The 214,188-nt window shown below is 36.9% G+C and overlaps 1 long non-coding RNA gene and 1 pseudogene across 1 annotated transcript; one reads left to right on the forward strand and one right to left on the reverse strand.

Annotated features, from left to right (window-relative positions):
- The first annotated feature begins 47,752 nt into the window (after positions 1–47,752).
- Positions 47,753–48,281, forward strand: LOC100682793 (annotated as a pseudogene).
- A 29,128-nt stretch (positions 48,282–77,409) lies between these two features.
- LOC111096049 lies at positions 77,410–191,999 on the reverse strand. Its single transcript, XR_005360199.1, has 7 exons — positions 191,628–191,999; positions 189,962–190,727; positions 154,684–154,878; positions 153,510–153,541; positions 133,620–133,881; positions 94,512–94,669; positions 77,410–77,555 (listed from the first exon to the last, which is right to left on the reverse strand). It is a non-coding gene; the product is annotated as an uncharacterized LOC111096049 (long non-coding RNA).
- Positions 192,000–214,188: the final 22,189 nt, after the last annotated feature.

Genomic DNA, 214,188 nt, shown 5'->3' on the forward strand with positions numbered 1-214,188 from the left:
GCTATCAAAAGCCACGTTTTAAAAAGCTTTGCTCAGGGTCCTTCCATGCCAAGTCCTCTGACTTCAACTGCCCAGGGAAACCAGTTTATCACAAATAAAGCTACTGAAAAATGTGGGCCATGTGAAGGAAAGCTGTACGAAGACACAAAGGTCTTTCTAGGAATACTTGTTTTGAAAGATAGCTAGAAATATTTTAACTTGGGGCACCTGGGTGGCTCAGTGGTTGAGCATCTGCCTTCAGCTCAGGGCATGATCCCAGGTCTGGGGATCGAGTCCCACATCGGGCTCCCTGCATGGAGCCTGCTTCTCCCTTGCCTGTGTGTCTCTGCCTCTCTCTCTGTGTCTCTCTCATGAATAAACTAAATCTAAACTATTCTCTCATGAATAACTAAAATCTTAAAAAAAAAAAAAGGAATTCAAAATCTTGAATAAAAAATTCCCCAGGCTACTTCACATACCACGTGAACATTTTAAGATCTACAAGATCTAAAAGAATTCACCTCCTGTTCACTGTTGCTCACAAAGTTATTGGATATCTTGCTCTAACCAAAGAAAGTAAACCAAGAGAAAGGGACACACATGATCTAGAAAATAGGACGACTCAACAAATTACCACTTCATACTCACTACGACACCTAAAATTTAAAAAGTCAGCCAATAACAAGTGTTGACAAAGATATGGGAGAAATAGGAACCTTCCTACATTGTTGGTAGGAATGTAAAATGGTGCATCCACTTTGGAAGACAGTCTAGCAGTTCCTCAAAAGGTTACCAGATAAGCCAGCCATTCTATGCCTATACATATACCCAAGAGAATTGAAAATATATATCCACACAAAAACATGTACAAAAATGTTCATCACATCATTAATCCAATAACCAAAAGGTATGAACCCAAACATCCATCAGCTGATGAATGGATAAAAGAAATACAATATATTCCTACAGTGGAATATTACCCAGCCATAAAAAAAAATGAAATGTGGATACATACCACAACATAGATACACCTTGAAAACATGCCAAGTGAAAGAAGCTAGTCACAAAAGACCACATATTATGTGACTTCATTACATGCAATGTCCAGAATAGGCAAATCTAAAGAGAAAATAGAGTTGCTTTTCTCTGGGGATGGTAAGAAGGTGTGGGTGAAGAATTCAGGGGAGATGGGTGATAGTTAAAACAGGGTTTCTCTTTTGTGTTAAAAATGTTCTCAAATTGACTGTTATCATCTGTGATTCACATGTCTGAATATACTAAAATTAATGGAACTGTGCATTCTAAATGGGTGAATCGTATGGTATATGAACTCTATCTCATTAAAGCTATTGAAAAGAAAGAAAAGAAGAGAAAGAAATAAATAGGGTAACCAAAACAAACTTTGAAGATTTAATGACACATATCCAGAAAATTACGAAAATGAGGAAAAAAATTATTATCTCTAGGACAATAAAACTGTGGCCCCAGAAAGGAAATCTAGCTGTAGAACATTATATAGCTCAGTTAAGAACAATATTTATAGTCAAAGTAATATATACATTAAAAATTTAACCAAAGAGTATGGCATAACTATATTTGGAGAATAAAGAAAAGCCATATGTGCAGGTATGAACTTTTACCCTAACTAAAAACATAAAATCAAGATATCCAGTGATAATCACACACGAAATCATCAAAAAAAAAAAAATTACCTAATCCTTTTCTCCTATGTACCTACCAGGGATTTACTATTCCAAGCTTGTTGCCTTATAATGGCTACTTTGGGATGCTTAATCCAGAAGGCACAGGACTACAAAAATTAACCCATTTTTCAGAAGCTACCTGCGCACACCAACTACCTCTGAGGACAAGAATCATGAATATGTCTGAAATTCATGCTAAGATTTAGCCACCACTGACTTTTGTTGCTTATCAGAGCATGAATCTCATGAGGCCATCCAAATAAGAATAAATTAAAGAACTTGACAAGTGCCTAAATGTCAGATTAAATTTCACAATATTAATACCCAATATTCATTTCAAGTTTGAAAGAGAGCAAATATCCTTCATTGCAACTCACAGGAGAAATTTCTCATCACAAGCAATGATTTTCTATCGCTGAAAAAAGCCATAAATTTTCATAATACTATCATCCCTTTAAGGTGATACAGCGTTTAATTTAAGAAACTTATGTCCTACAAGGGTAGAAAAATTCTCAAACTCACCTTTCAAAGGTCTTTCTTTTCCCCTGGCAGACAAGAGGATAAAACAGTTTTTTCCCTCTTCCTGGCTTTGAAATACCACTATCAACTTAGGTTCTCCTAGAAGTAAAAGCTCACTCACAGTCCTCTAGCTTGCAACAATTATTCAAAGACATCTAAGCAAATCCACGTGTATTTCACAACTAAATGCAAGGTGCAAATGGTACAGATGAAAGCAATAACCATCAGCAGTTGGTTTTCTTTCTCCTTTTGTGGGTGGAGATAGACAAATGAAAAAGTAAATTTCTGCATTCAGATTAGTTCTGGTGAGTTTATCCATCAAGAATTGATCCAATTAGATGAGACTCTCCTGGTTAGCTTGAGTTAGTTACAGTTTGGAAATCATAAGACAAATTAGTTACTTTCATCTAAAGCAATGAAATGATCATTTGGGCATTAAATTGAAAAGATGGTTTGAGGAGGCTGCACTTATTCACTTTAAATAAGTTCAAATCCTAATTAGCTTCAACTAACAGTTCAAAATCAGACTTATGACAGAAGTTTCAGAGATGTGAATGAACACTGGGGAAAATTCTTGTGAAAAGTAGCCTTTCTTTGGTCATCCATTCGTAAGTGGAGAAGCATTCTTTCAAATCACAGGTGCTCCAACTTTAGCAAGGATCAGAATCACCCTGGGCTTGTTAAAATACACGTGACTGGACTCCACCCAAACCCTGAGTTTCTGATTCGGTAGGTCTGATGTGGGGCTGGAAAATTTGCCTAACAGGTAATCCAGGTGATAGTGAGTTAGCTACTCTGGAGAACACTGAGAAATATCATCATAGATATACACCTATCTTGGTAAATAATTTTATTCTAGTAAAATGAGCTTTCAACGTCAGTCACAGGAGTGATTTACTTAAATATCTTTTATCATTAGCTTAAGAAACACTGATAAAATAGTCAATATTTGTCTTAAATACAGTTTAAAATCCTTATTTTGAAATGCCATTTTTTGAGATTATTTTAAGAAAGTGAGTTATCATTCAGTTAACATCTATCTTTGGAAATGTAGACAAATAGAGATCAAAAATGGAAAACCATGTTATTTAGTAATTAACATCTAGTTATAAATTGCACATTTATAATGAAAACAATAAATTCAGATTATGTTTGAGACTAGGAGTATTGCTGCTGGTGCTTATGACTGGCTGAATGATCTGTTCTCTCCCATAATGAAAAAAAATATGATTATTCAAATATTGTACTTGCAGAATAATCACTGTAACTCTTGAAGCTCACAAACTGTGACATTTACATCCTGAATTAGTATTCAAATCAAGTCTTTCAAAAAATAAATGAACTCTCTCCAACCACTATGTCTGTATTTAAGAAATTGCCTCCAGGCAAATTTTAGTGACTGTTTACCACAAGGTAAGTTCAGTAGTTAGTTGTACTTCAGATATGAATAACTGAACCTAGCAGAAATACATAAAACACCCCATCAATTCACAAGGCATTTTTCAGTAAAAACAAATCATTTTACTAACTTAACAATGTGGTTTCAATCAAGTCTATTTTCACTTGTAACTTAATTTCCCATTAAAGTAAAAATGAAGAGCAAAATCTACATCTAAGTAGAAACTGTAAATTCTTACGACTTAAAAGTTCAGCTCTTCTAAACTAAAACTATGTTTGTATCCTCTTCTCTGTCTTATTTCTTTATTTCCAAAGCCTTAATCTGACTTTGCCAGTCCATTGCATGACCTCCATTTATATTCAAGGATTGCCTCACTAATAGTTTGGAATATGGTCTCTTCATACAAACTTGGGAAATTTTGCCATTTTAAGATTAATTATAAAGAATGATGGCACAACTAAAAAAAGAGAGAGAGAATTACTAAAGGCTTGTGGTTCTCATTCTACTCTGACTTTAGTTTTAGGAATCTGACACACCTGTATGCCCGAGTATCGCCTGGAGAAAGCATCACTAAATGAAAAAGCTAAAGCCTAGAGAGGAGGTGTGTTTCCACATGTTTTTTCCACAATGAATACACAATTTAGTATACTAGCATTTTATACTTAAGCCACACAATGAACTTTACACATGTTTATACATACATATACACACATACACACACACACTGTACTGTCCACAAATTTATAGCATTTTAACTGCTTTATATCTCTAAGTTTAAGGAAGCCTTATGAATAACTTTTAAATGAAAACACTATCTTTTAAAAATTATGAATTGTTTTAACTGCTTTGACCATATATAAAATCACTAAGAGTTTCTATTTCCAGCCAAGATGGAATAATTGTGACTGGATTTATCCTTCTACCTGAAACAAACATAAATGGGATACAATGGATGTAGCCACAGTGTTCAAGACATTGGACACCAAAAAAAGACTGTGATCCCTGAGAAATGGGAAACAAACAATTGTAGGCAAGCCCTACAATTGCCCCAACTAGATGCCTGCAGAGAGTTTCTGGGCCACAGCGCATTAATAGGAGAATACAGGCACAACCCAGTGATGCCCTGAGTTGAAGAGGAAGCGAAGAACCTGGGGAGGCCAAACAGCTAGAGTCCTTGTAGCAGAGTGCTATAGAGGAGAGAGCTGCCCAGAGAGAGGGTTTCAAAGATTTTCAGAGGCTCCCCTCAAGCTTTCAGTAGAGAACTGACCAACGCACAGTATGAGGAAACTACCCTCACACCATGGCTGGGGAAGAAAGATCGGAAGGATTAGAGAGAACAAAACTTGGAGTTCACATGGGGCAAGAACAATGCCTATTCCCATCAGTCAGACTGGGATATCTCCTAATTGAAGGGGCTTTGGGCAGAGTATTCAGAGGGTTTTGCTTTTGTTGTCATGGAGAATAGTGAGACTAGACTAAATGCAGTGCTGGTCCTGCCTCACAAATCTTGAAAACAAGACCCAAAGGATTAACCAACTTTCAAGTAATTAACTGCTTCTGAAAACAAACCTCAAGAATATGTAAAATTAAAAATAGAAACACTATATAATCTAGTAATTTCACTACTGGCTATTTACCTAAAGAAAATAAAAACACCAATTCAAAAAGATATAAGCACTCCTCTGTTTACTGTAGCATTAGTTACAATAGCCAAGATATGGGGAAAATCTAAATGTCCATCGATAGATGAATGGATCAAGATGTGTTTATATGCAATGGAATATTACTTAGCCATAAGAAATGAAATCTAGCCATTTGCAGCACGGATGGGCCTAGAGGGTATTATGCTAAGTGAAATAAGACAAAGACAAATATCATATGATTTCACTTATATGTAGAATCATAAAACATAACAAATGAACAGACAAAAACAAAAAAAGCAAAACAGACACATAAATACAGAGAACTAGCGGTTGCCAGAGGGGAGGAGCGAGGGGAGATGGATGGCAGGGGTAAAGTGGGGTGGGAGGCATAGGCTTTCAGATATGAAACGATTAAATCATGGGGGTGAAAGGTGGGGATATATAATCAATGGTATTGTAATAGTGTTGTATAGTGACAGGTAATAGTTATACTTGTGGTGAGCACAGCATAACGTATAGAGTTGTTGAAACACTACTTTGTGCACCTGAAACTAATATAACCTTCAGCGTCAACTATACTTCACTAAACTTAAAAACTGTCAGAAAAAGAATATGGAGAGAAATACAAAAATATCCAGCACCTAACAAAGTAAATTTACAGTGTGTACATCCATCAAAAAAAAAAAAAATTCCCAGACATACAAACAAAACAGGATCCCTAATGAAGAGAAAACCAGTCAACTGAAACAGTCCTTAGCTAAAATCAGTAGGAAATGCTTTCCATGTGGCAGCATTAACAACAGAGAGACTGAACTCACACTAAATTCTCTGGGAGTGCCTGCACCCAATTCATCTGCACAGGGTAAAATTTTCTTAAATTTTAAAAGTCACTAACAGTAAAAGTAACTAACAGATCAAACCTCCCAATCTTACATAATGCATGCCCCCCTTCACCTCAGAAAATAGAAGACCACCAAAAAAGTGACAGTTACAATCAAAATGGCAAAGCTTGAAGAGCTACTTCAAATTACAGCTGAGTAGCATATGCTGGGATGGCTCATAGTGGCAAGTGGTTCCTGAGACACCTCACCCAGTGAAGCACCTGTGATGTGTTATCAACTCAGGCAAACAAGTGCAAACTGTTCTTCCTTCCAGAGCAGGTATATAGGTATGTAGCAGGACCAACAATTAAGCATAGAGGGTCTGGGCTCAGGCCCTTATTTCCAAGCAGTCACCATGTTCCTCATGTTCGTATTTCCTTCACCATCAAACAGCCTCACTGGTGACAATGTGTTTTCCTTTTGTTTCCCATTTCCGCTAGATCACTGGTTCTCAAACTGTCTACTCTAGGTATCAGAATACCTAGGAGGATTTGTGAAAACACAGATGGCCAAGTCCAGTTCCAGAATTTCTGGTTCAGTAGGTCTCTGGCAATGAGGTCTCTAAGAACTTCCAATATCTAACAAGTTCCCAAGTGATGCTGATGCTGCCAGTCTGGGGACACACTTGGAGACTTGCACGAGATAATATGTAGGGTTTCTGATCTATTGAACCTGGACTTACAGGAGGGACTCAAGCACCAGAATTTTTAGTAAAGCTGGAATCTTCAGTGGTTATGTTCAGTAAGTCATGAAGGAGGAGGAGTTCACTGGGGAAATGTACAAATGTCCCCAATTTCAAACTTAAAGTTGCAGTGGCAAGCTGATTATTCTCATCTCTTCTGACAATATTCTCTCCCAATCCACACACCCCTATCATGTTACGGAGGATAATGGGATGTTATTTTGGAGGAGCTAAAAGGAGTATCACTCTGAGATGTTGAGCTTGGATAAGGAGTTTCTTTGTTACATGTATTATTCTTAGTCCGAAATACTATACACCTTTGACAAGTCTGAGATTCCACATAGGGGCTAGGTTCTCCCAAGGATTTCATGAACAAAATAAAATTTACTAACTTACTGTCTTTTAAATTAGCCCAGGCCCTACCGGACTAACAACTACCATATTTTATCAAATCTGACATTCATCAAATCACTACCTTATCTGACATCGGAAGGAAAAAATGCTACAATCAAACGATGGTACACACCTTCCAGTTAAAACTTCCTTTTGATTTTTAAAATGTTCAAATATTATCTTAGAATCAATAAAACCCAGTATAAAAAAATGCCCTGGCCTCGGTAACCTTTGGGACCATTTCTTCAGGTGCTACCACACTTCATTATAGCAGCTGATTGTTCAAGGCTATAGGGGTCTATATGAAATCAAAAGGAGGAATTCCAGTACATCTATAGATCTTTTTTTATGGAGAACATTTTAAAACTTTTTATTATGAAATAATTTTAAGTTTAAATTGGCAGGACCAGTATAGAAAAACTTCCATAACATTTTTTTTTTCTTAACCATTTGAGAGTAAATTATAGACATCATGCCCTTTTAGGGGCACTTCACAATGTGTTTCCTAAAAATCAGATATTATGTAACTGTAGTACAGTTATCAAAGTCAGGAATTTAATGTTAATTTAATATCATTATCTACGAAGCAGTCAATATTCTTATTTCTCCAACTGTCCCAATACTATCCTGTAGAGCATTTAATATGGGATGCAACCTGGTCCCACATATGACATGTGGTTGCCATGTCTCTTTAGTTTCTTTTAATCTGGAGACCCACCTTTATCTTTCATGATATAGAAATTTTTGAAGAAAATAGAATAATTAGTTTGCAAAGTGTTCCTCAGTTTGAGTTTGATGATGCTTCCTCAAGATTATCGTTTAATGTTATACTAAATACATTTTTGGCAGGAATACTCCTCAAGTGATATTATGTCCTTGGTTTATCCCATCATATCAGGAGGCTGACGCTCACTTTGTCCCCTTAGTGGTAATATTAACTTTGATGATTTGTTAAGGTGGTGTCTGTCCAGTTTCTTCACTCTAGAGCTATAATCAGTAGGGAGAGAGTTTAAGACCATGTGAATATCCTGTTCATCAAATTTTCCAACAGTTTTAGCATCCATTGATGATTTCTGACTAAATTATCACTGAGATGAATGTAAAACATCTTCAAGAAAGACCAGAACATCTTAATTCATACTAGTGATAGAATTTATTTTCCATATCAGATCCATTGAGTTTTATTTTATGGTGTATCTTATAGTTTTTGAGAAGTTGTTTTAAGAAATACAGAAATAGAGGGGGAGACAGGACTCTTTTCTTTCCAGCTATATTGAGGGAACATGATTCTTATTTAGGGAAATTCAGGGAATAGTTTAATGATAAAATCCTATCCCTCTATCTCATTTTATCTCCAAAAGAGTATATAGACTAATAGAGCATAAACAAAACTGGAGCAAATGAGGGCAAAAATAAATTCCATTTAGGATATATAGATCATTTTTAAAAGATGTAAATTTGAAATAATAAAAGTTCAAGTTGCTGTTCTATTTACTACTTACAATGGGTAAAAACAGAGGAAATGTAAAATAGCAGAATGGTGTACCAAAGCAGAGTTTAAATCTCTTCTCCTGAGCAATTTTTAGAATATTCCTCTGTAGCAATAGGACAGAAACTTAGATTTTGGCCTATGATAAAAAGGAACTTATTAAGATGAATTAGGATAATGCCATTTTATAGGTCAAAAGGAATTGTATATCAGCAATTCCACATACCTGCTAGTTTCCTGCGATTACAAGTGCTCAAGGGAGATGATCCTAGGTCAAGGAGGATGTTGCAGTATAAAGCAATCCACATAGCATCATGAGGAGGGTAGGCTAAATCGGCCCTAATGCCTCCTCTAATCCTAAAAGTCCATATTTTTATTAATAACTTAACACATAGTCCTCAGCTGTATCTGAAGGAAGACTTCTCTGCGTCCTTAACATGAGGGATTTACATTTTTCACAATGTTTTGCAACTGTTTACTCATTTATCTCTGTGACTGTAGAATACTTCAGGGAAGGTCATTTGGGTATAAAAAAAGAATGTGACTCCTGAATGCTGGAGAACTTGTATAGACAAAAATAGAAAACTTTGTAACTGGCTGTAGGAAGAAAATCATTGTTTTGTCTAAATATTGGCTGAGACCAAATGCCTAAATTTTACTCGTGTCTTCAGTGATAGAACTTGAGTAACTGAATCTATAATTTTTTTAAAGATTTTATTTATTTATTCACTAGAGACACACAGAGAGAGGCAGAGACATAGGCAGAGGGAGAAGAAGGCTCCCTGCAGGGAGCCCGATGTGGGACTCGATCTCGGGACTTGCAGATCACACCCTGAGCCAAAGGCAGATGCTCAACCACTGTGCCACCCACACGTCCCTGAATCTATAATTTTTGTATCTATAAAGTTATTATGATAACACTAAGTCTTGCCTTCCTGACAAATACATTATGGAATTAACTAGTAGATTATCGTAAAGAATTGGAGTTCCTTTAAGAAAATATTACATAAAAATAAGGCACTAATATATTGCATTGATGCATTATGTCCCTGGTGATTCTACTAACTTCTCCATTCCCAAAACCATATCTCTAAATACATATAACAAGCTGTAGTTAGCAAGTTCAAATACCATAAAATAAATGATTGATTTTTTTTATTTTAATCGTGCTGTTGGGACTAATTTTGCCAATTTGAAGGTTATTCCTAAATAACCAAATCCTCATTTATACTACTAACTAGCTCTTTAGTACATTTGCAAATAGAATATATTACATTCCTATCATCCAACAACTTTCCCATTAGCTACAGTAAATACACTGCACTTTCGTTACCCATCAGTTCCCCCATAGAGTTATGGGTTACAAGTTTAATCGTTTCATTTGCATATCCAGCTGAGATAAATTAGAAAAAGTCGTCACACTCATTACACTTTATTGCATTACAAACACAGATGTCTATTTTTTTCTAGACCCGCTTAACCTTGACCTAAAGAGAGATTAGAGTAATACAGTGAGAAAATATCCACTGTTCACATGGCTTCTCACATCTGAACTACACTGGATTTCCTAGAATATAAAAGATTTTTAGCTTTTTAATTAAGGTAACCACAAAAAACCCACAATAATCAGATAATGCTTTCCTTACTGATGAATTATCTGTTAAAAAAATCTTTAGCTATTACTTCTTATATAGACAAAAGAAAATGCTCTCTGTAAAGAATAACTTTGTCACCTTAAAACACTTTTTTTCACTAGGAAATAACCTCTAGCCACTATCTAACTTGGTGATTCATTTTACCAAACTCTAGGTCAAAAGACCAAGGAATAGGCAGCCATGGACCCTCTGGAGTTTGTAGCCTTTGCTCACTAAGGTGGTATCATAGGTCTTCATCAGTACTTTATAACCTGTCCTGATGTTCTCATCTCACCATTAGAAGGGCTACACACGGCTATGCAAGCATGTGCTGCAGGGAGAAAGGCCATTTGTTTATGATTATGTGGCAAATATGTGATAAGAGACCATCATCTCACTTGTCACACTCTCATCCACAATGGAGACAAGCCATTTGTATACCTAACTTGTTTCAGAGTTATAATAAAAAATCCGATGCATAATTAAACCTGAAGAATTATCTTTAAGCCAAACATGAAAATTATGGGACTCCTGGGTGGCTCAGCAGTTGAGCATCTGTCTTTGGCCCAGGGCATGATCCTGGAGTCCCAGGATGGAGTCCCACATCAGGCTCCCTGTGGAGATCCTGCTTCTCCCACTGCCTGTGTCTCTGCCTTCTCTCTGTCTCTCATGAATAAATAAATAAAATATTTAAAAAGAAAATAAAATCAACAAAGAAAACCAATACATGTATGATGCTTAAGGTAGATTTGAGGGAGCCTCTGATACTCAACCAAAGCCAATATACAAAGGAACCATTTTCACATGCAGCTATGAAGGACATGGAAAAAACCTGGCTTCACACTCAAGTTAAAACTGCACAACTGTATGAGAGTACATACGCCCAGAGAGAGGTTTCCTCCAAGATAAGCACGTGGATAGAGGGAGCTGAAAGAGGAAAAGCCAGAAAGAGGAGATAACAAGAAAAGTATTCTAGAAAATATTTAGATGCAAAAATTAACTTAGGTTACTGATGAAAAATGTGTGCCCCAGAAAGAGACCTATCGATGACCAAGAGAAGACCTGGGTGGAACATACAAATTGTACTTTATCTTTACAGCTGAGACGTCTTTACTATGCTGCTAATGGAGTTTCAGCTTTGGGGCCTCTCCCTTGGATAGCCCCTTCCAAAGCACTGGAAGGTCCCTCACAATATGATTTCATAAAACTTTCAAAGCCAAGATATGTTGAACCAAATTAGTTAAACTATCTCTTTCCCCTCTGACTTCTCTAATGCACTTCCCCTTGTATTGGGTGGCATTAAAGTTACTGCAGGCTTTTTTTTTTTTTTTTTTTTTTTTTTTTTTATGTTTTGGAAAGGGGAATGTGGGAAAGGGGAAGGTGATTTGGGATTTACGGGATCCAGCTATGTGTTTTTGCTGTTCCTTCAACATGTACTGAAAATATTGCTCATCTTCCCAGAGAAATGGCTTCCAAGGAATACCCCTGACTTCCCACTGTGTCCATTTGCCTACCGATAAGACATGAAGGAGCAGGGTCAGAGGTTGTATCATGATATGACAATGTTTGAAAGGTATCAAGCCAGAAGCTATTCTGTAAAAAAAAATTCTTCTAATTATCAGATATATAAAACCGCAAGCAAAGGATTCAGCTCTCACCAGTGCATAGTCAAAATAGACACTCTGTCTTGTCAGAAATGATCCAGTGTGTGTAAATAAAACACACCATACGTTCTTTTTTCTTTATTTCACAGGAAAGGTTTCTTTTTTTGTTTGTTTTTGTTTGTTTGGTTGGTTTTTTGCTACAATTTTAAAAGATGTCTTACCAGGGGTGCCTGGGTGGTTCAGTGAGTTAAGCATCCAACTCTGATTTCAGCTCAGGTCATGATCTCAGGGTCGTGAGATCGAACCCCATGTTGGGCTCTGCACTCAGCAGGGAGTCTACTGGAGATTCTTTCTTTCCCCCTCCCTCTACACCTGTGTGTGCTCTCTTGTTTCTCTCTCTCAAATGAATAAATAAATAATTTTTAAAAAAAGATGTCTTACAAGGTTTTAATCAAGCAAGGAAGAAATTAAAGACTCCTGATTCAGATGTATAGTTAGCATATCTTCTTTTGGCATCTTTAAATTTATTTATTAAAGATCTGCAAGTTCAGATAAAAAATAATGATATAAAACAAAAGAAATAAAGATGAGAGTTGAAATCAATAGAAATTACTTTGACATCAAGAAAAGAATTGTATCCAAAATGTTTAAATCATACCAAAGCAATGATTCATTAAAGGAAGAGAAAAGGGGCACCTGGGTGGCTCAGTGGTTGAGCACCTGCCTTTGGCTTAGGCCGTGATCTGATGAGTCCTGGGATCAAGTTCCACATCAGGCTCCCCGGAGGGAGCCTGCTTCTCCCTCTACCTGTGTTTCTTCCTCTCTCTCTCTATCTCTCATGAATAAATAAATAAAATCTTTTTAAAACAAATAAAGGAAGAGATAAATGTTGACTAGCCATAACTGAATACAGTCTTGGACTATTTGATCATTAAACTAAGAAGAGAAGGAACACAAATGACACACTGGGAAAAATTAAATTTATTTTTGATTTGTGAGGAAATTTGGATATTGATGAAAATGACATAAAACTTACAATGTACTGAAAACAAATGACTGTTGTCAGTTCAAAGGCCAAGACTGTTCACTGTCTAAGGAAACTTGAAATGCCTTGAAATCACATACCCCACACAGAAACGAGACTTTGGAGCAATTTTGTTCCATGTGAATCCTAAATGATTTTATAATTTCATATAGTGCTACCAATAAAGATTTAGGATACAAAAATACATTTTTCTTTAAAATAATTTTTTTCTAAGGACCAACAAAAAAACAAGTGCCAACCAGCCATGCTAAAAAAAAAAAAAAAAAAATTGAATTGTCTTTCTGTCCTCTCAATGAAAAGCAAAATTTAAGGGAACCCTGGGTGGCGCAGCGGTTTAGTGCCTGCCTTTGGCCCAGGGCGCGATCCTGGAGACCCGGGATCGAGTCCCACATCAGGCTCCCGGTGCATGGAGCCTGCTTCTTCTCCCTCTGCCTATGTCTCTGCCTCTCTCTCTCTCTCTGGTGACTATCATAAATAAATTAAAAAAAAAAAGAAAAGCAAAATTTAAAAATCATTGTTAAATACATGTATAAAACCATCACGCTGTATACTCTATACAGCATTATATGTCAGTTATATTTCATTAAAGGTAAGGGAAATTGAAATTAAATTTAAAAATCAAGGTCAAGACTATGTAGCCACAAACTATAAGGAAAAAGTATCATTGAGGTATATTGGGCAATTAATTAATTAAAATATTATATTATTTTCCTGGGCCATGTGAGTTTTATTGTGTTTACTTTTTAAGTTTTGTTATTTTGTTTTCTGTTCTCAATCTACATATTTACCTTCACACTTAATTTTGTATCAATCATTTTATGTTTTTTTAAAGAGGGCTCTAAAAGTGGCTAAGCTATAGGCCCCCCACCTCCTGGGTTTACCCTCTGCCTCAAAGCCCCTCTGTCTTGTTTCACAGCAACTAAATGTTCACTGAGAAGCAAGGTTTGCCCTGGCATGCTGTCCTTCAGAATCTTGATGAGGTTCAAAAGTAACGATCAAAGTGAAACTTCCTCATGAAAATGGGACTGACCTTCTATCTCGGTGGGTACGTCCCTCCCCAAAAAATACCAAAGTCATTCTCGCCTTTGCTTAGAAACAGTCATTGGTGCTTTCTCAACTGTTGCAATGTCAATCCTCAGCTAAATGTCACAGAATACCATGTCACAAGATAGCACACAAGCCCTCTTGTTCGGATTACAATGTTTCCCTCTCTGAAGCACATAATTTTTTATTGAAAAATTACTACTAAGGTTAAAAGAGAACAGGAGAACCAAACTATCAAGCTCCGTTTTCTAATTCTGGATTTTTGTTTGGATTGGTGAAAATATGGAATTTCCACCAGTCTAGCCTTCAGTGGTTCCAAAAACATTATTAGGTCCACAATTGTTTTTCAGGGCTGTAAGATTTCTTGGTTCTCACTCCTATTTGCTGTAACACCTCCTTCTTTTTATCTACCTCAACTTTTTCTCCCTTTCCCTATATGACAAGACTTAGAGGGTACCAGCACGTACCTAATGGAAAATTCATTTTGAATTCTTTTGTAAACATAAAATCTTCAGGGGTATAAAACAAAGGCTTAGAATATAAACTTTACTTTAGGCCAGCTGGTTATCATTTGGCCTGCCTTGAAACCCTTTAATCCCCAGCAATGAGCCTGTCTCTATCCTCAGAGCAGCAAAAGACTCTCAAATGAAAAACAATGAACACTTATGAGTCCCTAGTTGATCTATTTCTGCAAGGGATTCAGTTAGTTTTTCCAGCAAAGAATCTTAAAAATCACACTACTGAAAAGGGCTCAAAGAGGTCATCTTCTGGGCCAGACTGCCAAAAAGGGCTGCATTTAAAATAATCAAAACAGATAGTCATTGCTGCAGTTCTTAAAATTTTTATGGGACAGGAGTTTCTCTCAAAGACAACTCTGCACTGGTTTCAGAAGCCCTGTTGCTGATGAAAATCTATAATGCCGGCAAACTGATCAATAGTCCCTCAACTGAAAGAACACTGTTAAGAGTCCTACAGTAGAAAGAACCATTGTCTCAAAGAATTCAGGTAATGTGTGTAACTCTCAAGGGGAAGGTTTCAATCCTGTGAAACATTTAATCAAATTAAGGATCAAAAATCACAGTAGCCTATAGGAAAAGGAGCTCTTCACCCAACTTTTAAATTAATAACCATATTAATTATCTATCCAGTTGAATGTTGGTCTACACAAAACAAGTTTTGCTAGACTAAAAGGAAAACCTCTAAACAAAGAATTATTTTGATTAACCAGTTACATCGTAAAGCTTTTTTTTAATATTGTTTAAAGGAGTAGATACGAGATAGAATAAACTAGATGGAATGAGGCCCTAAATTTTCACCTTACTTGCACCCAAGCCCTTGTTATGGCCTCCTAATGCAGTTGGACCACATGCAGAAGTAACTGTGAAGTGGTCTCTCCTGAATGTTGTTTTACAATTCCTACATGGCTACTCTCTGTGTTTCTGTCCTGTTATGGTGCCATCTGACATCCCTTATTCTATAATCATGGGTGCCTGTAAAATGGACACAAGGTTTGTTTTAAGTTCTCTTTTAAAAAATAAAATAAAAAAATAAAAAATAAAAGAAATAAATTTTATTTTTTTCTAATTTTTTAAAAGATTTCATTTATTTATCCATGAGAGACCCAGAGAGAGAGGCAGAGACACAGGCAGAGGGAGAAGCAGGCTCCATGCAAGGAGCCCGATGGGGGACTTGATCCCGGGTCTCCAGGATCACGCCCTGGGTGGAAGGCGGCGCTAAACCGCTGAGCCACCCCGGGATCCCTATTTTTTCTAATTTATAATCCCACCTAGACCACTAAAACACAGGGTAACAAATGTCAAAAAAATTATTATTGCCACTATCATTTTCACAATAAGATAAGCAAAAGACATAGTGATTCCTTTGTAATAATTACTGAACAAGTCAGTTGGCATTGTCAACTTTTAGAGCTGCAACATATTTTAGAGATCGTTACTTATCAGAGAAGACTGAGAGGATTAATGATATGGCCAAGGTCACCAATGCTACTCCGTGGAAAACCCAGGAAAAGAATGTGGCTAATATTTAGAGAAATTCCTATACCCTTATCAAATCAAATTCTAGTAGGGATATAGAAACCAACAGCTTTAAAGAGACAAGTCAGTGTAAATCCAAAGGGTGTCTGGGGAGGAAAAGAAGAAAAGAAAAAGGATAAGAGAGGGCTTTGGTAAAGAAAAAAAGAAAAGAAAAGAAAAAATTTCACCCCAAGGCAAATTAGTTTCAAAAAAATTTCATTGGTAATAACTAAGTTGGTGTTGATCTTGACATAACCTTTTGGGAGGGTACGTTTTTTGCCTTCACATCTCTAATACAAATACAGAAGTCATAATATATTTATGCAGTGGTTATCATCCTGTATTACTAAGTGTCCTCCAAAGAAATAGAAGCAATAACCATTATGGTGTGTAGATAGACAGACAGGTACAGAGAGAGTGAGCAAGATCGACAACAGGAGTGATTTTAACAAAATGACTCATGTGACTGTAGAGGCTGGCAAATCCTAAAACTAGCAGTTTAGAGACCCATGGAAGTTAGTATTTCACTTCTCAAGCCTATAGGCAGAATTCCCTCCCCTAGGGGAAGTCAGTCTTGTTTTTATTAAAGCTTTCAACTGATTAAATGAAGCCCACCCACATTATAAAGAATAATCCATTTTACTCAAAGTCTACTGATTTGAATATTAATCACATCTAAAAAATACCTTCACAGAGACATCTACAATAATGTTTGACCAAATATCTAGGTACTGTAGCCTAGCTAAGTTTACACATAAAATTAACCATCACATATCCATCCATCTGTTCATTCAACAAGCTTTTATTCAGTGCTACAATGTGCAATACAGTGTGCTAAGTGCTGCTGACACAGAAAGGTTAGCTGTTACACTAATGTGTTTATTTACAATACATAATAATGGGAATGACACTGGTTTGGCATATTTTTTGACCAATAACTTTTCCATATTTCTTCAAATTCTGTATTGTCTTTACACAATTTTCCACAAGCTAATATGCTTAAGGAGCAGATTAACTAACACTGTTCTTTAGGAATAATAAAAGTATCTTAGTGTGTATTTCAAATCACAAAGCAACAATGTTCTAATTTGAATATAGATAAATAAAATAGAAATACTTTATTTTCTTGCCATTATGGTGCAAATCAAGGTCTAATTTTTTTAAGTAATTCATTTGTAATTCTTTTGGAAATAATGCCTTGAAGTCTTGTGTGTGTGTGGGCGGGGGGGGCAATGGAGCTTTGGAAAGCACAAAATGGCACGTGTGGAAAGGGCAAGAAATGGAATAGTTCTTGAAAGAGGAGAGACAGTAACTCAAATGATTACCTAAACCATGAAGTATTCTTTTTAATCCTTTTTCATCCTCAGGTTAAGAGTTTACTAACCTGTATTCTGGGCTAAGTGAGCACCCATGACATCAATAGGACAGATAAATAAAATGCAGATTAAAAATTAAACATATTCCAGAAATATTAGATTCCTAACAGTATTTCTACTAAAAAATGAAAGGTAAAAGTATTTTCTCCATTTTAATTTTTTATATAAAGAGATGGGGAAAACAAAAGGATGTATAAACCAATGCTAGCAAAAATAGAAGGCTTGGGTTTCTGTGTTTTCTCCTATTCCTCATTCTACATATAGCATTATAACAAATCCACTTTAATATCATTCAAGTGGACACTCTCCTTTAAGCAACTTTTTCTCAAAAGGCTTTCTTTGGGAAATTATTGTCTACTTTGTTTCATTAGAATGGCATACCTAGGGCAGCCCCAGTGGCCCAGCGGTTTGGCACTGCTTTCAGCCCAAGGCGTGGTCCTGGAGACCCGGGATCAAGTCCCACATCAGGCTCTCTGCGTGGAGCCTGCTTCTCCCTCTGCCTGTGTTTCTGCCTCTCTCTCTCTCTCTGTCTCTCATAGATAAATAAATAAAATCTTAAAAAAAAAAAAAAAGAATGGCATACCTAAGGGCCATGCCTGGGTTTTCACAAACACTTAACTACTAAAGGACAAAACCAATACTTTGCACCAATTTTCACCAATGATGTAATTGCCCTGGTTTTTCAGCACTTCACTACTAACAATATTTCCCCCTGTAAAATCAGTCCTATAGTCTATGCAAGTCCTACAAATTGCTGGATCTGCCATTTACAAGCTATGCAATGTTGGACACTGACTCCACTCTCTCTGCCTCATTTTCCTCATCTATAAAATGGAGAAACTATAATGTTGTTATAAAGCATAAATGAGTTAAACATACATTCATGATAAAAACTCTCAACAAAGTGGGTTTAGGGGAAACATACTTCAAAATAATAAAAGTCATAAGTGAAAACCCACAGTTAAAACCATACTTAATGGAGAAAAACTGAGAGCTTTTCCACTAGGATCAGAAATAAGACAAGGACATCCACTCTTGTTATTTTTAATCAACATAGTACTGTAGGTCCTCACCACAGCAGTTGGACACAAATAAATAAATAAATAAAAGGCATCCAAATTAGTGAGGAAGAAGTAAAACTCACTATTTGCAGATGACATAATACTATATACAGAAAATCTTAAGGACTCCACCAAAAAAACTATTGAAAATAATAAATGAGGGCAGCCCCGGTGGTGTAGCGGTTTGGCACCACCTGCAGCCTGGGGTGTGATCCTGGGGACCTGGGATCGAGTCTCGCGTCGGGCTCCCTGCATGGAGCCTACTTCTCCCTCTGCCTCTCTCTCTGTCTCTATGAATAAATAAATAAAATCTTTAAAAAAAAAAGAAAACAATAAATTAATTCAGTAAAATTATAGAATAAAAGAAGCAGAAAGAGAAATTTTTAAAAGTCTTCCCTTTACAACTATACTAAAAAGAATATCTGGGAATAAACTTAACCAAGGAGGTGAAAGACATGTACTTTGTAAACTGTAAAACATTGATGAAACAAATTAAAGATGACACAAATAAATGAAAAGATATACCATGTTCATGGATTGGAAGAATTAATACTGTTAATTTTACTACCCCTAGCAATCTACAGATTCAGTGCAATCCTTATCGAAATACCAATAGCATTTTTCACAAAACTAGAACAAATAATCCTAAAATTTATATGGAACTACAAAAGAATAGCCAAAGCAATCTTGAGAAAGCACAAAGCTGAAGGTATTACAATCCCAGATTTCAAGGTATGCTACAAAGCTGCAATAATCAAAACAGTATGGTACTAGCACAAAAACAGACATGTAGATCAAGAGAACAGAACAGAGAACTCAGAAATCAACCCACACTTATATGGTTAATTAGTTTATGGCAAAGGAGGCAAGACAATGAGGCAAAGACAGTCTCTTCAATAAATAGTGCTGGGAAAACTGAACAGCTGCATGCAAAAGAATGAAACTGGAACACTTCCTTACACCATACACAAAAACAAACTCGAAATAGATTAAAGACCCAAATATGAGAACTGAAACCAAAAAATTCCTAGAAGACAACATAGGCAGTAAACTCTTCGACATCAGCCTTAGCAACATTTTTCTAGATATGTCTCCTCAGGGAAGGAACACAAAAGCAAAAATAAATTATTGTAACTACACAAAAATAAAAAGCTTTTGCACAACAAGGGAGACCACCAAAAAACCCAAAAAGGTAACCCACCAAATGAGAGAAGATATTCACAAATGATATATCCAGTAAGGGGTTAATACCCAAAATACATAAAGAAATTATACAACTAAATACCAAAACAAAAACAAAACAAAACAAGTTGACTAAAAAATGGGCAGAGGACCTAAATAGACATTTTTTCCAAAGAAGATATACAGATGGCCAACAGATATATGAAATGATGTTCAGTATCACTAATTATCAGGGAAATGCAAATCAAAATCATAATGAAATATCACCTTACACGTGTCAGAATGACTAGAATAAAAAAGACAAGAAATAACAAGTATTGGTGAGGATGAGCGCAAAGTGGAAGCCTCATGCACTATTGGTAGGAATGTAAATTGGTGCAGCCACTGTGGAAAACTGTATGGAATCTCCTCAAAAAATTAAAAATGGAACTACCATATGATCCAGTCATTCTACTACTGGCCCTTTACTAGTAATGAAAATGAAAACACCAGAAAATGAAAACACTAATTCAAAAAAAATATGCACCCCCACGTTTATTGTAGCATCCTTTACAAGGGCCAAAATATGGAAGAAGCAACCCAAGTGTCCATTGATAGATTAATACATTTAAAAAGATGTAATATTAATTAATCATTTTAAAAACGAGATCTTATCATTTGCAACAACATGGATGGACCTAAAGGGTATCATGCTAAGTGTAATAAGTCAGAGAAAGAGAATACCACATGATTTCACTTTTATGTGGCACTTAAAACAAATGAACAACAACAATAAAAAAAGCAGAAACAGAACCATAAATACAGAAACCAAATTGATGGTTGCCAGAGGGGAAGGGGGTTGAAGGCAAATTGGATGAAGATGAGTGGGAGATATAGGCTTCCAGTTACAGAATGAATAACTGAGGGAATGAAAGTTACAGCACAGTGAATATAGTCAAGGGTATTGTAACAGCATTGTATGGTGAGAGATGGTAGCTACACGTGTGGTGAGCATAGCATAACACACACAGTTGTTGAATGATTATGTTGTACACCAGAAACTAATATAACATTGCATATCAACTATAATAAAAAATATTTTTAAAGAATAAATGCATCAAGATTTGTAAAAGATTTACAACAGTACCTAGAACATAATAAGCACTATATGTTAGCTGTTATAATTTTTATTACACAGATTAAGACCAAAACTAATTATCCACAATGGTAACTTGCATCATAAAAGACTGTTCATTGACTACATTCCCTTCCTTGCTCAGTTCCACAATGCCCTACTACTCTGCCACGGAGTCTCCTTCTGGGAAACCCAATTAAAACAAGCAAATTAATATGATGTGTCATAAAACCCTACAGTAAAGGAAAGGGTTTTAGATACTCTTAGGGATTCTAGTTAGTATACTTCGATCTCACTGGGAAAAGCACCACACAGTTGGATGATCTAAGTCCAGATCTTAACATTACTATCTGTTTGAGTCCCACCCTTAAAATCAGTAAGGAAAGGATGAACTAGTCAATAAATTGGAACAACTTGCTGACCATCTTGGAGGACAGAGTAATAAATTAGGTCTGTCATCTCATACCCCTACAAATTCCAAAGATGTCATTTTGATGTGGAAATGCCTTCTAAAGACAGAAACCTCTTTCCTACACCCAGGGTCGGCTCCCAGGCCTCCCACCTGCAATGGGAATGAAAGGATGAATAAATAAAAATTGTGAAAGCAGGAGCTATATGAATTAGAAAGTGACTGCAAATGGAGGACCCTAGACAAGGAATTTCAGAGAACTCTATGACCTTGATCTTGGATGACAGATTAAATAAATTATTGAGGCGTTTGGGTGGCTCAGTTGGTTGAGCACCTGACTCTTGGTTTCAGCTCAGGTCATGATCTCAGGGTCATGAGATCAAGTCCCTCGTTGGACTCCTTGCTCAGCAGGGAATCTGCTTAATATTCTTTCTCTCCCTCTCCCTATGTCCCTCCCTGCCCCACTTGCATGCTCTCTCTCTCCCTTTCTAAAATAAATAAAAATAAATCCTCAAAAAAACTGTACAACATCATCTCTGCTTGTCTTACTCTTTTGCTGTAAGACCTTCCATGGCTCTCACTTTTATCAAATGAACTTACAAAATCTTTTAGCTTAGTATTTTGAAATTCAAGACCCTAACCCTACCTTCCAGGCCCATTCCTAATCCTCCCTTATGTTTCTCCTACCCTTCAGTCCTGCTGACCTTTGCACTGTTACACACACACACACACACACACACACACACACACACACACACCATGGCCTCTCTTGCCTTCCTACCTAGATTTGAGCTAGGTGCTCTACCTAGAGAGTTTTCTCTTTTCCATCCCAGTTCATCTCAGAGCCAAAGTTCTCCAATATCCACTGGGGTAATGGTAATTGTTTAAAAATCAGCACAGGATGGACAAAGCCCTGACTCATAGGGATTACCAATTTACCAAATTCTGTTTCGATACTTTCACTGTGGCTGATTAGAAGCTATTAGGTTGACATCAACCAGCAGGCAAAATTCCTGAAAACACAATAGGCTACAGAGAGACAATATAAGGTGACTGTAGCATACAGTCCTACTCCCCCTACTTCCCACCTCCCCACCTCTGCTCCCAGTAGATATGATTTGAGTCCCTCATTCAGAACCTTCTCTCCCCTGAGAACACTTTGTATCTAACTTGCATTATTCTCATCATCTATGTAAGAGTTTGCTCTATTTATATATAGATTAATAAATCTGTAGGGGCACCTGGGTGGTTCAGTGGTTGAGCATCTGCCTTTGGCTCAGGTTGTGATCCCGGGGTCCTGGGACTGACTCCTGTATCGGGCTCCTGCCGGGAAGCTGCTTCTCCCTCTGCCTATGTCTCTGCCTCTTTGTGTGTGTCTCTCATGAATAAATAAGTAAATAAAATATTTTTTAAAAATTTGAGAACAATTAATTGTTTTGTTCCTTGTTAAAACTCCTGTAGAATTTCAGGAATCTTTTTTATTATAGTTGATATGCAATGTTAAATTAGTTTCTGGTGTACAACGTCAATTTCCCAGGGCCCAGAGAAAGATGGAACAGAAAAACAAAGCTTCATAGAAAATGTTCAGAAAGAGTTTTTACAAGCTCAGAAGTGGTATGAAATGTATATCTTTTAATAGGAAAAGAACAGATAGACTTGAATGTTTGATCCTGGTTATCTACCCAGTGTAGAAATAAGTCACAGAAGAGACAAAAGGTAACTCCAGCATTCTTGCCTCCTGCTTTCTATTTTGTCCCCAAAGCATGCTGTTTGGACTTCAACCTCAGGAAATGCTTATCCTACATAAAACTATTCCTTTCTCTACATCTCCCTATCCCCTAAGGAAGTGTTGCTCACCAAGAACATGAAATCGTTGAGGGTAAGGATGACGTCTTCTTTGCTTTTATAATCCCCAGGGCCAGCCTAATGCTTGGTACCCAGCAGGAATTCAATGAAGATGTAGTGAGTAAACTAAATAATGCTTTCATCTAAAAAAAGGGAACTGGATTTGAACTAATAGAATTGGTATTATTCACATAATATCCTTTTCAATGGAGCCAAACTTCAGACTGTAACTCATAGAATACATTACAGTAATGAGGGCACCTGTCAGCCCCAAACTTTAACACTTGAAGGATCTGTGAGCTCTTCCTATGCTTGACCTTGATGAAGTCCAAGGCTCAAATGCATTCCTATATTCCTTCCTTCATTCTGCCAATTCTCATCTAGCACCCTTTATATTCTAGACCCAGTGCTAGAAAGTGTATACATTTCTTCTAAGTTAACACTCATTTTATATCATATGCAGAAGAAAATAAGATTCATGAAATTCTTGAATGCCCTAGGGCCTGAGGCATGACACAATAGCACAACAACCTTAAAGAAAGTACTAGCTTCCAAATGTACACCCAATACATAAAAGCCAAATAGTCTTCAATTATCCTAAACTACACACACAAAGAGAATTTGAATTACACACAAAGAGAACTGTTATTGGAAGATTTGTGAACACTAATAGTATGGTATTAAACATGTTTTAAGATGTAGTCCTAAGGAGAGAATGAGCTCAAAGGGCTTGCTTGAAGAGCTCAGAAACAGCTTTCCGGATTCCTCAGAAAGTCTTCCTGTAATGCAACCCAAAACCTGTTGATATCTAATAGTGGCATTTATCTGCCAGTCATAGACGCCTGTCTGTGACAGCAAATATGATAGTCAAATCATCAGTAAGCACTATTACCTTTATTGACAAAACATATGGCTTATCTAACCATGTCTCCACTGATGTCATCCTGGTTAAGTCTCTACGACCTCTTTCCACACTACTCTAACACATAATAGATCAGTCAAAGCCATCCTCCTAAAGTAAAATCAAACATTGCTCCTCCCTCACTTAAATTCCAATGGCTTTTGCAGAGTTAAGGAGACTCCAAGATCACTGTCACTTCTGACACCAACTACAAAGTTCAGGGATCCCCATGGCTGCCCTCATTTGTGTCACCAATTACAAGTTTGGGAGTCCCTAAGACCACCCTCAGGTTGGATAACTTGCTAGAAACCTCACAGAACTCACTGAAAGCTATCATAGTCATGGTTTTGGTTTATTACAAAGAAAGGATATAGACTGAAATCAGCCAAGGGAAGAAGAGCATGGAGCAGAGTCCAGGACAGCTCCACACAAAGCTTCTAGTTGTCATTTCCAGCAGAGTCATGTATAGCACTAACTTTCCCTCTGATGATATGTGACAATACTCATGACCAGGGAGGCTCAACCAACCATTGGTATCCAGAATTTTTATTGGAATTCAGTCACCTACATATGGTTGGCTATCCACATGGCTGATCTTTAGTCTCCAGTCCCTCTGGAAGTTGATATGCTACCACATGGTCCAAAACAATCACCATGAATCACAATGTCAAACTATCCAGTGTGGCTCAGGACTTCCAGGTAGACAAAGAATCTTATCAGCCAAGGCTCCCAGGAGCCAAGGGCAAAAGCCAGATCTCTTCTTTCAGTTCCTAAGATAAAGATTGCTCCCAAGTCAGGACTGTTGCTCCTGATGTTCCCTCTACCTAGAATGCCCTTTCCCAGATCTTCACATGGTTGACTGTTCATCAAATTAATTGCCATTCCTTAGAGAGGCCTTCCCTAACACCCTAGCAAAAGCAGTTGCAACCTGCCTCTTGATACACACACACACACACACACCACTATAAATGTGTACATGCACTGATTCCATGCACTACACAAGCACACACTATATATCTATATATATGTACATACTACATATACCCATGTATGTCACACAACTACATACCCACTATATACACATAAATATTCCATTACACTACATGTTTTCTTTTCTTTTTTTAAAGATTTTTATTTATTAATTCATGAAAGACACACAGAGAGAGGCAGAGACATAGGCAGAGGGAGAATCAGGCTCCCTGTGAGGAGTCTCATGCAGGAATCAATCCGAGGACCCTGGGATCACAACCTGAGCCAAAGACAGACACTCAACCACTGAGCCACACCCAGTAGATGCCCCTACTCTGTTTACTTCACAGAACTCTTTAGGACCTAAATAGTTCATTATTTGTTCATTGCCTCTCTAGTCTTTACCATAAAAAAGTTGTAAGCTTATTCACTAATCTCATTGACCAATCTTTCCCCAGTATACAAACTGGTATTTAATACCCAGTATGTGTTGAAAAAAATTGTGGATTGCCTTTGCCTGATATGAGACAAGTATAGACACACAGAATTATAACTTCCCTGAACTGGTTTCAGATCAAATGTATATCTGCATCATTAAAAATAGGTCTATTTTTCTTAGTGAGCAAGAGACTAGACATTGTATGTCTTTTATAATTAACCAAGGGAAAATGCTAATATGAATATATGAAATGTAATTAAATTAATGAGTCTTATTTTCCCATGTGGATTGTTAAATCAGTCTCATTATCTGGTATCCATAAATTAGGCTGGTGACTTAAATCTACCAGGTTATCAGTGTTAGAAAAAAAATGCCAGGCTGGACCCAGGAGAGCAAAAGGTAAGTCTCTTTTTCCTTTTCTCCCATATCAGAAAACTTGAGTTCCCTACTCAATGCTAACCAATTAAAAGCATAAGCTGATTACTCACCAATTAAAAAGAAATGAACTATCAAGCTACAAAAAAGACATGGATGAATCATAAATGCATACTGCTAAGCCAATCTGAAAAGGCTACCTACTGTATGACTCCAACTGGATGACATTCTGGAAAAGGCAAAACTATGGAAAGAGTTGTTGGGAAGGAAAATTTTTTCTCTGCACTTCAATGGTTCTTGGAGCTGGTCTAAGAATTAAAAGGACATGAGAAAGGTTATCAAAAGAAAATGAAATTTCATTCAGTACATTTAGGAATCTCACATACAGGAGAAATTCAAAGATAGAAAAGTAAAATAAAGTATATATGCCATCCTGAGCTAAGGAATGGGATAGAGGCCTGGGGCTTCAAAGGGGAAGAGGGTAAATCACAGGGCAATAAGAAGAACAGATGTTTGGTAGTTAGATGTTTATCCTGCCATACATATGGGTCATTCGGATAAAATTTATCTCTGGTAATAACTCTCATTCTGGGAAAGACTCCCAATTTAGATTCTTCCAGGTAGTTAAAAGCGAGACAAAGATTTCTCTTTGAGCCCACAGGGTTTTGATTATCTTCAATTCAGAATACCCCACAAGCCAAAGTGGCACATTTTGGAGAGACTTGTCCTGAACCCCTTCATAATAAAAAGAACAAGGATTGCCAAGGGTTTGGGGGTAGGGATGAATAGACAAAACGCAGGGCAGTGAAATTGTTCGATATAATACCATAATAGCGGACACATGTCATTCATTATACATGTGTCAAAATCCATAGAATACACAACACCAAGAGTAAAAACCCTAATGTAAATGATGAATGTTAGTTAATAATGATGTCTCAACAACTGGCTCCTCAGTTGCAATAAATTTACACACTAAGGCAAGACTTAACAGGGGAAATTGGACAGGGGAGGAAGGAGAATATGAGAGCTCTCTGTACTTTCCCTTCAATTTTTTGTAAATCCAAAGCTGCTCCCAAAAAATCCTATTAATTTTTTTAAAAAGTGCAAGCTACATTTCTTTTCATGAAAATTTGAGAGGCTATTTCCTCAACTCTAAATGCATTAAGACACACAGAGTCTTACCCATTTTTTACTTAATTATAACCTGTTTTCCCATCACACTTCCAGATTCTATGTAACAGATGGTGAAAATGTCTATTCTGAAGGCCTATAAAGTATTCCTGTTCAAGAATAGTGGCTATTATCCAACATCCCCCACACAAGAGTTGGAATATCCAGAGTAGGGTGTAAGGAAAGGGTGGGGGCGCACATGGGCAACAGGGTGGAAAACAGAAAGCAAATCCTCAGGGTGCTAACAGGAATAGAGGGTAGTCCTAGAGGAATTAAAAGTAACCCCCACCAAGAACCTAGGGAAATCATCTATGCAGAGAAAGAAATGACTTGTTTGAAATTCATTCACACTGGCAGGGTCAATAGAAAAATTTCAATGTAAATAACAGGAGACCTTAAATGTGTGTTTGCTGAATGCTGAAGCACTGGGGGTAGAAACTAAGCAGAGGTTTCTGCGGTGGCCAAATGTTTCCTCTTATCACAGCAGAACGACCATTAAAAGAGAAGCCCTGAGAATGTCTTGAATGTAGATGAAGGCCAATCAGATACCCCTTTGAGAGATTTTTAAAGATTTTTTTTTTCTATCCTCCATTGTATTCCATCTGGATTGGATAAGATTTGGGGGAGTGACAATTTGCTATTATCTTAACCTCGGAATTGAAGCAAAATTTAAAGGAATTAATGTGGCTTTTTCCCTTCCCAGGAGCATCTTCACCTTTACACCCCCAACTCTTCATTCGTCATCAGTAAGCGGGGGACAGTTATTCAGAAAACAATGGCAGGGAGCTACACAGCACTGGGGGTTTAATGCTATTTCTGTCTCCATAAAATCTTCAATAATTTGTTTACGACTTCTAAAATTCAACAATAGTGTGCAAATGCAATTCCACTTATGTTAATGTGTGCCTCCTTCTCGCATATCAGATTCTGAATAAAAATTAGGCAAGTGCTCTGTTTTGAAAATATGTAAGATGTGAACTTGCAGGGAGGAAAAAAACCCTCCAAATGCACTATCCTATCAACCACATTTTTTTTAACTTAATAACTTAAGTGAACTGTTAGTGAAATTACAACCTGCTTGTGACACAATAAATTTACAACAAAATTCATTCCATAAATTATTCAATTCCGTGACTGCAGTCAAGGAGAGAAATATCACCAGGAGCAGGTGATTAGCATGTGAAAAGAAAACCCATCTCCCCACCAAAACAATCACTGTCAAAGCCTCCTATTGGAGTTTTGTAAAAATTACCATTAAGAACACACATTTAAGTCTTTGTAGTTATTTTAAAAGGGCTAAGTATTTGATTTACATTATATTCATTTGTTCTTTCTTCAACTGTCTCTTTCTCCCACAAACCATAACCGCCTCAATAAATGCTTGCTCAATCAAGTGTGCATTAAAACAAAAGAATTTAACCTCAATAAAAGTGATGAATCAGGGCCAGAAGTTAACTTTTCCTTTCTCTGTATATCTCTGGCTATCAGGTAGGCAAAGCAGAAATTTACATTTGATATTCCACAGGGCGATACTACAGGTTTCTATTGTGTCGTTGGTTATAGTAGTAGATTTTTACAGAAATCATTTGAGGCCAGGGTTGCGGGGCAAAGGAGCTTCCAATGGAAGTACATTTGTGAACATCTTCTGTGGGCAATAATAGATCTATGTAAATGGGACCGTCAACTTTCCACTAACTCAATACATAAAAGATGGTGCCAGTGGACTAAAGAGTTTCAGGATCAAGACAGTTTTCCAAAATCTACGGTGCAAATACCTAGCTGTTGGTATTTCTAGCAAGCTATCGGAACATTACTTACCCTACATGGTAGCTGTTCTTCAACAAACTAGAAAGAGTAGATGCAATCATCTTTTCTTTTAAATACATCAAGAATGCGGCCATCCTCCCGTATTAATGCATACATTGCTTTCATTTCAGCACACGCTTTGGAATTTGGAATTTCTTTAGGGGTTGCTCTTTTTCTCCTAAACAGTGTGTGGCAGCGGAATAATGGCCACCCAAAGATACCTGTGTCCTATTTACCAGGACCTGTGAATATGTTACATTGTCCAGCAAAAGGAAATAATGGTTACAGATGGGATTAATGCACTCATCAGCCAATCTTAAAATAGGGAGATTAGAGATCCCTGGGTGGCACAGCGGTTTGGCGCCTGCCTTCGGCCCAGGGCGCGATCCTGGAGACCCGGGATCGAATCCCACATCGGGCCCCCGGTGCATGGAGCCTGCTTCTCTCTCTGCCTGTGTCTCTGCCTCTCTCTCTCTCTCTGTGTGACTATCATTAAAAAAAAAAAAAAAAAAGTAAGACCTCTTCTATGGTCAATTAAAAAAAAAAAAATAGGGAGATTATATTGGGTAGTCCACAATGTAATCAATGGGGTGTTCAAATGTGGAAAAAGGCCAAAGAGTGAGTTCCAAAAGCGATATCAGAAGGACTTAACTAGATATAGCTGGCTTTGCAGAGGGAAGAAGGGATCATAAAACAAGTAATGTAGGCAGATGCTAAAAGATGAATGATCCAAGAAAACAAATTCTCCCCTTGAGCTTCCAGAAGGAATGCAGTCTCACTGACACCCTCAATCTCAGTCCAACAAGATCAATTAGAGAATTCTGACTTCCTGAATTATAAGATAATAAATCTGTGCTACTTTAAACTCTCAAGTTTGTGGTAATTAAAGCAGCAATAGGAAACTAATAGAGTATTTAAATAATACTCTTTATTCTGAAAGGCAAATGGTGTGAGAAAGGAAAATAATTCTGCAAATTGTTAGCATTTGTTCATAAAGGAAATCACAAAATGAAAGGTCTCTTTTTTAAAATTACATAAGAAAGAATAATTTGGATGCTTAAATATGTTTTAATTGCTTATTACATTTTTTCCATTTATCAGAAAGATCCTTTAGTATTTATGGATTTATATTCCACTAGCATTAGAATACTTATCCCTATATAAAGCTATTCTTTTTTTCCTTGGGTAATACTTCTTTCTTACTTAACATCTGAACATCAGCTACTACCTGGAATGTAGTTTGTATTTTAATACACAAAAGCCATTTAAAAGATCACCTGGACTTGTAAGAGTAAATTATTACTAGATTGTATAAGGAAAGAAAAACTTTTCCTCAATCATCTTAGGGTACACACCTAGCTGGGCCTGAAAATTAAACTGACAAAGACAAATAAATTAATAGGATAAAAGCAGAGATACTTATTTAATGTAAGTTTCACATTATACCAGAGCCTTTGTAAGGAAATGAAAGACCAGAAGAAGCAGTTGTGCCTGACTGTTTTTATACTACGTTTGATAAAAAGTGGGAAATCATGAGAATACATGATAGGGCAAAAGCTTATAAGATAGTAACTGGTGGAAACATAGCAAAACCTGTTGGTCTGGACTCCTCTCAGTACTGTTCCATCTTAGAAGATAAGGGTGCTGGTGAGAAGGGCACCTCTCACAAGAGGGTTTTAGCTCAGGGAAGAAAGGAGAGGTCAAAGTTCCTTCACTTGCTATTTCCCAAAGTACTTCAGCTTAAAATGTGGTGCCATATTTTGGGGCAGCATGTCCTGAACCCTGTCAGTTGTCCAGTATGGAAAAAAAATAGACACAGAATCACAGAATGGAAGAGCTGAAAGAAACCTTATGTGATCTAGTTTAACCCTCCTTATTTTTTTTTTTTTAAATTTTTTTAAATTTTTATTTATTTATGATAGTCACCGAGAGAGAGAGAGAGGCAGAGACACAGGCAGAGGAAGAAGCAGGCTCCATGCACCGGGAGCCCGATGTGGGATTCGATCCCAGGTCTCCAGGATCACGCCCTGGGCCAAAGGCAGGCGCCAAACAGCTGCGCCACCCAGGGATCCCCTAACCCTCCTTATTTTATGAGAAAAACAATCAAGATTCAAACGGAATTCTCTCCAAAGATCACATAGTCTGGAGTAAAAGCAGCTTAGAATATTGGCCCAGATCTCTTTTCATAATGCACAATGCTGCCTATATGGGTCGTTCGAAATCACTCCTCGGTAATCCAACAAATATTTAAGCATCTGCCTATGTGGGGGGCATTTGCCCTGATTATGAAGTAAGGAACAAGAGAGATAACTACATAGTTACTATGTAGTTATTCATATAACAGAGTTAACTATGGTAACTATGTGCTCACTGGGTTGTTAATAATCTAAAGGGAGGAAACATAACATCAATAATAAGCAAACAATGTTGTATTGATAACTTAACAGACTTATGTAATACAAAGGACTAGGGGCCATCTCAGAGAGCTGATCAGCAAAGAACTCTTAAAATATCTGAGTGACAACGAAGAGCCAACCAGAATGGAGAAAGAATGTTCCAGACAGAGGGCACATCTTGACACTTAAACATCGGTGTCAGGTTGTGGAATAGAAACTTAATTTCGGAGGAAGGTCCTAAAAGCTAGTGAGCCAAGAACCTGGTAACGAGGGTGACAGGGTAGATGGGAGTTAGAAAGGTAGGCAAGGACCAGGTCAAGCTCTGAAATCACTTTTCATTACATGTAGCTATATTTATCTGTATTATATTTGTGTTGATTTCCATGTTGGAATGTGAAATGTTCACAGAGACAGGTGTATTTAATACACAAACCACCTAATATTATCAAGTAAATATGAACTGAGATCTGTCCTCTTGCTTCATGTAAAAGGGCTGGGTTCAAAAAATCAAATCAACAAATATGAGTGGATTATTGGCACTCATCAGTGACAGTGTGGAAGGTTTTATAAAGTGAAGGCTTACAAGGGCACTTCCAGATAGCGATGGCATATTCAACCAAAGTAAGTCAGATATTTCCTAGCATGAGACAAGCCAATTGGTATTTCTTGAGCACACTCTGTGTGCCAGGCAATCTAATAGGTGCTTTACCTATAATACCACAATGGCCCACTAAACAACTGAATGTCAAAAGCACTTGAATGTTAAGGAACTGGCTCAAGACTGCACTCTTAGCAGAAGAATGGCAACTATACACTGGTCTGTCTGCCTCCAAAGGCCACACAATCCCCCATTTTGCCATGTATCACTCACAGTGATCAAAAACTAGCCTGTATGAATCATATCACTTGTAAACAACTCCTTCTCTTCCTGTATGAAATGACATGTGGGACAAGATGATCTCAAAAATCGTTCTTACCTCTAACATTCTGTGATTTTGTGAGTCTATTATATTGGCAGGGACTGATCACTTCCATTCTTGCAAACCTCTGCACTTAGAAATTTCCTCCTCCATAAACAGCAGTTGCCACCCATCAATGAGAAATGCTTCCTTCCACCAAGAAATAAGATTCTTGCCTATACTTTCTGAACACCAGAGAAAGCAAATCAATTTCCCCCTGCTGGTAAAGGGAGCACAATAATGGGGATTAGATCATGCTCCCTTGCTCAGCAAGGAGTCTACTTCTCCCTCTCCTTCTGCTCCTCCCTCCCCACCCCCCGCTCAGTGCTCTCTCTCTCTCTCTCTCTATCCCCCCCTTAAATAAATAAATAAATAAATAAATAAATAAATAAATAAATAAATAAATAAATCTTTTTAAAAAAATAAGTAATGGGGGTCAGTATTAGTTGATAATGTTTCACTCCCATTTATTTCCTATTCACTAAATGACTATGAACCATGCGAGAGTCATTCTCAACAGTATTTGTACATTGACACACTATGATGTGGAAATTTATAGATGAACTCTAAGTACTGCTCTCAGTGGCTCAATCTGCAAATGTCAGGATTTCCCACCCCTCTATGTCAGGCTCCTCTTCTTCAGTTCCAAGTCAAACAGCAGCAAACACAAAATTTGCTTCCAAGAGCAAAACTGTTTCTGGGGAGTAATGTTCTCTGCCTTATAGACTTCTCTACTGAAAAATAAAAGAATTAATGGCATATCTTAATTAAGTCAGTAAGTCAAGCTTCCAGATTTGGTGTGTAGCTAGCTAATCATGTCTCCTTGAATATTAAACAAGTTAGACTTATTTTAATATTCTGGAACAAAAATTAAATATTTGAGTATTAGGAATCATTATTTGTAATGTATTAAATTATCAAGAATAGCATACATCATAAAGAAAGAATCAGTTCTGGCTATTCCATAAGGCAATACTATGACTAAAAAATCCAGCATTCCTTTTGGGTACTGCTTTCCTTTATGTGTAGAGCAGATTTTCTATGCTCTGGGAAAATACTCTGAGTCTTCCAAGTCACCATTTGTGGTAAATAGTTGCTATTTTTGGCTGCTCAGCATCCTGCATGTAGGTTTTCCTTCATAAATCACTCTAGTTCAATCCTATAGGCCAGTGGTTCACATGGTTCGAGCAGATTCTACTCTCAGATTCAGAAGCAGGCATTGATACCTTGCCAATCAGCATATTCTATCCTTCTAATAACAGTGATGGGCACATAACCCAAGTCTAATCAAACTTAATACCCATTTTGTTCCTGGAGAGTTCAAGATAAAGATGCTCTCTTTCCCTGAAAATATAAGTCTGCCTGGAACTGTTGGGAACCAACCTGCCAACACAAGTTAGAGTTTACTGGAGTACAAACCAACATAGGAGAGCAGAGTAAAGGCAGAGAAAGTTTGCTAAGTGTTGGTGACCAAACCTGAACTTCTGGATCCACCTGTACCTAAGCCTACTTGAACTTTTCAGGTAGTTGAGCCATACATTTCTTTTTCACTTATGTAAGTTTGTGTTTTACAGTGTTTGCAACCAAAAAAAAATTTTTAATATCCCGAATTATACTACAATGTTAATTTAATATCCTTCCATTGTAAAAATTTCACAATAATCAACCAAGTTTGTCTATAAAACAGATAGACGAGTAAGATCATGGCAAATAGTAATCTTTTTCTATCCAAAGAAAATTTGTTTTATAGAATTACTCTAGAAGGAACTGCATAGGAGTATTTACATTCCTATCTCTAGCAGCAGAAGAAAATTATATGGTTATCTGTTCTTTAAAAAAGAAGTTCCTCTATCTCAACTGCATTTTCACTTTTAAGGTCACCAACACAGTTTCTAAGAAAGTTCCAAATTATGTATACATCATCCGATGTAAGAACAGAAAATCTTCTGACTAGACCACATATGCTTTGTCTCTAAGTAATTGTACAATGTGGCACAATCTGTTTTTCAGTCTTCTAGGAACCAGAATACTACAGACCATTGATCACCAGTAAGTTTAATGGTAAAAACAACCTGAATCTGGTGGCCTTAACAAGTGGTGAGATCACAGTTCATTTGGAGAAAGAAGGGCTGATAGAGAAATATAAAGTTAATACATAGTGCTATGAAGGCAAATCCCATGTAGCCCAACCAAAGAAATGTTTTAGGAAATAATGTAGAGAAAAGGTGGGAAAAGCAGTGGATATAAACTAATTAACATTAAAAAGGTCAAGAGATGACAATAATGACATCATGCATTTATTAAGAATGACTCATTCTCCAAAAGCCACAAAGCACGTTGCCAACTCTTAGATCAAATAATGATAGCCACCAGTAACAATGAAAGGCACAGTTGTTATTTCTCCCGTATTACACTCAGTTTTTCAAGGTTAGCCCAGTAGAGGCATGTGTTGTGGAATATCTCTGCTGAAACATTAAAAGACAACCACTGGGGATCCCTGGGTGGCGCAGCGGTTTAGCGCCTGCCTTTGGCCTGGGCGCGATCCTGGAGACCCGGGATCGAATCCCACATGAGGCTCCCGGTGCATGGAGCCTGCTTCTCCCTCTGCCTGTGTCTCTGCCTCTCTCTCTCTCTCTCTCACTGTGTGACTATCATAAATAAATAAAAATTAAAAAAAAAAAGACAACCACTGGAACAAAACATGACATAAAAGAAAATATCAATCCACACGAGAGGAATCTATTTTGTGCAACAATTATTATGGTGTATAAATGATGTAAAATGTTTTAATGTACTGCAATTGTATATTCTATAGTGAAGAGAAGGAACTGCCACCATTTAAGAAGTACTATTTTTATAAAGTAATATTAAAAGTTTTGGGACATTAACTTAATTAAGATCATAGTTTACTGACCTAAAAGGAAGTGCTTACTCTGGGGGAGAAAAGTAACATACAAATTAATGCAGAAAACCTCATAATGGGAAATGTAGTTAGCATAAAGGTACATATGATCAAGCTTCCATGAAACAAAGGTGAGCTACTGTGTCTACCCTGTAGTTCAGAGCAGAATAAGAATACACATAGGGCTCCTGAGAAGGAAATTGTTTACTTGAACACCAATTTTCCAGAACCATCTTGGTACCACCTTACATATAGTAAAATGGAAAAGCTGTGTGACAAGATTGAAATGATGAAATCCTGACATTCGTGCTATGAGATAAAATTGGAAGCAATGATCACTGAAGAAAGATGGTTTGAAATAGATATAAATGAGGTTATTAGGATGCCCAAGACGATAGCCAATGGAGAGCTGTTACCAAGAAGGATCATTAAAGGTGATTTGTGGGAACAGCCCAAGTTTGAAATAGCATGACTGTCAAATTCAGTGGGCCCAAATAGTTCAACAAAGCTTAGATTTTATTTGTTTGTCAACCAACTTATTTTTATGAAATATTTAAAAACACTACCTTAAGCATCACCTAGTAACATTTTTAAACTAATATTTTAAAATTAATTAAAAGCACTAGTCCCCATGTACTTTAGAAACCACATCACTATTTGACTACTATCTATTGTAACTTTTTAGTGACCATTTGATTAAATTTTGAAACACCAAGAAAATGTTTATCCCATTCTCACAGCCTAAACATATCCTCAAATTCTATCCTGGCTGGCTCAGTCAGTGGAGCATGTGACTCTTGATCTTAGGGTTGCAACCTTGAGCTCTACATTGGGATAGAGATTACCTAAAAATAAAATCTTTAAAAAAAATAAGGTACATAGAAAGCTACTATCTATAACTTAACTTAAAAACACATTTACAAGGGCAATGTAAACTCAGAGGAGGTACCATTGATCTCACAAAGTGAATTCTCAATTATTAGAGGATTTTAATATCATTGTTAAGGAACAGTCTAAATACTGTTGAAGAAAGAACAAGTTTACATTCTATTTTCTGGTGGCCTTGGTAGGGCATTGTTATCCCTGCAGGCCCTGAAGGGCATCATCTTCATCTTATGTACAAAGAACACAAATCCAATGTATCAGCTATGGCCCATTCAGGATTCACAGCTTAGATCCAGATCCATAGCCTCTCGTATTTGTAATTCATTTTGCTTCCCTAATTTTGAGGCCCCGGGACCAGGTATCATTCTCAGACCCAGGCACTACTCCAGTCTACAACCTTCACCCCTAAGTAATCCTGAGTTTGTCCAGGTAGTTGGACCAGCCTTCTGTCCACACTTTAAGCACTACCGTGTCTCTAGAATGCCTGTCTGAGATCCAGACATCATGACTGGTTCTCAACAGCACCTCTCCCTGATGTCTAAAACTTCCTTCCATAGTCCTAGTACTGATTCTGGTTCTTCATCAAATGAGGCAGCCTGGAATCAAAACATAAAAAGTGGCCAGGAGCATTTGAGGCAAAGAGATCAGCATGGAAGATGCTCCAACATGAAAGAGACTCAACATGCTTGAGGAACTGCAGGGAGATCACACAGTCCATTTAACAAGGTAACTTCTAAAATAATAATAGTAATAATATCCGACCTGAACCACCTATACTCATGGACCTGACATTAAGATGTTTGAAATCCCCAAGAATCCAGTGTTATTTTATGGTACAAAACACTTCCCAAAGCAAAAAATCATGAACTTATATATTTTTGTAAATGTTTTTTAAAGAACTTTCACCACAAGAATTTAAGCAAAGTGGGTTTGGCTTTTTGTTTGTTTGTTTTTTAATCAGGAAGATTCAACTCCATTTTCAAAGCATTCTAGTTAATTGTAGTTTAAAAGTATGTATGTATTGTAGTTATCTCTCACTGAATTATAATGTATCCAAAACTTAATTGCATACAACAACAATCAGAGAATTTCCAATATAAGGGAATCACTAAACATTTTAGGAAAATCAACACCACAAAATAAAAGTATCAAACAGAAGAAGAATTGATACATGAAGAAGTTGAAATCCTCTATATTGCTTGACATAGTAAAATTGTATGGCTACTCTGTAAACCTTTTTCACAAGTTGCTCAAAATGTTAAACCTAGAGTTAACATATGGTAATATGACCCAGAAACTTTTTAAAAAATATTTTATTTATTTATTCATAGAGACACAGAGAGAGATAAATGCAGAGACACAGGCAGAGGGAGAAGCAAGAAGCAGGCTCTATGCAGGGAGCCTGATGTGGGACTCGATCCCGGGTCTCCAGGATCACACTCCAGGTTGCAGGCAGCACTAAACCGCTGCACCATTGGGGCTGCCCTGACCCAGAAATTTTATTCCTAGATATATTCCCATGAAAACTGAAAACATGAGTCAACACAAAAACTTATAAATGTTCACAGCAATATTATTCATAATAGCCAAATGGATAAATAAAATGTAGTAAAGTCATACAATGGAACACTATTAAGCAATAAAAAGGAATGAAGTTTTACTTCATACTACAACATGGATGGAACTTGAAAATATTAACATAAAAAGTCAGTCTTTAAGATTAAATATTATACATATATACACACATATAAATATACATATATATATGACAGAACATTGCACTCACAAAATAAGAGCAGGAAACAAAGAATAAAAACAAATTGGAAAGAAAACAAATTGGAGATGAAATAAAGAAAAATTTGTGACTGAGACAAAAAGATCAATGGACTAGAATAGAGATCCTTGAAATAGACCTACATAAATATAGTCAATTGATCTTTGACAAAACAGAAAAGCCAATATCATGGAGAAAACATAGTTTCTTCAACAAAATGTGCTGAAACAAATGAATATCTACATGCAAATACATAAATCTATAACTTTCACAAAAATTAACTCAAAATAGATCACAGACCTAAATGTGCAATGCAAACTATAAAACTCCTAGAAGATAATCTAGGATAAAAATCAAGATAACCTAAGGAATGAAGGTACCTTTTTATTTTTTTTTTTTAATTTTTATTTATTTATGATAGTCACAGAGAGAGAGAGAGGCAGAGACACAGGCAGAGGGGGAAGCAGGCTCCATGCACCGGGAGCCCAACGTGGGATTTGATCCCGGGTCTCCAGGATCACGCCCTGGGCCAAAGGCAGGCGCCAAACCGCTGTGCCATCCAGGGATCCCAAGGTACATTTTTAGATACAACATGAAAGGCACAATCCATGAAAGAAATAATGGATAAGCTGAACTTTATTAAAATTTAGATCTCATGATCTGAGAAAGATGTATCAATAAAATGAGAAGACAGGCCACAGACTAGGAAAAAAATGTTTGTAAGAGAAACATTTGGGCTCCAAGCCCCTGCATTGCTCAGTCAGTTGAGCATCTGATTCTTGATTTTGACTTAAGTCATGATCTCAGGGTCGTGAGGGAGAGCCCTCCCTGCTCAGCAGGGATTCTGCTTCTCTCTCTGCTCTCTTTGTCTCTCTTTCTCTCTCTCTCTCTCCTTCTTCTTTACTTCCTCCTCCTCTCCCTCTGCCCTTTCCACTCATATTCTCTCTAAAAGACATAAATAAATCTTTAAGAAAAAAAGACACATCTTAAAAAGGACTATTATCCAAAATAAAGAACTTAAAAGCCAAAAACAGGAAGACAACCCAATTAAAAATGAGTGACCTTGACACCTCACCAAAAAAAGATATATAGATGGCATTAAGCATATGAAAAGATGCTTGTATAATATTCCATACCAATGTAAGTTATAATAAAATATCACTACACACCTGTGTAGTGGTGGCCAAAATTTAGAACACTGACAAAAGTAAATGCTGGCAAGGATGCAGACCAACAAGAGCTTTCATTCATTCCTGATGAGAACACAAAATGGTATAGTCACATTGGAAGACAATTTAGAAATTTCTTATAACACTAAACATACTCTTATCACACAACCAAGCAGCCTCACTCTTTGTTATTTACCCACATAAAAATTATCTGCACACATATGTTTTAGTATCTTTATTCTTAAGTGCCAAAACTTGGAAGCAATCATGATGTCCTTCCATGGGTGTATGGATAAATAAACTGAGATACATCCATACAATACAATATTATTTAGTACTAAAAAGAAATGAGCTTTCAAGCTATGACAAGACATTAAAAAATTTAAATGCATATTACTAAGTGAAAGAAGGCAATCTGAAAAGGCTACATACTCTGATTCTAATTATATGACATTCTAGAAAAGGCAAAACTATGGGGACTATGAAAAGATCAGTGGTTGCCAGGGGTTGGAAGGTAAGGGAAAGAAAAGTAGAGAGAGTGTTAGGGTAGTGAATGTACTTTGGGTAATATCATATTACTTTACTTTAATATATTCCATATTTTGTATATTAATATAATTATATATAATTATATATAATATATAATACATACAGAATTTATTATTAAAATTACATTTATACAGTATATACTACTATAATAACATAGTAATGGATATATGTCACTATACATTTGTCCAAATCCATAAAATGTACAATACCAAGAGTGAACCTCAAAGTAAACTATGGACTTTGAGTGAGGAGGATGTGTCACTGTAGTTTCATCATTTGTAAGATGTACCTCTCTGGTGGGGGATTTGATAATAGCAGAGGCTATGCACATGTTGAGGGCAGGAGTTATATGGGAAATCTCTATACCTTCCCCTCAATTTTATTGTGAACCAAAAACTGCTCTTACAAAAATAAAGTCTATTAAAAACCAGTGAAATTAAATCCTCATTATGTGATCTAATATCAAAGTAGACAAAGCTAAAAATTAAAATTGTCAACTGGAAAGTATAGCCAAACACAGCATACCACGCCATAAAAGCTTCAGAAATTAAGGAAGAAACAAGAAGATTTGAAAGATCCAGAAATTCTAAATTTGTCTGACAGGAGTGAAGGAAGAACAGAAAAGAGTCACATGGGTGGGGGACAAAACACACACACACACACACACACACACACACATAAATACATGCACACAAGTCTGGCAATTTTTCATAATGTCAAAGTTAAAATACAAATCCTAGGGGCACCTGGATGGCTCAGTCAGTCTGCCTTCGGGATCAGGTTATGATTTTGGGGTCCTGGGATCCAGGCTTCCTGCTCAGTGAGGAGTCTGCTTCTCCCTCTTCCTCTGCCCCTCCTCCCCACTCATGCTCTCTCTCTCAAACAAATATTTTATTAAGATACAAATTCTTTTTTTTTTAAGATTTTATTTATTTATTCATGAGAGACACAGAGAGAGAGAGAGAGAGAGAGAGGCAGGGACACAGGCAGAGGGAGAAGCAGGCTCCATGCAGGGAGCCTGACGTGGGACTCGATCCTGGGTCTCCAGGATCAGGCCTTGGGCTGAAGGCGGTGCTATACCGCTGGGCCCCCCAGCCTGCCCTAAGATACAAATTCTAAAAGATTCCAGAGAAAATTCTGCTACCATACGAACATTATCTATACATGTGCCACAAAAGATGCCTTGATTTAAGAGCAGCTCTAGCAGTTCCACTCCATTTGTCCTTAGACCAACTATTCCAGAGAAGACTCTCCAAGACTCAACACACCTGGGTACCCAGAGCCATTTGGGTAAGGTTAGCACCCTGTGTTCCTTTAGCCCTAATATGCCTCTCCACATAGAGAATATGAAGAGTGCCTATCATATGCCAGGTGCTAGGCAACAATGATAGCTCTCTTCTCTATCTTCTCCTTTTCCTAAACCTCCTGGAATACAGTATACAAAGACTACATGGATCACACCTCTGGGTTGTTTCCCAGAGAGACGAAGAACCTTGAGTATTTATCTATTGACTTCCAAACCTTATTGATTGAGGGGTTCATTTTGGAAGTAACAACTATATAGAATACCCAGTCTGGTCTGCACAAAGGCTAAGAATACCATCGCACAGCTAGAGAATGTGCTTAAGCACAGAGAGGCAGGAAGCTTGCCCTATGGATAGTAACTGTCCACAAGTGACCTCTGGGACAGCTGGAGGGATTTGGGTAGATGAATGCATCATATAAAATCAGCCCAGAGGTCACACTTCTGATATAATGTAGAAACACAGGGAGCATTCTTGCTAAAATTAAGCACAAAGAAGCTCAGAGGCATCACCATATTTAACACTATCTTGGACCAGCACAAACTAGAGAGAGAAATTAGAGGCATAAGACTGAAAAGAGGCAAACCTATCTCTATTTTGAGATGATATGATTTTGTATCTGTAAACTCAATAAATCAACTAAAATACCACAACAAAATATGATATAATTCAGTAAGGTGGCAGGATGTAGAATTAGTTAAAAAGAAATCAATACATTCTATATAATAAAACACAGTTAAAAGATACAATGGAGGAAAGAACCTATTCACAGTTAGGAACAAGCTTAATAAGAAATGTGCAAACCAAATGACAGGAGGAAAAGAGACATACTACCAAAGGATAAACAATAGTATGAAAAAGAAATGCTATATTCTTGGAAAGGAAGACTTAAAGTCAATTCTCCTTTAATTAATTTAATGCAATCTAATAAAATACCAGTGGGGTTTTGTTTTTTTACCCTATAGAACTAGACAAATTGATCCTAAATTCATATAGAAAAATAAATTTTACAAGAGCCAAGAAAACTCTGATAAAAGGAAATTATGTAAGAATTGACCTACTAGCTATCAAAACACACTAATTAAAAGTGTATAATTGGTGACTGAAGAGACAGGCCAGTGAACAAAATAGAATGTTTATAGACAGGCCAAAATGAACAGGAGATTATATTATAAAGATGACATTTCGAATTACTGAGATGAAGAAGGACATTTTAATAAATGTCAGGATGGCTGAGTAGCAGTCTGGGAAAAGATAAAGTTGGTTCCCTACTTCACACTGCATGCAAAAACTGCAAAGGATTAAAGCTAAAAAATGAAATACTAAAATAAAGTGAGGAAATCCAGAAGTTAGACTGTAAAATTCAAAGACAATATAAGAATTTGATTGAATAAGAATCCAAACCTTATACATGCCCCCAAAACCACCAAGTAACCACAATACCAAAAGCAGTATAAGCAAAATTAAAAGTCCAGTGACTAATCCTGGAGGGGAAGAATTAACATTTTTATTATAAAAACTGATCTCCCTTTATGATTTATAAAGATTGTTTTTCATAAAGATCATAATTTATAAAGATTACCTAGAATTCAAGAAGAAACGATCAACAACCCAAAATAAAAATGGACAAAGGACATGCACATACTCAGTAAAAAAAAAAAAAAAAAAAAAACATACAAATAGCCATTAAGCTTACGAAAAAGTCTCAATCTGCTCATGGTAAGATAATCAAAACTACAAGGAGATACCATTTATTACTTAACACATTGGCAAAAATTACAATTTTGACAACTCTTAATGCTGGAGTACAGAGGGTACATTGCTAATGGGCAAGTGAAATTGTATAACCCTCATGGAGAAGAATCCAGCTATCTCTACCAAAAATATAGATCCATTTATCCTTTGACCTAGAAATCCTACTTCCTGGAATCTATCCTGCAGACACATCTATACACATAAAAAATGGCATATGTATTTTGCTTAACATTATCCTCTCTAGTTCCATCCATGTTGTTGCAAATGGCAAGATTTTATTCTTTTTCATGGCTGAATAATGTTTATATATATATATATATTATCTTCTATATTGTACACCTGAAATAATTTAACACTATAAGTCAACTATAATGGAATTTAAAATTAAAATTTATAATTATAAATTTATAATTATAAAATTAAATGTATAAAATTCACATTCAGAAACCAAAAAAATGGCATAGGTAGATTATTCATTATAGTATTATTTGAAATAGCAAAAAAGTGGAAGTGAACCAACTGTCCATTAACAGAGTATTGGTTGAAGAAACCCTATGAATATATCCATACCACTGAATAAAAGTTTGATGACTATCTCAACCTACTGATGTAGAAAGCTCTTGAAAAAAAAGCAAGATACAAAGCAAGTTACATAATTTCGTACTTTTTCTATAACAAAGAAGGGGAAACAGAAATACATGTTTGCATTTGTTTTCCTTTGAATAAAGATAGAAGGGATAACCAGGAATCTAAGAGAAATTATTATCTATACAGAGAACAGACAAGAGGGAACAGGGATAAAAGCAAGAATTCTGAGTGCAACACTATATGATTCTTGTGTGTGTGAATTAAGTAAACATATTACCCATAGTAAGAAAATTTTTTGTTAAATAAAATATTTTTTTAAAAAAGAAATTTTTAGAAAATATTCCAGAGAGAAAAAACCACATATGAACATAAAGGCCTAAAAGGAAATAAGAATCAGGGAGCCTAGGTGGCTCATGGGTTAAGCGTCTGTCTTTAGCTCAGGACACGATCCCAGTCATGCATCAGGCTCCCTGTTCAGCAAGGAATCTTCTTCTCCCTCTCCCTCTACCCCTCCCTCTTGCTAGTACTCTCTCGCATGCACGCATGCTCTTTTTTCTCTCTCAAATAAATAAATAAAATCATTTTTTAAAAGATTTTATTTATTTTTTCATGAAAGACACAGAGAGAGAAAGGCAGAGACATAGGCAGAGGGAGAAGCAGGCTCCATGCAAGGAGCCCAATGTGGGACTCGATCTCAGGACTCTGGGATATTTGCCAAGAAGATATAACATATGAACTTTTGATTATGCCTAAAAATATAGCTATCCAGAATGAGTAGATACAATAGATGGACAAAAATTAAGAATATAGAATATTTGAATAATCTAATTAACAAGTTTGATGTAATAGATATAAAATAGAACATTGAACACATTAAAGAACATTCTTCTCAAAAAGTCAGGGACACTCACAAAAGAAAATTGATCACATATTAGGTAATGAAGAAAAAAATCTCATCAACTCCCATAAAGCAGAAATCATATAAGCCATATTGATTGGACCCATGAAATAAAATTAGGTTAATCATCAAAATGATAGCCAAAAAAAAAAAGCGTGGACTTAAAAACTGTAAAACTCCCTTGACAATAACTCTTATGTTTAAGAGAAAATCAATATAGAACCTATAAACTATTTAAAAATGAATGACAAGACCATTATAAAACCTGTAGGATTTAGGTAAAATGATACTTAGAAAAACTAAAATGCATCCATCAACCTTGCTCTATTTCTTGTTATTTTCCCCCAAGGAAACATTTCTACTGTGCACAGAGATATGCACAAGGTTTTTATTGCATCATAGTTAGTCATGGTTAACACTGATGGACACTTAGTTCTTTCCAGATCTTTTTAGCTCCATATTATGGAATATTATGCAACAGTTTAACAGAATAAATAGAGTTTAAGTATTGAAACAGAAAAATTTTCAAGACGTAATATTAAGTAATATTCTTTAAATCTAGACAAAAATTATAATAGTAATATACCTTTTATGTTAGAAAATCTCACAAAAATTAAAGCTAATGTATTTCTACTGGTATATATCTGTTCTACAGAGAAGAATGTCAGGAAGGATAGTGGCTGGCCAGAGGGCTACTATTAGGGAAGAGGGTAGATAAGAGGAATGATCAAGGGAACACTCAATTAACTGTACTGTTCAATTTTTTTTTTACAACATGAGAGTATTTATATAAAATTTGTATAGTAGAGAAAGAAAAGTTATCTAAGTGAATTATTCTAGAATGATCACATAGGATTCTTCTCTTACAGACAAATTTGGCAGGCACCATTTATTCAGCTTACATAATTTTTGCTCAGGCAAGTTTTGCCTACGCAAATTTTTATTGATAAAGATAGCCCTTTTTTTTTCTTTTACCATATAGAATCTGGCAAAGCATTACATGATTTTCATTGATGTGTTTAGTTAGTTATATCATATCAGACTTCTAAATTATCAGACTAAAAAACAGCTAAGCTGGGAAGGGGCAGAAGCCTTAAGTAAAGCCCAATTTTACACACCCTATTTATTAAGAATCATGAGGATATCGTCTGCAGAATAAATCGTCAAACCCTTACATTCATCAATGTTAATATATTTTAAAGTCTGCATCCCATGATCATGTTAAAATACAAGGGTTTCTTTTAAGAGAAAATTCATCATTATCATTAACAGCACAAGACAGGAACCAAAATGTAGACTACAAACATAAGAACAAAGGAAGATGTTACATAATAAAGTAAAAAGTATGTACCTTATTTCTCTAACTGTACAACAAAATATTAAAATAACTCTTAGATATACTGGTTGTTAAATAGGGTGGTGGAAGGGTGAATAAGAAAGATACTCTAATTTAAACAAAATTAATAAAGAAATGTTCTGCATGGGTTTTTTTTCCCTGTTTCTACTTCTAATCATTTATCATGCAAATGAAAGCAGTAATGGAAAATGTAAAGAAAACAAATTCTGCAATATACTGAAACCCATATCCAGCAAGAGATAAGATTGAATATCAGAAGGAAGGGGTCTGAAAATTAGCTGTCTGTACAATAACTGGGAGGGAAAACTGTTTTATTTAGCCTGGAGGGATTTTTTTGTAGCAAACTGACTAAATTAAAATCCAGTCTATTAAATCCAGTATCATACTAGAAAATGCCTTTTCCTTGCACTTTTAGATAAATTTTCATTGATCTCATTTTACGCATGATTACATTTTTAATGAGTTGTGCAATATTTCCAGGCTAATTTTAAATCCCTTCTCTCCTCTTCTCCCCCCACCCCCACTTACTGCTTGCTGGATTAACATTTCTGATAAATTGTTGGACCAGAAAGAAGGAGCATTACCAAGATGAAATAAATTACTTCCATTTTTTTGCAGCTCTAAAGCGATAATAGGAGAATACAAATGCCCACTGTCTAATTATGCCACATCTTCCAATTCATTTTACAAAAACAATTATTTTATTTTTATGTAATAGGCATGTTACCTTGTATTCATCATAAATGACCCTGAACAGTGTATGGTCTATTACAATAAAAAAATTTTCACCCTAACACTGATCAGGTAAATTCATGACCATCTTAAAAGGAGCAACTTCATGAACTAAATAATATGGAGACAATTAGAAAATCTAAACACTAAGAAATAAGTTTTTTTTTTTTTAAGAATGACATTATTTAAAATCAACTTTCAAGCAGAATACAAAATAATACCATACATAAATGCTTTAAGAGACCATGAGAGTACCTTGAGTATAGTCTCACACTTTAGGAAAGTAAGGTCATTTTTCTCTATCAATATCTTCAGGCCTATCTGCAGGAAGAAAGATGATTTCATAGAAGCTACTGTAATTCCAGCCTCTACTTGAGAAAGAAAGTCAGAAAAACCACTGAAATTGGGGCCCATGACCAAGACCTTAGTAAGAGAGTTCCTAAATATCTGTGCTTCCCCCCATATTAGTTATTTTATGACTCTTTGATGCCTTGTGATGATTAGGAGCAAACTCTGTAAATAGATTAAAACTTTTAATTCAAAGAATGCAGTAACAAACAAGATAAAATTTAGTTCTAAAGTGCTTACAGAAGGGATGTCTGAGTGGCTCAGTAGTTAAGCGTCTGCCTTCAGCTCAGGGCATGATTCTGGAGCCCCAAGATCGAGTCCCACACCGGGCTCCCTGCATGGAGCCTGCTTCTCCCTCTGCCTACATCTCTGCCTCTCTTTCTCTGTGCCTCTCATGAACAAATAAAAACATCTTTAAAAAATACATAAAAAATAAAGTGCTTACAGGAGATACACCTAAAAAAATATGAACCTTGAAATACTGAAAATAAAAATGTAGGAACAGATTTGTTATACAAATACTAACTAGAAGAAAGCTGGTAATGTAGTAATTTTAGTGATTTTTATTAATTTTGGTATCAATGTAGAAAATAAAGCAAAAAGACTTAAATGGAAAAATCATATATATGATTTACATATATATTAAAATAAGTACATTGAATATTTATAGAAAAAATATATATACTTTTGATATATATACACACAATACATGTATGCACACGTGAATACACACACACACACACACGCATAGTAAATAGCTTGTATTCTTCTAACACAATATGGCTTCAAAACATAAAAATCAAAACTGACAGAATTATAAAGGGAAAATAATAGAGAAAGATTGAACATGCTAAATGGAGACACGGAAGATATTTTAAAAAGACACAATTGGGAGCACCTGGGTGGCTCAGTTGCATCTTGATTTCAGCTCAGGTCATGATCTCAGAGTCATGAGATTGAGTCCCACATCAGGCTCCACACTCACTGGGGAGTCCGCATGAGATTCTCTCTTTCCCTTTTGTTCTGCCCTCCTCCCCACATGCACACACACTCTCTCTCTCAAAAATAAATATTTTTTTAAAAATAAATAAAAAGACACAAATGAATGTATAAAGATGAAAACTACAATATGTGATGAAATTAACTGTATGAAATTAACAAGTGAATAAACAAAACAGAAAAAAAGATTAGTAAACTACAAGACAGCAATAGAAGCCATCCAAAATGAAACACAGACAGAAATAAAGACAGGAAAAAGAATTGACAAAGCATCAGTGAACGATGGGGCAAACTCATATGGCCAAATATGATGTATTTGGCATCCCTGAAAGGATGGGAAGGCAATACATATTTGAAGAAATAGTGACTGAAAATTGTCCTAGTTGGTTGAAAACCATAAATTTGTTTTGTGGGTGGCAGCAAGCATAAGGAGAGCATCATGAAGCTCTTAAGCATATTGCAAGAATATAAGATGGTGGGGTACTTCCTACCACTCCCAAATGCTACTCACTGCACTTTACCACATGCCAATCTTTGTACCTAATCGTGTCATTGCCAAGTCCTGCTTCTGGTACTTTCTGTCTCAACTGAAGGAGTCTTCAGAAAAAATGCTCTACTGTCAGCAGGTATTTAAGCAATCTCCCCTGCAGGTAAAGAACTTTGGCATCTAACTGTGCTACAACAGTAGGATCCACACATACTGGGTATATAGAGACTTGGCCACTGTGGGCACTGTCACTCAGGGTTATCATGATGTGGGGGCCCAGTACAGCACCCAGGCCCATTCAATCCAGATCATAAACCTGGAAGAGATCATGGCCAGTCAGTGGTCAAGCAGTTCCACAACTCCAAGATCAAGTTCCTACCACCCACATGGGGTCTTGAGTTGACAGCACAGACCAAGCTTCGCCACCAAAAGCCCCAGCACCTTCTTTTGGATGCACGGCCCTCCCCATCCACACATCTGACCAAGTAAACTCATAGGGACAAAAAAATCCAAGAATTCCTATGAATCCCAAGGACAAAAAGCATGAAGAAAATTAAGGCACATCATAATCAAAAAGCTTAGAGTCAGTGATAAAGAAAAAATGTGAAAAACAACCATAGGGGCAAAATAGAGACATATTACATGCAGAGGAATAAACATAAAGAGAACAACAGATTTCTAATTAAAGACAACATAAGCTACAAAATATTGTACTGAGATCTTTAAAATACTAACTGGGATAAAAAAAGGGAAAATAGACTTTTAAAAAATGAAGGTGAATAAAGACTTTCTGTAGACCTACAAAAACTGAAAAAAAATCAACTGCTAATAGACCTGCAGTACAATAAATAAAGCAAGTTCCCCAAACAGAATGAAAATTACCAGACAAAAAGTTACCAGATGGAAATTTCAATGTACACAAAGGGAGAGCACTGGAAATAGAAACTACAAAGGTAAATATAAACACTTGCTTTTTAATTTAAATCTCTTTAAAAGATTATCAGCTGGGGGATCCCTGGGTGGCTCAGCAGTTTAGCACCTGCCTTCGACCCAGGGCATAATCCTGGAGTCCTGGGATTGAGTCCCACATCAGGCTCCCTGCATGGAGCCTGCTTCTCCCTCTGCCTGTGTCTGCTTCTCTCTCTGTGTGTGTCTCTCATGAATAAATAAATAAAATCTTTAAAAGAAACAAAGATTATCAGCTGTTTGAAACAAAAATAATAGCAATGTACTGTAGGGATTTGAGCATATCTAAATATGAAATATGTTGACAATAGTTTAAAGGCCAGGAGAAAAAGAAGAAATAAAAATATATACCATTATAAAGTTCTTATACTCTAAGTGTACAGTATCACTTGAAGGTTGACTATGATATGTTAAAGCTGAACAATATACTCCCCAAAGCAACAAATAAAATAACATAACAGTTTTAACTGATAAGACAACAAAGGAGACAAAACAGAATCATAAAAATAATAAACTAATCCAAAAGAAAGCAGAAAAAGAGGATAAAGGGAACACAAAACAGAAGGAACATATAGAACACAAATAACAAGATGGTAGATTCCAATACAATCATATCAACAACCACATTAAATGTAAATGGTCTAAAAATCCAATTAAAATCTAGAGATTATCAGATTAGGAGAAAAAAGCAACATCAAACACTATGCTGCTGCAACTTTTTCTTAAAAAAGTAAAAAGGGACACCTGGGTGGGTCAATGGTTGAGTATCTGCCTTTGGCTCGGGGTGTGTTGCCAGAGTCCTGGGATTGAGTCCTGTGTCAGGTTCCCCACAGGGAGCCTGCTTCTCCTTCTGCCTATGTCTCTGCCTCTCTCTGTGTGTCTCTCATGAATAAATAAATAAAATCTTTTAAAAAAGAAGTAAAAAAGGTTGAAAATTATATTCTGTGTAACAAATTGAGAAAAAAGTAGAAGTGGCTATGTTAATATGAGACAAAGTAAATTTCAGAACAAAGACTGTCAGGATAAAAGAAAAGTTCTATCAGGGGGCCTGAGTGGCTTAGACCACTATGCAGCCAACTCTTAATTGGTCATGAACTTAATTGGTCCCTCCTCCAAGCCACACTCAAATTTTCTCTCCCTCTCTCTCTCTTTTCCTAAAATAAATAAATAAATAAATTAATTAATTAATTAATTAAATCTTCTTTTAAAAAAAGAAAAGTCATATCATAATGATTAAGGGGTTGCTTCATCAAGAGGACATAAAAGCCATAAATATTTATGCACCTAATAATAGTGCTTCAAAAACACATGAAACAAAGTACTGCAAAGAGAATCAGACAAAGCTATGATTATACTCTATGATTTCCACCCATCTCAATAATTGATAGAACAAGTAGAAAATCAGTAAAGACATAGAAGATATGAAAAATATTATTAACCAACTTAATTTAATTAGCATTCATATAATACTCCACCCAGAGACAGCAAAATATACATTCATTTCACATGCCTATAGTCTACATAAGATAGACTATATTGGGGGTCATAAAAGAAGTCTCTAAAAAGTTAAAAAGTATTCAAGTCACAAAAAGTATATTCTCTAATCACACTGAAAATAAACTAGAAATCCACAGCAGAAAAATCTCCAGAAAAATCCCAAATATTTTGGAACTAAATAATATACCTCCATGGTATACACCATAGGCAAAGGAAAAATCAAACAGCACAAAGTATTTTGAGTTAAAAATGAAAACACAACATATCAAAATTTATTATTTTATTTCTGGACTGTACTTCTTAGAATAAAAAACTTCTAAGATAATGCAGGTAACTAGGATTCCATTTAGGAAGTCATTCAGTATTTTAGGTCTTAAATGAAGTACCAACTTCCACCTTGAATGAAAATCTTTACCTTGGCATTAAAATAAGAAGTTGGCATCATCATGACACACACCTCCCATCAACTCTTGTACTCATAGTTCAAAAAGGTGGAAGTCAGTTTTTATGGCCATTTCTAGTTCTATCTCTGTCCTCTCTGAAAAATAACAGAAAAAAAAATAAAATTATTGTATTTTTAAGCCAACACCCAAATCTGACTAATTTCTGGATATATTTGTCATTTTTTTACCCACAAAAACAGGTTTCAGGGAATTCAAGAGTTAGACTAAAAATCCATGCCTGAGACTGAACAATTTAACTATTTTTAAAGATGGTGAACAGTAAATACATGACCAGAAAGACAAAATATTAACATCAAAGTGAAATACAAAAAGGCTCAGAAAGTACTAACGGCCTAAAGGGATGTGCTAGAAAATTTAACAGACTGTAAAGTTCACAAGAGAACATGACAAGAATCTAACACTTAAAATAGTAAAAGCCAGTCTTATATTTGTTTAACCTACTGAAAAATTCTCTGCAGTCTGGACAGCCACAGTCTAAGACTTCAGCAATGAAAATGTAATTAAGATATGCTAATATTAGACAAGAAAATAGTAAGACTTAGGGATGTTAGAATTATCTTCCATGCTGGTCAGGTGGGTAGTATGTGAACATGAAAAAGAGATTTCGAGGGGTGATATGGAAAAACTGCCAAAGTCCCAAAAAATATTTCTGCTGTTAGAGAAGCCATAAATCAGAAAGGTTTGTGGGGGAGGCGGGGGAGATTTGTTAATGGATTCATCTCATAGACCTTTGTCTATCTGCATGCCGAGAACAGAAGCAACTATTTCAGGGAAATTCTGTGCACCAGATTCAGGGAAGTCAACAAGTCTAGTGCAGATGGATTTGACAGCAGTTTTAAATAGAATCATAATGGACCTAAAAAAGAACTATCATATTTCAGTACAAAAGCACAACTTTGAAATCAGAAACCTCTAAGTTTTCAAAGCTGGCTCTCCTACATTATAACCTCTGAGAACTTGGGCAAGTATCTTACTTGCTGAAAGTCTCAGTTTTTTAAACTCAAGAAAAGAGAGATAATACCTTCCTCACAGGATTGCTTTAAGGACTTGCTCATATACATAAGTAACTAAACTCAGGGCTGAGCACACAGTAAGGCCTGCCTCAACAGTACCAATTACTAAGAATAACTAGGACCACTTTTCCCAAAGGACCAGAAAATGCTGGTTGGAACTGGCAAGTAAACATAAGATGGCTCTTATTAAGAGAGCTGAAGATACATGAAAATAATCTGATTTACAAAATTAATAGTGCTAATTTATAGTGACTAATGAGGCCATGGCAGTATTCTCCCAAGACAGCTGCCATCAATTATTTCCCTCCCTGTGTGAACCAGCCACCGTCTCCATCAAGAAATGGAGTCTAGGGATCCCTGGGTGGCGCAGCGGTTTAGCGCCTGCCTTTGGCCCAGGGCGCGATCCTGGAGACCCAGGATCTAATCCCACATCAGTCTCCCGGTGCATGGAGCCTGCTTCTCCCTCTGCCTGTGTCTCTGCCTCTCTCTCTCTCTCTGTGTGTGACTATCATAAATAAATAAAAATTAAAAAAAAAAAAAAAAAGAAATGGAGTCTACTTCCCTTTCCTTGAATTTGGGTCGTAATTCAGGTGGAAGTGACACTATATTAGGCTGCAGCTGCCCCTCTTGAAGTGAGCTACAGTGTAAAAATTCTGACTAACCTAAGACCACTGTGCCATAAAGGAGGCCCAAGTCAGCCACATGAAAAGAACATGCAGAGAAGCAGCAAAGCATGAGACATCTGAGTGAAGCTTTCTTGGAACTTCTACCCCTAGACCAGATGCCAGCTAAATGCATCGAACTGAGCAATCCTAGTTGTTGACACCATATAAGGCAGAAGAACTACCCAACTAAGTAAGCCTAGTCGACCCATAGAAATATGAGGAAAAAAATATTTGTTGAAAGTTTCAGGCAATAGATACTGAAAGAGTCTAAAACTGCTATTAACTGCATTTATCTGTAGCCTCTGTCTGTTAGAGCTGCTCATCAAATTGTCTTTTCTCTCTTAACACATTTTCATCAGGGTGTCTCTATTAGGAGTTTCAGAGAATGTTAGAGATGAGCATTACCCCCCAAATTAGAAGGAGAGCTCCATTTTCAGAAAGTTTCTTTACAGGACAATGACAAATTCACTGGGCAGGGGCCACAAAAAAGGGACCCAGACAGTAAAAGCAGCAAGAGCACCTCTAGTAGAGGGATGATTCTTTCCTACCTACAGGGAAAAGAAAGTTTGAAAAAAAAAAAAAAAGAAAGAAAGAAAGAAAGAAAGAAAGAAGAGAAAGAAAGAAAGAAAGAAAGAAAGAAAGAAAGAAAGAAAGAAAGAAAGAGAAAGAAAGGAAGGAAGGAAGGAAGGAAGGAAGGAAGGAAGGAAGGAAGGCAGGCTCTCTAGCAAAGACCAAACATGAACAACTTGCAATTTGCATTCACTTTCAGGCAATTTTAATTTATTACCAAGAGCACGTGGCTAATATTTTTTTTCTTTCCCTACATAGAACTGATATTTAAGAACACAACCACAATCAGCCTTTTCAAATTCATAACCTCACTGGGATTTGATTTATGCCTTAAGAACCTGATAGAATCAGGTTATTTCTACCTTTTTATCCACAACAGATTACCCTAACTGGTGGTCAATGCTGCCATGCCAGAAAATAGTTCTAAAAACACACAAGAATTCAACAGACATAGAATCCTTGAAATACTTGGTCTCTCCTTTATAATTCTATTTCTGTCCTTAAAGGACAACTCTTTCTATGTCCTTCAATGACTTAACTGTCTTATCATCCTCAACTGATTAGAGAATTAAAAAAAAGTTCTCTACCTCTTCCCACAAGTTTTCTCCCTAACCTATTTCCCACACACTGTGGTAGATGGCATGACGAATAATTCTGGGCATAAAAGCTTTTCAGGCCTTTTATACTATGAACTCACCTCAATTAATTAGATGGAAATATTTCTCTGATTTGCTGACAGTGACCTTACTCTTAATGGCCTTCAATGAAGTCACCGAAGCTTTCATTCTCTGGAATTTTAAGACAGTTATTTACTCGTTTATTCCTTTTATTCTACCATTTATCTTCATAAAATAAGTTCTAAATTAAGCAAATTTTAAATAGTTTCTACCAGCAAGGGCAAGAAGATTTAACTTTTGATCTCACCATGGCCTGTTTTGACAGCCAAAGTAACATTCATTTTTACACAGATCTTCTAAAGAGAATGAAAAAAAAAAAAACTTTAAAAACAATTTTAAAAGACAGAAACAAAAAAGAGAAATTTTCATTAATTAAATGTTTAACATAAATCAGTTATGTGCCCATCACATCCCAAGGTACAGGAACATAAAAACAGGCCAACACCCAGGAAGTTCAGGGATGAACTGAGATGCAGACACTGGACAACAAACTATACATCATATCTTGGGAAGAGAAAATACAACAATGTGAGACAAATGAATGGCTGAGTGTGTATAGATGAAGTGGGAGGGCAAAGAGGAAAAGATTCTGAGGCAGTAAATTAGAGCAGAGCCTACACACAATTCACCAGACAGTGGGAGAGAAGCAGGACAGCATAAGGTACATTCCAGACAAAGGAAAAGGTACAGAACAGAAGTCTGGAAGCACCATGCATCTTCAAGAAATATTAAGAATGAACAGGACTGGGAAGGGAGGCTGCATTAGTTTCCTACAAGCTGCTACAACAAACTACCTGAAACTGAGCGCCTTCAAATAATAGAAATTAATCTTTTTAATTTCTGGAGGTCGGCAGTCAGTGTCAGTAGTAAGGTTTTTTGTTTTTTTTTTTCCTTCTGGAGGTTCTGAAGGAAAATCTCTTTTGTCCCTCTTCTAACTTTGGGTGGCCACTGACAATCCAGCATTCCTTGGCTTATAGTAGCATACTCCAGTATCTGCCTATATTATCACATGGCTTTCTGAGAAAAATGTCATTGGACTTACGGCCTACGCTAATTCAATATAACTTCATCCTAAGTAATTACACTTGCAAAGACCCTATTTCTCTCACATTCTGAGATCCCAGGCAGTGTGAGGCAAACCTTTCAACTCAGTGCAGAAGCCATGCTGAGGAGTTTAGATGCAACAAGGCCCATGTTCCCAAACTTCAGTTGTCATATACCACAATTCACAATTTTTGTCGTACCTGTAAGCCAACCACTCTTCTATTTTTCTTTTTAAGCTTTTCATTTTAAGCTTTATTATTTTAAACTTTCCTTTTTAATTTATATATATTTATTTCAAAAGGAATCATATCACTCTTATAATTGAAAATCTTGCTTGCCTTAACTGTAAGGTATCCATAAAATTTTTTAATGAAAAATCTTAACAATGAAATATCCAAAACAAATCTGATTGATTTATTAAAACCCGAAAATAGGTTCCTTGGTGATGAGAAAGGAACTCTCGATGGCAACTTATAATAAAGGATATTTGGCTCATCTTCAGTGGGTTTAGAAAGATGAAGTTCCATCAACAAGATAATTCTCTCTTCACAGCCACAAAAGATCTTTGGTATGCCCATAATTGTAGAGCCAAAGAAACTTAGCCCCCTTCACCAATATAGTTGTATACTGAGAATCAATTCCTCACCAAAATGTTAATAATCCCTTCTGCTCAACAATCTTTTGTCACCAGAAGCCATCTGTCCACAGCACCACCTCTTCCGCTTCAGCTGTTATTTCAAATATACACATTTATTTGGTAATACCAGAGAAATAATGGAAGAAAAATCCTCTTTTCATTCAGCCCTGTGTCACAACTTGAGAAAATTCCTATGAGGACTTTCTAGCAAGTCTTTCAAGTTTCACTTCAGAACATTCAAGATACTGGTGGTAAGTTCTTAAGATGGGTTCTTTAGGTGGGTTCAAAACCAGGTTTTTCAGACAAGGCTTTCAGTACCGCTAAAGGGATGAATGCAGCTGAACAAAACGATGTAAGCCCAACTGCTACCAATTGCTGAGCACTAGGGTTCTAAGCCATTGCAGGAAGCTATCAGCACTCAAGTGTTCTCCTTTTGTACTCCCAGCAACTCTGAAGGAGCTACTGCTATTATCTGCACTTGACAGCTGGGGAGAGTCGGGTTCCAAGAGGTGATGAGATTGGTTTAAGCTTACACCGAGCATGAAAAAACAGGTGAGATTATGGGGAAAGGAGTTGAAGGCATTAAATAGAAGGTGTAGGATGCTACTGGCAAAGTATACATTGCTGTCACTTTCAAAATGAGGAGACAAACTATGCCAGATATGACTAAATACCATTTCCTGCTTGAGAATGTAGGAATCAAGGCAGGGATAGTGAAGTTTCTGTAATTAAATTATATAATGGTGCTTGCCAAGGCCTGCTTGGAGAGGCAGGAATAACTGAAAAGTCTTTAAAATGGTTTAGATGTGGCCAGTCCTGCCCTAAGGGAGCCTCAGGCTAAATTCAAAAATGGGAGAGAAGTTCCCATATGCCAGTGGCTTTAACCCATTTACATGTCATTTCTCAATAACTCTTAGCACTCTCCTCTTTCCTATCACTTTGCTTTCAACCTAATGAAAACACAGCTTTAATCTAAGGGAGGAGAATTGATTGCATCTAAATTTATTCTGCTGGCTAGGAGATCCACAGGAAACTACTCATTTCCATTTTTATCACTGCTTTTTTATTGAAACATGCTCTGTCTATTGGTCCATTGTTTTAAGAAACTCCTACAGCTTGCTGGTTTTTAATCAATCTTTTCTTTTTTAATACCTGTCACTGCTCTTGAACTTCTGAAGCATTCAGCTTTGTGTCTATGAAAACTTTGGGGGTAAGATTTTAATTTCCCTTCTTAGGTTTTATTTTCCCTTCTTGGCAGCTAAAGGCATCAAGGAAATTTTCACTTTGTATTTCTATGGGGCTTCTTTCAAGGTGTGCTGACAGTGAAGCTGATGGTCTGTTTGCAAATTGAAGATTTATGATTCTTTCTAAACATGTATAACTTTGACATGAACCAATACCTGAAAGTAGAGTTCTAATGTAAACATGGGTGACAGTTCCCACCTAAGATTCAGGAAGCTTCTTTCTCTTGGCAGTTTCTTTCATGAATGCATAAAATCAACTAGTTATTATTCACAAGTAAAATTTAAACATACAAATGCAAGGTCTCTACCTTCAAGGAGTTTACAGACTCTCTCCCCCAGCCCCTGCCAAGATGCCTATGGAAGCTATAGTACACATGCACACACACACACACACACACAGCTCCTCTTACTACAAGTACCTGGGTCACTGCCTGTGGGCTTTCTCTAGTCACAGTACCATACCTACAGGGCTTAGAGAATTAATTCTCTGAGGAGCAGCCCTCAACAGATGATAAATTAAATACAGTGAAGAGATACCCCAGCCTCCATGACCCCCAGATGGAATAATTCTAGGATGTGCTCTGTACAATTTCTCAAATATCCTTAGCAGGACTGTGTTCCAATTGCTCTCAAGAGTCACCTACTCATCAATCCACCTTGTACTGGCTTCTTCTCTCCCCTGTCTCACTTCCCTCTTCCTCTCTTAGAGTGTGCTGGGATCTCTTTCCAAATAAACTACTTACATACAGAGATGGGGACTGTTGGGGAATCGAAACAGGCTCAAAAGAACTATCACCAGATTAGAGATGGCACAGATTGCTCAAGTTGCAGAACCTAAATAACCAGACACTCTGTTCCCTGACAATGCTAATAACTTTGTGGTTTATCTTTTATGCAAAAGAGAAGAAATATAGCTTTGACTTTCATGTATAATATAAAGAAAACCATTATAGTCAGGATTCAGTCAAGGAAATACTTCATGCCAGGTGTTTCAAAAAAGGATATTTTATACCAAGAACTAGTTCTAAAGGAGATGGAAAAGCCAAAAGCCCAAAGTGAAGACAATGAGATAAGACAAATTTACAACAGAAAGAAGCCACTGCCCATTTCTTCAAAAGGTTCAATGCAGAGTTATGATACAACCTAGGCCTTCTACTACTAGGAAAATCCTGTTTTGCTCAAGAGAATTGGGAATTGCAAACCGAGAACTGATAAAAATCAACCAGTGATATATGCTACAACATGGATGAACCTCGAAGACATTATGCTAAGTGAAAGAAGCCAGTGACAAAAGGCCATATGTTGTAGAATTCCATTTGTATGAAGCTTGAATAGGTAGATCCAGAGAGACAGAGAGATTAGTAGTTGCCAGAGGCTGTGATGAGAGGAAAATGGACAGTGACCACTAACGGGTACAGAGTTTCTTCCTGGGGTGATAAAAATGTTCTAGAATTAGACAGTGGTGATGGCTGGACAAGTTTGTGAATACAGTAAAAACCAATGAATTGTACACTTTAAAAGAGTAAATTGTATGATATTTGTGTTATATTTCAATTAGAAGTAAATAAAGGAAAAAAAGAAAAGGAAAAAGAAGAAAAGGAAAGAAGAAAAAAAGGAAAGAGAAAAAGGGCAAGAGGGACAAGAGGAGAAGTTACTTTGCCAAATATCAGGAGCCAAGACCCTCCCAAAAACTGGGGCCAGTGTGGAAGGGGCTACGATGTGGAAGCTGGAACAAAGGGGAGACACAACCACTGCTAGGCACTCATCCTGAAGAAGAAGGTAACAGGAAGATATGCCCTGGGGTTTCTCCCTTCCTCCTACCCACCATTCTTTTCACATTGGCCAAACCTATATGGAAACTAGTTAGCAAGGAAACCTGAGAAACAATCTGCAGGTGCTGGCCCTAGAATAAGACAAGTGAAAGGTAAGAGCACAGAAGGAGTCCGAAAACAAATAGGCAAATACCTAACATAGAACCCTATTGCTTCAAACATGAAACTCTTCCCAGCTGAGATTATTAAATACAACCTAGCCAACCTCATGGGTAGAATTATTTGTGAAAATTTAACACAAATCTTCAATGCTTTTTTTTTTTTTTTTTGAGATAATGGAAGAGGAAGGGGACAACTATTTCAGTAGTAGTTACATTAAAATGGAAAAACAAGTGTTAACCCTAAGCCAAACGGGCATTATCTCTTGACCTGACATTTGGCAAATAACATCGAGTACTCTAGGGACACATAATGAAACTGACTATCCTTACCCTGAAGGAGATCATTAAGGAACTCTCAGTTTACACAAGGGAAAAAATATTAACCAGGCCTAATTAATATGAATCAAACATTCAGGACCCATAACAGAATTGAAAGTGCTTATTTAATAAGTAAATTTTAATAGGACCTCCCTATCAAATACCTCTAGGAACTGAAAACCAGAAGGGCAACCTTTGGAAGGGTGCCAAAAAACCCTCCATTCTAACTGAATTTCAATCTATCCAAACATCATTACCTTGGGGCTGCAGTCTTCCTAAACTAATTCCCACACACCTATATCCAACATAATCGCTACTCACTTTCGTACACTCCAAGGAATACCTATCTAAACACACAACAGAACTTGTAGTTTAAATCTCCCAATGAGAACAATGGCAGGGGTGGGCTGGGGAGAGAGGAGAGTAAATTTAGACTGATCCAAGTTTCCATAAATACTTCAGAATATTTAAAAATCCCCAAAAAGACATGGCTCCAACCAACTCTTGACACTCAGATGGCCAGTTATTCTGACATTCGTGAGCTGTTGCAACTTGCTGTTAATTTCATCCCTAGGAATAGTATTGGCAGAGAATCGACTCTTAGAGGCATTAATATGAACTGAGGCTAGATTCCTGCTGACTATTTGAATGCCTTTAATCTAGGGTATATGTCATACCTTGAAGAAATCCTAAAAGAGAATTATTAAAGATGTCTTTCTTTTAAAAAAAAAAAAAAAAAAAAAGAAGCCAAGCGGTTCTTTTTTTCCCTATATATAAGCAAGTGAATCACAAAAACAAATTTCCTCTTTTTGCTTAAGGCCAAAACAATGTCAAATAAAATAAAGCAAAAGATAAACACATACCTCTGAGGCCATACTTTCCTCATTTTCACTTTATCTCCTGGATAATTCTCAGTATTAATACAGTTTGGGAGGATCAGGTCACCAGAATTGGAAAGGGACCATGGTTACAATTTAACAACAACAAAAAAAGCCTATGGGACTACTAACCTGTTTGGAAGCACATGCAAATGTTCCCAAGGATATAATATCTCAAAACTCCACATATAACAAAATACTGAATCACAATTATAGTAAAATCAGACTTTTCAATAGTTCACTGAAATACACCACTTATTTTGGGCGATAGCCATACATCAAAGCATAGAACAAAGACAAAATTTTTTGTTTTTCTGTATGTATTTATGTAAAGTAGAGCTGTATCAGGCAGTCAATACAGCCAATTTTGTTTTTAGATCTTGTCAGCTGTGGACACCTAAAATGAGAGTGCACTTGGCTAAAAAAGTTTAAAACTTTTTCCTTCCCAGAGCTCCAAAGGAAAATTATCAACACTAAAAGACAGATATATGTGCACGAATCAGCAAATATATTAACTTTATCGCTATATTTTAAAGAGAATATGTTGTGTTAATATATTTCATCAATATCTCCAAACCTAGCAAAGCACTACTAAACAGTTTCCCCAAAAGTGACTTTAAATACTTCCTTTAATTTGCTTAAGAAAACTGCCAATGACCAGTTTTTTTAAGTTCTTACTGAAATCATTAACAAGAAATTAAAAACTCCTTAAGTTATAGTATTCATTATCTCCTGATTATTTATACTGTGTACAGCCCAGCAGGGGGTGTTCCAAGCTAAAATAACCTCATTGACACCAAAGACTATATGAAATGCCAACGCAGAAAGAATGGTCCACTTTTCAAAGGCTTTTGTACCTATCTAATATGGAAAGAGAAACATGGGGATATTCTGGGCAGATAAGAATCATAAAGGGAAAGCTGAATGTGTTGGCTTAAGTGTTTGTGAAATTATTAAATATCAAAGATATCAGATATTCAGGGGATCCTGGGTGGCTCAGTCAATTGAGCATTCAACTCTTGATCTTGGCTCAGGTCTTCATCTCAGGATCATGAGTTCAAGACCCACTTCTAAAAAGAAGTGAACCATATCTGTGCACAACATCTGGAATTCACAGATATGTACTGTCAGTGCTTTTTATCTAGTGCCACATAACGTAGCATTTAATATGATGTCTTAGGTAATTGACTGGTATATTGATCTCATCTTGCTAACTAGATTAAATATTCCACTGGACTCCCAAACTTCTTTGCACATGTAACGAATATTCAAAAATATTTCCTGATTGATAAGCATGTTTATCTAAGTTAAAGATTTTGGACCTACAAACGCACTGGCAGACTTGCAATTCTCTGTCTTATTGTATTATTTTAATAGCCAAAAGTTGATTTTTACCTATCAGGAAAAACTTACACCCAAATATAATAATTTTCTTTCTTTAATTTCTCAGATATTTAAGCACAGCTGGAATTTTTGTCTTAACCTAGAAAACAAACTGTTGTGTACATCAATAGTGAAAGTGTAGTCTATTACTGAGAGAAAGGTTTTTTCCTTTTCTCTTTTCATTTTTATTATGGTGTATGAAATATGTGTCTAGAACATATGCTTAAAAGTAAAAGTAATAATCAAGCGACTGCCAGTAAAAATCTCTCAGGGAAAGAAACACATGGCCACTCAGAGCTCCTGTGTGCCCCACACACATCATATTACATGTTCTTCCCTGCAGGTAACCTCCACCCTAACTCTTGATTGGCTTTTTCCCTTGCTTTCTTTATAGTTTAACCACCTGTCTGTGTCTATCCAAACAGGATATTGCTTAGTTTAGCACTTTGTCCATTTATATAAATAAACACATACTGTATGCATTCTCTCAGTGGTGTGCTTCTTTTGCTCACTATGGTCCATTCTCCAAGTCCATTCAAATGTGGCAGCCAAAACAATCTTATTAAACTATGCCATTGCTCAAAACCCTAAAGTGGTTGCTCAATTCATTCAATAAAAGTAATAATGCCAGTAAGATTCTCCATGATCTGAATCAATAGCTTCCTTCCTAACCTAATCCCACACTCCTCTTGCCATACTACCTCCTTGCCCAGAATGTCCCTACCTATGCTTTTGCACTGGCTGTTTTTTCTGCCCCAGTGGTTGTCACCATGACTCATACCTTATCACCTTCAAGTCTTTCTCATGATGTCACATTCTTAATGAACCTTCCTATTCACTATTGTTATTTAACATAGTACTGGAAGTCATGGGCTCAGCAATCAGACAACAAAAGAAATAAAAGGCATGCAAATCAGCAAGGAAGAAGTCAAACTCTCACTATTCACAGTTGACATGACACTTTATGTGGAAAACCCGAAAGACTCCACCAAAAAATTGCTAGAACTGAAACACAAATTCAGCAGAGTTACAGGATACAAAATCAATGTACAGAAATCTATTGCATTTCAATACACCAATAATGATGCAGCAGAAAGAGAAACCAATGAATCAATTCCATTTACAATTGCACCAAAAACCATAAGATACCTAGGAATAAACCTAACCAAAGAGGTAAAACATCTGTACTCTGAAAACTAGAGAACACTGATGAAAGAAATTGAAAATGACACAAAGAAATGGAAAACCAGCCCATGCCCATGGACTGGAAGAACAGATATTGTTAAAATGTCTGCACCACCCAAAGCAATCTACACATTTAATGCAATCCCTGTCAAAAAAGCACCAGCATTTTTCACAGAGCTAGAACAAACAATCCTCAAATGTGTGTGGAACCACAAAAGACCCCGAATAGCCAAAGCAACCTTGAGAAAGAAAAGCAGAGCTGGAGGCGTCACAATTCTGAACTTCAAGCTATATTACAAAGCTGTAGTCATCAAGACAGTATGGTGCTGGCGCAAAAACAGACTTCTAGGTCAACGGAACAGAAGAGAAAACCCAGAAATGGACCCACAACTATATATGGTCAGCTCATCTTCAACAAAGCAGGAAAGAATACACTATGGGAAAAAGTCTCTTCAACAAATGGTATTGGGGAAACTGGACAGCTACATGAAAAAGAATGAAACTGGAATTTAAATTAAAACTTGAAAAAAGAAAAAAGTTTATATTTGGATAAGAACTAGAAAAAAAGAAAAAGAAAAAACATCAAGGGTCTATTGGCCAAAGCCAAGAGGCCAAATAGGTCACTGAATCAATGAAGAAGTCAGTCAGGTACCAAATTCTAAAGCATGGGACCAAGATATCGAAATGGGTAGCAAAACGGCCAAGTCTAGGCAGCTGGTTCTGGGTCACCTGGGTGTTTCTAGCGCAGACACAAGTTCATGTGGCCTAAATTGTCTTTCACTGGCTTGTCCAATGCCAGGTAGAACCTGGTAGGTTTAATGAGTGAGAGACAAAGTGAAGAATACTAACTTCTCTAATAGTAGGAACTACTGAAGCACTGAACCAGTAATGGAAAATTTGACATCTCGTCCCTTGAAAAAATGCTGAACAACTGACTTTAGATGAATCCTACCCATAGGTTGGAATTCAAATAACTTATTAAAATTTATTTTGGCTTTGAGAATTACATAATTTTGTCTTTTCATATTATTAGGATATAAAAGATCAACTTCTTAGGAAGCGTATATCACAAACACCCTTTTCAGTAGAAAGAGCTCTTAAACATCTGTAGAGATAACAAATGTTCCTGATCTAGAATGGATAATCTGGAGTATAGGCAGGCTCAAATTGCAATGTCTCAATTAGCACAGCAAAGAAAATATTCATTAAAGTGACAAATAGGACTTTCTTTCCCTTTTGCCTATAAGATGATGTTTGTCTAGCTACATTTAAACAGTGTGGTATACATGTGGATGTGAGAGATTCACTTCAGAGGTGACAAGTGGCAGTACCAAAGTCTGCTTTCAGTTCTGCCCAGCTTTTGATAACTCACATTTGGATGTGGTACATATGCCCACCTGCCACAGGATAGCCTTGATAAAATCACAATCCCCTTTTCTCTTGAGATACATGTCCTAGCAGACATGTAGGCATCTATACTGGTCAGTGGCCAGGACAGACTTTGTAATCATGGTAGCATCCTATGAACTAAACTTTCATAAGTGGCCAAATTCCACAGGATTTTGTAAGAAGGCAACAGAAAACCAGTAAAGGATTTCAAGCAAGGGGCTCTGTTTGTTCAACAAATATTTATCAAGGGAGTAATAGTGCCAAGTATTGTGCTAAGAACTGAGGATTCGAAAGTGAAAGAGCAGACATAGTTTCTCTTGTTAAGGAACTTACAGTCTATGAAAAATGCAGAAAGAAAAACAATACAAAACAAAGTGATAGGTGCTATGATGGGAAGAATTATAAGATGGGAATATCCACGCAAGGAAAATAACATGGAATTGTACAGAAATGGTGAAGGAAGGCAACTCAGATTGTGTTAAAAATACAAGAAATCTACAGATAATTCATTAGAATTAATGAGTTTAGAAAGATAGCTGAATATAAAATCAATATACAAAAATCAATTGCATTTCTACATGCCAGTAACAAACATTCAGAAAATGAATAAAAAAGATGCTTATTTTAGCACAAAGATATGAAGCACTGAGGAATAAATCTAACAAAGATGCAAGAGCTTTATGGAAAAAATTACAAAATTTTATTGAAGGATATTAAAGAGGACCTAACCAAATAGAGAGATAAGCCATGCTTATGGATCAGAAGATTTAATATTGTAAAGATGTCACATTTCCTCTAATTGATTTTGAGTCAATGTAATTCTATTTAGAATATATGAAGGGTTTATTTTTCTTAGAAAAATTTAATAAGCTACTTATATGGCCATGCAAGGGACCAAGAATAACCACAATATTCTTAAAGACAAAGAACAAAGTTCAGGAAATTGCTTATCAAGATCGTGACTTATGAAACTACAGTAACTGAAATAGTTTAGTGTTATTATAGGAACAGGACTATGGAAGAGTACACAGGAGCCCAGATAGAGATCCACGTTTGATACATGATAGACGTGACACACTCAGAGGAGGAGAGGATGGATTCTATGGTCAATTGTGCAAGGACATCTGGGTATGGATATGGGGGGAAAAAATGAAATTGTACCCCTACCTCACACTATACACAAAAGTCATCATGAGATTTAAGACTGAATGAGTTTTTAAGCTATAGTTTTTAAAATAATAAAGCTTTTAGAAACTAATACAGGAGATTGTTTTCATGACCTTGAAGCGGGGAAGTATTTTTAAAACATGACACAAAAACCCTAAGCATAAGGGAGAAGATTGATGAATTTGTCTGTTAAAACTGAGAACTTATCAAAAATTGACCACGTTAAACATGAGAATTCATCAGAAGCTGACACAAAGAGAGTAAAATAACAACAAAATGTGACAGAGGACTGATACCCAGAAAGAGAACATCTCCCTGGCTGGAGCTGAAACATCACAAACTATGTTTCCCAGACTTCTCATCAGCTGGTTCCTGGTTAGGTTTTGGAAGTGAGAGCTCAGGATAGGAAGCTTAGGAGGAAGAGATGCAATATTTGCTTTCCTTTTTCTTGTTCCTGTCACCCTGTCTCTAGCTGTAGCACCACTACGTTCCATCTTCTTTTATCACATACAGTCATTACTGCCCTTCAAAGACTAGGTGAGAGGGTCTCTACATGGAGCCTTATGCTTTAGACAGCCCCACTCTAACTACAGTTAGACTACACTTGGACTAACTGGACTACAGTTGGACTACACTTCTGCCTATGGGGCAAGGAGTCTCTGTGGCCAAAGGGGTATGATTAATTGGAGCTTCTTCCCTACTTTTCCCTAGCTGGGTAACAGAATGCTGATGCTCCATGTGCAGAGTGCTCTGAGTCCCTCCTTCCAAGGGCGAGCCAGACCTCCAGTGTGCACATCTTGGCTTAAAAGGTGGCCATTTAGGGGCACCTGTGTGGCTCAGTTGGTTAAGCCTCTGCCTTCAGCTTAGTTCATGATCCCAGGGTCCTGGGATTGAGGGCTCCCTGCTCAGTGGGGATGCTGCTTCTCTTCTCCTTCTTCCCCTCTCCCCCACTTGTGCTCACTCACTCTCTTTCAAATAATACATAAAATCTTTTTTAAAAAAATTTTAAGGTGACTATTCATATAAATTTTTATATATAATTGTGCACATGAGGGTGAATGGAACTTTGATGTCTCTGCTTGGGAGATCACATATATACACAAGGCCACTAATAAAGCAGGATGGAGCTGCATATAGAAAGGGCTGGCTTAGGGGTACCTAGGTGGTTCAGTTGGTTTAAGTGTCCAATTCTTGATTTCAGCTCAGGTCCTGATCTCTGGGTCATGAGATCCAGCCCTGCATTGGGCTCCACAATGAGGGTGAATCCTGCTTAATAATCTCTCTCTCCCTCTTCCTCTGCACCCCACCCCTCTACATAGTGTGCTTGCTCACACTCTCTCTTTAAAAAATAAAAAAATAAAAAAATAAAAAGAAGAAGGGCTGGCTCATGGGCCAGGGATCTGAGGCGAGAGTATGACTCTCCCCAGGGGCTGCTGCCAGCTACATTCTGGCCAGAAATTTTGAGAGATTAAGAAGTCTAAAGTATTGCTTCTCAAACTTTGGTGAAATCCTTTTTTTCTTTTTTAAATTTCAAATTCATTACAGACTAATACTTTTGTTAAATACAATAAAAAGAAATTGCAAGAGGGACACCTGGGTGGCTCAGCAGTTGAGCATCTGCCTTAAGCTCAGGGCATGATCGCAGGGTCCAAGGATCAAGTCCCGCATCAGGCTCCCCGCAGAGAGCTGGCTTCTCCCTCTGCCTATGTCTCTGCCTCTCCTTCTCTCTCTGTGTCTCTCATGAATAAATAAATAAAATCTTTTTTAAAAAATCAAATTGCAAGAAAAAATTTTTAAATTATATAGCCAATATAACATTACTGTCAAATTGCTATAAAAATTTTTAAATACTTAAATTTTTAAATACTTAATCTCGATTTATATTTTTACTATGCACGGAGCAAATGATTTGCAGACTTGTTTTGCAGGCCATATCTAGACTAACATTCACCTAAATTCACACCTGGTCTTCTAGAACATTATGAGTATATATTTGTTAAAATGTGGTAACGGTACATAATTTAACAGATTAAATGTAGACAGGATTTGGGCCTCCATCTGTACTTGCAACCCCAGTAGTATATTTGGGAGGACTTAAACTGCATTTAACATCAGTATTCCTACACTCACCTCTGAGTTGTCCAAGCAGCCACTGGGTCCAAGTATTGACCTATCTCCCCAGAACTCCAAACTTCTCTCTTCCTATGGCCATAAGCTGCTTCCTGATATTATTAATATCTAGGTTACATTGAGGAGCCCGGGTGGCCCAGTCAGTTAAACGTCCGACTCTTGGTTTTGACTCAGATTGTGATCTCAGGGTTCTAAGATTGAACCCTGCATTGCCGTTGCACTCCACACTCAGCACAGATTCTGCTGAAAATTCTCCCTCTCTCACTGCCCCTCCTTCCCATTCTCTTTCTCTCTCTCTCTCTCAAATAAATAAATCTTTTTTTAAAAAATAGGTTACCTCAAGATTCCCTCCCCCTCCTTTTTCTGCTCAGCCTTCCAATACCTGTGTAACCATTCCCTGTATTAAATCCCATCCACTTAAAATACCTTGTGTAGTTTTGGTTTTCTTGACTGGACTTTGACTTATAAAACTTAGAAATCAATAAGGAAAAGACAACCCAATAGAAATCTCTACAAAAGTCTTAAATAGGCCCTTCAGAAAGAAGTAAAAGCCAAGAAGTGTAGCGAAAATTGTTCATCTCATTGATATTCAGGGAAATACAAAGCAAGAGCGCAGTGGGATAGCATACACACTCACCAACTTGGCAAGAATGAGCAACCTGACAATGAGTGTTGTGAAGGATGTGGAGAAATGTGAGTTCTCCTACATTCTGGTGGGTCTAGATTGACACAACCACTTTGGCAGAGAAATAGGCACTGCTAGGGGAGTTGAAATTTGCATACTTAGTATTACTACAAGTCCCCACTGAGGTGTCCACCCTTGAGAAACTCTTGAATTATCTGCACCGGGACTCATATATAAAACCATGTGTAGTAGTATTGTTTATAAGAGTCAAAAACAAAAGAACAGAAAAGGAAATAACCCAAAAGTCTTTCAACAACAGACTGGGTAACTGAGTTGTGATATTCATGCAATGGAAATGTGAAGCAAAATATAGCTCTGTGCCATCACATGCATAATCTCAGAAGCATAACGTTCATTTATTCAACAACTACTTAATGACTTCATCCTGTGTGCCAGGCACAATTCTCAATACTGGGGATACCGAATGGAGCTTTTACTCTAGTGCAGAAAGAAGATAGAGAACAATAGACATATTAAAGAGAGTGTCAAAATGATGAGTATTGTGGCAAAAGGAAAGCAGGGAATGGGAATCAGGAATTTGTGGGAGTGGGGTAGAGTGTGTTTGTGATTTTATTAATTTTCATTTTATTTTTCTTTTTATTTAAATTCTAGTTAACAGATAATGCAATACTGGTTTCAGGTGTAGGCTTTAGTGATTCAACACATACATATAACAGTCAGGGCTCATCCCAAGGTCCCTCCTTTATACCCATCATCCATTTAGCCCATTCTGCACTCACCTCCCTCCAGCAACCCTCAGTTTGTTCTCTATAGTTAAGAGTCTCTAATGCTTTGCCTTCCTCTTTGCCCTTACCCCACCACGTTCATCTGGTTTTTTTTTTCTTAAATTCTACATATGAGTGAAATCATATGGTATTCGTCTTTCTCTAACTGATTAAATATGCTTAGCATAATTCTCTCTAGCTCCATCCATGCCATTGCAAATGGCAAGATGACATTCTTTTTTTAAAAAGGTTTATTTATTTGAGAGCGAGAAAACACATGAATCGGGGGAAGAATGGAGGAAGAGGGAGAGAGAATCTCAACCAGACTCCCCGCTAAGCACAGAGCCTGACTTGAGGCTTGATCTCATGACCCTGAGACCATGATCTGTGCCGAAATCAAGAGTCAGATGCCCAACCAACTGAGCCATGCAGGCACCCCAAGATTTCATTCTTTTTAATGGCCAAGTAATACTCCATTGTATGTCTGTACTGTATCTTCTTTATAATATCTTCTTCATATATATCATATATATATGTATATATACATACACACACACACACATATATCTTCTTTATCCATTCATCTGTCGATGGACATTTGGGCTGTTTCCATAATTTGGCTGTTGTTAATAATGCTGTTAAAAACCTCAGGATGGGGAGCCCCCGTGGCACAGCGGTTTAGCGCTGCCTGCAGCCTGGGGTGTGATCCTGGAGACCCGGGATGAAGTCCCACGTCGGGCTCCCTACATGGAGCCTGCTTCTCCCTCTCCCTGTGTCTCTGCCTCTCTCTCTCTCTCTCTCTCTCTCTCTTTCTGTCTCCATAAATAAATAAATAAATCTTAAGAAAAAAAACCTCAGGGTGCATGTGCCCCTTCAAATCAGTATTTCTGTATCCTTTAGGAAAATATCTAGTAGCAGAATTGCTGGGTGGTAGGGTAGCTCTATTTTTAACTTTTTGAGAAACCTCCATACTGTTTTCCAGAGGGGATGCACCAGTTTGCATTCCCACCAGTAGTGTAAGAGGGTTCCCCTTTCTCTGCATCTTTAACATCTGTTGTTTCCTGGGTTGTTAATTTTTAACCATAGAGACAGGTCTGAGGTGGTATCTCATTGTGGTTTTGATTTGTTTTTGCCTGATGATGAGTGATGTTAAGCATCTTTTCAAGTGTCTGTTAGCCATCTGGATGTCTTCTTTGGAAAAATGTCTATGCATGTGTTCATTTCTTAACTGCCTTATGTGTTTTTTGGGTGTTGAGTTTGATAAGTTCATTCTAGATTGTGGATACTAGCCTTTTATCAGATAGGTCATTTCCAACTATCTTCTCCCGTTCTCTAAGTTGCCTTTTAGTTTTGTTAATTGTTTCCTTCTATATGCAGAAGCTTTTAATGTTGATGTAATCCCAATAGTTCATTTTTGCTTTTGTTTCCCTTGTCTCCAGAGATGTGTCTAGTAAGAAGTTCCTGCAGCCAATGTCAAAGAGCTTGCTGTGTTCTTCTCTAGGATTCTGATGGTTTCCTATCACGTTTAGGTCTTCATCCACTTTGAATTTACCTTTGTGTATGGTTTAAGAAAGTGATCCAGTTTCATTCCTTTTATGCAGCTGTCCAGTTTCTCCAATACCATTTGTTGAAGAGACTGTCTTTTTCCCATTGTGTATTCTTTCCTGCTTTGTTGAAGATGAGCTGACCATATACAGTTGTGGGTCCATTTCTGGGTTTTCTCTTCTGTTCCGTTGACCTAGAAGTCTGTTTTTGCGCCAGCACCATACTGTCTTGATGACTACAGCTTTGTAATATAGCTTGAAGTTCAGAATTGTGACGCCTCCAGCTCTGCTTTTCTTTCTCAAGGTTGCTTTGGCTATTCGGGGTCTTTTGTGGTTCCACACACATTTGAGGATTGTTTGTTCTAGCTCTGTGAAAAATGCTGGTGCTTTTTTGACAGGGATTGCATTAAATGTGTAGATTGCTTTGGGTGGTGCAGACATTTTAACAATATCTGTTCTTCCAGTCCATGGGCATGGGCTGGTTTTCCATTTCTTTGTGTCATTTTCAATTTCTTTCATCAGTGTTCTCTAGTTTTCAGAGTACAGATGTTTTACCTCTTTGGTTAGGTTTATTCCTAGGTATCATATGGTTTTTGGTGCAATTGTAAATGGAATTGATTCATTGGTTTCTCTTTCTGCTGCATCATTATTGGTGTATAGAAATGCAATAGATTTTGGAACACCTGGGTGGCTCAGCAGTTGAGTATCTGCCTTCGACTTGGGTCGTGATCCCAGTGTCCTAAAATCGAGTCCCACATCAGACTCCCCACAGCAAGCCTGCTTCTCCCTTTGCCTATGTCTCTATCACTCTCTATGTGTCCCTTATGAATAAATTTTTAAAACCTTATTTTATTTATTTCAGGCACCCTCTTGTTGAGGGTTTTTATCACAAATGGATGTTGTACTTTGTCATATGCCCTTTCTGCATCTATTGAAAGGATCATACAGTTCTTATCCTTTCTTTTACTAATGTGGTATATCACACTGATTGATTTGTGAATACCAAACCACCCTTCCAGCCCAGGAGTAAATCCTACTGGTCATGGTGAATGATTCTTTAATGTACTGTTGGATTCAATTTGCTAGTATTTTGTTGAGGATTTTTGCATCCATATTCATTGGGGATATTGTCCTGTAGTTCTCTTTTCTAATGGAGTCTTCGTCTGGTTTTGGAATCAGGGTAATGCTGGCCTCATAGAATGAATTTGGAAGTTTTCCTTCCATTTCATTTTTAGGGGAATAGTTTGAGAAGAATAGGTATTAACTCTTCTTTAAATATTTGGTAGAATTCCCCCGTGAAGCCATCTGGCCCTGGACTTTTGTTGGGAGATTTCTGATTACTGATTAAATTTCTTTGTTGGTTATGGTCTGCTCAAGTTTTCTATTTCTTCCTCTTTCAGTTTTGGTAGTTTATATGTTTCTTAGAACTCATCCATTTCTTCCATGTTGCCCAATTTCTTGGTATATTTGTTTTTCTTAATATTCTCTTATAATCGCTTGCATTTCTGTGGTGTTGGTTGTTGTTCCTCCCCTCTCATTTGTGATTTTATTGATTTGGGTTCTTTCTCTTTTCTTTTTGATGTGTCTGGCAATGAGTTTATTGTTTTTTTAATTTAAACTTTGTTAGTTGGCATTTAGTGCAATATTGGTTTCAGGGCTTATCAATTTTATTATTATTTTTTTAAAGAACCAGCTCCTGGTTTCACTGATCTGTTCTATTGGGGTTTTTTAGTTATTGTTTCATTTACTTCCGTTCCAATCTTTATTATTTCCTTTCTTCTGCTTGCTTAAGCTTTGTTTGTTGTTCTTTTTCTAGCTCCTTTAGGTGTAAGGTTAGGTTGTTTATTTGGTATTTTTCTTGCACTTGAGGTGGGGCTGCATTGCTATATACTTACCTCTTAGGACTGCTTTTGCTAAAGGTTTTGGACCATCATGTTTTCATTTTCATATGTTTCTATGTATTTTTCTTTAATTTCCTGGTTGACCTATTTATTCTTTAGTAATATGTTGTTTAACCTCCGTATATTTGTGATCTGTCCACATTTTTCCTTGTGGTTGATTTCAAATGTCATAGCATTGTGGTCAGAAAATATGCATGGTACAATCTCCATCTTTTTGTACTGGTTAAGGCCCGATTTGTGACCTAGTATGTGTTCTATTCTGGAGAATGTCCCATGTGCACTTGAAAAGAATATATAAACTGCTGCTTTAGGATGAAATGTTCTGAATATATGCTAGGTCCATCTGGTCCAGTGTGTCATTCAAAGCCATCATTTCTTTATCAATTCTCTGTTTAGATGATCCATTTATTGCTGCAAGTGAGGTGTTAAAATCTCTTAATATTATTGTATAATTATGTGTATGTTCCTTTATGCTTGTTATTGTTTTATATATTTGGGTGCTCCCAAGTTGGGGGCATATTTACTATGGTTCAATCTTCTTATTCAGGAGTCCTCTTTATTACGATGTGATGCCTTTCTTCATCTCTTGTTACAGTCTTTGATTTAAAACCTACTTTGTCTCCTATAAGTATTGCTTATACTGGCTTTCTCTTGATATCCAGTTGTATAATAAATGTTTCTCCATCCCTCCCTTGCAATCTGTAGGTGTCTTTAGGTTTAAAACGAATCTCTTGTAATCAGCACATAGATGAGTCTTGTTTTTTCTTTATCCATTCTCACACCCTATGTCTTTTGATTGGAGCACTTAGTCCATCATTCAGAACAATTATTAATAGATATGAATTTAGTGCAGTTATTGCTTGTTTTGTCATTTCTGGATATTTTTCTCTGTTTCTTTCTAGTCTTTGTCACTTTTGGTCTTTCCTTCAAAAGCAGACTCCCCTTTAATAAATATTTCTTGCAGGGCTGCATTAGTGGTCACAAATTCATTTAGTTTTTTGATCTGGGAAACTCTTTAGCCCTCCTTCTATTCTGAATGATAGCCTTGTTCGATAGAATATTCTTGGCTGAAAATTTTTCCCATTCAGTACGTTGAATATATCATACCACTCTTCTGGCTTGCCAGTTTCTCTGTAAAGATTGCTATGAGTCTTATGAGTCTTTCCTTGCAAGTTAGGGACTTCTTTTGTCCTGATGTTTTTAGGATTTTTTTCTTTATTACTATATTTTGCCAATTTAATTACAATATGTTTTGGTGTTGACCTGTTTTTGTTGATTTTCATGGGAGTTCTCTGTGTCTCCTGGATTAGGGAGTCTTTTTCCTTTCCCAGATTAGGGAAGTTTTCAGCTATAATTTCCTCAAATAAACTTTCTGCCCCCTTCCTCTCTCTTCTTCTAGGACTCCTATGATAGAAATGTCATTGCGTTTGATGGAATCATTGAGTTCCTTAAGTCTACTCTAATGATCCAAAATTTTTCTTTTGTTCAGCCTCATTATTTTCCATAATTCCATTTTTTAAATTTTAAATTCAATTAACATATAGTGTATTATTAGTTTTAGAGGTATAGTTTAGTGATCCATCAGTTGCCTATAACAACACTCAGTGCTCATTATATCACATACCCTCCTTAATGCCCATCACCCAGGTACCCCATCCCCCTACCCATCTCCCCTCCAGTAATCCTGTTTGTTTCCTATAGGTAAGAGTCTTTAATAGTTTGTCTTCCTCTCTGATTTCATCTTATTTTCCCCTTTTTTCTCCTATGATCCTCTGTTTTGTTTCTTAAATTCCACATAAGTGAGATCATATGGTAATTGTGTTTCTCTGATTGACTTACATAACTCCATCTTCTATATCACTTACTCATTCCTCTGCTTCTTCCATCCTTGTGCTCATTACTGCCAATTGGTTTTGACCCTCAGTTACTGCATTTTTTGTTTTGGCCCGATTGTGTTTTAGCTCTTTTATCTTTTCACTAAGGGTCTCTCTCATATTTTCTATGCTTTTCTTAATCCCAGCTAGTACCTTTACAATTGTTGCTACAAATTCTGTACCAAGCATGTATCTATTTCAATTAGATCCCTAGCCATAACCTTTCCTTGTTATTTCTTTTGGGACAAATTCTTCCATCTTGGTATTCTGTCTAGGTCTGCTCTTCTCTGTGTTAGAAAAGCCTGTTATGTTTTCTGCTTCTTTTTTTTTTTTAAATTTTTATTTATTTATGATAGTCACACAGATATATATATATATATATATATATATATATATATATATATAGAGAGAGAGAGAGAGAGAGAGAGAGGCAGAGACATAGGCAGAGGGAGAAGCAGGCTCCATGCACCGGGAGCCCGATGTGGGATTCGATTCTGGGTCTCCAGGATCGCGCCCTGGGCCAAAGGCAGGCGCTAAACCGCTGCGCCACCCAGGGATCCCATGTTTTCTGCTTCTGAGAGTAATGGCTTTACGAAGAAGGGTCATCTAATGTCCAGGGCCTGGCACTTCAGGAAGTCTCTCTGGTGTGTGCTGCATTTATTCTGCTGTTATGCTTTGGCTACTCTATCCCTCCGTCAGTCATCTGCAGAGGCTCCGTTGCCTGCAGTAGGCAGTGTTTGGGACTTGACAGAGTGTGGCTCTGGTATGCTTGTTAAAATTGGTCTGATTTTGACAAACCATGAGAGACTCCTAACTCTGAGAAATGAACAAGGGGTAGTGGAAGGGGAGGTGGGTGGGAGGATGGGGTGACTGGGTGATGGGCACTGAGGGGGGCACTTGACAAGATGAGCATTGGGTATTCTACTATATGTTAGCAAATTGAACTCCAATAAAAAATATACAAAAAAAATAGATCTGATTTCCACTAGAACTGAAGTCTTGCAGAACTCTACGGTCAGTAGATGTGGTGCATGCAGGGTTTTGTGCTCTCCTTCTGGGGAAGGGGCCTGCTCCACCAGTAGTGGCACACTTGCCTAAGAAAAGCAGTACCAGCAGAGTGCAATAGGGTGGAGTTGGTGTAAGCAGTTTAGTCAGACAGTGTTGGCACTGTGTTGTTTATTGAAGTTGGTTTATGCTGAGTGGTGAGGGAGGGAAATGGCACCAGTCAGCTTCTTTTTTCCTGGAGTGGAGAGTCATGGCTTACTGCTCTGAAAAGTGGAGCAAATAATTTCCCCTTGTGCATCCCAGGTGTTTTTCAGATTCCTGTTTTCACACTGTCTCCAGATTGCTTGCCTGCCTGGAGAAGGGCAAGGCACTTTGGGCTCTATCCCAGCCCAGCCTGCTGACTTCTAAAATTCCAAACTTCAGGGACCTAGTGTGGCAGGGACCTGCACTGGTCCTCTGGGAAAGGGTCTTACCACACCAGGACTGATGCAGGTTTGACCCAGAAGGCAGTTTTCCCAGAGCACAGGAGCATGGGATTTGGAGCAAACCAGGATGAACAGCCAGTGTCTGGGTTAGCTACCCTCATCAGGTGTCTCTGCACCTATGCCAAGGGGTGGGGGAGGGAAATGGCACCCACTGGTTCTTTCATCCTCAGAGAGGCAATGTCACCTCTAACAGACATAATCAAAAAAGTATATGTTTCTCCCCTTGTGCTTTAGATGATCTTCAGATCACGTAGTCTGCCCCAGGGCTGCTTGCCTGTCTTCTCGCCAGGAGGAGGGTAGAATCCTCAGGTCTTTATCCCCAGTCAAGTCTGGGAACCTCTATACTCCAGTCTTTGAGTGCCACTGGTTGCAAAACTCATGAAAACCAGCCTTTCTCAGGTTCACTGCCAATGGCTTTGGGAAAATGTTCTCCTTGTGTATATCCTGTGCACTCCACTCTCCCTCACCTTTCTCTTTCAACAGGGTTCCCTCCCTTCCGCAGCACCTGTGATCTGTTTCTCCTCCGAACCACATCTCTGCACTTCCTACCTTCCTTGACATGGCCTCTTCTCAGCCTCTAGTTGTGAAGTTTAACCTTTCAATCCTCAGATTGGTTTCTTGGGCATTCAGAATTATTTGATAGTTATAGCTGTGTTTGAGGGATGAGGAAAGCCTACAGTCCTACTATGCCACCATCTTAACTCCTCCCTCCCTTGGATTTCTGATCTACTCTTACTTTGTACATCCCTAATTTCAGCAACCCCTACACATTAGGAGTAATAGAGAATCCATCCACCAGCCATGCTCCTATGCCATCCTGCTTAGCTTTCTTTAAAACCATTATTTTCATCTTTGCCTGCTCACCCACTGCCCACCCACACAAATGACTTTACCCCACCAACCAAAGAAAGGAACTTCAATTTGTCAGATAAATCTCATTATACCATATGACTTCCACATTCTCTGATTTTTATATTAGGATAGAGTATTTGGTCATCCTTCATATACTCACATTTCTTCAAAACTGTTTTCTATAAAATGAGATAGATTATGTTGGAAACACCATTGACATTAATATTTCTGTGGATTTTAACCATTCAAGTTGACTTAACTCAATGACAACATGTGGAGCAGCAGATCATGAACACAATAGAAACAGAAAAAATAAACTAACCTTTCTACTGATGTAAAGGGAAAGCTAGACAAATGCTTTTCTTTCAATTAAGGACAAGTCTACCTACCACAGAATAAAGTAAAAGGCTATGCAACTGCCTAGGTAAAACATATACAAACAGAGAAAAAGAAAATAAGCAACTACCAAGACCTCATTCCCTTGCCCTCACTCACAAAATTTGGAAAAATAGGAATCCAGAGAATTAACCTAAAAACAGAAACTAATTAACAAACAATTATATAGGATCCTGGAGGAAACTGTCATTTCAGACAATTTCTAGACAATTAGAGGACAGAAAAAATAACAAGTCACAAAAATCAACAGAAGGTATAAAGAAATACTTGAACTCATTAGGAAATGATTCTAAACAATAAGCAGGACTGAATGACAAGAACCAAAAAAATATATAAAGCATAATATAAATGTTCTGTGTCTTTTTCAATAAATGGATTTCTGTCCTTTTATTCTTTTAATGGCTTCTGTTTTCTAATCACTTGAAATTACTCATTCAAAATCCTCTTCATATGGGGTTAATAATGTCCATCTGTAAGCAAAAAAACTCCATATACAAATTTATTTTGGCTTTTCCTCCTGCTTTTAGTTGGATGGGTTATAGATAGATGTCATAATGCCATACTGCTGGGATCTAACACCAAGGGATATCTTTGTTCATGGGACATTTTTCTTTTACATCCTTTTTAAGAAAATTGTAAAACATGTCAGATAATATGTCATTTAAGTTTGTTTGAAAAGATATGCAAAAGACAGAAATGCAAAGTTTAAAACAGGAGTTAATAAACACATCAATTGGTTTTATTTTTTTTATGATAAATTTATTTTTATTGGTGTTCAATTTACCAACATACAGAATAACACCCAGTGCTCATCCCGTCAAGTGCCCCCCTCAGTGCCCGTCACCCATTCACCCCCACCCCCCGCCCTCCTCCCCTTCCACCACCCCTTGTTCGTTTCCCAGAGTTAGGAGTCTTTATGTTCTGTCTCCCTTTCTGATATTTCCCACACATTTCCTCTCCTTTCCCTTATATTCCCTTTCACTATTATTTATATTCCCCAAATGAATGAGAACATATAATGTTTGTCCTTCTCCGATTGACTTACTTCACTCAGCATAATACCCTCCAGTTCCATCCACGTTGAAGCAAATGGTGGGTATTTGTCGTCACATCAATTGGTTTTATAACCTACCAAGACACAAAGGTTATGCCATTTATCACTTTGTTGAAACTTGTGTTTTTAGTGTGTTGGCATTTTTAAAAATTATTGATCAAAGGCTAGTACTTGTCCTCCTTTGGTATTAATAACTCAACTTTCTCCACAGAAAACCATTGTTGGGGACACCTGGGTGGCTCAGTGGTTAAGCGTCTGCCTTTGGCTCAGGGCGTGATCCTGGAGTCCTGGGATCGAGCCCCACGTCGGGCTCCCTGCATGGGTCCTGCTTCTCCCTCTGCCTGTGTCTCTGTCTCTCTCTCATGAATAAATAAATAAAATCTTTAAAAAAAAAAAAAAAACTATTGTTGAACACATGGCTCCCTGTACCCTTGCAGCATTCTGGGACTGAGATTTAGTGATACATTTGTTAAGCTGAACATGCAAGTTGCCCATCAGAGATTCAGCACTTGTTTAAACTATGCATAGCCTTCTTCCTGCAACGGCTAGCCTAAGAATCTCTAGGTTTTTGAAGTTTTTTTTTTTTTTTTTTTTTTTATTCATGATAGTCACACACAGAGAGAGAGAGAGGCAGAGACACAGGCAGAGGGAGAAGCAGGCTCCATGCAGGGAGCCTGATGTGGGACTCGATCCCGGGTCTCCAGGATCGCGCCCTGGGCCTAAAGGCAGACGCCAAACCACTGCGCCACCCAGGGATCCCCGGTTTTTGAAGTTTTTTGTGGGTTAGGCTTTTCTTCACTTTTATTGGCTTTCTTTCTGTCAGGAAGAATTCTAGGTTCTCTTTTTTGCCTGGGTCCTACAGTAGATTCTCAAGAAGGTAAGGGAAAGGAAAGACATACCACTAATTAACTAGTAAAATGAAATCCTGCTCAAGTTCTCTCAGGAGACACTTCTTGCCCATGTCCCCAAAGGCTCCAGACACACCCTTTATCTATCCAATCTGATCATCCTTCTCCATTTATTGGGGATTTTAGTTCACTTATATATATATGATTAGCAACATAAATGGTCTTATTTATACCATCTTACTTGTACTTTAACCTTATTTTTCTCTTTTCTAAGTTTTTTAAAAGTATAATATAGAAAAATACACAAATCCTAAGTATACACACAAACTGAACAAACCCATGTAAATAGCACCCAGACCAAGAAACACTACATTACTACTATGCCCAATCCCCTCCCCTTTATTTCCCCTTCCAACCCTTATCTTGTCTTCACAAAGGTACCAAACATCCTGACTTCTAATACCATGAACTCATTTTCCTATTTTTCAACTTTTGTTAATGGAATTGAATTACCCAATATATCACAGAATATATATTGTGCCTGACTTCTTTTGCTCAATGTTATGTTAGTAAATTTTATCCATATCCTTGCAAACAGCTGTAGATTATCCTCACTGCCATGTTCAGGATGTGAATCTATCCATTCTATCATTGAATGTCCTTGGGTATTTTCCAGTTTAAGGCCTTAGAAATAATGCTACTAAGAGCATTCTTATACATATATTTTGATTAATGTAGGCATGCATTTCTGTTGAGAATATACTTCTACACGGACCACTAGGTTTAAGCCATGGATATATTTAATTTTAGTAAATATTGCCAATGTTCCAAAGTGGCTGGATCAATTCACATACCCACCAGCAATGTATCAGAGTTTCAAGTGCTCCATATCCTCACCAACACTTGGTGTTTTCCATCTTTTAAATTTTAGCTATTCTACCGGGTATAATGTCATATCTCAACATGGTTTTAATGTTCATTTCCCCAATGATTGTTAAGTTTATCATCTTTTCAACTAATTACTGACCATTTGTAAACTTGTTTTGCAAAATGTCTGTTCAAGCCTTTTGCCTATTTATTACTGAATTGTCTTTTACTCCTTATTTGCAGTTCTTTATATATTGTAAATATTGGCACTTTGTCATATATGTTTTGCAAATATTGTCTGCCACTCTGTTCTTGCTCTTAATGTTGTCTTTGATGAACAGAGTTCTTGATTTTAATGGAGTTCAATGTATCATTTTTTATGGTGAATGCTTTTTCATCCTGAATCAGGAATATTTCTCTACTACAGTCACAAGATATTCTCATATGTTTCCCTTTAAAGGCTTTATCATTTCACCTTTCACATTTAAAAATTCAATAAATTGGGATGTATAAATTCAATAAATTGGAATGTATACGTTGTAGAGTTCCAGATGTATTTCTCCCAATCCAGATATCCAAGTAGGCCAACAATATTAATTTAAAAGACCATATTTTCTTTGCTGCAGTATACTTCTCAAAAATCAATTTTATATGTATTGATCTATTTTTGGATTCTCTATTAGTCAGTTCTATGAATAATCAGTATAAACTCTGAATGCCTATAAGCCACAATATCTGAATTTAGCTGTAACATATTTTCATACCTAGACTATATGACCTTCAGATTTGTCATTCTTGAAGATGGCTTTGGCTATTTCTAACACTTTATATATCCATATGAATTTTAGAACCAGCTCTCATTTCCACACTCAAAAAAAACTTCTAGAAATTTTATTAGAATTATGTCAAATCTACATATATGAAGAATTAATGTTGTTTCTTTTGGGTTTTTCTATGAGGATGATTTTTTTCCAATTTCAGTTTTTTTTTAAGATTTTATTTATTCATAAGAGACAGAAAGAGAGAGAGGCGGAGACACAGGCAGAGGGAGAAGCAGACTCCACGCAGGAAGCCCAACATGGGACTCGATCCCAGGACTCCAGGATCACGCCCTGGGCCAAAGGCAGACACTCAACCGCTGAGCCACCCAGGCATCCCTCCAATTTCAGTTTTAAATTGAGATATAATTCACATACCATAAAACTCATCTTTTAAAACATAGTATAGTTTTCAGCATATTCATAAAGTCATACAATTATCACTAACTACATAACATTTTCATCACCTCCCAAAGAAAGACTTCATATCCATTAGCAGACATCCCCATTCCCCCCAAGCCCCTGCATACACCACTTACTTTTCTGTCTCTGTGAATTTGCCTATCCTGGACAATTCATATAAAAGGAATAATAAAATATGTGGCTTTTTGTGATTGGTTTCTTTCACCTAGCATGTTTTCAAGGTTCATTCATGTTCTACTATGTATCAGTACTTCACTCCTTTTTATGGCTGAAAATTCTATTTTATTGACATATCACATTTTGTTTTATCTATTCACTGATGTACATGCAGGTTGTTTCCACCTTTTCAGCTATTATGAATCATGCTCCTATGAGCATACATGTACAAGCTTTTGTACCTATGTGTAACATATGTGTAAACATAGGTTTTCAGTTTTTCTTGGATAGATGTTTAGGAGTGGAACTGCTGAGTCACATGGTAACCCTATGTTTAACTTTTTCAGGAACTGCCAAGCTATATTCCAAAGCAGTGGCATTATTCTATATTCTATATTCTATATTCCAGCAATGTATAAGAAATTCAATTTCTCCATATACTCATCAACACTTGTTATTGTCCTTTTTTTAATTATATCCATGATAATGAAGATTAACTAGCATATCACTCTCATTATAATTTCATTTCCCTAATAACTAAAGATGTTAAACATTTTTCATGTAATTAGTGGCCATCTGTATGTCTTCTTTAGAGAAACGTCTAATCAATTTTTTTTACCCATTTTAGGTGGGTTATTTGTCTCTTTATTGTTGAGTCATAGGAACTCTTTATCTCAATATTCTAGTATATAGAATATATAATTTACCATTATTTTCATTGTGTGAGTTTTCATTTTCTTGATAGTGTCCTTTGAAGTACAAAAGTATTAAATTTTGATAAAATTCATCTGTTTTTCTTTACATATGTTTCAAAAAACATCACCCAATTCAACACTATGAAGATTTACATCTATGTTTTTACTTAAGTGTTGCTCTCAAACTCTAACTGCTTTGGCTAGAACCTCCAAGTATAATGTTGAATGGAAGTGGTGAAAACAGCATCCTTATCTTATTCCTGAACTTTGGAAGAAAAGCTTTCAAGTCTTTCTCCATTAAGTATGATGTTGGCTGTGGGTTTGCCCTTTAACATATTTATTTAATGGACTGTTTTCTAACCAAGTCTAAAGTATGTTATAGATTTCTTTACTACTTAAGACTTCTAGGCTTACAATAGTTTGGGCAGTTGCTACAGACTAAGAAGGTGGAACTTGAATGTTGTTAAACTACTAAGAGATTTATTTATTAGTCCTTATGCATTAAGATGCAGAATTTCCCAAAATATATTATATGGAAAGATATTAGTTAGTGGCATATAACCACCACTGCCTTTTCTGTTGGGCAAGCCAGAAATCTAGGTTTTCTTCTAACATTTTCTTCTCCTTTTCCACTCATAGCCAATCCATGTACAGGTCTTGTTTACTTTAATCTTCTGGATCGGCTAACTTTTCTCAACCTACACCATCACTACTACAACCCAACTTGCTATTATGTCTTACTTAGACACTGCCAGTCATACCTCAAAATCTTTCCCATGTTCCTTCTTGATCCCCTTCAGTCAGTGCTCTAACACGTAGCTAGAGTGGTCTTTCTGACGCACAACCTTCAATACACGTGATCTTTTTGTTCAAATCTTTTCCATGCTGTCTTGTCTGCTATGAGGATAAAGATCAAAATCCTAGGCAAACCCACAAACTCTCTCAAGTTTAACCCTGCCTGTCTTATTAATCTCCTTTAATTCTCCATACTCTAGCCTTACTGACCCCTTTTACTTCCTCAAGCTAAACAGGCTCATTCCCATCACAGAGCTTTTATATATCATGTTCTATCTGCTAGGAAAGTTCAATATACCAAGTGAAGTATACAGAAGTTCTACCAGCAACAAAATATGTACACAGAGACCTGAAATTCAATTGTTAGCTTTACTTCTTTTACTTCAATCATTCATATGAGAATGAAAATGGTATAAAGGATGACTTTCATAGATGATGTGTGTTTAACTTGGTACAGAAAAAGCTGGGGTCCATGAATTCCTAAAGCCTAAAATACTGCCATTATAGTTCCATTCCTTCAGTATAGGAATCTGAGATAAACTTTTTAAAATTCAAAAAGTATTATCATAAGTAGTCTTCAAAAATTTTATTATACTTTTTAACAGCTGTTAAAAAGTTATCTAAAAAGACATAGAAAGATAAACATAGGACAGAAAACTTTGGATGATGGGTAGAGGAAATAAATAATCCTAGTGGGGGAGCTAAAGAAAAATATCAACTGTTTCACTATTCCATCTAAAGACTCAGTTTTGGGTTGCTGTTTTTTTTTAAGATTTTATTTATTAAAATAATAAGATAGAGCACACACAGGGAGGAGAGGAAGAGGGAGAAGCAGACTCTCCACTGAGCAGGGAGCCTGATGCAGGTTCACTCTCAAGACCCCAGAATCATGACCTAAGTCATAAGCATAAGCTTAACTACTTAACTGACTAAGCCACCCAGGCATCCCTAAACACTGTCAATTTTAAAATATCTCGCAATTAGTGATTTTAAAGTATTCTATAGGATTGTCTTTTATTATTAAAAAAAAAGTGTTTTAGGTAGAATACACATTCTTTTCAAGTGCACATGGAAAAGTCACTGAGATAAACATGCTGGCTCATAAAATCAGTTTCAACGAATACCCAAAAACTGAAATAATACAGAGTATATTCTCTGAACAATTTAACAAAACACTCTAAAGACATAAGTATCTAGAATATCCCCCAAATATCTGCAATCTGAACCACACACTTTTGAATAACCAGGAGCAAAAGAAGAAATCATGCAATTAAAAAATAATAGAAGCACAACATATAAAAAAATCTAGGGATGTAGCCTAACCAGGGACTAAAGGGAAATTTTTAGCTTTAAATTCTTATATTTAAAAGAAGATGTAGGGACATCTAGGTATCTCAGTTAAGCACCCCACTCTTGGCTTTGGCTCAGGTCATGATCTCACAGCTATGAGATGGAGACCCAGGTCATGCCTCCACTCTTAGCAAAGAGTCTGCTTGGCATTGTTTCTCTTCCTCTCCCTCTGCCCCTCCCCACTACATGTGCATGCACATTCTCTTTCTAAAAAATAAAATAAATAAAATAAAATAAAATAAAATAATAAAATAAAATAATGGGGCACTTGGGTGGCTCAGTCAGTTAAGCATCTGCCTTTGGCACAGGTCATGATTTCAGGGTCATAGGATCACTTCGCTCCCACCCCCCTTCCATCAGACTCTGCTCAGTATGGAGTATGCTTCTCCTTCTCCCTCTGCCTCTCCCATCTGCTCTCTTGCTCTCCCAAATAAATAAAAATCTTTCTTAAAAAATTAAAAATAAATAAAAAATCTCCCAACAACCCAAAACTCCAGAGCCAGATGGCTTCACTGGCAAATTTTGCCAAATGTATAAAGAAGATATAACAGCAACCCTATACAATCTGTTTCAGAAAATGAAAGGAACACTTCCCACTTGTCTTATAAAGCCAACACAGAAGCCTAACAAAGATATATAAGAAAATTACAGATGGGTATCCCTCATGAATATAACAACAAAAATCTTTAAGAATATATTAGCAAAAGTGAATCAAGCAATATATTAAAATATATTTCATAACAAAGTAGAGTTTAACCCTAGAATGTGAGGTTGATTTAACATTTGAAAATCAATATACTACATTTACAGAATAAGGGGAAAAAAACAAATGATCATCTTAACAGATGAAAAAAATCATTTGACAATACCCTCCTTATGATAAATTCTCAACAAATTAAAAATTTTTTAAAAACTTTCTCAAGGGCAGCCCTGGTGGCTCAGCAGTTTAGCACTGCCTTCAGCCCAGGGCCTGACCCTGGAGACCCAGGATCAAGTCCTACGTCAGGCTCCCTGCATGAAGCCTGCTTCTCCCTCTGCCTGTGCCTCTGCCTCGCTCTCTCTCTGTATCTCTCATTAATAAATTTAAAAATTTTTTAAAAATAAACTTTCTCAAACTGCTGAAAGACATCTATAAAATCCATACCTATGATCATAACTAATGGTTAAATACTAATGCTTTTTCTCTAAGAACAGGAATAATGCAAGGATGTTCACTCTTATCAATTCTTTTCAAAACCATCCTGGAGGTTCTAGCCAGTGTCCTAAGAAAAAGAAAGCATAAAGATCAGAAAGTAAGGAATTAAAATAATAAATAATTAGTTTAAGAAATTTATAAAAATACAAATATGCAAATAACTATTTCTACCACCCAACTCCTAATGATAACCACTGTTAATATTTTGGTATTCTTTTCCTATGAATATATATGCTTTTTTCTCCAAAAGAGATGTGTTGTTGATTGCCTTCTCCACTTAATGATAGTGATCTCTTTTCCATGTCATTTAATATGCTTAATAGCATCGTTTTTCATTTTAAGTAGTATTCCACTGTATGAATGTTGAATGTTCTACTCACACTTTAATCAAATCCATGTGGTTAGACATTTATTTTTTTAATGATTTTTCCAGCTTTATTGAAGTATAATTGATAAATTACATATACTTTAAGTGTACAATGTAGCAAATTTCGATTATGTAGTACAATATTAACTATAGTCATCATGCCGTACATTAGATATCCAGAGTTTATTCTTCTTATTATAACTGAAGGCTTGTATACTTTGTGTTTTTTTTAATGTAAATTCAATTGGCCAACATATAGTACATCCTTAGTTTCAAATGTTTAGTTAGTCAAAATGCTTTCACTCTTAGTACACAATAACTAGATATTTATATATATATCCATGACTCTTTGAGCTAAATCCCTAGGAATAGAGTTTCTGGGTAATATTATAAGCACATTTTAAAATTTTGATTCTCATTGCCAGTTTCATGACCAAAAGTATATACCACTTTTTATGTCCAGAGAAATGCATGGACAGTTGATGTTTTATATGCTTTCTCCAAACCTTTTATCTGCCCCTTGATATCATCTCCAACTTCTATGCAGCATTCTCATCTCTCTTTCATTCAACCTACATGGCTTTGGTTGAAGGTAGCCCCACTACAGATCTATGAATGAAACATATAGCTCCAGCCTAAACTAAGCAATATAACTACCTGAATCCAGCTACTGGCTTAGAGATAGGCTCGTATCTCAAGTTGGGCCAATGAGATCTATAGAAAACTGAAGATTTCTATGAAACCAATGTCCTCTCCCTTCTCTCATTCACCCTGCAAGTAGATAAGGAAACAATCTCAGGAACTATTTATAATCTTAAATTGGCCTTAGGATGAAGCTGAAACTGTAGAAAGCAGAGAGTAGAGATGTAAAGAAACCAGGTTCTAAAAAAAAAAAAAAAGAAAAAAAGAAAGAAAGAAAGAAACCAGGTTCTAGATAATACTGTTGATTGCCTGAAATAAGCCAATCTTCTGAATTTCAAGCAATGAGAGCCAATAAATATCATTTATTAAGTTATTTGAATTAGGTTTTCTGTTACTTGCCACCAAATATAACCTAATAGAGGACAGTATCTGTATTATTCTTCATAATCCATGAAAATAATCTTTTAAATATATTGCTGGGGCACCTGGGTGGCTCAGTGGGATAAGCATCCAACTCCTGATTTCAGCTGAGGTCATGGTCTCAGGGTCGTGGGATCAAGCCCTGTGGGGAGGCTTGCTTAAGGTTCTCTCTCTCCCTCTCCTTTTGCCTCTCCCTATCCCTCAACCTGCTCACACTTGTGTGCATGAGCTATCTAAAAGAAAAAATACACACACACACACACACACATATATAAATATATATACATATACACATATTGATAGATTATTTTTTATTTGCACTTCTTTGACTACTAGTGAGGTTAAAATGTTTTCACAACTGTACTGGATGTGTTTCTTTGGTAAATCTTTTGTTAATATCTCTTTTTTTCTATTATTGTGCTTAAATTCTTGATTGTAAGAATTTAATATATAAAATATTAGCACTTTGGCACATGTATTAAAGCTGTTTTATGAGTTCATTGCTTGGCTTTGTTTTTACATGGACAAAGCTATCAATAATTTCCTTTAGAGTTTTATCCATTAGTAACAAGTTTAGAAAGTCTAATAACATTTTAATACTACATAAATAGTAAGTACATTTATTGGAAAGACAAATAATCACTGCTGAGCCTTGAAATAATAATAATATGGAAGTTAAAATGGAAGAAACATTTCCAATCTAGAAAAAAATACAAAGAGATTAAAGTCAAGAAAGAAAAGATCAAGATTTGAGGGAATAGGTATAAATCCAAGAGTTGAGAAATATGAACTCCAGAAGGAGAAAAGTAAAGCTATGGGAAAAGACAGTAACTGAGTAATATGAGAAAATATCCCTGAGCTAAAAGCCTACAGAGGGAAAAGACTCAAATAGTTCCAGGTAAAACTGATAAGAAATATATATTCAGGCATATCCTAAAGAATTTCTGAACTCAAAGGAATAAAAGGCAATATCCATTTTCAAGGTAGAAAACGCAAACAACAGATGAAAAGAATTTAGGCTGATATCAAACATTCATCTCCAACACTAGAACATAGATGATAATGGAGTAGCATTTTTAAGATTACTGAGAAGGAAAGAAATGAGCCCTAAAAATTCTGGAATCCAGCTAAAATAATCGAGAAAGACATTTGTAAAAATGCAGTGAGTAAGGGAAGATATCACTCCGTATGCCGCAAGATAAATTCTGATAATAAACTAGAATTAAGCACTAAGTTACCTTAACAAAATTTAAGAGTTGGGGCAGTGAGAATGGAAGAAGAATGAGAAGGAAGAAAACATCCTTTGTTATTCTCTGAGAATTAGGAACAAGGAGAAAGTAGAAGTGAAAGTGTTCCTAAGAATAAAATTCAATGGGAGAATAGTCTCTCTTCCAGACATGTTGTTCTAATATGAAAAGAATGATGATACTTGACATTTATGTTTAACATATACCACACACTGTTCTATGTGTATTAAATATGTTAAGTCACTAATCCTCACAAAAACTTGATGAATAAAATTAGAAGTAAATAACAAATGAAAAACTTTATATAATCATGGTGATTATGTCTTTTATCTTAAGAGATGGAAACTGTCAGTTATACATTAGAAAACAAATCTAGTCACACCATATTTAATATAAAGTTTTAAGAAAACAAACAGATGTGGACATATATTAAAGATTTGTGTTTACCTCTTTTCCATACTGCAATCTACAAAAAGCAATTTTTAAAAATTTAAAAATACACAAAAACCCTAACAAAGAGAATAGAAAGTAGTGACTAACAATCGGAGGACAAACATTATATGGTCTCACTCATATGGGGAATATAAAAAATAGTGAATGGGAATAAAGGGAAAAGGAGAGAAAATGAGTGGGAAACATCAGAGAGGGTGACAGAACATGAGAGACTCCTAACTCTGGGAAACAAACAAGGGGTAGTAGAAGGGGAGATGGGCAGGGGGATGGGGTGACAGGGTGACAGGCACTGAGGGGGGCACTTGACGGGATGAGCACTGGGTGTCATACTATATGCCAACATATAGTTGGCAAATTGAACTCCAATTAAAAAAAAATACAGAAAAAAAAAAGAAAGAAAGTAGTGACTAAGAAACAGTACGAAGTATTTGAGCCTTGAAATCTGTCAGACTGCTAAACTCAGTTGATCAGAAAATATTAAACATAGGCCAGCAGCCAAATAAGGTAATTTTTAGCTCCAGAACTCCAGTAGAGCACAGCAGAGGCATCAAGTAATTCTATAGACTGCAGTTCAAGTAACTTGAAACTATGTAGAAAGAAGAATTAGGATCCATACCCTAACTCGGCAGTCATGATTTAAAGCCCAATTCTACTATTTATCACCTGTGTAATCCTGGACAAATTCCTTAACCTCTCTGAGCTGTTTCTTCACCTGGAAAATGAATATGCTAGCAAAATCTACTTCAAATTAGCCCTTCTAATGGGAAGCCATTAGAACACAGCCTGCCACATCATAAATTCTAAAAGAAGATCAAGTATTAATAAGGGCTCCAGAAAGAGAAAATGGAGAGACATAAATAGTCAAAGTAATCTTTTTAAAAGTATCTGTAACTAAAGAAGTTGAGTTTCCAGATTAAATAGGTCTACCTGTCCCCAATACAATGAATGCAAGGACAATTCCTCCAAGGTACCTCATCTGTTTTAAAAAAGAAAAGAACTCAAAACTTTTGAAATGAAAAAGGGGGAAAAAAAGAGCATTCTAAAGATTAGAAGAAAAAAAATAAATAAAGATTAGAAGTCAGAACTGCATTTGATTTCTCAACAGCAACTCTGAAAGCCAATGTTTTTCCCTCAAAAAAAAAACCCAAGGAAAAATGAAATTCCAACTTAGAATTTTAGATCCAGCCAAGTAGTAGTAAAATGAGAGAGTAAAGACATTTACATATATGCAGTATCTCAAAAAAAAAAAAAAAAAACCCTACCTCCTATGCATTATTTCTCAGGAAGCTAGTAGAGTACGTGATAAACAAAACAGAGGGTTTAACACAATAAAGAGGAAGACTTAGAATACAGAAAATAGAAGATCCAACACAAAGAACTGGTGACAGGATCTCACAGAATGAAGCTGAGTTAAGTCCCAGGGCAATGGCTGTGCAACAGGTTTGAAAGGCAAGCAATGCACACTGGAACACAATGTTGGGCAGTTCCAGAAGGAATACCTAATCAAGAGAATAACACTGAGAGATCACCAGTTTTTAATCACAGCAACTTGACAAATAATGTAGGGCTGAATTAGTGATAGATATAGATATAGAAAAATAAAATAAAAAGAAATACAAAGCAATTACAAATCCAGGAAAACAAAAGGTTAATAAACAAGCAATAATACAAACAGCATACACACAAACACAAAGATTCAGCTATTCGTGATGTTTATGTAGTCATGATGATGAAGATTCTGATTATTTAATCAAATATGACATATCTATAATGACAGGACAGAAGGAAGAAAACTGTGTTTGCCTCGGAGGAGAGATGGTATAAATAATACTAAATCTCATCAATATTATCAGGAAGTCCATTGATATCTGAAACTGGGAAAAAAATCAGTTATAGTATTTTTAATTTTAAAATATGCAAGGAGAGGTGCTTGGTGGCTCAGTTAAACATCTGACTTCATTTCAGCTCGGGTCATGATCTCAGTTCATGAGATCAAGTACCACAATGGGCTCCACACTGGGCATGGAGTCTGCTTAAGATTCTCTCTCTCCCTCCTCCGCTCCCTACTTGCACTCTCTCAATATATATATATATATATATATATATATATATATATATATATATATATATATATAACATACATATACACACACACACACATATATATATGAGGAAACAACAAAAAAATATACAATTTTTTAAGTAGTTGCCACTAAGGAAAAGGCCTCAAGACTGAAGATATCTATAATAATATGTATTATAGGCTTTGCAACATTATGTAATATTGTATAATAAATATTGTGTATTAAATACAATATTGTATGTAAATATTGTGTATTAAAATAAACTGCAAATTTAAAACAATAAACCAAATGAAAGGATAGTTAAAAATATTTCAGGCAGACAGAAAAGAGTAGCAACATTAATAGCAAAAATGATGAAAAAAATTAGATATAAAATTAAAAATCCAGAATTATATGATAAAAGGTAGAATTTTCAAGATGAATTTCCAAGATGAAATTCATAAACCTGTTTGCACCAAACATACCAGAGCTAAATATATGAAGAAAATGAAAATGTGATTTTAAAATGCAAAAGTGATTATAATCCAATTATAGGGATTTCCCAAGCAAGACAGATAGCAGGAACCAGACTGTGCTGCCAGCAACAAGTAGGTAACAGTCAAAAATATATGAAAAATAGTTTTTAAGACACTGGATATTAGGCAGTGGAAAACACTGATCCCTTAAAGATGCAAAACAAGTAAGATGAACCCAAAGATTGTCCCGGCTTACTCCTTTGAGACAGTTTCTAGGTCATTGTGCAAGTAGAGGGAAAAAACACTGAGGCAGAACTCAGCGAACTTTCAGATTTGAGGAAATATGAAATCCCAAATGCAGTGAAAATATATTTGAAAACAAAGGCAAATAAAGAGTTTTTCAGATATACAAAAGCTGGAAATATTCATCACCAGCAGACCTGCTGAAATGTTAAAAGAAGCCCTTCAAACAAAAGGAAAATGACACCAGATAGAAATATGGATTTGTATAAAGGAATTAAGATAACCAGAAATAGGGGCACCTGGGTGATTCAGTTGGTTAAGTGTCTGACTCTCAATTTCAGCTCAGGTCATGACCTCAAGGTTGTGAGATCAAGCCCTACATCAGGCTCCACACTGGGGGTAAAGCCTGCTTAGGATTCTCTCCCTCTGCCCTTCCCCCTACTGCATTCTCTCAAAAATAGGCAAATCTTTAAAAAAAAAAAAAAAAAAAAAAGATAACCAGAAATAAAAACAACACAAATAATACATAGCTTTTTTATTATTTAAATCTGTTTTAAAAATACTTGACTGTTTTGGGATGTGTGGGTGGCTCAATTAGTTAAGCATCTGCCTTCAGCTCAAGTCATGATCCAGAGTCCTGGGATGGTGCCCTACATTAAGCTCCCTGCTCAGCAGGGAGCCTGCTTCTCCCTCTCCCTCTGCCATTCCCCCTCTTCTCGCTCTGTCAAATAAATAAATAAAATATTTTAAAAGTTAATTAATTAATTAATTTAAAAAAATAAAAGATATTTGACTGTTTCACCAAAACGAATACAATGTAATGTGGTATTTGTAACTTATGTAAAATATGTGACAATAGTAATATAAATGTCAGGAAGGAAGGAATATAAGTGTGTTATTCTAAGGTTTTGTTTTTACTAATGATAAAATGGTATATCACTTAAAAGTAAGCTGTGATAAGTTAAATATGCATACTGTATACCTGAACAAAACTAAAAAAAAAAAATAAATGAAGAGTTACAACTAGTGAACTAAAAAATGAGATAAATTAAAATCATAGGGGTGCCTGGATGGCACTGTCAGTTGGGCAACTGACTCTTGGTTTCAGCTCAGGTTGTGGTCTTAGAGTCTTGAGACTGCCCAGCGCAGTCGGCTTGGAGTTTCTCTCTCCTTCTGCCCCTCTCCACAGTGCTCTCCCTCTCTCTCTTTCTCAAATAAATAAGTAAATGTTGTTTTCTTTTTAAAACAAAATCATAAAAAGATCCAGTTGGTCCAAAAGGAAAAAAGGGGAAAAAGGTGACAATCGGACAAATATATTAAATATAAATGGTCTAAATATCCTAACTAAAAGGCAAAGATTGTCAGATTGTATATAAAAGCAAGATTTAACTATATTTTGCCTACAGAAAATATAAATTTTAAATATAAATCACAGGGCAGCCCCAGTGGCTCAGTGATTTAGCGCCACCTTCAGCCCAGGGCCTGAATCTGGAGACCTGGGATTGAGTCCCATGTCAGGTTTCCTGCATGGAGCCTGCTTCTCCCTCTGCCTGTGTCTCTGCCTCTGTGTGTGTATGTCTCCTTGAATAAATAAATAAATAAATAAATAAATAAATAAATAAATAAATAAATAAATAAATAAATAAATAAAAATCACATATGGGCTAAAAATAAAAGGATGGGAAAAGATAACCATGCTAACACTAATCAAAAGAAACCTAGAGTGGTGATACTATTCACGTTTATTAGATTTCAGAGTAAACCTATCACAGCTACATGGGGATCAATTTATTAAGACATAAGTCATCTTAAGAATACATTCACCAAATCATACACCCTGAAAGTACATAAAGCAATATGATAGAACTCCAAGAAGTAATAGGGAAATCCACAACTATAGTTAGAAATCTCAATACCCACCTCTTAATAAATAATAAAACTTATAAACAGAAAATCAGTAAGGATACATAAGATTTAAACCACATAATCAAACAATATGTACTAGTTGATTCTTTCAACAACAGAATACACATTCTTTTCAGGTGCACATAAAACATTTACCAACATACATTATATTTTGCAGCATTAATCAAATACCAAATTTAAAAGGACTCAAGTCAAACAAAATACATTCTATGATGACAATGAAAAGATATTAAAAGGAACATAGGGAAAAAAGGATGGTAGGAGTTAGCTGTAACATCAAGTTCTATGGGGATCCCTGGGTGGCTGAGCAGTTTAGCGCCTGCCTTTGGCCCGGGGCACGATCCTCGAGTCCCGGGATCGAGTCCCACGTCAGACTCCCTGTGTGGAGCCTGCTTCTCCCTCTGCCTGTATCTCTGCCTCTCTCTCTCTCTATGTCTATCATAAATGGATAAATAAAATCTTAAAAAAAAAATCAAGTTCTATGTAACCTAACCTGACATATGCCTCAATGTAAGTTAGAAATGAGTGCTGTGTAGTGCTCTATCTGGTACATGCACTATATCTTTATGTTTCCCTCCCTCATTCATAAAGACCGTTCTTGTCCACAGTACCCTGACACTTCAAGGTTATCACTGGGTTCTCCTCAGGGTCTACTCCTCTTAGGAAAGGAAAACATTTCTTTTACATGCTGGTTGGTTCTCCTCATAATTCTACCTTGTCTGAATATTTTGCAAGTATCTCTCCTAGTTTCTGAATGTTGTTAACACTGTATCTTATTTTTTAACACTGGCATACCTTTTTCTCTCATTTTACATTCCTTTTGGTCATTTAAATGGGAATTTAGATGGTATAGTGACATGCATATGCTCAAATCACTTCCTTTAATCATAATCCACATGTCTCTTCTAATTTATCTTTTTTTATTTCAAAGCATCCCATAAAACTTCATGGGATGCCTGGCTGGCTCAGTCACTGGAGCATGTGAATCTTGATCTTGGAGTTGTGAGTTCGAGTCTCATGTTGGGTGTAGAGATTAAAAATAAAATCTTTTAGAAAAATTTAAAAAATATAAAACATCACAAAATTTCCTTAGTCAATGAAACTGTACAATTTTTCCTCTGGATACTTACTTTCAAACGTCTAAAGTAAAAGGTCTTCCCAATTATGTAAATCAGGAAAAAATATAGCCATAGAGTTAATAAACATATTCTTCCTGCATTGCCTTAATAAAAATGCAAGTGAAGCATTTTCAGAAGCTCAAGTTAAACAGTGAGACTTGAGGAAAAGGAGGGAGAAGGATGAAATTAGTGACAGACCAAATAGCTGAAGTCCTTGTTCAATCACAGCCTTAAATGTGTGCAAGCATACACACACACACACACACACACACATCCCACTTCTTTATTAAAATGCATAAAGCAGCCAGAAGCAGGAGCACCAATAAATTCTTCTGTATAAGCAGAATTTTTTAATGGCTCCCTGAACACTAATAACCACTGCTCTCTTATGTGTACTTGACTCTGTTTAACCTTTTTCTGGTGCTTTTTAACTTCTCCAAGTCAGGTACTAATATGGAACTAATGTGGGCTTTATTTTCCCTATAGGAATAGCAAAAAGAGCAGTGCACATTATCGTAATCACACAAGTCCTTCTAGTAACGGTAGGACTTTAGATCAAAGCTTATGCATTATAGCCCAGGAAAAGAATTTAATAACAACTGCAAGGCTAAGCAATCTTGTTTTTAAACATCAGATATTTCATTGACTCTCAGTCATGGAAAAAAACACTCCTGACTAGCCAGTGACCCAGTAGGAGGGATAATGGACATCTTTTCTGTCTTGGTTAAGTTGCTGTTGACCTCAGCAGCAAAGATATCCATGCAATGGCTGACCATCACAGCCTGACATTGATGAAGGATGGCTAGAAATATGAACCCTTTTTATCTTGGAAAGATGAATTTTTGAGATAGCTCTCACTGCTGGAAATAACAATTTAAGTGAGAGGGATAGGGACAATGTCGTGTTTCTGTTCATATCAATCACATACCTCAATATTCCAGGTTCCTTATGAGTTGCTAACTTGAAATGTATTAAAACATATCCCAGACTCAGCATTTCTGCCTGATTCATCTTCATTTAAGTTTTTTTTCTCCAGTTTTTTGGATTTTTTTAATGATTTTTGTCTCACAGGATACCTTGGAGATGCTTAAGAAAAAAGAAAAAAGAAACATGTTCATTGTAGAAATGAACAAGATGCATCAAGATTCTTTTGCCTCCTGACTTTTAGCTGCTGGATACTTTTCAATTCTTTTATTTTTCTAATACAGAGGTCACTCCAGTATCCTGACACTATAGTAGTTGTTTTCCAGCTGCATTAATCCATTTCCTGCTGAGCTTCTGCAAAAAGAGGAATTCATTTGATACCAGCAGGGAAAGACAAGGGAAAAATTAAGGGAGAATGAGTAAATAAATAATTTAAGCAAAAAAGAATAGCAAGAAGAAAGTAAGTGACTATCTGCTGGTGTGCATGTATATATAAACAAAACATGAGTAAAAGTGGGTAGGAAGAGGGGGCCTAGAAACCAAAACATACTCCTTTAAAACACAAAAACAAAAACAAAATGAGAATCTGTTGGTGTCTAATAAAATGTAGTCCCCTTAAGGTTTTTATCTGGGTCCAATTTAAATACCATCTTGAAATAAGAACCGAGTTCATCACTTGTCTCAGCTGAATAAAAACATGACTACCAAAGAGTTCATAGAAATAAAATTAGTTGCTTCCAGGGTTAGCCCAGTATTTTCATCAAAGCTGTAGTCAGATATGTAGCTAAGCCAACATAGTTGCAAATCATTGCTCTGACACCATATATATGTTTGCCATACTTGGCAATGCATTATGTTTGCATTCGTAATTATTTTCAGACACAGGATCACATATGCACATAAACCTGGATAATAGCTACCTCTTATCCAAAGTCAACTGGGAACACTGAAATACCCTCAAAAATACCTATCTATAGAAAGAAGAAATTGAGACACATTTCCTACTGTTTTATTAATTACAGGAGAATTAAAATGACTAGAATAATCAAATACACCTGGTAAATAAATTCTGAAATACTCCTACAGCACTTTTGAAAATATAGTCCTAAAGAGATCATTTACATGATACCCAAGAAAACGTGTAACCACAACACTGATAAGAAGCTAATTAAAAAGATGCAAATTTCTAGCTAATTGGCCAAATGATTTTAACTTATATATCATATTTCCTTTCATTATATTTATATAATAAAAGTTTGTATCAAACCAACATATTTTATAATTTCCCTCTCATCTCCAAATATAATAACTAGTAACTATCAAAATTGGTGAATCACTTTCTATGAGCTTTCCTTTTATCCCCTCTCTAAAAGTTAATTAAGAAATATCAGTTATGCAAAAAGTATATAAATTGGTTGCTTATAACTGAATTGAGAGTGACCATTATAGTTCCAGGTCAACTTTAATTAGGAAAATTATAACATTTAGCTAGGATGATGGCCACATTTCTGAGATCATATCTATGTGCAATGCACTGGTTTCACTATGATTTTATTACCCCCAATTTATAGACAAAGAAACTGAGGCTTAGAGAGATTAATTGCTTTAAGTTACATTGCCAATAGCCAAACTTAAATGGAAGCCAGTCTTATTTCAGAGATAATCCTTTCCTCCACTATACTTATTGCCTTCCTACTACTGACACGTCCTAAGCCAAAATACAGAAGTATAGGATTCCTATTCACATATGTTCTGATATTTATATAAAACTGCATATCTTGGGCAGCCTGGGTGTCTCAGCGGTTTAGCGCTGCCTTCATCCCAGGGCATGATCCTGAAGATCCAGGATCGAGTCCCACGTCAGGCTCCTGCATGGAGCCTGCTTCTCTCTCTGCCTGTGTCTCTGCCTCTCTTTCTCTCTGTGTCTCTCATGAATAAATAAATAAATAATTTTTTAAAAACCAGCATATCTTTCTGTGTATCTTGAAGTCAGCTTCTGCTCAATCTCAACAGTCAATGCTTTACAAGTTCTAAAGAACCCTGTTTCTGGTTTGACCACAAATACCACCAAGAATTGGAATTTTTACTAACATGTTGTACCTGCAACATAAGCATGGCTAATATCATCTTCAACAACAAAGAACAGTAGCAAGAAATCTAAGTCATTTTATTTAAAATTTTTAAAAAATGTTTCTACGATAGCTGTGTAAATTTTTCAAAATATAAAACTCTCTCAACTCCTGCTATGGCAATTCCGCATTCCTTCTTAAGTGGCCAGCTTTCACAAAGGGCAGACGGGGTTTCCAGCTCCACAATGTAATAACAGTGACAATAATACCTTGCATTTCTATAGTGCCTTTTCTCCAAGGAGCTCCAAGTTATTGGATTAGCTTCACCAGTTTCCCTTGCCAACACACTTCCAAGTATAATATTACCTTTTATTACTGTGCATTGTAAGGAGAGAAAAAAGTATTTCAAGTGCAAATAGTATGCTAAAGAAACAACAAATATAGATTATCCCTTAAAGCAAACACATTTTGAGAAAAATGTACATATGTTAACACATTATTCAAGCACATTATTAGGAAAGTTCTTGATTTCTTTTCACCTTTAGCTCAATTATATTTCCATAGCTAATGGTTACCAGTAAAGTTTTAACTATTTGAATGTTTGGTTAATGCATAAGGAGATAATCAAGTTGGCATTTTTGTACCTACTTTATTGTGGAACAGAGTATCGTAAAATATTTCTGAATGTGGACAAGCTTTTTTCTCTTAATTAGATGCATCTTAAAAAATATTCTGGGGGCACCTGGGTGGCTCAGTCTGTTGAGTAGCCAACTCTTGATCTCAGTTCTGGTCATGATCTCAGTGTCCTGAGATCAACATCCATGTCATGGTCTGTGCCCAGCAGGGAGTCTGCTTCAGAATTCTTTCTCTCCCTCACCCTCTGCCCCCTCCCCTGCCCACACTCTCACTCTCTAAAATAAATAAATCTTAAAGTAAAAATAGTTTGTGAAAAGAGAAAAAACAAGTATCTATAAATCCTGAGGCAGCTGTTTTCCTGCAGAAATCCAAGAATATAACCTGTGAACTTAATTTTAAGCAAACTTATAATTAAGTTACATATCATTAAGTTTGCTTCCACCACAAGCATTCCCTTGTCATACTGAAATACTTAAATGCCTTAAGTTGCCTGCACAGAGCTGATTGAAACACAATAACTAAAAAAAAGAAACACAATAACTAAATAACTTTCACTCTCATAAGCAAAGAATCAACCAAAACACATTTTTTTTTACTTCTTAGAAAATATTGCAATTATGTGAACAATATGATGCTGACTGATCCACATGAGTTCTTTCTTTCCTTCCAGAAATATTCATGCAAGTAAGGATCTAGACAGCCAGATGTGGAGTATTTACTTTTGTGATCTCATTGTTTATGACAGTCAAGTCAAACAGAAACTTTTCTGTGAATCAACCTCAGTTTCCCAGTCACTGTATGAATGCTCCTGTGGACATTTGTTGTAAATAGTTTGACCACATTTGTCACGTGTCTGGAACTCACTTCAGAGGCAAAATGGGGATATGCAGCATATGGGCTTAGAATTCACAAAAAGTTCTCTCGTGAGGGGAAAGATTAGAATTACATGATCACAGCAGAGGAAGTTGTTAACTCAGCAATTCCAGACAGAGTGTCCTGCCAAGCACCAGACGGTGAATTGGGAGAGATGGAACAGAGTAAGAAATTAAAACATGACACCAGAAAGTCACAAATAAAAATGACAGTGACAAAGTGAATGAAAGTTAAAACAATGACGAGATAAATTATATACACATAGTTTGGTATGTCTATAAAAAAAGGTAGTACCTGGTAAGAACCTATAGTTAGAGTTAATCACAGTATTTCATTTCTTTCCCATAAAAAGAAATTTCAAAGACAAACTGATTTTATAGATATTTTTAAAACCCAAATATTTGCAATTTTTTAGGGTCCTACTATGTGCCTACTAGTGTACTGGTATCTAAATAAATATTAAGGAGAAATAATTAATTTAAAATCACCTCAAATTTCATCCTACTAATAGAAGTAAATAACAATGACTGTTCTATATAGCTAAACTTCCTTGTGACAACCAGTAGAATGTCAGCTTCATTAAATCCTACTGCAAAGTACAAATACTAGCTACATATATAAAATATGGGAAACTTAGCACAATGCCACAATACAGCTTTTCTTCTTTCTTTTGAAAACGTTATTAATGCTTACCAAGAGGAACAATAGATCTCCTGGATGTAATGGCATAACCAGTGAGTAGAGTACTAGCCAGAGGGAAGTTTTTCTTCAGTACCCAGCACACCAAAGAAAACCCATTTCTCAAAAGGGTGATTATTATCATCATCTTAAAAAGCTCTCTATTCTCTACCTGACAATAACATTATGACCAGTTGGAGGGTGATTTTTGGAGGTAGGTTGTTTCCAAAGGTGCTTGCAACCCACCTTTCGCAGTAAGACCTTGCTACTTTCTCCTGAAGAGGTAGAGTTTATTTCCCTCATTCGAAATCTGGACTGGCCCTGTGACCTACTTTGATCATGGAATCAATCCAGATGTAGTTGAAGTGACAATGTACAACATTATAAGTGGGGCCTTGAGAGACCTATAGCTATTGTCTGACATTCGGATGCCATGTGGAACCAGCTGTCATGCTGTGAGTCAAGTGCACAAAGTTCAACCCATTCTTGGAATGTGCTCTCCCTACATTATTTTTTGCTAGAGATAGTGTTAAGTAACTAGGGCCACTTGAAATCCTGAAGCAATAAGCTTTAATGCCTAAAGTAATTCTTCTTAAATAAGAAATACACCAATACTCTTAAACTCCCCAAAGGATATCCATACCAAGAACCCTAACATCTTTCTATTGGGGATGGAGGCAGGAAAAAGTCCTCTGAGCTTATAAAATCTGGGTTTGAATCCCAACTCCCCCACATTATTTGGATTTCTATTTTCTTACCTCTAATTTTTCTAGTTTGTTCTAAATTCTCATTAGAACACTGATTATGAGAATTCAAGGAGGTAATATGTGGGAAAAGGCTTATCAATGGTTAAGAATTATGCAAAAGTTTTGAAAGCCATTCTTTACATAGTAACATTTTAATCCCATACACAATAGCTCTGGGTTGCTGCATGAATTTGGGTTCTGACTTTCCCAGTCCAAGTACAGGAGACTTAGCAGGCACTTGCCCTTGTGAGTTCATTCAACAAATTCGGCATTGATGATTTAGGTGGGCACTGCCTTGGCACAGAAATGCAGTATGAACAAAATGAAATCTAGGCTCTTTTAGAACTTCCATTTGCATGAACAGAGACATATTACACTAGTAAATGCTAAGAAAAGAATAAACAAATCTAGGTTAAAAGACAGACAGGAACCAAGAGGGGAAGGAACTCTTTTAGGGAAGGCCTGTCTGATAAGGTAAATTTGTGTGGAGACTTGAATGAAGAGAGTAAATCAAGCACATATGTGCAAAAAAGATATTCCAAATTGTGGGAACTGCCAGGGCAAAAGCCCTGAGGAGGTATCAAGCTCACTGTGTGTCTATGACCAGCGAGGGCCAGTGTAGCTGGGGTAGAGGCAGTGAGAAGAGTAGTAAGAGATTACAGCAAAGAGCCACAGAAGTCCAGATCAGGTGAGGTCTAGTACGTGGTGACAACAACTTTACATTTATTCCAAGGGAGAAGAGACAGCAAAAGAGGTTTTGAACAGAGGAAAAGCATGGCCTAACCCACCTTTTTAAGAGATAATTTTGCCTGAGTAGAGAATACATTGTGGAAGGCAAGCAGTAGCCTATATAGAAAGCTTTTGCACAGTCCTGCAGCTTGGACTTAGGCTATAGCTGTCATAGGGCTAGAAGGGGCTGGATCCTGCATCCATTTAAAAATCAGAACCAGTGGATTTAGAGTGGAGATAGTGGGTGGGGGGGGGGGGAAATAGGAGTCAAGAAAGACATGGATTATACTGTTTCAAAAAAAGGGGGGGAGTGAATAATTTTATGGTTAGTTTTGCTGAAAGATAACCAAAAAATTAGTCACTTTTAGTACCATGTTTTCCCTGTCCTGGCAAAAAAAAAAAAAAAAAAGAAAAAAGTAAATGTCAGTAATTTCTTTACAAATTATTTAATTGTCATATAAATGTATTGATTTGGGGAAATATTATGAGATGCATAAAAGCAACTCAAATTCTATTTTCTTTAGTTAAAACTTTATAACCAGGCACAGCTGCAGACTGCCCAGGCATAATTATAGCTCCACCTGGCAGGCAGGCCCCTTGGTTTGAAGCATAGCATTTCATTCATAAAATGAAAGAATGTGTGAAATTGTATTTTAAACAGTTGAAATGGAAGGAGACTCATACAATGCAGGCTCTCTAGGCTAGTCCACAACCTAGTATGTTGAAATGTCATGTGAACATCACCCATCGCACTTACCATCTTAACAGGAGTGAAGCTGGCCCTACCATGGGGTGTTCAGGTAATACACTAAGTCTTCTTAATACAGACACTCATAAGTTCCTAGCATTCCAGAAAAGGAAAAGGTACAACCCACAGGCATCCTTATTGCACCCACATTCTACACAAATGTCTTTGTTTTCTTGAGACTACCAGGCCACCAAGAAAGTATTAAAAGAAAATGTGTACACACTTTAGGACAGGGCCCTGGGGTATGAGCATTCCCTCCAAGGGCCAAGGCTTTATCCAGCCAGGCCATGGCTAGTGCAGCCCAGACACCCTGGTTCCCAATGTAGACAATGATGCTGCACCTTGCCATGTCCACAGAGGTCAAACTTCTCCCACTGGCTCGCCAGAGCAAACCATGCCTCTTTAAAGAGAAAAGCAGCAAAAAGAATTAAAAAAAAAAAATCCCTGACTACAGCAGAGATCTTAGCTTAGGTCTGAGAGTCTAACCTTCTGGCATAGGATTTTTGGCAAGCTGTTTTCAGTGCATGGGAGAAATGTCCTGGGGGTTCTGTGACAGCATGTAGGCTGATTAGGAGGCTGTAGCATGCTTTCCCAAATCACACCTACTCAGTGTTAAAGAGCATCCTGTAGTCAGGTAGCCAGAGTAAGTAGTATTGGGCGAGGCCCTTGACCAGGGCAGAGTGATCTGTGTGCAAAAGGTACTAGGTCTGTGTCACTCCCCTCCACCCACAGTTGCCTGTCCTCCCACTCAGGCCATCGCAGTCTTTCCCTAGAGCTGCTCTAGTCTCCCAAAAATCTGCTTGTTACTTTTACTGTGTAAATAAAGCTTCCCAATTCAGTATCTCCTTACCCCAAAACAAAACAATGTACAACTGAAGATAATTATACTGATCACTATCCAATTTCTTATTTGCTCAACTGTTTATATTTCACCATATTATTAATTTCTTGCATATACTAACTAGCACTACAATTCCCAAAGCATGACATTTTCAACTTCTCCCGGAGCTACAAACAAAATCCAAATACTTTTTTATGAAAGTAAAAATCTGTTTGCTCTTTGTACCATCTAATCTTTGATAAAAAGAAAATTAAATCTTATATTGTTTCAACTTAACTATCTTACAAATGAGAATCAGATTTTCTACCTAGACTCCATTATTACATACTAAATAACAATGCTTCAAAAAAACTAAAGTATGTTTTCAGAAATGAAATAATTGAGGTGCCTGGTGGCTCAGTCAATTAAGTGTCTGTCTCCCACTCAGGCCCTGATCCCAGGATCTTGGGATCAAGTCCCACATAGGGCTCCCTGCTCAGTAGGGAACCTGCTTCTCCCTCTCCCTCTACCTGCCACTCCCCTTGCTGTGCTCTCACTCTAGCTCTCTGTCAAATAAAAATTTTTTAAAATTTAAATAATTATCAAACCACCATAATAGTACTTGTTTTTTAACATAGCCCCCTTAAAAACGTACAGATAAGTAAATGAAAGTAAGGTTTTAAGTAACAATTTAAGAAGTTATTATCTCCATAGAATTCTTTTCAAATGCTCATATAACATTTTTAATTAATCCAATGGTAAAATATTCTAAAAAATTATACAGCTACATTTTGTGGTTGCAAAGAAATGAAAAAAATTAACAAAACAAAGCCAAAAACTAACCACTTAGTAATTCTTAAATACTTTCTAAATAACTCAACATCTAAGAATAAAATCATAGACCACTAAGAAATTAACAATGATTCCCACTAGAAAGAACCTGAACTTCCTAGATGACAGATTCCAGATCTAAGACAGGAATTGTACAAGGTAAGCCTGGAATCTTGAGGAACATCTTGTTCCTCAAAACAAGAAAGATATCAAAAACTACAAGTATCACATGAACAGGACCTAGGAACCAACACAAATTCCCAGTGGCCTAGGATGGTGAGATAGTATGAACACTGAAAACTAATGACTACAGTGGATTAAAACATATCAAATATAATAAGATCTATGCACTTGTAGTAATACTTTAGAAGTTGTCATTCCAGAGGTTGTACAGCATCAATCCATTCTGAAAAATGGTAAGTAAAAGACTCAATTTATCCTACCCTTCTCTATAAAATCTATGTCAGGATAAACATTCAGTTGACATTAACAAATATTAGAATTGAAACCACTCTGTAACCCTTAATGAAATAATGTATCAGGAGAATGATCATGGATGGCTGTTGGAACCATTAGGTACAACAGAAAAGGAACCTTATAATGGATGGATCAGACTTGAAAACACTTGTGCTCAGTCATCAACCTTAATATCACAAGACAAACGATCAGACATTATGGGTCTCTTGACATTGTGTAATAGGAAGTGCACAGCTCCACCTATGAGAAATTCTTGCCAAAATCATTAAACCCAAACCTAAATCTGGTCAAGCCTTTAGTTGTAACCATTAGTTTATAGGAAATAGATGAACATGTGAAATGACACCATGAGAATAAAAATTAGCCAATTTTGGGAACATGGGTAGCTCAGATGGTTGAACATCTGACTCTTGGTTTTGGCTCAGGTCATGATCTCAGGGTTGTGGGACTGAGAGCCCCATGTCAGGCTTCACACACAGTGGGGAGTCTGCCAGAAGATTCTCTCTCTCCGCTCCCCCCCCTACCAAATCTTTCTCTCTAAAATAAATAAATCCTTTTTAAAAACTCAGCCAATTCTAAAGAACAAATGCCCATTTCTTTATCAAAAAGTAAAAACAGAACAGGAGAAGGAGAAAGGACTCATACAGACTGAGACACATATCAACCAAATGCCATGTATGGGTCTTACTTGGCTGCAGATTCAAACAAATCAAGTGTTAAAAGATATTCACAAGATAAGTGCAGAAAATTTAAACACTATCAAATTATATAAAGAATGTGTTACTCTTTTATTTAGAGATAATGTCATTTATTTAAGAGTCTAAATGGGAAAAAAAAAAAAAAGTCCAAATGGGAAGCTTAGTCAGGTAAGCATCCAACTCTTGATGTTGGCTGAGGTCATGATCTTGGTGTTATGAGACTGAGCCCATATCAAGCTCCATGCTGGGCATGGAGCCCACCTGAGATTCTCTCTCCTTCTGCCTCTCCCCTCCTTTAAAAAAAAAAAGAGAGAGAGAGAGAGAGAGAGACAGAGAGTCCTAATCTGTTACAAACACAAAAGAAATGTGTATAGTATTATGTCTGGCTTTGCTTTAAAATAAATCAGAAGGTTGGGGATATATAGTATGGATAAATAAAATTAGCCATATTTGCTGAAACTGGTGGTATAAAACTAAGGACTTTATTATTTTAGTCTATTTTTGTGCATGATTAAAATTTTTCATAATAAGAAGTTCTTTAAAGGAAATGAATGACAGTAAGAAAGCATATACCAAATGTAAAATGAGGAGGGGTAACTGGGTGGTACAGTTGGTTGAGCATGGGAAGCTTGGTTTTGGCTCTGGTCATGATCTCAGCATCATGAGATCAAGCCCCATCTTGGACTCCATGCTCAGCACAGACTCTGCTTAGGACTCCCTCTCCCCTTCCCCCACTCAAATCATAAAAATAAATCTTTAAAAAAATGCGAAATGAAGAGTGACATCAGGATCATAACATAAAACTTCCCTTGTTTTGTATCCCCTCCCCAATAATGTGATTCAGCATCTATCCATGGATAAAAGTGCTTTGTGGGAGCTACAGGATCCAGCACCATATAGCCAGGTACTCAAGGGAAGTCTCATCCACCCATGCACCAGGTAATAGGCATATAGACCTCAGTCCTGGCTATGGGTCTGCATGGTCTGTGAACCAGCTACAGCCCCTCTTGGCCATGATCTGGAGCCCCTGGAAAACATTGTCTTAGACAATCACCCATGGACAAGAGAGCCTTTGTATAAGTTCAGGTTCCCAAAGAAGAAGTCTAGTACACCATTGGAAACAAAAAATATATATTAGTTTGGATGCATTAGAGAAGGTAAGAACAGTTGACTTTACCTGTACTACCCCTCTCACAAGGCAGCACAGCAATAAGAGATCTTCTTGGCCTCTGAATTCTCTCACTGTAGAAAGTGAAAGTATGCAAGTGAGCACCCAGCTTCCCCAGCTGTGTGGAACCCTGCCAAAAAGACTCATTTCTCTTTCTCCATCCAAAATACCAAATTATGAGCTGCATGACTAGGAGGCAAAATAAGGCTGGAAGAGCATGACAGGATGCTCATAAAGCAATAAAGGGACATGAATCCCATTAACTGCACTGTGAATTCCCTCAAGAAGCCTACCCATGATCCCCTGGGAAAGCATTACCTGTGGATCCCCTCTAAGTGGCCCATAGGCACTGCCAACACTCAGTGTACCTCACCTACACACACCCCAAATATGTGGCCAGCTCCCTGTGCATTCTCTCAGTTGCAGTAGTAAGAATGAGCTTTGGAAGATGGCTAGTGAACACACAGAAAGCTGACCCAAACATGTCAGGCAGGGAGAGACCACAAACTTAAGCTTTAGCACTATCTTTTAGAAAACAAAAGGGAGGCTTGTCAGCAAACAGACTACTGCCTTTCAGGATCAAGAGAAGCTTAAGTATTTTTCCAAAAGAAAGCCAGAAGTGTGGAGCACATATATCCACAGATGATCTGAGAAAGCCTCAAAATCACTAACAGAGTTGAGAGAAGGTATTTCTCTCGTAAAGGCAATTAGAAAAACTGGAAGAGGTGACTGCTACCTCAATGAGAAGAAAGTAATGCACCCTTCAAGGGACATAAGAAACAAAGGAAATATAACATCAGAAATCTTCTAGTAGCTGATCTCAAAGTTATGAAGACTTGTAATCTACCCAATAAAGAATTCAAAATGTCTATTTTAAGGAAACTCAATTAGCTGCAAGAAAACACAAAAATATAATCAGTGAAATCAGGAAAATAATATATGAGCAAATTGAGAACTTCATCAAAAATCAAAGAAGAGCCAAATAGAAATTCTAAAACTGAAAAATATAATGAATTAAGTGAAAAATACAATAGAGAGCATCAACAGTAGAATGCATCAAGCAAAACAAAGAATTTGTGAGAGAGAACATAGGAAGGGTGAAATTATGTATAATTATATCAGAAGAGAACAAAGAAAAAAATGACAGAGACCTACATGGTCTATGGGATACCATCTAAATCAGTATATGAATTTCTAAAACTCAAGAAGAGAGGGAAAAGAAAGAAGAAAGATTATTTAAAGAAATAATGAATGAGAACTTCCCAAATCTGGGGGGGGGGGGGGGGGGGTAATTTTGAGCTTCAATTTCATGAAGCTCATTGGTCTCCAAACATAATCAATTTAAAGAGACCCAAGGCCTCCTGGGTGGTTCAGTGTGTTAAGTGTCCAATTCTTGATTTCAGCTCAGGTCATGGACATGGGTCATTAGACAGAGTCCAGCATCATGCTCCATGCTCAGCAGAGAATCTTCTTGATTCTCTCTCCATCTCCTTCTGCCCTTCCCCCTTCTCCCACTAAAATCAATAAATAAAAACGTTTAAAACAAATACATAGGGGAGACTGGATGGCTCAGTCCATTAAGCATCTGACTTCAGCTCAGGTCACGATCTCAGGATTCTGGGACTGAGACCTGCATCAGACTCCCCACTGAGAGACATGAGTTTTTATGTGATCAAAATTTAATTGTTATCAGTATGAAATAATAAAAATATCTGAGGGATGGGGTGCCTGGTGGCTTAGTTGGTTAAGCATCCAACTGTTGGTTTTGGCCCAGGTTATGATCTCAGGGTGGTGAGATTGAGCCCCACATCTGGCTCAGCAGGAAGTCTGCTTCAGGATTCTCTCTCTCTCTCTCTGTCAAATAAAAAAATAAATCTTTAAAAAAACTTCTAGGGATATAACAATCTAATTCCCATGGTAACCACAAACCAAAAACCTACAGCAGATTCACAAAAGGTGAACAGAAAGGCATAAAAGCACACCACTTTAGGAAATCATCAATTCACAAAGGAAGGCAGCAAGAGAGGAAGAAAAGAAAAAGATAACTACAAAACAGTCAAAAAACAGTAATATGGCATCAGTAAGTCCTTAACAATCAATAATTATTTTAAGTGTAAATGGCCTAATTCTCCAATCAAAAGGCTAGATTGTGGCTGGCTAGATTAAAACAACAACAACAACAACAACAACAACAACAAAAACCACACCCAATCATAAACTGACTACAAGATACTCACTTCACAGTTTTAAGGACATACATAGGCTCAAGTAAAGTGATGGGAAAAGATATTTAATGAAAGGGAAAACCAAAAAAGAGAAAGAATAGCTATACTTATTTAAGACATAATAGATTTTAAGCCAAAAATGATAAAAAAGAGATAAAGAAAGTCATTACATGATGATACGGGGATCAACTCACCAACAATACATATTTATGAAACCAACATCAGGCTACTTGAAAATATTAAGCAAATACTCATTTCTCCATTAAAAAGGAGAAATAGTACAATAATAATAGGGACTTCAATGTCCTACTTTCAATAACAGATAGATCATCCAGAAAAAAAGTCAACATGGAAGGTTGGACATAAACAATACTTTAAACCAAATGGGATAACAAAATAAAAAGCATGCCATCCAATAGAAGCAGAAAACACATTCTTCTCACATGCACAGTAGAACATTCTCCAGGATAAATCATATGTTAAGTGACAAACAAGCCTTAGCAAATTTAAAATTGTTATCATACCAACTACCTTGTCCAACCAAAATGGTTTAACACCAGAAATAAGTAACAAAAGGAAAGCTGGCAAATTCACAAATATATGGAGATTAAGAAACATACTTCTGAACTACCAATAGGTAAAAGAAGAAATTGAAAGGGAAATTCTTTTAAAAAATGGAAATATACCAAGAGCTATGGAATACAGCAAAGCAGTTTTAAGATTAAATATTACAGCAGTAAACCCCTACTTTAAAGAAAAAAGAAAAAAATCACCAACTCGATCTAACTTTACACCTCAAGAAACTAGAAAAAGAACAAACTAAGCCTAGAGTTACCAGAAGGAAGGAAAAAAACAAAGATGTGAGCCGAAATAAATGAAACAGAGATCAGAACAACAGAAAAGATCAATTCAACTAAGAGTCGTATTTTTAAAAAGATAAACTAAATTGACAGGGTATGGCTTCAAAATGGCAACATAGGAAGTTCCTGAACTCACCTCCTTCCAGACACACCAAATCTGTAGCTGCATATGGAGCAATTCTCTCTGAGAAACTAGCTGAATGACTCCTAACCTGAATGAGAAAATCTACATCAAAACAGTTAAGAGATGCTGAGATGCAATCTTGCAATAAAACCCCACCCCCAGCATAGGGACATACAACTGGGGACGAATTCATAGGTCTCAGCTTCTCTGTGAGGAGCAAAGGATTTGGACCCTACATCTTATGCCCCAACCTTTAACACTTCCATTTGAGAGATGGGCCCTCACAATATATGGCTTTGAAAGCCAATAGAGTTTGTATTCACAAGATCCACAATTCTATATTACATTAAGAAACAGCTATTAAAGGACTAATTCATGCACTCACCAGGGCTGGTGGGTTACCACCCAGGGCCCAGAGTGGAGTTAGCAGACAGAAACACCCAATCTTTCCACAACAGAGACCTATTTGCTTATCTCAAAAGCAGCTTGAGGGGCAGGCTTCTAATTTAAAAGGCATCTAGGTGCCAACTGCAATAATCTCCAAGATCATAGAAACAATCTCTGGCAACTCTATCTATGAAAATAAGAAAGCAAACCCAAATAAATACTTTAGGAATGAGAAAGAGGCCATACTCACAATATGGGAGTAATTTTAAACATAAAGTAAGTTTAAAAAAACAAAAATCTAAATTAAATATATGATTTCTAATGAAAATGACCCAAACTAATGCAAAAAAATAGATAAAACATAAACATTCTAATAACCATAAAATAAAGGGAAATGATATCATAAGATCTAACCCTAAATAAATCATTACTTTTATTCATTTATTATTATTTTATCCATTCAAAAGTATCAGCTGAACACCTAATATAGAAGGCATTATTCTTAATGATAGGGAATCAGCAATAAACCAAATCCAAAAAAAAAAACACTCCATGCCCTCATGGAGTTTACATTCTAGTGGTGGGATTGGGTGGGGGGAAGGAGGACACAGGCAAAATAGAGTAATTAAAAAATATATCACCCACCAGACAGCATGTAAGGTGAATAATGAATGCCTTCTCCCTCACCTCAAAATGTCCCAGTCCTAATCCCCTGGAACTGTGAATATCTTCATATCACAAAAGGGACTTCACAGATGTAATCAAGAATCTTAAACAGGAAAGATTATCCTCAATTATCTAGGTCGACCCAATGTAGTCCCAGAAGTCTTCATAAGAGGGAGGCAGGAGGGTTAGTAAACTTAGAGAAAGTGTTAGATTTGAATATGCTATACTGCTGAATTTTAAGATGAAGGGACCAAGAGCCAAGGAATTCAGGCAGCTCCTTGAAGTTGGAAAAGGCATGGAAACATTCCTCCTGAGACCTCTTAGAAGAAACCAGCCCTACTAACTCCTTGATTTTAGAACTGATCTCTAGAATTGTATGAAAAAAAAAAATATATATATATATAGTTTAATCCACTACATTTTTGCTAATTTGTTACAGCAGCAAAAGGAAACTAACACAGCTGTGGGAAAATAAAGCTGAGTAAAGACATGGATTTGCCAGAGGATGCAAATGACACAAACTGGTTAGGATGAGTCTCAATTCTAAATAAGCCTTGTTAGGTAAACTATTTCAGGACATGGAGTGGGTGGTTGGGGGCAGGGGTGGTGGTGTAATAAACTACTTCATGAATAAAATTCAAAAGAAAATATCTGGAAACTAGGAAAAATAATACCAATGGCAAATAAGCATATGAAAAGTAAAAGAAATGGAAATTAAAACAGTGAAATGATACTTGTAACAGATTGGCAAAATTGTACATCCAGCACAGATGGATGCATGGATAAAAGGCAACTTCTTATATGCTTGAAAGAACTTTAAACTTGTACAATCTTTTTAGAGGGAAATCTGGTGATTTCTTCTTTTTTTTAAAGATTTTATTTATTTATTCATGACAGACAGAGAGAGAGAGAGGCAGAGAGACACAGGCAGAGGGAAAAGCAGGCTCCATGCAGGGAACCCGACGTGGGACTGGATCCTGGGTTCCCAGGATCACACCCCAAGCTGAAGGTGGCGCTAAACCGCTGAGCCACCAGGGCTGCCCAAATCTGATGATTTCCATCAAATTTTCAAATATGTATATCTTTTACCTAGTAATACATTTCTATGAATCATCCCACAAAATGTTTGCATTCAAAAGCAAAGAACTAAATATATGGAAAGATGTTCCATGTTAAGAGATAGGAAGAAAGACTCAAAACTGTCAAGATGTCAGTTTTTCCTAATTTGATCTATAGAGTCAAGGCAAACCCAATGCATATTACTAAGCAAAAGAACAAGTTATTTTATGGATATAAACAAATTGATTCTAAAGTTTATATGGAGAGGCAAAACAAACAAACAAACAAAAGCAGAATGGACAACTGAATACTGAAAGGAAAGAACAAATTTGAAGGACTGATGTTACCTGATTTAAGGACTTACTATAAAGTAAGACATTGGTATAAGCAAAAGAAAAGGAAAATAGATCATGCAACAAAGTAAAGAGTTCCAAAATAAACTCACATAAATACAGTCAATTGATCTTTGACTTTAAAGCAGCAAAGGCAATATAAAAGATAGTATCTTCATCAAGCAGTGCTGAAACAACTGGACATCCACATGTAAAAAAATGAATAAAGACAAAGACCTTAAAACCCTTTACAAAAATAAACTCAAGATGGATCATAAACTTAAATGTAAAATGCAAAACCATAAAACTCCTAGAAAATAACATTGGAGAAAACCTAGAAGACCATTGGTATGGTGATGCCTTTTTAGATACAACACCAAAAATACAATCCCTGAAAGAAATAATGAATATGCTTCATTAAAAACACCTCTATTCTGTGAAAGAGGATATCAAAAAATTAGAAGACAAGCCACAGACTGGGAAGAAATAATTGCAGACTACACATCTGATGAAGGACAATTATCCAAACATTTTCTATATACTCCTAAAAACTCAACTATAAGAAAACAAAAAACCTGATTAAAAAATGGACCTAAGACCTTGACCTTCACCAAAGAAGATATACAGATGTCAAATAAACATATGCAAAGATGTTATACATCACCAGTCATCAGGGAACACAAATGAAAAATGAGATAACCACTACATGCCTCTTAGAGTAGCCAAAATCCTGAACATTGACACCACCAAATGCTGGTGAGGGCATAGAAGGGGAACTTTCATCCACTGCTGGTGAAAATGTAAAATGGCCTGGCCACTTTGGAATACAACTTAACAATTTCTTATAAAGCTAAACATACTCTTCTTACTTTACAATCTAGAAATTGTGTTCCTTGGTGTTTACCCAAAGGAGTTGAAACCTTATATCCACACAAAGATCTACACACAAATATTTATAGCAGCTTTATTCATAATTGAAAACTTGGAAATAACCAACATGTCCTTCAGTAAGTGAATGGATAAACTGTGGTACATCTAGACAAAGCAATATTATTCAGAGCCTTAAAAACAAAAGCACTACTAAGCCATGAAAAGACACAGAAGAAACTTGTGTGCATATTACTAAGTAAAATAAGCGTATCTGGAAAGGCTATATACTGTATGATTCCAATTATATGACATTCTGGAAAAGAAAAAACTATGGAGACAAAAAAAGATTAGCAGTTGCCAGAGTTAGGGAATGGTTGATGAAGAGGTGATCAGCCAGAGAATTTTTAGGGCAGTTAATATATTTTACATGATATGATAATCATGGACTTAGGTCATTATACTTTTGTCTAAACCCACAGAATGTACCAAGAGTGATCCTAAGATAAACTATGGACTCTGGGTAATTATGATGTGTCAGCTGTAGGTCCACCCTTGGTTTAACAAAAAATCACCATTCTGGAGAGTGATGTTGATAATATAGGAAGGCACAGAGAAGGGGAAGGGTAGAGGATACACAGAAAGTCTCTATATCTTCATCTCAATTTTATTATAAACATAAAACCAAAAAAATAAGTTCTTTAAAAAGTGTTTACACTAATGACAATGTGTGGTGTTCACTGCAAAAATCACAAAACCATTTAAATTTTAATCAATGAGGAACTGTTAATTATGATCTGTCTATACAAAGGACTACCATACAAAAATTAAAAAGAACATAAGATAGATCTATGGATATTAACATGGAAAGATTCACAGCACATAAGTGAAAAACGTAAGTTATGTAACTATAGGTACATGATGGTAGGCACCCTCTTATCTAGCCCCAATGATTACCATATTCACACCGTTGTATGATCCCCTTCTCCTGAATGTGGGCTGAACCTAGTGATTTACTTCTAATGAAAAGAATAGGACCAAAGTGACAAGTATCACTTCTGAGGCTATATTACACACAGTGGCTTCTCCTTACTTACTGTAATGAAAGCCAAATGCCATGTTGTGAGTGCCCTGTGGAGAAGCCCATATGGCAAAAAATGAAGAGAGGTCAACTGAGTAACTTTGGTCCTCTGGCTCAGAAAATTGAATAACCATACCCAAGAAACCTAAGGCCATATGCTGTTCCTTTCTTTTCTTTACTAACCATATATACCAATGAGCAAGTTCAATCAACAATACATATCTTGAGTCTATTTTCCTCTACTTTATTGTTACTGCTTCAACTCCAGCCACTATCATTGCTTTCCTAGACCACTGCAATACTCATCTTACTGGTAGCCCTACTCCCACATTTGCTCACCTATAAATCATTCCTCACACAGGCCAGTATGATTTTTTTCCTTTTTATTTTGCAATCATTTCTGTCTTACAAAAAAGTTGCATGACTAGAATAAGAACAGAACAAAGAGTATCTGTGTGCCTTTCCCCCAAATTCCTAAGAAGTAACATTTATCACATTTGTTCATCATTCTCTTCCCTCTTTCCAACACATCTTTTTCTGGAGCATTTGAGACATCTCACCATTTTACCCCTAAATACTTCCAGGTGTATTTCCTAAAAACAAGAACTTTCTCTTACATGAACAGAACACAAGTAGCAAAGTCAGAAAATTAGCACTGATACAATTTTATTTTCTGATCTACAGACTTTACAGACTTCAAATTTTGCCAGTTGTTCCAATAACAAAGCAACCTTTTAAAGAATAAATCAAACCATGTCATTCTCTAGCTTAAAATGCACCAACAGTTGTCTCATGCATTCTAATATCCAAATTCCTTACTTTGACCTACAAGGCCTTTCATGTTCATACTCCTGCCAACTTCTCCCTCATTTCCTTAGATTCTCCCAATTCTTCACTTTGATCAAGCCCCACAGGTCCTCTTTCTGTTCTTGAGCACACAATCTCATTTCTACTCCAGAGCCTTTGCAACTACCATTGTTTCTGTGTGGAATGTTTTTCCACACAGATCCTCAGTGGTTGACTCCTTCACATCACCCGGTCCACTGTCCCCTTCTTCTCCACTATGTTATGCTTCTTTCTCCTTGTATGATTTTTAGGAAGGGAGGTAGGGATACTTAATTCTAAGTTGTTAGCATGTTCCTACAAGAACCCTGAAAGATTGAGCTTTCTACACATTTTTGTATACTTTATTTTATTCAAATTATTGATGAATTGTCAATCAGTGTATAGTACATAGAGGATATTCAAATTAAACAATAACCCTTTTCTTAAATCTCTCCGGATTAACAACAATTTGTACCACTACAGTGTTCTTGAATATTTACCATTAAGTTGGTATCATTAAGGTAGTAATGATTTCTATCTTCAACATATTAACAGTGTAAAAGAATATGCATTAAAAACCAAATGCAAGCTTACTTATAAGTAATTCAACAATAAAATTTCTTCTTTTTTTAAGATTTTACTTATTTATTCCTGAGAGACACACAGAGAGAGAGGCAGAGACATAGGCAGAGGGAGAAGCAGGCTCTCTGCGGGGAGCCCACTGCAGGGCTCTATCCCAGGACCCCAGAATCACGCCCTGAGCCAAAGGCAGACGCTCAACCATTGAGCCACCAGGCGAACCCAACAATGACATTTCTCTGATTACAAGATATAATTCTAAGGACATAAATCAAATACTTTGTTTCAATAACCATATATAATCAATGTTAATGCATTCTTAAGGCATTTATGTAATAAGATGTGCCCTAAACATTGCTCAGAATCACTGCAGCCACTTAAAATCATGAAGAAAGTACCACAGGATATCATCTAAATTCTAAAAATGACATGACAGGAAGTAAAAAATGATTATTGCTATTACTTTTGGCTTTATGTCATTTCTCTATAGTGCTATCGTGTGTTATCCCTATCCAGATAGCAATCTCTCCCTTTCTCACATTCAATGACAAGGATTACATGTTTGAATAAAATGTCAACACCCCATATTATGCAGGGTAATGGGAATCCATCATCTAAATATCATTACAACTAAGGACTGTCATGTTCAAATTTTCCCTTACTATTCATAACCAAGAGAAACAACATCTTTAAGACCTTGCCTGAGTTTTCAGTTAAAATCCACTTGATTTCAAGGTGACAGAGTATATTCTTAAGAACTATTACCACCTTGGATAATTATAAAGCTAGAGAAAGGCTGCTAGAGGGAACAAAAGAAGATTAACACCTCTGTGTGTTGATGCAACATAAGTGAAGCAGAATCGCCAGTGACCCAGAACTAAGAAAGCTGCTGCAACCACTGCCAATTGGGGGGGGGGGGGGGGGGGGGGGGGGGCTAGGGAATACTGAAATAAGGTGGAAGTGAGGAAACCTTCATCAACAATTAAAAACAAAGAGCTTACTTCATCTTTTTGAAAACTACAGAAATCTGTAGCTAAGAACAGAGAACTGTTAATACTGTCAAGGTCACAACTGCGAAAGTGAGTTGGCTGGCAATATTAAAAAGCACAAAGAACAAAGAGATAAAAGTAAACAAAAATATTGTTGAAATGTGAAACATAGGGCACTGGGAACAGGATTTCATATTTGGCCTTGGCACACACATAAGAACAGAGACGGCGATTACCAAAGCTCTGGGGGTATGCTATTGTTGTTTGTTGTTGTGGTCTGTAGACTCTGACTAGTTGAATTCAGTACTACTCTTTCAGGTTAGTTAAAATCAACCAATACATTCTAATTCTGTCTGAATCCTAAACTACTGATATATGGAAAAAGATGTTCAAACCGTTTATACTTATTTTTTATCTCACTCTTTTAGAAAATATAACTTGTGAGCGTCTTAACATGTATATACTATATGAGAACAACAGTACCTATAAATTACTAACTGCATAAACAAGCCTATAGTGAAGATGAGTGATAATAATTGTTTACTGATAGGTGTCCATAATTTTTTTAAAAAGATAGTGATTCTGAATCAATAGGTCTTAGCATGAGGTCCAAGTGACATTGGCATACAGTTTTTACATGTATTAGTTCATGCTAATCCATATAACAATTATACCATTAGGTTAAATAATGTACCAATGCAGGTATTATAATTATTCTCTTGTACAGATGAGAAAAACAGGCATAGAAAGGTTAAGTAATTCCCCAAGCTGACAAAGCTAGTGAGTGGAGGAAACAATTCAAATCAGGACAATCATGCCAAAGCCAGGATTCTTTAGTACTACAAAAACACAGTCTCAAGGAGTTAGGAAACTATGACTATCCTAAAGTACAGTTAAGCAGGAAAGACTGAAAAATTAAAAATCCCACATGGAAGAGATGAGTGGGCATCTAGTGGGGAGTTTCCACTAGATGTGGATTATCCACAGTATGGACAACCCCCAACACAGGGTTTCTCACTCATGAACACCAATGTGTACTCTCAAAACAAAATTTCTCACATATGTTAGTCACGTTCAATCGGTTTCATGAGATGGGACTATTCTAAAAAGACAAAGATAGGAAATAGACACAAAAATTGCTTCAATAAAATATCACCCAACCAGAGCAGCTCACTGTCATTTTTTTTTAATAGAAGCCTTTCACCGTATGGAACTAATTATCGCCATATGCCATTCCATACTTCTATTTCCTCTCTAACAGCTCATTCTTCAAAAACTCAGTAGCTTCCTCCCTTTACATTTGTAAATGCTGTTGACTATGGATAAAATCCATGTTTACTTTCTATTCAAAACCTCATAGGAAAGCTTGTTTTAATCATCCACAGATGTTTCATTCAGTTCTGCTTAGCTTGGCACGGAACTTCTGAAGGAAATAAAAGAAAAATCTTTATTTTATATTTCAATTGTAGATTGTTACAGACTAAATAAAATGCCAAATTGTTATTGGAAACAACACAGCCACTGTAATAACGATAGTCGACATCTCATTTTTACAATTATAATTTCTTCTGGCATTTGTTTAACTCAAGATGGTTTCCATATTTTACAAAGGGCTTTCTTTTCCTTCTGTGAATGAACCCACATTGAAGCCATAGAACTCTGTAATTTATTTTTAATGCAGTCTTAAACATTTAAGAAATACTAAAATTATTGCATAATATATAGTGATTAGGCTTTTAAATATCTTCCTACCCTTCTGGTGTCATGTTTTGATACATGTTATCCTTTTGAATTTCTTTAAAAACATACCTTAGCCTCCAGGACCACTTCATACACATCTAATATCTCTATAGGTCAATTCTTCCTGGCTTCCATTTTTTTTATTTCTTAACTACAAAACAATTGAATATATATAAACATTCACTATGAATTACAGTTATAATTCACAATTATGAAATGTCAGAGGGAAAGGCAGTTTTTCTGGTGGAAAGTTTATTTCTATGAATTTATGGTAGATTCTCTAACCTATCTCTAAAATCTGACACATGAGCTTAACATACATTTCTTTAAAATTCTACCTTCTTCCATCCAACCCAAAGCTTATCTGACTCACTGATATCCTTAAGTTTTCTAATGAGGTTTATTTATTTATTTATTTATTTATTTATTTATTCATTCATTCATTCATTCATTCATTCATTCATGAGAGACACAGAAAGAGAGAGAGAGAGAGGGAGAAGCAAGCTCCATGCAGGGAGCCTGACGTGGGACTGATCCCAGGTCCCCAGAATCAGGCCCTGGACTGGAGGTGGCACTAAACCGCTGAGCCACTCGGGCTGCCCAAGGTATTTTCTAATTTCTTTTCACTCCACTAATGCCAAGAATCAAACTACACTCCCCAAGACCCAAGTCCAAATTTTACCAAACGTTTATCTCTTCCTGAGTCCAGCCAATCACATTGCTCATTCAGAAGCATTTTATTTATATTTACATAGCAGAATTCATCTTGAACTTTCTTTGCACTCCAATGTTCTAAAATATCATGGTATTAAGTTTTTTTGGTTTTTATTCAGCAGATGGAGTTCTAAAGATACTTCCTTAAAGCACTAGAAGGAAACACTGTACACATTTAAAAATATATATATGTATACACACACAAATAAAGATGACCCCAGTACTAGCCCAAGTGATACTTAGGAGGGCTGGTTACGGCTCTTTATAATTGTTGCAGTACAGATGTCAGAACTCTGGTTTGATCACGCTTATTCTGCTTTCTAAGAATTATATCCTATTGCTCTCCTTCGTATATCTACTTCATGTCAAAGAACTTGTGCATTACGGAGAGAAAAGTGAATATATCCGGGGTATGATCGAGACTGTATCTAAGAGATGCCACCAAAACAAATGAAGTGTTTTAAGTCAAAGTAGGGAAAGAAACAGTTATCTACATTGCCATAACTTCTTATGTATAAGTGACAGACCTTCAGAGAATAGTTCTGAAATCTGTGTTGATGGTGAAAAAGAACACTTACTTTACAAATTATCTCATCTATATACATTTATGACCTAACACCAAAGAAAAACAACAAATCTATTAAAGACCTGAGTACTTTTTGATGCCAAGGTCATACATAATATTTAGTGTAAGATTTTCTGTCTTTAATTAATGGAAGCTATTAGTGGCTATGAATAACTTAAGGTCTTTTTAAATGATTATTTCACAAATTTTTCATTTCAGAAAAGGGAGTAAGGCCAGTCATCCTTTGATATCCCAACACTATAATCAGGACAGTGGTATTCCAATGAGGCAAAGACAACAAATTATAATCTACCCCATCATAGGAATAAACAAACTTAAATTCATAAGTAACTATAGAATTTTTCCTGGTATAGATTTATGCCACAATTTACCTGGTAATGACACTCAAATCTTGTCCTCTCAACTGTGTCCCCTTTAAAGAAAAGGGCGAACTGCAAGACCAATTGTTCATGTGAGCACAATTTCTCTATGTGTATATCATGTGGGAGAATCCTTTTATTAACATAAATGCAGCTAATTGCTATGAAAATAACAGGAAGAATGAAAACAAAGTGAATGAATGGCTTTCTAAAGAGATCACGATTGGGCAGCCTGGGTGGCTCAGCGGTTTAGCGCCACCTTCAGCCCAGGGCCTGATCCTGGAGACCCGGGATTGAGTCCCACGTTGGGCTTCCTGCAAGGAGCCTGCTTCTCCCTCTGCCTGTGTCTCTGCCTCTCCCCCCACGCCCCCCGCCCCGTGTCTCTACAAATAAATAAAATCTTAAAAAAATAAAATAAAAATAAAGATATAATGATTAAAATGAAAGCAGAAAGGAAAATAAAAATACTATAAATCTACAGGAAGAGAGACATTATATTTTATACCATAGTTGAAAGTATAATTTAGTTCATTTTTTAAATTCAAATATAAGGTATTTAAACATCTTAACACAGACAAGTATCACCCTGTGGGTGGAACAATCTAGATGAGGTCAAGAAATCTCCACATACTTCTATTTAAAAACTTAGATGGTTATTAGTTTCTTAACCTGTGAAATTGCCTGTGTAATATATCTCAAGTCTAAGACACCATCAATTGTTAGACACTACTATTTTATTTACTTAGAAAATAAATCATGCCAATTAAGTTATGATAGTCTATCAACTGTAAAACACATCACAATTTTAGACATATTAAGTTGTGAAACTACCTTACAGATGTAAAGAGAAAAAGGATGGTTATGTTTCTCAAGTGTTTTTAGTGCTTTCTAGTTGATCACAAGATTTTGTTTTAATTAGCATGGTAATACATGTGCACATAGATCAAGTAAAAAACTCAGAGTCCCATTTCCACTTAGATGTTAAATGCCGTAAAAGAATATTGCTCCCATTCTAACAACAACAAAAGTCAAAGAATCTACAAAATTCTCACTGTGCTTGAGCCCATCAGAAAGTTAAAATCATAATCCAACAAATAACCTGAATTCCAAAGAGGAACAAGCACTTCCAAAGAGACATTGGACACATAAACTGTTTAGCCTTTGGCTGAAGCAAGACAGAAATAAGTGGTCATCTTCCAAGCAAGTAAGAAAAACAAGTCAAATTTTTAATCCATTCATAAAGGGCAAGGATGGGCTAGTATACCCATTTGGAATAGTGTAGGAGGCCCAAATACAAGGAAGGTTTCCACTCAAAATTCCTGTTCTGTGCCTCTGTTGGGTACTCACACTCATGAAAAAGACTGGGTACAAGAACAGCCTCCTTCAGGGATACATTTGCTGCTGCTGCAGAAAGGTAATCCAATGGACTCTTCTCTTATAAAGCAATAGCCTTAAGACACCAAAGGAGGGACAACAAACCCTGCCACACCCAGAGTCCAGGCAAAGATCCATCACTTATAATGAAGCAACAAAAGCAAAAACCCTGTCTCTGAAGCAAGGCAGAGAATCTTTTTGTTGGGCCCAGGATTCTGGACTGTTACCAGGTAGATGTCAGCTCCTCCAAGGACAGAGACAAGAAATATTCTCCTATGTAAAACCAACCACAGACACAAGGTAGAGTTTAGCTGCCATAGGGAGCAGAGGAAGGAATGCTGAGGAAACCATCCCAAAGCCCAGGCACACAGGGCCTGCCTAAGTCTGAGGCTGGACCAACACAATAAAAAAAAAAACAAAAAAAAACTCCTGCCCCAACCAGGCGCCTAACATCATCTAATAAGCAACAGCAACCTTTCACTGGGAAAAGCAAAAACATAATGAGAGATCCCTACTGTGGCTCAAGCAGGCAGGGTAGAACAAGAACATTGAGAAAAGCCTTCCAGCACCCCAGATCTGACTCTAAGCATGAAATAACAGCAGCCACTGCTGAAGTAATTTGAAGTCTGTGGTAATAACCACAAAAACAACTAAATCCAAATCCAGGTCAACTCCTGAACAGATGGATTCAAAATCCACACTAACGGCATGAAAGAAGAAAAGGTATGCCCATTACAAGGCAAATTTACTATTTAACACAGTGTCTTTGGATCTTCTACACATAATACACAGCATTTGATAAAAAGTACAAGACATACACAAAAGCAAAATAAAGCAAGCCATTGTCAAATGATTAAACCAACCAACAGGAGCAATGATTAGATGTTAAACTATCAAACAGGGATTTAAACATAACTAGGACTGGGACACGTGGGTGGCTTAGTGATTGAGCGTCTGACTTCGGCTCAGGTGTGATCTCAGGGTCCGGGATCAAGTCCCACATCGGGCTCCTTGCAGGGAGCCTGCTTCTCCCTCTGCCTGTGTCTCTGCCTCTGTGTGTGTGTGTGTCTCTCATGAATGAATAAATAAAATCTTTTTAAAAAAATAAAAATAAACTTAACTAGGATTAATATATCAAAGGATCTACAGGAAAAGATGGACAACACGCATGAACAGACGGGAAGGTCAGTGAAGCAATGGAAACTATAAAAAAGAGTCAAATGAAAAAACATATTAGAAATGAAGAGTTTCCTTGTTGAGCTCATTAGCAGATGGGAGCCAATGAATGTAAAGATGGATTGACAGAAGTATCCAAACAGAAACACACAGCAAAACTGAATGAAAACTAGAAATTTTAAAATTAAAAAACCAAACAGCTGTAGGAGGATACCAAATGGCTAATATATGTGTAAATGGAGTCCAAGAATGGAGAGACAGAAATATTTGAAAGTATAAATGATTAAGAATTTTCTGAGACTAGTGAAAACAACAAACCATAGATCAAAAAACCCCAGAGAATCATATGCAAAATTATTTTGAAAAAGAAAAAACCCCAAAAAGAAAAAAAAAACCCACCTAGACACAGCACCCTGGAACTGTTGAAAAAAGTTCATCCTTTTTCTCAGCTACTTGCTCCTTGCTGCTTTCAGCTTCACCTCTCTAGTCTCCAATCTGCCCTAGTCAATAGTCAGATATGAGGTTCCCTGATCCATTTCTTTGGCTCTCTGGTTCCTCCACCATCACTTTATCCCCCAGTCTATAACCTATCCTCTTTCAAGCACTACTGTATTTGTTCAGACAGGCTTCCTAGAACCTTCCTCTTAAGCTATATACTACATTCTAATTCCAGCCCCAAGAGTCAGGCTCTAGATAAGGAGTAAACTTGAAAGGTCTGAGAACAAATGTTGACATAAAGCCAAAGTAAGAAGGTGTTATAATTCTTATACTAGAATTATAATTTAAGGAAAATGAAGCAAATTTTCACATAAAAAATGTCTATGACATCAAAGAACATAATTCCAAACTTATTAGCTTAGCAGAATGTTTAAGTAAATGGAATGTTCAGCCTGCCAATTTCCCATATGAGAAGAATAATTATTTCACAAAAACTAGTACCACACTAAAGGTTAGGATTTGCCAGCATGCTCTTGAAAATAAGTGCTTCTGAGAAAACTCCAAGGATTTGAGCTTAAAAAATGAGAAACATTAAAATATCCAATCTATTTCTTTGACTGACCCAAAATATTATAATTGATTCTCATTATTCATGGTAGTTATATTCTATAAAGTTGCTGCAAATACTGAATTAGCAAACCACTGACCATAAGGGAAATATAGAGTGGGGTCTTGAGAACTTCTGGTCACATTTTCATCAACACTGTAGAACCTTGTTTTATGTCTTTCTGTTTAAGGACACCTTATTTAATATATATTCTTGAGTCATTAACATTGAACTCATGGCCAACAGCACTGTAACTCATGCCTGAATGGAGTTTATCTAACACACTTGTTTTCTCTGTAAAGCACATCATAGCCTTCTTGTGCATAAGATCACTAGACAGCACATCAGCATTATTTTGGGGGGCATTTTAAAGAGCACAGTCACCAACGAAAAGCAAAAATGTGGGAAATGTGGCCCTAAACAGACCACACACACACACACACACACACACTCACACAATGACTACACTATATGCACTAAAAGACAAAGGTAGAGTATCAGCCTAATCTACCTCAGCTGAGAATGTGCACGTAGGGTAACTCAAATTCTTCATTGATCTCTGTGTGTCCACAAAAAGCTGCACAAGAACTACAAGTACTGATTTGGGAGTTTGAAATAAATTTTAGCAAATAGGCAAATTATTCACAGATTACAAATTTGTGACTGAGGATCAACTGTGTCTCCATCTCAAAAATCCCCCTTAGTGGCCCAACTTGATATATACTTTGAACCTCATCTCACCTCTCAATTTTCTTACTGTTCATCAACCTCACCTGTTTGTTTCTATGCATATTTTCATCCTCCATAATCAACACTCCAGGGTCCTTATTCTAGCATTCACAAGGACGAACGAAACTGCCTCACATACAGATACTATCAAGGGCAATATTTCCACACAGTTCATGATTTCTGCTATTTCAACAGCATTCATACAAAACTTATATTCACAGTATGTTATCAGTTTCTTCTTTGATCTGCTAGTATTTTCAGAATCTAAACCTTCCATTGAAAAAGCTTAAAGTAGAAGTTTCTGAGATAAGAATGACTAACTGGATCATTTGCTTCTAAATTACTTAGCTCATCTATAATTTTTTAAGTTTAGGAAATTCTCGATAAGTATTCCAACTCTACTTCACTTTGCTAAGAGAAATCTGATCAAATATGCCCACCCCTTGTTCTCCATAGATAAACATGAGGTCTATAGGCCTCTGTTTTTTGTTTTTTTTTTTGGTCATGGAGAAGCTGTCCATAAAAACAGATATAGATAGGAGTGCCTGGGTGGCTGAGTCCATTAAGTGTCTGCCTTCAGCTCAGGTCATGATCCCAGGGTCCTGAGATGAGCCCTGCATCCGGCTCCCTGCTGAGGGAGGGAACAACAAAAAGCACACTTCTCCCTCTCCTCTCTGCTTGTGCTCTCTCGATCACTATCTCCGTCTCTGTCTCTCAAATAAATAAGATATTTTTAAAAACTAAAAATAAATTTATTTTTAAATTTTTTAATATTTTATTTATTTATTCATGAGAGACACCCAGAGGGAGGCAGAGACAGAGGGAGAAGCAGGCTCCTCACAGGGAGCCCAATGTGGGACTCGATCCCCAGACCGGGGGTCACACCCTGAGCCAAAGGCAGATGCTCAACCACTGAACTACTCAGGCATCCCTAAAAATAAGTTTAAAAATAGATGCAGATAGAACTATGATTATTCACTGGTAAGCCAGTTTATTTTTAACTATTTGATTTAGTTCCCTCTGTAATTGAGAAGGAATAGGAAATCGGGAAAACTAAAGCACTCAAGTCTAAATACCTTGAGCTGCTTGAACAGAAGCTTACCCAAAGGTTCACAGGATATCTGCCCAACGTGGGGCTTGATCCTAGGACCCTGGGATCATGACCTGAGCTGAAGGCAGATGCTTAATTGACTGAGCCACCCAGGTGCCCCAACTCTGTTGTATTTTTTAAATGTTCTTAACCAAACATTTTTTTTGGAAGGCAGAAATCATACATTCTAAAAACACTCTGAAAATATATTTAATGAAATGAAACTGAATTTTCCCCCAATCTTCTACCTGATGCCCAAATTGCTGCACGATGGCCTCATCAAGTGATCACTGAGATCAGTCATATCCAAATGTTCATGGACCAGCTGCATGAGAAGGACCTCAGGTACTACAAAAATACAGATCCCAAACCACAGCCAGACCTACTAAATCAGAACCACTGGAGTACTTTCAACAAGCCTCTCCCCCAGATTTTCTGGTGTGTGACCAGATTTGAAAGTGATAGATCTGGATTATATGCAACCACTCTAATGATTAGAAAGTTCTCTTTCAGGTTGTTTCTTTTTTTTTTTTTTTTTTTTAATTTTTTTTTAAACTTTTATTTATTTATGATAGGCACACAGTGAGAGAGAGAGAGAAGCAGAGACACAGGCAGAGGGAGAAGCAGGCTCCATGCACCGGGAGCCCGACGTGGGATTCGATCCCGGGTCTCCAGGATCGCGCCCTGGGCCAAAGGCAGGCGCCAAACCGCTGCGCCACCCAGGGATCCCCTCTTTCAGGTTGTTTCATTTCATTTTTGCAAAGCCCTATTCAAGTATTTTTTCCTTCAAGACTATAATCTGCCTGGTTGAGATCTTCCACTTATCTACTCTTCTTATTTGGAGAGCCATATACTGGTCCCTCTTACTCATTATTATAATCACAGCTTTCATTATCTGTGCTTATTACATTATATTGGGTAGCATGTTCTGTGCCACATTTGATGTACATAACCTTACTGTAGCCTTTAAGTTTCTATCTATGCCTACCCCTCATCTTCCTTCCTTTCCCTACACCAAGCAACCATGGTACCTTCAACTTCTGTGAAGTGTTTTAATATACCTTCTAGTTTCCTCACTGTCTTTTTTCAGCAAGTGGTCACAAAGTAAACCTCTGACATTTTATTCTGCTATGAATGAGTAAAGATCTTTCTCTGAAATTAGGTTTTGGCATAAGTGGACACTATACAACATAAAAAGTCTGGAACAAGATGGAAAACAATCTCTGGCTATTTCACAGTCATACCTGACACCAGTTCTACTTGAAGGGAAATAGTGTGTCCTCTATTCAGCCAAATAAATGATCTCAAATGATCTGGAAACCATAGTTTCTACTATTTTCAATTTAGACATGTTTGACTGAAATTTAAAATTAATCCTTTCAGCTGCCATATTTCATAAGCTAAAAAAATATTTGTATAATATCTCAATGTAAAATAACATCACCTCAGGTCTGTTTAATTTTGCTTTTTTGAATATGTTCAAACATGCCTGCTAAATGCACAACTTGAAACAAGCTGGATTTGGGGTATGAAATCACCAAGTTACCTACTTTTTTTCTACAGTTCACTTGAGATTTCTTAATATTATGATTTTTACATGAAATATCATCATACTCTGCCATGAATCAGATGGACAATTTAACTATTTAAGTTGCCTTAATATAACTGCCTTCAGTCCAATCTTGTAAAGGTTGATATTCTTGGGTGGGACACATTTTTTCCATAAATCTGATGTTCTTGTTAATATAGTCATAATGTGTTTTGTTAATGTGTTCATAAAATTTCTTCAATTGCCAATTTCAAAATTGGAGTGTTCTACATTTCCAGCATATTTAGCCATTGCTGCACTACACCATGAAATTGCCAATTACTGGCCAACACGGTTCAACCTAATACTAATTTATTTAATTTGGATTTTAAAATATAAAGTGGAAGTACTGTCAATTAACAAATACTTTCCTCTCAAACACTTTCCTCTCTACTATATTCTGAAGTATAATCTTGGACTATGGATAATCTTTCATGATTTTGAAAATATACACCGAAATCTTCCTTTAAGACTAACTTTTCAGGGATGCCTAGGTGGCTCAGCAGTTGAGCATCTGCCTTCTCCTCAGGGCATGACCCTGGGATCTGGGATCGAGTTCCACATCGGGCTCCTTGCAGGGAGTCTGCTTCTCTCTCTGCCTGTGTCTCTGCCTCTCTCTCTGTCTCTCATGAATAAATAAATAAAATCTTAAAAAAAAAAAAAAAAGACTAACTTTTCATCGGGGCACCTGGGTGGATCCATTGGTTGGGCACTGGACCCTTGATTTGGGTTCAGGTAATGACCTCAGGGTCATGAGGTCGAAACTTACATCAGCTCAGCACTAGGTATGGAGCCTGCTTAAGATTCTCTTTCCTGAAAAAAAAAAAAAAAAAAAAAATTCTCTTTCCCGGGGATCCCTGGATGGCTCAGCGGTTTGGCGCCTGCCTTTGGCCCAGGGCGTGGTCCTGGAGTCCCGGGATTAATTAATTAATTAATTAGAAAAGAACTAACTTTTAATCATTTGACCCAGCAGTTCTTGAATGACCACCCATCCCAACTTTGAGGGAACCACAGTTTACATGTAAAGTAAAGATGATATTCAAAGACAGGATGGAAATACACATTTTGTTTTCTTCTACATATTCTTTAAATTCTACTTCAAGTGGCTGTAAGGAATTTATACAGAAAGTGCTATAATTCGCTTGCCATGTGGCACAAAGCCCTAAGGAACCCAGAAGAATTCAGCTCTTGCAAATATCAGGAACTGATAGAATAGAAAAAAATTTAAATGGTAAATAAAATCTTTCCATAAATATATTTACTTTTTGAATAACATCTAGTTATCAAGAAGATGGACAGAGATTTCAGAAAAGAGTTTTGTCAATATAAAAAATACTACCTAGAATAATTTACTATGTAATATTATTTTAGCCAATGCTCAAAGCTTACATTTCTAAGTTAGAAAGATTCCAAATGATACATGTTTATCTTTTTACTGGTTAATTCCTTCTCACACTTAACCAATATGAAATACTTCTCATTTTCCATATTGCTTGCTATTATCATTCATTTGATTCCCGTGCTGTCTGGTCTTCCTTATTTTGATATATATATAATCTCATCTACTAATTCAATACTCCTTAAGGAAAGACTATGTCTTAAATATCTTTGTTTTTCTCTCAAAGTCTTGTACATCGGATATATCTTTGCACATAGAACTTCTGTCCCTTGTTTAAATCAACTGTTTTTTCCTCTTGACCACTGTAATTGTTCCCATCTGCATCTTTCATGCTCTATCCCTGCTATTTCTAGAGAGGCAATGGCTAAACAATATACAGTGGTCTGGGTACCGGTACACAATAGTTTTATTTCCAATCTCAGGTGATACCCAGATTCAGGCACTTGAAGCAGCTGTATTCAGCAGAATCATAGAAGTATATAGGTACTACATTTTTTAGAAATTAATCAGGCATTAGCTCAAAATACCTAATGGCCAATTAAGATATCCCAGGTCTTAATTTTAATAATATAAAAATATTTAATATTGTTAATCTTTCAGAACTATATCACAATTCATTTGTGAACTGAGTCATTTTGCTAAAGAAATTCATTCTCTATGGGAAGATACATATATCTAGGAAATTTAAGTTTTGGGTTTTGTTTTTTCTATGTTTGTTTTTAGAGGGGGGAGTATGGAGCAGAGGGACAGGAAAAGAGAGAGAAGCCTAAACAGGCTCTATGCCCAGTGTGGGGCCCACCGTAGGGCTCAATCTCATGATCCTGAGCTGAAATCAAGAATCCAACACTTAACCCACTGAGCCACCAAGACACCTGGAAATTCAAGTATTTTTTATAAGATCTAAAGGAATCTCCATGAGAGATAACTTTCAAATGAGCACCCTAATAATTTCTGCCTAATTTTGATTATTACTGTCAAGTAGAACATGGACAGATTTCCAAGGCTAAAATCTAAGGTAATTGTTAGGTAAAGTTAAAAAGTATAATAATCATCTAAATAGTTGAAATTAAATATTTATTATTATTATCTAGATGTGGAATCCTGGGCTTGAGGTTCACTTCCTGTTTCTAACACTATCCTAAGCTAGGTGGACTTGGAATAGTAATTTAGTCTCTTCCAGTGTGTTTTCTCATATCTAAACTCCTACTACACATCATCTACTTGAGAGAGAGATTTTGAAAAATTACAACAGGGTTTCTCAACCTGGGCACTGACATTGTGGGCCTGATAATTTTTTGTTGCAATTCTGTGCATTGTAGGACATTCAGCAACATGTCTGGTCTCTACCCACCAGATACCAGGAGCACACACACACAAACACATACACACACACCTCACAGTTGTAACAATCATAAATGTCTCTAGACATTGTCAAATGTCCTTTTTGGGGGAGTAGGTGGCCAAAGTCACCTCCGCCCTCAGTTGAGGATGAATGAATGGTTTACATAAAAACCTCCATTTATGTCAAATATACACAGATTACTCAGAAGGTGCCAGACACTATGGCCAAGTCAAATAAAACATGATTCATGGCCTCAAATAGTTTACAGCCTAGTAGGGCAGACAGATAAACAAATCAATATTTGCAGTGATGGCAGTTTGGGAGCCTGTTGGGGAGGAGGCGCAGGGAACATAACATTTAGATATTAAAAAGTAGAAGCCACAGGAATTGGTGATTAAACAGATGTGGGGGACCAGTAAAAGGAGGAGGGGAAAAAATGTCAACAATGGTTTGTTATTTGGTACCTCAGTCAAGGAGTTTTTCCACAAAAATAGGAATATTTCCCAGAAGAAAATTCACATCACCTAAGTGTTCATAAAATAAATATTGACTTCATTGTGGCTGCTTGAATTTTAACCAGTGGGAGAATACACTTAGACAAACTATTCCATTTTTTTCTGTGCTATTTGTGCTACTATCATCAGAATTAGCAAAATCAACAGGGGTTGATTAATTCCCACTCTGTAACTGCACTATCAAGGTCCACAAAAATGGCAGCAATGTGGTAAGGAACAACATGCATCATTTATGGTTTATTTCATTCACCGAAGAACAGATCATTTTAACATTATCTAAGAGTTTTATTTGATATCAACTTTGAAAGCCCAAGTCAAATGCTTCTGCTCCAATGCCAGAAGCAAATAAAACTTAGAATAGGATAAGAAACCACCTTTCTTCACAACAATGGAGATGTGTTACTTTTCAGAATACAATCCGCACATGAGCTCTACACAGAGGCAACTCTGTTGCTCCCCCTCATCATGATACAGCAGGGCAAACAACTATCCATTTATCTCATGGTACCTTAGAGCTTGTGTGAGGATAGCATCATTTCTAGACACATAACATAGCATTCATTAGAGGAGAGCTAGTTACAGGCTGCTAATGGGACCCTTTGGCTTCTGGTCCTGCTGAGATTTTTTGAGGAGGTCCAAGTATCTAACCACATCAATTTCAGATGAAATTTTCTTTGCAAATACATGTTACCCAACACCCCCAAAATATATGAAAGCCATCTTAGTTTTTAGAGTTTACAAGCCCCCTGACAATAGAATTCTGTGTGGAAATATCTAAATTCAAGTAACAAAGACAATTTGAGAGGATCAAAAATAGAAACCATTATTGGCATATTAAAACATTTTAGTTACTTAAGAATTCGCATTTCTAAGAAAACCAGCCTTATTAAGCGACATTTGCTCAATAGGCAATTTTCCCCCATTTAATTTTCATAAATAGATCCTGTTGAAATGTATTTCCCCTAACAAAGGCTGCACATTAACAATAAATGATACATCTTCAAATTTTAATTAATGTCAAGAGCTTTATTTTGCTTCCAAGCAACTTACAGAAACATGTTATTAATATAATTTAATTTAGGGGATAGGCATTTGTTTTCTATTTTTAAAAAGGTGGTTCTGAAATTCTGGCCCTGTCAACATCATTTAAACATTCTCATTCCATGCCTCAATATAATAAATTAAATCAGCATTTTAATTGTGCCCATGCTTTGTGGTTCCTGGAAGTACAAAAAGATACTCTATGAGCACATGACATCCCCTCAAAGAAAAACCCCACTGAGTGATTAATTACTAGTCTGGAAGATATAAATATGTCTCTCAATAACGATAGTATGGACTGCTGAAAGCTCTAGCCCTATATGTCTCTGTGGGGCACCTTAAATTAGCAGATATCCTTCTAATTCAAATAAGATTCTAGCTCTAGCATTCAGGACAACTTCACCATGATATACCATTCCTCTATTGAATAGCAGATTTATTTTAACTAGCATCATTTTGTTCAGGTGCAAGTATCAGAGAGATATTGGGCTTTTATGTGTAAATATACAGAAATCACAAGGTGTGTCTGCTTAAGAAAGGAAGAACTACAAACAATGGAGAATAACCTTGAGTCTTTTTAAAGTACCATCTTTATATACAGTATTTTAGGTTACACCGTCGTATCACTCATGTTTCATTCTGAGTTAAAGGTTTGGCCAAGAGACCATTATTTGATAAACAAGACATGAACCAGCAGTCGAATTTGGCTATGCCTGAACCAAGTAGCTACCATTATCACTAAAAGGGAGAGAAGCTTAGAGAAAGGAATTATTGGCCACTTCCCCTTACCTCCAAATAGTAAACACAAGAATTGATCTAACTGCCACACTGTTTCTACAAGACCAAATAAGAGCACTTAAACGAATTTTTTAAACCAGAAATTACAAGGTTAAGTAATTTGAAAACAGAGATGAATACGAGAAATCAAGACTAGAAACTGGCTCTTCCAAATTACAGAAATATCATGTGTAGTTTTTTAGTTAATGCTTTGTATTTGTGACCATGGCATTCATTGCCCAACTAAATACCGCTCCTTCACTCTACCAGTACTTTTTTAAAAGGGAAAATCAGGGGGCAAAATTATCATAGATCACTTCAGCCAGTCTAGAAATCTAGGATTACCATTCCTCATCATTTCATTTTAACAAGATGAAAGAAAGTTAAGAAAGTTTCCCTAAAAAGCCAATACAAGTTTGGCCAAGGAAAAAAAAAAAAGTCATTCATATTCAGACTTCTACTCTATTGCTAATTGTATTTCTAGCTGACCTTATCAGAGATTTTGAGCATGATCATCACACATAATAAGGATTAAATCACTCATCAAAGAGAAGTCTCAATTGGAGCTCTGCAGTAGACTGTGAAAATGGCCACAATATTTTAGTACCTTCCATCAAGAGGCACAGTATACTTTTTGACCCCTTGAATCTGGAATGGTCTTATAGCTTAGACCCATAAAATACACAAAAATGGCTATATACTAATCCTGAGCTAGGCCTTAAAAGGCCTTGCAGCTTCTATCCTCAAACTGTATTCACTATGGGAACAGACACAAACTAGCCTATTAAAGATTGAGAGCCCATGTGGTAAACAGATCCAGTCATCCTGGCTATTTCAAATGTGGCCATCAGGGAGAGCCCCAATGACCCAGCAGTTTGGTGCCACCTCCAGCCCAGGGCATGATCCTGGAGACCTGGGATTGAGTCCCATGTCAGGCTCCTGCATGGAGCTTGCTTCTCCCTCTGCCTGTGTCTCTGCCTCTCTCTCTCTCTCTCTCTCTCATGAATAAATAAATAAAATCTTAAAAAAAAAATGTGACCATCATAAACCAGTAAGCCCAGGCAATCTATCAGCTGACTATACACCATAAGCAAGCCCAGCCAGGATTAGCTAAGCTTACTCTATACCAGAAGGGTCCAGTTTAACCCAACCAACACTGTCAACCTGCAATATTGTGAACTTAAATAAATAGGTATTTTTTAAGCCATGAAGTTTTGGGGTTGTTATGCAGAAATAGATACTCATAAAGGTACTATAACCTCATAACTAAATCTTCCCAGACTCTACGCTCCATTTCAAGTTTCCCCACTATGTCTATAGCCTTTACCAGGTGCTAGGTGTTTACCTAGTTTCTTTTTTTTTTTTTGAAGATTTATTTATTTACTTGAGGGAGGGGCGCATGAGCCCAGGGAGGGGCTAAGGGAGAGAGAGAGAGAGAGAAGCAACTCCCCACTGAGTACAGAGCCCAGTGCAGAGCCTGATCTCACTACCCTGAGATCATGACTTGAGCTAAAATCAAGAGTTGGATACTTAAGCAACTACGCCACCCAGTTGCTTTGACCTAGTTCCTTTTAGTTTTTAAAGATTTTATTTATTTGAGAGAGAGAGAGAGAGAGAGAGAAACCCCAAGCAGGAGGAGGGGCAGAGGAAGAGGAGAGAAAACAATACTCCTCACTAAGCAGGAAGCCTGACCTGGGACTCAGGGACTCAAGGCTGGATCCCAGGACCTGAGCTGACAGCAGACACTTAATCAACTGAGCCAACCAAACACCCTCCGATCTCATTCCTTTTAATACCATTTTTTTCTTTAGCAAAGTTTAGTGCTTAGCTAAATAATGGCCAATATGATTTTCTAAGGTATAGCCAAGTATTTGTGATTCACATACAAGTGCCCTGAAGGCAGAAACCATGTTATACATTTATTTTTTTATTTTCCAATACACTAAACACATAGTAGGTATTAAATAAATACTTGTTGGGTTGATTTGAAAATAGCTGAGGTTTGTAAGATCTTAAATTCCATAAACTATACTTCCCTTATTTGTAACATGTCAGTATTATTAGCCTATTTCACCACAAAAAAAGATTGAGTAATTTTTAAATTTTCACATTATCTTACAAATACAAAAAATTTCATAGAAAGAAAACAAAAACTAGATAAAGTTTACTATTTCTACAGATAGCAAAATATACAAAAACAAGACTATGACTAGAGAAAACAGTTATGATGTATTTAATCAAGAGCTAAAATCCATAGTATACAAAGAGCTCCCACAAAGCAATAGAAAAAGATGAACAACCCAAAATAAAACTGAGAAAAAGATATAAATTGGTATATTCAGAAGTACAAAGGAAAATAAACCTGTGAAAAATGCTTAATCTCAAAGATAATCAGGAAATGTAAATTAAAGAGATGCTTAACCATCAAATCATCAAAAGTTAATAATATTAAATAAGATCTAGTATCAGTGACTGTATAGGGAAATAGGCCTTCTTACACATTCTTGATAGGAGTATAAAGTGTTACAGCTTTTAAGAGTACAGTTGGGCAATATCTATCAAAATGTTAATGGGGCACATGTCTTTTGAACCAAAAATTTCACTGAAACCTTCTTTTTAGTATTAAAAAAACTTGAAAGCTAAATAATCATCAATACTCTCTAGGAAGTTTTGATTCTCCCATCTATGGAAAGTACACAAAAATTTAGGAGAACCTGACATATATCTATGCACTAACATGAAAAGATGAAGAAATTTTAAGTTTAAAAGGCAGGTTGCCAAAGAATAACATGATACCATTTTTTAAAATAATAAGTACATAAATGTATAGAAAGGTGGCTAGAATGATATACATTAAAAAGCCACAATTAGGCGTGCCTGGGTGGCTCAGTCAGTTATGCAATCTGCCTTCGGCTCAGGTAATGATCTCAGGGTTGTGGGATTGAGCCCTGCATCTGGCTCATCAGAGAGTCAGCTTCTCCCTTTCCCCTCCCCTTTGCTCATGTTCTCTCTCTCTCAAAATAAATAAATAAAATCTTAAAAAAAGGAAAGCTACAATGAGTATGGTTGTGAGAGTGAAGAAAGACAATTTACTTACTTATGCATCATTTGAACCTCCCAGAAGCACTGATTTATGTGATTGGTGTATAATGCATTTATAGTACACATACCTGAGTAGCAGAAAGGGGCAGAGTATAGGTGAAGTCACATAGGAGCCAGAGAAAGAGCTGTGCCTTCATGGAGGAAGCTTCCACTTTCACCCTGGTTCAAAGCAGTGGAGTGGTTGGCACTGCACACAGATGGGAGCAGAAACTAGCACTGGGTGTCCTCGTAACATGACTGTCTCAATGGCAGAGGAGATAATGAGCAGTTAGCTGCACTAGGGACCCTGTGTTTCGCCTCTTGGAACCACACAGAGCAACCTCCTGGAATCTGGAATTAAAAGAAACAAGATGGAACCTCTGAAAGTTAAACATGCACATCAATACAAACTGGATCAGAGGGGAGAGAAGAGAGGCCACCTGAAATACTAACAAAGTTAGCAGTTACCAATCACCAAGCAATCTCCTCTGCCAAGCAGCAAGGACTTTCACACACTGTATCTCAGTTAATCTTCACAACTCTTAGTTGGCTTTTTTTCTGTTTGGTTTTTTTTTTTTTTAATATTTTATTTATTTACTTGAAAGAGAGCATATAAGTGGGGTGAGGGGCAGAGGGAGAAGCAGAGTCCCCACTGAGTAAGGAGCCCTATCTGGGGCTTAATTCCAGGACTCCAGGATCATGAGCTGAGCTGAAGGCAGACACTTAGCCAACTGAGCCGCCCAGGTGCTCCAACCCCTAGTTGTTTGTAATATATGGCAGGTAAAATGAGTTTGGAAAGGTTAACAAAATTAGCAAGGGTCACATAGTTTATATGAGGCAGTGCCAAGGATTTGAATTCAGCACTGTTTACTTAATTTAACACCTGTGTTCTTAACTTAGCTATGCTCTCTCCCATAAAGGGGCAGAAAGTCCTCTGGGTCAGCAATACTTGATTGTATCCTTGCTGTATGTATCAGTATAGCTAAGGATAAAATGTGTCAATTTAAAAAGGCATTGCTGAGCCACAGAAGCAAAGAATCAAGAGTTTCAGATCAGCATAGGTGATAATGGTGCATATTCGAATACTTCCTGAGCAACAATGACTCCCATCCAAGGGATCCATTTGGTTCAAGTATCAGGCCAACCAAGCCACAAAATTTACACAAGAAATCATTTTCAGCCTGTCAAGATAAAGGCCAGGGCCTGGACTGTAGATTCATCAAGGTAACATCACCACTGGAGACTTCTTAAAAAACAAACAGGTCCTCCATGGGTCCTCAGTGAGCTCTTTTTCCTCCGTATTTGGAAACCCAATGGTATATTTCTACCATCTTTTGCTGTTTTTAGGCCTGCTTTGAATTCACATAAGGCGTTGTTGAAGAATATATACCACAAATCTATTATAAACATAGGTCAACTGGATTCTCCCCACAGACCCACAGATAATACATATAAAAACTGGGGCAAGTGGAGTGAGAGAAAGAAGTTGCAGCAAAGAGTACTGTGTGCTTAAGGAATGGATTTATGAAACAACTCTGGGAGACCACACTGATAGAAAATTCATGGACACTTTTATCTGTTTTATATATTGGGGAGGTCTACATGAGATTTTTTTTTTTTTTTGAAGAATGGGTCCCACTGCTTTACACACAAAAAAATCTGAACACCAGTGACATAGAAGGAAGAGATGGTAGATGTGGTTTCATGAAGTAATGTCTATTGTTTCTTTGGAAATCAATTTGCAGGCATTCATGGCTATGGTTGATTGAGATATGTTGTTGGCAATGGATCCCAAGGAGTTTTCCAGGGTGGTTCTATCCAGTATTCGCCCAAGAATGTGACTTACACTGTAGAAAAGCCCTCATATCTAAACTCCAACTTCAATCCTAAATAGATGTGCATTTTTTAGACATTATGATGGAGACAAAGGGAATGGAGAGCTTTTTGGAAATACTAAGCAATTCTTTTTGAATGGAAGCCCTTATCAGGAGGCGGTGGGAATTATCAATATGGACTCTGGAGCTGAGCCACTGAGTTCAAACCCCAGAGCTACTCCTTACTAGCTGTGTGGTCTCAGGGATTACATAACCTCTCTAAGCATCTCAATTGATATAAGTGAAATGACAATCACATGAGAGTACTGTGAGGATTAAATTTCTGTCAAGTGCTTTGTATTGAGGCTAGCACAGAGTAGTCTCCACAATTGTCAGTTTATATATTATCACAGTGGGAACAAAGATTTGAAGATGAAATAGAAAGTGGTTTGGAGAAGAGAAAGCAGTCCAACAGAGGGAAGGCATGAAGCAAGCGCAAAATAAGGAGTGTAAACAGGGGAGATAGGGGAATTAAAGGAGATTTTGTGATTTTCTTAGGTTTGGGCCTCACTCCATAGGGCTGTTTAGTAATTCACTCATGCAGAAAAATATCTGCTAAGAGCTTATTCTGTGCCAAGCACCACAGTAGTAGAATAAGAAGGTAGACAATAAGGCAGGATTCCTACCCCTAAACTAGTCCATTTGTTCAGAAACACAGACCAATAATTACAATCCTAAGAACAGGGTTACAATAGAGGTATGTAAAAGTGCTATGGGAACACAGAGGTTACAGTGATTATATTTGACAAAGAAGGGAGAGATCTTCTTGAAACTAGAAGTTTCAAGTTGGTCAGAGAGGGGATTGCCCAAAAAATGACAAGAGATATTTAGTAAATTTAAGCATTATCTCTACTCAAGTTTAGAATAGCTGAGATTCTAACCTATTTTGTTCCTCCATACATCAGGCTGAAACTAAAGCAGTGGCCCCTAAAATTCTGCTTCGTCAGACTCCATCCACAGTCTTCTTAAAAATAAGGAAAAAACATTCCCAATTACCTAGGGAGCCATCCCTGAAAGAAGTTTGCTTTCCTAAAGCTGATCACTGTTTTGACACTTAAGAGGAACTGTAGAGAAGAGGATAACTAAACTTCTCTCTCTTGTGCAGTAAGTTCATAACTGTCGCACTTGAGGATGGAGCATTCACAAATGGAAAGAAGCCAGATGAGGATTATAGGAATTTTATGCAGTATAATGTTGGAGGAGGGTAGGGTGAATAACTCCCCTCCTCAAGACGTCCATGAACCTGTGAATATGTTACCTTTCATGGTAATGGAGTTTTGACAGATGTGATTAAGTAAAAAATCTCCAGAATGAAACAGGATGATGGAAGCAGATATTGGAGTGATGTGCTTTGAAGATGGAGGAAGGGGCCGTGAGCTAAAGAACACCGAGTCTCTACAAGCTGGAAAACACAAGGAAAGAGATTCCCTTCAGAAGCCTCCAGAAGGAACACAGCCCTGCCAACACCATTAGCCCCATAAGACTCATTTCATACTTCTGACCTCCAGAACTCTAAGAACATAAATTTGTGACTTTTTTAAGCCACTAGGTTAGTAGTAATTTGTTAAAACACCAACAGGAAACTGATATGGCAGAAAGGGGTTTCCTCCAAAGACCTCAAAGCCCAAGCAAATACTTAATCTTCTCAATATCCTAGAGAAGATAAAACAGAAAAAGAGAAAAAAAAAAAAAAAAAAAAAAAACAGAAAAAGAGGAGTTTGAGCAGGTCATCTGAGACTAAAACCAAATCAATAGCAGAAAAGAGAAAATACCAAGTTTAATACCTGGAGGGAGACATGATCCTCCCAACTCCAAAAACACAGCTCTCTGGAGCTTCATTTGAGTGAGGGGGTTGGATCCTGCCCTTGGGGAAGCCCAGGCATTTCACTATGATGATTTCTTAAGATCATAGTAAAGAAGATGGTGGCCCACTTTGGTTATCCTCACTGGCAGCAGAATGATGTACCATAAGAACTGGTACTGACACAATGAAACCACAGCCAGGAGTGCCCCATTCCACCCCAAATAAGAAGAAAGCATTATTGATCCTAGCCACAGAAAGGAAGACAAAAAATTCTCTTACATTCCCAGAGCAGTCAAAGTTTGTGCTAATGTTTGTGGGAGAAAAAGGAGAAAGCAAAGTAGGAAAGAAAATAATCTGCATTACTCACATCCCCAAGGAGATCAACAGACTAAGAACTCTAGGGAATGCCAAATTTAGTTCTTTGCATCACACCTAATACACAGATCCCTTGCAAAGACACTTAAATGCTATTATCAATAACATCACCTTCTAAAATAAACATCTTTTCATCTATGAAATTTTCCCCATTTTGACCATGTAAAACCTGCAAATTAAACATACACCAGGAGATGAAGGCAATAAGGCAGACAATCTCCAGCTAAGAAATTTGAAAAAAAAAAGGGGGGGGGGGATAAAAAAAATCAACCTTTGATGAAATAATTGCTTCTGCTGTTATTTTTTTGCTATTGCTTCAGAAATGTTCTGTCTCTCTTTCTCCCTTTCTTGTCCCTATAGTGCGGTGCCCCGCTGCTGTGAAGATGAAAGGTCCAGTCTCTTTAAAATTTCATGCAGAGCTCTTCACAACATTGAAGCTTTAAAGGCCCATGGCAAATTCAACATATTGTTACACTTGATGGAAGGAGATAAAAATTACATGCAAAACATACTGTATATTCATTGTCTGGAAATACTATAAAGTTACAGGTTCCTATATTTTCTTAACCAGTATGGACATAGACATTCTGATTTCAATATTTAGGAACACAAAAGATACACATGGAGTGAGTATTGTAGCAAAAATAAGAATGAAATTCAAACCACCTAAGGTTAGATTAGGGTCCTAGGATATGTGAATAGTTTTATTCATCGTTTCCCTAAATTGTTCTAGATATGTGAAGCATATTTAAAAGACACCAAAAGATACAAAGGGCAAAAAAAAAAAAAAAAAAAAAAAAAAAAGATTTTCTAAAACTTGAGTATATCATGGGGTTCTTTGCCCTAAGTTATTCTCTATAAGAAAAATGTAGGGATAGCAGATTTATTTTTATGTAAAAATTATCACACACACACACACACAAAAAAAACATTAAAGGCTAGAACTAAAGATAGTGGGATAGAAAGCATAGTAATCACAAAAGTAGGTTTAACAATCATCATTTAATTGTAATAGATGGACTTGATTTTAAAATGCATTTTAAAGTCTAAAGTTCAACATCTAAATTTTATGTCTATGTTTTGCTATAGTTGTTTTTATATGGCCCCACTGAGCCAGGCTCATATATTTGTATTCAATCACTCTCTTTCAAACATTTATTGAACATCTACTGCATGCCAGGCACTATGCTAGGTCCGAAAAACAAAAACAAAAACAGAAAGATGTAGTCTCTCCCTAGAGAGGGATTACAATAAAGTAAAAGGAGATAAACACAGTAAGAAATAAGTGTGATAAAGTCTTAAAGGTCCTATGGCTAAAGGAAGGACTAGTTCCTACTGTAGGAAAAGAAAAAGTTGTATTCAGAAGTCAGCCTTTGAGCAGAGATTTAGACACCATTTGGGAGCTGATGACATAACCCAAGGCAGGGGTGGTGGAGTGAGGAAAGGGGAGGGATTTCAGGAAAATTAACAGTACAAAATTTACAGCACTTGGATACTGATTAGAAAGCAAGAGCATGAGAGGAGTGTAGAATGAATCCCAGATTTCTAATGTTGCCATCATTCACCTATTCATTCATTATTTCAAGAGTTATTTACTACCAAATAAGTGCCAGGTACTATTCTACATACTGGAGACAACGAACAAATCACAAAAGAATACAACTCCATAAACTTAAAGAGGATGATAAGTGGAACACCAGTCAACAAATGAGCAAGTACTATTAGGATATGTAAGTCCCATGAAGAAAATAAAACCGGGAAGGTTTAAGGAGCAAAGATAAGGTAAAGACAGCTATGGTGGGGTGATCAAGATGCAGTCTCCTGGGGATAAAGGAGTATACTTGTGATGAGCACTGGGTGTTGTATAGAAGTGTTGGATCACCAAACTGTACACCTGAAACTAATATTACACTGTACATTAACTAACTAGAATTTAAATAAAAACCTGAGGAAAAAAATTAAAAAGATGCCATCTCAGAGATAGCCATGCAGGGCCAGATTACATAGGATTTATAGGCCAGTAAAGAGTTTCATTCCATTCAATTGTAATGGGAAATTTTGCATTTTTAAAGCAGAGGAATGACCCCCCCACCCCCCAAAAGAAAATCAACAGGAAAATAGATGAGGGAATAAAGAAATCAGAGAGGCCAGCTTGAAGGCTCTTGAAGTGATCTACACTGGAGATAATGGGGACTTGGACCACAAAGGCAGGGCAAGTGAGAAAAGATGGGCACTCAGGGTCCCTCTTACAGGTGGAGTTGATAGGTGGTGCTAAGGGGGGGCTCTGCAAGGTAATCAACTTTGACTCCTAGGCTTTGGCTTTAGAGACTGAGTGGTTCAAGCAACTGAAATGGGGAAGACTAAGAGGCAGAGGCAAAGTGGACAAGGGGAAATCAAAAACTGGGGCATGTTAGATTTGAGATGCCTCTTAAGACATTTAAGCAGACATATCAATTAAGCAGTTGCACATAGGAGACTGGAACTCACAGTAGAGGTCAGGGCTAGTTATGAATTTGGCAGTATCTCTCAGTATGTAGATGCAAAGTCAAGGAGCTGAATGAGATCACATGGCAATAGGAGGAAGTACTATCAATAGATAAAAGAGCCTTGAGACTCCCACACCCAGAGGTCAGTCAGAAAGGGAGACCAAGGTGAGCCAAAGAGAACAAGAAGCCCCAGCCACAGAGATAGAAGGGAAACCAGGAGAATATGTTGACACAAAAGCCAAAGGAAGAAACGACATTTGAGGAGGCAGTGATCAGGTATGGAAAAAGCATCTGAAAAGTCAAGGAATACGAGGGCATAGACATGAGCCCTGTATTGGAAGAAAAGATTGTTGGTGACCTTAAAACCAGAGTTTCTGTGGAGTTGAGAGGGCAAAAGACCTAGGAATGTTTTGAGAAGAGAGTAAGACATAATGAAGTAGAAAGAGCCAGTGTCAGCAACTTAAAGGATTTAAATTTTGTTGTAAAAGCCAAAAGATGGGGCTATAGGTGAGTTAGGAGTGGGGACATGTGAAGTTAAGGGAAGGGTGATGTCAGAGCATGAATTTATGTGATGATAGTAACAATCCTGGAAAGAGGCAAAAAATGATGATGCAAGGAAAAGAAGCCTTAAGGCAAGAGATATGATCCAGAATCTAAGAAGTGGGGTTTCTTTGATAGGAGTAGGCATTTAATATTAAAAAAAAACTGTAAAGCACATTGCCATATTTATGAAATATGAATATAGATTATATATTAAATGACATTGGTTTTTTTGTCTATTTTTTTTATTGGAGTTCAATTTGCCAACATATAACACCCAGTGCTCATCCCTTCCAGTGCCCCCCTCCATTGTTGAATCAGTATTAATTGTCTTGGACATGAGAATGGTAATGTCATATAAGAAATGTTCTTTTCCTAGGCAATAAATCCTCAAGTATTTAAAAATGAAATAACATGACATTTCTTAGTTTCAAATGATTTTAGAAAAAAGAAATGCATAGGATAGACAGATTGACTAATTGATGGCTGAAACAAATGTGGTAAAATTAAACAATCAGTAAATCTAAGAGAAGTTTGGTTCGATGTGTGCTGTGCTATTCTTTCAACTTCTCTATTGATTTGAAGTTTTTCCAAATGACCGTTGCACAGGGAGAAATTACAGATGCTTGGGATGACTCCCTCCCCAGCAGGCCTTCTAAGTATTTTTTTTTTAAGATTTATTTATTTATTCATTCAGAGAGAGCGAGAGAGAGGCAGAGACACAGGCAGAGGGAGAAGCAGGCTCCATGCAGAAAGCCCCACATGGAACTCGATCCTGGGTCTCCAGGATCACACCCCGGGCTTTAGGTGGCGCTAAACCGCTGCGCCACCGGGGCTGCCCCCCAGCAGACCTTCTAAACAATCTCTCTGGAGATGGGACCCAGGAATCTGGTTTTCTTTAAAGATTTTATTTATTCATGAGAGACACAGAGAGAGACAGAGAGAGGCAGAGACACAGGCAGAGGGAGAAGCAGGCTCCATGCAAGGGAGCCTGACATGGGACCCGATCCCGGGTCTCCAGGATCACCCCCTGAGTGGAAGGCGCGCTAAACCGCTGAGCCACCCAGGCTGCCCCAGGAATGTTTTTTATGAAAGCTCTTATGATGATTCTGATTAACAGCTAGATTGCAATTATCTATTGCTGCATATAAACCACTTCAAAGCTCACTGGCTTAAAACAGCCACCATTTTATTGTGGGAGAGTCTCAGGGATCTCTTATCTATTGACAGTACCCACCCACCACACGATCTCATTCAGCCCCTGACTTTGCATCCACATACTGAGAGACTTACAAATCTGTAGGCCAAGAATCTAGGTAGGACTCAGAAAAGCAGAGTCTTTGCTGGGACTGTAGGATTCAAGATTGCCTTACTCACTATCTGGACCCTGGGTGCTGACTGTTGCCTGAGGCTGCTCCATGTGGCCTTTCTCGAGCAGGATAGCCTATATTTCTTTACCTAATGGACTGGCTCCCTCTCTAGCCCTACAGAAGCTGTTAAGACTTAGGCTTGGCAGTGCAGATGACTTCCATCACATTCTATCAGTCAAAGCAGGTCACAGACTCAGCTCAGATTCAAGGAGGTAAAGGAGTCTCCATTTCTTGATGGAAGAACAACATCACATTATAACATCACATGTGGAGAATTCAAGTGTGAATCACTGCAGGCTGTTTTAATAACCTACCACAGACACCCCTAAATTAGACTACCAACCTAAATAATACAAGCCCAACTTAAATACAAGCTTGTGTTATAATGCAATTATCCTGTCCATATGTAAATGATTCTTCAAAAACTGAAAATAATTCATTTTCTTAATTTGGAATAAACTAACAATCAAATGATGTTATTAATTTGCTCCATAGATCGTAAACATTACAAAAGTAAAAATTCAGTCTCTCCCACTGATTCTCAGTCTCTGAGGCCCAGATTCAAATCACAGAGGTTCTTTTCTGGAGGTACAATCCAAGAAATTCTAGAATCAAGGACGTTCTCACCAATCCCACAAACAAATGGGAGAGTAGAACTGGAATAAGGATGTTCTTCTTGTGCAGAGAGTAGCTCTGTTGATGACAGGGCTATAACCTACAACCTCTTCCCCTTGAGTAATTTCTCAAAGGTTCATTATTTATCATCATTTTACAGAGGTGACCAGGCCTTCAACCATGATCTTGCATGGGAGGAGGATTGTAGGGCCAGAACTTTCCAAAGCAGACTGATAGAAGATGGGAGCCCCTGTTCTAGCTCTTGTAACCATTACCAGAGCTCCCAAATAATGGATGGTTTTGATTATGTTCATTTATGAGACCTTTTAAAGCACATGTATGTCCTTCTCTAGAATGGCTCTTCACATATGATCCTTTGTCTACAAGTCTATTTGTATCAGCCATCAAAATAAAAAGGTAGGGGATCCCTGGGTGGCTCAGTGGTTTGGCACCTGCCTTTGGCCCAGGGCGCAATCCTGGAGTCCCGGGATCGAGTCCCACGTCGGGCTCCCGGCATGGAGCTTGCTTCTCCCTCCTCCTGTGTCTCTGCCTCTCTCTCTCTCTGGGTCTATCATTCATAAATAAATAAATAAATAAATCTAAAAAACAAAACAAACAAAAAAACAGAATAAAAAGGCAGCATCTGACATTATGCCTCAAAAATTATTAAGGTATAAGACTATAACCCATCTTGTGCTTCTTGTTAATCTCAGCCCTATTCATGTAAACTACTTTGTAATGTACTCGCTGGAGTTGTGCAGTATGGTAGCTCTGAGTGTCAGTGCTAGATTTTAAACCCAAGTCCACCTGGCTTAAAGCTTGAGCTACTTGGACTACACAAAGCAGAGATACAATGAAAGGTATGAATCTGATTCTTCAGAAAGTCAAAAGCCTCCTTCTTGGAACCAATTAGCTAAATGAAGAGGCATTTAACTTTCTCAAGGGTTCCTGAAATTACCCACAGAGGAGGAGTGATGAGTGGAAATGCATTAGAGTTCCATGGGCTCTAGCTCTAACTGCCATGAATGAGCTGTGTGACCTTGGGCCTATCACTTCTCTTCTCTGCACTCTATATCTTCATCTGTCATGGGATGAGTTTCTATTATAGCTGCTTACTCTTAAGACCAAAACCATTTGTGTGTGCTCATACACATTCATATGAAGAGCACTTCTATCAAATGTATGCACTCTTTAAGGACAGGTAAGTATTTGTGATGAAAATGTTACCATCAATTACAACCCACTTTAAAAGTATATACTTCATAAGTTTTTACTTTGTCCTATTCTCTTCTAAATAGTAACTTCCACTTGACAGTGTATTTAGTTTGGTTTCAAATCTATTTTCTATTTTAAATTTGTATCTTTAAATCCTTAGCATCTCAAATTTAGTTTTTTTTCATTTTCCAATACTTTCCAAGCTCACTTACATTACATAAGAAACAAGTGTTGGTAAGGATGTGGAGAAAAAGGAACTCACATGCACTGTTGGTGGGAATGCAAACTGATATAGCCACTGTAGAAAACAGTATGGAGGTTCCTCAAAAAAAATGAAAAATAAAACTACCCTATGACCCAGTAACCACACTACTGGGTATTTACCCAAAAAATACAAAACCACTAATTTAGAAGGATATACATGCCCTATGTTTACTGCACCATTGTTTACAATAGCCACTATATGGAAGCAGCCCAGGTGCCTTTCGATAGATGAATGGATAAAGATGTGGTATATACACAAAATGGAATATTATTCAGCTATAAAAACTAATGAAATCTTGCCATTTACAACATGGAGGAAGCTGGAGAGTATAAAATGAAATAAGTCAACCACAGAAAGACAGGTACCATATGATTTCACTCACATGTGGATGGAATTTAAGAAACAAACAAACAAAAAACGCAAGCAAAGGTAAAAACAAGAAAAGAGAGAGAGGGAGAAAGAGAAACAAACCAAGAAATGTACTCTTAGCTATAGAGAACAAACTGATGGTTACCAAAGGGGATGTGGGTCAGAGGATAGGTGAAAAAGGTGATGGGGATTAAAGAGTACACTTACCATGATAAGCACAGAGTAATGTATAAAAATGAAAAAGTACAACATCCCTTAACCCTTAACAAAATAGCTAGAATGCACACATCTCAACATAATAAAGGCCAACATAATAAAGGCCTTACATGAAAAGCCCACAGCCAACATTTCAACATACTCAATGGAGAAAAACTGAGAGCTTTTCCCTTAGGGTCAGGAACAAGACAAGGATATATACTCTCATCACTTTTATTCAACATAGTATTCTAAGTCCTAGCCACAGCAATCAGATAATAACAAGAAATAAAAGGCATCCAAACAGGTAAAGAAGAAGCAAAACTTTCACTTTTTGCAATGACATGACACTATATATAGAAAACCTGAAAGACTCCACCAAAAAACTACTAGAACTAACAAATGAGCTCAGTAAAGTCACAGGATAAAAAAATAATGTACAGAAATATTCTGCATTCCTAGGCACTAATAATGAAGAAGCAGAAAGTGAAATTAAGAAAAAAAATCCCATTTATGACTCCACCAAAACCAGTAAAATATCTAGGCATAAACCTGACCAAAGAGGTGAAAGACTTGTATTCTGAAAACTATAAAACACTGGTGAAAGAAATTCAAGATGGGATGCAAAGAAATGGAAAGACATTCCATACAAATGAGTTGGAAGAACAAATATTGTTAAAGTGTCTATACTACCCAAAGCAATCCATAAATTTAATACAATCCCTATCAAATGCCAACAGCATTTTCCACAGAATTAGAACAAACAATCCTAAAATTTGTTTGGAACCACAAAAGACCTCAAATAACCACAGTCATCTTGAAAAAAAAAACACAACTGAGGTATCACAATTCCAGATTTCAAGTTATATTGCAAAGCAATAGTAATTAAAACAGTATGGTGCTGGCATAAAAATAGACACATCAATCAATGGAATAAAACAGAAAACCCAGAAATAAACCCATAGTCATATGGTCAATTAATCTTCAACAAAGGAGGAATGGCTATCCAATGGGGAAAAGACAGTCTTTTCAACAAATTACCTTGGGAAACTTGGACAGCCATGTGCAAAATAATGAAACAGGACTACTTTTTTTCACTACACACAAAATAAATTCAAAATAGATTAGAGACTTAAATGTGAGCTCTGAAACCATAAACTTGGAAAGAGCACAGGCAGTAATCTCTCTGATTTTGGCCATGGCAACATCTTTCTAGACATGTCTCCTGAGACTAGGGAAATAAAAGCAAAATAAACTATTGGGACTACATTAAAAAAAAAAGAAGTTTCTGCATAGAGAAGAAAACAATCAACAAAATAAAAACACAACTTACAGAATGGGAGAAGATATTTGCAAATAACATATCTGATAAAGGGTTAGTATCCGAAATATATAAGGAGCTGATGGAACTCAACATCCAAAAAACAAACAATACAATTAAAAAATGGACAGAAATCATGAACAGATACTCTCCAAAAAAGACATCCAAATGGCCAACAGACACACGAAAAGATTCTCAACATCATTCAGCATGAGGGACATACAAGTGAAAATAACAATGAGATATCACCTCACACGTGTCAGAATGGCTAAAATAAACAACACAGGAAACAACTGATGTTGGCAAGGATATGGAGAAAGGGGAACTCTCTTCTGCTGGTGGGAAAGGAGCCACTGTGGCAAACAGTATGGAGTTTCCTCAAAACGTTAAAAAAAAGACCCACTATGATCCAGCAATTGCACTACTAGGTATTTACCCAAAGAATACAAAAATACCAATTTGCAGGAATACAAGCACCGCAATGCTTATTGCAGCATTATTTACAAAAGCCAAACTATAGAAGCAATCCAACTGTCTGATGAGTGGGTAAAGATGTGGTATACATACACAGTGGAATATTATTCAACCATAAGAAACGATGAAATCTTACCATTTGCGACACCATTGATAGAGGTAGAGAGTACGATGCTCAGCAAAGTAAATCAGAGAAAGACAAATACTATATGATATAACTCACATATGGAATTTAAAAAACAAATAAGCAAAGGAAAAGAGAGACAAACCAAGAAACAGACTCTGAACAAACTAATGGTTACCAGAGGGGAAGTTGGTGGAATAATCCAAGAAATAGGAGATAGGGATTAACATACTTTACAACATACTCTATTACTTTATTATTACAACATTCTTTATTTAACATACTAAACAACATACTTAATTATGATGAAAAAAAAAATGATAACAAAGAAAAAAATTGCTAAATCACTATATTGTACACCTAAAACTAATAGAACACTGTATATTAACTATACTGGAATAAGAAAAAAGACTTTTTAAAAGTTCACTTACATTATCTATACTATAAGAGGTTTTGCCTTTTTTACTTTTTTTTATCTCTATGCAAATTACTGGAAAAAATTATAGGAACTATCCCCAACGCCAATCAGTGTTCTTTAATACAACAGTACAAATCATTACATATCAATATTTATAAGTATCAATATGTAAGCAGTATGTTTTACTGAAAAAAATCTATAGATGGGGTGTCTGTATGTTTACATTTGAATGTCATTTTAACATTTTCATGTTATAATAATATCAGTACTTACCACATACTAAAATGGTAACAATATGGGAAATGTTTTGTAAATTGTAAAGTACTGCTTTGAAAGTTAGATGGCTACCATATGGCTCTAGGTTTCACCTGATGGATAAATCTTTGTAATGTTAACATCCCCAGTTAAAGACAAGTGAATAAAAGACAAAATAACCTGCAGAAATAGATCAGATCTGAAAATCTGATGAATTTTCAACTGCACTAAGTAATAATAGATGCTGGCTTTAACTGGACAAGGATGAGAAGTTCCAGGCACATAACTAGAAGCTTTCCTTACATTCATCATATACACACTTTCAATTCTCACAAACAGTTTTGCCACCCTCCACTGAGCACGTACAAAAACCAACAAACCTTTGTCCCACTGCTAGAAGCCTGTAGTGACCAAGAGGATCAACTGTCTGAGAGGCACACATATTGGAAAAGTTCTGCCTAGGAAATTAGAGATTTCGCCATTTTACAGATGAGAACAACTGAGGATTAAGACATTAACCAACTTATTCAAGATCTCATAACTGATAAAGTGGCAAAGCTGACACTGATAACCAAGAAGTCACCAAACCTAGATTTTAATTGCTATGCTCCAGTGCCTGGCAGTGGAAAAATTTATCAAAAACCTTCCCATTGATTAATGAAAAATTAAAGAACAACTCCTACAATTCCCAGACTTCCCTAAAATCATGCCCTTTGAGAAAGCAAGGCAATTTATGATATTTTCTATTATTTAACTTATAAAACAGTACTACTGGCACTTCCCCAGCTCAGAAATCAGGCCAAGTTTTAAGACATGGGATTTGCCCTGAAATATCCTGTGGGGTCCTTCTCTGCTGAATTCTCCCAAATCCTTGTTTCTCTTAGTAAAATGTTAACAGCTTTGCCCCATATGAATCTAGCAACAGAAAAAATATATATAACTGATATATTCTGCAACAATAAAATTCATATGCAAAAGCTAATGCAAAATTTTAATTAAATTAGGGGCAACTGAATGGGTGTTATTTATTCAAAAGTCTCCTTTAAGTTAATCAGATACTAAAGAACAGACCCCGAAAGAATCATAGAAATAGAATGTACCCTCAAGTTATATCACAAGGAGAAAAAAAAAACCTCTCTCTGGATACAAAATTCAGGTTTATTTTATCTTAAATCAGACCAAGGGGATTTAGGTTGCTTTTTTAATCTACTTGTGCATAATGATCTCTCAGATTAATCATACTGTTTAATAGAATATTATTATTAATTAGACATGTCATTGCTTCAGGCAGAAAATTATTGGAAAGTATAAAGGCTTATATTCCAAAGGCTTATAAGAGAAAGATTTCCATTTCTCTCATCACACATCTCTTTCAGTTCCAATTCTCAGTGGAAATTCCTCAATGAATTCAGTCCTTGTAACACTAACATTTAGAAGTGTCTCCCATTTAAAAGATAGCTGAATGAGGGTTTGCCTTATAAGATATTTTGTTATTCATAAACCGATTACATTTTCTTAAAAGGGCATGTGGGTTCAGAAGAAAATCCATCAGTGTTGCCCAGATTTTTATCGCCATTCCATTACGGGTGTTAGAACTGGGGCATGGAGAAAAAACAATCACATCATTGATTTTATTCATCAGGATGCTATCCTAACAATGTTCTCATCTTCATCTGGTCATTGCTGCTTTTTCTTCATTCCCATAAGCCTAGAGTACGATATCTGTGCCACTTTAACCACACAGAAAAACTCTCAACCGTTCCCTGTTAGGCCAGGATTCCAGAAGGTTTTCTCAGATGCCCTTAGTAAACCTTTCTTTGGCTCCCACCCTAAGCCACTTGGAAGAAACTCCCAGAATCATGCCACTTTTCAGAGTTCCAGCATTAGATAAGGGTGCAGGCATCTTCAGTCCCCAAATTCTTCCTACCTATGATCTGGTCCGTTCATTCTCATCCTCTATCCTCCCCTTACTCTCTAGCCTCCTCACTCTGAGCATCTAAGCAAATGACTAAGCTTCCTATTACATAATGAAAAATAGAGACTTAGCAGAACCAAATTTCCTCAACTTCTGACATGTCTAACAATGAATTTTCCTAGCTGTACAATCTTCTCCTCACTGTATCCAGAATCTCATCAACATCATCTTTAGGAATCTCCCTCCATCAACTGCCTTACCTCCTCTGTGTCTTCATCCTGTCTCTTTTGACTCTTTCTTCTCCACTCAAATTATGTGGCTTATTGTTAAATATACCTGCAACATCAGCAACAAGAACTACAAACGAAACTCTCCCTTGACCCTTTTAACTCTCATCTTCCCTTCACAGCTAAGCTTCTTCAAAAAATTATGAAAAGAACATTATAGGCAAAGAGTATATGGTAGACTTTGAGATGGAAAACATCATAACCCATAAGAAAGGTAAACAAACATCTGAGTGGGTGAAGAATCATGAGCAAGTGGTAGGAAGACAGAAAATAGCTAAGTAACCTGGGGATCCCTGGTGGCTCAGCAGTTTAGTGCCTGCCTTCAGCCCAGGGCATGGTCCTGGAGTCCTGGGATGGAGTCCCATGTCGGGCTCCCTGCATGGAGCCTGCTTCTACCTCTGCCTGTGTCTCTGCCTCTCTCTCTCTCTCTCCCTCTCTGTGTGTGTGTGTGTGTGTGTCTCTCATGAATAAATAAATAAAATCTTAAAAAAAAAAAAGTTAAGTAACCCTGATCTTATGAGTCATGAAGGATTTTAGCCTACATCATGGATTTGAAGACTAAGACTGCATATATTACATACATGGTATATGTAAAAAATGTAGCTATTACTATTTTAAAATATATAACCCTGATTTTCTTCTAATTTCTTCTAATTCCCTAATTTCATTAGGGCACTTAATAGGCTATGACAGTGAGATATACAGAAGATATGTATAGCACAATCAACATGTACTACACATAAATACAAAAAAGAATGCAACTTGATCTGAAGCTCCTATTCTGACAAATAGAGGCTGTGTTTATACAGTGAGAAATTGGACTGCAAATTGTCAATTAAAGATAACTCCATCTCACAGGAAAACTTAATTCAAAAGCTGATCCTAGAGGCACCTGGGTGGCTCAGTCAGTTGAGCACCTGACTTTGGCCCAAGTCATGATCTCAGGTCCTGGGATCAAGCCCCATGTCAGGCTCTGTGCTCAGCAGGGAGTCTTTTTCTCTCTCCTCCCTCCCTCTGCTCCTGCTCTCTCACTGTAAGTAAATAAATAAAATCTTTTTTTAAAAAAAGTGATCCTGGACTGAATCCTAGAATGGAAAATAAAATGCTAAAAAGGACACCACTGGGAGAAATAAATGATGAAATTGAAATACGCACAGTAGAATACACAGAAGGAGTGCATCTATATTAAACTTCCCAATTTTGATAGAATTATGTCAGATATCCTTGTTCTTGAAAAATATACATAGAAAGACTGAGGTATAAAGAGGCATAGTTTGTAAAGCACACTCTCAAGTGATTCAGAAAACTGTTATCTAATATTGATAATTAGGTAACCTAATAAAACTTCTGTAAAGAAAGACAAAAAATGCTAAAGTATAAGCAGTAAATTGGTGTTTCTAAGTACACAGTATAGATGAATTCTTTGTACTATTTTTACAACATTTGGGGTTCAACAGCCAGACTTTGACTTGTCCTCTGGGCCCTCACTGCCCTGTAGCCTCCACAGGGATGCCTCCTTTTCCCTCCTGGCCCTACTCAAGTGGCTCTTGCTGAAGTCTTCAAGTCTTCCACAAGCTGGTGGAACTTGTGGTCTGTCCTGGCACTAGTGGCACCCATTGGGTTTCCCCATCTTTTCAGACTTGGCCTCATCTCAGACCTTGGTTCTTGTCTCTTGATAATACAAAAGAAGCTTTTGGGAGAAAAAATCCCTTTTCTCTCTTGACAAAGCCTGACAAGACTACAGCCTCACTCCAAATTCCCCAAAAACTTAATTTGAAGATCATAGCTGAGCCTTGAGTTGGTGGTTCTAATGTGAAACCTGTACTTCAAAGAAAAGGGGACAACCCATGCCATCCTGGTTTCCCTAACAAAATATTTTCTTAAGGATAATTCTTACCTATAGTATATCCATTTAAACAATTTAACTGCTCACAACTTTTATTTTCTACTTCCCTAGGTAGGAAAACCACAGTTAACACCGAGTATAAAACCCTGAAGATTTTGATAGTCACTGACTACAATTAAAAATGGTTATACTAAATATAAAATACAATGCTTAGGAAAAGAAACGGGTAAATTTTATATAGAGGGATTTTTGCAACTCTTTGATAAACTAAAAAATATGGCAATTCTTTATATACTTATAAAACCATAGCTAAAATTGCACCAAAGCAAAGCATAAAAAAACCATAGAGTCTTGGGATACCTAGCAGGTTCAATTGGTGGACCACGCGACTCCTGATCTTGAAGTCATGAGTTCAAGCCCGACTGTGGGTGCAGAGATTATGTTAAAAAAAATTGTACGGTTTTACAATGGGCCCTCCCTGCCTCATCTCGCAGACTCAATAATGGGATCAAGATGAAAATAATCAGGGTTGCCTGGGTAGATCAATCAGTTTAAGCGTCTGCCTTTGGCTCAGGTCATGATCCCAGAGTCCTGGGATCGAGACCACATTAGGCTCCCTGCCTAGCAAAGAATCTGCCTTTCCATCTGCCTCTCCCCCTGCTCATGCTCTCCCTCACTCTCACGCTCTCACTCTCAAATAAATAAAATCTTTTTTGAAAAAAGATGAAAATAATCATTTTCTGTATATATTAAGTAACCATGATGGTTGCAGATGTGTATGGAAATTTTCTAGAGGGTTCAACAATGATCCATAAATAGAAAGAATTTAAGGTGGTAAAATTACAAAGATACAAATAACAATGCTTGCCTATACTGGAACCATCTCCAACTTTCTCAGAGTGATGAGATATTTGTAAAGTTCTAATTTGTTTGGGTCCTGATTGGCTATGAAGCTACAAAAGGAACCTGGACAGTGGGAACCAGGGAAGCAGGAAGAGGACATCTCTTCAACACGCATAGGGTCTCTCACACCTCTGTACTCCCTCTTCTGATGATCATATACAGACCAGGATGTATTTTTTTAAGTGCCATTTTATGTTTACAAACCTCAGAGGCAAAGAGAAAACTAAGAAGGATTTAAAATCTTGCTAGTTTAGAATAACAAATTTTGGAATCATTGATTTCCCTGAAAAACAAAAACAAAAGGACCTTGCTTGATTTGTGTTAAGTATGCCATTAACATTGCTAGAAGGGGATTTATCCGTGTACAGGCTATAGAGGACTCTAGAAAAATGGAGTTAATGAAAGTATAAACTTTTACTTGTACTCCTTATTTACTTGAAACATTCCACAGCCTCTCTCTATATCCTACTTGTATGTGTAATTTTATTTAAATTTATTGAACATTTTTCTTATCAATAAAAGTAAGACCTGGATAATCTTACAGAGCAAATAAAAATTCTCTTCCTCTAAAACTAATGCCCAATATAAAGCAGTGCAACATTTTTTCATAAAGAACAAATTGTGAAAGTTTTTATTTTAAAAAACTTTTTATTATACTTTTGAGTGACTAGGAATAAAGGGCTAAAAGGAAAATTTTTTGGAGTTTTTAACATTATAATTCATCATGACTCAACAAATATATATTAAATCTATATTATACAAGAATAAGTATCTTAAATTACAAAGTAGACCCAAGCCTGTACCTTAATTAAACTTTACAGATCTACTCACATGTATTTTCTCATCTTTTTCTTTTACAAAAAAGCTCCCAGTTTTTGTACTCATACTATACCTGATCACAAGGTAACCGAAAGCACATTTGCTTTAATAACTTTTACACATTCATAAATATTTTTAAACCCCATAAATGTTTAACATTAGTATAGCATATCAAAGTACTGTTCTTTTTTCTGTAAATAAATCATTTCTAATCTAAAGAATTGAGGACTGGGGAGAGGTACACAAAGTTACAAAAATCCTTCTGGCCAGTGAATCAAAGGACATTCCCAGACATTCACTTCTCTTTCCAAATATGAAAAACATATTAAATGTATGTCTTATAATAAGATGTTTTCCTCATGCTTCCTTTGGGTAGTCTGCTTCGTACATTCTTCATCACATTGTACTATGGGATTGTTTCTCAATTTTGTCATTTTCCTCTCTACAAAAGATTGCCTGCTGGAAGGAAACCAGAACTGCTATGATATCCCTCTTCAATCAAGACTTACCTTGTTAAGTTCAGGCAAAAATTAGTTATAATCTAGAAGTGAGAAAAAATATATAAATTACACATATATATGCATGTATGCACCCATTATACTACTTCTAAAGAAAAACAGCTAACCCCCACTGTGTGTTTTGAAAAGAAGACAAGCTATGAAAATCAGACATAAGACATTCAACAGGATTGAAATGAACTGCTAAGACTGATAAATATTTTAGTTTTTCCCCCTAAACTCATGTCATCCACCTGTATTTACAATTAGGAGTGGAACGAGAGATTTTTCAAGCAAACCTTTCCTAACACTGCAAACGGCCATGGTACTTAAAGGAAGGGGTGCCAAATGACTTGTGTGTTTCTGAACAGCCATATCGCAAAAAAATAGTGCATGTGAGTGGCCATGTTGCTTATACTTGTGGCATGCAAATAGTGATACTAGTTACACTTGCATCTCACAAGTAAATCAAGCTCCCATTTACTCCTATGCCATCTTTCTCACGTCTTTTTGCCGTGTCTATCACCAAGCTATGCCAACCAATGAGGTCTGTAGCCGTCGATATTTTTTCTATATAAACATCCTCTTTTTGAATCAATCTTTTGCCACCTGCATGGCTCCACTTCACTTCCTTTTTGTCCTCTATTTCTAGAGAACAACTGCCACTGAAAACATGGTACTGAAGGAATCATTTGGTTCTATGTGCACATTTTAATTTCATGCCCTACAGGGGAGAGTCGTTATCAGCCTTAAACAAAAATTGACTCTTTAATGCTTTACTGTTTTACACAGTTTATCTTTAAAACAGTAGGGGAGGGAGTATAGGAGAGGGAGTATAGGGGCAACCCTCAAATCTGAATTTTTCAAGTATTTCCCCAACTGTATTTTTATGAAAATAAATTGAATTTGTCAGAGGTCTCCTTCACAATATAGCCTGTTGTTATCTCAATGCAGTGAGACCTACAGTGTTAAGCCAACCCTGTTACGATCTCAAGAGAAAAACATTCAGTTACTGATAACACAGATTTGGGTGACTTTTATAGCATGGTGTGTAATTTAAAGCTTGCATAACAAAAAGTACAAAAGCAGTATGGGGGGAGGGGAGAGCCAGTGGGAAGCAGTGAAGAATTAAACTTATTATCAGGAGAATATACGAATATGTATGGATGATTAGGACTGATCTTACCTATTACATGATTGTTTTCCTTTGACACAGGTTTTATTTTGTCATTAACACAAACAGTACTGAAACACTGGTCTTTTCCTTTCTCCTATACATGTATTAAAGGTCCACAATCATGAGTAAATAAAACGAGCTGGCTTGGTCACTGGTAACAGTAACTTCACAACACTTAATCCAGTAATTAAAACCTGTGATAACCTAGAGGAAAAAGGGATAAACACAGCTGAAGAGTAAGCTCCCAGAAGGTAAGAGAAACATAAAAAAATCATCCACTCATGGAAGTTTTTTAAACTGGAAAATTTTTTTATATTTTAAAAAGTGTACACAGAAGATCAAATATAACACTTCTTCCTATGAAGACTTTCATGAAAAATTAAATTTACAGCCCAGACTTTCCTGCCCCCTTGTGGAGAAATACAGAGTTCTCTATCAACATAAATATGATGGTTTTTTAAAAACCTGTAGCTAGGTTTTTCCATGGTATATGTTATTTACTGGCTTGGTTGGATTCTCTGATGTACAAAAAGCTTTACTAGTGGTTAAATATGATACCAAAATAAACAAAATCTAAGCAGCAACAAAAGAGAGCTCAATCAGGTGTTAGACTGTAATAAAACATCTAATTTGGGACAAAGTAAAAAACTGCAATGATTAGTTTTTAACATTTAGATATATAAATAAATGTTTTATTTAAGTTGAAAAAGAGAGCAGCTTTCAAAGCAGCCATCAAAAAGCTCTGACACTATTTCATCTCTTTACTCAGAGAATGGGTCATCATCAGCTCTCTGTGAGGAATGCCACTAAACACTGTCATCTGGGCAGGACCAGCCTTGCACACAGAACATATTAATCCCATTAGCAACTTCCGTAAAACCAGAATTCTCAAGTTGCTTAAGGTTGCTTTTAAAGAACTTTTTTCTAACTTGGTTTCAATAGACACAAGGAGACAGGGGCTAGAGGCTGTCAGCCCCACATTTAATGCCCACCCAGGTCCAACCAGTAGCCAAGTTAACATGGTGGTTTAAGCATAAATATCCTCTGGCCATGCGTAAGAAGATGCCAAAATTCATTGTATTTGTTGTATGTTCTATAGTTATCATGTGAGGGCACCTGAGTGGCTTAAGTCATTAGGCATCTGTCTTCAGCTCAGGTCGTGATCTCTGGGTCCTGGGATCAAGTCTCACATCCAGTTCTTTGCACATTGGAGGGTCTGCTTCTCTCTCTCCCTCTGCCCTTCTCTTTGCTTTGTACCCTCTCTCTCTCTAATAAATAAATAAATCTTTAAAAAAATAAAGTCATCATTTGGAAGGTGTTTCAGTAAAAATGAAAGGTTTTTAAAGTATTTTTATAAATTGGGGAAAGGAAAAATAATTCATTATAATAGATAAAATTATCATGGAAATGTGTCAAAATTTCTGAAAGGCAACATAATTTATCATAGATAGAACTTTTTCCCAAGTTACAGACCCTCAGATATTCACTGAGCATTCCCTAACCTGGTGCTAAGTATCAAGGCAACACAAAAGAAACATCAACCTTGATTCCCACCTTACAACACTAGATATTTCCTAAAGTACCAACCATGTAGAAGGGCTCAGTCTATTAGGGAAATGAGGTATATGCAGCAGTTGATCAACAAGGCCCCAAGAAGGCAAACCAGACAATAACAAATGGGCCAGAGAAGGGAGCTGAGCATCAGGGAATTCCTAAGGAATAAATAGGACCTAGAGAAATAGTGCCGATAGTGTAGAGGAAGAGAGAAACCTGCTCCATGCATCACAAACTAAGGATGGCTTACAGAAAGATGAAGTATGTTGGATTTAAAAACCTCCAAGTCATGGTACTCTAAGTAAAAGGTGTCTGTTGCAAAAAAGGGCTAGGCAGCTTGCACAGGTAGAATGGAACCAGAGAGCCAAATGCCTGAGTATGGATTTCATCAATGGGAAGCCATCATTGATGTTGAGGTAGGGTTTACTTATAACATTTCTGCAGATGACTGAAGTGAGTGCCTCCAGTTCCCTGAGAGTAGGGATGCTCAGGAAGAGACTCAGTCAGGCTGTTGCTAATGTGTTTCAGACTGAGCAAGAGGGTAGGCAATGAATCCACAAACTGGGTTGCTCAGCAGTTGAGTGTCTGCCTTCCGCTCAGGGCATGATCCTGGGATCCGGGATCGAGTCCCACATCGAGCTTCCTGTGGGGAGCCTGCTTCTCCTTCTGCCTGTGTCTCTGCCTCTCTCTCTTGCTCTGTGTGTGTGTGTGTCTCATGAATAAATAAATAATCTTTTTAAAATTTAATTAAGTAAGTACAGTGACTGGTTGACTCTAAGAAAAAACAAAACAAAAAAATGCCTGAGGTTTAAATTCCACGGGGATGATAGAACATGGTACTGATGATAGAATCAAGAAATTGGGCAAATAGAAAATTCAAGTATTTTATATTCACTGCCATCTTGCAGGTAAGCTTTCAATGTTATCTAAGAGTGGCAATTTTCCCCCCAACTTTTGTTTAATCAACTTAAAGTTTTATCATAATTTGTTTTTTTTTTTCAAGTTTTTCAATCAGCCTTAAAAAAAGATTCCTTAGAGTTACAATCTTTGTTTCTATACACAAAATTTGAAAGTTTTGGGTGTCCTCAAAGTTGATCATCTATCATAATTAAATACCCACAAAATCACATTAACAATAATGCCAGTCATTTCCCAATACATCTTCATTTAAGCATTTATTGATAACCTCATTAATGCCCAGCACCATACTAAGTACTACTAGGAATTGAAAAATAAGGAGATCAGTCCCTAATCCGAAGCAATTTTTCTTCTATAACAGGAATAAGTACATAAACCATAAAATAAGGCAGAACATGATCAATGTTATCTTAAAGGGAATATGAATCAAAGAAAATCAGAGCAAATATACCATTTCAACTGGAAATCAGGCAGGAATATGTTCCAGATCAGGAAAATCAGAGAGCATGAATTTGATGATCTCCCCCAAACCTATATGCAAGATTCTCTGTGCCAATGAAGGAAAGCATACTGTAGGTTGAGGGAAAACTTGTTTTTTGTTTGTTGTGTTCTGTTTTAAGACAAGAAAGTAGGAAACCAAGAATTCTATTCAGGGTTCAAAACACTGTAGATTAATCATGAGAGATGAAACTGGAAAGGCAGGCAATGACCTTTACTGCAGTGTACTTTGATTGGCAGGTAAATGATTCCTACCTAAGTCCACAGGCAAGGACAGCCACTCCAGATTTCAAATGGAATTTTGGTATGATGGGATAGGACCTGTCGATAGCTCAGGAAATTCATGTTCTTTAGTACATTTAATCTGGCAATAATGTACTTGGGACAGGGGAAACAAACAAACGAGAAAAATGATTGCAATAGGTAAGGGGTAACAGAAAAACCATCATTGAAAGTAATCACTGTTAGAGTCTTAGAACAATAATGAAAAAAAAAATGAACTGGATAATCTACTGCCATGTTTCTACCAAATGCCTCCTACAATCTAGCAAATATGAGTGATGACCAGCAGAATTCCAGGAGCATTTAAATAAGTAGACACAAGCAGGATGCCTCCAGGCTACAGTTTCTCATTGGAATTCCCAATACCCAGGCTAATCTTCCAACAAAGCTGCCAAAATAAATGGATCAAACTTTATAGCAGAGTTCAAAATTGAGCTGGTGAGGCCAATCCATGAACATTTTAGTGAACTTTCAGTAGTGACTATCTCAGCCCAAACATTTTCTTTATTATCGTATTTTTTCTAAAAGAATATAAATCCTGTATATTGGTTAGAATACTACCCTTTCATGCTATTTATCATTCTTCTCTCTTTGCAGCATTAAACCCAAACTGTGTGAGTGATCTACTTATTCCTGGTTACCCCCATGGCGGAGGCTACCCGTTTGATTCTTAATTATAACCTCGAACCAGACTCTTGCAATCATTATTAGACTCATGGGACAGTATCGATCTACAAACCCACAGTTAGTTTTTCTTTTTTTTTTTTTTTTTTCACAGTTAGTTTTTCAAATGTAAATTTGCTGAATTATATACAGATAAAATCTCATCACAATGAACTGAACTGCAATAAAAAGATTTGGGCAAAGATCTGTATCTCAAGAAAGGGATGTTTTACCAATGCCATGATTTCCACAACTATGAAATTATTGATAATCCTTAACATGAAACAATCCTTTCTTTTAAAAGTGGTCTATCTCCTCCCAGTAGAAAGGAAAAGAACATTTTCTTTTGGTCTTTTATTCTTCATTAGGAAATTACCCTTAAAAAATATATATTTCTAAATAAATAAAAATTTTTTTAAAAAAAAGGGATCTCTGGGTGGAGCAGCAGTTTGGCGCCTGCCTTTGGCCCAGGGCGCGATCCTGGAGACCCAGGATCAAATCCCACGTCGGGCTCCCGGTGCATGGAACCTGCTTCTCCCTCTGCCTATGTCTCTGCCTCTCTCTCTCTCTCTCTGTGTGACTATCATAAATAAATAAAAATTTAAATATATATATATATTTCTATGAAATTGAGGTAGAAATTTCAGATCAGTTAAAATTAAAGAATCAGTCATTCATTTTTCCCCTATGAAATTAGCAAATATGTGTAATTTTTAGTGATAATTACTGGCTTTAGGAAAGGTGTGGAAGTATGAACTGGTACATACTTTCTGGAGAGTCAGTTGATAATAAAGCCTAAATTGTTAAAATGTGTATCCTATTTAATTAAACAACTACAGATCTTGAAATTCATCCCAAGAATAAAGAAATAATACACGTAAAAATTTAGCTTCCAGGATGTTCACTATAATGCCATTTGTAATAACATAAAATTGAATACTACCTAAATATCAAAAATATCTAATCATTATATCCATATAATACCAGGCAATTATTGAAAATGATGCCATCATAACAATTACTGAAATCCAGGTTATAAAACAGTACAGGAGGACTCTACTTTTGTAAAATGTACATATTTTAAAACACTGAATAAAACTATAAAAAACTGAAATCATAGTGGTGGTTTTCCCTGGTGGTAGATTCATAGGTTTGTTTTGTTTTGTTTTTAATTTTATATATATGTCCATTACTTCTAAATGCTCTTTAATGAAAAATTATTTTAATGGTAAGAAGGAAAGTACAAAAAACTACCCCTCAGCTGCCTTTTTCTCATATATCCTACCCTTACAAATAAACCCACCTAAAGACTCATGCCACCAAAAAAACCCAAAATACAAAAACAAACACAGCACAACAGAAAAGTAATCCAGTGCTACTTTCTAATTTCTCCTGCTAAATTCAGAGTACTAATTTTCATTGCTTATTCACCAAAGTCTATCTTTATAGTTTCTATTGATTAGCGTCATAATCTCTATACATGTACTATTTATGACAAATCCTAATACAGACACATACACACAAAGTAACTTGGATTGCTCATGTTTACTAAATGGAAGTGACTTAATATCTGCTTGTCAAATCTGGATAGATATGTCACTAATGAGCAAAAACAATGGTCATAATTTCATAAATTTTACTTGTCACATGAGAAATACCAAAAAATTATTTGAGACTATGAGTTTTTCTTTTAGACTTTAACCTAAAGAGCTCATCCTAATGATGCCCCTGGTGGCAGGTAACATTTAATTTTTCTCTGTGTCATTGAAAAAGAATTAGATGTAAAACTCAGGTAAGAGATTAATATTTCACACCCTGAGGCTAAATACTTCAACATGAATATTCATAAAGGCCTATTCTGAGTGAAATCTCATGTGAGTGTAGCTTTCAAATGCTTGAATATTTTACATAGTTCAGAGTCTGGGCATTCCATAGAGAAAGACAAGAATTTCACTAACTATCAGGCTATTAATTACAGGTCTAAATTTGCAACTATGACAAAATGCTTTTCTTATCGACACACACACCATATTCCTGTAGCCTCTTTCCCAAAGTCTGAACATGGCTTTCTTTTTCCTTGGTCTCTTCTTATTGGTGATGAAGGTTAAGTGTTGATGATCACTAGGATTAGAAAATCAGTTACTCCCTGGGGCTACAGATGCCTATGCGTCCTCTGTCAGTTCTAAAGGGATTGGTGGAGAGGGAATAGAAAGGCAATATGGGCAGGACCATCTTGACACTAGTTGTATTCACTTTACTGTAGCCCCCATCCCTATGGTAAAAGGTTCTAGATGAGTGTCCCATCTCATCCTCTAATGACAACACTGTTCTTGGTCCCTGGTAGTACTTTCCAATTTACAGAAAAGGAAAACAAAAGGAATTGCTCAAAGAACTCTTAAGCCTTGTGGCACAAAGCCTCAACTTAGATAGACATAAACTGAGGTAGGGAGATGGGAGGTAGCCCCCATCCCTATGGTAAAAGGTTCTAGATGAGTGTCCCATCTCATCCTCTAATGACAACACTGTTCTTGGTCCCTGGTAGTACTTTCCAATTTACAGAAAAGGAAAACAAAAGGAATTGCTCAAAGAACTCTTAAGCCTTGTGGCACAAAGCCTCAACTTAGATAGACATAAACTGAGGTAGGGAGATGGGTAGGGAGATACCAAAGACAGAACTGAAGAGATAAAGATATAAAAGTAAAAATAATGAGCTGTCTGGCCAAACAACTACTGAGTTTACTAAGAAATCATACTATCTAATAAATGCCTTAGAGGAGTAAACCAAAGAGGAAGATCATTTAGTGTGGTATCTCAATCAATGAAGTAATAGAATAAAATTTAATCAACGTAAAATGTAGGCCTAGGCTAACACATCTAGGATTTTGTAGAATGTTTCCCAGAAGGAAAGGGTTTTTCCTTCTGAATGACAACAAAAAAATGGCAGTGCAAATCAGTTGATAATATTATTTATGGAATTATTCTGCCTTGAGTCTCATCGTCATACTATATGACCAAATACATCGACTATCTGAAGATGACTCCTACATTTAAAACCTGAGATGCTGTTTCCTCCCTTCTCACATCAGACAAGTAAGCACTCAATGCACAGCTGCCCTTCCATTTGTGTTCCCATCCCTCTGCCATCTCAACTACATAAAAATTCTGTGTCACCATACATGCAAGTGTTTAGGTAAATAAATTTCAGCAAGTGGCCGACAGTCAAGTGGCAAAGCTAACATGCCTCCTCTCAGGAAAGTTCCTTGAGCCCTGAGCTCCATCTGTTTCCTGCTAATTGTGATGTCCCCATGGTACATCCCACACAGAGCAGATAGCATTGTGATTCTGATATCATATAAGGACCTAGACACAGAATCATGAGGTAACTTAAAAACAGAGGAAAGCAGATCAAAGCACAGGACTAGGGTAAAGTAGAGGTTTACAATCATTCAGTGAACATTTACAATGTCTCTACTACAGGCCAAGTTCCAGAGGTGCAACACTGAGTATTCACCCATCATCAAATAAGAGATGATGTGAACATGTAAAGTGATTATGCTAGAATAAAAGTAAAAGCAAGGTCCAAGTGGAAGGTATAGCAGACAAAAAAAAAAAAAAAAAGCTAAGCAAAGCAAACAAACTAGAAACTAGTGTTTCAGTTTAACTGATTTTAAAGTACGTAACAATGAGAGACTCCTAACTCTGGGAAACGAACTAGGGTTGGTAGAAACGGAGGTAGGCGGGGGGTGGGGGTGACTGGGTGACAGGCACTGAGGGGGCACTTGATGGGATGAGCACTGGGTGTTATTCTATATGTTGGCAAATTGAACACCAATAAAAGATTAATTAAGTAAGTAAGTAAAATACGTAACAATTGAGAACTATAATCCAAGATAATCTGAACACAGAAAGTGAAAGGATGGGGAAAAGTGAGAAATACACTACTTCAAAAAAACAAAGAAAGAAAAGAAATATGCTACAATTCTTATTTTGTACATAAGTAATAAATATAGAATAATTTTAGGCACTGAAGGAAAATATAAATTAAAATGTTACTATTAAAAAACACTACAGAATTGAGCTGCCGGGCTGGTGCAGGTGGTGGAATGTGCAACTCTTGATCTCAGGATCATGAGTTTGAGTCTCCTGTTGGGTGTAGAGCCCACTTAAAAAAAAATAAAAATAAAAACACTATAGAATTTATATATAATCCCTAAAATATCATAAAAAGTGGAGCAGGAAAAAGTAAAAGAAAAAAGTTTAAAACTCTACAAAGGAAAAGGTAAAAATGAAACAAGGAAGCATGATAAATTGGGGGGAAAAGTTCAGGGGTGCCTGCGTAGCTCAGTTGGTTAAGTGTCTGCCTTCAGCTCAGGTCATGATCTCAGGATCCTGGGATCAAGCCCCACATTAGGCTCTCTGCTCAGTGAGAGCCTTCACCCTCTCCCTCTGCTCCTACTCCCCATTCATGCTTTCTCACTCTCAAGTAAACAAATAAAATCTTTTTTAAATAAAGTTAAGATGGCAATTAGAAGACTTGGGGCACCTGGGTGGCTCAGATCATAATCCCAGGGTCCTGGATAGAGCCAGCCCCAGGCTGGGCTCCCTGCCCAGTGGTGGAGTAGTGGGGGAGGTCTGCTTCTCCCTCTCTCTCTGCCCCTCCTCCGCCACTCATACACTCACTCTCTGGAATAAATAAATAAAATCTAAAAAAAAAAAGGCAGTTAGAAGACTAAATTTGTTTATAACTACACATATAAATAAGTTAAATGACTTCTGCTTTAAAAAATAGAAACTTTCAAGCCAGGTTAAAAATCCAGCTAGATCTAAATGAGATATACCTAAAATAAACTTTCATAAGCAGACTGGGAAAAAACAAAAATAAAAAGATACTCCAAGTGACTTAAGTAAGATAGAAGTATATTTCTTCTTCACATCATTCTCCCTGCCACAGAGCCTTCACATCTGTGGCAAAGTCTTTAGTTCTGCCTTGAGAGATTTTCCCCCAGATCTTGGCCCAACCTTCTTGTCATCCAAGACATGGATAAAATATGACACTATCCTCACCCAGGAAGGCCTTTCTGACCACTAATTCTAAAATATACAATCATCTGTATTTTATTTTCTTCGTAAACTTTGTTGTTAATTTCTTGATTTTTTTTTAATCTTATCATACTGGAACATAAGCTCCATAAGAGGAAGGACCTTTACTGTCTTCCATCTCCTTTTGGAAGAGGAAGGAAGTTCTTAATAAGCCAGTTTCGCTCATTTTTTTTCTTTAGAAAACAGAAAAACCAGTATTCAATGATTTCTACTCTTTATTTCCTTTCTTCCACTTAGTTTTAACTCTCTTTTCCTAGTTAATATGTTGAAAAGTAGAAGTTTCTTGGTAAGGACTTTGGATTGAGACTTTTCTTTTATAATATAGGCATTTAGTAACATAAATTTCCTCTAGCACTACTTTGTCACAGCAACCCATTATTTTATGCTTTCATTTCCATTTAGTGAAAAATACTTTCTAAGCTTCCTTTGATTTCTTTGACAGATGGTTTTCTCAGAAGTATATTGTTTAATTTCTGAATATTTGAGGGTTTTTCACACTTGTTAGATTTCGACATTAATTCCAATGAAGTCAGAGAACATATTTTGTATAATTTATATCCTTTTAAATTTTAGACTTGTTTTATAGACCATAAAAATGGTCTATCTTGGTAAATATTTTATATTTACCAGAGAAAATATGTATTTTTTTGTTGGGTAGAGTTTCCTATGAATGTCAACTAGGTAAAAGTCGGGTGAGGTTACCAAATCTTCTTTGTCCTTTCTTAGTTCTCCCCTTGTTCTATCAACGATTAAGAGAGGTGATGAAATCTCTATTTGTCTATTCTCCAGCATTTCTCTCAGTTTTTGCTTAATGTATGTTAAAGAGTTGTTACTAGGTATGTAAACACTTAGAATTGTTCTATCCTCTTGATTAATTGACCCCTTTATCATTTTATTTATGCAATAGTTCTTTACCCTTGGTAATCTTTTCTCAGAAAACTACTAATCATAATGATCAGGAGAAAAAGAGAGAAAATATAAATTATCAATATCAGGAATAAGAGTGATATCACTAGAGATCCTACAGAAAAGAAAAGAATAAAAAAATATAAACTTTAAGGCAATAAATTCAACAACCTTGATGGACAGATTTCTTGAAAGACACTAAAGCTCACTCAAAAAGAAACAAACCTTAATAACCTATTAAGTCTATTGAGAAATTGTATATGTAATTAAAATCTTTCCCATAAAGAACACTCCAGGCTGAGATAGTTTCAATGCTGAATTCTATCAAACACTTAAAGAAACACTATGAATTCTACACAAATTCTTCAGCAAACTGAAAAAAAAGGGATCTTTCCCAACACATTTTATGAGGCTAAAATTACCAATTCCAAAATCAGACAAAATCATGACAAGAAGACAGTATAAACCAACATTCTTCCTGAGCATAGATAGGAAAAAAATATTTAATATTATAACATATCAGATATAAAAATGCATAAAATGAGTAATATAGCATGACCAAATGGATTTTAAACAGGAATGCAAGGTTGGGTTAATATTCAGATATCAATTGATATAATTCACAATGTAACGAAATAAAAAAAGGCCTGTGATTATCTCAGTAGATGGGAGAAAAAGCATTTGACAAAACTTAAACTCCATTCTTGATAAAACCTCTCAGCAAACCAGTAATAGAAGAGAATTTTCCCAGCCTGATAAAGGACATGTAAACTTTTATTTGCCAGCACAGTTAATAGTAAAAGACAGAATACATTCTCCCTAAAACCAGGAACAAAATAAAGATGCCCAACCTCACTTCCTTTTTTTATTGAAGTTTGATTCACCAACATATAGAATAACACCCAGTGCTCATCCCATCAAGTGCCCCCCTCAGTGCCCATCACCCACTTACTCCATCCTCCTACCCACCTCCCCTTCCACTACCCTTTGTTTCCCAGAGTTAGAAGTCTCTCATGTTTTGTCACCCTCTCTAAATTTTCCCACTCATCTTCCCTCCTTTCCCTTATAATCCCTTTCACTATTTCTTATATTCCCCATATAAGTGAAACCGTATGATGACTGTCCTTCTCCGATTGACTTACTTCACTAGGCATGATACCCTCCAGTTCCATCCACATTGAAGCAAATGATGGATATTTGTCCTTTCTAATGGCTGAGTAATATTCCATTGTGTGTGTGTGTGTGTGTGTGTGTGTGTATACACACCACATCTTTATTCATTTATCCATTCATCTGTTGAAGGACTTCAAAGGCTCCTTCCACAGTTTGGCTATTGTGGAAATTGCTGCTATCAACACTAGAGTGCAGGTGTCCCAGCATTTTACTGCATCTGTATCTCTGGGGTAAATATCCAGTAGTGCAGATGCTGGGTCATAGGGTAGCTCTATTTTTAACCCTTTGAGAAACCTCCAAACTGTTTTCCAGAGTGGCTTATGCCAGTTTGCATTCCCACCAGCAAGAGTGCAAGAGGGTTCCCCTTCTCTACATCCTCTCCAACATTTTTGTTTCCTGTCTTGTTAATTTTCACCATTCTCACTGGTGTAAGGTGGTATCTCATTTACCAACCTCACCACTTCTATTCAACATTATACTAATGGGTTTTAACCAGTGAATAAAGCAAGAAAAAGAAATAAAAGGCATCCAAATAGCAAAGTGTAAGTAAAACTGTACTCAGAGACAACACTGTCACTTACGTAGGATCCTACAGATTCTACTTAATAAAAGAAAAAAAGCAACTAGAACTAATAAGTATGTTTAATATGATCATAGGATTCAAATTCAATATATAAAAGTGAGTTGTATATCTATATGCTAACAAGGGAAAATACTGGAAAATGAAATCAACAATACCAATTACAGTAACATCAAAAAGTAACACATAAATTTTAAAAACAGGGATACGATTATAGAAGAGTACATTATGAGAAAAATCAAAGGCCTAAATAAGTGAAGTGATATACCAGAAGACTCAATATTAATAGGTCAATTATCCCCAAGTTCATCTATAGATTCAACACAATCCCAATGAAAATTCCAGCAAACATTTTGAAGAAATAATACAATGAAATATAATAATGAATCTTGTTAGTGCCCAGATTATGGTAATGAAATACTATTTCCTACCAAAAGAAAACAGTGCTCCTTGGAGAAATAATTGACTCTGAGTCTTTGGCCAGAAATAAATAAAATGAGCTTGAATGTTTTGTTATTCCACACAGCAGGAAAGCTATCAAAGATTACTAGTGTCCTGCCCTGCCAAAATGACTGAGGAGCCAATTTAAAGGGCCTCCCTGTGGTCAAACCTGGAAGAACTCAAGCCTCAGTAAGGATTGAAACCTATCAAGTATATTCTAATCCATGAATTTGTGACAATTTTTTAACCACCTTCAGAAAATTAGGATTCATAATCTTAAAAAAAGATAAACAACAAATGAATTGAAAATTTATTCTATTTTTTTCAAGATTTTATTTTTAAGTAATCTCTACAGCCAATATGGGGCTTGAATTCACAACCCAGAGATAGAGAGTCTCACCCTCCATCAACTGAGCCAGTCAGGCAAGCCATGCTACCTTTCTAATTTGAAACCAACAGAATGAGGTGAGGGGTGTAGTGTCTCTTAATACATGAAAGTGTCTCCTTAAAAATGTATATCCAACTAATTAGGAGAGAAAACAAACTGGAAGAGAAATACTAAATGCTAAACCAAAGGCAAAATAAATTGAAATGAACTAAAACAATAAATGATTTCAAATAATCTATTAATATAACAAAGTATGGGCCCAGGATCCCAAAATATAGGGACAAGCTTTACAAAAAGAAACATCTTCTAAGACTGCTAGAAAAGTATGAAAGCAAAGTAATAAGGTCTGTGAAATATGTGCCACATATAGAATATGTAGTCTTACTGGGTAGTCTAATAATCCTTAAATTAGGAGAGCAACTCATACTCTAATAGAGACCATAAATCATTTACAATGAGTATAAATAAAACAGATATAAGAGGGCAGGGCTTAGTGTATACTATTGTTGACATGTTAAGCAGTTAGAACATAAAGTGTATATGGAAGGAGGATGTGGGAGTCACAAGTGAGGTACCAGAGAAATAAAAGCCTGGGGACACCTGGGTAGCTCAGTCAGCTGAGCTAAGCATTTGCCTTCAGCTCAGGTCCCAGGGTTCTGGGATCAAGCCCTATGTCTGGCTCTGTTCAGCAAGGAGTCTGTTTGTCCCTCTCCCTTGTCCCTCCCTCTACGTGTGCTCTCTCTCTCTCTAGTACTCTCTCACTCTCAAATAAATAAAATCTAAAACAGTAAAAGAGGGGATCCCTGGGTGGCTCAGCTGTTTAGCACCTGCTTTCGGCCCAGGGTGTGATCCTAGAGTCCCGGGATCAAGTCCCTGAGATCCGGGATCGAGTCCCACATTAGGCTCCCTGCATGGAGCCTGCTTTTCTCTCTGCCTGTGTCTCTGCCTCTCTCAATCTCTCTCTTTCTCTCTCTGTCTCTCTCTATGTCTCTCATGAATAAATAAAATTTTTTAAAATAATAAAAATAAATAAATGAAACAATAAAAGAAATGAAGGCCTGATAAACCACCCATGGTGAGATATCTGTACTAGACAAAAGCACTGAAGAAGGGAGCCTTGAGACAGATAATCACAACTTTACCAAACAGACTAGATGAAAGCAGGAAACTAGGACGATTGGAAATGCCAAGTAAGGAGCAGCAAAAAGCAAAATTGGTAGGCAGGATGGGCAGTGATAGAAATGGTAAGAAAAGAGAATGAGATGCCATTGTATTCATCCAACATTTGCCAAAAGCCTACCAACTATCTTCCTAGTCTCATGGATGAGTTCCTTAGAACAACAACAGCCAGTTGTTATCATCTGGGGCCACAACTCAGTGAAATGGAAGACACTGCAAACAAAGGGGAACTGGAAGAGTGACATGACATTAATGAGGGATTTTGATGTTAAAGGGATGTTCAAGGATATAAGATTGGTTTGGGTGTTTTTTGGTTTTTGGTTTTTTGTATTCTCAGTTTCTTTTAGCTCAAAAGGAGTAGCCATATTGTCAACTGTATGTTTGAATTCCATATCTATATTACTAATGATAAAGTAGCTTGCTATTTCTAACTGAAAGCTAGGGAGAATGAGGGTTATTAGTATATAGTTTTGCTACTGTTATATTTTAATATTATATTTTTAAGACCAAACAGAACAGGAAAAATAAAAACCCTTAGATGCTCCAACTTGTGATTCAGATCTTTGTGAAAGAGAAGTCCACTACCCCCACAAGCATGCCTACTAAAGTCCATCATGTCATGAGAAAAACACATTAGAAAAATACGTGAGCATTTTATTAATCATCCAAGATTTTTTGAAAATGCAGTGACAGAGGTTGTAGTCACTTTCCTTTGAACATGTGCTGACTTCTGCTGTCTGATGTTCTCATTTGTCAGGTTTCTTAACGTTCCTCTTAATACAGTGTCTTTATTTAGCTCTCCCAAAGGAATATCAGCAATTTCTGGGAGCCGAGGAAAACTTTGTCAATTCTGCATAATGACCAAAACAGAGTGATTGAATCACTTAATTGAAGCTCTGTAGTTTGTAATGTGATGCATATTAGGGCCTGCTCACTGTGAAAAGGAAACAGTGGGTGGGTGTTCAAGTAAACAGTAAGAACAGTGAACCAAGTCTTTTTGTCTTTGTTTGCTTTATTTCTCTGAAGCTTACACAATCCACAAGGGATTCCCTCCTCAACTCTGTAATAACGGAAGGGTGACGGGAGAAAAATAGGAAGGAAAAAAAGTGTAACTAAAACAGAAGCACATAAAAGCCTTGCACGTAGATAGAGTTTTATAATCCTATAATAATTTTTATTAGCTCACAAAACTGCCACCATTCCTGACTTCCTGTTACCTGTTGGTAACACAGCAAAGCTGCAGCTGAAGAAGGTACAGACTGCAGTTAGAGGATGTGCGGTGCCAATGCCTAAGTCAGATTTTCCCGTGTGGCTAGCGACTATCCCAGCAGTCTACTAGTATGTCCTTATTTGACTGGTGTAGGAAATGTCCCAATGCTGTCTAAGCAATGTGGGTCAAGATCACAGCTTCAAGTCACCTACCCACCTAGACAGCTACCCTTGCTCTTGGCCTATGAAGAAATTACTGCGTCCTTTGGAAGAAGTGGGGGAGGGATGTGGGGAGGTGGTTTCTGACTCTGGATGCCATTCAACAATCCCTCCAAACCAAAAAGATTACACTTTATCATCTACTACAGCTTCAATCCATATTACTCAATACAATTTAAGAATCTAGCTAGGAGCAGTAATTGAAACTTAGAGGAGATATTTAATATAGTAGAAATTCTATTTAATTCAGAGTTGGTTGTTGACAGGTTAACTTTTTAAAAAATTCAATGGTTAAAGTACAATTTTTAAAACCTATAATAAACATTTTATTTCACCTTAAAATGTAAATACTCATCTAATAAAATTCGTTTAAGGATGGAAAACTATTTTTCAATGTAGCTCCTCCATGTTTACGTACCATATTGTTGACTACTTCCAGTTCAGGCTGTGATCCAATATACTGTAAAGGGGCATTTTTTTGGCCACAACATGAACAATTTTTGCCTCTGGATTTGCTTTTATCTTTTCCTTCATGTTCAGCTCCATCTTTTGTTTTGGCATGTATGACTTTTTTTTTTTAATTACTTAATGAGAGACACAGAGAGAGGCAGAGACAAAGGCAGAGGGAGAAGCAGGCTCCCAGCGGGCAGCCCAATGTGGGACTGGATCCCAGGACCCCAGGATCATGACCTGAGCCAAAGGCAGACCCTCAATCACTGAGCAAACCCAGATGTACGTATAATTTCTACATCATTCACGATTTCACTTTCCAACAAATGGTCATGCTTAATCTTCTGTTGTATACAATCTTACTTTAAAAAAAAATCACTAGAACCCTTGGTTTGTTTGAAATGAACTAATAAACCAGATCCTCTGTTCTTGAACACTTGGATTTTCTGCGGGAGTTGTCAAGTTCAATCCAATTTCCTGAGATGCAGTGTAAGCTGAACTGGGAACTATTCTACTCCAATATTCTAAGTACTATCTAATATGTTGTTGACTCTTAATTTTATTGTCACTACATTTTTACCTTCAAGTGTTTTCAAAATAAAAGGTCAAAAATTTTCACTTGTCTTACTCTACATATATCTTAGAAATATTCAACCCACCACTGATTAGATCAATGATGTTACTGTATCTGCCAAGGAACAGTAAGATATTTCTATCCCCCACCTGGTCCTAAAAATTGGGATGTAAAGGACTGATAGCTAAACAAACATAGATTTTTTTTTTCAGGCACAGTTCATTGTTTTTTGTTGTTGTTGTTTTTGTTTTTTGTTTTTTAATATACAACTTCATAAAAAACAGACTCTTTGTCCAGAGTTCAGTCACATCTTATTTTGTGAGTTGTAGTAAGCCAGTAAAGACAAATAATTCATACTTCCAAATGCTCTAGGATTTGCTGGTCAATAACCTCAAGTGGTAATTTTTAAGCGCCAGGCAAAAGCCATTGCTATATTGTTTCCTTCCATCTTGATGACACAGACTCTACTTTCAGGTCATTGTTTTTATAAGCAACACCTTCCACTTTGGGACAGTTTATCAATATTGTAAAATATTCATCTGCAAATTATTTTGATAAGTGATTCACTCACCTGTAGATTACTAATCAACAAGTCATTCAATTGATATTTTCTTCCTTCTACTGCCCACTAAGTGGACATCCTGATTTTTTCTCCACCATCCAAGCCATCTATTATTTGCTATAAAATATCAACAAGGGGGCATCTTAGTGGCTCAGTTAGGTCTGACTGGTCATAATCTCAGCATCCTGGGATGGACCCCACAGCCCAGCAGGCTCTGTGCTCATTGGGGAGTCTGCTTTTCCTTTTTCCTCTCCCCCCACAACTCCCCCTGCTAGTGTTCTCCCTTTTTCTCTCTTAAAGTTTCTTAAACTAAAATTTTAATTTAAAAAATAAATACTAACAGGACTTTCTTTCAGTGTAAGTCCACCTACTGGAGTAGAAAACTCTTTTCTTGCATGAGCTGCACTTAAAATACATTGTCTATGATTTCCAGTTTGCTCAAAGCATAGCAAGAATATAGACACTTTCTCATCAGTCTAAGAACAGGATGCTTTCAGAGTTATTATATATTCTAATGTTAAACATTTAATTGGAGAGTTGTGGGTTTTTCCCCACCAGGATACCTTTGAGTTTTCCGAAAGTATTAGATGTAATTTCGAAGAAAACTTTTATATACCCATAGTTCATAAATTTACAAAATATTTAACTACATTATATATAATATCAAATATAACTCCCATAGACTCGAGAACAGACTTGACTTATGCTAAGTATATAACCCAAATAATGAGAGCAGAAGTGCCTAAGAATGAAACTTACTAGGTTTAACCACTCATCGAGTGGTGAGCATTACTCAACATGTTTATGGAAGGAATTATTTCACTAGGATCAATTTTTAATACCTTAATTACTGTTAGTAACTAAACTGTTTCCTCAAATAGGATACTACCCCGAAAGTGAGCCACATGGCACCCTGAAATGACATTCTGGGGCCTAAATTAGTTTTTGGGAGCCAATTTCAAGAATTTGGAGACTAAGATACAATATCCAGGAGAACCCTGAAGTAAAACACTTATCCTGGAACTGGGCCAAGAGTGAGTTTTCAAAAGGAATGGGGTAGATCAAACATATGCATTACTTGGAATACTAGCTCCACAGCCAAAGTATTTTTGGCAAGGATGCCAGAGTTGAAATTACAACTTGAGGGAAAAATCCATACTTCACTTCTCTTGAAACATCTAGTCCTAAACTATGTAATCTTAGTATGTTAGTACACTAAAAGAACAAGTCTGAAAAGCTCCCATGCAAAGTTAGAAACTCAAAACCATATTTCTTCAGAAATTAGAGTTGCTTATACATAAATAGAAATGGGAGATACCCATCCTGCTCAGATTACTGCCTCACACTAAGTTAGCAGAGCCCTGGTATAGGCCACTCTATTTAGTACTTCATATGCATTATCTTGTTTCATCTGCATAACTACTTTACAAAGAAGGTTTTCTGGATGAGAAAATAACATTTGTCCAGGAGTACAGAGTTAGGAACAGGCTGAGATGGGGACTTGAGTACGAAAGTTATGATCTTCCTCTTGGCTAACCTGACCCTCCATCCTGCTCAAAACTTCCAGCATCACCAAGGAAATCTTAAATCACCACTGATTACAAAAATCAAAATTATCTGCTTACGTACTCCGTTTCAATTATTTTCAAATCTCAAAACCGGAAAACTTAATGAAAAGTAACTGGGTGTGTAATGGTAGGCACATATACACACAAAGGCCACAAAACATGCATATGAAAAATGTTCTGTGTTTCAAAACATATATATGTGTGTGTGTGTATGTGTTTATATATATATATATATATATATATATATATATTTGATTAAACAAAAGAAAAACATTAGGTAATTATTAGGTAATCTATCAAATGAAATTTTTAATTATTGGAGTTGGATTTCAGTACTCTATCATTAGTTTGCTATCTTATACAAAAGGTGAAAAAAAAATTATCCCTCCATTTCTTCACCCAACAAATGAAGGCAAATGTCAATTAAATCACATTTCTTGGTGCAGAGAGTTCATTTAAGAATCAACCAAGAGATCAAAATCATCTAGAAAAAAAATACATCCTTGAATTACAAAATTCGAAAATTTCATATACTGAGATACAGGTTTAAAACAATTTGTTGGGCAGCCTGGGTGGCTCAGCAGTTTAGCGCCGCCTTCAGCTCAGGGCGTGATCCTGGAGACCTGGGATGGAGTCCCACATCGGGCCTCCTGCATGGAGCCTACTTCTCCCTCTGCCTGTGTCTCTGCCTCTCTCTCTCTCTCTCTCTCTCTCTCTCTCTCTCTAATTGTTTCCCCCCCACCTAGAATTCAACAGAGACAACTAGAACTGATGGAAGCATGAACAATATAATGCCAATCAGATGGTTTTGCCCAAGGTACTGTAATTCAGGATGAGCTCAAGGGACTTTGACTAGAGAAGCTCATTAACATTAATAGCAACTGCAAGTTCATATCTAAATGGGAAGGTGCCTCATGGAATAAAAATACACTAATCTACAATATGGGCTACTTTGTCATATTCTCAAGATTCTAGGGCTAAGACAAACTGAGAAAGCATTAAAGGTATAAACATTACTTCCTTGTTAGCTGGACTTCATTTTCCTACTATTAACCTCTTTTATGGGGGGAGGGGATTGTTAGTGTTAAATATCCATTAAGTCTCACCCTTTATGGGAAATTACACACTGCAAGAGGTATCTTAGGTATTTTTATAGTAAAATATTTCCTCTGGAAAATAAACCCTAAAAAGTAATTTTGTTTTACCCTAAGAAAAAAAAAGTCATTCTACATTTCTGTAAAATGTAATTCATCATTATTACATTACCAGATTACATGCACAATTAAACTTATTTATTAAACAAGACATATGCCAACAACTTTGTAATAATCCTCTAAACCCATAATAGCAGATTTTCAACTTTAATAACAACATCATGCAGCTAATACTCAAAGGACTAATTTTAAAAGTAAGGGCATTTGGTAATTGAAACTGAAATTAAACAATTAAGCACTTGAGTAATTTAAACATGAACATAAATGTCCTGGCTGTGCTGCTCTTGGCTTTTAGTCAAATTTACTAGTGCTGGTTAGACTTTATCACTCTAATTATTCCTGCTCATATCAGATCTTGCTAAATAGAAATTGAGAATTATTTGAAGTATTTTTTTTATTCCTATGTCTCTTCTGCCTCAAAAATACATCACTATACGCTTCCAGTTAATGTTTCACACCGATAATCATGAATAACCCTGTGACAGTTCATCAAAACTCCACAGAAATTCAAAAACAGATATTTGTATACCTATTCCCAGAAGAGGAGCAATGAAAAAGTTTTAATAGGCACAAAGAAGAAAGTTATAGTGGGTATATATGCTTTGTGTTTTTAAATAATCACCTGCCTTGGGGCACCTGGGTGGTTCAGTCAGTTGAGCATCTGCCTTGGGCTCAGGTCATGATTTCGGGGTTCTGGAATTGAGCCCTGCTTTGGGCTCTCTGCTCAGCTGGGAGTTTGTTTCTCCTTCTCCCTCTGTGCTCTCTCAAATAAGTAAAATCTTTCAAAATAAAAATAAATAAATAATCACCTCTTTCTTTCAACCATCCCCCCTTCTTTCCATTTTCTTCACCAAATATAAAAGTCCATATTAACATCACCTCTTTACCCTTAGGAACACTCTAAAACAAAAATAGGCTCAAAAAAAAAAAAATAGGCTCTCACTTGGGGCACAGAGTGGCTCAGTTGGTTAAGCGTCTGTTTCTTGATTTCAGTTTAGGTCATAATTTGGGGTCCTGAGATTAAGCCTCACATGTGGCATGGCGCTGAACGTGGAGCCTGCTTGAGAGTTCCTTTCCCTCTGTCCCTCCCCTTACTCACATGCTTGCTGGCTCGAGCGCGCGCACTCTCTCACGCTCTCTCTCTCTCAAAAAATAAACAAACAAACAAATTAATTAATTAAAGGGATGCCTGGACACCTCAGTGGTTGAGTGTTTGCCTTTGGCTCAGGTCATGATCCCAGAGTCCTGGGATTGTGTCCCACATTGGACTCCCTGCAGGGAGCCTGGTTCTCCCTCTGCCTCTCTCACTCTCTCTCTCTGTGTCTCTCATGAATAAATAAATAATTTTTTTAAAAAAAAGTTGTGCTTTGACAATGAACATGAGAGAACAGCCTCTAATTTGGTAGAAATCATCTTCATGGTTTTTGCTGTGTGATTAAGACTTTTGATATTATGAAATTACAGTTTATTTGGGAATATTACTTAAGTGAATTGTAAAAATCATCAAATGTTTTAAGGTAGAAGAACAGAAAACAAACATTATGAATCCCATAACAAGGCATTTGTTTTGAAACCGCTAAAGAAGCCAGGCAGACTTCCTCTGACCAATAGAGGGCATAGATATAAGGCAGGCACCAGGGAAAGATGGCTCCATCATCAAGACCATATTACCACAACCAAGTACAGAGGCACAGAACTGGGGCAAAGGACATTTCAAGTTCAAGGAACAGCACAGACAAAGGTAGAGGGATAAAAGAGCTGATAAGTTCTAGGGTATATGGCTGGGGTCTAAGGTACAATAGGAGCTATAAGTGAAGCTACACAAGTAGGCATAGTCGTATCAAATTGGTATGTTGCATACCTGAATCTAATGTAACACTGTGTGTCAACTATACTTCAGTTTAAAGAAAAAAGAGAATTATGCTGTCAATTATTAAAAATTCTAGAATTTAAAAAGAAAACAAGCAAGTATAGTCCAGATCAAAAAAAAAAAAAAAAACTTGAATTCCAGGCTAAGTCACTGGAATTTTTTCATGATGGCAATGGGAGTCACTATGGGAGAGGGGGAGAGGTTTAAACAGAGAATACAGGGAAGATCATTCTGGCAGCAGGGTAAACACTCAATGGAAGAAAAGAAGGACTTATTAGAGTAGTCCAGAAATAATTTTACCATATTACAGTAGTCCAGAATAGAGTTTTGCAGTATTACAGTAGTGCCATACAGCACTTTACCATGATACAATAGTCCAGGCTGCAAAGAGTGAAAGCCTGAACTAAGACACCAACAGGTGAAAAAGAGAAGGGAACAGATCTCAAGATATTCAGGAAGTAGATACTTCATTATGATGTCCAATTGAATGTGCCAGATGAAGGAAGGGAAGAGTCTATTTTCTGATTTAGAAGATTCCAGAAAAAGTGTCCCTCCTCTCACTTTGTGATACTGACTCTGTCACCAACTGCCTGCCCAGAGCCTTGCCCATCAATTACCCCTGTTCATTCCTATGACTCTCACTATAGTCTATAAGATATTCAAGCCTCTCTCATCCCAGGAAGCAAAGATGTTTTGAATGGTTAAGTGTCTGAGTCAGCTGAAGGAGGTAAGGGAATAGTGAAATCATTTATCCCAATACCCCCAATCCATCTTCAGGACTGATCAAATTACATTAGGCCCTTCCGAAAAGAAGCAATGCCAGACACCTGTATGAACATTCTATCTGGCAACAGATATGGCTTATAGCAGATGACATGTTAGTGATCCTCTGAGGCCACTACACGATGTTGAAGGTCATTGTTAAAGGTGCCTATTCAAGGAAAACCAAGGCGCTGAGTCATCTGAGCAGGATAGATGTATCATGCAATAGTCCCACTGTGTGCTCAGGGCTCATTTCTTCATTTCATTCAGTCAGCAAGTGCTTTTTATGGGCTTATCATGTAGCAGGTGTTGGCTAGACTTTGGGGAAACAATAGTGAGAGAAATACACCCAACTCCTCCCACAATGGTACTTAAAGTTTAGCTTGACATGAATATTTACAATTCTGCCATCATAAGCAAACAGCTGCTCCCCAAAGGGGCCTCCATCTGCCATTCCTTCTTCCATCAGAAGCAGGAATTTATATCTCAATAGCTCAATTCTTCCAAAGACTTACTCATTACTATCACAACTGATGACAGTAACAGGCATTATTATTTTTGTAGAAATGGGTTGATCTTGTACATGCTGTTTTGTCATCTATTTCTTATTAGCCATAAAAACAGATTTACAGTAAGCCTAAGACAACAAAGTTCAGGAAAAAAAGAAAGACAGACTGAGACGGATTCTCAGTGGCCCAAAGTTTAGGAACACTTCCAGTCAAGTCGACTATGCCTAGCACCAGGCAGACCAAAGGGGGAAGATAGACAAGTAGAGTTCAGACTCTGAAATGCCACATATTGGCATTAGGACATCTTGCATAGAGAACAGAGAGAAATAAATGGGATAGTATAAACTACAAGAGACCAAACTTACACGAAGGATATGAGAAACAAGCATGAAGACAGAACAGCCAAGAAGAGAATGTGATACCAATAAAAATATTCTTAGGGTGGAGGCAAGTCGGCCTTCAGGTAAGTAGCGGCCCCTTGTTGGCAGTAAGGAGAAAAGAGGGGCATCTGAGTTAAGCATCTGACTTCAGCTCAGGTCATGATCTCAGGGTTGTGGGATCAGCGTCATGTCACACCCCATGTTGGGCTCTGCCCAAAGTCTGCTTCCCCTTCTCCCCCTGCCCCCCCAAGATCATGCACTCTCTCTCTCTCTGAAATTAATAAATAAATTTTTAGAAAGAAAATATCCTTTACCAAATTATGCCCTTAGCCAGTCACAAGAAACCTTTTATAGGCTAGGATCATTTTTAAAACCTCAAAGGGTTTATGGGTTGCTTAAAAAAAAAAAAAAGTACAAAACAAAAATAACTGCATTTAGTCCTGTGGGGGAATATAGCATAAATCTTAAAATTTAGATTGCTTACATTATTGAAAAGAAGAAAAACGACTGCACTTTTTAGCCACCAAACTAAACTCTAACATGTGTATAGTAGAGAAGTGGAGACACAGAGGCAGTTTCCTAGTCTTGCATTTTGCAGTGGGATTGGGAACTGCCCAGCAGGACAGATACCTCCAGCAGCCCTAAGGTTATGGGTTGTCTCATCACTGCTCCAGCTGCTATGCTAGGCAATTTATACATGTTATCTCACTTAATCTTAGCATGATACTAAATATTGGTCCAATGAGCCACTGAGTAAGTGTGTGACAAAAGATAGAATACCTAACAGTTCTATTTGTAGTCTGTAAACACGTAATTATTCTTCCTCAGAGATTAATCGCTAGCTTATTTCAAATACCCCAATCCACCTCGCTCAGCAAATGAGCAATATCTGCTATAATTAGTGTATAAACACATAGAGTACCAGGATGTGACATTTAAAAAAAAATTCTTTGGCCATATAACTACCTTCCAAGTTTTCAGTTTAAATAAAAGAGAGTTATCCAACCAAGATGGACTACAAGCCACTCAAATTTATTACCAAGCAAAACTGCAGAATCACTTTCAGAGGTGCATTAAGAAGTTAAAGTCCTCTATGATTAAATATTCTTTCAAAAAATCTCTCCCAGGATTAACATACTGTAACATTTTCTATGTTGCAACACTAAGGAAATTAATATCTAAATGCTTGATCCTAGCTGTATGTAGAGGGGAGACCAGGGAGTTCATTTATTTTAAGAACCCAGATCTAGATCCACACAATTCGACATTCACTTCTTCATTCAAAGGTCACTAAAATGCATACGTCAGACATCTGCTGCTTTCTTTAAAGAATGCTGAATTTTAAACCCAGTAAGTCTAAATGTAGCTCTAATATAATCTACAAATGACCTTACTAAGTCTTTCTACATCCCATAAAAGTATATTAATTGTATAATTTTATTTAAGTTCCCAACTTGCTGTGATGTATTAGCATATTAAAATTAACTCTGCAGGCTCTAATCATTTCACCTTCTGAGCCAAGTTACCAGGACAAATTTGATAAAATTATAGTACCCCCTTGTGGTGTTACCTTCATACCCTACTAGGACGTTTTGTAATATTATATTTTTTTAAATCTTCTTCCACTAAGACCAGTGGATAACTAATTAACCTCTTCTAAATTCTAATAAAATCATGGGAAAATTAAAAGGGCCATCACCAGATTGTGAGAACAGCTGAGACAGTATGGCATTTCGTCATAAAGTAAGAATATCTGGAACCATATATATTATTTTTAGTAAAAGGAAAATGCTTTAAGAAATATTTTCTATGGACTGATCCATGTAGCCAAATTAAAGCACAAAATTCTGAAATTATTCACTGGATTTTACTTTACCTTGAAGCAGATTCAAATAACCAAAGGGGAAAGGAGTGTTTTTGAATGGTAAACCAATGTAACTTCTGCACAAATCAGAAAGGAAAAGGAAAATTGGTAAAATTTAAATGCAAAGATTTTCCCCTCAAAATTCATCCAACTATTAGATCCAATATAACTGTGTAGTATTATCAGTGCTTCCAAATACTCTTTTAATTTTACTGAAGTTTATAGTATCATTTAGCAATATGAGTAAAACCTTTTACTCAAAGCTTTTACAAAGCTTTTCCTAACTTCATTTTTCCTTATTTTTACTTGCTTTCCTACCCTTCCCCCAAAAAATCCCTTACCTCATCTCCTGATTTCCTAATTAACTTCCATCTTATTCTAGAATGGGCTTTTGGCAAAAAGGCAAGGAATCATGGAATGACTGAATGTTTGAATGAATGAATGAGTGAATGGATGAATGAATGAATGGGAGACACAGGAAAATAAGACTACCCACAATATTTTGGCAAGCCCTAGAATAACCTCACTTAGGTCAGAGGAATTAATAAGCAATCCTGTGATCTCACTAGAAGAAAAAGGAAAAGAACCTATGAGTTAATACATTTAGGTCCACTGTCAACAAAATGGCAATTTCAAATTCATAGAATGTCCAAGTACCTTACTAAGTAACTAAGAATAAACCAGTACGTTTTTCAGATTAGTTGCACTTTGAGTTCAGCAGTGAAGCAGTTTTACTCTGGTTCAAGCCAATAAGCAATTCTAACTGATTTACAACGAAAATATCAAGAAGCTTTGTTTCAATTTAGTTCAGGTTCAGGTTCAATAAAATAATAGTTCTAGTGCAGTTCTGGGAATGTGGAAACATATTTACTAGTTTCTGATTCACATTTCATTGGCTTCCTAATTATAATTTAAAATAAAGAACATTGAATTGTACTCATTTAGGTATTCAGGCAACATTTTTGAAGTCCTTACTATGTTTCCGGGATTGTTGTGGATGTTGGAATACAAAAACGAATACAGCAAAATTCCTGCCTTAAAGAATAACCATAGTCCAGCTAGGACAATCAAGTGAACTGGTGTGGTAACACAGAGGAAAATGCAGTACCCTAAAAGCAATAATAAGAACTTAAAGGGGGACACCTGGGTGGCTCAGCAGTTGAGCATCTGCCTTTGGCTCAGGGCATGATCCAGGGGTCCCAGGATCAAGTCCCCCATCAGGCTCTCCACAGGGAGCCTGCTTCTCCCTCTGCCTATGTCTCTGCCTATCTGTCTCTCATGAATAAATAAATAAAATCTTTTTTTTAAAGTAGGGGGGGAACGTCTGGGTGGCTCAGTGGTTGAACATCTGCCTTTGGCTCAGGGCATGATCCCAGAGTCCTGGATCGAGTCCCACATTGGGCTTCCTGCATGGAGCCTGCTTTTCCCTCTGCCTGTGCCTCTGCCTCTCTCTCTCTCTCTCATAAATAAAATCTTTTTTTAAAAAAAAGAATTTCTTAAAGGGTACCCCACTTGGTTTGGAACATGTCTTGATGAGCCCCTAAGATCATGGGTGCACCAAAAGGCAACCTAAAATAACTACAAATGGTCTCTAAATCTCCTTCTAAAGTCAGCAGGTCTTGTTTTCCCTCTTCTGGGTTGACCCCCAATATGTAGTTGAGGGACTTAAATAGCAAGCTGAATAATACACAGAAAGCTGAATTGTTCTACATAACAGAAAACAGCAACTGAGAGTTCAAGGGTGCAGACAGGTGTGTAAGAGAGAGGACTGAACTGGCCCAGGGCCCACAAATTATATTCTATGTGAATGGCACTGTACAAGCCAACAGCCTTGCAGAGGGACTGGGCAGTGCTGGGCAGTAAAAGAATCCCCAAAGGCCAAGAGGAAATTTGAGCCAAGGGCAGAAAAGTCTAGAAGGGATTTTGGTAGTTTTTTGCCTCGGAGTATGACATAAACCCTTTTTCCACCTCCTCCCCAAAATCAACTTTTTTTTCTCAAGATTTTTATAAAGTGAACTTGAATTTTTACTATTGGTTTTTGTTTCCAAATAGAAGGTGATGGTGGCAGTTATTTGGGGTTTTTTTGTGGTGATGGCTTTCAGTTTGTAAGCCCAACACAGGGCTCAACTTTGCATCCTCTTGGGTCCAGAGTATACACTGATCCTGATGATGCTGGACCCAAAGGACAGGAGAGAAGTTGATATCAGAGTTACACAAAGTTATAATTTAAAAAGTAATAAAAGCTAAAACAGAGGTGCAGTGAGAGAATAGAGAAGGAAGCATGTGCTTTGCCTCGGGGAAACAGAAACATCACGGAGAAAGTGACTTCTGAACTGAGTCTTGAAGGATGAATAGCAGTTATCCAGAAGAAAAATGTGGAAAGGCATTCAACAGAGTCAACAATGTGAAGAAATCGGGAGCATTTGGGATCACCAGAAGCCAAGTGTGGCTGGAGAAAGGCATTCCTGTTCCATTCCATTCCATTCCATCAGCAGGTTTGTCCTGAGAGACTATGAGTGAAACCTGTCAGTTACACACCATTTAATGTTTGCAGAACACATGTCCCCATTTACCTACTACCCCATCTTTTTACTTTCTTTAACAAAACTTCTTGAGAAAGACTCGCTATCACTCTAGTGGATTGTGTTGTTTGTCCTTAGTGTTCCCTTCCCTCCCGTGGCTCTCTTGTGGATGGAGTCTAGTTCTCTATCCCATGTACTTTGGTCTTGGTCATGTGATCTGTTTCAAATGATGGATTGTAAACAGAAGGGACAGTGTGCCAGTTCTATAGCTGAGGCCTTAAGAGGAATCCTGTCTTTCTGCGCTCATTTAACCACAGGTCCCAGAATGAGGAGACACATTGATATGGGCTGAACTGTGTCTTCCGAAAAATCTTCCAAAAATATAAATCCCCAGATCTCAGGATATGACTATATTGAGATATGAGGTTTTTAAAGAGGTGATTAAGTTAAAGTGAAGCTGTTAAAGTGAGACCTAATCCAATATTACTGGTGTCCTTATAAAAAAAGAAAATCTGGACACACAAAGAGATACCAGGACTATTCCCATACATAGGTAAGACCACAGTGAGGACACAGTGAGACATGGCCATCTGCAGGCCAAGGAGAGGAGCCTCAGAAAAAATCAAACCTGCTGATACCTTGATCTTGGACTTACAGCTTTCCAGAACTGTGAGAAAATTAATTTCTGTTGCTTAGGCCAGAGTCTACAGCATTTTGTTAAGGTATCCATAGCAAATTAATACACATGTGGAATAGACCTAACTCAAGACCAAATTAATATGCATGTGGAACACACCTAACTACAAGACCTAACTTGTAGACCGAACCAGAGCCAAACCACAGATCCATGAGCAAGAAATAACGTTTATGGCAGTAAACCACTGACATCTTGGGGTTGCTTGTTATGCATTATTATTGTAGCAAAAACTGACCAATACACTTTCATTTCCTAATTCACAGTCATTTAGCTTTTGAATATGTTGTGAAGTGTTGCTGCCAAGTAACCTCATATGCTATTGGTTTGAAAGAGTTAATAAAAGAAGTAAATCGGGATCCCTGGGTGGCGCAGCGGTTTGGCGCCTGCCTTTGGCCCAGGGCGCGATCCTGGAGACCTGGGATCGAATCCCACATCGGGCTCCCGGTGCATGGAGCCTGCTTCTCCCTCTGCCTGTGTCTCTGCGCCTCTCTCTCTCTCTCTCTTTGTGACTATCATAAAGAAATAAAAATTTAAAAAAATAAAAAAATAAAAGAAGTAAATCAAAATAAAGAACGTCAACAATCTAAATGTACTTCATAATCTAAATACTAAATACTAACAGAGATAAATGCTAAATCTGACAGAGATAATTCCTTTGTCCTTATTTATTCTGATTTTCCTTCTCCTTGTCCTTGGAGACCATTTCATAGAATCATTAAGATTATAAATTCTAGAATTGGATTATCTAGGTTCAAACTCTTCTGGATTTATCATTTGCTAGCTTTTCAGTCTTTGGCAAATTACTGAATCTCTCTGTACTCAATTTTCCCATCTATGAAGTAAAAATATAATAATATCTACATAAGAGTTGTTCAGAAGATTAAATGCATGAATGAAAGAGCTTAAAGCAGCATCTTATACTTAGTACACTTTCAATCATATTCACTATAAGTATCACTTGTCTGACTACACTGAGGTTTATCTGCTGGCTCATGTTCCTCTGTCACCCTCTATCCAACTCCAAAATCTCTGCCATCCCCAAAACCCCCTTCCAGGGATCTATCTGTTCCAAGACTTTTTTCTTTCATTCTGCACATTCTCCCAAGGTGATCTTGTCCATTCCCATGACTTCTGCTATACCCACTCAAATCTCTATCTTTATTCAAGATCTCTTTCTGAACTCCAAAACCACACTTTTCTACTGCCTCCCAGACATCTTCAGGCTTTACCTTCAAGACTCCTGGAGAACCCCTATATTGGCTAGAGATGACCATCAGAGAGATTATGATCCCTCTAAAGAAAAATGAGACAGAATTGAATCCAAGTAAATATATTTAGGTCTCCTATAGCTCTATAAGATAATGTGTCTTAATAAGAACCTAAAGGCATGCTAAAGTCACAAGAAGTAATAATTAATATTAACATATTATAAATTATTAAGATCCTTTCTAACCAAGTTCTTTTCTAAACATTTTACACATATCAATTCACTTAATCTACATAGAATCACTGAATGGTAGGTACCATTATTACTCCTTTAGAATAAATGAGGAAATCAAGGCACAAGAAGCTTATATAACTTGTCTTACAGTGGAAATGGTATAATCTGAAATCAGGCAGGCAATGAGACTCCAGACTCTGCCATCTTCACCACTATATTTCATTTTCTCTAAGAAATAGGGCCTGAATAACTTCTCAGACACTAAAACAAACACAACTATTATTTTTTTATAGTAATGGCTAACATTTGGGGGGCCAGATACTCTTTCAAGTGAAATGCTTTTCACATATTAATTTGTTTGATCCCATAGGATGGCTGGGTGTCTCAGTGGTTGAGCATCTGCCTTTGGCTCAGGTCACGATCCTGGGGTCTTGGGATCAAGTCCTGCATGGGGAACCTGCTTCTCCCTCTGCCTATGTCTCTGCCTCTCTGTCTCTCATGAATAAATAAATAAGATCTTCAAAATAATAATAATTTGTTTGTTCCCTCAATAACCCTATAATGCAGGCCTTGGTATTGTACCCATTCTACATGTGAAGAAACCAAGACCCAGAGGAAGAGTAAGTAATTAACAGGCAGTTACACAGTAGTAAGTGGCAGAGAGAGGACCCAACCCTGGCAGTTTCATACCACTATCCATGATCTTAATGACTCTTGCCTCAAGAGATAAGCACTAAACTGTCTCTTGAATAACTGCTATCATTCCCTCTTCTGTGCCACACACCAGATTGCAGATGCCATTGAAAGACTTCTCAGTTCCAGTTTCCATGAGGCCCCACCTTTGGGGACAGACACAGCCTCTCTCTTCATCTCTCTCTGAGACTGCATGAGTCTTGTCACTGATTCTCTCCATGCAGCTCTGCTCCATCCCCTCTACACCAGCTTCCTCTTACTTGTGGTTTCAGTTCTAACACAACTTTAGCTTTCATCTGACTTTGGCTTGCCCTGGTGCTGACTCAGGCCTCTATCCCACATCACCCTTTAGCTCAATGCACCACAGATAACTGGCTACAGTCTCTGTCTCTGAGTCAGAATCCAGAGACAGAAAATTAGATTGGTCACTGTCCAGCCAGTGGAACAGCTGACTTTGATGAGGTGTCCATCTCAATTAGCTACACTGGAGGAGAAGCTAGATTCACGTGGTGGGTGAAATCAGAAATATTCAGCTTAGAAAAAAAGGAAACTTAAAAATATCTTAAACTAGAGACAAGCTATCACAGGAACAGACTTTTTACCTCCTCCCCGATTAAAGCTTTCCTTTAATCGTCAGAGCAGCAATCTCTGTATCACTAATGTGCTGAAGCAGACATAAGGAGGAAGGCTAGGAAGAGATTTCTGCCTAGGGAAGGTAGTGGCTTTAGGTGATCTCTAAGATCCATATGAATTTGTTGTTGTTGTTGTTTTTTTAAAATTTTTTTTTAAGATTTTATTTATTTATTCATGAGTGACACAGAGAGAGAGAGAGAGGTGGAGACACAAGCAGAGGGAGAAGCAGGCTCCATGCAGGGAGCCCGACTTGGGACTCGATCCCAGGTCTCCAGGATCACGCCTTGGGCCGAAGACAGGCACCAAACCACTGAGCCACCCAGGGATCCCAATCCCTATGAATTTGTGAAAAATTCAGGATTAGTTGAAAAAAGGTACCAAATGCACCTTAGATAAGCAGTTTAAATGTTCTCCAAAATACCAACTTTCACATTGTCTGTTGAATTTTCTCCACCCCATCAGGAAGTTGCACTTAGATGTGCAAAGGCATAAGAGGCAAAGGGAAACACTACATAACAGACGGAACTTCACCAACTCCACCCCTTCAGTGGTACCTGTCACACTAATGGCCGTGAGTCCTCCCCTAATAAAATAAAATAAAACTCCACCCACTAGAATTACAATTAAATAAGTTAATAGTTTCTGGACTCCTTACATGTCTCCTGTTATATGGACACTGCAATCACCAGTGACTGAATTCCAATCATTGAAGATTTATCTATTATTACCTGCCCTGCACAACAGTGTGAAGTGCTATACCTGACCATATGCAGGATACAAAGGTAAGAATCACACTGCCCCAAGTTTAGGGCCCACCATCCATGGAAGGAGGGAAACACATTCACAAATAATTCAAGAAAGAATACACAGTGGCAGTAGGACAGGAGGAAGGGAAAAGTTTATTCCACAGAAGTGTATGTAAGAATTTGGGAAACATTCTCCAAAGGTGATCTAGACCTTATAGAGTGCACAGGAGTTGGTGTAAGAGTACCCTACATGGACAGCATGAGCAAAGGAACACAGGACACTAGACACTCAGGAGGCAAGATATTAGGTGGCATATCTAGAGAACAGTGAACAGTCTGGCATGGCTAAAGGACAAGGGAATAGGGAGGAGAGACATAGAGGAGGAAAGACTACCTGCTGGGAATAGTAGAATATGTCTGAATATGTAAGCTGGGAGACGCTGACTTAAAAGATAATTCCCAATGAAAAAAGGCATCTATCGTCATCTATCAAGGCAACTGTACTAACCATCCAAGTTAAAAGGTGCTAATGAGCAATGATGTGCCCAATATTTTAACAACAGATTCTTAAAGTCAACGAGGAAGACCCTTAAAAGATCATAACCCTGCCTTCAAGAAATACCACACCTAACTCTCAAGGGAATGAAAATGAGTTATCCAGGTAAAGGCAATAGGTTGAACAAACCTTTGCTTGGCCAGAAGCAATGCCCTTGCTTGCCAGAAATGCCGCTCAAATAACTTCACCAGTCACACATGTGACCTGACCCTGAATAACGGTCTCTTTCGACACTCCCTTGCACAAGTAACAATAAAAATGTTGTCCCCATCAACTAGCACGTTTAATTCAGCGGCAGCACTTAAATCTGCCTCTCATTTTCCTACCACTTTCCTGAAATTCCAGAGGACGGGGTTATTGTTAAACAGCAGCAAGCATTATTCTCACAGCAGTGCACATTAATAATAATTCAGTGCAGTGTCATGGAAGCCTGTAGGCTCTTAACTGAATTTATTTGAAAAATAAAGTTTGTTTTTTTTTTCCCTGAAGATCTTTACTTAAGTCAGCATGGAACTCTTATAAAGATAACTACCAATAAGTCACAACTACCCAAGGAGCAGTCTTGTTATTTTTTTAATTCACTGCTCACCATGACAACATAATAAACACACCTTTAGAGGCTCATACATGCCCAACTCTTGAAAATGTCATAGTTCCTCCTTCATGGTGCTCCTAGGCATAAACTTTAACTCATTTTTCTGACTCTCTGAAATCCCACTAAAACACCAATTTTCAACGGCAAGCTACTACAAATAATTTTGTAGTAAGTTAGCAACAGAAGCCTTATTTCATAATCCATTAATAATTACTGAGCTCCTATTTTATTTAAAAAAATAGCAAACCATCAGGACAATATGGTTTCAACATCTGTTTTTTCAATTTTGTTTGGAGTTCTCTTAGATGTTCCTGTATCCTTTCATAAATGACTAATAGGAAAGATACAAGACTAATAGGAAACACAACTTTATGCAACTTCGTTGACGGTTGGTTTCAGTTAACAGCTGGTCTTTAAACTACCCAACATAAAAGCATACATTTTAGGGAAAAAAAACTGACCCCAAAACTGCTTCATAAAATAAAGCATTTCATTTTTCAAAGCTTGAGGATTATTTGAGAGGCTATAGTACTAAAAAGTCCCCAGAGTTGGTTTTTTTTTTAAGAGAGAAAGTTAAAAGTTTCCACCTTTAAATATCAGAGACTAGAGATTTTACAATACAATAAGTGTCAGAAATAAAATGCAATTCCCTTCAAAGCCATATAAAAGAGTAAGCCTCAGTAAAAAGTTTTTCCTTCCAACAGTGGAGTGTGGACCTAAAATCATAGCAAATAATTATGATGGTCTTTCTGCAATGGTGCCCAGACATCCAAATTAGCCAAAGCTTCAGGCTTCCATATGCTCAGGTTTGTAACAATGTTTTCTGTGCTACCCAACAGCTGCTCCCTTTTGGTTAAGGAAATACTATACAAGAAGCACGCCATGAATTGAAGTGTTCAATTTCCCACCATCCTCCAGACAGATGTGGTCCTTTCCCAAGTGTACATGATACAACATAAGTACATAAAAGATGCAATTCTTTATTCAAATGACTGTTTTTTGTCCCCCCTGCTCTATCCCATATCATCTGGACCGATAAATTTGTTTTGGGGGTGGGGGGCAGATAACTTCACTCTGAGAAAATGTTAGGTGGATTCAAGAAGAATGACTAATGGTCAGTATCTCTCAGAAAATAAAACACCATCTCTCACTGGAAGCTTCTGTTGGGCTCATCTCTCTCTATGAAGCCTGCCAGGTCCTCACATACCAGAGGTGGTTTGCTTTCCTTCCAACTGGGATAATGGGCTTTTCAGCACTTTTGCCAAATTACTGACAGAAGGACTTATTTCCTCTTCCAATGAAAAGAAACTGATAGTGACAGAAGCAAGAGAATAACTTTAACCACTACATTACATGTCGCAAAAAACAGACAGATAAATAGAACCCCCACATAATTCCATTCTAAATTTCTCCCCAGCTAACAGTCTGTAAGTATGCCAAACCAGTCACAAAAGAACCTAACCTGATTTTTTTCCTGGATTTTTCATGTCTTCTACCTTACTACTATCTTTTGAAAATATTATTTTTCACTAATACATGAATAAGGATCATAGTTAGTGATTGCAAAATTGGAAAATGCCAGGAGATTTTATTTGAGTGTCCCTGTCTTTTCCAGAGACTAAATTAACTACATAACCTGCTCTGTTAGGAATAGCATTCATCGGGTGGCCCCGGTGGCTCAGAGATTTGGTGCCACCTTTGGCCCAGGGCGTGATCCTGGAGACCTGGGATTGAGTCCCACATGGGCTCCCTGCATGGGGCCTGCTTCTCCCTCTGCCTGTGTCTCTGCCTCTCTGTGTGTCTCTCATGAATAAACAAATAAAATCTTAAAAAAAAAAAGGAATAATATTCATGATATAACATTTGTGTTCATTTTCCCCTAAGTATAAATACTTTCACTGTCTCTGGTTCCAAATCATTGACCTTTTCCCTGATAATCTTTGTGCCTAATACATTGTCATGCACAGGTGAGTGCTTAATAAATACTATTGGATGATGGATGTACTCAATTATAAAATACTCAAAAATGCTCCTTTTTGTAAGTTTCCCAAACAGCAAAACTATTATAGCCTCTATGTCCAGCTTAGCTCAAAGTCTGATGAACTCATTTCAAAAACTCAAAAATGAAAAAAAAAACAAAACAAACAAAAAAAAAACTCAAAAATGTGTAATCAATGTTCAGAGACATTTTAAAAGTGTCTCTGAGTATCACACCTGCTTGCCTAGAACACCAAACACAAAATCGAAATCAAATACAAAGTAAATTGAAAATATGTGTACCGGAACTGTTCTGCTTTCCAGCATCAAAATTCAGATGAAGTCTTCTTTGATACAACTAGGCAACTGAGATTCAAAATCCAAATTTTTATGCTCTTTGCTAAACAAACCCCACACTATTAACATTCCCATCTACTCCCTTCTGAAATGAAAGAAAGCACACACACGTACAAAGTACTGTTCAAAGTAAACTGAGAGTTAATACTACAAATATGTTGGCAGCTAACTACTGTGTGTTGAAAGTAAATATGTAGCACCACTCACAGCCAGGTGTTCCAGGTGTATCATCAGTGTTTTCATGTTAACAATTTATCATTGAGTGTAGATGAGGTGGTACCAAGTTGCCACCAGAGAAGCCTGGCGTGCCCAAGTCTAGAGAATAGGGAACAGAGAATGTGTCTTGGTTATAGAACAAAAGAATTCGTTTTTATCACTTGCCTTTACCGCTGGAGAAAATGGCTCCTGGTGCGCTGAACTCCATGATAAATGCGCCCCCTCTAGTTCTTTATTGCCTCTGTAAATCACAGGACTGACAGCAGTTAATAAGAAAAGCTTTTGAGTGGTTTTGAAGTTTTGCTTTGTACAAATAAAGTCTCATATTAAAGATTTTGCTAGTCCTCAAGGTGTAGAAAAAGCAACACGGGTAGAACTTTTATACTTTTAACTGTTTGTCTCCTCTTTCTAATTTTCAAAACCAAAAGAAATAAAACCTTTCAGACATGAACCTTGGCAAAATAAAAGAAGATCATAGCTGAAATGGCTTCGTACACTTAGAGTTGCTGATGAGTTGCTACTGAAATTACAATCTCTTCTAGTTTTTAGAAGCTGAGTATTCAGATAAATACCAGAAAAGGTATGTGGTGGAAAGAAGGTTGTTACAGTAGATTTATTATTACGTTTCTAACCATAATTGTATGCTTTACCTCTTTTAGCCAAAGCAAATTTCAGTTCGGTGTCAAGAAAGAGAACTCTAAATTCCACTGAATCGATCAGCTGCCAGTTCAATCATAGGTCCTGGGATCCCGAAATTCTAAAATCATATTTCAGAATATAATTGACACTAAAAGGAATAACAAAGCTACCTCATTGAGTAGCCTTTTTCTCTAAGGAGCTTAAAATACTTTGCCACAACAGCCTTACAAAATCCTAAAGGGCAGGTTTTATTAGTTGTACTTTCTTGCAAAGGAAGCTAAGGCACAAAAAGCTAGAAATCCCCTTTCCTGATTATTGCTAAGTTCTCCATAGAGCTAAAACAGGACTGGCTAGAGCTGGTGTTCTTCTCATAAGACCTCACTTATTCTACAGTGCACAAAATAAGAATTTTGAATGCATTTTCCTCTGACAATATTTCCACAGTAAAGAAGGGTTAGTAATCCATATAAATTGGCTGAATGACTATCTGTAAACCAGAAACTGTCCAGTTTACAATCTGGAGTTCAACTTCACTTTGACCCAAGCAATAAGGGCAAATAAAAATTGGACTTTCACAATATTTAGTTGAGGCAGTTTGCAGCTTGGTAGGCATAAAGTTAAAAGGGGACTAGCTAATTTTAATGTATGCTTTTTAGAGCATTCTGATTAAGTACACATCTCATAGCAGTGTATATCCAGGACCCAGTTTTACCATTAGGATTTGATTTACTAACATTTTACTGAAACAAAATTGAACGAATGTTCCAGAGGTTTTATTTCCCTTCTGTGGTTTGCTTTATCCTAGTCTCTCTCTCTAGCCAATTCTTTCCAAAGTAAATTTTCTTAACCCTTTGTCCTAAGTGAATGGGAATAAAGAATCCATATTCTTCTGACTGGAGATTTCCAATCGGCAGGTCACCCTGGGTGTCATCGGGCAGTCAGCACAGAGATCTTTAATAGCTCAGATTTGGTCATCAGTCCTTGAACCACTGGAGGCAGAAAAAAGACATGTCATTACCTCTCCATTGTACATCTACTACACTGTCATCTCTCTCTTCTTCCAGAGATTATTCCAGGAGGCCCAGAACACACATGCTACAGACGTCTATGAAATACTGAGGCATTTCTCTGGAATCCAGATTCTGTCTGGATTATTATGATGAATTTCCTTGAATCTCCACTTGGGTTCACCAGTAGATATCTGGACAAAGCCCCTGAAGATAAAGGATTCATGTCAAGGAAGTCAGATTATCCAAATGTCATAGAGATGTAGTCAAATGAAAGTATCTGAGAGAGCATTCCTATCAATTTATACCACACATGACATTTAAGAAACTACTAGAATGGGCACTAACATTCATAATATTAACCAGATTTCCCAAAGTTTAGAACATTAAGACCATGCCAGGCAATTTCAGAAGGCAGTGGACCATAGTCCAAAGGGCCAAAGACTCCAGCACTGGACAGAGCTAGATACAAACCTAAGCTCAGCCACTTTCCAGCTATGTGACCTTGAAAATTAATGTATCTGAGAGTTCCTTTAAATACATTTCATAAGACTGATATGAAAAAGTTTATACTTATAAGGTGTTCCACAGAGAAGACACCCAGTGAATCACTCACTGATTTATTCAATACCTGTGTGCCAGGGAGAGAGCTTTGCATACGTTATTTCATTTAATCTCCACACAAGTGTATGCATGGCCCTTATGTAAAAGAGAGGCCATCAGAAGATCACTTTAAGATAGATTCATTTCCAAAAGGACCAGTGGATCTCAGCAGCAAGAAACTAGAGATGGACCCTGGAACGCAGCCAGAGGAAGGGCAGGTCAGCTGCAGTCTGCCATGCCCAGAGGGGGACCTCAAGAGAGTGCATCTTAAAAGTCAGTACTGAGCATCTGCCAAGCTCAGAAAACACCACCAGCAGATCAATGCAGGACTGCCAAGACTTTCTCTGTCCCTGCCCCTCCTCCTCACCCCTTCCAGCTCTCACCCTGGGAGTGAGATGGATTCAAGGGAGGAGCTCTGCTCTGAAGGAAATACAGAAGTCAACCCATCCCCACCTCCTACTGTGGGCTTCTCAACCTAAAGCAACACCACAATGGGCAAGAAGAGTGGCTTGAACTTTAATAAACATTAGAATGTTGCACTGAACTGATCATTTTTAATTACTGAAACTAGACTGTTCTTATGACCAGGAATAACCAGAGTATATTTTCTTAAATCTAAGAGTTGCTGGAAAAGCTAAAATATGTGTCCAAGATCTCATACAGATGCAGGCAAAGAACTGGCACGGAATGGGTCTGAGCAGTGGGGGAAAGAACACAGTTTATATCCTAGTGTTCTTTCCAATATACCATTGTTTTTAATATAAAATATGTTCACCTATAAGTCCTATGAAACTACAAAATGAATATAAAGGAGCATGGCCATCAGCCAAATTAAAAATTAATTCTGAAAGCACTTGTTGCTAGATTTAGAGATACACATTCCATGCTGACATGAAGTCTAAATGCATGAAGTTCTGAATAAGTCTCCGTAATCAAACGTGTCTCTATCATAGCACTGGGATTAGTTTAGTTATTCCATCTGAATATACAGAGCAAGGCCAGCCTGGGTGGCTCAGTGGTTTAGCACCACCTTCAGCCTAGGGCGTGATCCTGGAGACCCAGGATTGAGTCCCACATCAGGCTCCGTGCATGGAGCCTGCTTCTCCCTCTGCCTGTGTCTCTGCCTCTGTGTGTGTGTGTGTGTGTCTCTCATGAATAAATAAATAAAATCTTTAAAAAAAAAAAGACTTGAATATACAGAGCAAGAGAAGTCAAGTCTACAAAGCTCAAAGTGAAGCAGAACTATAATGTGAATTAATCAGACTATTTACTATTTAAAATGATATTGATAGTCATTTAGGTTATCTAGAAATCCCACTTCCTAGCTACCAAAAAAAAAAAAAAAAAGAGCTTTCCACACCATTGGAATTCACTAGACAAACATCAACTTATTCCTTCACTTCATTTTGCATAGACCAAACCAAAGAATAAGGGGGTGTTGGGACTTGAGAGACTGAGGTTTTTGTGTGCTTTTGCAACTAGGTATAAGAATATTTTTTTAAAAAATTGAAGCATTGGTAGGGTAGAAGGGAATACTTGGGGAAGAACCCATCAGGGCTTCAAAAATATTGGTAATATTTTAATATCTCAGCTAGAAGGTGGACAGATTTTATTTATTTCACTGTTCTTTATACATCACACACACATATATATAATGGCACAATAAACATTTCAAAATTTTCAAAAGCTTTTATATTTTGGAAACAGTAAAAAAAAAATCAGTGGTTAATGGGTTGACAAAGAGGGAGGGATGAAGAAATAGGTGGAACATAGAGGATTTTTAGGGCAGTGAAACTATTCTGTATGATACTGTAATGGTGGATACATGTCCTTATACATTTGTCAAACCCACAGAATGTACAACACCAAAAGTGAACACTAATGTAAATTATGGACTTTGGGTGATAACAACATGTGTCAATGTAGGTTCATCAATTTTAACAAATGTACCACTCAGATGCAGGATGTTGATAGTGGGGGAAGCTGTGCATGTGTGGGGTCAGAGGGCATATGGGAACTCTTTACTTCCTGCTCAATTCTGCTGTGAACCTAAAACTGCTCTAAAAAAAAATAAAGTTTATTTAAAAAAAAAAATTTGTATTTCTGGTCTCTCTACTTCTGAATGCTCATCTCCAACTGTTCAAAAGCTATATTAAGTGACACCTCCATAAGGCCCTCCCTGACACTTCCTCTTCCCACAGAGGAAGCCATTACTCTTCTCTATGCTGCCATAGTTCCTGACCTTTATTCCAGTCCTTCTATGGGATGTGCACTGCATGTCCACTGAGGGAAAGTAAGATCATCTTTGTGTTCTTTACATTTCAAACACCTACAAGAATGTCTTGTGTATAATAGATACTCAATATAGCTTATTTCATATTATATTTATATAATGCATAAAATACTTAATATTATATTAGAAATATTTATATTATCAGAAAAACCTGGTTTTCAGCCTCAAATATATTAAAATCTACAAAGATGTTTCCAATATCCCCAGTATACTGAAATGACACCTATCAGCATTTTAACTAGTTTTCTTTCCTTGCCAGTGAGTAACTGCCACTACTATAGATATGAGCTCATTTGAAGGAATGAAAAGAGCTATCCCAAAGATCATTTAATAGACCTATGCATAATTATCAATTTCCTCTTGAAGCTAACATTTGCTAAAAGAAAAGGAAAGATTCTATTAATGATCAAAACACTTGACTTTCTGGACCTCTTCCATTTAATGGGGAAAACTCAGTTCTCTGTTCTTGGGTTACTGCCAGGTGGTCTTTTACCGGGAATCATTCTAAACTTCTAATCACAGTTCAACAACCATCTGCCAAATCATATACAGGTATTGATATTTGCCACTCTACAGTTAAATTACATCAAATGTCAATGCAATCAACTCATTAGCAGGCTTGTATCGAGCTTCAGTGCTCACTACCCACTTCTATGCCTCTTTGATTAAGCAGTGTATAGACCACATTCCTTGTCTGTCTACTAGCTAATCAGCTCAGTAACACTGCTAATGTTAAATCAAATGAGCAAAAGAAAGAAGTGGTAAAAACTCCTGTGAACACTCTAGTTCCTTCATATGCAGAATATCAATATACTATAATCTAGCAAGAAAAGCAAATGAAATTTTAAAATTGCTTAGAGAATCATTTTAACAAAAAAATAACATGAAGTGATTAAAAGGCACTATAATGGTCCCTGGATCATATTTTGCTATCGTTCTTTCACCCTCCTTCCTACCTGAGATTTTAAATCTTGCTTGCTGACATAAAAACCATAAGCAAACCTGAAGTGTGACTGTCACAGGCAGAATGTGAATGTCAGAGGTCAGCATGGCTTACTGGTATGCTGGCCCACTGCTCCAAATTTTATATCTCTTCTGTCCCTCAGTTATTGCCTGACATGATTTAACAACTGTAATTCCTTATTTAACGATGTCAAAGGTTTTTAGGAAATTGACTGTATTTCACCAACGATATATTTCTTCTTGATTACGGAGTGGTTAAAATGATTTTAAACCAAGACAGCAAAATAAAGCAGTAATAAAATCAATAAAAGGTGCTTAAAACATTCCTTCTATTAGGTAATGGCATTTAAAATATCCGTAGCTTGTAATGGCACTTAGGATATGCCCAAAAATCAATGAGCTAAATTACTTATTGAACTAGTTAATTTGAACATTGAGTTTTTTATGTATATTGATAAAATGGGCTACAGAATACTCCTGGCAAGTAGCGATACCACGTTCATGGTCAGATGTCTCCCTCTGCTGGAAAAACAAATTAAACAATTTTCTTTAGTTACAGAACAAAAAGATCAACAAAATTAAAAGATACAACCTAAAAAAGCTCACCACAGGCATCTGAATCTTAAAAGCCTCCAAGAAATTCTTGACAATAATGTAAAATCATTAAGGGTTAAAAAAATGCATGCACCTTTTTAAAACTTTGTCATTAACTTGGACGATGGGAATTTATATTCAATATACAATAGTAGATGAGAACCAAAAAATTTAATTATTTCAAAACTCTCTTCCTAATTTTCTAACTATCGTCCTAGGGTTCTTTGGTATCTTAGAGTAAGATTCTAAAAGCCTTGAATCCTTTCGCTTTGATGTCAGAAGGAAAAGGGTTTGAATTTTAAAAGAGAAAGTATAAGTCTATGCTCAAGAAAAAGTCTACATTCTTGTAGTTTAATTTGATCAAAATCAAATTTGAACTATCTTTGCAAATGATGATTTTTGCAAACTCAAAGTATGAACCCACTAAACAACTTCACATTCCTCCCCCTATATGAGGCAATAGGAGAGTTTCCAATACTATTATTACCATTATTTTTCCCCAAACATCTACAACTTAAAATGCTAAGTACTTTATTGAAAAGACTCTTCACTGCTTTTCAATTTCTCCCCCTGCCAGTTCAGCCCTAAGCAGGTGTTAGAGTTCTGAAGAGCTTGCCTCAGGACTTTCAACTCAAACTACAAAGGGGAACTTCAGAAATTATGATAAAAGGTGTTAAGAGAGAAATGAAGGTGAAGGGGTTATCTGACACTAACCTAAAATTGTATATAGTACCTTTCAAAAACTACTGCTACCCGGAAATATAACATTTTGGTTTGGAATTGCTTCAATAATAGTCCATATATTTCTTACTCACATTTCAACACATTTCATTTATATTTGAAACAATGGTATACATAAAATTACATGCATTGATAGGAAATGTGTAATCAGAGTTGTACTTGTTCTGCATTTGGTTTGGCTTTATGTTGCTTTGTTGTGTGTGCAGGGAGACTAAATGGGAAACTACAGAAAATATCGTGATTTTTGCATGCTGAAAGATCACTGACCAACACGTTTCAGATGCGTCGTATAACATACCACCCAAGTTTTACAACATAGCTAATAAATGTCTGACTTGCTAAGGTGCGGATGCTAAAAAGATGACTAAGCTGGCCTTTACATATACCTTAGGGCAGAAGAGACACATGTCACATGAACCGTTACCATACAGCATGATGAGCACTGTATTATAAAGATGCACAAAGTGCTGTGGAGACCCAGAGGACAGAGGAACTAACGCTGCCTTATGGAAGCAAGGAAAACTCTGACAGAGATGACCTTCTGAGTGGGATCCTTGAGAAAGACCTAGAAACTCTCCTGGTTTATGTATGTGATCAAAGGCAATTCAAACAGTGGGATAAGCACAAAGAAAAGCAAAGGGCTGGAAAGAGCTGAAACAGCTAAAGACAAGAGGTCTGAGGGGTTGGTGGAGGCCAGGTTGGGTAGAGTCTTGGATATCTTCCTAAAGGTCAGATTTTTGCCCCACAGGCATTGGAAAGGTTTAGAAGAATTTTAAGGAAATAACATCACTTGGCAGGAGGCAGAGAATGAAGGGGTTTGGAGTGGAGGGATGCCAGCAATATAGAAGACAGCTTGAAGGTCCTAGATAGAGGAAAGTAAAAGTATCTGTAATAATCCTTATAAGAACCAAAATCAAGCACAGCAAATGACTACTGAGATAAGAAACAAACTGCAAAAGTCTAGACTTGAAAGGATGTCAGTGATAATGCACCATTACCACAACCCAGGTTAACACATACTTCTCTTCTGACTTCCATGTCAAAAAGAAGAAAATTTCATGCTACATGGGCAATGCACTGATTTTTTAAAAGATTTTATTTATTTATTCATGAGAGACACACACACAGAGAGAGAGAGAGAGAGAGAGAGAGGCAGAGACACAGGCAGAGGGAGAAGCAGGCTCCATGCAGGGAGCCCGATGTGGGACTCGATCCCAGGACTCCAGGATCACACCTTGAGCCAAAGGCAGATGCTAAACCACTGAGCCACCGAGGGATTCCTGCACTGATTTTTTTTTTTTTAAAAGACTTTTTCCTGAGGCACCTGAATGCTTTAGTCAGTTGAGTACTGGACTCTCCATTTCAGCTCAGGTCATGATCTCAGCGTTGTGAGATCAAGCTCGGAGTGGGACTCAGCATGGAGTCTGCTTGAGATTCTCCCTCTCCCTCTGGCCCTCCCACAACCTGTGTTCTACCTCTAAAACAAATAAATAAGATCTTTAAAAAAATAAGAAAAGGGGATCCCTGGGTGGCTCAGCGGTTTAGCCCCTGCCTTCAGCCCAGGGCCTGATCCTGGAGTCACGGGATCGAGTCCCACGTCGGGCTCCCGGTGCATGGGGCCTGCTTCTCCCTCTGCCTCTGTCTCTGCCTCTCTCTCTCTCACTCTCTCTCATGAATAAATAAATAAAAATCTTAAAAAAAAAAAAAAAAAGAAAAGACTTTCTCCCTTTTATTTTCTTACAAAAAGCAAAAATTACGGTTTACTATAGACAAGCCTTGTTCTATTCTTAAAATATAAAGTATACCAACTTCAAATTGATTTAGCTTGCTTCAAATTCCTTCTCTACAGTTTTGCAGGGGCATTAAAATTTTAACTTCAACTTGATAAAGTATGTGTGTGTGTATCCAAAACTGGAAGGTACATGCAAAACTAAAACTGATGGTATATTTGAGATTAGGATTATGGTTGATTTTTTTCTTCCACAGCAGTTACTTAATATTGTTGCCCCAGCTTTTCAAATTAAAAAAAGAAAAAATGCTCCTTTGATTTACTATCTTGAAGAAAATAAGAAAAAAAAATCTCCCTCCTTAAAAAGATGAAAAGCTTCATCTGTCTTTAAACCTTGTAACTGTTTTGATACTAAATTCATAAATCTGCATCTAAAATTTAGATAAAACTGAGAAGAAAAGAAATATTTAATATTACACAGCCATTAAGAGTGCTCTGAAAAGAAGCTGAATGGAAACAAAAGACAAAAGTGGCCTTCCAGACATTTTAAAACATTAATGAAACTAGTTGTTTGCTTATTTATGTTAATGTAATGAATTCTTTTTACTAAAGCTGACAGCATGTGTAATCGAAGGAAGAGGTAAATTCGAAATAAAGGTCTTTGAGGCTCAAACTAAAGGGCTGAATCTGGCCTCCTGGGTTTTCTTTTATAGTCAACTGTTATAAGTGTTCCTGTACCAATCTTAAAGTGTCTTGTTGTAATCACAGCAGACCCTAATACTGATCCTGAAAGAAAATTAACTCTTCAGATGGGAGATTTCCTACAGTCTATGCACTACAGTCTCTCTGGGCTTCATCCAAGATTGGTGAACTGTGCGCCATTGTGGCCTGCTTACAGGCTTTCAAAGCACAATGGAAAATCATTTTCTAACATATTTGTGCCACGTAAGGGGTCCTGCAGAGAGTTCCATTTCCTGGATATAAACTAGAAATTGCTGTAATTTTTTTAGTTCTTTTTAATTTGCAGTTAAATGAAATATGACAACAAGAGGAATAACAACCATCCAGGGCCAACACACAGTGCCATCACTCATATAAAACATAAAACAAGGAAAAAAACCTCTTTAAACTAATCAAGTCATTATGCAACAATTAGCCATTTGAAAAATCAAAATGATCAACAATACATTTAGAAATAGTAATCTTAAAAAACACATTTTCATAAACTAAAAATACCTGAGGCAACAAAAAAGGATAAAGAAATACTCAGTAACTAAGAAACATGAATTTTAACTCTTATTCTGCTGGAATATTTAAAACATAAACACCAGACAATAAAAATAAAAAGTTCTTATAATCTGTTACAAAATATAATGATGATGACTATACACTCCAATGATAATGATATCTAACATCTTTGAGTTCTTCCTATGTTCCCCAAACTGTGCTAAGCAATTTATGTCATAGGATGGACTTACTGTTTTCACCTGCCTAGCATTCATTCCCACTTCTGATTATAGCATTTCCTTTTCCTTCTCCAGTCCATGTGGTCTTGGTGAGCTGATTCATCACAAATGTCCCATGCCCAAAATGATCCCAAAGTGGACATTTAGAGAACTCTATTCTTCTGAATACAGTGGTTAGTTAGTACAGGGAAAGCTCCTAGTCTTGGAAAGGCTAATCAAATTTCATAAATAAAGGTTTTGGAGTTTGAGGTCTCCCTTCCTTTAAAGATTTAAACCTGTGACTGTCTGTAGCTATCAACATGTTTCCTTGTTACTAGTATGAAACTGTCTGAAAATGGAGACAAAACACTGAGAGATGCTAAAAGATAGAAAAATAAAAACAAAAATATCCTTTGAGCCTCTGGAAAAAAGAGCCCCTGGACTTGCCTAGTACATTTAATAATAAATTTCCCTTTGAGATTCAGCTGGTTAGAATAGGGTTACACTACTAGCAATCAAGAATGGTCTGATTAATAAAAAACAGAAAACAAAAGAATAACTTTGATCACAGGGTCATAAGCTTGATCTCCACGCTGGCCACAGAGTTTACTTTAAAAAAGAGAGAGACAAAGAAAGAATAGTCTGGTTAGTGGACATGCATATGGCTACCCCTCACAGTCACACAAGTAAACAGTGATAGCCAAGGCCCCCATAGCTACTTACACTCCCCTGTGATTGGTCCCAACCCCTGCTGCTGGCCCCAGCCCTCACCACTGAGTGTGTGTCTGCAGCAGGGCCCTGCCACACACAGGCACCTGTAGCTAGTACCCACAGCTAGGTGCATATCCCCAACTCTGGCCACCACTGCTGCTGCCCTGGTCCCAGCCACTGGAACTAGAGGCATCACTAGGACCTCAACAACCCTTACAGCCACTGCTGACCCCTCACAGCTCTCACAAGGAATCATGCAGTTGATGCAGAGGACCGCAGCTGCCCAAACCAATGAGACACCATATACCCCTGGATGCAGGGCCATCCCTCACCACCAAACTGAGTACCCTATACCACTAGAGGCAGGGCCCTCACCTACAGGTTAAGGTGTTTCCTTACTGAAGTCAGTCCATAAAGTCTAGAAGAGGTGGTTGCTTCTTTAAGTGTGCAGACACCTATCCTATGTAAGGCTTCAGAGTTCACAAAGAATTAGAGAAACATGACACCACAAATGAAACAGTAAATTACTACCATCTGACCACCCCAAAATTGAAGTGTCTGACAAAAATTCAAAATAATTGTTCTAAAGATGCTCAGAGAGCAAAAAGAGAATATATAAAAATAATTTAGCAAAATCAGGAAAACAATATAAGAACAAAATAAGAGATTCAAAAGTAGAAAACATTAAAAAAAAAAAAAACTTTGGAGTTTCATTCATTAATGAAGAATTTAATAGAGAGTTTTCAACAGCAGACACAACCAAACATAAGAAAGAATCAGTGACCCTGAAGACAGATCACTTGTTAATTATCCAGTCAAAGGAGCAAAAAGAAAAAAGAATGAAAAGAAATGAAGAAAGGCTAAGGGATTTACAGAAAACCATTAAAAGAAACAACCTATGTATTATGGGAGTCCCAGAAGGAAGAGAAAGAAAGGGGCAAAAAATATTTAAATAAATAATGGCTGAGAACTTCCCAAATCTAGGAGAGATTTGGGCATCCAAGTTCATGAAGATCATAGGTCCCCAAACTAATTCAACCTAAACACATCTTCTCCAAAACACGTTATAATAAACTGTCTAAAAGACAAAAAGTTAATTTTAAAGCAGAAAAAAAAAATACTTCATATATAAGGGAACACCCCATAAAGCTATCAGTGGATTTCTCAGCAGAAACTTTGCAAGCCAAGGAAGAGCAGGATGCTACATGAAAAGCTACTGACCAAGAATACTTTACCCAGTAAAGATGTCCCTCAGATATGAAAGACAAGTAAAGACTTTCCCCAAAAAACAAAAGTGAGGTAATATAATAACAGTAGACCTGCCTTATAAGAAAATACTGAGAGGAGTCTTTGAATCTGAAATGAAAAGACTCCAATTAGTAACACGAAAATATAAGAAAACAGAAAACATACCTGTGAAGATGAGTATATAGTCAAATTGAGAATATTTTAATACTGGAATGTTAATAATTTAACTCTAGTATAAAGATTAAAGGATGGAACTATTATTAAAAATAACTATAGCTACAGTAACTTGTTAATGGATACACAATATAAAAAGATGTAAAGTGTAACATCAAAAACATAAAATGTTGGAGTGGGGGCATAAAAGGATAGTTTAATGCAGATGAAGTTGTAGTTACCAGCTTAAAATAGACTATTATATCTATTAAAATTTTTATGTAAGCCTCATAGTAACCACAAAGTAAAAATCTATACAAGATACACAAAAGATAAAGAGAAGGGAATCAAAGAATTGTCTGGCTAATATGGCTACATCAGTATGGTATATTATCATCCACCTTTCCAGATGAGGAAACAGAGGATGTTAAGTGGTCAGGACTGTCTGATATTAGAGGTTGCGCTATAAAACCACTATATTCTCCTGCCCTGCTAATATGACAAGATATTTCCTGTGATTTTCACAAAAATAACAATAATAATATATGACTATGGAAAAATTGAAAAACAGAATAAGAAAATGCAATATACTACTCATTGTTATTACTACTCAGAGACAACTACTGTTAACGATTTGGCGTATTTCTTTCTAAGCTTTTTTCTGAAGCATTATCTACTAATATTTCATATAATAATACTTATTCAGTGAAAACTTAAAGTAGTATTTGGTATTTCTTAGACTTACTAAATACCTCACATCACTGTTAAGTATACAGCAAAACAAAACCCACCCCTGAAAAGGTTAAATTGTAAGCAGAAGGCAATACACAAATTGAGGGACTCATCTGCAAACCAGCCTATATTGACACATACAGGTTTACTCAAAAATACCGAAACTTTAAAAACATTACGGAATCAACTGAAAGGTCAGCACAGTTTGCATAGATCTCTCAGCAATTCAAATGTTAAGTAACCTACCTTCCTGCAAAGAATCAAAAGCAAAATACAAATTAGAAGTTTCTAAAAGCCTGGCTTTGAGAATTGTACTTATTCAACAAGTACTATTGAGTGCTATTCTGGCATTAGCCTGCCTTGGGATCCAAAGAGGAATAGTACAAAATCACTGTCCTCTAGGAATCCTCATTCTACTGTGGAAGACTGAATATAAACAGACTAGATAGTGCAAGAACAGACCACATGTCACATACTTGTGTCTAACTGTCCTGAGGACCAATGTCCTCACAAAGGTTTCTGCACTGAGACCCAGAGGGAAAGACACTGCAGGCAGAGAGAAAACATGTGCAAAGGTACCAATGCATGAGTGAGCATGGCACAGTGGAGGAATCACTGCTCTAGCTAGTGATTAGGTGGTATGTAAAGAAGCTAGAAAGGTGACCAGAAAGTAATGAGCCTCTTAGGCCATTTGCAAAACTGACTACCCAGTTAGATTTCTTTGAAAGAATAGATAATCTAGGATGGACATCCAAGTTTATGACTAAGCCACTTGGAGGTGGGAGCATCTGCTAAGCTCCTACAAAAGAAGAAAATCTGGGAAGAAAAGTGTCAAGTTCAATTCTATCTTGCTCAACTTGAGATGCTATGGGACACAGAACACCTGGATGGAGAGAGACCATAGACAGAAGCTGTCCTGATCTGGAATTTCAGGAAAAAGTGAGGTATTTAGGTATTAAGGTATTTTTAATGAACTGCCTATCATCATCAATCAGATTATATATGACTAAAGAAAATTCATACAAAATTCTTAGCAGTAGGGTGGCTCATCTAAGTTTTCCATAGAAATAGACTTTTTCCCTTCCCACTCAAGATATGCCACACCTGGTTTCCACACAATGTCTTCAATAAGGACAAGGAAGCACAGAGCTTGGAGATTACAGTAGCTACTAACATGGGGGTCACAAACTTAACTCACATTTAACTCAATGCTGGAATGTGCAGGGAACCTGTACTTTTGTCTATAGCAAGCCTTCCTTCACAGGCCTCTACATGCTGGTTAACGTGCAAAAAATTAGGTTTCAAAAATTAAATGTCCAAAGTGGTTTAAGTCAAACAATCCCGTTAGTTTCCATCACTTGCCTAAGTATTCTCTTTAGCCTCTCTTCTCTCCCTAAGAAGAATTGCTCTATATGAAAAGAGATACGGGCTGCATATGACTGTGGCAATGCAGGACAGGTTCCTTGTCCTCATGTTGGTCCTTGAATGTATGCTGGCCAGTGTCTGCTGGTCTATGACACAATGTCTCTTATAGCTCTGTCACTGAGGGCCTGGGTGACCTCCACAGTCCATTCCATGGCTGATTTACTTGGGACACTTTCTTGTGGCTGAACTGCTCTGGGAGGGCTCCCAGGCCAACTGTACCTCAAAAGTATTCCTGTGACTATGGTTAAGGCTGGCTCAGGGATCCTGAGCTGTGGGATTTAATGCACAGCAGAAATCTCTCCCATTCCATTTCCTCTTGCTACCTGGGACTCCTATATCCATGCCACACCAGAACCAATAGTAGCACAGGCAGCCAAACCTGAAAGCCTTCATTCCACTGACTTCACTGTACTATCAAATCCATGAATCAATGTAGTTGCAGCCACCTAGATGCAGGTTAATCTAAGATCTCCCTGAGTTCCCAAAAGGCACAAGACAGAAAATCTTCCTTGCCCTATCATACTCTCACTCATCCAACACACCACCTATTCTCTAAGACATTAAGACAAAACCCAAACATATCTTCCTTTTATTGCCCTTAGCAGAAAAAAGGAGTGGGATTTTTCTTTTACCTTCTTTACATTGTTTCTTCATTCTTCCTGACTCTCACTATGCCTTAATGGTAAGCAGAGCATTTCATTAAACTACCCAAGGACCTCAGTGAACTGAGATCTCCAACCCAGGCTAGAAACAAAAAAAGTAAAAAAGATTTAGAAAATTATCACTCAAGACAATGCTCTGGCTTGTAGAGCTATTAACTTATTGAATAACCCAACTGTGAAGATCAGAAGCTAAATATTACATCTTTCTCTCTGACTTACTTCTCCTTGACCCACACCCTCTCCACAGATGGAAGCCTCCTAAAACCTAGGGCAAATGTTTTACATGGAAAAGGCAAAAGAAAGAAAGGACATTAATAATTTTCCAAAGACTACCTCCATTGCACATACACAATAGCCTCCATTAGAACAGATAGACAAGTTCGTTATAACATAATCACAGTCCAATGCACACAGACACACATACATACCCCTATAATGCCTTATGCCTCTGTATATATTATTTCTAAGCCTTACTTTTTCATTCCCTGTTTTCTTGTATGTCATCAACTTTGATTAATAAAGTACTAAAATTTTTAAATTATTTTCTTACTTTTATTATGAGATGACAGAAAAATCTAAAGGCCTCCTCTTAGGAAAATAGAGCAATTTTTTTTTTCAAATGACCAATGGAGGAGACCTTGAGCTATGTGTCTAATTTGTAATAAGCAGAGAGCTATTTTTAGGCAGTATTTGTTGAACATGTAATACTATTCTATATACAGATATAATCACTGTTCATTAACCTTTGCATTCTACTTCTTGCTGGAAACCAGGACTTCACTATGTTTCTCCCACCCCAAGTATTTCTTGAGGTCCTGGGGATGTTGTATACGCACACAGTGAGGCTGCAGTTTCCTTGGTTTCATTTCCTCCTGCTCCGACCCATCTGCTGTCCATCTCCACAGCCTCCAGGCCTGCTGACACTGCTGGATACCACCATCTTTCAGAGATTCCAGTCTCCTGCTAACACCACTGATCGAATACTGATGCCTCCAGGGGCCAAAACCACAAAGTGGGTTAAAGATTCCCTCCATGTTTTAGGGTTACACTGTCAGAGAAATACTACAAGCAGTGCTACTACTTGTGCACAAATGTCTCACAGAGATTTTATGAAACAATTCTTTTAATTTTCTCATAAAACTTACCCAATACGGCTTTCTGGTCTCAGATATACATCCAAGATAAGTGAACTATTAGTCAAATCTGAGTGGCACATACATACTGTCTCAGGAATCACTGATCTTCCTCCAAAGACTAATAAGGCTTAGCATTTCAGTCAAATGGGTCTATCTGACTTTTTGACTTTTCTCTTAAGAATAGTATCACTAAAAAAAAAAAAAAAAACCGGAACAGTACCACTGAACTGGTATAGCCACTCTGGAAAACTGTGTGGAGGTTCCTCAAAGAATTAAAAATGGAACTGCCCTACGACCCAGCAATTGCACTGCTGGGGATTTACCCCAAAGATACAGATGCAGTGAAAGACTGAGACATTTGCACCCCTATGTTTATAGCAGCAATGTCCACAATAGCCAAGCTGTGGAAGGAGCCTGTGTCTATCGAAAGATGAATGGATAAAGAAGATGTGGTCTATGTATACAATGGAATATTACTCAGCCATTAGAAATGACAAATACCCACCATTTGCTTCAACATGGATGGAACTGGAGGGTATTATGCTGAGTGAAGTAAGTCAATCGGAGAAGGACAAACATTATATGGTCTCATTCATTTGGGGAATATAAAAAATAGTGAAAGGGAATAAAGGGGAAAAGAGAGAAAATGAGTGGGAAATATCAGAGAGGGTGACAGAGCATGAGAGACACCTAACTCTGGAAAACGAACAAGGGGTAGTGGAAGGGGAAGTGGGCGGGAGGTTGGGGTGACTGGGTGATGAGCACTGAGGGGGGCACTTGACGGGATGAGCACTGGGGGATATGCTATATGTTGGCAAATCAAACTTCAATTTAAAAAAATTTAAAAAAAAGAAAAGAACAGTCCCAATGCAGGTTTCTCGGTGATATACGCAGAGTTCTAGTGGGCCTGCCCAGGTTTCCCAAACATTTCCAAAGATGTTTGAACACCAGCAATGAATGCAGCTTAGAATGAAGGTAGTAAGTCTGCTGTGTGTATTTTTCTTTCTTCCAAAACTAGTCAGCTGATAAATAGAGACTGTAAAGTTCAAAGTATTGCTGCCATGTTCTAAAATTAACATAAATAAAAGCTCTTTCAAAATACTAGGGTCTGTGAGAGCTATCTCTCAAAATTGAAAGACAAGATGTAAACAAGATGGCAGTATAGAAATTTCTAGCATTCATTACCTCCAAGAAACATCAATTTAAACAACTATCAAATGTACAAAATATCTTTACAAGAGGTAAAAAAATTCAAGTAAAATATTAAGCACTTGGGTAGAGTACAGAAATAAGAAAAGATGCGTTGAAGAGAATGGGAAAGACAGTTTCACATTACTCCTGTCACCTTTCCCCCAAGCCTGGGTGGCTTAAAGAAGAGATATCCTTCCTGTGGAGGAAGGAAAGTAGAGTGAGCACCCACCTTCACCATGAGCCCCAGCACCAGGCCTTCACCAAGAGTCCAAATCCCACAAACTCAGGCTCCCAACCTAGCTTAGCTTCAGTTGGCTCCCATGGCCCTAGGTAGCTCCTATGACCCCAGGCTCCCAGCAAGCCACCATGAACTCAGGTTACAAGTGGACTCCCATAAACCTACACTCCTGGCCAGACCAGCTCTGGAGGCCTCAGGCCCCCAGCCCATCTCAACACCAGTCCCCTACTGACTTTGAGCTACATTCTAGATGAAATGAACCTTACAGACATATATAGAACATTCCATCCAACATCAGCAGAACACATATTCTTCTCAAAGACATGGAACGTTCTCCAGGATGGATCATATGTTAGGTCACAAAACAAGCCTTAGCAAATGTAAGAACATTGAAAGCATACCAAGATTCTCTTCTAAACACATTAGTATAAAACTAGAAATCATTAAAAGTAGGAAAACTGAAAAATTCACAAAATTTATTTATTCATGAGAGACACAGAGGCAGAGACATAGGCAGAGGGAGAAGAGGCTCCCCACAGGAAGCCCGATACGGGACTCAATCATGGGACAGGGATCATGCCCTGAGCCAAAGGCAGATGCTAAACTGTTGAGCCATCCAGGCGTCCCTAATCACAAAATTTAAAATTAAACAACATCCTCCTGAACAACCAATAGTTCAAAGGAAAAAAATTTATATATATTATATATATATACACACACACACATACACAAATGAAAGCTGAAACACAACATACCGAAATTCATGGGATGTAGCAAAATACAATTCTAAGGGAGAAGTTTATAGTGATAAATACCTACATTAAGAAAAAAGAAAGATCTCAGGGGTGCCTAGATGGCTCAGTCAGTTAAGTATCCAACTATTGATGTCAGCTCTGGTCATGATCTCAGGGTTGTGAGATGGAGCTCCATGTCAGGGTCCATGCTGAATGTGGAGCCTGCTTAAGATTTTCTCTCTCTCCCTCTTCCTCTGCCCCTCCCCAACCCTCTTTTAAAAAAGAGAAAGATCTCAACCTAACTTAACCACCTCAAAGAATTAGAAAAAGGAAAAAGCCAAGCCTAAAATTAGCAGAAGAAAAAAAGTAACCAAGGTCTGAACATAGAGACCAGAAAAATAATAGGAAAAATCAATGAAACTAAGAGTTATTTTTTAAATGACAAACTACATTGACAAGCCATGAGCTGGACAAAGAAAAAAAAAACAAAAACAGAGAAGACTCCAATAAAATCAGAAATGAAAGAGGAGAAATTACAATTGACAACACAAAAATATAAGGCATCATAAGAGGCTACAATGAACAACTACATATTGACAAACTGGATAATCTAGAAGAAATGAATAAATTCTCAGAAACATATCAAGCCTGAATCATGGGGATGCCTGACTGATGCAGTCAGTAGAGTATGGGACTCTTAGTCTTGGGGTGGTGAGATCAAGCCCCATGTTGGGTATAGTTTACTTTAAAAAAAAAAAAAAGTATAAAAAGAAGAAAAGACTGAAACACGAACAAACATGAAATCTTAACAGAGTAATAACAAAAAAAGAAGATTGAAACACTAATCGAAAACCTCCCAACAAAGAAAAGTTCAAGACCAGATGGTTTCACTAAAACCATCACTGAATTTACCAAACATTTAAAGAATTAATGCCAATCTTTCTCATACTCATCCAAAAATTGAAGAGGGAACACTTCTAACTCATTTTATAAGGCCAGCATTACCCTGATACCAAAGCCAGATAAGAATAATACAAGAAAAGAGAACTACAGGCCAATAGCAAGTGAGATTCATACGAGATGCATGTTGAACCGCAAACACAGAATAAACAAGATACACTACATTAATAGATGAAAACCGTATGATCATCTCAATAGATGCAGAAAAAGTTTGTGACAAGATTCAATATTGTTTCATGAGTAAAACTCTCAACAAATTGAGTATAGAAGGAACATACATCAATATAATAAATGCCATATACGACAAGCTCATAGCTAACATCATACTCAATGGTGAAAGGTTGAAAGCCTTTCCACTAAGATCAGGAACAAGACAAGAGTGGCCGCTCCCACCACTCCTATTTAACACAATAGTGGAAGTCCTGGTCAGAGTACTCAGGCAAGAAAAAGAAACTGTATCCAAATCAGAAAGGAAGAAATAAAACTGTTTCTATTTGAGATGATCTTATATATAGAAAATCCTAAAGACCACCAAAAAATTGTTAAAAATAAACAAATTCAGTTAAGATACAAGATACAAAATCAACATATAAAATTAGTTGGGATTCTGGGGCTCCTGGCTGGCTCAGTTGGTAGAGCATGTGACTCTTAATCTCAGGGTTGTGAGTTTAAGCCCCATGTTGGGTGTGGAGCCTACTTTATAAAATAAATTTTAAGGGCAGCCTGGGTGGCTCAGTGGTTTAGTGCTGTCTTTGGCCCAGGGCCTGATCCTGGAAACCCAGGATCGAGTCCCACATCAGGCTCCCTGCATGGAGCCTGCTTCTCCCCCTGTCTATATCTCTCTTTCTCTCTGTGTCTCTCATGAACAAATAAATAACATTTTAAATAAATAAATTTTTAAAAACATGCTTATTAAAAAAATCAGTTGGAATTCTATACACTAACAACAAAAATCTGGGAAAGAAATAAAGAAAACAATCCCATTTACAACAGCATCAAAAATATAATTAGGAATAAATTTAACCAAAGATAAACGATCTGTACATAGAAAGTTATGACACTGATGAAATATTAAAAATGACATGAATAAATGGAAAGATATCCCATGCTCATGGATCAGAAGAATTAATACTGTTAAAATGTCCATACTGCCTGAGCCTGTCCATAGGTCATTGCAATCCCTACCAAAATTCCAATGACATTTCTCACAGAAATAGAAAAAAACAATCCTAGAATTTGGATGGAACTGCAAAAGACCCCCAATTAGCCAAAGCAATCCTGAGGAAAACAAACAAAGCTGAAGGTACCACATCTCCTGATTTCAAACTTTATTACAAAGCTATAGAAATCAAAAGAGTATGGTACTGGCATAAAAACAGACATACAGACCAATAGAACAGAATGTGAGAGCTCAGTCAACTAATATTTGACAAGGGACCTAAGAATACTAAAGGGGAAATAATAGTGTCTTCATTAAATGGTGCTGAGAAAACCAGAGTCACTTGCAAAAGATTGAATTTGGTCCCCTATCCTACATCATTCACAAATATTAACTTGAAATGGGTTAAAGACCTTTATGTAAGATCTGAAAATGCAAAACTCCTAGAAGAAAACATAGGATGAACAGATCCTCGACATTGGTCTTGACAATATATTGGACATGACACCAAAAGCATAAGCAGCAAAAGCATAAATAAATGAGTGTGACTGTATCAAACTAAAAACCTTCTGTACAGCAAAATAAGCAATGAATGGAAGGGGGAAAATATTTGCAAACCATGTATCTAATAAGAGGTTAATATCAAAATTATATGAAGAACTCCTACATCTCAATAGCAACAATAATAATACAGTTTTTAAAAATGGGCAGAAGATCTGGATAGACAATTTTCAATCCATACAAGTGGCTAACAGGTACAGGAAAAGATGTTCAACATTAGACACTAAGGAAATACAAATCAAAACCACAATGAGGTATCATCTCACACCGTAATAACATGGCTATTATCAAAAAGACAAGAGATAACAAGTGCTGGCAAGGACGAGGTTATATGGGATAATATGGGATCCCCCGTGCAGTGTTGATAAGAACGTAAATTGGTACAGTCACTATGAAACAAAGTACGAAGGTGCCTCAAAAAACTAACAGAACTGCTATATGACTTAGCAACTTGCTTCTGGGTATAGATACAGAGGAAATGAAATCACTATGTAAGGTGTCTGTACCCCTGTGTCCACTGTGGCATTATTAACAATGGCAAGACTATTCTACTCTAAGTTCAACTTTTTAGATCCCACATACAAGTGAGATCATACAGTATTTTGTTATTAAAAATTTAATAGATAACAGATCAAAGATTGATTCTGAGGTTGAGAGGGTGGGAAAAACAGGGAGATGTTGGTGAAAAAGTGCAAATCTCCAATTATAAGATGGGATATAATGTATACTACGGTGACTATAGTTACCAATACTGGCTTATATACTTGAAAGTTGCTAAGAAAGTAAATCTGAAATGTTCTCAACCCCCTCCTCCAATACATACCACACACAAAAGGTTAATTATGTGAGGTGATGCAGGTATTAACTAACCTTATTATTTTGCAATAATTATTTTGTAATAACTAACCTTATTATTTTGCAATATATATATATATCACATCAACATGTTATACACGTTACACTTCCACGATGTTATGTTAATTACATCTCAATAAATATGTCTCAATACATCTGGAAAAAGAATTTAACATTAAAAAAAAAGAAAAACAACATGATTAAACATGATTAAAGGAGAGGAAAATATATTATCCTCAAGCTCTCATCAGGTCCTCTTAAAGTTAAGTCCAGAATTCAATTCATAAAAGAAAGTGGATTTCTTATACCTTATTCTGTATTCCTCTGAATGAATTCAGCCTCCAGTAGTGGCTACAATATGAAATATGATTTCAAGTCACTTCCATTTAGAAGTGGGGGGGGCAGGTAGAAAAATACCTTTCTTATGATTTCAAGCTATCTTTTTTAAACACTTGTATTTCAGTAAAAATAAATATATAAATAAAGCTTTCTTCGGGCTCCAGTTTTTGTTTTTGTTTTTGTTTTTTTTAAGATTTTATTTATTTGAGAGAGAGAGAGAAGGAGCAGTGGGGAGGGACAGAGGGAGAGAGAAAGAGAAAAACAAACTCCTCACTGAGCAGGAAGCCCAAGTGGTGGCTCCATTCGGGACCCAGAGATCCTGCCCTGAGCCGAAGGCAGACACCCAACCGGCTGAACCACTAGGTGCCCCTAGACTCCCAATTCTTAACTCTTACTTGACACATGAGAAAAATCAAAATCAATCTTGATCTTCTGATATCTATTAAACTTTTAATAACAAAATTGGGGGAAGGGAATCCTTCCAAGCTCTTCCCCTAACAGATACATGTCTATCCTGTGTTGAAATAACATCATATAAGAGATGAAACAAGAATATCTACTTTGAATCAGGCACTAAACACCAGCAAGCATGCTTTAACACATCACATAAGGGAGGTTGAGTCAAATCTTCTTCATCTTAAACTGTTATCTTAAGTAGTAGCAATCATTATTAGCCAAATCAAAATATTAAGACGATTAGGAAAACCCTAAGCAGTGTTCCTAAAAGTAGGAAGAGTACATATAATGAAATTGATGGGTAGGACCCAGGAAAGAATATCAAAAGCTCCCTGATTACACTGGAAGGAGACCAAAATTCAGAGCAAAAGTCTCGAGTATTCCTCTGAGCGGCCACATCCTCTGGTGCTATGGGGAAGGTAAAAGTTCTTTAAAGCCCGGGCAAACAGGGCCCCTGGGTGGCTCAGTGGTTGAGCGCCTGCCTTTGGCCCAGGTCATGATCCTGGGGTCCTGGGATCCTGATCCTGCATCAGGGTCCCCGCAGGGAGCCTGCTTCTGCTTCTGCCTGTGTCTCTGTTTCTCCCTCTGTGTCTCTCCAATAAATGAATTAAAAATCCTAAGACAAAACAAAACAAAACAAAAACAGGGCAAATAGGGGTGCCTGGGTGGCTCAGTCAGCAAAGCATCTACCTCCAGCTGAGGTCATGACCTCAGCCTCCTGGTATCCAGCCCCACATCCCCCTCAGTCTGCTCCTCTCTCTCCCTCTGCCTGTCACTCCCACCGCTCAGGCTTTCTCTCTCAAATAAATAAAATCTTTAAAAACAAAGAAAAGACAGGGCAAACAATAAGCAAATAGTTCAAGTTGCTTAAATATTGTTCTTGCTTAAAATCAGAAATATAAACGTGTATGGAGTTAAATGATTTGCCTCCTGCATTACCCCCTCTCTCCGTCTTCCTTTTATCTCTTTGCTAGGTAAATACCAAAACCTATTTCGTATTGGTTTTCACCCTGACTTCAACCCTTACCTAAACTTTCATCTGAAAATCAAGCTGGGGGCGCCTGGGTGGCTCAGTAGGTTAAGTGTCTTCCTTCCTTCAGCTCAGGTGGGGATCCCAGGGAGACCCAAATCTGCCTCTCTGCTCAGGAGGGAGCCGGCCTCTCCCTCTCCTCCCAGTTCATGCTCTATCTGCCAAATAAATAAAACCTTAAAATAAAAAATAAAAAAAAATGTAAAAAGGGAAAAGAAAAATCAACCTGAACGGTCTGACTCCAGGCACAAATTAATTGAATTCTTCTAGCCCTGGTTAAATGGTTAAGTAACATAAACCGGTGGGACAATATAAAGGCAGGCTGATGATCTGCCAAGTGTCCGCAGTGGTTATTAAGGGTTAATTCCCCAACAATTAAAAAAAAAAAAAAAAAATGATGGGATAAATCACCAGATCGGCTTCAACGACGTTCCCTAACGCTAAAGACCGGAAGTCAAGAAATTCTGCAGGAGCCTGGCTTGGAACAAAGGTGACCATTTTCTGGGTGGTTGGAAATATGAGTGAATTCCTTTTTTTTCTAGAATTTTTTTCCTCCGGTCTTCAAACGCGGTGGGGGTGGGGTGGGGGCTGCAAACTGGGAAGACCGAAAACGA

Source organism: Canis lupus, chromosome 5 (genome assembly GCF_011100685.1).
Source record: "Canis lupus familiaris isolate Mischka breed German Shepherd chromosome 5, alternate assembly UU_Cfam_GSD_1.0, whole genome shotgun sequence".
NCBI lineage: Eukaryota > Metazoa > Chordata > Mammalia > Carnivora > Canidae > Canis > Canis lupus.